Here is a 243,978-nt window from a genome sequence, read left to right as displayed (position 1 = left end):
TTGCAGCCAAAGTTTGTGTTAAACCACCCTAACAAAAGTATAGCTCCGATCCTGGTGTCCTCCGTTGATTGTAGATTTTGTTGTTATTATTGCTATTGAATTGCTTGTGCAAACAACATCAGAAGAAAAATGGTTGATACTAGAAGACGTCACTACAGGGGTTACTTTTGTGAGTGCAAATGCAAAAGAGGAAAAGTCTCCATCGGTGTTCTGTTCCTTGTAAGAGTTCTCGTCTAGACAGTGACTAAGGTAAAAGTACCGGGACTGTAGGTGGGAAAGGGGCTTATGCCAAAAACCCCTCTAAAACCAGTCAACTAACCACCCTGACCACAGCAACTATTTGTGGTGAGTCATAATTCAATGTGATTATAAACCGCAGCAAGCCCAGAAAACAGCGACTGCATACTGGAAATAAGCCCCCCCCCCCCAAAAAAAACTGGACTGCCCATATTTACAAGTGACTTTCTGAAAAAACAACCCAAAAGTCGCTTATAATGAGCCTAACTGGAAACTATGCCCAAAACCCCTCTAAAACCAATCAATTGACCACCCTGACTTTGCAGAATGGCCAGCTAAAACCAGCCAACCAGCTTATGCTGGTTTCAGCTGCCTTCACGTGGATAGTTAGCAGGCAAAGCTAGAAGTACAGTAAACACTGAAATCATGCTTCAAACTAAAATAAATGAGTTTATGAATCTTTTTAATTTTCCTTGTAACAAACAATACAGAATAATGCAATTTTAAAGTAAAAACCAAAATACAATTATACAATTAAAAAAATACAATAATATTTTCAAAATAAAGCTAGCTTATTTAAAAATACACATTTGCTGAAAAAATTGTGAACAGCATGGACAATTTTACTAACTCTTATGAATTGTTTGAGACTGAATGGCAAACCTATTGTATTATGTAGAGCATAATTTATCTGTAATGAATATTTAAAAATGTTTCATTATTATATATTTAAAAACGTATCTTCGTGTAAGTGTTTGTCAGGCCAAATACATTGGGCATCACAACAGATTCTTGAGGTAAAAAAGTGAATAGTCCAGTAGTTCATCATGCCCTCTTTAGGCAATCTCGCTCATTTGGGTCGGAGAAGGATTGTCAGCTTCAGTTACAGGCTCTGCAGATTTAAGAGCCTCAGTGTCCCTGGGACTGCTGAGCATCTCCATGCTGTTACAGTTGAGGGGGGAGCTGATGTCTGATGATCTGTCCCCACCTTTCTCGGGTGCAGGCTGCAGGCCAGATACAGGCAGCGGCAAGTTCATCATGTTGTAGAACATGTTACCCAACCGTCGGGACAACTGAAAGGAGAGGGATAGTGAGAATCGCCTAATGATTTTTAATGAGTTATTTTCAGAGAAGGTTTTCATCCCAGTGATTATTATAATCGAATGTGACTGTGAAAGAAGTGTACCTAACCTAAAATATTGAAGAATGAATAACTGTAGTAGCAGACATGTGTTTTAAAGGTAAAGTGCCAAGTCTTAGCCTTCAAGTCTCAAATCAAGGCTTAGTTAATGGTGGAAGTTACAAGGTTATGATGAGCTAAGTCAAATTTTAAATTTTGTCTTGAAATTCTGCAAGTCATTCTTGAATACAAATGATTGTTAAAGCTGGAGTATGTAACTTTTTCAATGTTAAAATACTTTATTCTATCCCACATTAATATGCAGAGACCACTATAAGCAAGTCATTAGTTGGTTAATTTTCTCAAAAACTGTAAACACTGTCTCTGTGGCGCTATGAAAATTTGTTTGTTTTGAGCGACCCGCTTAGATCGCACCCAACAACATTACTCAACCAATGGCATGAGTTGGGGGCGTGACTATCTGACTGTTTGATTAACAGCAAGTTCATTTGGTGGCGCTAGTGTCGCAGAAATGACAAACTTCAGCTTTAACAGAATCATGCAGATTTTTTTGTAACTTTACTAACATCAACTAAAAACATATCAGCTCTACTGAGGTGAGTAGCACAGCAAAGAAAAATGTATTTCACATAAACATTGTATAATTAGATGATCTTAGGTATATTTTTTCCCCTAACACTGACAAATTTAACCTGTCCGGAAGAGCAACTAGCCCAAATTTTAAGTCTAAGAGGAAATTAATTATTTTGATTCTTTGGGTCAAAAAAGGGTGACTCAAACAATTTGCGCCAGTTTGAGTCTCAAGTATTGAAGTTCTCTAATTTAAATTTGCAAATCTCAAGCACACATCTCTTTGTAGCAGGGTGCAATATCCTGATACTTAAAGGTTATTGCAGTATAAAGCCATCAAGTACCTGTGATCGTATCTTGAGTGCAGGGCCTAGCTTTAGCCCAAGTGTGTCCAGGAGGTGGTCCTCCGTCAGAAGAGGCAATGTCTCTCCATCAATTATGTGGTCTTTGAATGTCTGTTTTAAATGAGACATAAAAAAACAGAATGAATAGACAGACAGACAGACAGAGAGAGAGAGATAGATAGATAGATAGATAGATTGATAGATTGATAGGTTTATTGTAACATAAATTATAAAGGATCTGTCTGTTTGCAAATCAAGGTATGCATATTTAATTACCTGTGCATATTCAGAGCAGCTTGGTATTTCACTGATAAAGTTGTAGACGTCGTCAACTGTCCACTTGCGAACATCTTCCTGTGAAGACATCTCTTCTCCATTGAGAAACATATTAGGAGGCCCTGATCAAAGAAAACAGAACGTGTAATCAAACACGTAAATATATTATAACCACTGATATATATATATTTATAGAACTGGATTGCTCATGACGTCATATCAGTGAAGCCACTGCACCACCATATTGCTATGCCTAAACATTCCAATGTCCCTATTGACTTAGTAGGAAATCATCTCATTTCAGTGAGTAAACATTAATCATTCAATCACCAGTTTTATATCTGAAATCTGCATGTGCATCCCTACAACGCAAATGTCCTACACATGTAATTATTTATTTATTTAAAGTCGGGAATTTGTCCTGTTTCTTGAAAGCCAGAGTGAGCTAGGTATATCTGAATCAAACAGTATCAACCACTAACAAACTTCATCAGCAAACAGATCAGCTGAATGTAAACAAGTTCACTGAAACCGAGATAAGATACAAACAGACATTTTCAGACTTATTTATTGTGAACATCGAAGTGTTTGTTCAGAGTTACTTGTTTTATGTTTTCATCAAAAAAGTGCCTTTTTCTCACAGTCTCTTGAATAAGAGAGCGCGCTCTCTCTATCACATGCGCAGTGCCTGAGGGAGACACGCAAATCACTGACGTGCACAGAACGGGGGCTACAGGGGCGCAAGCCTCTGCCCTTTTCGTTCACAAATCTAAAGGTGCCCTTCACAAATGTAAAGGTGCCGTTTTAAGCGGAGGTGCCTTTAAGAGCACGGAGATTTAAGTGGAGGTGTCTTTACTACAGCACAAAATCTCAACAACTATTGCCTTACCCCAAAATTTTTGTTGTCACCCCAAAACAAGCAAATATTACAGCTTTTCATACTTAAATTACAACTTGTGAATAGTTTTGCCACTTCCTTTGGTGATCGTTGTGCTGTACTGATAGACTGAACACCCGGGCAGGTGAATGCTCTGACATCGCGATCCATGTATATATCCTCCCTTGTAATGAATATTATCCATAACAGCTAATTAAACATTAAACATGATTGTTACTAGAGGGCGAAATGCAACTGTCATATTCCGCAGGTCGGAGACGGTCATTCATTGATGCTCTATGAGAGTTTGGGCATACTAAGATTGCCGCTCGAACACTTCTGGTGGCTTCACCTCCTTCTGGCAGTTTAACGTTGCATCAATGATCCAGTTCTATATATATATATATATATATATCAGTGATTATAACAGGTCACATTGGCTAAAATATGGCAATATTTTCTATATTTATAGGCAAACTCTTAAAGGAATTTTCCAAAAATTGCAGTTACAGTAAGGCATTTACAATGGACTTGAATGGGGCCAGTCCATAAACATTAAAATACACATTGTTTCAAGGTATAGCCACAAGATGTAAACATTATACGTGTTAACATGATTGTATTGTGATCAAATCGCTTACTAACCTTATCTGTGTAAAGTTATATCCAGTAATACAACTTTGTTGTCATGACGATATACCTCTGGTAACCCTGTAATCTGGTAAATGCCATAACGGCAGTAAGTCTCTCATTTTATCACACTAAAATCATGTTAATGCATGTAATGTTTACATCTTACTGGTCACTTTCACTTCCTTTGTAAGTGCCTTATTATAACTGTGATTTTTGCTTCTTTTTTTTATTTTATTTTTTTTTTTTTTTTTATTTTTATAAATGAGCTATTGTAGTTGTTGTGGTAACCACCATTATTCCACAAATTCTGTTGATTGAGCTTAATTTGAATTGAACCTAGAACATTCCTTTACAAATGTATGTTAGCTGACAAAACCTGTATAACAAACAGTTAAACACAAGCTCTGCATTAAAGAAATACATAAGGAGAACTAGCAAACCCACCAAGTGGTAGAAGTCCATTTCCTGGCACTGGGAGCATGAAGGGCATGCCTGTAAATGTGCCAGTGGCAGAAGGGTACAGAAACTTTTCTTGGAAAGCTGAGCAAGGATTGGGTATATCTTTGTCCCTGGTGCTGGCATTGCAATTGGTGACTTCTGAACAGTCCTCCTGTCCATTAATACAGGCCTTGCGAATCCCGGGCTCTCCTTCTTTAAAACTTTTTCTGCTGCTGCCTGAAGAGAGCTCAGTTTCTATTTTGGTTTGGATTGGTTTGCTGATGGTGGCCTCATTGCTCAGGTCACTTTTCCCTTCTGCCTCCTTCTCCTCCCCTGAAGCACCTCCAGGACTTTGCTCTACATTCTTCTCTTCTGATTGGCCTTTGTGGAGTGAGAGGTGACTGTCTGAGCTTTTATGATTGGTGGCTCTTCTGCCTGTCCTGCGCCCTCGCTCCCTTTGCAATGTACTGATTGGTGGGTAGGGGCTTGACATGAGGAGACTGTTAGCATGCATGTCTTCAAGGGCGGTGCGATGGACGAACACATCATGTCCATCTGGAAGTCGCTGACGACCCCTGAAGGCCATGGGACTGGGTTGGATGCCTTGGTACATCATAGGATTCTCCATGCCAATCAGACCCTTTTGGTGGGCATTCTCCAGCTCTTTTTGGTGCAGGATAGCATTCATCTCCATCCTCATTTCAGAAATAAAATTACATTTATTAAAGTATTAATAGCAACTATGAGGTTTGTGACACTTTTGTGTGATTGTAATGGCAAACATAGGAAGCAAATCACTGAAAGTTACCTGGCCATATTCTGTTTGTGAATTAACTCTTGTCGTCTTGCAACTGTCTCCATGGTTTCAGTAGGAAGGAAGGCATAACCTGCAAATTCCGAGAGGAAAATTGTATTGGTCAGAGGTTGCTCTTACATATCTTAAATATTTCCATTTGCTCTTCGTTTTCTCTCATTGAATTATTCGATTAGACACTGCTAAGTCAAACTATGGCCATGTCCACACGAATAAATTTTGGTCATATTTTTTTGTGTCACTGGAACATAATTTTACCCTTTTTTCTTAAATAAAAGGGTAAAAAGAAATCTCTTTTTCTTTCAAACTGGTTAAAATATCTGCGTACTGCCATAATATTTTGCCTCCAAAAGCATTAAAGGGTTAGTTCATGCAAAAATAAAAAATTCTCTCACCATTTATTCACCCTCATGACATCCCAGATGTGTATGTCTATCTTTCTTCTGCTGAACACAAACGAAGATTTTTAGAAGAATATTTCAGCTCTGTAGGTTCATACAATGCAAGTGAATGGTGACCAGAATTTTAAATCTCCACACATCACATAAAGTCAGCATTAAATTAATTCATATGACTCCAGGAGTGGGTGAGAAACAGAAAAAAGTCATTTTTTACTATAAATTCTCCTCCCTGTATGTGTCGATATGCACAAAGAATGCAAATCACCAAAAAAAAAGAAAAAAAAAAAGAAAAAGAATGTGGAAGTGAAAGTGGAGTAAAAAAAAGGGCTTAAATATTGATCCACTGGTGTCTTATGGATTATATTTATGCTGCCTTTATGTGATTTTTGGACTTTCAAAATTCATGACCACCATTCACTTGCATTGTATGGACCTACAGTGCTGATATATTTGTTCAAAAATCCTTGTTTTTGTTCTGCAGAAGAAAGAAAGTCGTACACATCTAGGATGGCATGAGGGTGAGTAAACGATGAGAGAATTTACATTTTTGGGTGAAATATCCCTTTAATTTGCTTGTCTTCTGTATCATTGCATTCTGTTATTACATTCTAACCTGTTCCAGGGTATCCTCTTCCTGGAATAACATTGGAATTTTGAGGCAGAGGTGGACCAAGATGGGTACCCATGTGGATTTGTCTAGCGTCAGCTGATACCATTTCATTGGGCTGCACCAGTTCCCTGCAGAAAAAGAGGATTTTTGTCATCGAATTCCATCAAATTTCGACTTCCAATCACAACTTTATATTCATTATATATCATTTTGTTTTATGCATTTTGGAGTTGATGTTTAGAGAGTATTCTAACAGACCTCTCCATGAAGCGGGGATCAAACTGTGCAGGCACACCCTGCAATCTCTGCTGCCCCTGAGTCAGGATCTGTGGAGCCATGGCCATCTGGTTCCTCATCATGAGCTCATGCCTCTGCCGCAACTCTGCTTGGCACAACACACAGAGCAACACATCCAAACAAAGGCAAGTGTTAACAAATCAACATTCAATTCAGTTATTGTAAATATATCTGTTGTTTCAACTGTTGGATCTAAAGGCTTTTTTTTTTTTTTCAATCCTATCCATTCAAGATTCTGATCAGCTCTGGTTAAAGTTTTTTTTTTTTTTTTGGACACTGACAATGTCCTAAATATAAGATGTACATCACCGTTGTAAAACCACTAAATGACAGAGCATGACAAACATTTTGTTATAAATGCCTTCTATTGGTTATTTGTACTAAGCTTTCACCTCCAGCAGACATTCCACTGACCAGTCGATACCAGTGTTTCTCATCTAGAACACCTTGCTCTCCCAGTGCTGTTATCTTCCTTAGCTGTTCACGTGGGGTCATGACACTGCCTCCTCCCTGTGTCCACATAAACATACAAATGACCTCTACATTTAGTAAATTACCCATCCATCCATCCATTCATCTATTAAATTTACTAGCAATTTCTGCGTGGAAATTGTTTCCTAGGATTCTTTTAAGTAAACCCCTCTCCAAATGTTTTTCAGTGTGATACTACCATAGTACATGTCCAAAAACCATAATATTACCATTGTACATGGTCATAAAACATGGTATTACTATATTACTATGGTATCAAGTCCAAAAATGTGATAATATCATGGTACTTTTTTGGTACTTTTTTGGTACTTTTCTGTCAGTATGATTGCTGTCCGTTCATTTAAAATGAACTCACTGTTAGACTAGTAATAAGACTAATAGTCACACAAGACAAACAAGATATCTGGTCTATCCTAACATAGACGTTTAAGAGCTCATTAAGCAACAGATACAATATATTTTAACAGGTCATTGTATGTTGCCTTTAAGATGCAACTTTGAAGGAAACTAATCTGGAATATTCTCATCTACATCAGAATTGACAACAAACATTCTTAGATTTTAAACTACAATATTACAAATGATCAAGAATAGATGGCATTTAATGAGGTAGATCTACCTGTTCACTACTTCTCCTGCTTGATTTTCCCTTCACTTAGGTGCAAAATATATCCGTCACGTTGCTCCAGTCAGCCTGAGATTAAGAAACCAGACAGAGAGAAAGAGAAAAGGATATAGGCTGTAACCAGTATGTCAACTTCTTTATTCTTTAGTAGACTGAAGTAGATTTCCAGTGAAAATTATTAGCCTGAATTGTTTCTCTTTAAAAAAGAACGAATAGTTCCCAAACAAAAAACAGTCTTTTTAGGAGTACAGTAAAATGTAATATTTTCTTAGATTATTCATCTATAATAAAAACAACAACAACAACAAAACATCCACAGTGAATATGTGCCTGTCCATTTCTCCACCTGATAGAACGTCCTTGTTGCAATGATTACACAGCTGCGGTAGTTAGATCTACAGATCTCTTCCTGGATAAATTCTCCACGATTCCGTACGGAACAGCCTCAGAGATTTCCCTCTGTGTGTATTACCCTTTATGTTCCAAGAGGAGCCATCCTAATCTGAGTCCTGTAATCCTCCTGTTAGTCCAGCAGTCTGCTAGCTACATCTGCTGACCTGTATGAGTGCGGTCCTGCTGTCAGCCAACCCCCAAACTACCTTCAGGGCCCCTATTCCCCCCTCGGATCCTATTAGCTTAGTCCTGACTATACAGCACTTTAAAGGGATGTGTTGGAGGTAATCCCAGAGTTTAGAGTTTTACCCTCAGCAAACCTTGCCTGTAAGCATACCGGACAATACACCCTAAGTGCTAAGCCTATTAGCCTCCATTAGCCTCAGAGATGTCCTAAAAACACCTTGGGGATAAATCTGGGATACAATCGGTTTATATGTTAAATGTGGTGCATGCAGACACACTGTCAACCATGTCAAAACTCTGCCTAATACACAAAATAATCTGTTTATTATGGACTGATGGTGTAATAATTATACATAATACACACACACACACACACACACACACACACGTTGTTTTAAAAGTTATGAAAAATTTCCATTAAATTAAATTGTCTTTAAATGCTGTAGGATACACATTATGAATTCAGAATAAATGTGAAATATTTCATTCAAATTAATAAAGGAGTATTGAAATGTTAAAATTAGTAAACAAAAAAATTATTAGTTTAGTTTGGTAAAATGGCATTAATTAAACTAATTATACTTAGCAAAGTGAAGCATGTTTAAATCAATCTATTTTAAACCATTTTTTTAAAATCGTATTTTTGCCAGGAATAATTTAACGCAATTTTTCAAAATCCATACACTTATATAAAAATGTAACATGCCAGCAGTGTCAGAAATTAACTTTTTTATTAAAGGCAAATATTTGACCCCTGGAATTTTTTTTCAGGGACAAGTTTACCTTTAATGAGAGCAATTTTTTTCTAACTATATAAAAACACTGTACATTCTCCTTTAATGTAAAATAATTGTAATCAATTCATGAAAATACATTTTCAATCTTAGTAATTAGGTTGTTACCTGTAAAATTAAATCAACAACAACTAATATGTTGTATGATAATATATCTAACAAGGAATTTATTCCTGGGGCAGTTTTTGCTCCCATATTTTGAAATTTGGAGGCATTTTTGTAAATTTTGTGGCAGTTTTACCCCTTGCCCCTCTAAATTTCTGACTCTGCATGCCAGGCATGAAAATTGTTGGTAAGTCTGTAAATGAACACAGTGCTCCTTCTAACACATAATATAATACGCACACTACTATATTTATGTATTTTAAGCAGTATTCATACAAACTGTAAGGCATTTAAGATAAAAATGACCATTGTCAAAACAATACCATATGAAATGTAGGCTTAAACATATACACAAGGAACATGAAACCAAAGTATTGGGCATATTTCCAAAATTTGTGCAGTTTTTGGCATGCATGTGATAAGTGATGCCATATCCAAGTCACAGACTTGAACAGGATGGATTTGCCTCTGGCTAATCTCATTAAAGGAATAAATTAAGGGAAAACTGCTGACGACTTATATCAAGCCTTACATTTGGATAGGTCACAGTAGAGAAGATAATAATCATCTGGTCTAATATACTCCTTTGTATAGTAAGGGCACAAGACAATTCCAATGGTAGACATACGAGTCTGGGACAGGTATAAACTGCATTGGCAAGAATATAAGCAGTGTAGCGGGGTAAAGTGCCTTGGTCACTTCTTTGACATAAAGAAAACATTTATTTATTGCTTTTTAACATGTAAAGAAAGTAAAAATAAAGATTGTGCTCTATAATGTGCAAATATAGGCCTAAACCAGAAAATACATTCATGGATAGTTACATTAATTTCATCATATAAGAGAAGCGTTTAACCAACGCGACTTACAAATGAGGATCATCACAAGCCGTTTATTATATAAGAGTCAACCATATTTGAAATATTGCAATTCCAAGTTTCAAGAGTAACAGTTTCAATGTGTTACATAAATTTTTCCAGTGCAATTAATTCAGTGCAATGTGCATAGATATAAAATATGGTTTCAATCCAATACAGTTTAAAATCCTTAAAACATTATATTGTATAGACTCCAAAAATAAAGAGCAGTAACTAGCACCCAAAGATGAGAAAGTAAAGTGAAGGGAGATATTAAGGCTACACTAGAAGTGTTCAGACTGTGGACTCACCTTTTGAATCTCTGCCAGAGAAATGGGAATATGTCCAAGCTCTCTGTCAAGTTGACAGTTGTGCATACCAAACAATCAGTATGAGACTTGAAGGTGCCCTGCTGGTTTGAGCAACAAGAAATTCCACAGCTCTGAAGTCTTAGCACCTTTGAGGGAAGCTATCAGTCCAGCTGCCAACCTACAGATGCCCTGGCCAACAAGTTCCAGCTCCTTGTCTTAACTAAAAAAGACCTTTAATTACAGATTGATATTATCTCTATTAGCTTGGCTTTATCTGCCTGCTTAAGCCTCCCCCTTACCTGACATCACTGTGATCTCTCGTCCAACTGCACGTTGGACACTCTGTTGAAATGTAATTAAGAGCACTGCCTAAGCATAGTGGCTAAACCTCTTTCAACATTTACCTCAGTAATCCTCTGTTAGCACTTTAAGACTGAGGGCAAGACACCTAAATGCTCAGCCTCTTTTTTGATGGAAAGGACACTATCAACTCAAAGCAAGATGGCAGTGCATGTTTCTTTCAAGTATTTTGTGTGTGTGTGTGGGTGTGTTTGTCTGTGTGTTTAACTGAAATAATTTTAAGAGTGTTACTCACTTGTCTTATCAGATCTCATTGGGCACCTGCCCTTCTGACTATGTTGTGGAGGATCATGTGCTCAGACTTGTTAATCTGACAGTTTGTGCTCACCACTGCAGTTCCTAGACTTATATTTTTTAACACTGAGAGGATCAGGGGAATTAGTACAGGGATAGGTGTGCACACAATTGGGCGGCATATGAGTGTTTTGCAGAAAAACGGTTTCTTGGTAAGACACAAACATGCAGAGACTGGGAGCAAGCATTCACCTCCCGCACGGATAAACTGACAGAGGGTTAATAAAGTTGTTTTACTGATTATTAATGTCCCCACACACCACTTCCTCTGCTATACAAAGCTAGTAAGAAATGAGTAAACAAATGCTTTTGAAGCCACAGGAATCTGAACTATATTGATGGCATTACCATATAACATATAATGAAATCGCATGTTTGATACTATTATGACTTTAAAGATGTCAATATAAGGAAAGCATGTGGTAATGCATATATATTGCCTTAATTGTATATTTCTGCTTTTGCTTTATTTATGTTTTTTTATTTGTTTAATTTAAATTTTTAAAGAGCAGTTATTTATTGTTTACTGGTTCAAAAATTATTTGAAGTGAAAATTCTTACTTGTTCGACAATATTTTTTTAGACAAACTAGTAAGACAAACTTTTTTAGACAGTTCTATGCATTTTGTCTATTACATGATTGTTTCTTTTGAAAAACAGATTTCAACATAATAATCAGAATATTTAAGAATCAAGTATTTTGTAAATGCATAAGTTTGATATATATAAATATACTGAATTCTGAATATATATTCTCACTGAGCACTTTATTAGGAACACCTGTAAACCTACTTATTCATGTGATTATCTAATCAGCCAATCGTTTGGCAGCAGTGCAATGCATAAAATATTCAGATATGGGTCAGGAGCTTCATTTAATTTCCACATCAGAATGGGGAAAGAAATGTGGTCTCAGTGATTTCATCCGTGGCATAATTGTTGGTGCCAGACAGGCTGGTTTGAGTATTTCTGTAACTGCTGATCTTTTGGGATTTTCACGCACAGCAGTCTCTGGAGTTTACTCAGAATAGAGCCAAAAACAAAACAAAAAATCCAGTTGAACGGCAGTTCTGTGGACGGAAATGCCTTGTTGATGAGAGAGGTCAACAGAGAATGGCCAGACTGGTTTGTGCTGACAGAAAGGCTACAGTAACTCAGATAACCACTCTGTACAATTATAGTGACACGTCAAACCTTAACACGGAAGGACGACAACAGCAGAAGACCATGTCGGGCACTTTATTAGGGCCATAGTGTTCGTAATAAAGTGCTCAGTGAGTGTATATATACTGTATATATATATATATACATATACACACACACACACAAACACACACACACACACACACACACACACACACACACACACTGCTACTGCTTCTAGATGGAAATAATCAACATGGTCTTAAAATCATTGAACTACTTAAAGTTTGTATGGTAATATATATAATAAGAATAGTGAGATGTGAATAATTTATTTAGTAACTCATGAAAAAAGGTATGTAAGGTATGAAGTACAAAACTGGAACCTTTTAAGAAATTGAACAGTTCCTAAGAAATAAAATCCCTTTATTTTTAAACATAAACTTAACCAAGCACTCAGGATTGTGTCGAGGCACAGATCTGGGGAAGGCTACAAATTTCATCTGCACTGAAGGTTCCCAAGAGCACAGTGGCCTCCATAGTTCTTATATGGAAGAAGTTTGGGACAACCAGGACTCTAACTAGAGCTGGCTGCCCGGCCAAGCTAAGCAATCTAGGGAGAAGGGCCTTGGTAAGAGAGGTGACCAAGAACCTGATGGTCACTCTGTTTGAGCTCCAGAGATCATGTGTGGAGATGGGAGAAACTTGCAAAAGGACAACCATCACTGTAACACTCCACCAATCTGGTCTTCATGGCAGAGTGGCCAGACGGAATCCTTTCCTCAGTGCAAGACACATAAAAAAGCACCTAAAGGACTCTCAGACTGTGAGAAACAAGATTCTCTGGTCTGATGAAACGAAGATTGAGCTGTTTGGCCTCAATTTCAAGCGTTATGTCTGGAGGAAACCAGGCACTGCTCATCACCTGCACAATACCATCCCAACGTTGAGGCATGGTGGTGGTAGCATCATTCTGTGGGGGTGTTTTTCAGCAGCTGGGACTGGGGGACTGGTCAGGGTTGAAGAAAAGCTGGACGCAGCAAAATACAGAGATATCCTTTATGAAACCTGGTCCAGAGCGCTCAGGACCTCAGACTGGGCCGAAGGTTCACCTTCCAGCAGGGCAATGGCCCTAAGCACACAGCCAAGACAACGCAAGAGTGGCTTAGGGACAACTGTGTGAATGTCCTTGAGTGGCCCAACCAGAACTTGGACTTGAACCCAATCGAACATCTCTGGAGAGACCTGAAAATGTCTGTCCACCAATGGCCCCCATCCAACCTGACAGAGCTTGAGATGATTTGCAGAGAAGAATGGCAGAAAATCCACAAATCCAGGTGTGCAAAGCTTGTCGCATCATACCCAAAAAGACTTCAGGCTGTAATCGCTACCAAAGGTGCTTCAACTAAGTACTGAGTTAAGGGTCTGAAAACTTATGTCAATGGGATATATATATATATATATATATATATATATATATATATATATATATATATATATATATATAAAGAGAGACAGAGAGAGAGAGAGAGAGAGAGAGAGAGAGAGAGAGAAATCAATAGATTTTTTTAACGTGTGTCACTTTTTCCATTTTAAAAAATCAACAAGCTTAAATCTACTCAAAATGCTGACAGATGTCTTATAGTGTGGATTGCTATGAATCATAACTAACTAAATAATAATCACTTAAATAAATATACTCCTTCCCACAACATGCTTGGTTTTTACAAGGTGGATTGTGTTGGTTGGGATGCATGATTAGACAAACAAATTGCATGGATGTGGTCTCATATCAACCAAAAAGAGCGGAAATCACTAATAAAGTGCTTAGACATTGAGAGACTAAAGTATTAAGACATAAAAACCGCTAATTTAAGAATCTCTGCGGAGTAAGCTTTTTAAGAGGGATTTCTGCCCGGCTTGTTTGTGCACTGTATTATAGAGTCACAGTGAGGCAAAGGGATAATGTGGGGTTTAACCCCAAAACCACTCTGTATACAGATTCCTTTAGCTAATTCTGACGTATGGCAGGTAAAGGATAAGGGACTAGTTGGCTTAAACAAACTGGAAATTGTACAGATAAATAAACCTAAGTCAGTGGTAAGTGACCTCAGACATACACAACCTATGACCTGTTCCCCCAAAAGGGCATGCAATTAGCCTTTTTCACACTTCTGTGGTTGTCACTTCCGTGGGTGACCTCGCAGGGTAAACTTGCTTCCGGTAATAACAGCGGCTATTGAAACGTGAGTCAGATCTGCCGAAATCAAAGTCTTCATATAAATTAAATAGCGTGTAAATGTTTGATCTGACTTTATGCTTTGTTGGTGACTGTACATAGCTTTAATTAAGATCTTAATTATGGGAAAAGAACATTCTGACAACTTTAAGGAAGGCATAATGCGACTGAATCCAGCATATTCATATTACTAGTCCCAGACTACACCGGTAATAAATAAATAGTGAATTTTCTGTCATCATTCTCCTGTGTCTGTTTGGGTCAGCTCTGCATTGTCTGCAAGTTGTCTTCAGAGAAAATCTTAAGCTGCAGCTCTTCTCCCCCACACACCTGTACAGCTCCAGAATACAGAATACATATTCTAGCAAGATGGTGCCGCTGATGGCTGCTTCGTGTATGGAGCTCTCTAGCGTTTTTGTTACTTTTGTTTGTTTGTCATGTTTTTTGTCACTATTTCCCGATCATTTTCACCAGGGATGAGCTGCTGAATATTCGGCAGAGCATACCTGATAATGTTTTGCTGGTGTTTGATTATTCAGACATTTTATTCTTATTTGGAGGTGCAGCAGTGCTCTACAAGCTATCCAAAAGATGCACGTGAGTGAAGTGAGCCGGTGCACTTGTGACGCTTTGTCAATGTGGCTTTAGGACTCCTCTGCCGAGTATTCATCTGGCGAATGTCCGCTCGCTCGCCAACAAAACGGATGAACTGCTTCTGCTTACTCAAACAAATAAGGACTTTTCTTACTCCACTGCTCTGTGTTTCATGGAAACCTGGCTGATTGAAGCCTTTCCGGACAGCGTGTTACATCTGCCGGGCTTTCAGCTGTTCAGAGCGGATCGCATCAGGGAAAACGAGAGGCGATGGAACATGCTTTTACACCAACGAAAGTTAGTGTACAGATGTAACAGCATTGAAGATGTGCTGTCCTAATTTAGAGGCGCTCTTCATCAACTGTAAGCCTTTCTACTCCCCGTGGGAGTTTTCCTTGTTAATTCTGGTGAGTGTGTACATCCTGCCACAAGCGTGCGTGAAAGCAGCGTTGCAAAAGCTGGCTGATCACATCGCAGACATGGAGCAACAACACCCGGACTCTCTTATCATTATTCTGGGAGATTTTAATAAAGCTAACCTCACTCGTGAACTGCCAAAATACAAACAACACATCACATGCCCCACCAGAGAAAGAAATATATTGGACCACTGCTACACCACTCTAATGGATGCATATCGCTCTGTCCCACATGCAGCTTTAGGACCCTCTGATCACTGTCTGGTTCATCTTCTCCTGACCTACAAGCAGAAACTAAAATCAGTTAAGCCTGTAGTAAGGACTGTAAAGAGATGGACCAATGAAGCAGAGCTGGATCTACAATCCTGCTTTGACTGGAGTGTTTTTGAGGCTGCAGCCACAGACCTGGACGAGCTCACAGATAATGTGACATCATATATTAGTTTCTGTGAGGATATGTGCATCCCTACTAGGACATTTTATCATTCAATAACGATAAACCATGGTTTACAGGACAGCTTCGTCATGCCAAAGAGGATGCTTACAGAAATGGGGATAAAATATTGTACAACCAGGCCAGGAATACACTTACTAAGGAAATCAGAGTGGCTAAAAGAAGCTACTCTGAAATGCTGAAAAAACATTTTCAGCCAACGATCCTGCATCTGTGTGGAAAGGCCTGAAAAGCATCACCAAGTACAAGACACCTCCCCCTCGCTCTGTAGAGAGTCTACTAATGGTTGATGAACTGAATGTGTTTTACTGCAGGTTTAAAAAGCCCAGTCTCACACCCCTCCCCCGCTCTGATCTTCACATCACACACACACCAACACTTCCTGGAACCCCCCTCCTTCCCCCTTCCTGCTACTAAATATGCACTTATGATCTGTGAGGAGGATGTGTGCCGGGTCTTTCGGAAACAAAAGACTAGGAAAGCTTCAGGCCCAGATGGTGTTTCACCTACCTGTCTGAAAGTCTGCGCTGACCATCTGGCCCCCATCTTCACACAGATTTTCAATAGGTCACTGGAGCAGTGTGAAGTTCCCTGCTGCTTCAAATGCTCCACCATCATTCTGGTCCCCAAAAAACCCAAAATCACAGGACTTAATGACTACAGACCTGTCGCTCTCACGTCTGTGGTCATGAAGTCGTTTGAGAGACTGGTTTTGGCCTAAATGAAGGACATCGATGGACCCCTGCTGGACCCCTTTCAGTTTGCTTACCGAGCAAACAGGTCTGTGTATGATGCTGTCAATATGGGACTGCATTATATCCTGCAACACCTCAACAGACCTGGGACTTATGCAAGGATTCTATTTGTGGACTTCAATTCAGCCTTCAATACCAACATGCCTGATCTTCTCTCAACCAAACTGACCCAGTTCTCTGTGCCCACCCCAATCTGTCGATGGATCGCCGGCTTTCTGATAAATAGGCAGCAGCTAGTGAGACTGGTGAACCTCACGTTCGGGACCCTCACTATTAGCACTGGTGCTCCTCAGGGATGCATTCTCTCTCCACTGCTCTTCTCCCAGTATATGAATGACTGCACTGCAAAAGACCCCACTGTCAAGCTCCTGATGTTTGCAGATGACACCACGGTCATCGGCCTCATCCTCGACGGTTGATCAGCTGGCTGTCTGGTGCAGTCACAACAACCTTGAGCTGAATATGTTCAAAACAGTGGAGATGATAATGAACTTCAGGAGAAATCCTCCGGGCCAATGTTACAATATATTCAGCTCCTGAGATATTTGGTTCCAGTGGGTGGAGCATATAAGAATATTCATGAATTATCCTGACATGCATATTGAAGTGGAATTGAAAATGTTAGCGCACCACCGTCATGATTCAAGTTAAACTTGTCTGAAGGGTTATTTCGAAAAGATAATTAAACATTGACAAAGTTTGACTAAACTACAACAGTTTACATTTCTGTAACATTTGATAATTTGTCAAAAGTGCTTTTGATTAGTCTGTGCGGTTTGCATTCTTGCACAAATAATTACAGCCACTTTAGGATACAGGAGAGCAAGCTTAAGCCACTAAACTGCCCTGTAGCTTTTTAAATATATAATTGTGTTCTTCTGTTGAATATCATTGTAAGGGGGTTCAGTGGAAAGGAGGAGGCGAGAACCGGCGTGACAACTTAAATAATAATTTAATAAACAATTTAAACAAAAAACACATAACCAAAAACACACAGTACTGCTGCCTGCAATTCTCTCTCTCTCGAACTGTCATCCCCGGCCGCCTTTATCCCTCGTGCGCCCCATCAGGCTGATTGGGGACCGGGTGTGTCTCATTCCAGCCCGGCCCCGCCCTCCTCGGCTCTACAATCATTAAGTAACTTTTTTGCAACAATTCATAGGTTGTGTAATATTTTTCCACAAAGAGGTGTTTTATTTACAATTAAAGTTTCAATGCTACTGTAACTGGCTGTCAGAAAACCAGAAATAAAAATAAAACAAGTTATACTTTCAGTGAGTCTTAACACTTTATGGCAAATTTGCTTTACAAAGGATGTTTAAATATTTCTACTGGAAACAAGAAACAAGTTTCTGCCTTTATCACAGTTAACGTTAACAACCTGATAGCAATTTATGTGAGTCACCTATCAATATATGCCATAATATAATGTTGCAACATAAAATGTTGATTTATGCTTTGTTCTTGTGGCATGATTATTATTATTATAATTGTTATAGGATGCAGAGGCACTAGATCTCATGGGAATTGATGCAAAAATAAATAAATAAATAAACAGGCCAGCAGCTACCACAAGAATATATATTTTTTAATGGGATGATAGAAAATAGTACATATGTTATCATTACCAATATTATGAATGTTATGTTTTAGTTTTGCGTTTGTGATGCACATGTTTCTACAAAGACAACAGATTTGTAAGTATTTTGGTACAAATATAATTTCACAGAAGACACTGTGAGTGGACATTTTAGTGTGTTAATATGAAAACTAATTTGGAATTTCAGTTTGCTTTACAAAATTCAAATGTGTATTAACCTGACATGATCTTGTAAGAATAAATTAAAACTCATGTGATGCCAGTGTCATTGTCTCTTTCAGACTGAATGTGGCAATATGTTATCCAGGCAAATATGTAGGCGGAAAATTGGGGCTCCTGGCATCTATGGTGACAGGACCTCTTTTTTCCTTTAAATGCATTTATTTGCCTTGGAACATCTAATTTAACTAACACTCAACAGAGCAATAAGCAGGGTCATCTAGGTCAGTGGTTCTCAACCTTTTTGAATCCAAAGCCCCCCCCATATTGTCCAAGACAATATTCAAAGGCCCCCATCTGCCCAGAAACTGGGAGTGTCAATAGAATAAAATACTTAATAAGATGAGTTTCAGCTGTTTTTAGCATTCCAACTACATTTAATTTTATAATATAACCTATTATGTAATCTTGTGGCCCCCTTTTTGCTGAGAGTTTGCTAAGGACCCTCAGTGGACCCCAGGCTCCTGGCTGAGAACCACTGTTCCAGGTTACTCAAGAACCAAGTAGTGCAAATTGGTCAGTTTCATAATAAACTCTTGCAATCAGTTATGCAACAGTCTGGTTCCGGAAGTAAAAATCTCATTCATTTTTTTCATAGATTAAGTGATTTTCAACAATAATAATAATTATTAACCTCTGAAGACACACCTACCTTGAGCTCCGAGGTTGTTCATCGATGGTACATGCTTCCGTTAAAGCTGTCCGTCTGCGTTATTTTAATTTCATTGTTTAAAAATCGCGTTTGATAGCGGAATTCATGGTTAACAACTACATTAACCATGGTACAGCAGAGCAAAGACCGTGAAACGAGCCCAGGAGTGACCACCTAGCGACTGAGTCTGTGTTTCTTCACCCTTAAACTACTTATTTGTTCATATCGGAATATTCTGAAATAAATGTAAAATATATTGTTTCTATACTTATAATCAACAACCTAAAATCAATATTTTTATATATTCCCATGGTTTTTTATTTAACGACATCATTCACAATGCTTCATGGGATTGTAGTCCATGCCCTCATGAAAGATGTTAAGTACAGACTTGTAACTTTGTCTTTTTGTCCGATTTTCAAATGCTTTTTTGCCTCAAAACAAAGTTTGTGATGTTGTGATTTACCTCGGAGCTGGTTGGTTTTATTCATGGCTTACAGCTCTTTTATGAAGGATGTTATGAAAAGTAAAATCATCATTTGTATTTAAACATCATTCAGCAGTCTGAAGAATAAGTTAGGTAATGTCAGAAATACATACATTTGATTGAACTAATTCACACAAAGGCAGCAACTTAGAATTCAGAGTAAAAAACAAGTTCTGTTTTTTTTTTTTTTTTTGCCAAATGTACTGTATTTATTAACATTTTCATATCACTTGACAAAGACAAGAACTGAACAGAAACAAGAACAAAAACAAAACAAAGTCACAGAGGCACAACCAGAAGCTCAATACATTTATATTGTATTTTATTATTAATTTAACCACATCTCCAATTGTTCATTATACAAGATAGCAACATTATGGCATGCTGCTGCACAGCTCTGGTCTCTGATCAGTCTCAGTGAGCTTGTCAGCATTGACGTCATTGGATCTGAGAATGTCTAGCAGCTCAGAGACAGTTTCCTTGGGAAGTGTACGAGTCCTGCTCATGATCCAGGCAAATTCAGCATGGACGAGACCAAGGATATCAGAGCAAGAATAAACCAGGGTATAGTTGTCATAATCGGTAGCCAGCACCCAGTAGGGGGCATCAGGAGCATCTGAAAGTGGACAGCAGTAATCATGAAAAAGTAAAATCAAAGACTGTTTCACATTATTATAAATGTAGGGAAAACTTCAGGCCATGTCAAAGTCATTGCTTTGTTAAGACTTACTTTCAAAAAAGCTGACCTCCAGTTTGGCAGGCTCTGATTCATCTACAATCTTGGCAGTTCCCTCAATGAAGTTGATAGTGCCATTAGCACTGTTTGGATAGTAAACCACAATTAATTTGTTAAAGTCATCTAACCAGAGAGAATTTATTTTTACTGAATAATATTTTGTTTACCATAATTTCTTTGTTTACTTATAATTTAGCATTTGTCTCTTCAATATTCTAGTTATTAGTACTTACAGAAGCTCATCATTTCGAACCAGCACAATACCGTCGCTCAGAGTGTAAGTAGCCTGACAGCACTCTCCTAACTGGAATGGGGCTGGAACTTTCATGATCTCGTACCATCTGCCCACATACTATAAAATAACAAAACAGTGTGAAATTATGCAATAGGATTCTTTTCCAAGGGAAATGTGACTTAAACAAACAATACAATCTGCAAATGGAGTTTCCAATAAAGTTCAAAAATAATTTTGAGGCCATATTAAGGCCAATATGCTTAAAATTGACAAGAATCTGGAGGATTTGTTCCTTTTGTTGTTGTTGTTAGAATTGTCATTTATTTGATCTTCTTAAATTCATCATGCCGAAGTGGTTAATGTTAATCATATGTCCCTAATAATAAAAAAACAAATAAGATAAAATATACACATGTTTTTACCCTAGTAGGATCAAAGTTTTGTTGAACAGGAGGTTGTGGGCATGCTCCTGAGCTGATGGACTGAGTGCTGACTGCCAGCACAGACAGCAGAGACAGAGACAGAACTTGTAGAGTCTGCATTCTCTCAGTTTCACCTGTAGAAGAGATATACAGAGCAAAAAGAGCACATTTGCTGCAAATTAGCTGAAACTATTTGTTGCATTATTAAATGTTATTATACATTATATGGTTGTCGAATTATGCCCTAATGCAATTGATCATCATCTTACCTGTGTTTGAGGTAAAGAACAGTGCTAAAGGTGGATATAGCTATATAGTCCATGAGTTCATTTTATACTGTGAATTATGACAATAAATCCCACCCCTCTTACAAAACATAATTTGGGAAAAGTTGGGGCACTTGGCATCTGTTCAAACAGGGGGCTTGTGTCAAAGGTCATTCAACCTACCATGCGATGACGCACAGTTTCAGTTCTCAAGATGGCCAACAAATGTTACAGGAATAACAATGATGATGGCCCTCATCAAATATATGACCATTATTCAATCTAAATAAAGTAATAGTCACAGCTTATTTTTTAGTTTACCCATATTATGCAAGCTTCTACTACCTGAGTGGTAGCTCAGCGGTTGAGGGGCAGTGATAGAGGGGCAGTGGTAGCTCAGCAGTTAAGGCTCTGGGTTACTGATCAGAAGGTTGGGGGTTCAAGCCCCAGCACCACCAAGATGCCACTGTTGGGCCCTTGAGCAAGGCCCTTGATCCTATCTGCTCCAGGGGTGCTGTATCATGGCTGACCCTGCACTCTGACCCCAGCCTTGCTGGGATATGTGAAAAAGAAGAATTTCACTGTATATGTATAATGTGTGATAAATAAAGAAAATTATTAATTATAATTATTATAGTTACTGTTACATGCATAGGCCTATGTGATGAGGAGGAGGGCGTGGCCGGGCTGTGAGGGTGCACGTCCGGCACTGAATCAGATGATCAGTGGGAGAGCGAGATAAAGGGGGGCCAGAGACGCCAGTTTGGGAGAGATGCACGTGGCCACGCTGCATGTGTGTGTTTGTTTATGTTTGTTTTATGTTGAGTTTTGCATTAAAACTTTGTTGACTGTTCAGCCGGTTCCTGCCTCCTCCTTACCCATCCTTTAACTGTTACAGTGGTGCCAAAACCCGGTAAGGAGGAGGGATGTGCTGTTGCTGAGTCCTCGCCGCTGCCATCTGCCTGGGGACGGAGGGGTCGCTGTCAGCCACCGAGAGCCGGAGGAACCGCTGCTGTCTGCCTAGAAGGGGAGGAGAAATTCTGTCCACCAGGGGTCGGAGGACTCGCTGCCATCTGCTGGGGAGGAGCGAGCTGTCGTCCATCAGAGGTAGGAGGAGCGGTTGAGGACCAGGCGACAGCGTGTCCGGCACCGGCCAGCAAGTTTTCCCTCTCTCTCTCTCTCTCACTGTGTGTCTTCTGCTCACCCTTTCCCTATCCCCACACCTTCCCTTGTCTCTCCCCCAGGTTCCCAGGAGTTTGAGTGGACCACCGGCTGATGGAACAGCCAGAAGGGGGGATGGGAGTAGGTCAGTCCGGTGGCGTCCTGGCCTGCCTGGATGCACTGAATCAGATGATCAGCGGGAGAGCGAGATAAGGGGGGGAGACCGGAGACATCAGAGAGAGAGAGAGAGAGAGAGAGAGAGAGAGAGAGAGAGAGATGCACGTGGCCACCCTGCATGTGTGTATATTTATGTTTGTTTTGTGTTGAGTTTTACCATTAAACTTTACATTGACTGTTCAGCTGGTTCCCGCCTCCTCCTTGCCCAACCTTCAACTGTTACAGTCTACTTGTTTTTAATCTCGATTGATTTTAAGGTACACATTTACACAACAGGACAATGTCACAGTTTTACACATTACTGTGCACACCATTTATTAACATTCAGTTGCATTGCAAAAACACCATTGTGCTCACATGTGTTCAACTTATACATGATATTGAACATAATGGATCGTTGTCATTGGTCGCCGATCCATTTACCATTGGTTACTACTATTTTTCTTGATTATGAAGCAGAATCATGAATAACTTAGTTTACAACATTCTCATGAATGGCTTCATATTGTGTGTAAAACACCATGTTTTTGTCTATACAGTTTCTTTTAGGTCAAAGAGGTTTGCAGCTTTTTCAGTGTTCTAAAAGTCTCTTGGTTACTTGCATTTGCCCTTCTTGTCCAGGTTTTTTAATTTAGTTGGACAGCTTAATTTCAATAGTGTGGGTTGTACCATATTTTTTTTTAAAATACACTCACTTAGCACTTTATTATAACACTATGGTAGATGTTATTCTGCTACAATTGTACAGAGCGATCTGAGTTACTGTATCCTTTCTGTTAGAACCAGTCTGGCCATTCTCTGATCTCTCATCAACAAGGCTTTTCTATCCACAGAACTGCCACTCACTGGATTATTTTTTTATTTTTTTTTATTTTTTTGGCACCATTCTGAGTGGAGCAGGATAGGCTGTCACCTCTCTGTTTTTTAGATTAACAATGTGATTGATTGCCAATCAGTGTTATAGCCAGTCTATTTTAGGGCTCTTGTCCCCCACCTGTGGATGCATATCCTTCAACCCTGCCCTCTTTCTGGAATCACATGGGGCATAAGAGTGTTACTTCCTGTTACAGCTTGTGTTGGTCAGTGCAAGTTTAATTTCAGTGACTCAAAGGATGTTTCTGATGTGGAAAACTGTAGCCCTTGCTGTTCATCCCCAGGTTTTAAAAATGTTTGTTAAATATTGTTTGCTGCTTGTGGGGTTACAGTATTGTAAACTGTTTGCCCTCTCTCACCTTAGCGAGACCACTGTTGGCTGCTTTGTTGTGGTCTAATGAACCATCTTTTCCTGGTATGTATATTCAAGGGCCTCTTAGTTATTGTAGTTTTAGTATTCATAATTGTGTTTTTAGGTGGGCTGTTTGACATGCTGAAGTGTTCCCTCTGTGGCTAGAGTTGTGGGGTTCACCTACTGTGCCCCCCTTGGAGGATATTGCTGTTTTGTTTCTATTATTTGGTTTCTATTGTTCTGTTAAGCTTGTTTTGTTTGTATTTTGTTCTGTTTGGTTTGTTCTTGTTTGTGCTTGTTTATGGACAGTTGGCCGAGTCCTGACGTGTGCTACACTAGTGTGTTTTCTCTCCCGATGGGACTGGCATAAACCTTTTGAGAAGATAAAATCACTGTTAGTCGCACTGGATGTCTGCTGTTCATACAATATGGTATACTCTGGTTTTCTTTTAAGGGCGTCAAATTAATTTGGTCTGGACTGATTACCTTTCTCCGAGTGATTCCGAAACCCGATCGCAAGGATAAATGGATGCCTTTTGTGTAGGTACTAAACTGTGCTGGGCTCTGATTTGTGTCTGGCCCTGTTTTGAGTGACAATTATGGGCTGAGAAACACTCATACCAACTGTTTGTATTTGGATGCTAATTTTTGTTTTTCCATTCTTTGCAGGAGCTGAGTGCTTGGGGCAGGGAGACTTATGTCCTGTACCTGGTGTGGTTTTCCTTCACTACGTGCTGTGTTCATCACCATATCATTATTAGACACTCGTGTGCGACGCAATATGTTAACTGGGACAGAGAGCCTCTGCAATTAGTTCCTCCCTACTGTTAAGCCTCAGCTCTGTTTAGCGTTGTATGGGTGTCAAAGTGCGTGTGTGTATTTGAGCGTGTCATTCATGATCGTTATTGTATGTGAATTTCAGCAGTTCCAAAACTCCAGTGCCGCAGAGATTTTCAATGTTTTTACCATTTGTATTGTGTGACAAAGAGAATATATTTCTGTACTGGTATCCACGTCTCTTGCCTCTCATTGGAGGAAATGGACATGTGTGATCTTTTGTGCATGGATTTAATTCAAAATCTGTATATTCCCAGGGTGCGTGATCAGACTTATTCCTATTCTTCTCTTTTAAAAAAAAAAAAAAAAAAAAAAAAACTCAATGTGGTATGTCACTTCACAGCGTGCCGCTACATGAGTAAACTCTAAAAACTTTGTGTGTGTGTCCCAGGAGATCAGCATTTACAAAAATACTCAAACCAGTCTGTCTGGCACTAACAATCATGCCACTGTGAAAACAAATTTTTTTCCCTATTTTGATGGTTGATGTGAACATTAACTGAAGCTCCTGAGTAGTATCTGTGTGATTTTTATGCATTGCACTGCAGCCACATGATTAGCTGATTTGATAATCGCATAAGTAGGTGTACAGGCTTTCCAAATAAAGCAGTCAGTTGTCACATCTTCCCAATCTGTTCACACAAGATCTCCTTCCCCTGAGTAGTAACCCATATAACCGGACTACATTTCCCAGAACCCCCTTCCCGCCGTTCATTCTCACACCTGTTTGCTATTCATTCATCAGCTCTCTGTGTATATATTCCCTGCTCTAACCTCTGCTTGTTTAACTACGATTTCTATTAACCCTTGCACATGGATCTTAACTCTGTGTCTGATTCTGGCTTGTTACATCAGTGAGTGTATATGACTTTGTGTTCTTAAAACATGATCAAGTGTACATAGTTTATTTCTTGCTTATGATGGGCAATGAAATTGTATGTCTTTGGTTCATCAACCAGGGGTGGTTCTAGACCCTTTTGATTGGGGGGCCAGAGTGGGGCCGGGTGTGCTTGTAGGGGGGTGACTGTATTATACCTTAAATGTCCCCTGTACACAACATCTGTTTTGATATTTGCGGACATGCAATTTTTAAAGACAACTAAAGATTCACCAAATTTGAGTAAGCTGTTTAACATAATTCTAATATATATATATATAAACAGGCTCATGACAAATGTTTTCATTAGTCAATACACTCTAACATTCTAGTTTTACCCAAAAACTATGCTATGTTGCCATGCTGTTCTTTAGAATGACTAATGCAGAAAATGAATTGGGCTACATCAAGTTTTTAGGTTAGAATTTAATCAGTAGGCTATAATCCGCATATACAGGTCTTGTAAATGGTCACATTTTCCTTTTATTCTTAATCTTAATTTTTAAATGGTTCATTTTAAATGGTCGTGTAACAAGTGAATTTTTTTTTTTTTTTTTAAATGCATGTATCTCTCAACTACTGAGTTTAAAGTTGTAAAACAGAGGTGTCCAAGTATTCATTAATTCAATTAAAAGTGTAAGTTATGCATACAATTTACAGTCTTTAGAGTGTGTAAATTGTTTTTTTTAATAAGTGTTTAAGACGGATCATGCAAGGCAGCTGCATCGTCACTGGTGCTCAAGTGTTCATTTTAGCACACTGTGGACTTCATAAGCATATATTGAAATTACCCCACTAAATATTATGCAGTCATAATGCTTTTTGTTTAAATATTTGTTTGGTCTATAATGATGTGGGGTCACTGAACTCTCAGTGGGATGGAAAATGAGAATATCATTCTCACCAATTACCCCCATCGAGTCACATGTGAATCATGTGCTTGCTGGTTTGATAAGAATACATATACTATACTCTTAATCTTATCACACCTGCAAGCACATATACACCCCCCTGATCAGTGTGTTGTGTGGCTTATCAAAAACACCTGCGACATGCAAAACATACAGCTATACATGAGGATTCGGCTGTTATGTAAAGATAAAAAGGTCTGTTGCACAAGGTTTGAAAACCCATCTGAAATATACTTTATTTTTGACCATTTGTCAAAATAAAATGTGTTAGACAAAGATACTTTATATCAACAGTATATAGACTTTCTCTGGACAATGTCATCTTAAATTCAACATAACAAAACATGCACAACCCATTTTACTTCTATAATGTGATGTATTTCTGAGAATACTCACAAGCACATATAGGGCGGGACTTGCTTTTATCAATCAGGAATTGATTGGATCATGAAAAGTGGGCGTTTGTGTTTGAAGTGGATTGTGGAGGACTACCACCCTCTTGAAACATTGCCAGCACCTTAGAGAAGACTGTTTTACTAGGACATGGAGGCTGAAGGTCAAGATCACCTTGAGAGTATCTCGGCGTATCCCAATGGTTATGCTTCTTTTTAAAAGTTATTCTAATTTGCTATTATTGCTGTGACCTTTATAACATTAACCACATTAAATTACTGTGCAAGAACCAAAAACAACGCCTAATGAGCAATTTGGTTATTGGTTATCATTATTTACAGCCTAGTGAAATTATCTTAAAGGAAAATCGTTTAGTTATTGCATTTTGATGATGCTCAAAGACAAACATTATTATTATTTATTTTTATAATGAATCTACTAATGGCAAACAATATGATAAGGAACTAATTTTAAAGGGATAGCTCACCCATAAAATTCTCTAATCATTTACTCACCCTCATGCCATCCCATATGTATGACTTCTGCTGAACACAAAGATTTTTAGAAGAATATTTCAGCTCTGTAGGTCCTCACAATGCAAGTTTTGGAGCTTAAATTTAAGCTCCAAAAGCACAAAGGCAGCATAAAATAAATCCATACGATTCCAGTGGTTAAATCCATGTGTTTGGAAGAGATATGATAGGTTCTTTTGTTTTTTGGCAATTTGCATTTTGTGCATATCGCCACCTATTGGGCATGGAGAAGAATTTATAGTAAAAAAGGTCTCCTATTGATCACACTCACAATTAACATAACTTCTGAATACATATACTTAAACATTGGAGTCTTATTAATTTTATGGTACCTTAATATCCTTTTTGGTGCTTCAAAATTTAGCTACCCATTCACTTGCATTGCATGGACCTACAGAGCTGAAATATTCTTCTAAAAATCTTTGTTTTCAGCAGAAGAAAGTCATTTACATATGAGATGGCATGAGGCTGAGTAAAAATTAGAGAATTGTCATTTTAAGGTGAACTATACTTTAAGTAAATATGGTTAGCTTTGACTGAATTTTTAGTGCATACAAATTCATCATAAAACACAATTAATAATTAGAAAAAAAAGTCATACATGAATGATCTTAACCAAGAATATATCTTTAGATCATATCAGATGTATGATTGTAACAATGAAGAATCTATCCATATAAATGTCTGTGTACTAATTGCTGTACATAGAAGAACAAATGAAAAAAGGAAGCATTTTGGTGTTTAGCTTGCCTTTATTAGATCAGATAATCAGGTAAAGGGATTTTGATTTGATTCACAAGCTTTATTTGGTGAGTAAAATTCTGTCTTTATTCAAAGTCTGAAACATTCTGAATAAGGACATTTTTGTTTTTTCACTACAGATATTATATACAGTAGACAACATTCAACTAGGTCAGCCACCTAGAATTTAAAATAAAGACAAACAAGCTTTTTTTTTCTCTCTCTCTCTCCAAGTGTATTTTTATTAATATTTTCAGAACTGAACAGAAGCAAAACAAAGGCCAGAAGCTTACTGGCGCATTGGAACAACAGCACCATTTGCTGCTTTCATAACAGTAAAGGGAAAAAGTTCTGTTCATTTGTACTCAACAAATGTTGGAGAGTGCAGATTGCAAATCTGAATTCTTATGCCTCAAAGCACTGGCTGGAAATCTGTTTGAGAAGTTTGAGCTTACATTTATACTGTTTTTAAATAGATCACAATACATCTACAATGGCTTATCATACAAGACAGTAACATTAAGGCATGCCGCTGCACAGCTCTAGGCTCTGGTCAGTCTCAGAGAGCATGTCGATATTGATGCCATTGGATTTGAGAAATGTCTATCAGCTTAGAGACGGTCTCTTTGGGAAGTGTACGAGTCCTGCTCATGATCCAGGTATACTCAACGTGGAGACTGAAGGCCTCCTGAACAGGCATAAACCAGGGTATAGTTGTCATAGTCGGTAGCTAACACCCAGTAGGGGGCAGGAGGAGCATCTGAAAGTGGACACATCAAATAAAACTTGGATAAAAAGTAGGAGAAACTTTTGCCCCCATGCTTTGTTGATACACACCCTCAAAGAAGCTGACTTCCAGTTTGGCAGGCTCTGAATCATCTACAATCTTGGCGGATCCCTCAATGAAGCTGATAGTGCCATTAAGCACTGTGAGGTTTTTCAGAGACAAGATATAAGGTAATCTCTGCGGAGAATGCAAGAAAAGCTAAATATTCTGAAACATCTTAAATTTCTTGCCCCTTTTGACATGCAAAGCAGTACTTACAGAAGCTCATTTCGAACCAGCACAATACCGTCTCTCAGAGCGTAAGTAGCCTGACAGCACTCTCCTAACTGGAACTGGGATGGAATCTTCATAATCTCGTACCATCTGCCCACATACTATGAAATGACAAATTAGCGAGTAATTATGCAACAGAATATTTTTCCTATGAAAATGCAGATATATAATTTGTTTGCTGAAAATGGAGATTCATATGAAGGGAAGTAAAAGAAGACCAATATGCTTTAAATCCATGTGTAAAAAGTCAAGTGTATGGTCATTTTTTAAAAGAATGTCTTTATTTTTTATTTTTTTATTCTTACTCTGTTAGAATAGCCTGCTAAAAATGTGACTTTTACTACCTTCAATGGCCTACTTTTACTGTCCTTTTAGTTGTATGTATTTTATTCATTGTCATGAATTTCATCTGTTTTAAATTATAATGCTAAAGTGGTTCAATATGATCATAATATCTTAAAATACAATAAATAAAAAAAGAAACACTTACCCTAGTAGGATCAAAGTTTTGTTAAACAGGAGGTTGTGGGCATGCTCCTGAACTGACCGCTGACAGCCAGTACAGACAGCAGAGACAGAACTTGTAGAGTCTGCATTTTCTTAGTTTCACCTGAAAAAGGAGAAACATTTATTGAGCAAAAGCAGAAATCTTTTTATTTATTTTTTTTATTTTTTGTTTTTTTTATAAGAGTTTAATAAAAAAAACATTAACTACACTGCTGATAATTTATGGTTATTAATCAAATAATAGACATTCAAGGATCAAGCATTAAGATAAACTAAAAGACAAATTAGACTTCTTACCTGTCTGGCTTCAGGGGTAAAACCTGTGTTTTGATGTAAAGAACATCAGCATAATTTTTATATTTATAAGCCATTGCATCTATTTGTTATATCACTAAACTCCACCTCCTCAACTCAAATTATCTTATTAGAACAGGATTGGGGGAAATGTGGGGATTTGCGCATCTGCTCAATCTGCAAATAAACCTAGAGTTGAACATTCCAGACCAGGATGGAGAATGTGCCATCAGAATGCTATTGGCCAGTTACTTTCCTAACTTTACAAGATTTTACAGTACATTTTACGACAGGAAAAATATGTAATTTGTTAATCAAATTTTGATTGGTGTGACAGGACACATTAAAAAGCCTTTCCCCTCTCATTACAGTAAAAAGTTATGAACAGCACTTTTGAAAAAGATTGTGTGTACTCACAAATCAGTAGCGAATCACTAATAAAAGCTGTTGTATGTGACTTTTAGGGGTGGGTAAATTGGATATGGTTGATCACACAATAGTAACAAAAAAATTGTGCACCAGTGTTGGTCCATAACTGGCTGTACAGAAAAAAATACATAAATAAATTATGAGAAATGTGTGTAGTCTTTGTAATCAGAATTTCTGTCCGAAAAAAGTAATTTTTATTAAGTTATATAAGAAAAGTGTTTTTTTTTTTATTTTCTATTATTATTAATGTATTCATTCTACACATTGTGGTGCACACACACACACACACACACACACACACACACAAATGTATGAATTTGTGTCCTCAAAAGGAGGTCGAGTCTTTAACTACATTTATTACGCCAGCAAGCACATGGATACACCCTGATCAATACGTTGGACGGCTTATCAAAAACACCTACAACATGTAAAGCATACAGCTACACGTGGGGACATGGCCATCTTGTGAAGATAAGCAGAACCCTTGCGTAAGTTTTGAAAAAAACAAAACAAAACAAAAACATTCAAAATACAGCTGGCAGTAATGTGGGCAGCTGGTATAAAATAACAATAAAAATGACTTAAGTGGGTTCAGAATCGTAGCCCGACACCTTTTAGCCCTCTGAAGTTTTCACACAGAGGAAGGTAAAGTCTTTGAAGGGAATAGGCCAAAGGGATCATCACTTCTGAATTGAACACAATATTAGATTGACTTAGAATGGATCCATGAAGAGTGAACCCCATATAGTGTTTGTGGACCTAGGCAGGCAACCCAAGTATTGCCCCATGACCTAGAGATTACCTATCATTACTATTATGCAGGGGCGCAGCTACACGTTTGTTGAGGGGTATGCAACATCAATGTTTAAAATATATATATATATATATATATATATATATATATATATATATATATATATATATATATATATATATATATTTTAATCAAGAATTCAATAAAAAAAAGTTACAATCTAATGTTTAGTTCAATTATTTAATTCAAACTTTTATATTTAGAATTTAATTTCTAATTTATATATGAATAGTCATGTAAATAGCACTGAAACCGTTTAATTAAAAAAATAAAATTATTAATTTAATTTGATCTGCATCATTGTTTCCCATCCAAACAGTAAAATAAATAAAATAGAGGCTTAGTTGTTTAACATGATTGATTCTGAAGCAAGTCTCTCCATCACACATTTCTTTGCCCAATTTTTTTTGGATTAAATCAATAATTGATCCAGGTGTTGTTTAACAATTCCTGAGGTAACTGATACCACATCCAATGGATTCTCGCGTCATGTTTGACAGCGAGACGACAACAACAGGTGAAGGTAGGAAAGTGCAGCAACATTAGGTATGGTTAGTAAGAGGAGCCCAATTATAGGCTGGACATGGCGAAGGATCAGTTAACAAGCTTTTCTCTCTAAATGTATAGCGACTGAACGGCCATTCCCAAACATCCGGCGACTTTTTGCATAACTGTGACAGAAAAGATACTCAGAATAATGAACTAATATTTATATTAGCTGGCAATCTGTAGGCTACCTCTCGGCAATGCTAAATATCGGTTGACTTCAAGTCTTTCAAGATTTTCAGTGATAAAGTAATAAGTTTAGCCTGTCAATCTCTTTTTATTCACTTGGGCATTGTTTTCTTCATTTTAATGCACTGTTTTTCATTTCCATCATCCTTTTTCTGTTCTGCACCCCCAGAACACATTCCCCCTCTGACCATTTTTTTTTCATATGACCTCTTGATAAAATAAAAATGCATATTTAAACCCATTTAAAATGCTAAGAAAATTAAAGTAATTCTTTCATTATTGTTAATTTTTTTTTTGTTTTGTTATTTGTAAGGTTATTATAGGAGATTTAAAAAGTATTTGATTTTGGCATAGTGAATCAAGCTTAGGGCACAAATGGGAAATTCCCTCTCAATTTAATCAATGCTCAAGGTTAAGGGAACATTACAACAGAAATATGAGAGTGAGGACTGATCCAGAGACAAAATGTAAAAAGCAAGATATAAATAAAGCAATCATAGCCACAGCTTCTTTGTAAGCGTCTGAGAAGCACAACAGACCTTATTCATGTACTGCAATTTAAAGTGTTTTTGGATCGTTCTGTGGAGAAAACATTGATAAAATATCTGTCCAAGAACATTCAGTATACAAAGAACTCCAGACAACATAAGTTGTGTAAAATCAGATGTGATCTAGGAGCTTTATACAGCTTTATACCATTTGTATCATTGAAGAGACATTAAGTCCATCCCTCACAGCCTCATTATCATTCCCGTTAAAAATCAAAGATGGCGCTCGCGTGAATAAGGTCTACTCCATGTAGCGCCAGCATCAGCATCATCATTAAACTCAGCACTGGTCTGATGGTGATTTGGAAGCACAAGTACATTTTCACAGATCAGAACTAAAGGTGTTACCCTTCCCCTTTAATGCCATGCTAACACAAAGAGGTCCACAGAGTACAATACCTATCTCAAATCTCTGCATATCTTAGGGCAGTAGTTCTCAAACTTTTTGACCCCAAGGCCCCTCATTGTCCAAGACAATATTTGAAGGTCCCCTCACCCGAAACTAGACATGTCTGATTAAAATTATCATGGATAATTTTTTATTCTAGAAGTTTCAGAAAGAGTCTGTTTATAATTTGTAGTCATACATATTAAAGTATTTTTTTAAAAAAATTTTTTTTTTTTTAAGCATTTGAATTAAGTTGAATTAATTTAATATTTCTTATTTTTAATTAATTGTAAGTCAACATGAGGCCCTCTTGGAGTAGGTCCCGGCCCCCTGGCTGAGAACCACTGTCTTAGGGGAAAAGGGTTAAACTAAGCAATACTAAAGGCATTACAGTAAAGACTAATAAGGAGTTTTAAGGAATCAAACAATAGCTACTTTAAAAGAAAAAAGACAAACCATTTGGTCTTGTAAAGAGAGGGAGAGATGCATACAATTGTTTAGTTTACTTCATTCATAATGAAACATCCCCTCATGACTTCAGTTTGCTTAATGACTTGCTTCATGTTGCAAATAAACTACTATATGACACTTCTTTTCAGCAATCACATGAGACAGAGTGATTCAAATAAATATTCTGTGCCTCACAGTCCATTGCATATTCCACAAGACACTACGAGGTAAGAATTCTTATCATTTGCCTTATATGTATAGTCTAATGTCAAACTGTACCGTTGATAATGGTTGAATTATAATTATATTTCAGTACGGTAGTAATTTGTTTATTAGAGGCCACAGATGTGGATTATATGATTTACTGCTTTATCAAATTTATATGACTTTATATTTATATGAAGTTTAAGAAATATTTTATATCAACTGTTTTTGTTTGCAAATCTTAAATTAAATGTACTTTTATTCTTATTGTTTCATTCACTGCTGACCTTAACTGTAGCAAAGATCATTGCAAGGAAAATGAAGGCATTTCTTGTGGTTCTCTTGGCTCTCTTCCTGCCCATCATAAATGCCCAGGTACCCCACTGGGGCCCATGCCCAGAGCCTGCTACCCAAACTGCTTTTAACCTAAATAAGGTAACATGTTCGTACCTCATCTATTGCTGTCAGCTCTCTTCAGCATATGCCAAGTTTTCCATTCTGCTATTATATTTCTCACTGGTTTGCTTCTCTGTATCTGCTGCAGTTTATGGGGAGGTGGTTTGAGATTGCTAAACTTCCAGCACAGTTTGAGAAAGGGAGATGCATTGAAACTAACTTTACTCTCAAGCTGGATGGAAATGCCCATGTGGTGAGCTCTGAAATTCTGTGAGTACCAAAACCTCAGATTATTCTTTATCTGGCAAGGATATTTGGAGGATCACTTTGTTACAATTTATTATCCTTTATTAAACTTCACCTACAGTACAAAGGCCTAACCCTAACTTGACTTAACCTAACCTAACCCTAACCTTAGCCTACACCATTCAGAAGAGTAGTCGACCAATATGTGCTTTTCATTGGCTTATTCATTAATTATTATTTTGTCTCCCCAATTCTGTGTTTACATTCTTGATCCTAACTAATATTTAAGCAGTATCACACAAGTAAGAGTGCTGTTGTTCTGATTTAGCAGCCTTGCGCACAATTATGCTAATTATCACAGGCAGACCAAGACGATTAAGACTGTAACACTGAATTTATACAACAGTTCAACAAACAAGTAAAGGATGTTAAATAACTTTAGTTTCAGAAAAAAAAAATAAAAGCCATTTAGTTTGTAGATTTTCTTCTCTGCTAGCGAAAATACTTTCAGAAGAAGCCAAAGCATCAAACATAATCACTGCTCTTTGTACTGTACTGTTCTCAATCTCTAGTTTCACCTCGCGCTCCATTCCAGTTAACCCTTAAATGCATGGTAATTTTCCCAAACACTCTTACATATTCGGGTCTTTAGAGACCCGGCACTTATATCTATGAAATATTGATATACAAAATGCCCAGATAGTGTCAGATTTTCAGAATATTTTCAAGACAATGGACTACTTGTACTGAGTCTCATGACGTACTTCCACTTTGAAATAGTGCAGCCTGCTAGTTTCCGGTTGAATGTATTTACATGCTCTGTTGTCTAGTTCCTGAAACACCACTTAAAATTAGTGTTTGAAAGAGGATTTTTTCAGATAAAGTACGGATCTTTTCAGAGATAGGAGAAGAGATATTCGGAACATTATTGTGTACAGCTTCTTCAAAATTCAGTGGAAGAACAGTTTTCAGAGATTTAATTCTGCCCGAGCTGATCTGAGAAAGCAATGGCTGGTATATACTCCAATCCAAGCGCATTTTACCGTGTCTCCTCACACGGAGGTCTGTAGAAGACATTTAACCACAGATCAGCTCGAAACGCAAATGTCAAAGGGTGTCAGCACCAACGGTGCTCTTTGAATTAAACAACTACGTGCTTCGGGGGCGTGGGTAGCTCAGCAAGTAAAGACACTGACTACCACACCTGGAGTCGCAAATTCGAATCCAGGACATGCTGAGTGACTCCAGTCAGGCTTCCTAAGCAACCAACTAGCCCAGTTGCTAGGGTGGGTAGAGTCACGTTGGGTTAACCTCCTCGTGGTCGCTATAATGTGGTTCTTGCTCTCGGTGGGCACGTGATGAGTTGTGCGTGGATGCCTCCACACGCACTAGGTCTCCACGGTAACGCGCTCAACAAGCCACGTGATAAGATGTGTGGATTGACGGTCTCAGAAGCAGAGGCAACTGAGATTCGTCCGGATTGAGGCAAGTCACTACGTCACCATGAGGACTTAGAGCGCATTGGGAATTGGGCATTCCAAATTGGGGAGGAAAGGGGAAATATATATATATATATATATAAAACAACAACAACTATGTGCTTCAGTCACTGCCATATTCCATGTGTGAGGGAGACACAATGAATGCATGCATCACCCTGTTTTTATTAAATGTATGTTTTAATCTTTATTTTGTGTCACTGTTTCACTGATAAGTACTATTTATCGATAAATATTGAAATGCAATGCATAAGTAAAAACCACTAAAGATAATGAATTATAACGTTTGAAATAGATTAAATACTGTATATGTAGTGTGGTTAAATATATTTTAGCACAGTTATTTATTTATTTAATTTGATAATACAACTGCTTCATTCTGTTCTGAGTGACTTTAAAGCATGGTCAGAGTAAGATAACAGCTAAATTAGAGCTGTCAGAATTAAAGCGTTAACGCATGAGATCAATTTAAAACGTTTAACACGTTAATTTTTCGTAATCGCGATTAATGCATTTATCGTTAATACATCATAAACACTGGTGTGAAGCGCAGAAACTTTGTAATGTGTCTGCCTGGAGTCATTGCATTAATGCCACAGCGCCAGAGCCCTTCTACCAAGGTCAACCTACAAGCTAAACATAAAACAGCATACACGGCAGTCCCATAGACATTCTATGGGTGGTACTGTCTTAACACGCTAAAGTTGACCTTTACACTCTCTCCAATGATAGAGCCGTGGAGGTTGTTATTTATTTTAATAAAATAATCTCTGACCGTGCTTCCCTGTCAGTGATAAAATGATGAAGAAAGGAGCACTTAGCACTATAATGTACAAAACAAGCCCAGATGGGACTTGTGACAGAAATGAAGTATTTTTCAGCCTATGCAAGGCGCATGGTGAGATCAAATTGGCGCTCGACGCTGGTGTTGCCACCCTGATGTGAATCATGAATGCAGCTTCACGATTGCTGCAACAATGCGGATAGCCACAGTCTACTGACAGATTAATATTGTGGATGATGAGAGTTTCAGAGATTTAATGCCCATTGCAATGAATATGCAACCTATAGTTCTTTCAGTTAGTCAAACTCCCACTTAGACTTCGGGATACGTTAGATGTGACTTGAATTGATTTTTTTTTGTTGCATTTCTATATTTATACTGTAGAAGGCTTTGTTTGGAAAATGTTAATAAAGCATTATGTTGTTACATATTGTTTTGTTTTCTTCCTAAAATGGAAATAAATACATTTTGACAAGAAAAAAGTATATATAGTGTCAAATTTCAGCACTTTCAAAATTTGCGATTAATCACGATTAACTACCAAAAATTATGCGATTTAATCACGATAAAAAATTTGAATCGACTGACAGCACTAAAATAAATACATCTGGGACATTTATCCAAAGAAGAGTCATTTGCAGTCGTTGTATGGTGGCATTTATCGTTGAATCTCAACTGGTATGAAATATCATTAATGAATGAAATGCGTGTTAATGAGACGGCCACATTGCTGCAGGTTATACATGTTTATTTATTATTCGGGAGCTGAGTTTAGCTACATTTGGAAAGGAAAAAATATACTTAGTGGCAAATTATAAAATTGAGACATCACATTAGCACCAAAAATATAATTTGATTTTAATTAACTGAAAATCTGAATGATGTAACCAGAAACGTCTGAGCCGCACTACTTAGAACGCGGAAGCAGTTGTGCAAGTAGTCCATTAGAAAACAATAAAATAAAATGTATTTTGATATTTTATTTTTCATAAATTAAAGAGATAATGCAACAATTCAGGACAAATAAATAAAAGGATTCATTATTTTCACACTGAAATTTCATGAGATGCAACTGGCTGTTCAAACACATATTGAGCCAGGCGACATGCATGGGTGACATGGGCAGTTGCCCAGGGCGGCATCTTGAGGGGGGCAGCACGAGGCACCTACACAGTCTTCAATGTCATTTAAACAATTCAAAAGTGAATCTAGAGCACTCTTATCATCTTTTCTCAGGGGCATATACAGTAGATTTGTTTGTCATCTGCAAAGCAGTGAAAAGAAATACCATGCTTATTAAAAATAGACCCTAAGGGCAGTATTTATAGCGAAAACAAGATAGGGCCAAGGATGGACCCTTGTGGAACCCCGCTAGTAAAAGTGGGTGAAGAAGAAAAAACCTGACCAATATTGACCAAAAAACTTCTATTTGACAAAAATTACTTGAACCATTTAAGAGCAGTACCCTGAATATAGTATTTATTTGTATGAATACAGTACTTATTTCTATTACTATACCACTCTTGTAATATACCAAGAAATGGATATCCTGTGATAGTAAACTTAAAATTTGATAAAAAATGTAATTTATAGAAGTGCAGAGACATACTGTACCTTTGGTCTCTAGAGACCCTATACACTTTTGGTTCTTAAACTATTATAAATTATTATTATTTTTTGTGTGCTATTTTGGCTGTGTGTGTGTGTGTGCGCCAATATTTATAAGAGATAGATTGAGGAATACTAAAGAGGGTGGGCACAACTTCAAAAAATGGATGAGGTACTGGGGGTGGAATGAAGTCCTAGGTCTCTAAAGACCCAAGGTAAACAAATGTGTCCCTGCTCATGTTATACTTTACTGTGCAAAAGTCTTAGGAATATAAGATGTTTCACAAAAACATTTGTTTTAAGATTATTTATATCTTCAGATTTAGTGTGTCAATAGGGAATATCAATTTTAGACTCACAAACATTACTTTTGCGAATAGAATAGAAGAACATGGAGTACTGCACCAGATGTCATGGCCCCCACAAAGCCCCCCACTGAACATCGAGTCAGTCTGGAATTACATGAATAAACAAGCAATTGAGACAGCCTAAATAGATAGAACTGTGGCGAATTCTCCAAAAAGCTTGGAACATCCTATCTGCCAACAACCAAGACAAAGTGTCCAGGTGTAGCTAGGAGAATTGGTGTTGTTTTGAAGGCAAAGGTGCTCACACCAAATATTGAATTAGCTTTTTTGTGTTTACTGAAATTTTTATGACGTTAATTGATAAATGAAAACTATTTATGACATTATTTCTAAAGAAATCCTTAAAATGCCTTAAACTTTTGCACAGAACATGCAATGACATTCAGATGCAATCTTCTACTTTTATTAATGAAAAAATATATATATATGAGAGCTGATTAAATCCCAGGACTTTACCATAAGGCCAGTTCAGTCCATGTATTTATCCACTGACTAATAAAATCAGATCCAGTAATCAAATTAATTATGTTAAGTATTGGATGACTTGAATTGATCAAGGATGACAATCAAAACAGTAAAAGATTATTTGATATTAAAATTCATGTTTTGCCACTTCAAGACGCTGCTTCAATCAAATGCAAGGACTGGAACTAAATGTTATTAGACTACCTACTATTACTATAAATGAATTTCTTGAATGTTTTAGAAAAGGAGAGCTAAGAAAAATTGAAGGGACAGCTGTGGTGGAAGATAAAAAAAATCCAGCAAAGCTTGGAATCAGTTTCTCTTACGGTAGGAATCTTTATTTTTAATATATTCTCTTAATTGGAAACAGCTTTCATCTTTTACTAGATCAAATGTGCCTTTCTTGTGTTTATAAATAACAAATTACTTTTTTTTTTGTTAAGCAGCACTGACAACTGACTTCATAAGAAATTACATGTAAATCATCTTTCACAATGTGTCTGCTTGCATTGACAGTTTTGCCCTACACTCCATACTGGATTTTGTCTACTGACTATGAAAATTTAGCAGTGGTGTATTCATGCACTGATGTCTTGAGACTGTTCCATGTAGACTTTGCGTGGATTTTGGGCCGCACCCGATCCTTGCCTGCTGCCACCATTGACCATGGAAGAGAGGTTTTTACCAACAACAACATCGATGTAAGTCGGATGACTTTAAGCAGGCAGCAGGGCTGTGACAAAGGCCTTTGAATGACAGCATGACAGAAAAATCTTACTTGCAGTGTTAAGATGCTTTTGATTGAAGGCCTTGTGCACTACTAATATAATCAAATAATGGTAAACACAGTATGGAAAGTTCAGAGTTTGTTTCTTTTCAAAACTGTACATGGACTCATTGATTACATTTGTAACTTTTTTCTTTAAAAGGTTTGTTAACCTGGAATGTAATTCCATCATTTTTGAGGGGGTTGTTCAGAATTGAAAGCACAAGATTCCAATTGATCAAAATAAATTAAAGAGCACTAACTAAAACCATGTGAATTTTTTTTTACTGAGCAGTGTCCCTTTGACTTGATAAGAGTTGTTTTTTGTACATTTAGAACCTCCTTGTGGTCACAAATTAAATATAAATAAATAAACCACTACAGCGTCTGGCTTCCATTTATTTCTCCAGGTTTAGAAATTGATGAAGGCCTATATAAGTGAAATCTTGCTTGGTTATGGGAAAGAAAATAATATTTGGTACAACATATTAATTTACCATCATTTTATTTCAATATTTCAAGAGTTTGACAGGAAAGGAAAGCTTGTTGCAATATGCTTATAAGGCATGAATGCAGTTATAACAGTGTCAGAGATGTAAGATTAAAGAAGGGGAATAAACCCTCTGTAAGTTGAGCATAAAGATATTATTGAGACCTCATATATAATAATGCAAAGGACAGTCACAGACAGAATAGTTATGTAAGAAGGTATTTTCTCATTTTCTTTAGCTCTGATCACATGAAAATTACTTCATGTTATGAAGGAAAATAGAAGTGTGTAGGAGAGAAGCATATCCACTTTTCATTCATGTTGTTTAATGTTTCATTCAATTCGCTCATCGGAACTGCAGTGGACTGACACGCAATCCAATCACATCTTTACCGATCTCAGTTACCTAGGAAACAAAAGAGAGACAATGAAATTGATTCTTCAGTTTATAGCATTTCATGATCAAGACAAAAGCTATTACTTCTGAATTACTTTATCACATACTGACCATTTAAGAGTTTTCTTCAATAAACTGTGGAGTAGTTTGCATTCTTAGCACAAGCGGGCATTATGAGGGCTGAGCACTAACCTGTGTGACCCTGCAGACCTCTCCTTTGTATTTGGGACAGTAGCAGGCTCCAGACAGGGGACACTTCTCTACTGGTCGCCCACGGTACAGGGGAGTGTAGGAGGCTGCGCAGATGTCAAAGGGATTGTGAGGGTCGTAGTTCAGTTGATGAGCATCTGTCAAGTTCTTTTCACATGCTGCAAGAATCTTTCGTGTCTACGAAAGCAAACACGGGGAAACAATAGGTTATGGGAAAAACGGCAAGACTGCATCACAGACAAACCTCGTTACATACTTGGGAAAACCATTTTAAACAAGGCGTGTTCCTGATGCAACAACATCCTTGTTGGTACTGGAACAACATTCTTATCACTCAATCAGATTTCATGGTCAGGAGCATTTAGAACAATTTGATCAACCTGCCATTTTCCTCTCATTTTAGGGGTAGCTTCTGGTTAGGGTTAAAGGGACAGTTGACCCAATAATGATAATTCTCTCATCATTTACTCATCCTTATGTGGTCTCAAACTTGTATGACTTTCTTCTGTGGAACACAAACAAAGATATTTTGAAGGATATTTGATGTGTTGTTTTCCATACAATGCAAGTCAATGGGCTCCATAACTTTTAACATACGCTGTACACAGACATGTGTCAAGTGCAAGGAATTGTGAACAAGCTTCCCATGAATACGCCAAGCAGACTGCAGATGTCAAAATGTTTCTTAAAGCTTCTTTTTTTTTTAGCTTGAAAGTTATGGACCCTATTGACTTGCATTGGATTAAAATTTTGGTCAGTTTCTTGGAGCTTTTTTGTTTTGTTTAAAAGTTATGGTTCCCTACCTGTCACTCACATGTAGTGACACTAGGGGTCACTCTTGGGAGCACCAAACACCACTGATCTTTGAGAAAAGGCCAATGGGAATTGGCGAGTGGAATTTGCATGCCACTCCCCCGGACATACTGGTATAAAAGGAGCTGGCTCGAAACCACTTATTCAGATTTTCTATTCAGAGCCGAGCGGTTGTATTTCAGCGAGCTGAATTCCTCCGCCGATCCATTCACCTCTACAAAAGCTGTTGGATTTACGGCGGATTACAGCGACTTCTCCACCTCGCGCATTCTTGCAATAAAAGAGTATATTTTCCCTACTAAAACAGTGGCACTGACGGAGAGCGTCTTTTTAAAGATGCCTCTCTGTCTGTGTTTATTTCCTGGTTGCGGTCGTTACCTCTCCGCTCCCGATGGCTACGATCGCTGTCTTACGTGCTTAGGGGCTGCCCACGTGGAGACATAGTTCGTGGACGGGTCATGATCTCACTGCGAGAGCATGACCATGGCAACATTGCGGTCACGGCTTTCTTTCGCTAGAGGGAAAGCCACCCCAGCGGCTCCCCGCCTCGGTCCTTCTACCTATGGGTTTGAGGCCGCGTCGGTTTGCACTGGGGGCGATTTGGGGACCCCAGTGGGAACCGCTCTGCCGGGTAACCCCCCACGGACCTCCAATTCCCCAGTATGCTCGTTTGCCCCGCTGGGATGAGACCGCCGGCTTGTCTCAGGGCAAGTTTGCGATCTCATTCGGCGCTCGCGAAGTGGATGAGCTCTCGATCACAGCATCGGAGAGCAGGCTGTTCCAGTCTGACGCCGAGGACTCGACTGGGCTCCCATCTTCAGGTGCGGTCACCCAGTCGCAGGCCCTCCACTCCCCCTGAACCCTCGTGGCTTGACGATTGGTTCCTGGGCTCGGAGCGCTGCTCGCAGCCACAACCCCCCCTCCCCCCCCGGTCCCATTCTTCCCGGAGGTGCATGCCTGAAGTTGTTCAGGCGGAGCACAGTGGTCCCACTGAAGCATTTTCAGAGGCTCCTGGGACATATAGTGTCCTCAACGGCAGTTACGCCGCTCGGGTTGATGCATATGAGACCGCTTCAGCACTGGCGTCAGACTCGAGTCACGAGATGGGCATGGCACCACGGCAAAGAGTGGTCATCACGCCGATCTGCCGCTACCTGTTCAGCCCCAGGAGTCCCCTTAGTGCAATTACCCCAGGCGCCTCGTGGTTAGGACAGACGCAGCTGCGGGCTCCTGGACAGGGACACGACTGTGTTGGCATATCAACTGCCTCGAGTTGCTGGCAGTATTGCTCACCCTGCGGAGGCTTCGGCCGTTGATCCAGGAGAACCACGTGTTGGTCTGGATGGACAACACGGCGGTGGTAGCGTACATCAACCGCCAAGGCGCCGTACGCTCTCGTCGCATGTCGCAACTCGCCTGCTGTCTACTCCTCTGGAGTCAGCAGCGGCTCAAGTTGTTGCGAGCCACTCACATCCCAGGCGACCTTAACAGTGCGGCGGACGTGCTGTCGTGGTAGGTCACACTCAGGGGAGAGTGGAGACTCCACCCCCAGGTGCTCCAGCTGACTTGGAATCGATTCGGTCTAACGCAGGTAGACCTGTTTGCTTCCTGGGAATCCTCTCACTGCCCGCTCTGGTATGCCCTGACCGAGCCTCCCCTCGGCACAGATGCGCTGGCACACAGCTGGCCCCTGGGGCTACGCAAGTATGCATTCCCCCCATTGAGCCTACTTGCACAGATGCTGTGCAAAGTCAAGGAGGACAAGGAGCAGGTCATCCTAATAGCACCTTACTGGCCCACCCAGACTTGGTTCTCGGACCTCACGCTTCTCGCGACAGCCCCCCCCCAACGAATTCCCCTGAGGAAGGACGTTCTTTCTCAGGGATGGGGCACCATCTGGCACTCACTACCAGACCTCTGGAATCTCCACGTCTGGCCCTTGGATGGGACGCGGAAGACCTAAGTGGCCTACCACCCACGGTGGTAGACACGATCACTCAGGCTAGAGCTCCCTCTACAAGGCGCCTGTATGCCTTGAAGTGGCGTCTGTTCGCTAAGTGGTGTTCTTCATGACACGAAGACCCCCAGAGATGTGCAGTCGGGTCAGTGCTTTCCTTCCTGCAGGAGAGGCTGGAGGGGCAGCTGTTCCCCTCCACCTTGAAGGTGTATGTGGCCGCTAAAGCGGCGCACCACGATGCAGTTGACGGTAAGTATTTAGGGTAACACGACCTGGTCATCAGGTTCCTTGGAGGCGTGAGGAGGCTGAATCGTCCCAGACCACGTCTCGTCCCCTCGTGGGACCTCTCCGTGGTCCTTCGGGGCACTCCATTTGAGCTAAAGGCACTCCCCTTAAAGATTGCCCTCCTTACTGCACTCACTTCCATCAAGAGGGTAGGGGACCTGCAGGCGTTCTCTGTCAGCGACACGTGCCTGGAGTTCAGTCTGGAATACTCTCACGTGGTCCTGAGACCCCGACCGAGTTATATGCCCAAGGTTCCCACGATCCTATTTCGGGATCAGGTGGTGAACCTGCAAGCAAAGCTGCCCCAGGAGGAGGCAGACCCAGCCTTTTCGTTGCTGTGTCCAGTGCGTGCTTTGCGCATCTACTTGGATCACACGCAGAGCTATAGAGGCTCTGAGCAGCTCTTTTTCTGCTTTGGAGGACAGCGGAATGGGAGCGCTGTTTCCAAACAGAGGCCCACTGGGTCGTTGACGCCATCGCTTTGGCATACTACGCCCTGACCAATAGCGCCTCTTTGACAGACATCGGTAGAGCAGCGGGTTGGGCACACCCAATACCTTCGCGAGGTTCCTCAATCACCGGGTTGAGCCGGTTCGTCCCGTGTGTTGTCAGGTACAAACAGGTAAGTTGGCTAACTTGGCCCTGTACTGGGGTAGGTGCTCCACATGCGCTGGTTACCCATATGTAACCCCGTGTGATGTATCTTCCGCGAGACGGTTCCCCCGTTGGTGAACCCGTGTCTTCCTTGGGCAGAGGCCCCTCTGCCCCCAGTTGCCGTGTTTGTAGAGCTCCTCCCCCCCGGGTAAGACCTACCACGGGGACTTCTCCACATGAGACACTGCCAAAAAGACTCGGTAAGACCATGTGACGTATTTCCACACAATTTCCTCCCCCTCGGGCAGGGTGTGGTCTCCGCCGTGTCTTCCCCATGGGAGTGACACCCCCCGACGCAGACACTATATGGCCCCCAGCTGAATGATTTTTCCTTTTGGGGAGAAGAAAGACAAGAGGCCACGGCTGGGGCAGCCTGTCCCCATTTTTGGGCAGTCAACTTGTCCCCGAGGTGCAGGGGACCGTAAGACGCTTGTTGGAGCGCTGGGGGAGGTTACGTGCTGGCCAGGTGCGCTGGCTACGAGGCACGCAATGGCCTGCTCATCTCGCACCACCACTCCACGTAACACAGTTCAGCTAGTTGTGGCATTTCTTATAGGGACTCCTAGTGTCACTACATCGAAAAAACGTAGAGTAAGTGACAGATAGGGAACGTCTTGGTTACTTTCGTAACCTCCGTTCCCTGATGGAGGGAACGAGACGTTGTGTCCCTCCTGCCACAACACTGAACTACCCACTGAAATGACCTTGTCTCGGCTCCTCAGCACAAAACCTGAATGAGTGGTTGTGAGCCAGCTCCTTTTGTATCCGTATGTCCGGGGGAGTGGTATGCAAATTCCACTGGCCTTTTCCCATTGGCCTTTTCTCAAAGATCAGAGGTGTTTGGGGCTTCCAAGAGTGACCCCTAGTGCCACTACATCGACACAACGTCTCATTCCCTCCATCAGGGAACGGAGGTTACGAAAGTAACCAAGACAATCCTATTGACTTGCATTAGACTTACATTTTGGTCTGTTTCTAGGAGCTTTTTTTTTTTGGAGTTTGAAAGTTATGGAACCCACTGACTTGCACTGGATTTAAATCTTGGTCTGTTTCTTGTGGCTTTTTTTTTTTTTTTTTGGAGCTTGAAAGTTATGGAACCCACTGACTTGCATTTTACTAAAATTTTGGTCTGTTTCTTGAAGCTTTTTTTGTTTTGTTTAAAAGTTATGGACCCATTGACTTGCATTGAACTTACATTTTGGTCTGTTTTTTGAAGTTTTTTGTTTTTTTTTAAGAGCTTGAAAGTTATTTGAACCCACTGACTTGTACTGGATTTAAATTTTGGTCTGTTTCTTGGGGCTTTTTTTTTTTGGAGCTTGAAAGTTATGGACCCCATTGACTTGCATTTTACTTACATTTTGGTCTGTTTCATGGAGCTTTTTTTGGAGTTTGGAAGGCAAGGAACCCATTGACTTGCATTGGACTTAATTTTGGTCTGTTTCATGAAGCTTTTTAAGAGCTTGAAAGTTATGGACCCCACTGATTTGCACTGTTTGAATCGACTTGAAATTTTTCAGATTGAACTAACTTACAGGGTCAATTTTGTTCCCAAAGTACACTGGTGGCCAAAAGTGTAGAATATTGTACAGATTTTGCTGTTTCTGAAGGAAATTGGATTACTTTAATTCACCAAAGTGGCATTCAACTGATTACAAAGTATATTCAGGACATTACTGATGTAAAAAACAGCACCATCACTATTTGAAAAAAGTTATTTTTGATCAAATCTAGACAGGCCCCATTTCCAGCAGCCATCACTCCAACATCTTATCCTTGAGTAATCATGCTAAATTGCTAATTTGGTACTAGAAAATCATTTGCCTTTATATCAAACACAGTTGAAAGCTATTTGGTTCGTTAAATGAAGCTTAACATTGTCTTTGTGTTTCTTTTTGAGTTGCCACAGTATGCAATAGACTGGCATGTCTTAAGGTCAATATTAGGACAAAAATGGCAAAAAAGAAACAGCTTTCTCTAGAAACTCATCAGTCAATCATTGTTTTGAGGAATGAAGGCTATACAATGCTTGAAATTGCCAAAAAAACCTGAAGATTTCATACAAAGGTGTACACTACAGTCTTCAAAGACAAAGGACAACTGGTTCTAACAAGGACAAAAAGAGATGTGGAAGAGTCTCTAGTTTGAGAAACAGACGCCTCACATGTCCTCAGCTGACAGCTTCGTTGAATTGTACCCGCTCAACACCAGTTTCATGTACAACAGTAAAGAGAAGACTCAGAGGTGCAGGCCTTATGGGAAGAATTGCAAAGAAAAAGCCACTTTTGAAACAGAAAAACAAAAAGAAAAGGTTAGAGTGGGCAAAGAAATACAGACATTGGGCAACAGATATTTGGAAAAGAGTGTTATGGATCTTAACCCCATTGAGCATTTGTGGGATCAGCTAGACAGTAAGGTGCGTGAGAAGTGCCCAACAAGACAGCCACATCTATGGCAAGTGCTACAGGAAGTGTGGGGTGAAATGTCACCTGAGTATCTGGACAAACTGACAGCTAGAATGCCAAGGATCTGCAAAGCTGTCATTGCTGCACGTGGAGGATTTTTTGATGAAAACTCTTTGAAGTAGTTTAAGAAGTTCTGCAAATTTTTTTCAAATTGTAATAGTAATTTTTCACATTATTAATGTGACTAGACATTGTGATCAGTTGAATGCCACTTTGGTGAATAAAAGTACCAATTTCTTTCCATAAGAGCAAAATCTGTACATTACAAACTTTTGGCCACCAGTTTATAACCCATACACATTATTTATTACCTGTTGTGCCACTTCTGGTTTGGGGCCCAGCTCGAGTAGACGGCGAGCAAATCCTGCAGCTGTTTTGAAGTTACGGAGTTTAAAAAAAAGATTGAGTGCTGTTCTCAATACTAATACCATGTGGACAGGCTGCAGACTGCAGTGTGTGAAATATGCTGCCATCTAATACACACACATAGAGGAGAAACATTATTATATGTAAAGACAACAAGTCCATTCACACTCATTAAATCCTCTATTTGAGAATAATCTAAGTACACATACCTCACACAGCCTCTTCTGTTGATCTAGTGAGTCTTTAGGAAGTTTCTTCCTCTCTGTCTCCATGGTGAGGCCAACAATATACTCTTTACAGATAGTGATCAGCTGCTGTGCCTGAGCGAAAGTAAAGTGGACATTTAATACTCAAAACTGGTACAAAACATTCAACTACTCCTGAATCAAAACCCCATAAAAAACACACACCTCTGCGATCTCTTGTTTGTTATCGACAACAAGCAGCGGTACAGATAGCAGAATGACTCTGAAACGTTCAACAGCTTCCTCAAAACGTCCTGCTGTGGTCAGCTGATAGCACTGCTGCAGACGTGAAATGAGGTCAGAGAGACGCAAGCCCACAGCAGGCAGGCCCCCTTTAGCCCCACTGTCCTTCCAATTCCTCTGAGGGTAACTGTGCAGGCACGGCAGAGACGGGAGGCCCAGGTAACAGGTGCGGCCTCGAGACAGAGTCTGCATGAAGAGATGCTTATAGGGCCCAAACTGAACCACACCGACCTGGTCGTGTAGTAACTGTGGAACACAGAGAATGAAAGTATGAGCGACAGCAAAGAAACATCAACTACATACAGGGTTCCCACTCCTGTTTACAAATTAATTTCCATGTATTTACAATGCCATTTCCAGTTGCTTTTGATTAATGGATTTCAAGAGAGAGGATTTTCAAAATTTATTTAATGGTGGTTGCTGAGCCAGTTTTCAATTTGTATGTCAGGTACCATTCCTTGGAATTATTAGATTTAACATTATAGAAATTTCAGTAACACTTTACAATAAGTTTCCATTCGTTAACATTAGTTCATGCATAAGGTATCATAAACTAACAACAAGCAATATACATTATATATATTTTTTTGTTAATGTTAGTTAATAGAAATACAGTTGTTCATTGTTAGTTCATAGCGCATTAACTTTTTATTTTAAAAATGTATTACTATTTGTTGAAATTAACATTAACGAGATTAATAAATGCTGTAATAGTATTGTTTATTGTTAGTTCATGTTAACTAATGTTAACAAATGGAACTTTAATGCAAAGTGTTACTAAAATTTTCATGAACTTTCAATGACTTTTAAGATTATATTAAATTTCCATTGCTTTTACAGGACAGGAAATCACTATTTTAAAATTCCCTGATATTTCCAGATTTTTCATGCCTGTGGGAACCCTGTACATTTCACTTTTGTAGTTCGTTCATTACTGTGTTTCTTCCAGCCTCAAATACCTTTGAGATATTTGAGGTAAGAAGTCAGTTTAGTGTTTGTCAAAGCCAACTGTGGGAAAGTTTGATTATTTAGGGTTGTTAAATCATCTTTACCCTCATAGCTGTTTCAAAGGATCCAGCTAGCATGTGATCCACAGCCAGCTGAGAGTTGTTGCACCACATTTGGGTGGGACTTGTGCCCTTAGTAGGTGGCACAAAGAAACCTTCTCCCTCTGCGCCACCTCCACCAACAGCAGGTACATCCTATTGAATGAGGGAAACACACAAATATATATATAGTTACTCTGATTATTATTCAAGACCAATTCCAGACATAGATGACGTTCAGCTCTTCATAATAGCCTGGGGACTCACCAGTTCTGGAGGGAGGTCCAGATCTTCCTCAACTTCCCAGCCTCCACCTTCCTCTTTCCCGATAGCTCCCTCATCTCCCAATCCCTCTTGAGCATCCATGAATCCATCTAAAAAGAGAAATCATGAGGGATGAGTGCAGAAATCTATGAAAGGACATTCAAGTGGAAGTTTTTCCACCCTTTTATCCATCAGGCAAAAATCTCAAATTAGATAGAATAAATAAGTAGCGGTGGGAAACGTAAGGAATGTAACGATGCTGATTCCTTAGGTTCCAGTAACGATTCCAGTTACTCTTTAACTACTTTTGAGGAAGAATTATTTGAAAATGAGAAATGCAATTCTTAATGGATTTACTGTCCTCTGCAGTATTTGCCAAATGGAGAAATCCTTTAAAGAAATAGTTCACCCAAAAATGAAAATTCTCTCATTATTCACTTACCCTGATGTCATCCCAGATGTGTATGACTGTCTTTCTTCAGCAGAACACAAATGAAGATTTTTAGAAGAAGCTAGATCTCTGTCAGGTCCTTATAATAGAATTACACGGTTGCCAGTACATCAGGGATGGCATCAAAGTAAGTGAATAATGAGAGCTTTTTCATTTTTGGGTGAACTATTCCTTTAAGATTTCTACAAAGCAGATATAACAAATAAGTAATACATTTCAAGGTGTGTTTGCCGACTTTTTAGAGACATAAATCCAATCCAATAATTGATCCTATCTAGGCTATAAGTAAAATAAAATTTAACAAACAAGAAATATGATTTGCAGATTGTGTTCTGTTGTCTAATGTTGAACTTAAAGCTTTTAAGACTTCTACAGTTCTTATTTAATTTCGAGTTGGACATTTAAACTTACACATCAGTGTACTATACCGGAATAGACCGTAAGCACCATATGTTTCGCGCTGTAGATTCAACAGAACCGGCTCATAAGAGTCATTAATTTGTGTGTTTTACGTTGTAAAGTCAGTAAGGGGCAGCGCCGCTGCTGCTGAAATGCGCTGCTAGAAACACCATCAGAGTATTTTAGTACAGTGTTTCATCCGCATCGGTAGAAAATTCATACAGGGGAACCGTTAACAGAACCGCAAGTCATGCAGATCATACGATTACGCTATTTTGTAAAGAATGGAACCGGTTCTTGTTTCCCAACCCTATAGATAAGTGATAGTAAAAGTTAAATACTTTGTTCAAACCGTTTAGCTCAAATATGTGCAATAGTAAATGTGATGCTTGTAGAGCAAGAAAAAGAAATACCTTCATCCAGATGAAGTTCTGCATCCTCTCCCCAGCCTTCTCCTCCTGGAGCATCCATATCCAGGTCAGCAACCATCTGTCCTGCTCGTCCTACTCAAAACACAAACACAGAGAAGTTATTCTTCCAATATTAGTTTTATCAAACTTCAGAGGTGCTTGTAAACCATAGGGATGGGACGATATATCAAATTTTGAATTTTGATGGAAGAACCATATCGAGGCAAAACTCAACCTTTAAAAATTTGCAACATTGTTTTCTGTCCATGTGATCATAAATTAAATGACACATCAAACATCATAATCACTTTATCGCTCGATTTTACCCATACTGTGCTTTATTCTACACTGTTTACAGGGTTCGCACAAGGTACTTAAAGTGCTTGAATTTAGCTTTTAGAAATTTAAGTACTGGAAAATCTGGAAAAATCACTTTGTTTTGTTGAAATATGCTTGATTTAAAAAAAATTCTTCTGTGTAAATGTGTCTCCATCGAAAATGAGATCCTGCACCCCACTTAGTGGCACTTATTGAATAATGCGTCTTTTAATATCCTTTCTGTTCTATATGTTCAAATAAAAAAAGGAATGTTAATTTTAATCACAAATAGTACAGATGCACACAAAAAAAATTCTCTCCTGTAACTAAATAAAAAAAATAAATAAAAAAATAACAAAACCTGAACCTCATTTCATATATCGAACCGAATTGTGAGATAACCACATTATCCCATCCCTAGTAAACCACTATGAGCTAGTAAGAGTACCCCAAGCCAGTCTGTCACCTTTGGCAGCAATGGCTCCCTCAAAGAAGCCCTTAGAGACAGTGAGCAGAGGCCAGTTAGTGTCCAGGGGGTTGATGGGAGGTGGTGGTTGCAACAGCTGAGCGTTGGGATCCACCTCTGGCACCTGCACATGAAAGGAATTCACCACTCAATCACTCTGGGCATCTACAAATGTTCATGGATGTTTGTCTCTGATGGCATAAAGAACAGATCATACCATTTCTTTCTCCAGGTCAAATGTCTCTTTAAGGGCCTCAGCCTCCTCATCCATCCCATGAGTGGCAGCAGTCAGGTAAGCCAAAGACTCTGAGAACATGCATGTTACAAACTGAGATTATGCTCGTATTCATTCCATATGTGGGATATGAGTTTGTACAGGAAGAAGCAGTGACAGCACTCACTCTGTCCACAATTCTTCAGGATTCGCACACGCTCACTGACATCACCCAGATAGAGCGCGCCCTGATAGTGCCCACTCATGTCCTTCCTTATCTCAGCTGTAACACAACCAGAAACCGCATTAAAACAATACTTAGGAATCCATTTCACACACATATTCACTTCTTCTCTCTCACCAATCTTCATCATCTTCCTCAGCTTGGCCAGGTTGCCAGTAATGAGGTACAAGAAGGTGAGCTTGTCGAAGTTCTTGGTTCTCTGGTAGCACATCTCCACAACCTGGTGATGACCCTGTAGAAGAGCAGCCTCGCCGAGACGCTCCCAACAGCTACGTTCATCCAGGGCTTTAGCAGCCTCCAGTGCCACCTGCAGGAACGGAAACACATCAAGCATGAACACCTCTATGCTGAAGTTTAATGGTGAACGTATTAATTTCAGCCTCTATGAAAGTCACTCCTGCATACCTCAATGTTTCCACACTCCAAGGCCAAACTAAAGCGAGTCTTCTCATCCTTTACGAAGTGTAGTGCAACCTCTGGATAACCCTTCTTCTGCAGGTAGGCAATGATGGACTGGCCTACCAGTTTAGCATTACGCACCATATGAAGAACCTGAGGAATTTATGAGTAGAAAAACATAAATCATTAAGATTAAGAGGTGGATAACAAATTCTATCTAGAAGCAGAAAAAAAAAGATGCGATTTACGTTGTGCAGAATACACACTAACCTCTTCGTATTTGCGATTGACCAGAGCCAGTTTGAATTTGTACTCTGTGGGGTCAATGTTGAGCACTCGTGGTCTGCAATCACGATCCAGACAGTAGACACTGTTGCCCCTAACTCTTGTCACGTAGATTGGTAGATCCAATGTACGGATTATACCATGATCACTGAGAAAAAAATATTTATTTGAAACAATCCATTTTCTTGCAAAAATAGCTAAAATGGCACAACAGTAAGTTTTATCAGTAGATTTAGTTGCGTGTATGGCTGTTGGTGCAGTACCCGGAGGTGAGAGCATATTTGATGTGGTTGGAGGTGGTGTAGATGAAGACTTCATTCTCGGCCCAGGCACCGCTCTTCACTCTAATGTTCTCATGGATGTTGCATAGGCTTTCCAACTTCTTGTTGCAGATCATGATGGCTGAAAAGGCCAGAGCAGAGGGTCAGATATGTTTATGCAACCAAATAGAGATCTGATCGTCTAGATGTAGAACATTGGCTAAATATAGAAAATTAATCAAAAGTTTATCATTGATATTGAAAATGTATTTTTTCAGATAAATATCGATATCATTTTATTGTCCAGCCCTATAATTTAGAGCAGATTCATGATTGCTATGCATTCAATCAACTAGAGGGTTTGCAGTACCGTGTTTGGCCAGCAGAGCCACATGGTTGGCATCAGTGCTCCACACCACATATTTGACTTTAGCAATTTTAACTGTGGCGAGGGAGCGCTTCTGCTGCACGTCAAATAGAGTGACTCCTTCAGCATCCCGCAGCAACAAGGATCCTGTTCCAGCGTAGAAGATCTCCTCACAACTCGGTACCTGTACCTTCTTCACAATCTCGTTCTTCAGGTTCTTTATCAGCAGCTGGGGTGGAAAAGAGTAAGGATCAAGAAAAAATAAATAAAACTTGATTATACATGTATGCATGTCTGATTACACTAATTATGACTCACTTATAGATTCAAACCTATTCAATTTTAACAGCATGTTATAGCCAATCACTTACTGAGTGCATGCGATCAAGCACGGCGAACCGGTTCCTGGCAACCCAAACTGCAGTCAGGCCAGAGGAGCGCTTCCCCTCAGGAGCTAAAAACAATCAGACAAATACTGAACAACTATGCAAGACCTAAAACTGCTCAGCAAGTTGTTAAGTACATGAAATTAAAGACTTCGGTGATTGGTTTTGGAAATCAGAGTACAAATGGCAAAATGTTACCATCAGGATTCTGTGTGTCACTCTCTCTGGGAATGGAGTACAGGTCGTATGTGCTGTTTTCCAGGTTAGTTGCTCTCTGGAGGATAAGAGGAATGAAATTAACAAATACACATACAGTGCTGTGAAAACATATTTGCCCCATCCTGATTTCTTCTGTTTTTGTGTATATCTCATACTAAAATGTTACATAAAATAAAGACAATCTGAGTAAATACAAAATACAGTTTTTAAATGATAATGTTATTTATTGAAGCAAAAAAGTTATCAAATACTAACTGGGCCTGTATGAAAATGTATTTGCCCCCTTAGTTACTAAATCCCCAAATCTATGAAACTGCATTCATAATGGGGTTCAGCAGGACTAGACACACACAGACCTGATTACTGCCAGCACTGTTCAATCAAATCAACACGTAAATAGAAATTTTTCAGCAGCATGAAGCTGGCTAAAAGGTCTCATCCAGTACCACACTATGTCAAGGTCGAAAGAAATTCCAGAAATGAGCAGGAAAAAGGTGACTAAAATACATCTCTCTGGAAAAGGTTACAAAGCTATTATTTCAAAGGCTCTGGGACTCCAAAAAACCACAGTGAGAGCCATTATCCCCAAATGAAGAAAACTTCCAGAAGTGACCGAACTTCCAAAATTCCTCCAAGAGCACAGCGACGACTCATCCAGGAAGTCACAAAAAAGCCAAGAACAACATCCAAGGAACTGCAGGCCTCTCTCACATCAATAAAGTTCACTGTTCATGACTCCACTATCTGAAAGACACGGCCAAAAATGCCAGAGTGGCGATCCGAAAACCATTGCAAAACCCAGAAGATTATTAAGGCTCGTCGAAAGTTGAACTGTTTGGAAGACAGGGGTCCTGTTACATCTGGCTTAAATCAAACCTAGAATTCCACAAAAACAACATCATACCTATGGTCACGCATGGTGGTGGTAGTGCGATGGTGTGGGGATGCTTTGCTGCTTCAGGGCCAGGGCGACTTGCAATTATTGAGGGAAACATGAATTCTGCTTTCTACCAGAAAATCCTAAAGGAGAATGTCCGAAACTCGATTATGCAGCAAGACAATGATCCAAAGCATAGGAGTAAGTCCACCTCTGAATGGCTCAAGAGAAGCTAAATTAAAGTTTTGGAGTGACCTAGACAAAGTCCTGACTTGAACCCGATTGAGATGCTGTGGCAGGACCTTAAAATGGCAGTTCATGCTTGAAAACCCTCCAATGTGGCTGAACTAAAGCATTTCTGCAAAGAAGAGTGGGCCAAAATTCCACCACAGTGTTGTGAAAGACTGATCTCCAGTTATCAGAAGCGTTTAGTTGCAGTTATTGCTGCTAAAGGTGGCACAACCAGCTATTAAGTTTAAGGGGGCAGTTAGTTTTTCACATGGGTGATATACAGATGTGCTCAAAAGTTTGCATACCCTGGCAGAAATTTTGAAATTTTGGCATTGATTTTGAAAATATGTCTGATCATGCAAAAAAACTGTCTTTTATTTAAGGATAGTGATCATATGAAGCCATTTATTATCACATAGTTGTTTGGCTCCTTTTTAAATCATAATGGTAACAGAAATCACCCAAATGGCCCTGATCAAAAGTTTACATACCCTTGAATGTTTGGCCTTGTTACAGACACACAAGGTGACACACACAGGTTTAAATGGCAATTCAAGGTTAATTTCCCACACCTGTGGTTTTTTAAATTGCAATTAGTGTCTGTGTATAAATAGTTTGTTAGCTCTCACATGGATGCACTGAGCAGGCTAGATACTGAGCCATGGGGAGCAGAAAAGAACTATCAAAAGACCTGCGTAACAAGGTAATGGAACTTTATAAAGATGGAAAAGGATATAAAAATATATCCAAAGCCTTGAAAATGCCAGTCAGTACTGTTCAATCACTTATTAAGAAGTGGAAAACTCGAGGATTTCTTGATACCAAGCCAAGGTCAGGTAGACCAAGAAAGATTTCAGCCACAACTGTCAGAAGAAATGTTCAGGATACAAAGAAAAACCCACAGGTAACCTCAGGAGAAATACAGGCTGCTCTGGAAAAAGACGGTGTGGTTGTTTCAAGGAGCACAATACGACGATACTTGAACAAAAATTAGCTGCATGGTCGAGTTGCCAGAAAGAAGCCTTTACTGCGGCAATGCCACAAAAAAGCCCAGTTACAATATGCCCGACAACACCTTGACACACCTCACAGCTTCTGGCACACTGTAATTTGGAGTGACGAGACCAAAATAGAGCTTTATGGTCACAACCATAAGCGCTATGTTTGGAGAGAGGTCAATTGGGAAATTAACCTTTAACTGCCATTTAAACCTGTGTGTCACCTTGTGTGTCTGTAACAAGGCCAAACATTCAAGGGTATGTAAACTTTTGATCAGGGCCATTTGGGTGATTTCTGTTATCATTATGATTTAAAAAGGAGCCAAAGAACTATGTGATAATAAATGGCTTCATATGATCACTATCCTTAAATAAAATACATTTTCTTTGCATGATCAGTCATATCAAACTTTTTGAGCACAACTGTAGGTGTTGGATAACTTTTTTGCTTCAATAAAAATAAATTATATTTGAAAACTGTATTTTGTGTTTACTCAGGTTGCCTTTGTTTTATGTTATATCTCATGTGAAGATCTAAAACAATTTAGTGAAAAATAGAAAAACAAAAATCAGGAAGGGGCAAATACTTTTTCACAGCTATGTATTTACCTAGATAAAGAACATTAACAGGACAGACTTCAGTCTCATCTATGCAATTCTACATTACTCACAGTGCACAACAGCACAGCATTTTCTGCAGGATTGTAGGACATGCTGAACACTGGGAATTTTGATCCACTAAGAATGTAAAAGAGACATTTGACACGAGTTGAATTATACTATACCTTTTGGAGAAACATCAACATTCACTTCAAAAGACAGAAATCCACACACCTGCGGAGCTGCATGACGGCCGTATCCTTACTGCTATTGAAATCAAGCTGACGCAGGAAACGATCTTTTACATAGTACAGCATGTTACCGTACACGGCATAGGCTGGACGCTCCCGTTCTAGCTTAAACACTAGCATCCCACTGTCATGACCTGAGACGGAGACAAAATTACAATTCAATGCACTGTATTTCTAAACCAAAACCACTTATCTAAATAATTGCAACTTGTAACCTACCAGCAGCAAACAGGTTGAGATTGGGATGAGCTCCCAGCACCCAGAAACGGTCGTGGTCTCTGCGGAATGTTTGGACACCTGTCCTCTTGGACATGTCCCACACGCGGATGCTCTTGTCCTCAGAGTTGGACAGGATAAGTTCCTGACGAGGGTGGAACACAGCACATGACACATTGTTGTAGTGCCCCCTGCAGGTGTCCAACTCCCAAGCTTTTGACTCTGCAAAATAAAACAGGAAGGATTTATTGACAAAAAACACTTCTTTAAAATGCTAAATTTTTCAGTAAACATTTTTTTTCTATACATGTAATACCCACAAACGCTTTTGGATACAAACACAAAGTAACATTTTTTTATTACAGCAACTTTTCAAAACAGAACAATGAGATTGTGAACACTTGCCGCTCAAATTAAAATATTCGTGAAATTTAAGATATAAAAAATACACATTTGAATGCTTAAATGTGTGCCTGATATTTGGATGTGTGCCAAGCACTTACGATGACTTATGGGCTGTTCAGACCGATCTCATTCTTGAGCTAAATCAGATGTAGTGAAATGCATAAAACAGAATGCAGGAGTCTCGAGATGCATTTTAAATAGTGCCCGACCGATATATTGGTATCGGCGTATATGTTTACCGAGACAGTTAAGTTAAATGGTGCGGTGTTATGCAGTGTCTTTTCGGTAAGTTGCTAACTAGTTTGTGAAATTCATACTGGAAAGTGAATAACCAATGACCCCATCATTGTCCCTTTTCAATATAACAAATATAATGTTAATCCTGTCCCTGACAACCATATCACATCTGTTTGTTATGTTAGCCAGCTATAGTTTGTCAGTGCAGTAAGTAATGTAGCAGATTGAAAGGTAAACTTCAGCGCATCTTTTTGCTGCTCAGCAGACAACGGTGTGGTGGTGGATTGTGTCTGTCGAGTGTTGATTTCACGCTACGTTGTTACCTAGTTGGTGAGACGCAATGCTGGAAAGTAAATAAAGTCCATCTTTTGCTCTCCGTGACAACGAGCTCATAGCTAACAAGCTAACCACGTAGCTACTTTCATCCCTTGTCAGTTGAGTGGAAACTAATGTATTAACATGTATTCACCAAACTGTTTTGTTCAGGATTCACAGTTTGGTACAACCTTCAACCGAACAATTCCAGTCGTTGCAGTTATAAAATGTAATATTTAAAAGTCTGGTTTTCCACCGTTGAAAGTTTCCCCTGAAATTGTATATCAGAATACGGTGTAACACTGCTGCTTTATTAATATAGTCAGCATTTGACTAATACTAAACATACAGTACTGATGCTTATTTAGCTATTTATTTTATTTGAATTTGTTCTTTATTTTAATGGTCAGCATTGGACTGATACTAAACAGTACTGATGTTTATTTAGCCATTTATTTTATTTGAATGTATTATTTATTTAAAACAAATCAAATCAAATCACTTTTATCGTCACACAACAATATACACAAGTGCAATAGTGTGTAAAATTCTTGGGTGCAGTTCCGAGCAACATAGTAGTCGTGACAGTGATGGGACATACACCAATTTACGATAAACATCAGATTTACAACACAATTTAAAATCTAATATACACATAATTACACATAACACAATATACAAATAATAACATACAATGTACAGTATACAATACACCTTTTTCTTTTTTTTTTCCAAATGGTCAGCAATTGATTTATACTAAACAGTACTGATGTTTATTTAGCTATTTATTTTTATTTTTATTTATTCTTTATTTTAATGGTCAGCATTGACTGATACTAAACATACAGTACTGATGTTTATTTAGCTATTTATTTTATTTGAATATATTCTTTATTTTAATGGTCAACAATTGACTTATACTAAACAGTACTGATGTTTATTTAGCTATTTATTGTATTTTTATTTATTCTTTATTTCAATGGTCAGCAACTGACTGATACTAAATAGTACTGAAGTTTATAAGCAATTTATTGTATTTTTATTTATTCTTTATTTTAATGGTCAGCATTGGACTGATACTAAACAGTACTGATGTTTATTTAGCTATTTATTTTATTTGAATATATTCTTTATTTTAATGGTCAGCAACTGACTTATACTAAACAGTACTGATGTTTATTTAGCTATTTATTGTATTTTTATTTATTCTTTATTTCAATGGTCAGCAACTGACTGATACTGAACATACAGTACTGATGTTTTTAAGCAATTTATTGTATTTTTATTTATTCTTTATTTTCTCAGTGTTCATTTCTAGAATTTGTTGACAATGTATAATAGTAATAATGTCAAATATTCTTTGATAAAAAATATTTAAGAAAGCAGCCTTCTGAGTACCTTTGCATAGTCATATCGGTGCAAAATCGGTGAACAATCCACATAGAAAAGGTCTGTTTTCATTCCAGCTCAAAAATGAACTATATCGGCCATCTGTGTATTTTCCCCCTCTAAAATCGGTATCGGTCTCAAAAATCCCATATCGGCAGGGCTCTAGTTTTAAATGCTGAATTTCCTTTTAAATTGATACAGGATTTTTTTTAAAAATGCATCACCCCTCCAACGAGATGCAGAAGAAAAAAAAAACAGCTAGACACTGCACAATAGTCAAATACAGCATCTAGCGCATGTTTTCATTGAAAAAGACGGACATGTTTGGAGTGAATGGTCCCATAGGTGAAGGTCTTTGGCAGTTGAGTCTCGACTCTGCCTTGACTTGCTCTTATGAGTGTCAATCTTTTGACTATCAATTTCCACACTTTTGTTAAAGGGATAGTTCACCCAAAAAAAAATAAAAAATTCTCTCATCATTTACTCACCCTCATGCCATCTAAGATCTGTAAGACTTACTTTCTTCTGCAGAACACAAACAAAGAATTTTAGAAGAATATCTCAGCTCGGTAGTTCCATACAATGCAAGTGAATGGTGATCAAGATTTTTGAAGCATCAAAAAAGTCAGCATAAACATATTCCATCAGACTCCAGTGGTTTAATCCATGTCTTCTGATGTGTTTGTTCAGGGTGAGAACAGACCAAAATGTAACTCCTTTTTAACTGTACATCTTGACAGCAGTCTCCTAGGCAATCATGATTTCAAGCTTGATTACACTTCCTATAGCGCCATCTAGCGCTCTGCGTATTCGTCAAATCTGCGTATTAATCGAGCATGAAATCATGATCGTGCCCAGACTGCAATGGCAAGATGTACAGTGAAAAAAGTAGTGCTGCCCCCTAATAGTCAACCAAACGTTAGTCGATGAGAAGAGTCTTGGTCGACCAAGTTTTGATTGGTCGCCAAAAAAAAAAAAAAAAAAAAAAACGATGAACACCGCTGGTTGGACGCTAGGTGGTACTATGGGGCAATTTTCGTTAAGCAGGGTTAGGGTTAAGCCTACACAATAAAGTAACCTTGATTTCAAACTTTGAACTTTATTTTTATTTATTTTAACAAAAAATTAAAATCAAACTGGAAAAAAATTAAGTGCAATTAAAATGTGTTGCTCTGTGAAGGACAACATCTCTCTGGCAAAGAACCTACTTCATCCATGCATTCTCTACCGGTCGGGTATTTTGTTGTCTGGGAAAATATTTTCACAATATGTGTGTGAATAAATTAGTTTTGTTCCCTCCTTCACAATATATATATATATATATATATATATATATATATATATATATATATATCGCAATATCCAATTACATCGGCAACCCCCTGGGTGAGGGATCGGTGAATATTCTTGCTTTAGTGATTTTGCACTGAAAATTACATTTATTTAAAAAACGAAAAACTTAAATATATTTCTAAATTCAATTTGCACTCCAAACCAAATGAAAAAGCAATTAAAATAATGAAGTGATCAAAAAAATAATATATATAAGTAACCTTCCATTTACCATCAGGCAAGTCACAAATGAAGACATAAAAACAATTATAAACAATTATAAATGTAAAAATAATAATTATAATGATGATAATATTCACTGAAATATAAATCATGGTTCGAGGTGAATGTGTTTTTGTATTATTTTATGTTTTAATTACAGATATATAGGCTGCAGAGTTGCATTCACAGTGAACTGCTCTGTGGAAATAAAGCGAACTGAACTCAAAGCACCTCCTGAACTGAGATGTCTCAGGTCATTTGCAGCACTCATAGACGAAACTGTTCTTGCAAAAAATAAAAATATATTTCAGAAGACAGAAACAAAGAGTGAGAACCTTTTACATGCGTGTGTTCCACGAGTCTGCACGCCTCCGTATCAGCATCATACATGCGTATAGACTCTTTTCTGTCATCTGTTCTTAATAATATAATAAAATGTGTTTCTTCTTCATGTGTTTCGTCTATGGCAAATTATTTGCAATATTAATTTGATAATAATAGCCTAATAATAATAATAATAATAATAATAATTGTATATATTAATGGGAAAACGAGCCGAATATCATCTTGACATCGTCAAAGGCATCAGCTATTGGCGATCACTCTGATCATAGTCGATCTCCGAGATCATCATCTGTTGGTAAAACCCTAATGTGCATTTCTCTCTATAAATTAACAAAATGTTCAGAAAGTCTCCTTGCTGGTTTCAGAATCATTACCGCTTTTGCCAGTGTTGCTGCAACTCGCTTCGTGAGTGCACCTGTAAAATTTATATTTATAGTTTAGTATTTCTCTGTATTGTAGAACAGTGTTAGCAATGTTACTTATAACATTCTTTCTCAGCCCTGGAACTCAAACCATATTCTGATGCCCCTCAACATATATATATTTAAGTAATTAAATTAATATCATAAACGTGCGACAACTAGTCGACTAATAGCTTAAACTAACGCCTACTAGTCGACTAGGAAAACCTAGAAATAGTTAGTTATATTTTGGTATTTTCTCACCCAAAACCACCTGAATTGCTTCAGAAAACATGGATTAAACCACTGGCGACTGATGAATTACTTTTATGCTGATTTAATCTCCTTTTTGGAGCTTGAAAGGCCTGGTCACCATTTACTTGCATTTTATGGACCTACAGAGCTGAGATATTCTTCTAAAATTCTTCATTTTGTTCAGCAGAAGAAAGAAAGACATACTCATCTGGGATGGCATGAGGGTGATGAGAGAATTTTCACTTTTGGGTGACCTATCCCTTTAACAACCTGATTCGTTACTGACTGGTTTATATTGATTTGTTGCGCCCTCTTGTGGACATAGGAGACCACATCATGTATTGTTGATTTTTCCCTTTCCCTGAAATAACATCTTTAAAGTTTGAATATAATTAGGATTTTGGTAATATTTCAGTAAAAATTTAGGTTTTTCAGCCCTGTTGACAGCCCTACCGTTCATCCTCCAGATCTTGACTTGACGGTCATCTGCTCCTGATACAATGAGAGGCATGCTGGGATGGAAGGCTGCCCAGTTTACTCCTCTATCATGACCCTGAGAACAGAGCAAATACAAACATTTATTCATTCGCATAGTCACTCATCCATTTGATCATTCATTTGTTTGTTTATTCATTCATTTCATTCAACTTTCAAAAACCAACAGACCTCATTTCAAAACACAAAAAATGGGGTCTGACTTATTTTCAGATCAATGACATGATATTCTTACCTCCAGAACATGTTTCACTACTGCATCAGAGGCCCCAAACAGGTCGACCCCAGAGATGCCGCGCACCTCTGTGTCCACAGCACCTGGAGACAGGTTCTTCTTTCTCAGACCTGGAAGCAACATATACAGTCCCGACACACACAAGGGAGATGTTTACAAGTTACACAGGAATACCCACATACCAGGGAGGGAAGAGAGAGGAACAACATTAAAACAGCTACTCTTTGCAAAAACAGTCATAGTAAAAATGTTGTTGGACTGCTAAACATTTACAGGTACTAGAAAACAAACACAACATACTTCCTCCATTTGTTCTAAACCTAAGTTAAGGAACTATAGTACATTTTACCATAAGCAACACCACCTAATTGATAAAGACAACAATTAAAACCTTTAAAGATAGTCAGAAATGAAAATTCTGCCATCATTTGTTCACCCTCATGTTCACCTGTATGACTTTCTTTTTTCTGTGAAACCCAAAAAGAGATGTTAGAATATTAGTAACTTACAGCCTCAGTCACCATTCACTTTTATTATAGGAGGAAAATAATTGTGACTGCAGCTGTCAGTTCTTAAAATTCCGCCTAACATCTCCCTTTGTGTTCCATGGAAGATAAGAAAGTAATATGTATTTGGAACAACATGAGGGTGAGTAAATGGCAGAATTTTCATTTTTGGGTGAACTATCCCTTTAATTCAAATTGGCATTACAGAAAGTTCTATAAAAAAAAGAAAAAAGAAAAAAAAAAAAAAAGAAAATCTGATTGGGGTGAATTAATGTAATCAATGAAAGAGAGATAATCAGCTTCACTCAGGTCAGGACACAGAGGAATGTTTAAAGGAAATGAAAGCAGAATGTGTGTCTGTGATCCAAGCACTACAAACAGGTCCTGAATGCATAAAAGTCCAAAAAGAGGTGAGCTAGCAACCAATGTACAGATGTGTATGTTTCCGGAGGGGCATGGGAGCTTTACAGGAAGTGAGCAGGGATGGAACTGACTGGTTGATTGAATGGTGGTGGAGCGTGTCAAAATGTACTCTGGAGGGGCAATTGGCGTGAGGAGTGAGATATACTCATGCATTTGTTAGTGCATTGTAATGAACTGATAGATGGCTTCAATCATGCTATCAAGCAATGTTAAGTGTAATTTAATGATTAAATGACAAATCTTTTTTCATGTTACTAATCTAAGACTTACATGATGTAAAGAGATGCAGTATATACTTCACAATACTGCAATTTAGAACCATATATTTAACCATTAAATATTTGAAAAGATCAAATCAAAGCTAGGGATACATATAATACTGTTGTTTATGTTAGAAATAGGGGATAATTATGCACAGTAATGTGCGTGTAATAAGTGACAAGGTCATAGAATTTTGTTAAGATTTCTTCCAAAAGGTGTTAAAGCGGTCAATGCACCTGTCAGTCAAACATGCACAATACCAAAAGAGAACTCCACTAAAACTTAGGTGTCAATATTTCACACAATTACATTGCATGTCTTTATATGGTCCATGCAGCCGTTTTACATTAGAAAATTGTATGAGAAAAATGAACTTCCCCAGCTTTCATTTGTATGTGAGGGAAAGCGATGGCTGAGAGCAAGAACATTGTGCATTTTCTGTACTGTGTACTAAGGGTTTAGGAAAGAGAAGTGTTTTTGGACAGTGCAGACAGAAGCAGGTTAAATGGTCAATGAGCAAGAAAGGTGTTGAGCAATGAAATCAAAGGAGAACAATTTCATTAATACATGCAAAATTACAAAAACACCTCTAAAAATCTCCTTCCTTAAGACAAAATTTTGAACAGGTGCTCATATGCAAATAAAGGAATATTCAGAGTTTAAAACAAGTTGAGCTCAAACGACAGCATTTGTGGCATAATATTGATTACCACAAAAATTAATTTTGAAAAAAAAAAAAAAATGCAAAAATCTGAGTGACAGTGAGGCACTTACAATGAAAATGAATGGGGCCAATCCATAAACCTTAAAATACTCACTATTTCAAAAATATAGCCACAAAACGTAAACAATATGTGTGTTAACATGATTTTAGTATTATAAAATCGCTTACCTACCTTTTCTATGTAAAATTAAAGCCAATTTTACAACTTCGTTGCCATGACAATGTCAAAAAAATCCTACATCCTTAAAACGACTGTATAAATGTCAATTTAAACAACTTTACAACTCAAATAATATATGAGTTTCAACCAAAGAATTAATGTAAGTGCTGTTATAAAATTGTAAACTTCACATTTCTGCCTTTAAACCCTCCAAAAAGTGGCCCCATTCACTTCCATTGTAAGTGCCTCACTGTAACCTTGATATTTGTCTTTTTTTAAAGAAAAGGAGGGATGAGTCAAAATGCAAAAAATGCTGTCAATTGAGTTTAACTTGTATTAAACTGGGAACATTCCTTAGATTTAGAGGGTTCAGTATCAATCATTAGAAACTGTTACATTGTTACAATGTTACAGAGCATGAGAGGTGTTTTTGCTTAAGAGCCCACAGAGTTTGTTCTGTACACACTGTAGAAAGAGGAGATGAGAAAGAGTACGCCATTTGGCAGCTTTTCTCTTTCTCAATCTTCTCCCTCCATTCCCACCTCCCCAGTCTTCCCAAACCACTCCATCCTGTCCCACACCTCCTCACCGGAAATATCCCACACGCGCACAGTCTGATCCAGGCTGGCCGACACCACCAGGTCCTCAGAGGGGTGGAACTGAGCGCACATCACATAGTGATTGTGTCCGGTCAGCACACTGTAGAAAGGCGAGAACATGTGAGACTCAGTTTCAACATTATAATAAAGTAATATTATTAAAATATTGCTCAGATCAGAGAAAACACTTTGAATAGACTACCAATATGCACTTAAAAAGATTCAACTATTTACCATACACATGTCCTGGACTGCCAGTTCCAAATGCGGATGGTCTGATCGTCTGAGGCACTCAGGATCCAGGGATACTCCTGAAGAAGAGAAATGGAAGCTTAAGTTTTTGTGCCATCATTGATTTATTAAAAAGTGTCAACAAGTTAACAGTGCCGTGCTCACATGGTGGAAGAAGGTTGTGCGTATGTAGTCAAGATGTCCAAGAAGAGTGAAAAGACATCGACGTAGCTTGTAGTTCCACACCTAGTAATCAGAGTCAAACAATTCAATTCAGTCAAACACAGGGGAACATTTTTACTTGGCATTAAATGAAGGAAGCAAACCTTGATCTTGTAATCATCTCCTCCAGACACAAACAGAGGCTGCTGCTTATGGAAGTCAATCCCTCTGACTGGACCTAAATGGCAATTTATAACATCATTAAAAATCCAAACAAATGACAAGAGGCAATACAATCATTAATTCGCAGAGGATTAGCTGTCTGTTCTATACCATCATGCTCGTCAAACTTGTCGATGAGAGTGCACATGCGATAGTCCCAAAGCTGGATGACACCATTATGAAGACTGGCGAGAATCCAGGGCCGCTTTGGGTGGAAACTCAACCCTAAAGGAGGGAAAAGGCAAAACACTCAGTATATATGTGTAAAAGTATATATATATATATATATATATATATATATATATATATATATATATATATATATATATATATATATCACCCTCTCTTTCATTATAATTAAGACAATTCATAAGAGATTATGGACGCTCTATATTTGAGTCAGCATAGGTCAACTTTATCATCAACCATAAACTAATATTATAAAGGTAAAGGTAATGTCTTAAGTGTGCCCACAAAAAGGAAGTATGGAAACTACAGAGACGTTAAATGTGCACAAGTCTTATATAAATATTTCTTGCAATATCTCCGGCTAACAATTAAGAGCTTTATGCTAACGGCAACTGACATACTGTAAGCAGCAAGAATTGAATGGTGAACCCTGATGGAAAAGAATATAGCCTATATCGAAACAATTCTACAATGATATCTGAACTGTATCGTTATAAGGCGATTTATATCAGACATAGATGTACATGAAAGTGCTGCATTAATTCCCGTATACAGAACAGTCAAGTGAAGTTAGCTCGAGAAGACATCTTACCTTTCACTCGGGCCGACTTTGTCTCAAATTTGGTCAACATTTCCAATGACAATAAGAGCCGACTAGGAATGCGTTATGTTTGAAGATATATATCAGTTTACGTTAACTTTAATCCTTAAATCATTCCCCGGTAGGATGGTATTTTGCGTGTGTTCTTCTGCAGCTTCACTTCCGTAGCTGACACGTCACGAATCCACTCAATCCCTGCCGTGTCCCTGCGCGCGAACAAGTAAAGTTTGTTTATTCAAATGCCAACATCGCAAGAACCACGTCATAGACCCTTCGTCAACCGCATTTTATCTTGGCTACTTTTATATAAACATCATTTTTCTCCCCATCGTTGTTTAATTTGGAACAATAGAGACATCAAATACAAGAATAAATCTTTGTTTTAAAAAGTGGTTTAATCCTGGTTATACAACTATTCAGAATCCCTGTAAACATATGGCATTCCAATGACGGCTAATGACAACGCAATGGTTTTTGATGCAATTCCAAGAGGTTAATACAAGAGATTAAAGGTGCACTCGGTAATTTTTCTCCTAAAGACATGAATTGTAATTTGCAATATATGTAGGAAATCATGACCACTTACATTAAAATGAAGACTCCAGTCATATCAATAACCTTATAAAAGCTGTTTTATTCTACATGGAGAGGGTCCGCACATGGGGGCTGCCATGTTAAAATCATCAGTGTTGAGGAGTAGCTAACTACAAGTAGCGACGCTACTAACTTAACTACGTTTTTCAGTAGCTTGACAGTAGCTCAGTTGCTTTTAAAACAGTGTAGCTTTTCCAGTAGCTAAATACTTATTCCAGCAAATAGCAGTGTAGCGCGACCAAAAGCTACATCCCGTTTTGCATTTTGACGAACCTGCTAACTAGATCACAAACTAAAATTGTGCATTACCGCCATCTATTTTTATGACATGTGGCTGTACGGTTCACTGAGAAGAGATCGTCTGATGATTACGTAAAGGACATACAGGAGTGGGTTGATATTTCAAGTTCGACACACCCATCCATTATCCATGATGGAGCAAGACATGGCGGCAGATTCAGAAGATGGAGAAACTAATTACCCATGGCCTTATTTGTCCAAGTTCATGTCTCTTAAAGAATCAAATAGTAAAGGTTACACTTTCGTATGTTATCTATGTAAAATAAAAACAACCTACCTTAAACAAAAAAAAACAAAAAAAAAAACACTGTCTGTTTCGAAGACTTCAAGCACAAATTTAAGGACGCACATACAGGTGAGTAATAGCCATTTTAAATTGATTAATTATCCTGCTTTATTGCACTTTATATCAAATGTCTACTTCTGTTTTAATTACAATGATGAATCAGTGTTTCCCATTAACTACATAGCTGGCCCGCCATAGTCTAATCTGTCCTGCCACAGTTTTGTAATGAACCTAAAAGATCACTAACGTTGTGTTTTGTGCCATTGCTTTGGCAAAGCATTCTGTCAATCGTACAGAAAATGAAAGCTCAAGGGTTTAGCCCTTTCAAGTGAAGAAATTAAGACATAATTATTGTAATTTTACTACTTTAGTGTAAAGTGAAATAATTAATATGCTCTGAAACTCTTACTGAATTGCTATAATTATATAATAATAATAATAATAATAATAATAATAATAATATTATTATTATAAAAAGCTGTGATAAATGTATTCTTTTTTTTAGTCATTTAAAATATTTTTGCTCTCTAATTTTTGCTTTTTTTCCCCTTTATCCTATGCCCATTCAGAGGCTGCATCCATCTAAACTGAAAGAGTTACAGAGAATGCAGCAGCAATTCAGTAAGAAGATATCAACACCCTTCATTCGAGAACAGACTTCCTCAAGCTCATCAAGTCCAATTCAGTATTTCATGAGGGATGTGGCAACAGTGTCCCAGGCAAAATTCAACAATCTGCTTCTGAATTTTGTTATTCAGGGGCTTTATCCCCTCAGTATTGTTGAACAGGCAGAATTTAAAGAATTATTTAAGCAGGTACTGCCTTCAAGGTATGTGATGTCTAGAAAGACATTAGTCAGAATGCTAGATGATCAATACAATTCCATGAAGGCAGATATATGTAAAATTCTGTCTGAGCAAGAATTTGTAGCAACAACCACAGATGCATGGTCTGCAAATGACAAGAGCTGTCTGGGAGTCACTGTTCACTGGATAGATTCAGACACGCTTACCATCTCTTCAGGGGCTTTAGCTTGCCGAAGGATCAAGGGAAGGCACACTTATGACAATCTGGCAGAGATGCTTGAAGGTGTCCACATGGAATTCAGCATTCAAAACAAAGTTGTGTTAACCACTACAGACAACGGTTAAAATTTTGTAAAAGCATTTAGTGTGTTTGCAGCTGAAGAAGAGGTGACTGAAGATGATGAAGAAAATGGCGAAGAGGCAGATGTTGAGTTCAATGATGTTGCAGCATTTCTAAATGAGACCGAAAAGGAGGATGACTACCACTTGCCAGTTCATCAACGCTGTGCCTGCCATTCTCTCCACTTGATTGAAACCAGATGCTGAGGCAGCAGTGGAAGATGCTTCATTTAAAAAGATTTCAAGGGCAGCTTTTGCTAAATGTCAAAGCCTTTGGAATAAGCAGAGTAGAAGCACCCAAGCTTCTGATGCCATTAAAGACAGACTTGGATGCATGCTGGTTGTACCAAATGTAACCCAGTGGAATTCTACATATAATGCAATGGATCGTCTGAAAACTTGCATTGAAGAGAAACCTCAAGAGCTCTATGATGTTTGTGAGAAAATGGACATTCCACGGCTGAAGTCATCAGAGATGACATTCATCAAAGAATATGTCATGGTAAGTTTGAACTTGCAAGGATGTATTGAATCAATCGTTTTACTAGTGTAAATATTTTTAGTGTTTCATAGAACCCCATATTTTTATAATAAATAATCCCATAATTATTTAAAAATATTGTCATGTTTTGTTCTATTGCGTAATTCCACAGGTCATGGCACCAGTGTCCAAGGCCCTAGATGTTCTCCAGTCAGACAAAATGGCATACCTGGGAGTCTTGGTCCCCACAATTAACATTCTTGTTGAGAAGTTGCAATCAATCAAGCAAGAAAACCTCCAATTTTGTGGGTCATTAGTTTATGCCATCATCAGTGGTGTGAACAGAAGATTCAGTTACCTTTCCGGTAAAAGATATATCTTGGCGGCGGCTTCACATCCTATGTTTCGTCTTACATACCAAATGAGCAAAAAGATGACATCATCTTAAGTCTAAAACAGGAGCTTTCAGTACACAGTCCACATGTTGCAGAGCTGGCTGTTTCAAGGGAGCCAGCAAATGAAAGTGATGAAATCACAGCCTACTTCTCCAGAAGCCAGGAGAATGTTTTGGATGAAGTGGACAGTTTTCTACAGTCTACTGCAACCACACCTGATAGTGCTTTCCGGCATCTATCAAAAATGAAGAGAGTCTTCATGAAGTGCAATACTGGTGTCTCTGCCAGTGCCGCATGTGAGCAGTTGTTTAGTGTTGGAAAAGACATTTTCCTGCCAAAACGCAACCGTCTTTCCGACAGTCATTTTGAGAAACTTCTCTTATGTCGAATTAACAGGCGCTTCTGCTCCAGTTTTATGAACTAATTTAAGTTGCATGCATTTTGTTCTTGCCTGCTCTTATTAGTCTGAAGGACACTGCATCTCAATCCTGGACTGATGGTGTGTAACCTTTCCTGTTATTCTTGAGAGGTATAACAGACTATAATTATGCCAGGTGAAATAAAATACTTAACATTTTCCAAGCAAACTAACTCACTAAGTATAACATTTTGAGGTTGCAACCCTTTGGAGGTCAACGTTTTGGATGAAGTGGACAGTTTTCTGCAGTCTACTGCAACCACACCTGATAGTGCTTTGCTTTCCCTGCTAGTGCCACATGATGTTCAGTGTTCTTTCTTGCCAAAATGCAACCATCTCTCAGACAGTATTTTTGTGAAACTTTAAGTTGCATACATTTTGTTCTTGCAGTGTTACACTTGTTGCCATTTTGGAGGAAAAAAAACTAAAACAATATATATATATTTGAGTATTGTGTGTATCTTTGTATAGTTTACAAAATAAAACAATACTCTTTGAAATCATAATTTTATTGCATTACATTGCTTTAAACCCCAATTATTTTACTTAAAACATTCCTCATTAACAATTATTCAGTTATTTGTAATATATAATGTCATTGTAAAAAAGAAAAATCAAAGTAGTTTCAATGTAGCTAGCTACTTTTTGATAGTAACTTGTAGTGTAGCTAACTACTTTTTCAGAAGGGTAGCTTAACTGTATCTTAACTACTTTAACTTATGAGTAGCTTGTCAAACTACAGTCTCAGAGTAGCAAAATTATTTTATTGTTCTGTCTGTACTATTTATGTGTCAAGTAAATTAATGTTCTCTGAGTTTTACAGACAGGAAAAGCAACTTAAGTAGTTGTAGAAAATGTCCAATAGACTTTGGACTGTAAAAGCTCAACGGTTCTCTATGAGCTGTAGATAGACCTGCCCTTGTTCAAGAAGAAGGGAGGCAGAGTTACATATGGTTTCCTCAGTGTGTTGCTCAGGAGGATTTTCCGACGCTGACACCACAAAATTGGCATTCTTTAGCAGCCTCAGACCAGTCGAATGGGCAAAAGGATTGAAGAGCACTAAGTTGAAACTATACACTCCTCTAACTGGTGCAGTAAAGATTCCTGTTGAAAACCAGTAATGGATGGTAGAACAATAGTCAAGAAATGTTCCCAAAGTTACATTATAAGAACATTAAAAAACAAACTAACGAGAAAACCTCATTAAATATTGACATTAAATATTGACATTTTAGTGCTTTTTTATTTATTACAAATTGTTACAATTATCACATACCTCTATTACAATTATGCAGTCTGGGTGTTATGAATGGGTGTTATGTCATTTACGTGGATATCCAGCTTAATTGTATCCGACTCGATTATGTTATAATTATGACAGTTAATGACAAATCAAAAATGTTTGAGGTAAAATATCAAAGCTTTAGGCAAAACATTTTCTGAATACATGAGCAATATTGTTTTATCCCATGCTCTTCCCCACTTCATCGCAGTTTGACTGGTGAAATGAAGCCATATCACTTGTAATTTTCGGTTCGGTTTAGTAAACAGCAGTATCACTTTATCAAGCTTTATATATAGAAACAGTTGTTCAGCTACTGTCAACTCATTAACAAAAACTCAAAAAAAGGTTGTATATCTCTTTTCATACAATTATAAACTGTAAAAGAATAAAATAGAACAGTAAGTTTAAATCAATTTAATTGGAAATGAAATGTCTACATAAAGCCTGCTTTGAAATTTCTTGTAATTAAATATTGAAATGAAATGAATAACAGTGTAAATGTTTCAATGTACTGTAGGCCTATGTGACGTGGGCAGCTATAAGCATGGCAGTGTTAAGTGCTCTATGAGAAAGTTTCTACTTGCAACTATTAAACCATTGGTCTACAAAATTAATTCTTGTTCTGTGTTTGCTCCTCATACCGAGTTGATTGAACTTGGTATTTTCAATTTCTGCCTTTTTAATGTTCAAAATCATAAAATATTTTTGAATTTTTTTAATATTTTTTCTGAACATATTTATCACAGATGATCTTCAGGCCAAGCCTTATAAATGTCATCAAATGGATTCTTTATTTTGACAACTGTTGTTGAATTACACCCAAACAAATTTGACGGAGTCAATAAAACAGAAAACAGAAACTTGTTATACAGTATTTCTTTGGCAACTGCCAACTGTAGGTTGTGAGGTACATTGTGTAAGGCTCAGGTTGTTTACTACAATGTAGACAGTGCTTGGCCCTGTAATTGCTATATTTTTTCATTTTTGTTATCCATATGTTTTTGGTACTTAATTCATTGACATGTACGAAATGTGTAGATGTAGTGCTTGCTCTGATGAGGCCGAGCGATGTCCTTGTTATCTCAATGATTGGTTGCTGAAAGCTCAATCAAGGTAAAAGCGTGCAAGCACAGAGTTGCTAGTGCACGGGGGCCTCAAGAGTAACTGGACAAAAGAGTGTGTGACTGCTCAGTCAGCAAGTTTCCATCCTAAATTAAACTTGACTCTGTAATCATGTTGGCACCTGACCGACGAATGTGTTAAGTCCTTGCTCCTATACTTAACAAGGTGCAAGCTATGGAGAACCCTTCCGTTGAGTCAGTACCAGCAAGCGCTGAGTTTTAAGGCCATTGCAGCCGCCGTCACCCTGCCAGGCTTGCCACAGATGAGGCTTATGTGCAGTTATGCCCGAGGGTCCCTCATCATACTTGACAACATGGTCACCTTCGCCTCCAAGTGAAGCGAGGCTGCTTAGCCATCTAACGTGGCTATTTGGAGGAACGCCGACTTTTACTGACAAGGTGTGACACTCGCCAAGACAGGCAGATGCATAGTTGTCACTACAAATACATCTAACGCAGGCTGGGGACGTCCAGTGTTTGGCACCTGGAAAGGTGCACAAATTGTGTAGCACATAAAACACCTGGAACTGCTGGCAGTCCTCTTAGCTTCGAGAGCCTTTTTGGTCAGACGGCAAAGTTTCACGTGCTGACAGTCAGACAACACTGCAGTGGTGCGTACATAAACCGCCAAGGAGGAGTACTGTCAAAGCGACATATTACTGAGAGGGGGTCAAATCTTTCCCTGCCACCACCGCAGGCAGCTTTCACTTGGCTGCCACTCGACCTGCCACCGCCGCAGGCAGCTCTCACTCGACCTGCCTCGGCTCTCACTTGTTACCTGTGCCTCCCTCTCGAATTCTTATACAAAATTCACAACAAGAGAGTATTTTTTAAGGAGATTTATCAAAGCAAGTGATGGTGACATACAGCAAAACTTCTAAGCATAGTATTTTCTACATATACTGCCTTTTGTTTTATCATTAGGGGAGATCAGCACAGCATCTTATAGACAAATAAAACAGGTTAAATAAATAGGGGTGGAGTGGCACACAAACAAACAAAAAAACATGCCAGTGCTTTTGCAAACCACAAACACTTTGCAAACAAATATGTTTAATGTTTAATACTCTGTGATACACAATAACTGGGTTTTTTTTATTTTTTATTAAAGGAGTGAAAAACATTAGGTTACTGTCATAACAAAAGCTATATATTTTTCACTATACAACACTGTAGATTTTAGATAAAGCCTGTCATATTGCACTGAGCCTCTGTAACTGAATATGGAAACACCATAATGATTTTAATTCAGAACTTTTCTCAAATCTAGCCAATTGAATGTTAGATTTTGATGTTAAAATATTGTATTATGTTATATTAACATTCTGTACCTGTGTATCTTGTTACTAGATAGACTAGCATATGTCATGGGATACATACAGCCATACACCATATCAACAAGCCAAAAGCAAAAATACTTTTTCTAAACAAAACATTATTGGGAGTACAGACGGAAAAGGGGAATATCACACCCCAGCCTATAAAATACAACAATTTATAGGGGTTACCATGGTTCGTCGGCAACAGGGGTTGGTTGCCCCACAGTAATTTTCTGGTAATTTGATAACTATATGTTATGTTGATGATTTGTAAACCTGCTTGAGCAATAGTAGCTGGCCAACATTTTTTATGGCGAGAGTGTGATTGGGGTTGGTTGCCTTACTGATTTTGTGGTTGTTTGGCACATCAGTATTTCAGCTGAATTGGCTAGCACATCAGATATAAAAATAATACATAATTCATTACCATCATGCAGTATTTATGTATAAACTTAATATATCTAAACAGACACACACATACTGTATACACACACATGCCTTGTACATATAATGTATGTATGTATATATTTAAACCATTATTAATGTGTTATTTGGCATATTGCACACATGATAAAAACTGAAAACACATCTTTTATTTATAGTTTTAATTTTATACATTTCAGTTTATAAATAAAGGTTAACACAGTATTTATTCAAGTAGATGAATTTGCATTATTTTAGTGATATGGGGCTCTATTTTAAGAGTGCTAGTGCTAAGCTCAGCGCAATGCCATAAGCCATCCACGCAGTCAGTGGGCATGGCCAGGAAGTTTTGGCATTTTTGTGCAAGATGCGCAAAGTCTAGGCGCAAGTGGGTTTGGCAAAATTTTGGCAAATATCCTGGATGAAGTTAGCACACTGTATGTATGCTGCATGTAGCTGGAAACATCACGTTTGCTTATGTGGTGAGCTCATTACATTTATTTACATTGTAAAATATTTACATGCACTTCAACTTAAAAAAATAAGTTTAACTGCTGCCTTAAAGTTGTTAAATCAACATAGCTTTACAAGTAACATTATTTTACATTTAGTCTTAAAAACAGTCTAAATGTAAAATAATGAACTGGGAAAACTTATGAGTTGAAATAACTTTTAAATCCGTATTGATTTAAATTAAAACTTTAAAGCATCAGTTAAACTTAAGTTTTAAGTTTTAACATGTAGGTTACAGTACAAATCAATACTTCAATACTAAAAAATCTCTGGCACGACCTGGAAATTGATGTTAACTAATGCTCTCCAGTTAATTTGGCAAAGTTGAAGAGAATCTTTAGAAAAATAGGCAAACCTTAGTCTTACCCAAGAAAACTCGGGACATTAATTGCTGTTAAAGGCCTAAGAAGAAGAATGTGTGTGTTTGTGCGCATTGTTTTTGTAACGGATTCATATTTTTTTGATTAATTTAAATAAATTAATTTGGAAACATACCAGAACTACTGGAATAAAATGGGAGAGACAGACAACAATATAAACCGTAAAGTTTAAAAGATTTATTTTATTTTTCAGAATTGCTATTTTCTTTATATAGCAGAATATGACAAGACCAATGGACCATACATTCAAGGGAACATTCAACACAATAAAGAATATAGATTAGAGCTGAAACTCTTAAATTTGTCTGTCCTGTCCTTACAAATCCCATTGTCTATCCTCTGAGATCTCTATATTGGCCACAGAGCACAAGTTGATGACCAATAATTTCTAGGTATGATTGTGTGAAGGGATCCCATTTCCACATATTCAAACCTGTTTGCACAAAAGAACCATGTAAACATCCTCTCAAAAGCAAATGGACTTTGAATTATCTGTTTGATTTTCAATTCTGCAAATATTGGTCCGCTTCTGAGGTATCCTGGCATATAACATGACGTTCTTTCAATGTTAGTACAGAGCAATAATTTGAATTTGAGCTCCACCTCCAATAAACCAAAATTCTTTTTATCAAGGCAAAATGGGGACTAAATGCAAATCACAACTGAAGAGGCACCACCATAGGTATGAGTCAAATCCACATGGGTAATTCACTACTCTGAAAGTTCAAACTGCTCAACATGCAGTAGGTTACAGTTACCATTAGAAGACACAAGGAGCGAGAACTATTCTTTTCCAACCACAAATGCAATGCAAAGGTGACCATGATATTTAGGATATATTATAGGAATTTTAAATGTCTGTAGGTAGTAATCTGAGAATAATTAATCTAAGTTTTGGTCACCGATTAGTTGTCAAATCACAGAAATGAATCTGGGTGCTACAGTTTGAGAATTACTTATGAGAAGGGACACATAAGTTGCTATATTATATATTAAAATAATATAATACAAATTGAATCTGATGAAAGCTATGTTTGTAGACCCTAATCATTCTTCTGAGACTTAAATTTACACCAAACTTTTCCACTCACTTTGAGCTCCACTCATTTGCCTCCAATTATTAGCAACACAATCCACAAAATGAGCCATCAAATGTGCTTTGATGTAAAAGTAGAAGACTTTTATATAATTCAAAAGACTTTGACTCTTACCAAGCTGTCAGCACACTGTGATATCAAAACATTAAGAGCTGCTCCACAATGAATACAGTAAAGACATTAGGGATGAAAATGACTAAAAGAACCTCTTTTGACAAAAACTGCTAAGTAAAATTTATTTTGTGAACATTCACATTTCAGGGCAGACACATAACCAAACTTCTTTAAAAGTCCAGCTCAGGTTCTGATAATTAGCTCCAAATTGCATCGTTTTCAAATGTACATTAAGTTGACCTCACTGAGATCACATGACTGAGCACTGCTCTGCTCCTGGGACCCCTTGTGCTCCAGGAAGATGCAGAGATTCTGGGTCGAAGTTTAAGCCAGGAGGCTGTAAATAAGGTAGAAAAGATATTCTGATGATCCAAATCATGGCATAACTTATGATCCAAATCATGGCATAACGTGTATATATATATATATATATATAAAGGATAACACTCACTGTCTCTCCAGCAAGTTCTTTTGGAGGTTGACCCAAGTCTTGTAGCTAAAGGGTAAGTCCAAATGTCCATGAACAAAGAAAAATGTTATGATAGAATTTAGAGCCATTACAGAAAGGTCACAAGCTCTACAAGTAAACATGGGTACATGTACAATTTTGACATAGCTTTCAATTCTTGAACAATCTTACACAAGCTTGTGGCAATATCAGTGAGCAGAACTGAAAAGATGGCCCCAAATTATTTATTATATTACTTGTTTACCTTCTGCATGAGTTCCAGAATGTTGTCAAATGTGCTCTCTTGGTCTCCATCTTTCTCAAACTGGCTGCATATCTCTCCCATTATCTTGTACTGTTGTTCATACTGTGTGAATTGGTCTGGGGGAAGGGACTGCCTGTTGCTCTCCAGCCATTCAGGATACTAAATCCAAATTGAGTTATATTGGTGCTGAAACAGTCAAATTCCATCATACAGTACTGTGCAAACATTTTAGGCACTTGTAAAAACATGTGCATAGTGAAAATGCCTTAAAAAAATAATGCCATAAATAGTTTTAATTTAGTCCAGTAAACATAAAAAAGCTCATTCAGTATTTGGTGTGAACACCTTTGCCTTTAAAACAGCACCAATTCTCCTAGGTACACCTGGACAGTTTTTCATGGTTGCTGGCAGATAGGATGTTCCAAGCTTCTTGGAGAATTCACCACAGTTCTTCTATCTATTTAGGCTGTCTCAATTACTTCTGTTTATTAATGTAATCTCAGATCGACTCGATATTCAGTGGGGGCCATGCCATCTGTTGCAGGGCTCTCTGTTCTTCTATTATAATCGCAAAAGGAATGTTTGTGAGTCTAACATTGATATTTCCTATTGACACACTCAAGCTGAAGATATAAATAACCATCTTAAGACAAATGTTTTTGTGAAACATCTTATGTGCCTAAGACTTTTGCACAGTACTGTATATTAAATTATAAATGAAATGTATAATATATAAGATTTGATGAAAGGAAATCCAATTTTATTGATGGCAGGCATATTCCAACAACAATTGCTCCAGCAATGAGTGCTTTCAGAAAGATAGTCAAGCAAATACTAACTGTCATTGCGGTCACACTCACCTTTTCCGTTATTTCTTTAAGAGAAGGGTACAGAACCTCTTTGGACAAAAGGTTCTGCATGATGGACTGCATAATAGGAAGGATATTTCCATCTTCACCGCTTCCCTCTCCATTTTCATTCAATCCCAAGTTCTCCAAGGTTTTTACTATATCCTCTCCAGCCAGTCCTGCGCTCTGCATTTAGAGATTACAAGCTGGTCAAATCTGTAGTCCTTTTATAAATAAAATACTGTATAAAAATAATTCTGTTTCTTTGAATTACATTCCTGTATCAGAAATTCCAAAAGTGGGTTTACCTGCATGTTGTCTGCATTTTTTGCCAAACCACTAAGGGTGTCTTTAAGACAGGAGGTGAATTCTTGCTGTGATGCAGCATCTGTGCCTACATTGAAAATATATTGCCAAACCAAATGGAATACTAGAATAATAATATATGTATGATGTGCTGAACTTACAAACTGATGAGCCAAAAATGTATAACCACCTGCCTAATATGCTGTTGGTCCTTTGTGTGCTGCCAAAACAGCGCCGACCCGCCGAGGCATGGACTCTACAAGACCCCTGAAGGTGTCCTTTGGTATCTGGCACCAAGACATTAGCAGCAGATCCTTAAAGTCCTGTAAGTTGTGAGGTGGAACCGCTGTGGATCGGACTTGTTGGTCCAGCATATCCCACAGATGCTCAATCGGATTGAGATCTGGGGAATTTGGAGGCCAGGGCAACACCTTGAACTCTTCATCATGTTCCTCAAACCATTCCATAACAATGTGTGCAGTGTGACAGGGCGCATTATCCTGCTGAAAGAGGCCACTGCCATCAGGAAATATCATTGCCAAGAAGGGGTGTACCTGGTCTGCAACGATGATTTGGTAGGTGGCACGTGTCAAATTGATGTCCACATGAATTGCCAGACCCAGGGTTTCCCAGCAGAACATTGCCCAGAGCATCACACACCCTCCACCGGCTTGTCGTTTTCCCACAGTGCATCCTGGTGCCATCACTTCCGCAGGTAAACAGTGCACATGTACACAGCCGTCCATGTGATTTAAAAGAAAACAGGACTCGTCAGACCAGGTGACCTTCTTCCACTGCTCTAAGGTCCAGTTCCGACGCTTGCGTGCCCATTGTAGGTGCTTTCGACGGTGGGCAGGGGTCATCATGGGCACTCTGGCAGCTACGCAGCCCCATATGCAGCAGGGTGTTATTAAACATTCCTCCCGTAACCATCATTACAATTTTCTGTGACTTGTGCCACATTAGACCTTCTGTCGGTTCGGACCAGAAGGAAAGCCTTTTTTGCCCTCGTACATCGATGAGCCTTGGTCGCTCAACACCGTCGCTGGTTTGTCCCTGCTCTACTGCTGACAGGGAGCACCCCAGAAGCCTTGCCGTTTCAGAGATGCTCTGACCCAGTCGTCTGGCCATAACAATTTGGCCCCTGTCGAAGTCGCTCAGGTCTTTACTCCTGCCCATTTCTCCTGCATTCAACATATTTACAAGAACTGATTGTTTGCTTACCATCTAATCTACCCAGACCTTGACATGTGGCCTTGATAGGAGATGATCAATCTTATTCACTTCACCTGTGAGTGGTCATAATGTTTTGGCTCATCAGTGTATATCTGTACTCAGCATGTACAAAGTGCTCCATTTCAGATTACTCACCTACTTTGCCTGCTACTTCTGACAGCTTCTGAAAGTGCTGTAGAAGCTCAGGTTCTTCCTGGGCTAACTCAATCATGGCTTTTTCCCACTCTGCCCTAGCTTGATTGGCCATCTCCCCATCAAAGAGGGACTCAAAGAACTTACTGTCCTCCAGCAGGGGTGGCTGAGGAAGAAAAACAGAGATAACAAATACATTGACCAGCAGTCAAAAGCAACACTGGAAAAAACTCATTGGAGAACCAAATGACTTTATGAATGTTTCAAATAAAGTGTTTATTGTTACCTTCTCTTCACTTTTTGCTCCTGCATCAGTAGAATTGGGGGCTTCTGGGGCCGCAGGTGGCGCACTTGTCTTGTCAAAATCATCAAGAGCACCTACAGGTGAGGAAACATTGAGCTACAGCACAGATGTACCATATGCAAGCCCTATATAGAAAATGTTTTGATAGTATATTATCATGAGACTGATTTTATCCAATCGCATGAGATAGGAATAGGAATGTCTAGATGTGCAAGGTAACAACATTAGGGTTGCTGTCAGATCTACCAACAGATGCTAAGTAACGAAAACAGACTGGACATAATCTACAAACTTGTCGGTGGCTAGAGAGGAAACAGAATGAGGATATATAACTGTAGTTCGGTGCACAACTAGTGTTAGTTACAACTACAATAATCGTGACAAACGTTAAGCTTTCAGGCTAGTTAGCTGAGCTGCAAATACACTGACACAACTCCTTACTAAAGGCTTATTCACTGAAGAGTAACTCTGTACAACTCATACATTTATACAGTTTTATCTGTCGTAACTGTAATATTTCAGTTATACTTTCAAACCTTACTGTCCAATAATTCATCCAGTTCTCTGTCTGCTGCACCCTGATGTTCTGATGCGGACGCCATTTTGCTGCTCAATGACAAACATAATTGTCGCAAAATAATGACATCAAATCAAACTGGTGTAATTTTTTCTTTCTTTTTCTGATATTTTGCCCATTACAAAATGGTGGCGATTGAGCTCTCTTACAAACATTTTATTAACAGTATTATTATCATCTACATTATTTTTAGTGGTTTTATTTTTCATGCGTTCTGCAAATCTTTCGCAGAGACAGTTCAGCAGAGACGGACCACTGGTATTAATATGAATGGAATAAATTAGAACGCCCAAAGACGAACGGATGTAGCAAAGGTAAAAGAGCCAATCAACTTTTAGATACAGACATCGCCTGTCGCTTAACTCGAAAACGCGCATGCGCATGAGCTAAACTAGCCTGAAAAATAGCGTTTTTTGGCGTGATCTGAGCTAAAGAAGCATAATATATTATACAATTGTTGTCAGATTTAACTGATAATTTTAAATATGTTCTTTTATCATAGTCTTTACCAACCTTTTTGAAGATTTCGGTTATTACCCATTCAAGTAGATAGGAGCTGTACTCTTATACCGCTTGTTTACATAGAAAATAACTGCCCAGCCTGCCTGGGAGCGTTCCAAAGATGGCCGCCGAGTGAACTGATTGCCTTAAAAACACTTTGTCTTTCGTCAGGAGTTGTATGAACTATTTATAGCGCATTCATATATAAAAATGCAAGGTTACTGCTTCAAAACCTAACTTTAGGCTTTTATGTATTGATTCAAACAAGAAAGCTATCAAAACATTTCTTTTATTGAAAATAATTACTAACTCATTGGAAAGATAACTAGGAGATTTATTTATTTATTTGTGTTTATATTTGTAATTGTATTTATTTTATTAGTTTTAAATTTGTAACTTTATTTATATGCTTTACATTTATTAATTTATTCACTTGTTTAGTTTTATGTTTTATTAGGCTGGTACTTATTCTTTCATTTAGAATAAACGCATACAAATTATCCTTGTTTTCAGCCTCGAGTAGCCTCATAATAAATGTCTTGTATACAGTGCCCCCTACTGCTCAATTAATTTACGTTAATTTGGTCACTTCCGCGAGTTTACCTTTTGTTCCTACTTTTCCATTACAAAGCGCGCTTTCAATTCTGTGTTTGCGCCTGTTGCGAGAAGCTGAACTCTGAAACATTAATTGCGGCGATATTAATTAAATATGTGTGTCTAGATTATATCAAGGATTACAGCAGAACGATGGTTCTAACAAGAAGAGCTTTCAAATTTTCTCTTAAGATTGCTTCTCTATTTTTATGGGTAAGCTTAGTCCTCATCATGCACTTTGCTTTCGTTTGTCATTATGCTGAAGACGTAAGAAATCACTTATCTATCTCTATGCAACAAGAGGATTATGTGTGTTTTAAGTGTAACTAAAGTTAAATATTGGTAGTGTGAAAAACCTAGTGATAGTGTTTTGTGTTTGCGTTCAGCTAAATTGCTTGATGACATGGGACATAAAACACATGACATGGTTGGAATTTGATGAAGTGTATGCATTGTTTCCTGTTTTCCCCTCTGGTTTTAACTCTTTAATTTTCCACTTTTTCCAGCTGGTTGGAATGTGTATAGGTGTGAGTGGTGCATTCTTGCTGCTTAAATACAAAACCAATGGTGTGTTCTTCAGCAGCTTCTTTATAAGTCTGCCTGCACTGCTGGCTGTTGTCAGTGGAGTCATTCTTCTAGGCAGTGCAGCTATTGGCTGTGCGGTGTCTTACAAAGAACCTTCTTGTTTACAATCTTTGGTGAGGAAATTAATGGAAAGAACTTTTGTCTTTCTAAAAAGCCGAAACGGAACTGAGTAATTATGATCACTATGAATGTACTGTAAATGTGATACTTTATATCTCTTGGGTTCACATTTAAAACTGGTGTTTAAATTTGTATTTCTTTTGTCTTTCAGTTTGTGTATTTTCTCATTATTGTGTGTTGCATAGTTGGCACTGCTGCTGCATTGGCATACACACATACAGGCAAGGTAATGCATATACAAAAGGCATATTTTTATGTAGAAATCATCTATACATTTAATTTAATTTTAATATGTTACTCTTAAAGTGCTGAAAGGGTTTTGAAATTGCATTTAATTATTTTTTTTAGCTTGATGTAGACTTGGCTCCCCTCAAAGATGTGTTTCAGAGCTATAATGGCAACAGCAAAGATCCTGATACCAAAGCAGTAAACTCCTTACAAGATGAGGTATTTACACTGACATATCTTGGCTTTGTATGTGTTCGGGAGCAATCAGATTGTTATAGTGTGTTTTTATTTTATTTTATTTGGTACAGTTGCAGTGTTGTGGTGTTAAGAACTACACCGACTGGATCGATACACCCTGGTTTAATCACAGTGGTAAATACAATGTTCCACAGAGCTGTTGCAACAAAAACTTTCACTCCTGCAATGGAACATTAGACTTACCTTCACTACTCTATACTGAGGTACAGACACTAAACAAAATTTGAGGTTCACTGTTTATGATATTTAATGTTTTAATAACTTTTAAATGTTATCCTGTTTGATTTACAGTTAAGGTTATACTGTTATGTTAAAGGAATGCTCTAGGTTAAATCCAAGTTTAGAAATAATTCCCAGAGATGCCACTGATTACCACAGAAAATTATTTTTACAGTTTGCATCGACAGTTATGCACTTACAATGGAAGTATATGGGGCACATGTACAGCAGTCTAAGATGCTGTCAATAGAGCTTAAAGGGATAGTTCACCCAAAAATGAAAAATCTCATCATTTACCCTCATGCCATCCCAGGTGTGTACTACATTCTTTCTTCTGCTGAACACAAACGAAGATTTTTTTAAGAAGAATATCTCAGCTCTGTATCTCCATACAGTGCAATTGAATGGGGTCCAAAACTTTGAGGCTCCAAAAATCACATGTAGGCAGCATAAAAGTAATCCACACAACTCCAGTGGTTAAATCCGTATCTTCAGAAGCGATATCATAGGTGTGGGTTAGAAACAGATCAATATTTAAGTCCTTTTTTACTATAAATCTCCACTTTTACTTTCAGTTCCACATTCTTTTGATTTTACTGATTTTCATTCTCCGTGCATACTGCCACCTACTGGGCAGGGAGGAGAATTTATAGTAAAAAAGGACTTGAATATTGACCTGTTTCTCAACCACACTTATCACTTCTGAAGATATAGATGTAACAATTGGAGTCTTCTGGAGTACTTTTATGCTGCCTTTATGTGCTATTTGGATGTTCAAAGTTTTGGCCACCATTCACTTGCATTGTTTGGACCTACAGAGCTGAGATATTCTTCTAAAAATCTGCATTTGTATTCAGCAGGAGAAAGAAAGTCATACACATCTGGGATGGCATGAGAGTGAGTAAATGATGAGAGAATTTTTGGAAATATGTTCATTTGAAATATTTTCAAAAAAACTACATTGAAATTTTTCTCTTTTTCATAATGAATACACTTTTTCCAAAAGCTGTGTTTAGTAATAATAGACTGTAGTAGTAGTATATATAAAAAAAAAAAACATTTAAAGTGGATATTATGAAATGTTTTAAATTCATTTTGTCATGGATTATTACAAAATAAATGGGGAAGTTTTAATTATTGGTTTAATTATTTCATTTTGAGTACTTTGTTCCTCAATAGTATTTCACCTGGAATGTTACATTTATAAGATTTTGGCATTGGTGAATTAGGCTTTATTTCAGTTAGACAGGCTTGTATATCAGCATCCAGAGTCCATTTTGCTTTTTCTGTTCTAGGGGTGTCAAATTAAATTTGAGGAGGAATTACTGCTTGTGCTGCACATTATCATCATAACATCTTTTGTGATTATCTTTGTACTGGTGAGTTCTGTGTTCTCTTACAGATTATTCTTTTATTTTGTTTATGCTCTGATCATTTACAAGATTTATAATGTCATCACTGATCCTTCTCTCTTCAGGTAATGTCTTGGATCAGTGTGGCACCGCTAATGAGATATCCACCTCCACAGGAGTATCGAATGCTGGACCAAGATTAAAGGCCACTGATGGACCTCCAATCTTACATCTTTTCTCCTGAATGCTGCACGATTGTTTAAAATATATATTTTTTTTATATTTCACTGTTTATGTTACTGGTTTATCATAAGGTCCACTTTTTTTTTTTTTCTTCTAAAATTCTACTTTAAACAAAAGTTCAGGGTGCATCTTCTCACCAAGTCTGTTTTTCTGCCAATATTGTGTATGCACGCACAGCAAGGGCCTTTACTTTGCACAATAAAATTGACACAAACTAATAAAATGTCTGATTTTATTAAACAATCAATAACTGTTACAATGGCTGTCGACGTAAATGAAAAAAAAAAAAAAATCCTGTGAAAGTGGGCGGGGCTATGACTTCCGCTTCCTTCCCAGGCGTGTTTGGTTTTTTTTTTTTTTTTTTTTTAAGCAAGAGCGCAGCCCCGAGAAGCCACGTTTTGCAGAAGATCCGCGCACGTCCATTCTACGGCAGAATCGAAGGGACGTTAAAATTGGTAAGGCGCCAGGTTTACTTTTAAACGTCTGTGTTCAGTTATGGAACATTTGAACTTATGTAATAGGACTCTGTGAATGCCGCTTGTTGCTGGAGGCCTGGCTTTATGTAGGTTAGGCCCCTTACCGCAGCCTGCTCGAGTTTGAATTCAAGAGTTGCATTGGATTTAGAGAGCGAGTCATCGCGAAAATAGGAGACGGTGTTGGGGGGCTGAGGCCTCGTGTTGTGTCGGACTTCAGTGTTAGACGTGGTTTTGAGTAATTGATCCTTTACGTTAATGCTGTGTCATGCTACAAGGTTGTTGGTCAGTAGCTAAAATACGAAACCGCAACGAAGGCGAGTTAATCTAGAAAAGCCATTACTGGAGAAGTGATGTTCTGTTCTGCGGTGTAGTTGCAAATTTCACGCCCACACGTTAGTGTTGCGATTGTCTTGCCCAGATTTAGTAAAAAAATAAATACAAATAAATTCACTAGTCAATGTTTATGGCATTTTGGCCTTTTAATAAACGCAAACCCCTATGTGTTTTGTAAATTCAAATATTTTGCTCTGCCCGAGACCGTTGCTCATTGAGCTTTATGTAATTAATTGGTGCAGCAAATATTTAAAAAGTCAAGCTGAAATATGTTGTGGAAACCTTTCATTTATGGTTAAACAAGCTTTTTGGATTAACCCTTGTGCGGCAATAAAAAAGTTACTCAGAGGTCCTTAGAGGACAGGAAAAAACCGCACCAAAAATGTTTGGTTTTTTTTAATGTATTTTTTATTATCACAGTCTGGGATATGTCAATGATTAGCAACAACTTTGATGTATTATTATTTTTTGTGCAGTGTCAGATATATAACATATATATATATATATATATATATATATATATATATATATATATATATATAAAACAGTACCTTAGATGACATAAATGCCAACGTCAAAAAACTGGCATAAAAATATTATATATTAATATTATTTTCCACTTTCACTGACTTATATTCATTTATTTTCAGGATTTTAACCCTTTAAATGCCAGTTTGTTTACATATTACCACTGTTGTTTTTTTCTTTTTTTTTTTTTACACACACACATTTCTCAATACACACATACAAAACACACTCTGACATCCATACCAACACACCCACACAGTTTTAGCGGCATCATTTATTCAAATGGTCTGCAGTGCTCCATAATACAGCAAACAAAAATAGGAAAAAAGCATGTATTTGCTCCATAGGCTAAACATGAGAAAAATGGTGCCATCTGATGAAACATTAAAAATTAAAAGTTTCAAGCCAGGGCTCCGGAATGAAAGCATAATATCATAGAATTCATGATTTTATGCTTTAATGGCACTGGGATCAAATATTGCAGTTTTAATGGGTTTCAGTGGGGACATTTATTTCCTTAAGGTCCTGAGTGTAACTAGTTTGCGTACACAGTGTATTATAGATGTATTTTAGGAACTGAGGTTGAAATATCAAAATTCCCCCAAAAATACACACATTTGGCAAAATTTATGCCGTTGGCATTAACACAGCCAAAATGATCAAAAGACAAAAATGTCCCCAGGGTCACACAAGGGTTAAATGTCACAAGTGATTCCTCATGGTGTAATATTTTTTACAGACTTCAATATGTGCCATGTTGATCTGTGCTAAAAATGCCTAATCTGTAAGTGTGGTGCAGGAAAATGTATCTTACACTGATGTTTTCAACCTTCTAACTGCACGTCTGCAGTATTTTTACACTTGATATTTTCAACCATTTTACCAGTAAATGATAATTTGATGTTTATATAATCAAAAATAAGTAAATATTATAATGTATTGTAAAAAGGGTAACAATGTATTACTTAAGGAATATTCCTGATTAAATACAAGTTAAGCTCAGTCAGCAGCATTTGTGGCATAATGTTGATTACCACAAAAATTAGTTTTTGAGACTTGTCTCTCTTTTAAAAAAAAATCTAGGTTACTGTGAGGCACTATAATGGAAGTCAATGGGGCCAATTTTTGGATGATAAAAGGCAGAAATGTGAAGCTGTAAAGTTGTTTAAATCGTAATTTTTACAGTTGTTTACGGTGTTATGTTTTCATGGCAACAAAGTTGTAAAATTGGAGATAACAACACAGACAAGGTTAGCAAACGATTTTATCACACAAATCATGTTAACACATATTTTGTTTACGTCTTTATTGTGGCTATTCTTTTGAAACCGTGAGTATTTTAACGTTTACAGATTTGCCCCATTCACTTCCATTGTAAGTGCCTCACTGTAACCCAGATTTGTACTTTTTTTTTTAAACAACAGGAGGGGCAAGTCAAAATTAATTTTTGTAATAATCAATATTACGCAACAAATGCTGTCGATTGAGCTTAATTTGAATTGAACGCAGAATATTCCTTTAACAGAGTTTTTTGTGTAGGCAGAACAGACTCAAAGTGAGGTGCTAAAAATACACGCTGAAACTATACCAGTCTTAATGGCCAATGGTTGTTATGCTTTTTCCACAGGTTATATCAGAAGGTGGCTCATCTTTTTGCCCTTTTATTTTGATTAATTTATTTTTCTCTGAACACCCAAAACCTGCCTTTCCTACAACCCTTTTTTTGTCAGCGTGTGTTTTTATTACCTTATTTTGTTTTTGGTATCTTCAGTGTCTGGATCTGTGACGGCTCTTCATGGCAGTCAGAAGGGGACACATTAGATACTTAAAAGTGAGTAGAAATTGTGTCCATCAGGGACTGAATGTGACTTTCAAACCATCTGTACTATTATACTGTATACATAGGCTGGAGTTAGTAGTGTTTAGTGCTTGTAGTCTGTTTTTCATCCATGTAGTGCTATATCCTCTAATGAGATAAGAGAGTTATAATGGGCACAACTGTGGAAGACTCATCACTAGATGCAGTAGACCAGGGGTTTTCAACGGGGGCAGTACCTCTTTGCATTAAAATGTTTATCTAGACTTGGAGTATATCAGGTGGTTCTCAATTATAGGTGTTGGTACTTTGAAGTCTAGTGACGCATCTGAAGTATCTGGTTTAGCAGCGTCAAATACACAGGCAGCGGCACAACCTTGGCTAATGCACCTGTATGGCTCTGTAGATGGATACTCAATGTACAGAGCAGTGCGAGCACAAAGCTCTTCAAGCTCGAGCTCTTAAGCAGCTTTGCCAGAATCAGTGAGAAGCAAGGCACGAGAAGCGGAAACCATTTGAATTTGGCACAGAATTCTACACAACCACCCTTGAATTTACTATAGTAACACTAACTGTACTTTAGGCAGAAATAGATTGAAATAAATATTATCATATCACTACTTCAACTCTATTAAATTTGTCAAAGGCTATTAGGGGAGTGAGGGAATATACATTTTTGTTACAACTTATGAATATATTTATATTTTGTATTTATTGTTTTTATAGGTGTTTAGAGCAGGTCTGCTGTTTATAATAATAATAATAATAATAATAAAAAAGGGGAATGAGGTAGGAGGGCAAAAAAAAGATGAGAACCACTGCAGTAGACATTATATCATTAGATATCATGCCATCTAAAGCTATTTGAGACAGCAAATGGTGTATATAAGGCCAAACTCGCAATCAAAGCCTGAATTGTATGTAAGTGATTTCAAATCAGAACCTCCAATGTTGTGTTGTAGGAGGGACAGTCATAATGCCTGTTTGTTTCAGCCATGAGGGTTGACTGGCAACTCTTGTGGCATACACAATAAGACAGCTCTTCTAACATAAATGGGGAACACTGTCTATCAGAATAATAATGGTGACCACAGAGATTAGTTCCTTTTGCACCTTCACCTAAAATGCCTTGGCCATTCAGTGCAATTATTCGTCCAAGCCTTATTTATTTTTTTATCATCTGTAACATAGTTTTTGATTTTGTGTTGAATCAAGTGCATTTCTAGCCAGGCTCCATTAAAAGCCATTTTGAACAGAATCTGTACAAGAACAGCAGTCCCACTGACATGTGTTATTGCCATTTATAGAGTTGTTCAGGTGACACGTCAATTTGTAGGCGAACCCGGAAGGCTAATTCGCCATGGGTTCCCACGGGGTTTTCCTATGGGTTTTTATAATGGGCTTTTACAATTTATGACCAAAATAAGATCTGTGGTAAACATGACTTGAAGATACTGGGCCGTTTTGTTCTAAAACATAAATTACACACAGTCATACCTCAGACGTACATTTTGAAGCTGCTGTGTTTTAAACAAATGTATGTTGCTAACTGAATTTAGGAGAAAATACATCTGTTTCAGTTTGTGCCTTAGTTATGATAACTTTGTTCATTTGTAACACATTCAGTATGTTTCGGTTTCTTTAAAGACATTTTGTGACATTTCATGTTAGGAAATTTAGTTTGACCCTTTACCCATACCTTAACATTTATGGAGCTGAATGGGATTTATTGTTCATACATTTTTTTTTCATCCTACTATTAAAGTGATAGTTCACCCAAAAATGAAAACTCTCTCATTTACGCACCCTCATGCCATCCCATATTCTTTCTTCTGCTGAACACAAAGGAAGATTTTTAGAAAAATATAATTATTAATATTGTGGCCAGAAATTTGAAGGACCACAAAGCACATAAAGGCAACATAAAAGTAATCCATAAGACTAAGTCATGTCTTCTAAAGTGATGTGATATTTGTGAGTGAGAAACAGATCAATATTTAAGTCCTTTATTACAATAAATCTCCACTTTTACATTCTTCTTTTGTTTTAGCTGATTCACATTCATTGTGCATATCACCAATCTAGGGCAAGGGGGAGAATTTATAATAAAAAAAGACTTAAATAATGATCTATATTAATATCTTTGCTTCTGAAGACATGTATTTAACCACTGGAGTCATATGGATTAATTTTATGCTGTCTTAATGTGCTTTTGGGACCTTCAAAGTTCACTTGCACTGGATGGGCCTACAGAGCTGAGATATTCTTCTAAAAATCTTCATTTGTGTTCAGCAGAAGAAAAAGTCATACACATCTGTGATGGCATGAGGGAGATTAAATAAGATAATTTTTATTACTGGGTGAACTACCACTTCAACGGTTTACCAGTTACAGAAATTATAATATCTAATGGGAATCAGTATCCGCAATATCTAGCCTAATTCAAAGTGTCCTATAAGACTCTTCACATACAGCCACATAATGAGTAAGACTATTATTTACCACATTTTGTGCAGGTATTAAAAAAAAAAAAAAACTATATTATTTAGGGCTGAAATAATTAGTCGACAATAAATAATTGCCAACAAAAATGTTCGTTGTCGAATAGTCGTATGATCTCATTTAACACAACATGATATTATTTAAACAGACACGCGAGAGCAACACTGTGCCTGAATGAAGAGAGGAATAAAATGCAGCTAACAGTCCAAACACACTCCAAACCTTCCAAACAGCCTTAAAGGTGATGTAGATCGCAAAGTATGAGGGGAATTATAGTACAAAAATACAAAATAAATAAATACAGAAGCAGTGTCGCCCTGACATTAAATAAAGCGGAACCTTACCTGGCATTCCACTTGAGCAAAACTTACCTGCCAGAGCGTATAAAAAGGTAACACCCTGGCGTAATATCTTAAATGCATCCTTTATTAAAGTTCAAATATGGAAGTTCAGGAAGCGGTTTTGTAAATAAACACAAACTCCGAAACTGCCATTTCTCTGTGTGGTCAGAGCCGCTTATATGAGTCGTGTGAAAAACAGCGTGAGAGTGTTTAAAAACATCTGATACAGTGTTTCAAACTTCTGTCTCGCGCTGAGACGCTTGTCGCTCGCGCCTGCTTGCTGCAGCTAGATATAACTCGATGGCTCGTGACGTAGTGAATCATAATATATTGTATGTGTTTTTTTGTGAGTTAAAAATGGATCGAAGTTAACGATGGTGAGAGAGCGTAGTCTTAGCCCATTATGCAATGCAAAAAAAAGTTTTGATTTGTCTTTTTTGGTTATTTTTCCAATAGAAATATCTAAAACGCCTTACGTACATTTACTTTAGGAGCTATACTGCAGAAGAAAAAATTGCTATTGGAAAATGTTGAATATAATGTTTAACATTTTAAAGCAACATTGTAAGATATTAAGACTTAATATTTTAAAGTATATTTTGTCTTTATTGCACTGGCAGAAGTATGAACAAGTGAAAAAAATACACTTATATACAAGATGCATACTCTGAAAGCAAGTCTAAATATCTTATGTTTCTTCTCAAGTAAATGTATCTTGTTTTAAGGATCATTTTAAATGGAAAACAAGACAAAAATGCTTGATAGCAATAGGATATTTTTGCAATTAATTTTTTCGTGAATTAAACCTAATAAAAATTCAAGGATTTTTATTTTATTTTTGTAATTCAGTGAATGTTATTTAGAGGTATTTTTAAGAGATGATTTTGTCCTCTGTTGTTAGTAAGCACATTTAATACAACCTGTTAAGTCGAGGCACAAGCTGAATAATCAGTTAAGAGCTGATGGTTAATAGTTGCAATAGTCGAATAAACTTTCTAATTATCGTTAGATTAGTCGGTTATCAGAATAATTGTTAGTTGCAGCCCTAATATTATGCATGTAGCCTACATTAAATAGTCCAGATTGCAAATGTATAGAACCCTTACAAAATTGTGTATTTTTATTTTTAGGACGTATATGACATGTCGAACGGTTACGAAGATCACATGGCCGATGAGCCTAAAGATGCCAAAACAAACCTTATCGTCAATTACTTGCCTCAGAATATGAGTCAAGATGAGCTGCGGAGTCTCTTCAGCAGCATTGGGGAGGTGGAATCTGCTAAACTTATTCGTGACAAAGTAGCAGGCAAGTATTTATGAGCACTCTGCATGCTGGTTTCAAATCAAACACAACAACGAAGCAAAGATTAAATTCCCCTTTATTTTTTTTTTTCATGGTTAAGAGGTATTACGGATGTTAAATTTTTATTCAACAGGGTTTTAAAGTTTTTTTATTTATTTTGTATTTGCTGGAAACTGCACATAGAGCAGTGATGTAAATTTTGTCTTTAAAAGGTTCATATCTCTATGCAAAACTCAGCTTTATGGGGAGTCGCCCTGTTTAGCGTATTCATATTTTTGTAATTATTAGTTTTGGTTTACTATAGCCTTAATTGCAGTGTTGCCTGATAAACAACTTGTATTTAGTTTAATCTTTCTCAGACCTGTCCCACGTGTGAAATCAATCTGGATTTATTTGTTTTGGGGCAAGAAGTTTTTTTTCCAAAGTTTAACTTTTGATAATGGGATGTTTTTTTCCTTTGTATTTGGAACATTTCAACTTTTTTTTGTTTTGTTTTGTTTTATTGTTTTCCTTTTTTTTTTTTTGTCTCTAGGCCACAGTTTAGGGTATGGATTTGTTAACTATCTTAACCCTAGTGATGCAGAAAGAGCTATCAGTACTCTCAATGGACTGAGACTACAGTCTAAAACTATCAAGGTAATGTGACAAAAGGTGCTCCTGTGTAAAGTAAAATTGTGTCATTACTTCCGTTTCATTCAAGGTAGTGAGATCAAGGCAGCAAGAACAATGTAAAGCCTGTTTGAAGGAATTCTGAGTAAAGTTGCTCGGAAATCTGATGGCAGTTTGGTCGTGACCTTTTCTGGCTTGTCAAAAATCACAGATTTATGCGTTTAAAGATTTATTTTATTCTCTGTTTTAAATGTGTAGCTTTAATGCTGTAGCCTATAAATTTTGTAGAATATTTATTTTTATTTTATTTTTTTAATTACATTTTTTAAAGTTTAGTTTACAGAGTACCACTTTTCTAATTGAAACTACAAACCATGGTAAACAAGTTCAAGTTTGGGCTAATATTTTTCTTTTTTAAGATGTTCAGTTTCTAAAATACTTTATTTAAAAACTCAAACTAATAACATTGCGTTTTTGATTTTTTATTTTTTTTTCCTCCCCAGGGGAGATAGTTTTTCATAAATTGATCTTTTAACTTTGTTTTTTTGTAACAGGTGTCATATGCCAGGCCAAGCTCTGACACCATAAAGGATGCCAACCTCTACATCAGCGGGCTGCCTAAAACAATGACACAGAAGGATGTAGAAGACATGTTTGCACGTTACGGCAAAATAATCAACTCCCGTGTGCTTGTCGATCAAGCATCAGGTTGGTAGACGAGTCAAGTTTTTCCCTCAGTTGTGGAATTGTCTTAAGCTAATTATTTGTGATTTGTGTCGCATTGCAGGACTTTCTCGTGGTGTGGCCTTCATTCGCTTTGACAAGAGAGCAGAGGCAGAGGATGCAATTAAGGACTTAAATGGGCAGAAGCCACCAGGCGCTACCGAGCCCATCACTGTAAAATTTGCTGCCAACCCCAACCAAGCTAAAAACACACAAGTTATTTCCCAGATTTATCACACACCATCTCGCCGCTTTGGGGGGCCAGTTCACCACCAGGCCCAGAGATTCAGGTATCAGTCTCTATGTTAAAATAGAGCATTTATCCATTTAACCAATTACATAACACATAGCTCTTAATGTGTCACTCAGGTGTACACAAATGTATGTTCTGGGGAATCACATGGTTAATGTATTGAATTGTTAAAAGAAATTGTGGAGCAGTAGTCATGGTTCAGCATTTAATATTTGTTCTGTGTACAGAATTATTTTGCTTTGTTTTTTGAATGAATCAATGGCTATGTCTTTGAAGGTGAAGTATGTAATTTCTGCACTACTAGTGGCACAAGATGGAATTCCAAAAATAGTGTTTTCAAACAACCTTTGCCAACACCCCTTAGACTCATCACACCCTTTCGTCCTCTCTGATTCCCTATGAACAAATAGTCCATACTAAATAAAAGGTAATAAACATTTAGCGTTGTATTAAGAAGACCACTATAACATAAACACACTGGACAAAGCGTGGCAGAGGAATCGGTTCGTCTGATAACATCACCGGATTGAACGGCAGCTGGGTGTGTGAAGGATCCAGCACGAGGTAGGATGGTGCTTCGGGTAAATATTAAGCGTAACGACACATATTCAGAGTATCTTACTAACTTATCTGAAGCTCGACAGAAATGAGCTAACTTGTGTGGCAATACCTTTAGTGTAGGTTACCTGTCGAGAAGCAACTTGGCAAGTTTGGCGTCTTAATCGGATCCCAAAAATTCCCTCAAAGTCCACCAACTTGTAAATACAACACCAATGTTCACTCTGATTTTATTCTATTCTCGGTCTCTATGTCTTTTAGCAAGCCTTCAAATTTTGGAGAAGATACATTTCTTTTCCTCTGTACACAACTACCATAGATGTTCATATTCTCCTGGCTGAACAGCCTACTACAGTAGCCACACCCCAAACTCATGCTATAGGTTGAGCTAGAAAGGGATGGGTTCAGTGTTTAAACATTTGGGGAAGGTAAACCCACGAATGGTTTACTTATAGTTGTCAATGAACAATAAACTGGGATAGTAGAATGTATTTTGACATCATAAAAGTTACATACTTCACCTTTAACATGATGTGTTAATTTCTGAATACCTAGTCACAGATGATGCGCTAATTTCTGAATACCTAGTCACAGATGATGCGCTTTCTTGTCTTCAGGTTCTCTCCTATGAGTGTGGACCATATGAGCGGCATGTCTGGTGTTAACGTGCCTGGTAACTCCTCATCAGGCTGGTGTATTTTTATCTACAACCTGGGCCAGGATGCAGATGAAGGCATTCTGTGGCAGATGTTTGGGCCCTTTGGAGCCGTCACAAATGTCAAAGTAATCCGCGACTTCAACACCAATAAGTGCAAAGGATTCGGGTTTGTTACCATGCCAAACTATGAAGAAGCAGCCATGGCTATTGCCAGCCTCAATGGCTATCAGGTCGGGGACAAGATTTTACAAGTGTCGTTCAAAACAAGCAAGTCGCACAAGTAGAAAGCAGGGTTACCAGGCAAATGATAGAAGTCCCATGTTTCCTTCAGAGCCAGAGTGGCTGGCAAAGTTTAAAAAGAAACGTATTTTTAGTGTAAAGTCTTTGCAAATTTTCACGTTTTTCTGTCTCGTTTAGACATCTGTTTGACAGTTTCCTTTTTTTAAGATTCAAGTTGTTGGATGCGTCAAATGCAAGTGTTTTTAGGCATTCTGGTTGTCCCAATATTTGACCAATTCCATATTTGATAACTATTTTGTGTCTCGGTCATTAGCCTGATAATGTTGCTAAGTGCCATATGTGTGGTCAGACCCTTTATTCACCAGGTGCTGGCTTTAAGGCTCTTGATTTTTTTACCAGTCAACATCTTCCATTGCTCTTCCGTATTTATGATGCCTTAATTTTACGTCTTTTTTCCTCTTTGCCCTCAAATGTAGCACTTTTTTAGTTTTGCAGGAATATCATTGCTCATCTTGCAACATTTCATTCTGATATTGAAATCTGAGTTTTAAATCCAGCATTCTGGGAGCTCAATACGTTGAGGCAATGGCAAAGGAAGAAGAGTATCTGTGAAATGTAATAAGGCTTTGTTCATTGAGGGAAAATACTTTTAAATTGTTAATCTTTTGTAAGGAACCCTCTGAAAAGACCGGTAACTAAGAAGGACCAAAGACGTATGGATGAAAGGTTTAGTTTCCCCAACAGAAATGCAGGTTGCACATCCCTTGGCATATTCCAAATATATTTGGACATCAAAATACTAGGTACTGAGTATATATGTCAAAATGTAATCACATTTGAGCATCAGCATCTTCTGTTTAAGGTTTGTTTTTTAGTTTGTTTTTCTTTTTTTTTCTTTTTTTTTTTCTCTCTCTTGTAAAAAAACATACTTTAAGTTTAGGTTGGTTATTTGAAAATAGTTATCCATTACTAATCCATATGCTTTTTAAGACTGCCTTGTGATTATTATTTTGTGTTTTGTTCTTTTTATTTTTGCTTTGTGTTTCCTTTTGGAATCTTTCATTTTGATTGTTTCACATGGCATTTAAAATCATTAAATTTTTTTGTTTTGAACTTTGTTTTGTTTCCTTTTTTCTTAATTTTATATTTTATTTATACATTCATAGGCTCAGTAAAATACACTTCCATATTTACAGATGCATTCAGGGCAGTCAGTAGTTTTTAATCTGCTAGTCACTCTAGTCCACTCTAGGGACCCTCACTAGAGAAATACTACATAACCACATTTCATGATTTTAATTTTGATGAAGTATTTTAACTTGTGTGTGTTTTCGAAGCATTGGACCAAATTGTAAAGATACCACTTCAGCTATCCGACAGTGGTTGACTTTATTTCACTTGGCCGATGGAGTGTCATAATTGTGTTCGCTTGGTAAAGTGCCCTATTTTCAGTGGTTCATTCTCTGCTTTTTCCAGGGGTTTATACCATAGTTTCTAATTGAGTAGTGGTAAAGGTAGAAAGAGGACCCCAGACTGCCGAAAATGTGTAAAAATTCAAGTCATAATCTTTATACGGTTGTCCAAAAATTGTACAGCCGTATCCATCTCATCCCTTCAGCTTTTACTCCTTAGGTCTTCCAAATAGCAACACATAAATTCCCACATAGCTTTACCTGCAACTGAGTTAACTTGTGAATTTGTGATGTTTCCAAGAAGTGTCTCATATGAAACATTGTTGATGATTCTCAGCCCAGACAGTTATATGCTCCTCTTTGTACAAGACTTAAGGTTGGTATTGTGTGCATATATTTATATTATTGGTGACTGTCATCTTAATTGGCCTGTACATTTATACACTATATTCTATCTTCAGTGGATTGTTTTAAGCAGCAGTTTACAGTACTTGGATGAACTAGCATCACCTGTTACTTAATGGAATAGTTCACCCAAAAATGAAAATTCTCTCATCATTTACTCACCCTCATGCCATCCCAGATGTGTACAACTTTTTCTTCTGCTGAAAACAAAGATTTTTAGAAGAATATCTCAGCTCTGTTGGGCCTTACAATACAAGTGAATGGTGGCCAGAATTTTGAAGCTCCACAATGCACATAAAGACAGGATAAAAGTAATTCACACAACTACAGTGGTTAAATTGATATATTCAGAAGTGATATGATAGGTGTGGGTGAGAAACAGATAAATATGTAAATCCTTTTTTTTCTTTTTTTTTTAAACCATAATCCTTAACTTTTACTATAAATCTCCATGTTCATGTTAAAGTGAAAGTGGAGAATTATGGTTAAAAAAAAAAAGGGGACTTGATTATTGATCTGTTTTCTCACCCACACCATCATATCACTTCTGAAGATATGGATTAAGCCACTGGTGATGTATGGATTACTTTTATGTGGCCTTTGTGATTTTTGTAGCTTCAGAGCTCAGGCCACCATTCACTTGCATTGTAAGGACCAACAGAGCTGAGATATTCTTCTGAAAATCTTTGTGTTCAGCAGGAAGAAGAGTCATACACATCTGGGATGTCATGAGGGTGAGTAAATGATGAGAATTTTCATTTTTGGGTGAACTGTCCCTTTAAGAAATGGTTCTTGTGAACTTACAAGCAGCTTAATAGAGTAAAGCTTTGGTTTTCTTCTCTCGTCACTTTCGGTTGCATATCATTGATATGAAAAACTTTTGACCATGGCATTCTCATTTAGTGGATGTTTTTGCATATTATGTGCAATATTGCACAGAAGTTGTTAATAATAAGAGTTATTAAAATGCAGTAGCCTTTTTACATGTCCATCTTTCTTAAAATCTGATGTATTTAAGATTAAATTGACCAATGTTTAACAGATCCCAGTTGTAAGAAAATAAAGTAGAATGTACCAGGTGGTTCATTTAAGCATTTATGTAGGAAATACTAGAAGATTACTAAATGGGAGAATTATTTATTTAGCTTATTGTGTATGGTTTTGTGTTTATTTATGAGTGATTTGATTTTTTAATTACACATTTTCATTCTTTAGCAAAAAACATCTGTTATGAGCTACTGTCTAACATGTAGTTGTGAAATAAAATATCAGGCATCGTTGCAAAATTTGAAAATTGTGTCTTGGTATTAGTTAGGCCTAATCAGAAGTACATATAAATGTTTACAGATTTAAAGGTATAGTTAAAAAAAAATAAAATAATTCTGTCATCATGTACATCATCCTCATGTTGCTTCAAGCCTGTATGTCTTACTGTCTTCAGTGGAACACAAGGTGAGGTTAGGCAGAATGTTAGTTTGTCACCATTCACTCATTGCATGGAAAAACATTTCGATGAAAGTGAATGGTGACAGAGGCTAACATTGAGTAAACTGAGAAACTTTTTTTTACTATCCCTTTAACACATAAAGCTCAATATTTTCTTATATCTCTGATTATAATTTTAAAATGGTTAATATTTTCTTGCAACACATGCCCAAAAGCTAGTAACCATCTCTTAGGTCCAGTTCTTTATTTATTTATAGTATGAATAAGTAAGTCTGATGACTTGAGGTTAAATAATTTTCAGGTTTTTATTAAGAAAACAATTCATAATTACAGTGCACAATGGTATAATTTTATCCAAACATAATTTAATTGCCATCCTAACTGAAGTGAACAGAGAGATTATGCATTCTGAAATATATAAGTAATGCAAATGCATTTTTATATAGTCATTAAAAAATGTTTGTCATCAACATTCACAGTATACTGTAACAAGGCAACTGATGATTTAACATCCATAGCCCTGGCCTTGTAGTTCTGGAGCTAATGACAGTCTATTTTCTAGTTGCATAATGTTTTCTGTTTGGATATCATCTTATAATGTACTATCAGTTTTACTGCGATAAGCTATTGCATTTTAAGGCAATTCTAGAAGATTAATATTTAAAACATGAACGTTTTTTTTTTTTTTTACAGAGCCACTAACCATATCAAAACCCCAAAATCAAAGTGTCAAAAGCACCCAAATTTCTTCATTTTACAAGTTCACCGAAGGCGACTTTAGGTGAGAGTATTATCTCATGTAAAAACAGAATGGCACAAGTGTGTAACAAAGGAAAGAAAAGGGGGGAAGGTTTTTTGTGAGGTAAAGGCAACTTCTGTTCCTGCTTGGTAACGCCAGTCAAAGTTAGACTTGGCAGAGGTTGTAACAGGCAGTCGGCTTCTCAATCACCTGATCCCCAATAACCTCTAAGATGTAGTCCCTGTTGGCCAGTAGTGGAACCTCAGAAGTGGGAAAACTCTGCACACTTTGGTTTCCAAAGGATATCATAGTATCTCTCTGCAAAACACAAAATACAGCTATTACACAGCAATCAAAAATGAAAAATGATGCATTAGTATTATAGAGCTGTTCAGTTTGTAGTCCTAAAAACCTGGAAGAGAATTTTGCATTTTTGACCCCTGGGTTCCCTTTTCTAATGGGATTTTAGAATAGCTGTTTTTCGATTTATGGGTAAAATAAGGTCTGTGGTTGCCACTACTTGAGACTTTTCTAGTTTGTTCTACCACATAAATTATACAGTCATACCTAAAATGTACATTTTAAAACCATTGCAGTTGCTCCATAAGGACTACAATGGTTTCGAGTTGACTGAACAGCTCTATTGTTACTGGTAAGCAATAAACCATTACAGCAATGATACTACACGAGCACCACTTGCTTATCTGCTTGTAGGAAATGTAAACCACAGCACTTGGTGGATATATCTTACTCTCTCTGAGTTGGCTGTTGATGGGATGTCTTTCTGAAAGTCCTTTTTGCACACGTGAGCCATGATTCCTGCCGCTAAAGCATCTCCAAGTACGTTGATCATTGTTCGAAATCGATCCCTGATGAAAACAGCAGATAAATTAGATTGACTTTTCTCAACCAATAAGTTATTTCAGTCGTGATTTATAAGCAATAGTACATACGTTACATGGCCAAAGGTACGTGGGACACCCCTTTCTAATTAACGGGTTTGACAAGGCTTCTTAATTACTAGAGCAGATAAATCTTAATGTTACTACACTACACTAAAAGACAGAAAATCAGTGCCTTGACCACTGATGCTCTAGTGTCTGATAGGAAACTAATCCCTACAGCCATGTCTTAAATGTCATTGGAAAGCCTTCCCAGAAGAGTGGAAGTTTTTAGGGAAGACCAACTCCATATTAATGCCAATGATCAACAAGCACATATGGATGTGGTGTTATGTGTCCACATACCTTTAGCCATATAGTGTATATTCTTATGAATTAGCTATGTTGTACTTACAAGATCCAGTCAATGGCAACAATGAGTGAGATGTCATCTGGAGGCAAACCTACTGAGGTAAGAACAATAACCATGGTAACAAGACCAGCCTGAGGAATTCCAGCTGCTCCAATACTTGCTGCTGTAGCTGTGATACTGAGAAAAGATCACATGCAACATTCAAAAAAAATTATCTCTTGACAAATGTAAATTTCTTCCTGTCATTTTATATCATTTTTGTGGACGTTGCAGAAATACTTTACCTGATTGTAACAAGTTGTCCAAAGTCTAGCTCATACTCGTTGACCTGTGCGATGAAGATGGCTGCCACTGCCTCATAAAGCGCTGTGCCATCCATATTAATGGTGGCACCAACAGGAAGCACAAATCGAGCTATTTTCCGATCCACACGGCAGTTTTCCAGCAAACACTTCATTGTAATGGGCAGAGTAGCTGAACTGGAGAGAGAAGGATTATTAATTATTGTGCCTCACATGTTTACAAGAACACAGTACATACACCACAGTTTACAAGAAACAAAAAAAGTCACATATGTCTCACATTACAAATAGGTTATAAGCAGAAATGTTAGGATCCTGGATGAAATTCTTACAAAACAGTGTTGCCAAATTCCTTGGTATACACCCCAGATGGCCAGTTCAAAAGCACCAAAAACACCTTAAATATGCCATTTGTTGTTATTTAACTCCCTGAAATAGATCATAGACTTGTATATATTTATTTTGCAGTCAACTGAAATGCTGTAAATGGCAATGGATTCCTTACCTGGATGAAGTTGCCAAAGCGATAACCAGAGCCTGAAGGAGGCCACGGATGTAGCTGAAGGGGTTTTTCCTGGTGAACAGGAAGAAGAACATTGGTAGCAAAATCACACCATGGACGAACAGCCCTGCCAGGACAGTTATGAAGTACATCCCCAGCTTTTCTGCAAGGACCGCAGGATCATGCATGTCCAGGATCTTTCCAGCAACCAGAAATACGATTCCAAATGGGAAGTACCTGCACAAAGAGACTGGAGTGTTAAACCTAAATTTTTTAAATTTTAAATGCTTTGTTGATAATCATTTTATACAGCTGAATACCCAGAGTGTCCAAAAAATTTAATCAAATAATGGCTAGAATGCATTAAAAAGCTAGAATATAAGACAGTTTTGACTTTTGTTGACTACATAATTCCTTCTATTTGTGTTATTTCATGATTTTGATAACTACTCTTCCCTTGAAATGGAAAATCGTAATAATAAAGAATGTGAAGATGCATCCAAACCTTTGACTTGTGTGTTTCAAGTAAGCTGCTTGATGGCTTATTGATGGTTCATACACTCTGACTGACTTTTAAATTTATTACTGATGGACTAATCAGCTTTTCAGTTTACCTGACTCTCTTAGACCAGAGCACCGTTCCACTGCCGACATCAAGTACATGAATGAAGGGCTTAAGAGCTGCCTTTAAACTATTACAATGTACATATTTTAGTGTGTATTGAATAGACTGCAGATTGATTCTAGTCTGGAGCTCTGCTACATAATTACAGCATGCCTGCTCTTGACATGCTGTGATATCTTTAAAAGTGAGCATTTCTATCATACATTTGATACTAGACATCTATAGTGCAAAACCTCTTCAACTCTGGTGTATTTTTGGGCTGCCACCTTCGATTTTTCACACATTTAAAAGCTCACAATTTACACATACTGTGGACTAATTGCCAAAAAATAAAATGCATAATTTTTTTTCAGAAATCCCCCCCTCCTCCCCCCAAATAATAATAAAAAAAGACACCAGTTATTCATAAATAATATTGTATGTTTACAATGTTATGACGAATAGATGTTTTCTTCATTATATTTTTTGGTTGTTGTCATAAATTTGTAAGCATGTAATTCTTGTTCTGTTCACTCCATCTCCCTCCAAAAAGCCTTATTTTATTACACTAGATGGCAGCAAGTACTGGAAAAAATAATTTTTCTTCCATCAACTTCCATCACAAAATGCAGATCTGAAATGTAGGTGGCGCTGTAACATGTTTTAGCCCTGAAGTGATGGTTGTCTATGAAAAGTTCAGATTCTAAGCTTTCAAATGATACCACATATGCCTGACATGTATTCGGAGACTTGAACATTTTAAGTGTAAACTTTTTTTGTGATATAGCGCCCCCTTTTGGACCCGCCGGGGGGTCTGCAGAGTTGAAGAGGTTAATGCAAATTGTGGGCAAAACTGATCACTGTTTACTTTTGCTCACCACATAGCAGCATTAATGATCTTCATGACACACTCATTGATACATAGACACACGTTCACTAAAGGAGTGCCTCTGGATCCCATTCTACCAAGCAGAAGACCTGAGGAGCAAAAAACAACTTAAGTCTTCCTATATATATATTTATAGTCACCATAAGATTATAGATGGAAAGGGTTTGTACTTGTAAACACATTGTATGATGATGCTTGCAATCAAATATGGTTCACTATCATATTCGCCTCCTAAAAAACATTCCATTTGGCTGACGTCACTAAGCACTCTTATTTTTTGAGCCCTCCTCTCCAACCACCTGTCATATAGAGACCACTTTTCATGATCCAATTAATTCCCAGATCAAGTCCCACCCTACTTTTTTGTGTGTGCAATATACGTATGCTGTTTCACTCAACACAAATATTTCACATTTGGAAGTAAAATGGGTTGTAAATACAGTTTCATGTTGACTTTTTTATTCTGTGTTCCCTCTAGGCTTTTTAACCAGCATAAACCAGCCAACCAGCTACACCAGCACCAAACCAGCATAAACCAGCTTAGACCAGCATAGAGATTTAGGTTGGTTTTTACTACAGGGGTAGGAGAGCGATATATAATACAATATATGGCCAAAAGTATGTGGACACCCCTGTTATCGGGTTTGGCTAAATCCAGTAATCCAGTGAAGACAAATCCTAATATTACAACATACAATAGCCACGTTTCCACTATTGGGCCAGTGTGAGCCAGGGATAGCTTCGGACCTTGAGCCGGGAAACCAAAATCGATCTGCATCCCCACCATTGGGCCAATAGCCCCACAGCGTTGCCCTAAAACCCGCCCTTAATACGCCACCCTGGTGCCAACGTCACACACCCCGCCCATTTAACAAGCAAGAGGGAAGTTCAAGCTGAGGTAACAGACTCTGGAGACTAGCACTCAAAATGAACATGGTGGAGACCGAAGCTGCTGTTTGTTTGCTTACTTTGGTCCTTGCTTGGTGGAAAGTGAGACCTGACAGTGCAAAACTCAGTTTTTGACATGGACCCTGCCTCAGTCTCTAGTTGGCCTTCTTTGGTCCAAGGGTAATCAGCGGGCCAAAGGCGCTTGGCCGTTGGCACTGCGGAAGCCCAGGAAGTGACATTGGGAACGCAACTGGCACTGGCATGCACAAGCACGTCCTCATTTGGCACGATAGTGGAAATGCGGGTATTGACATTCTGTGTGCTTCCAACTTTGTGGCAATAGTTTTGGGAGGGCCCTTTTTGTTCCGGCATGACAATGCCCCCTGTGCACAAAGCGAGGTTCATAAAGAAATTATTTACTGAGGCAGGTGTTGAAGAACTTGACTGGCCTGTTTAAAAAGCTTAGAACTGAACCCCGCTGAACACCTTTGGGAGGAATTGGATGCCAAGTTCAAGCGAGACCCCGTCGCCCAAACATCAGTGCCTGATCTCACTGATGCTCAAGCTGTTAGGGAGGACCATCTCCCTATTAATGCCAATGGTTCTGAAATTATATGCTCAACAACCACATAGTGTATGGATACAGTGCTTGGGTGTCCATATACTTTTGGCCATGTAGTGTAGTTCACATCCATACGTACCCATAGTGGCTGAGAAAATGACGATTCCTAGCACATTCATCCCATTACTTTTCCCTGGAACGATCTTGTAGTGAATCTCAGGAGGAGGCGTGAGTTCCAGAAACACTGGGTGACCCATTCTGGGGTTGTCGTAGTCTGGCATGATGTAAACAAAGTTGGCTTGTGATGATTTCGCACTGTTTTTAAAATTAGGCACAAGCTCTGTCTTATACTGAAACACAAGAGCAGAAATGGACAAGGTTAACAAAAGATATGTAACAATGTTATTCATTAATTCCTTTACTCTTCATGTGTTCTCTCACCTGCTGAAATGTGGCCTCAATCAGATTGGATGGGATCATGTTCCTGTTGGACAAATAGAAATAATCTGTCATATATAAAGTAACAGATTTAAAATTATTCTGAAATGCTTCACAATCCAGGACTTGTTGGTCAGTTGGGCAAAAGTGCTTGTGGTTCACTATTAGCCTGAGAGTGTATGCTATTAGCCTGTGAAAGTATCTCAGTTTTCTGAGGCCAACACAAGACAAAAATTAGGTATTGTTTGTTTTCAGAATGAATTCACTTGCATGTCATGCAAGGCTGTGTCACAGCCTGCTACATAAAAAAAATCTATCTGATTTAGCTTAGCCTAAGGACTTGGAGAGAGGAGGCTGATGGCTAACACTTTATTTATAACATTTTATTTTACAGGTGGCCACATAAGAAGAATCCAATTAAATCTGCTAGAGCTCAAGAGCATCTTTCACACTCAAGAAAAGCCGTGCCATTCACATCCTCTTGGGTATATCTAAATATACCTAAATCCAATCCTTCTGTCCAGTGATTGCACACAAGGCAAGCCTAAGCCTCCCAGCCTCCTTTCGAAAGTGGTTACATAAGTTTCACATTTTTCATAGGCTGATCATTTGAACAGAAATAAATTGATTACAGTATGGTAAATAACTAAGAATTGTGTGCTTCTCAATAATGCATATTTTATATAAAATAATGACATTAAGATTTGTACACAATATTTTCTTCTCTTAAAGAAAATTTCCACACTGGGACTACTAGTTGGTCCATTTATAAATGATACAGAGTTTTCAAAACATGACTATTGAAACATATGTTCCGCAATTATGATTCAATGTAGCATAAACGTATAGAGATGATGACAGACATCTACAGTTTTTTGTCATTGAGCTACATAACCAAAGTCATTCCGCTCAGTGGCCATCTTACTTACGTCCCATGCAGCTATTTTCAAGTGGAGGTCTTATCTACTTGAATAGGTCAAGACTGAAATCTCCAAAACTTTTGGCTAAGCTTATGTTTCAACAACATATTTCAAATCAACATTAAAATCTGACAAAATAGTATGTAGCATATGTATCTCAGGCTAAAAAACTGTTTTTGTTTTTTTCAGGTTATTCCAGCTAATACACATGTGCATTCAAGCAGAGGCACAAAAACCATATATGCAATGCGTAGGTTTGCCACACAAAGGGGTGCCACACCAACATCAATATTGCATATACCACTGTCAATGAGTGGTGGTGCCCCTGTGTTCAAGACCAATAAGACGAAGCCCTTCCTTTAGCAAAAAGGCGATAGGCTCTTTTAACTGAAAGGCGGGACTTTCCTATAGCCACCATATTGATAATTAAGATTTTCCCAATTAATTTTTCTACAATTAGTCTGTTTCCACCTGTTTATGTCTCTACAATTCAGAGTTAATTTCTGATATTATTGTAAAATTGTCAGGTCATCTATTAAATAATCTATTAATCAACCTGACTTCTTTGGGTCACACCAATGAAAGAAATTTTTATGGGTTAGACCAAGTAGAAATAGACCCTTAAGGTAACATTTGCAGGTACCACTTTTTACTGTATAATGTTACCTGATCAAATCAAGTAGGGCATCAGCAGATGTCATCACTGGCCCTCCTGCAGCTTTATGCCCTTCTTTCTCAGTACCAGTTCCAGGATGAATGATAAGCACTAGAATAATTCCAACAATTACAGCAATGAAGGTAGTCCATAGATAGTATGTGATGGTGAGAAGGCCCAGGCGTCCACTGGCCTTGGTGTCCATTGCAGACAAGCCAGACATTAAACTGTAAGCAAGGTGAATTGTTATTGTTATTTTTACAGGCTCACCTAAATGCAGACTCATCCCATTTTTCATTTAATTAATTTTAATGGTGGCTGACTGCAGTGTATCGCCAAAATGTTGCAACATCTGATTCAACTAACAGTACTTGTTCCAAGTACTTAAAGTTCCAAGTACTTTTTAAGGTTTGACTATTGCACCCTGTGCTTTTTGGGTTTTTACAGTATGATGTATGGTCTCGGTAGTCACAGGCAGAGATACTAGCGTTTCACTAATACAGAAATATTGGCCAGTATTGCCAATAATTACCTTATGTTATAGCTGATAACAAATATGATGGCCAAAATGATAAATGTATAATGTTTTGCTTTTTTTTAAACAAAAATATTGTATCCAAATATAGGCCATATGCTTTACCTTAGGACTTTTCACATCTCAAATGAAAATGGTACAAGACAAAACATTTATGAGCATACATGCAGTTACCTGGATGTGATGAGAGGAAGAATTAACATTTTCAGCATTCTCATGAGAAGTTCTCCAGGAAAAGAAAAGTAGATTTTTGCCTGGGGAAAAGGTTGAAAACTGGCTTTTAGTGACCTTGCTAATCAATTATTTAATTTGGATGAAGATTCTAACACATAAACCCTTTAGCGTGATATCATTTTACTATTTACTATTTTAGTAATATCCTTGGAGAATTAAGTCAGCTGACTTTGTGTTTCTCCTGAGCTGACTGGAGTTTACTTATGGAAGACAGATGCTCACATCCTCAAGTAGGCATACTAAGCACAGGCTTTTCCAACTAATTTTAAGGTCTATATGCTTAGTTCTGCATAAGTCTGGTTATGCATTACTGACGTAATTCCTGTGCGTGGACTCTTTCTTATGTAAACAGTCCCTTTCTGGTGTCCTAACAGGTGTCATAAGCAAGGGTTTCCCGGCTTAACATGTTTATGAAAGGAGTTGTATACATTTTATATAACTTTGCAAAGATAAAGTAAGTAAGCAATTTTTTCACTCTAACCTCATGTTAACATGTATAATATTTAAGTCTTGTGGCTATACTTTTGAAACATTTATCCTGGTGGCCTTGCCCCATAGACTTCCATTGTAAGTACTATACATTACTGTAAACGTGATTTTTGTTTGTTTTTACAAACTGAGAGACAAGTTAAAATGATTACCGTTATATTAATTTACAGCATGTCATGGATGCTGTCGATTGAGCTCAACTTGTATTGAACCTTCAACTATGCAGTTACAATTTTCAAAAGTCTTAATAAGAAGCAGATCATTTCAGCTTTAAACGACAACCTTTTTAACCCCCGTGTTTTTCTTTTTTGTCCTAATTATAAGTTCAGCATATATCAGTCCACTACTGACTCAAAACGCAAATTTTTACATCATGAACGGAAAAACAATGATTTCCAAGCTTCAGGTGCCCCATACCTGTGTTGACAAGTTCAAGCTTCTTAATGTGAACCCCACCACACAACCTGATATCACGGCCAACACAGACAAGGTGAGCAATCCATTCCTTTTGCAGTAGTCCTTTACCCAATGGCGAAACTTCTGAGATATCGAGTTCTTAACAAGATTCTTGAAATATTCCACCATGTTTCTCCAGGGGCTCACAGGAGGGGAATGGCATTGGGAGGATGCCGGTCTCGAGCTACTGCGGGTCTCATCCATGCTAAGACCTGTGTGGGCAGGAAGTGTTGTGAGAGCCTTTCTTTGTAAACCCTTTCTAACAACAGATTAAGCAATCAAGTATAGTTTCAAACCACTGCCATCACGACAGTGCAATCCGAGGGGATTAACAGGTATAAGGGTATTACAAGTACCTGCTCTCTAGAGTTTGGAGATCATTGACTATGGAAAGATACAGCGAGGTACCATTAATCCTTGAATCAGTGGTCAAGGTCAGGTTTGGGTCAATTTTTCCTTACATTTAAAGTTTTAAAAACATGTTTAATCAGTATGGCCAATTAAAACTTTTTTAAATACTTCTTTTTACAATTATTTTGGGCTTTTGCCACTTTAAATTTAGTAGAGACAGTGAAAATAAATGAAGCATTCAGGGAGAGAGAGAATGGGAATGGAATGAGAACATGGCACAGGCCAGACTTAAACCTGCGTCTCCCATGTGAGCATGGACTCAACATGAAGACCATGCACTAACCAATAGTTCACAAGTCCAACTATCATTTCAGTTATTAAATAGACACAATATGCACAAAATATTTGAAAATATTTAAAATAAATTTTACGAAGCATAACACTGTTATCTAATACCCAGATCAACCATGGAGATTCATAAAAAAGTTAAAATGTCTTGTGTGTTGATACTGTTCACAAAATAACACTAAGCTGATGTATACAAGCTGCAGATCCATGGCTGATTTTCCTCTTTTTGCACCATTATTGACTCAATGACAAAAGTTTGATGGATGAACTTTGGTAGAGGCCAAAGTACTCAGCGAAAGCATTTGCTCCAAATTTATTATAATTTTAAAGAATATTTACGAATCCAAGAAATAAAGATGTTGGAAATTACAATAAACCACCCGTTGATAATATAAGTGTATAATATATAAGTATTATAGACTACTCCTCAGGACAAACAAAACAAATAAACAAAATATAAATAGCACAAGATGTTGGGAAGAGGACAATCAAACTGCATAAATTCACATAAGTTGTCCTTTTCCCACAGCACTCCTAGCTCACATGGAAAAAGGATGTTCTTTTGTTTTGACATGTTTTTATGGCTGCACTTCTTTAACTCCAAACACATGGGGTGGATGCTATTCAGAGAGGAAGGACATGCCCCTTATTAGTTTGAACGTCACACCTTAATGGGATTTCTGCCGGTGTACTCAGGCATTTCCGACTTTAGCATGTACAGCAGGTATCGATTTAATTACCAGACAGCTTCGCAAGGACTCCAGTCCAGGAAATGAAGGTGTAAGCTTTGGTTCTGAAAGGTAAAAGAAACCAACCAACCAACCAACCAACATCAAATGATGCGCTCTGAGACAAAATAATTATATATATATATATATATATATATATATATATATATATATATATATATATAGATATAGATATATATACTGTATGTACCGATCAGCCACATCATTAAAACCACCTGCATAATATTGTGTAGGTCCCCCTTGTGCTGCCAAAACAGTGCCAACTCGCATCTCAGAATAGCATTCTAAGATGATATTTTTCTCACCACAATTGTACAGAGTGGTTATCTGAGTTACCATAGACTTTGTCAGTTTGAATCAGTCTGGCCATGCTCTGTTGACCTCTCTCATCAACAAGGCATTTCCGTCCACAGAACTGCCGCTCACTGGATGTTTTTTGTTTTTGGCACCATTCAGAGTAAATTCTAGAGACTGTTGTGCGTGAAAATCCCTGGAGATCAGCAGTTACAGAAATACTCAAACCAGCCCGTCTGGCACCAATTTAATTTAAAAAATGCAAATTGGCATTGTCAAATTGGGGGCTTTTTTAAAATCACTGGGGTGAATTTACATATTACATTAAAAATGTTTTACTTGAGACTGTTTAGCCCAAGACAGACCATTTGTATTAAAATGAATGGGAGAATCTGGAACACCAAGAATAAAACAGGATTTATAGACAATTGGAAGTGTTTTTTGGGGTAGACCTGACCTGCTAAAGAGAGACGGACTCCATCCCTCCAGGGAGGAAGCAGACAGACTGGTTAATCCGAAAGTCTGCTAGATGCCTTGAGATGTCACACAGGTCACATAAACTACAACACATAGAGACTGTATCACTTAGATGTCACATAGAGACTATGTCTGTTCCCCAAACTACCAAACACAAAACTCTCACTAAATAATTTAGAAAAAGTTTGATTAAGGTAAAACCTGAAAATAACAAAACAATTGAAGATAAACATCATATAAAGGTAGGGCTACTAAACATTAGATCTCTTTTAACCAAAGCACTAATTGTAAATGAAATTATTTCAGATCATAGTTTGGATGCACTCTGTTTGACTGAAACCTGGTTTAAAACGGATGAATATATACGTTTAAATAAATCTACTCCCCCAGGTTATTGATGTAAACATGAGCCTCGTCTGAAGGGTCGAGGAGGAGATGTTGCTACAATTTACAGTGAAGTATTTGGTGTTACTCAGAGGAAAGGATATAACTTTAAGTCTTTTGAACTAATAATGTTTAATGTGACACCATCAGATACAAATAAAAAACCTCTCTCGTCTTTTGCGCTTGCTACAGTATATAAATCACCTGGGCCATATTCTGATTTCCTTGGTAAATTTGCACATTATCTATCAGATCTAGTAATTACTGTGGATAGAGCTTTAATTGTTGGTGGCTTCAACATTCACATAGATAATGAAAATGACACATAGGGATTAGCATTTATTGATATTCTCAACTCTCTTGGAGTCAGACAAAATGTGACAGGACCAACTCATCACCATAATCATACGCTAGATTTAATTCTGTCATATGGAGTTGATGTTGATACTATAGAAATTATGCCGCAGAGCGATGACATCTCAGATCATTACTTCGTCTCTTGATTGCTGCGATCAGCTAATGTCACTCAATCTACACCATGCTATCTTTCAGGTAGAGCTATTCTTTCGACCACTAAAAATAGCTTCAATAATAATCTTCCAGATTTATTTCATATACTGAGTAAGCCAAAAAGTGTAGAAGAACTTGAAGTAATAACAGAAAATGTAAATACAGTCTTCTCTAGCACTCTTGATAGTGTCGCCCCCCTTCAATTAAAGAAAATTAAAGAAAAAAGCCTGCACCATGGTACAATGATCACACTCATGCTCTCAAGAATGCAGCTCGGAAAATGGTTCACAAGTGGAATTATACAAAATTAAAGGTATTTCACGGTGCATGGAAGGATAGTGTCTGTAGCTACAGACTAAAAGCTGCAAGGTCAACAAATTTTAGCAAACTCATAGAAAATAACCACAATGATCCAAGGTGTTTATTCAGTTCTGTGGCTAAATTGGTTAGGAATAAAGCCTCGACTGAATAGTAATGACTTCATGAATTTCTTTACTGATAAAATTGAAATTATCAGAAATAAAATTGGAATTATGCAATTGTCTGTCACAGTACCTCAGAAAACAGTGTCTCATAATTTTCCTCACGAGCAACTTCAATCTTTCGCTGTCATAGGTCATGAAGAGCTAACAAAACTTATCGAAACACCAAAAGCCACAACATGTATGTTAGATCCAATACCAACTAAGCTCTTAAAAGAGGTATTCCCTGTAATCTCTGAACCTCTTCTTAATATTATTAACTCCTTGTCTGTCCTTACACTCTAAAAAATGCTGGGTTATTTTTTCTACCCAAACGCTGGGTTGAGCCTTTTGGGTCATTTCTTTGGGTTATTTTCTCAGTGTTGGGTAGTTTTTGGGTAGTTTTGTGTAACCCAACTGCTGGGTTAATGGCTGGGTCATTTTCACTGACAGTTGAATCAATACACCCCTCCCCCCACCCCAACGCATCAGCCCAGTTCCTTGGGTCAAATCAACTCAGCGAGTCAGCGCTGAGTTACTTGACGTGGCACGCGGGCTATTTGAATTCGCCTCAGGTGGAGGCAGCGGTTTTCAGCACAGACAGATTGTTGATTTTTATTTATTTAAAGAAACAAGGTTCGTATCAATACATTTATTTATAAAACCATTACTGTACACTAAAAATGCAAAAATGTGCGAAAACAGGCCAGCTTACATGACATTAAATGTTAAATGTACCGCTAGCTTAATTAGCTTTGGTTTACTTTAAGCTGAAGGTACATGTCACGTGATTAATGTCATGTAAATGTGCATTTCTTGATTTTTCAGATTATTAAAATACGATTTTTGTCCATAACATACACCACTTAAGTAGCTCTCGCAATAAATTTCTGAACTTTCTTGTGTCCATGTAAACAGTCAAAGTTGCCCATCCTCCACCTCAAGTCTTACTGCAGTGCTGAGTCAAAATAACCCAGTTGCTGAGTTATCTGTCGTGGGCATTTTGGAGCGTCTTCAGGAGGGACTCGAGTCAGCACTTCTTAAGCGGATATACTGGAGCATTTTTTTCTGGTGAAATAAAGGTTTGTATCTGTCTTTTTATTTATCAATCGTTACCATTTTGCAAAATGTGCCATTATGAATCTAAAACATCACTTACACACGATTGATTTAGGTCAAACTTAAGACAGTAGGATTTAATGTAGCTGACAGACAGATCATATCGACATGCTTTTATCATATTTTGAAGTTGAATTAATGTGCTGGCTAAAATTAATTATCCCAGACATTAAGTCAACACATAAGGAGATATGGTCTAATAATACATCATAAATAGAAATAACTGTTTGATGTAATGGAGCTCTGTGTTTTTATGTTTCTGGTGGTCTGATAATACATGAATGGATTGCTTTGTACAGGAGAAGTTAACTGAATGGCAACTTCCTGAACTTGTAAATATGTTTTCAGCTGTATACACTTAAAACAAACCATAATAATAAAATTGTATTTGTTTTGAATGTTTTAGCACTGTTTATAAATGACATTTGTGATTTAGTTTTATTCTATAAGCTCTTGAATTTTTGAGGTAAAATTGTATTATTATTGCACATGTACTGAAAAATGTTATTAATAAAAGAATAAAGGAGATACCATGTTGACATATTTGTTTATAATGTGGTATATTTTACATTTTGAAAGGATACAAATAACCCTGAAAACATTAACCCATTTTTTATATAAAATTAACCCAGTGTTTTTGTAAAAATGAAACCATCCTTTGAGTTTACTGGGTTAAAATGAACAACCCAACTACCTGGGTTGGATTAGCCCAAAATGTGTTCTGTCCCATAGTTAAACAGGTTTTTAACCCATCATTTTTTAGAGTGTAGGACATGTCCCAAGACATTTTAAAATGGCAGTTATCAAACCGCTTATTAAGAAGCCACAGCTTGATCCTGGAGAATTGGCTAATTATAGACCGATTTCAAAACTCCTGTTTATTTCAAAAATACTAGAAAAGCTAGTGTCCTCCAAACTTTGTTCATTTCTACAGAGAAATAGTATATATGAACAATTTCAGTCAGAATTTAGGCCCCATCACAGTACAGAAACTGCACTTATCAGAGTTACAAATGACTTGCTCTTATCATCTAATCATGGCTGTGCTTCTCTTCTAGTGCTTTAAGATCGTAGTGCTGCCTTCAACACGATAGATCATCACATTCTCTTGAATAAGCTGGAGAATTATGTTGGCATTTGTGGATTTGCATTAGCATGGTTTAGGTCCTATTTAGCAGACCGCTACCACTTTGTCTATGTAAACGAGGAATTGTCAAATCAAACAAAAGTTAAGTATGGAGTGCCACAGGGATCAGTTTAGGGCCTCTGCTTTTCTCTTTTTATATGCTTCCCCTGGGAGATATTATCAGGAATCGTGGAATAAGTTTCCACTGTTATGCCGATGATATCCAACTTTATATTTCTTCGAAATCTGACGAAATTTCACAATTCTCCAAATTAGCAGAGTGTATCAATCAAATCAAAGATATGATGACCAGAAATTTCCTTCTACTCAATTCCGACAAAACAGAGGTACTAATTAATGGACCAAAAACCTCTAAAATATAATTTGACTCTTGATGGATGTACTGTTACGTCATCTTCTACAGCAAAGAACTTGGGTGTCATATTTGATACCAATCTGTCCTTTGAAAATCAAATTTCTAATGTTTGTAGAACAGCATTCTTCCACCTCAGAAATATTGCTAAGTTACGATTGCTAAGTTATTGCTCTCTGTTGCTGATACCGAAAAACAAATTCATGTGTTCATGACCTCAAGACTAGATTATTGTAATGCATTACTGGGAGGATGTCCAGCAAGATCAATAAATAAACGTCAATTGGTTCAAAATGCAGAAGCCAGAGAGCTGACTAGAACCAAGAAATATGATCATATTAGCCCCATTTTATTGTCGTTACATTGGTTACTTGTTAATTTTCATATTTATTTAAATATTTTGTTAACTACGTACAAAGCTTTGAATGGTCTAGCTCTGCAGTACTTAAGTGACCTTCTACCATACTATACTCCATCACATTCAATACGATCACAAAATTCTGGCCTTTTAATAGTTCCTAGAATATCAAAATCCACAAATGGAGGTAGATCCTTTTCCTATTTTGCTCCTACGCTGTTCGAGATGCAGACACACTCACTCAGTTTAAGTCTAGACTAAAGACTCATCTATTTAGCCAGGCATACACCAAGTTTATCCATCAACCCACAATTAGGCTGCTTTAGTTAGGTCTGCCGGAACCAGAAACATTTATCATGATCTATAATTCTGCAAAAAAAAAAAAAACATTTATGGCATCTACCCTAATATTATTCTATTTGTTTCCATGTCTCAACCTCAGGATCCATATCCCAAGGTTACCAGAGCTGGCAAGATCCAGCTCCGTTCCTGCTTGGTGTCGGACTCCACTGCTACGTGTCTCTGAGTGATGACGACTAAATGCAGCCGGTACCAGCCAGACATCTCTTCAGTCTATTACGATGGACTTCAGAGAATTAACTGATGCCAACTCCAACCATAAAACATGGGATACTTCATATGCCACTGCCTGAACCTTGGACTTAGGATAGACCTCACAGAAATGACCTGACGGTTGAACTGCGATGCACCTCACTGATTTCTGCCTGCATTGCCTTTGTCTATTGATGGACTGCACCCTTAAAGTGGAATACATAGACTATCAATTAATTGCCAACAAAAGCCTTCATCAGCCAACTAACAAAGAACAATGCATCTATGTGAATTTCTGCAGTTAATCCAGGATGGACTAAGAAATTAGTCATTAATCTTAAAGTTCATTAAAAAAAATTTTTTTTTAAACACTGGACCTTAACACTTACTTAGTTTACTAATCTTAAACCATGACCTGCACTGCACATAAATAAATAATATTGGCATTATATTCATGTTGTTTAGCCAGAGGGGAACTGGCCCCCACAGTGAGCATGATTTCTCCCAAGGTTATTTTTCTCCATTAACCAACATCTTATGGAGTTTTGTGTTCCTTGCCATAGTCGCCTTCGGCTTGCTCACTGGAGTTCTAAATACATAGTATTATATAATTATTTATTTTTATACACAGTTGACAATCATATTTAATCAAACTACACAATGATGACTCTAAGACTTTATAGATATTACAGTTTCATGTTTTGTTAATGCATGATTTTCTGTAAAGCTGCTTTGAAATGATGTGTGTTGTGAAAAGCGCTATACAAATAAAAATGACTTGACTTGACACCAATTTGGCAGGTGCTGAAATGGATGTCCCACCTTAGAAGTAAAATAGCCAATCTCCTTTTAGTTACAGACAACGCCAGTCAGTTGACTCGACTATGCACTTAAAAATGAGCTGGAACAGCCTGAAAAACAGTGTTTTTTTTTTTTTGTTTTGTTTTTTTTTTTTGCATGATCAGAGCTAAAGAACACAATTTATAATGCCATTATTACCAAATTTTTCTGCTGATTTGAAATATGTTATTTGATCGTAATCTTGACCAACCATTTAGGAGATTTCAGTCTTTCTCCATTCAAGCAGATATAAGCTGTACTTTAATGGCGCTTATATCTTTAGAAAATAGCTGCCCGGGAGTGTTCCCAAGATGGCCACCAAGTGGACTGACTTTGGTTTTACCTTAAAATTTACAAAGGGATAGTTCACCCAAAAATTAAAATTCTCTCATCGTTTACTCACCATCATGCCATCCCAGAAGTGTATGACTTTTCTTTTTTTTTTTGGATTTGTTTTTTTCGTGCTTATCTCTACCTACTGGGCAGGAAGAAGAATTTATTGTAAAAAAATGACTTAAATATTGATCTGTTACTCACACAACTATCATTTCATTTCAGAAGACATAGATTTAACCACTGGAGTTGTATGGATTACTTTTATGCTGCCTTTATGTTATTTTTGGAGATTAAAAGTTTTGTTGAAATATTCTTCTAAAAATCTTTGTTTGTGTTCAGCAGAAGACAGAAAGTCCTACACATCTGGGATGGCATAAGGGTGAGTAAATTATGAGAGAATTTCCATTTTTGGGTGAACTTTGAAGTCCTGTGAAGTGACTTACAAAATGTATTTCTAAATGGGCAATCTCTTGGGGATCTTTGAAACTGCTGCAAATCAAGACCCCAGTAGGAAGTAAAGAGGACATTTGGCATTGTTTAAAATAGCATACTATCATGCTACTCTTACTATTTCTGCAGTATATAGTATGTATACTGTGCATAGTATGCAAATTTTCTTTATGCATGGAATACCCGCCGAATCGACATCAAAGGTGGTGTTCGGATAGCGAAACGTTCAAGGGGGTTGAACTGCTGATACGTGTATGCAGTGTTGCTACTGCATACATGTAAATGGACAGCTGTGCCCCTGTATGCAGTACAATTTGGCCTACTACATTTGCCAATTGGTATAACAGAGCACACTGCGTGGGAATCTGTATCCCACAGTGCAATGCGCTTAACTTGACCTTACATTCCCAATTTTTTTGCTTCACTCATCATTTGATCAGACTGCCAAGTTAAGTTAAGTTATACAGAATTGGATTACAATTACAAAATTACAGTTGTTATTCCCAAAATGATAAGTGAACATCACTCACAAAAATAAACTTACACATAATGAGGTCATGTAACAAACATAAAAAGGTCATGTGACAACAATGTAGTATACCACTGTCATATACTAAACTAAATATACTAGTATACTAAATGTTTATCATGCATATATTTTTTCACATCATATTAAAAAAGAACAGTAGGCAGTATTCACTGAATACTGTGCAGCACGCATTATCCAGTAAGCTAGTATTCCATTCCATAGCCGTTTTCATGCTTTTTAAAACTTTGGCGTAAAGGACATATAACTGGGCACATTGACAATTTCTCCATGACATTTTTTTTCACAGCACAGTATGACCAAATTTCCAGTGGCAGTACTAAATGATCAGGGTTAAAGTCATCCGTAGTTCTGTGAAAAGAGGATTAAACTCTCTGCACAATTAGAGCATCCTCTGCAGGCAGAACATGACGTTGGTAGACATTGTAGTTTGGTTCAATGAATTTAAAATAGTTGTATACATGGACTGTTTCATTAATTAACATTCATTGTTGGCTGATATTAAAGCATTAACAGTTAGGAGGTACATGTGTCTGCAGACACGAATCTCATTTAACTAAGACACAATCAATCAATCCCAGAGGTGTACCAGAGGCGTTTAATATGATTAATGCTGGCCTGACCAAAACAGAAATTGTGGCAGTTAAAACGGAGAAAATAAAATGCTTGTTAAATGCTTAATTAAATGCTAAAATGCTTGTTATGACTGATTTATTTTTAATGCAATCCCCAAAATCAGCCAGGCTGTTACATTCTGAGCTCAAGTTATGCATGTCCATCTGTTTTATAAAAAAAAGATGTTAGCCAGTTTAGTGTGTAAGTGGCTAATGAGATTACTATCTGGATTCATATTACTAGATTCTAATTCAACATGGAAGCTTTCAGTGGAACTAAAACCCGCAATGATAATCAACCAAAGGTATTAGTATAATTTTTTTTAGAAAATCTAATCTTATTGCCAGTTAAAATTCTTTTCGCTGTACACTTTTTACCATCTATTTACTTTGACTTCTCAAAGCAATTTATGAAAGGATTGTAGTAAACTGAATGCTAATCCAATCTGAGATATCTCAGAACCCCATGTTTTGAGTACAAATTCTTTCAAATGTGTTTCCTCTTTTATGAAAGGTATAATAGAGCAAAGTAACATATACATTGTGTACTAGGAGTGAAATCATAACAGTTATGCAACACTAAACATTTTAACTTTTTATTTTTTATTTTTTTTACTTTTATTTGACCTCATCAATAAACAACAAATCCAATGTCTCGTGGGTGGAAGTGCCGCCCCCTTTTGGAGTAAACCCGCCCTTTCTGGAGTTTTGCCGCCCTCTTTTGGAGTTCCCGGGGCTGCTGCAATCTGCTTGGATGTATGAGAAGGGTATAGCTGCAGGCATTACTCCAAAAAGGGGCGTGATCTCCAAATCACTAATGAAGATATACCTAACCTAACCCTTTCCCTTACCTTAGCCGTGAGTGGAAGTGACGCCCTCTTTTTGAGTCGGCTCGACTCCCTTTTGAAATAACCACGCCCCATTTTTGAATAACATCGCCCTCTTTTGGAGATTTCGCCCCCATTTGGAGGTCTCCTGCCTGCAGCTATACCTACTTGGAATGTATGGGAAGAACACCAAGAGGAAACTATAAAAGAGGACAGTGCCATCCCCTGGCACATTTAAAAACGGCATATGCACTCAAAATAAATAAATAATTTTAAGATTCATGCATTTCAGTTGCATAACGAAATTCGAAATTAATATATATATATATATATATATATATATATATATATATATATATATATATATATATATATAATTATTATTAATTGAATTTTATTAAACATTACACAATATAATTTGATTGAAATTGAATCTTAATTGAATTGAATCTTAAAAATAAGCTAAAATATATTTGTGAATGTGTGTTTGAAATGAACAGCTAACAATAAACAGTCACAGTTGTGTTTGAATTCAAACCAAACCAGTTACATCGATGGCCATGTGTATTTTTTTATTTTTTTTTTCCCCAAGACTAAAGATATATGTTCTGTAATCAATATTATTCAGGATTGTTTCATTTAAAATTACATTTAGAAATGCAACTTTAATGCGTTTTATTTCCATCTGCGCTCTTTTCCTATTTTTGTCTATGTAGCGTGCTGGACGGACGTCTTTGACCTTTGCGGCGTCTCGCGCAAGAACACCGCGTTTGTTTGTTTTTAACGCTTGTCGAGACACCTGCGTTCTGTTACATGCGTTGCTCTGCGCCTAGATGTATAGCCCATAGCCCAAGTACGCGTTCGGTCTGAACGGCTAATCAAAAAACACAAGCTCTTCGCACGAACTCCTCCTTCAATATTCTGATACGGCTTGCAGTTAACAGGATCACAATCACCTGCGAGGGAGGGAACCATACACTTATTTACTCGATTCTATTGGCCGTCATAGATTGTCTGCTCAGCTCAGTCCCCGCCTGCACGAGCCAGTCATGTGCTGCTGACAGGGGAGAAAGCTCGGAGCGGGGTACTAAACTTTTCCTAAGTAGATCCTAACTCTGCTAGGCTTACACAACTGTTTACAGAAACTAATTCTTGGTTATTTAGAAGTACGTTCTGGTCTACGGCATTACAAACGAGAAAGGACAAAATGTTAAATTCTCTTACAGAACGTTATGAAGCGTTTTTTAAGCAGAAGAACGTGGTAACGGATTTTCTAAAGGTGTTAGAGGAAAAAACTGGAGTTCAGAAACAGTATATTGCAACAGGTACGTCATTGGTTGTAATGTTTGGCTATGAGCTTTTATTATTTAGTAGCAGCCGATTATGTAATTCAAGCGTTGTGCCATATCAGCTGTCAGACAGCCTACTGCCCCACACTGTAGCCATAGTCGAATATTGATTTTCTTTCTGAAAAGAATGACTTCATTCTTTAACACGTCCGTCACAAGTCAATGTGACTCACCTGTATTATAAAGGCGCTAGTGAATGTTGCAAATGAGTGCAAAGGGTTCTCCAAACCACTGATAAGATGAACATTTTAACTTCTGTGTCTGCTTTGTGTGTGGGTGACAAGAACAGATTCTGCTCAAGCCATTTTTCCTGAGGGCTCTCTTTAACCTCGCTCTTTTGTAGTATTAACATCTGTGGGTGTGCCATCAAGTGCCACTATTTTATGGTCCATGTGCTTGCCCTGCTGCATGACTTGTTACCTGAAATGTCTGTAATGTGGCTAGATTTTAAGATCTCTCTGGGTCTAATTTCTCCTACCAACAGCTGGTCCCAAGGGTTATATTTAAACGTATAGTATGTCCTCAAGTGTCTGTGCAGAATTGCAGTGGCTAGTCTATGTAGCTTGATTCAGTCAGCTCTCAAAAATCTTGTTTGCACAAATGTCAAAATAAAAGGTTTGGTGTTGCCAGTTTCTCACATATCACATGTGGAGGTACTGCATTGCCAAGACTTGTGTCTATAGGTGTAGCCTGTCCTCAGCATAAGGAGGTCGTGAAGGTTTCATTTTAGGCAATACCAAACTTAACTGAAGTGCACAGACTAAACATATTTGTCAGTTAAACTCAAGAAAACTTTTACATCTGTTGTGTGTTATGATGATTTCTTACAGGAATTCTTCACCCATCATTTACCCTCATGCCATCTCAGACTTGTATGACATTCTGTCTTTTGCAGAATACAAACAAAGATTTTTTTTTGAACAATTTCTCAGCTGATATTTTGGGTTAATAAGGACTGAATTTTACTCAAAACCAAGGAAAAAATTCCCACTCAGATATTGCAAGTACATTTTAACAGACCATATTTTCAAGTAAAAGCTACACACAATTCTCAAGTTAAGTTTACTTGACTGTGTTTCAAGTACATTTTACTCACTCTTTTATAAATTTTACTAAAGAAATGAAGCACTGAATAAAGCCATGCTTTTTAAAAAGTGTACTAGCATTACAATGTGTTTTAAACAGGAAAGTTTAATGCATGCTATGTAGTCAATTAGACAACATTACTTCGCTTTAATGTGAATAGAAAAAAGATCCAGAACGGCACACGCAGACCTGAACACAAAACACGATGACGGAAACAATCGACAGATAATTTCTGATCATGAACAAATAATTTTGAGTAGAAAATAAACTTCAGACTTCACAAAACAAGAAGTGTAGCGAAAAAATCGCCAATAAAAACTGTGTAAATCAATTTGCAAACAGTGCCCCCGTGGAAGTTCATTAATTATTCAAGCCCGGTGCATGCTGGAAACACCAGCTTTGAAAAGTTAAGTAAAATTTACTTATTTGAAATTAACTCAAATTTGCAAATAAATATGACAAGGTTTAAGATTTAAAACCTTTTTTTTTTTTTTTTTCAGTTTCCTAACGTCATCGTTTTCAAAGTATGCGGTTTCAAAAGTGTTTTCAAAAGTCTCAGATTTCAGTGGAGGAAAACGCCATTCTAGTGTGGGTGAGAGGTGTAAACATAGTAAAAAAAAAAAAATGGATGCATTTTCAGATGAAAACGTATTAGTGTGGACGTGGCGAAACCAGGGACACTGTTAATTGATTTATTTTTATTTTATTGTTTTATATTATAAAAAAAATTAATAAACTTCTCTTTGGGTTTGGAAAGGTTTTATCTTTGGGTTATAAATGTTATAAATGTTTTATGAAGCTATAAGCATCTTAAAATTACACCTTAACTGTTCACAGTATTTTGATATGTTCCTTGTGTTTTGAACAGGCTTTTTTTTTTCTATCCCGTTTAGTGTCAACATTACATCGTACTGTACACAATGCCATCAGTGCTCCTAAATGCCCTTCTCCATTTGAATATTTTCATTGGTCACGTGTCACTGTTTGTTCTGCAGGTGCAGTGTCTTTGGTTGCGTTGTATCTCATATTTGGATATGGTGCCTCTCTCCTCTGCAACCTGATTGGTTTTGCATACCCAGCATACGCCTCGTAAGTGCATGAAATGTCAGTTTTCAAAAGTGTCTAGTATGCATATTGGCAAACATGACCCAGGAGATTCCCACATTTATATATTTTGCAAAGCATGCTGGAAGCACAAAAAAAAAAAAAAGAAAAGAGAAACAGCACTTTCTCTACAGATTATTGACTTCTGGCTTGTTTGTCACATGCCATTTTCTTCCTGATGCAGCATCAAAGCCATAGAGAGTTACAGTAAAGAAGATGACACCAAATGGCTAACCTACTGGGTGGTTTATGGACTATTCAGTGTGGCTGAATTTTTCTCTGATATCTTCCTCTTTTGGTTTCCTTTTTACTATGCAGGGAAGGTAAGTTGTTCCTCATTTTTTCATTTATGTGCTAAACATCTAGCATTTGTCAACCATCTGTTTCAGAAACTTTTCCACTTTGTTGTGTGTGTGTGTATATATTGGCTTGCTGTATGAAGATTGTATGTATTGGTATGTAGGTCATTACAGAGTGGTTTTGCATAGTGTATGTATATTTATAATGCCTGACTAACTGCAACCTCACCAGCCTCATTTCAATTTTAATCCTTGTTCTAAATTTATTTTTGTTGTAAATGTCTTTACAGCCAATTTGAAATAAACGCATAAGTGGTTGACTAAGTTACGTAAGTTGAGGTCTGGCAAATGAGATTTGTTAATGCCTTTTTACAGTTTTACTCATTAAATGTAAAACGTGCAATTTCCAGCCAGATTTCATTAAAATTACATGACTGTGGCAACATTTTAGCAAAATGTTATTACATGGTTTGTTACACATATTGCGGCCTTAGTGGGGCAGTAGGCCTTAGAGCATTAACCTTTTTTTAAGGTTAATGCTCTAAGTTTTAAATCAACAAAAACCTACCTAAACCTAACCGATAGTGTCATAAAAAGCAAATGTGACCTGAAACATACAATTGCTAAAGCAACCATGTAATTTGTTGTGGTGCTTCTATGACGCTCTCGACTTATGCGTCGACTTGCGTACTCTCTTCAGGACTCGTACTCTGATCCTTTGCATCGCAAGTGCAGCACTCTATCAGTTGAGCTACCGTGCAATTTCTATGCACTCAAACAAGCTTTAGTTGGGTATGTAAATGCAAACACTGAAATGTATTAATTTACAAGTCATCACTTTAGTAAAAGTGTTTGATACCATTTTTTTTGAGAACGAGTACTTTTGTTTTTTTTAAATCCATATCAGCAGTTTATTTTGTTTAAATAAATTCATAGTATATAAATTAACAATTAATTTTCAACATGATATTGTTATTTTGTTACTATTATTATTATTATTATTATTATTAGTAGTAGTAGTATAACAGTGAATATTACATAACTATACAGTAGTGATCTATTTCTGTTATACTTTTTTCATCTAAATCGAGCTTTTATTTTGAAGTGTTTCTGTGTTGTTAGACCATGGAGCTCTGACATAATAGTATAGTGACGGGGACACTTTACTGTAAAAAGGCACAGTCCTTCGGATGAGTCGTTAAACCGAGGTTCTGACTCTCTGTGGTCATTAAAAAATCCCAGGGCACATCCTCTAAAGAGTAGGGGTGTAACTCTGGTGTCCTGGCCAAATTCCCCCTTGTCAATCATGGCCTCCTAATAATCCCCATCCATTAATTGGGTCTATCACTCCACTCTCTCCTCTCCACCAATAGCTGGTGTGTGGTGAACGTACTGGTGCACTATGGCTGCCGTCGCATCATCCAGGTGGATGCTGCACACTGGTGGTGGTTGAGGAGAGTCCCCTGTTCACTGTGTGAAGCGCTTTGAGTACAGTGTCCGAAAAAGCGCTATATAAATGCAAAATTAATTTATTCATTCATAATGACGGCAGATTCCAAATCCGGAAAAGCCAGTCGCTACGTGAATCGCAGTGATTATTAAACCGCAAAAGGCTACTATTTAAATAAATATGTAGTCTGTATATGACTCGTGCTAAAAAGTGAATTAGTGCTCTGCCTGCTTTATTTGCTACAAATAGAGCGTGCGATGCTCATTAGTGTTTTCCGTGTATGAGTCAAGGATCTCTTAAAGGTATAAGCAGTAATGCTGCATTCCATTCAACTCAGAAAGTTGGGTTTTCCAACTTCTTACTGGGAAAAGTGCAATGGAACGCCACTTGAAGTCGTAATTCCAACCTGGAAAGTCGTGCGGAAATTTTAAACTCAGATTTCGCAGAGATGCAGGTGTGTGACATCACACAATCATGTTGGCACCTAGGAAGATACATTCAATTGTATTAAATAATATCGATAAATGAGTCAAAATTCCTACATTACATGATATTAAAGCGTGTTTAACAAACATTAGCAGAGTAGCAGGTGTTCAAACCATGGTAAATTATACTCTCTTTTGATAATCGCACACCTGTAGCACATATGCTAGCGTTGCAGATTGTTTTTGACTTGGGTTGCTAGGAGACATCTCTGGTGACAAACAAACACCTGCTAAGCTACCGGGAGCGTTGCAGTTTTGTTTCCTTAAATGTCATCTTCTGAGCATCTGGCAATGGAATGCATTTATGGTTGGAGATCGGAGATATCAAGTAGGAAGATCCCACATCCAATTTGAATGGAACGCAGCATAATGCCTGCACAACACTGGCTCCACACATTCACAAGCACTCACATTTAAAACACTGCATGTGCAAACTATCCATTTTTCGAATCAATTCGCTGCTTTTGCTGTTAATTTTCTCACTAGGACATGATGTGATTTTAATTTGTGCACTGAGTTTTTATGTAATGACATTTGTACGTCAGATTGTATCGGTTTTGCATACCGATACATTATTATGAGTAAGCGTGCCAGTACATGAGCGCGGTATTGGACCCGATTCCGATACCATTATCGGTATTGGGACATCCCTAGTTTAGATGTCATAAGGTTGCATTGTGTGAGGAACAGGGTGAAAAGTAAGTGTTTATGGATTTATTATCTGTCGTTTTAGTCATGATTTGTGTGAATGCTGTAGCGGCTCAAATGTTTATTCGCGACACATACAGCGAGTCACATTAAAATCCTTTTGCAAAAATGTAGGTATAGTAATGTGATTCTGTGACACCAGGTTGGCAATATTTTTTTAATCATGTTTCCGGAACACTCCCCCTGTCTTTAATTGGATGTTCAAACCGGTAGTCCCGCCCAAAACTCACTCTATTGGTTGGGCCAGTGTTGCTATATCAGAGTGGTTGGGATGCTCAAACAAACAGAGCAACGTTTTGATGGCACTGCAGAGCTACATTGTGTACACTTTTCGGGGGAATCAACATCTTATAGTTGTCCTTGCATTTCAGGTTCAGATAGGAAAAAATATTACACTTCCCCTTTTAATTAAATAATTTTAATGAGATCGTTCACCATGGCATGACAGTTCCATGAATTTTAGTGTGAGAGAATTTTAGAGATTGAGTGGGTAAAATTGAATACAGAGTGGGTTGGATCTTTTCTAAAGGCATGTTTTGATTAGTTTGTCAAGAGGTAAGTGAGTTTGTGTCAAGGCCAAGGGAGTGTTTGAACACTAAACTGTCAATAACAGACTATGTTAAGGTAGGCCACCTGGAATGTTCAAGGTACCATTTAAAAACTTAATTTGAATACCATGTTCTAATAAGTTGGGAGTGCAGTGGACTTCTGTTTAGTTTGGATCTATGAAGCTTCCATGCAGATTCTTCCTTTTGTGCTAACTGTAACTGCCACAAACAGAAATGTTTTTGATTGGAATAGCAGCTAATCAGCAGGCCAAGGTTGAATTTTGAGAATTTTTTTTTCTTTTTGCCATTTCCTGTAATGATTTTGTTGGAAAATCTGCATAAATCTGCTGAATGGATTTACATTTCAAATTTAAATCTGAAGTGTATAACTTGTTTGGTGTTATAATACTTCTCCGATCCCAGCTAAAAGTAAGCCATTCGTAGGTTATTTTCTTGAAAAATTTAAACACTGTGTGTCTGTGGCACTATTGAAATTCCTCTGTTTGAGTGGCCCATCAAGCCCAACACAACTACATTGCCTTAACCAATGGTGTGAGTTTGGTGCGGGATTGTCTGTTTGTTCGATCAACAGCAAGCGAGGGGAGTTTTCGGAAAGCTGTTTAAAAACAATATTTATTTTCGCAATTCCATTTGGTGGCACAGAAATTACACACTTTTAACCCAATTTTTAAACTGAAATGTGTGGAAATATGTGAATGATGGGTATCCCACATCTGTGGAAATCTTTCGTTCTGTATGGACTTGCTAATCATAAGTTGCAATCTAATATGTCCTACATGTTTTTATTTCTCTTCATTCCAGTGTTTGTTCCTTCTGTGGTGCATGGCCCCATTCTCATGGAATGGCTCTCAGATCATATACAGGCGTCTGGTGCGACCTTTCTTCCTCAAACATGAAGCAGTGTTCGACAATGTTGTCAGTGACTTGAGTGGCAAGGCCAAAAGTGCAGCAGAATCTGTGGCAAAGGAAGGTAAACCATGCCCTTTCTTGTGACAACTAACAATTCTATGTATCTTCATCAGTTTACCTTCATTTTTTAAATTTTTCATTCCATTTTGCATTTATGAAAGCTAATCAATATTTGGGCATTGTTAGCGATTTACAGTCAAACGCTTCCTGTGTTTTGCTTTGGCAAATTTTTCTCAACAGGCCTTACATTGCTGAACAGTGAGAAGGATAAATAAATTGACGAAGGGGAAGAATCATTTTACCAGGAGCCCTCTGTTTACACTGTATTTTTTTTTTCTTTTGCCTAGCACTAAACCCACTGAAATTATGAATCTTTACTGCATCTGAGCCAGTTTTTGAATTTCTCAATGGTCCTCAAATGTTCTTGAATTGCTATATAATTTACTTTCACATGTTTTGTGTTCAGACAATAAATTATTTTATCACTTTGACCAATTCACTGTATTTTAATAATAAAGAACTGGAAATAATTATACCTAAATATAAAGATGTTTCTCAAATTTTATTAAAGTTAATATTAACTTTTAATAACTTATTCTGCATGGCCAAATATTATTTCAAACATTGTATGTTTTTGTCTGTTGTGTCTCAGGAATGACAACTGGAAATTGTCAGATTTGTTATTTGTATATTAGTTTCTAGCATGACCAATGTCAATCCAATATACATAATGGGTTATGGACATGGTAAAAGTACATGGTAAAAGCATGCGGACCCCTTCTTCTAAATAACAGATTTAGTAATTCCTGTGAGGACATATCTTTGTTTCACAATACAAAGACATTATATAGAATTGTGCTTTCAACTGTGCTTTTAACTGAACTTTCTAGAATCTCACTGTATTATGTGTAACACTGGAATTACTGGTATATCCAAACCTAGTTAGAAGTAGGTATCCCCATACTTTTGGTCATAATGAGTGAATTTGCTATTACTCCGTGATTTCACTGTGGAGGTCTGGATTAGAAGTAAATGTGTTCATGCGTTTATTCAACTCACTTTAGTTAAGATGTAGCAAGCAAATCATTCAAATCAAATCAAGTCATTGTATTTATGTGTTTCTAGGACTTAACCGTACATCCTGTTGAACAGATCATTGATTATATGGGTAAATAAGTATTTTAAATTGTGGCCTTATAGGGTCTGTTCTGTGTAAGAATCTGAGTGACTTGGTGCCTCCAATGATCAAAGGACCTTATCTGCCATGGGTTGTCCTCCACCTGCTAAACCAACTGGGTGTGAGGGCTCATTGGGTTCCTTCATGCACCCATAGAGAATGAGGGTGATCACTGCAAGTAAATTATATGAAAGATTAAGAGTGGGAAAAGCAGTGGTTGACCTTGTGGATTGCTGCTTGAGTCATTCATATTATTTGTGTGATTGTGGGTCTGAAATGAGACCCGAAAATAATGGAAATGTATGATACCTGCTGTATACAACTATAAAACTTCTATTCTATTCATGGAGAGTTACGGTAAGAAATTGACTAAAATGGCATCTAGAAAATGTGCTTGCCTGTAGAGTTTGAACTTTTACTTTTTGACTACACACTTCATGCAGAGTTCTCTTGTCATGCAGAGCTACAGTTTATCTTAACATGGTACTTGGTTTTGCATAAAGTTTTTATATCAGTAGTTGTAGCCTTGCTATCAATAACTTTACATTAATGGAATCATATTAAACAGAGTTAGGGTATAAAAGCACTGCAAGGGTATTAGGCAAAGGTATAATATTTTCTTTTGGCTGATAAAGTGTTATGCAACAGAGCTGCTATGTTAATCAGAGTTTTTCCAGAGGTGGGCAGAGAAATATGAAGCCATTTAGCACCCTTTTAGTATGATGAACTTGAGCGAACTAATTATACGATTTGAAGCTACACTGAAGTTTCGGTGAAAGAAAACAGCCTATTGCGTAGTCATACTTTATATTGGAGGCAATATTTAAAAAGATAATTGCTGTGTACTTTTGATCTCTTTTAAGTGCACCTATTCCACCTGACAAAAGCATTGTCAAAAACTGTCAATACTTCATGTCAAAAAGAGGTTACTGTGTGAAGGTTGTGAACCCTTAATTGTTTGTATAATTCTGAAATCGAGTCATACACGTAGAATCTGATTAAATGAAACTAAAATAAACTACATTTATAAGTCAAATATTCAACAAGATGTTGTGTGCAAATACAGTAATAATAAAGAGTATATGCATCGTGTAATTGCGCAATATTTATTCAAGAAAGGCAATAATTGTAGTGCATGTGGGAATTCAAGTATTCCAGGGGGGTTCCTGGGAGGGAGTAAACAAGGGTGTGAAGCCTTGTGTGATAGTTTGCTGGAGATAATTAAATGCTGAGCTTTAGACAATGACAACATTCTCATATTACAGTTTAACTGGAAGAGGACTATGTGAATGGTGGTGCAGAAGGTGTCCTAGTCAACCTGTTGGGGCAGTAGCAAGCTGTAAGGGGACTAATGTTTAAGCACTGTTTAAAGGGATAGTTCATGCAAAAATGAAAATTCTCTCATCATTCACTCACTCTCATGCCATCCCAGATGTGTATGTCTTTCTTCTGCTGAACAAAAACAAATATTTTAAGATCTCAGCTCTGTAGGTCCTTACAGTGCAAGTGAATGGTGACCAGACATTTGTAGCTCCAAAAATCACATAAAGGAAACATACAGGTGCATCTCAATAAATTAGAATGTCGTGGAAAAGTTCATTTATTTCAGTAATTCAACTCAAATTGTGAAACTCGTGTATTAAATAAATTCAATGCACACAGACTGAAGTAGTTTAAGTCTTTGGTTCTTTTAATTGTGATGATTTTGGCTCACATTTAACAAAAACCCACCAATTCACTATCTCAAAAAATTAGAATATGGTGACATGCCAATCAGCTAATCAACTCAAAACACCTGCAAAGGTTTCCTGAGCCTTCAAAATGGTCTCTCAGTTTGGTTTACTAGGCTACACAATCATGGGGAAGACTGCTGATCTGACAGTTGTCCAGAAGACAATCATTGACACCCTTCACAAGGAGGGTAAGCCACAAACATTCATTGCCAAAGAAGCTGGCTGTTCACAGAGTGCTGTATCCAAGCATGTTAACAGAAAGTTGAGTGGAAGGAAAAAGTGTGGAAGAAAAAGATGCACAACCAACCGAGAGAACCGCAGCCTTATGAGGATTGTCAAGCAAAATCGATTCAAGAATTTGGGTGAACTTCACAAGGAATGGACTGAGGCTGGGGTCAAGGCATCAAGAGCCACCACACACAGACATGTCAAGGAATTTGGCTACAGTTGTCGTATTCCTCTTGTTAAGCCACTCCTGAACCACAGACAACGTCAGAGGTGTCTTACCTGGGCTAAGGAGAAGAAGAACTGGACTGTTGCCCAGTGTTCCAAAGTCCTCTTTTCAGATGAGAGCAAGTTTTGTATTTCATTTGGAAACCAAGGTCCTAGAGTCTGGAGGAAGGGTGGAGAAGCTCATAGCCCAAGTTGCTTGAAGTCCATGATTTGGGGTGCAATGTCATCTGCTGGTGTTGGTCCATTGTGTTTTTTGAAAACCAAAGTCACTGCACCCGTTTACCAAGAACTTTTGGAGCACTTCATGCTTCCTTCTGCTGACCAGCTTTTTAAAGATGCTGATTTCATTTTCCAGCAGGATTTGGCACCTGCCCACACTGCCAAAAGCACCAAAAGTTGGTTAAATGACCATGGTATTGGTGTGATTGACTGGCCAGCAAACTCACCAGACCTGAACCAATTTCAATTTCCTGAACCGTATTGTCAAGAGGAAAATGAGAAACAAGAGACCAAAAAATGCAGATGAGCTGAAGGCCACTGTCAAAGAAACCTGGGCTTCCATACCACCTCAGCAGTGCCACAAACTGATCACCTCCATGCCACGCCGAATTGAGGCAGTAATTAAAGCAAAAGGAGCCCCTACCAAGTATTGAGTACATATACAGTAAATGAACATACTTTCCAGAAGGCCAACAATTCACTAAAAATGTTTTTTTTTATTGGTCTTATGATGTATTCTAATTTTTTGAGATAGTGAATTGGTGGGTTTTTGTTAAATGTGAGCCAAAATCATCACAATTAAAAGAACCAAAGACTTAAACTACTTCAGTCTGTGTGCACTGAATTTATTTAATACACGGGTTTCACAGTTTGAGTTGAATTACTGAAATAAATGAACTTTTCCACGACATTCTAATTTATTGAGATGCACCTGTAGTACTCCATACGACTCCAGTGGTTAAATCCATATCTTAAGAAGCGATATGATAGGTGTGGGAGAGAAACAGATCAATATTGAAGTCCTTTTTTACTGTAAATATCCACTTTCACTTTCAGATGTGAAAGTGAAATTAAACAGGTGCCACATGTGACTTTCAGATGCAAAAGGGTGAGTGAAAGTAGAGATTTAGAGTAAAGGATTTAAATTTTGATCTGTTTCTCACCCAGACCTATCACATACCTTTGAAGATATAGATGTATTCACTGACGTCATATGGATTACTTTTATATTTCCTTTATCTGATTTTTGGAGCTACAAAGGTCTGGTCACCATTCACATGCATTGTGAGGACCTACAGAGCTGAAATTTTCAAAAATCTTTGTGTTCTGCTGAAGAAAGAAAGTCATACACATCTAGGAGTAAATTATTTTTCAAAATTTTTTATTTCTGGGGGAAGTATCCCTTTTAAAAGAATACAGGCCAGAATCACTCTCAATCTAGTCATTATTAGGTGCTTTGAGAGAATGATCATGGCTCACATGTGGAACCACATCTCATTAAACAGGTGGGGACACTTGCCCAGGAAAGGAATAAGCTAAAAGAGGACATTGACTAGATCTGTGGCACATACTTGGGACATCATCAAGTTCTGGGACAATGCATATATTCTTATGGCATGCCCTGAAGCCTTGCATAAGTGCACTCTACTGCTTGCAGTGTGTGGATGGTTAATATTACAACACACTTTCTTCCAACTCTGTACACTTGTGGTGTTACATAAAAATACAAATGAAACTATTAATTTTTATGAAGGATAATGGTCACCTCTTGTTGTCTGCTCTGTTTCAGTTCTTGTATTACTGAGTTCTACCGGCAGAGGGAGACAAACAGAACTTATTTACTATGGTGAACTGTCAAGACATACCAGCAATTAATCTGGATCTTTAGTTGTTTAATCACATTATACTGTATTTGTTGAGTAATACAGATGCAATAAGAAGAATGCGAACCTGAATGTTTACCGGATTTTCTGCTTAAAGTTGTCCTAAAATTTGATCTGATCTTCAGCCACAACAATAGATAAACACAGTCTGCTTAACACACAAATTGAAAACAGTGCAAATATTCACAGTGCAGGGTGGAAAAAGTAGCCAATGTGAAGCAAGCTGTCACATAATGTTTCCTGCATCTGTATGTATATCTGAATATCGAATAAAATAATAAAACAAAAATGAGTTTCCTTTTATTACCTGCAAAATTATTATCCACTCTAAAATCAAATATAATTCTCTTTGTTGACACAGGTGCAACTCATGGGTTACATGCATTCACAAAATGTATTCTTTTTTAATTTGCACAAAACCAAACCTCCTTGTGCTCCCTAAATGCAAAGAACTACTATTATTTCTAATCCAAAATTAGAGTCAGTGAATGTAAAACCCGGTGTATTTTTGTCAGTTTTTGTAAAGTGCAAATTGTCCCTCCATTTACACGTGTCTTCAGCATATTTTGAAAATGTATTAATAATAATAAACTTTATCTTATATAGCACCTTTAAAAGTAACTTCTCAAGGCATTTTACACAGTAAAAACAAACATATAAGAATACAAAACATAAAGATTAATGAAATTTATAAACATGCACATCAAAATACAATTAATAATAAATCAAAAACACAATAAAACATGCATATAAGAATACAAAACATAAAAATATAAAAATTTAAATTAATGAAATGTATAAACATGCATAATTCTTAACCATTCCGAAATAATTTAATTTCATTTTATGACTGAATATTAAGCCTAATATTTGGATACATTACTGTCTCATTCATTTGTTTAGTTAAGTCACTATAATGTAACACAGGGCTAAAAAGAAATGAATGTGCTTCAGTTCTTACACACCCAGAGCCTTGTTTCTGGCTACACCGCTGGGAACTATAGGGGGTTATTGTGAGGTGACTAATATCCAGCCACTGTTTGGGTCTCACTGTACAGCCAACAGGCCTGACCTCCTGCTTCCTGTAAGCTATTATCAAACTATACACCCCAGCATGACTATTGTGCTTATATTTGGTTGTCTACTGCATAAAAAGAGCCTGCCAGTCCAGGTCTAATGAACTCCAAATCAAAATCTATACAACAGACTTCATGCTTGCCTCATCTAAGCACTTGTTTTAGCACTTGACTTATATCCAGACTTTACTGTAGGTATTGGGGGGACCGGGGCAAGTTATTACACACTATTACATTTTGAAAGTCAACAACACAAATGTTTTCTCTTGCAGTGTTTTTTTTTTTTTTCTCCCCAATTTGGAATACCCAGTTCCCAATGCACTCTAAGTCCTTGTGGTGGCGTAGTGACTCGCCTCAATCTGGGTGGCGGAGGACGAATCTCAGTTGCCTCCATGTCTGAGACCGTCAATCTGCACATTTTATCACGTGGCTTGTTGAGCAGGTTACCGTGGCGACCTAGCGTGTGTGGAGACTTCACGCCGACGAGCCCACCACATGCCGCACCGAGAGCAAGAACCACATTATGGCGACCACGAGGAGGTTAACCCAACGTGACTCTACCAACCCTAGCAACTGGGCCAATTGGTTGCTTAGGAAGCCTGACTGGAGTCACTCAGCACACCCTGGATACAAACTTGCGAACGCAGGTGTGGTAGTCAGCGTCTTTTTTTTTTTTTTACTTGCTGAGCTACCCAGGCCCCCTCTTGCAGTGGTTTTATATGTTATAAAAAGATTTGTGAATTCTCTCCTTCAAACTAAAATTACAATATCATCATATTTTTGCTGTAGCTGTTGGGTAAACAAGTGAGCACAATAAAATCCCACATAGCATATTTTGACTGAAAGGTTGAACTGTGTTCTCAGGACAACAGTATTTTTCATAGATGTCTGCTAAATGACTAAATTTAGGATGGGGCAAGTTGTCACATTTGTTTTACAGTAATGTTATACATTTATACAATTCCTTAAAGTTTTTTTGGCCCAAACACTGGTTTGACATTTTTCATGAAATTTTTCATTTTTCTTTGACAGTTTCTCTGTTTCATTAATTGTTTTATGTTTTATAATGATTTAAATCTGTAAATTGAGATGAAAACCCTAAGACCATTTCAAGGAACTTAAACAACAACAAAAGGAATTAGAATGCCACTGCGCACGTCTGGCCCTGAAGCATTTCCGGTAGTGGCAACCCAGAACTGTCAAATAAAATGACTAGCATGTCCTTTTAGAGTCTTGCTAAAACAGAACAAACGAGATATTTGCAAAAACTGAAAATAAAAACTGAGGTGTCATTACCGGACCCTTTAAATAAGAGTCAACAAATTTCTTAAAGAACCTCAAACGTTTACCTGAAGTGACTTATCCAGAGGTGTTGTTGATACTGAGCATCTACGCGAGAGAGGCGATGAAGCTGTTGTAGTTTAGGTGCTCACAATTATTGGGTAGATTGAGAATATTGAATCAATGAAGCCCTTCAATAAAGCTGTCTACGTGACCTGCGAACAAGTTAAGGATTTCTTTTTTTATGATAAAAAAGTTTTGGGGCCTGAAAACGCAAACTTTTGAAAACTGGTTTCAAAGTGCACGTTTTTGAAAACGATGCCGTTATCGTCTCCGTGTAAACATACAAAAACGCTAATTTGTTAAAACGATGATGTCATGCACACGAGTATTACGTGTTCAGTCTATAGGCATGCGTGTGTGTACTTCAAAACAACACGCGAGACATTCAAAACTACAATGGCGGACTACAGGACTGTGTTTGTGCTGCTCAAGACTTGTAGTAATAAAGCAACATCATCGTCTGTCCAGACAAAATTGTTCGATGCTTTCGCCATCTTCATTGTTTGTATTCACCTCTCTGTGGAAGAATGCTTATGTGCGCAGGCGTGTCATGTTTCTTTACAAAGTGACATTGCCAACTACTGGCCTGGCATGCGTAATACAGTGTTTTTAGTCGTTTTCACAGATCCGTGTGAACGGGGATCGTTTTGACAACATTGTCGTCTGTATGCGAAATTTTTCAAAAACGCAAAGGAAAAACGTTTCCGTTTTTAGTACATCGTTGTCGTGTAAACGTACCCTTAGTTGGCATAAATTTTGTTCACCTACAAAATGTGTGCTACAGTTGTTAGTACTGCACGTATCCATCCAGCCGTGTTGCTTCACTGAAGCGGTTTATGCGTCCGTTTGTCTTTATTTTTTTGGAGAACTAAACGCTTTAATTTCCATTAGTTCCAGGCATCCAGGGAGCATCCAGACACCGAATAACATGGTCCAAATTTTAATAATGACATTTTACAATTGTGTTAACGCTAGTAACGTTATTCGTGTTAAAGTCACTATGAATGAAGCTGTTGTTTTGAATGAGGGTGCATTCCATTCAGAAGTGTAACAAGGCAGGCGAGGATGGAGGATATAAATGCAGCTTTTAATGTAAACAAAAGATGAACAAGGTAACTCAGAATAAAATGAAAACCAAAACACAGGGAACCAGGTACAGAACATGACAACACATGTGAAGACTGACATGAACCCAGGGGAAACAAGGGCTTAAATACACAAGGGAAAACAACGGAACGAGGAACACCTGGGGTAAACAATCAGGGGAAAGCCAATCATGAAAGAAAACTACAAAGGTCTACAAAACTAACAGGAAACAGGAACGGGGAACAAAACAAGAATTTCAAAATAAAAGTCTAAGCACAAAAAACAGGGAATACGTGACAAGAAGGGATGATCCCTATGCCATTTTCCCTTCGAAGACTTTACCATCCACTGTGAGAGCTTTGAAAGGCTAAAAGCTAAAAAATAAGGGTCATTCAGACATTCTGAATTCTGAATCTCAAACTGAATTTCCGATAAAAATGACTTTAAAAGTGAGTTCTGAATCAGAACTCACTTTTAAGTCATTTTTATCGGAAATTCAGTTTGAAGCGATCTTATAGCATGACATCCTTTCAAAGTGCCATTCGGAGGAAGATTTATCCTGTTGGAACGCAGTCTGAGTTTGTTTCTAGCAGGAAATTTTCAAGGAACAACCATCCTAAGACAACAGCTGAAGGTAGATGAGGAGAGATTCACCAGCCAGACTAAGAAACCAGAGTTGACACAGGAACTCTGCATCATTACCCACTATGACATGACAAAATGATTCAGACATTGTGACTTGGAATACCACTCTTGTATCTGCCTTGTTAGCCACAGCTAAAGCTTATCCATGATCAGTGAAAGGGTACACAACAGGTTATCTACCATGAAGTAAATCTATCATGAAGAATGGGTCAAAATCACACTTGAACATAGTACAACACTGATATCATGTCTGCAAAAGGAAGCTACAAAATATTAAAATTTTGATTTTTTATTTTATTTTATTTTTTCATTTTTGTTAATATATTTATCAAATAATTAATTTTGAGTATTAGTGCCACCTTAATATTAAAGGAATATTCCTGGTTCAATACAAGTTAAGCTCAATCGACAGCACTTGTGGCGTATTGTTGATTACCACAAAAATTATTTCGACTCGTCCCTCCTTTTCTTAAAAAAAAAAAGCAAAAATCGAGGTTACAGTGAGGGGGACATTCTAAAACACTTAACGTGAAAAACGCTTAACGTGGCTTAATGTACTAAAACAGTGATATTTGAAGACCAAACTGAGTATGCACCTTATTGATTATGTATTCTATATACAGGCAAGCAGATGAGCCCAGAATCTGAAGTTAGGCACTTACAATGGAAGTGAATGGGGCCACATTTTTGGAAGGTTTAAAGGCAGAAATGTGAAGTAAATCATTAAAACAACAACAACAACAACAAAAAAGAAGCATTAACATTAATTCTTCTGTTAAAACTTGTGTATTATTTAAGCTGTAAAGTTGTTTTAAGAGTCATTTTTACTGTTGTTTTATGATTTGTTGACTACATCGTCATGGCAACGAAACTGTACAATTGGCTATAGGATAACTTTACACAGAAAATGTTAGTAAGCGATTTTATCACACTAAAATCATGTTAACACATATATTGTTTAAGTCTTGTAGCTATACTTTTGAAACAGTGAGTATTTTAACGTTTATGGATTGGCCCCATTTATTTCCATTTGTAAGTACCCAGATTTTTACTTTTTAAATAAAAGGAGAGGCAACTCAAAATTATTTTTTGTGATAATATTATGCCACAAATGCTATCGATTGAGCCTAACTGATATTGAACCCGGAATATTTGTTTAATAAGTTGTAGCTTATAACTCATATGAAAGGCGTTTCTGTTATTTTGCCCACCCCCTCTAGACAAATGTTACAAATTTCCCACTATCTAGATTCTGAAGCAAATGCACAAGAAGAGGGTGTGTGCGCATGAGAGCAGAGATTATTTAGCAGAGATGGGTTACTTCTATTAAAATGAATGGGAGAAATCGGAACGCTCAACCTTAGGAGCTCTGAGCGCCCAACGGTCAACAGATGTAGAAAGGAAGTCCAGCCTTACAGTTAAAAGAGCCAATCACCTTTTAGATACAGACATCACCTGTCAATCAACTGTAGAACGCGCATGCGCATTAGCTATACAAGCCGGAAAATTTGCATTTTTTTAGCGTAATATGAGGTAAAGAATCAAAATTTATGATTCCAGTATTGTCAGATTTTACTGCTGATTTGAAATATGTTCTTTTATCGTACTCGTCACCAATCATTTAGGAGATTTTGGTCTTTTCCCATTCAAGTAGATAGGAGCTGCACTGGCATGACTAGAAATAGCCTCCCGAGAGCGTTCCAAAGATGGCCGACAGTGGACTGACTTGCTAGAAGGATTTTGATGAGAGAGAGAGAGAGAGAGAGAGAGAGAGAGAGAGAGAGAGAGAGAGAGAGAGAGAGAGAGAGAGAGAGAGAGAGATGCAGTTGAGATTGGACTCTATCACGCCTTCATTATTAGTCTAAAATGCTTTAGTACCTTATTAGCGTACACTGTCATTCTTCTGTGCCGTCAGTCAAAGATCAGTCACTTGGGATACGTTAAGTTCAGGTAGGTAAGTCGAATCGCGCGCAGACGTATGAATTCAATTCATTCATTTAGCACCTTGCCGAATACTTATGTATGGACTTCTTGTGTTAACTGCGCTAGCCATAGCTGTAACGATGACATTCGCTTTAAAAATATTAAAGAAAATGGAAAACATTAAATGTACAAAAAAATAAATAAAATAAAAATAAAACATGTTTCTGCCTCAAGCTGAGATTTAAACATGGTTTTCGCCTTCACAGAGTCGTTAGAAAAGGACGCGCGAGTCTTTGCTTCTTTATGAATGAAACGCGCTGCGTATGATATCGTGATGCTGAACTCATAGTTTACTCCTGTGTCCAGTATCACAACCGGTCCCGTGCTTTAAAATGTATAGGATACATACGTACAAACTGTCTGCAGTCTAGAGACCGTGGAGATAACCATTTACACGCAACACGCGAGACTGCATCGAGTTTGTGCATATTCAGCCTATACATTTTCAATATTTGATAAATGTATGTGTGCGATAAACAGTATCACAGTAGTGGCAGAGGGTTGGTCATCCGTTTAATGGACAATGTATGTGCATTTATGTCACTTTTGCATCGCGAATTGTACGGAAATGTCATGGGTTTAAAATGCATCCATATATAATGATATGGGGATTTTGTATGACTAAAAATATAGGCTGAAAATATGGTCAAAGTGGACTAATGAGCTATTGTCTGCTTAGTGTACAACGTGCACATTGCGAAAGAGCGCTCTGCTGACGTCGTCCTGGGTGCATTAGTATAATAATATAAATCATAATATAGAGCCAATGCATGACGCCTAGTGTAGTCTTGTTGCGGAAGATGATGCAGGCTGCGCTCATAATGGAATCTAATGCAGCAGTTTATACAGAGCATAATTCGCAGGCGTGCATCAGTGATAGTATTGCGCCAGAGGCACTAACAGGATATTGGCAGGTGCTGAATAGAGATTGTTCATGCAAAACTTAGTTTGTTTTATTAGTAAGTTTTTATAAGCAGCAATAGGCTACAATACAATATAAATCCGTTTGCACTGATTCCCACTTCTTTGTAGAGTAAAACATGATATTGGAGGTATTAGGACTCTTTGGAATATAGTATGTGTTTTTCTTATAAAGGGATATTCCGGGTTCAGCTCAAGTTGATTACCAAAAAAATACATTTTGACTCATCCCTCCTTAGGTTACAGTGACACACTTACTGGAAGTCAATAGGGCCAATTTTAGGATGGTTGAAAGGTAGAAATGTGAAGCTTTTAAAAGCACTTACATTAATTCTTCTGATAAAATGTATGTATTATTTGAGCTTTTAAATAGTTTAAATTGTTATGTTTACAGGATTACAGGGTTTACAGTGTTAAGCGATTTTATCACACTAAAACCATGTTAACATGCTTATTGTTTAAGTCTTGTGGTTATACTTTTGAAACTTTTGTACTTTAACGTTTACAGATTGGCCCCATTTACTTCCATTGTAAGTGCCTCACTGGAACCCAGATTTTTGATTTTCTAGAAGAAAAGGAGGTACAAGTCAAATCAAATTTGGTGGTAATCAACATTATTCCACAAATGCTGTCGATAAATATTTTATGAACCTGGAATATTCCTTTGGGTTTTTTTATTTTTTTCACGAGGATAACAGATGTGGCTCAGATATATTGGAGATCAACACAAGTGACTGTATGACAGTAATAACTGGTCATGAAATGGTCATAATGAATTTAATATGCATATAATTTGAGGTTAACCGATTATGTATGTAAACTCATTGACAATTATACACTGTACAAACAAATCCTGTTGTTTTCACAAAAAACTAAAAACAAAACAAAAAACAAACAAACAAAAAAAAAAAAACTGGCAGCTGTGGTTGTCAGAATAATTCCGTAAAAAACACAGTAACAATGTAAACAACTTACAGTTTTACAGTAAAAAAAAAAAAACAAAAAACAAAAAAACAACAACGTCATAAACTTGATATTAACCTTCTGAAACTGTAAAAAATCTGCTTTTTACTCTATAAGGTAGTATTAATCACTGTAAAAATGACAGAAGGGCACATGATGACATGAAGTTCATCAGTAGTTGCTCTTCCAGGAGCAATGACCAATAAACATGTAGAGACAGAGCTCAGTGTCTGTGATGAGGAGGAGGGCGGGGCCGGGCTGTAAGTCCGCACAGCCGGGCTCCAATCGGGCTAATCAGCCGAGTAGAGGGATAAGGCCGAGCTGGATTTCGAGAAGGAAAGCCACTCGCAGCTGCTGTGTGTGTCTCTTTTGTCTTTGTTTCATTAAATATAAAAAATATTGCTCACTTGTTCCTCGACCTCCCCTCACGGACGGCGGTTTTATCTCTCTCCTGTTGATTAGCCGGCCATGCATTCTTGCCTTTCTCCTCGTCACAGTGTCACTCATACAAACACTAAACACCGTCAGGGTAACACATGTGAAATGTAAACAATGCGGTAAACATTAACTAAACTACATCAAATATAATACAGAACACCCCAATGTACGTAACTGATATTAAAAATAAGATTAAACGTAACTATTCCCATAAAATTTAGCCTAATGAAATATGATGGGTCATGCAGGGAATTGTGGGAATGCCCAATTTTTATTTTTTAGTTTTTTTACTGTAATTTCAACAATTTACTGTAAAAAGTACATGTACTCTCTTGTTAAACAATTTACATTTTAACATTAATTATACAGGAAAATCATACTTTTTGTATCTAATAAATGTATTTTTTTTACAACATTTTTATTGTAAAAACTACTGTATTTGTCTTTATATATATATATATATATATATATATATATATATATATATATATATATAAATGTACTGTATATTTTACAGTTAATACTCATTAATCAGTTAACATTTTTTTCTGTAGCATTTTACAATCTTTTACCATTAAAAATACAGACATTTTTTACAGTGTACCACCCAATACTCCAACAGTTAAACTGAGCAAATTCCGGGCTAAAAGTTTGCAATGCTATTAACAATTAATCAAAAGTATAGCAGCAAATGAAGAGTAGGTACTAAGCACCTGGAAAAGCAAAAAACCAGTGTATTTGGATGTTTTTTGTGGATGTTCTCAGGCAGCAAATCCCTAGTCATTTGCAAACAATAGCAATTGCTCAAGTTTTTTTTTTTTTTTTTAATTATTATCATTATTTGTTTGTGGAGGACAAGCAATGGAATTGATTTTGATTTAAAGCCTTATTTGGAATATCTAGACCTTTTTTTGGCTAACGTTTAGGTATTTAAGTCTCAGATATACTATAAATCAGCATTAAAGGAATATTTAATGTTCAGAACAAGTTAGCTCAATTGACAGGATTTGTGGCACAATGTTGATTACCAAAAAAATTAATTTAGACTTGTTCCTCATTTAAAAAATAAAAAAGCAAAAAATCGAAGTCACAGTGGGGCAATTACAATGAAAGTGAATGGGGGCAAATCTGTAAACACTGAAATACTCGATGTTTCAAAAGTATTGCTACAAAATGTAAACAATATGTGTGTTAACATGATTTGAATGTGATAAAATCATGTGCTAACCTTTTCTGTGTAAAGTTATATCCAATTTTACAACTTTGCAGCCATGACGACAAAACACTGTAAACACTAAAACCCTAAAACAACCATAAAAATGATGATTTAAGCATCTTTACAGCTCAAATAACACATGGGTATTAACAGAAGAATGAATGTAGTGCTTTTATAAAATTATAAGCTTGACATTTCTGTTTAAACTCTCCAAAAATTGTCCCCATTCACTTCCATTGTACGTGCCTCACTATAACCTCGATTTTTGTTTTTTTTTTAAAGAAAAGGAGAAACAAATTGAAATTAATTTATGTGGTAATCAACATTATGCCACAAATGCTGTCGATTGAGCTTTACTTGTATTGAACCCAAAATATTCCTTTAAGGTTTTAAGATGCACGTTGTCTACCAGTGTGTAGACCAGTATCTGGGATGAAAAACAAAGTCTCTCAAATTAAATATAAAACATCCTATCCAATCCTCTGAGGTTAATCCATGTAAAACTGCAGTATTCAATGATCTGTATCTATTTCAAAGATCTCACAAGATACTGAATATATATTAGCCTATATTAGACCTTCATGTACTCTATCAATCTGCTACGGCCTCATATCACATGAGCTTTGTTTTATGGTGTGGAAACATGCTGTGGAGTATTAAATCCTTTGAACTGGGTCACCGGAAGCACGTCCAGCAGAACAGACAAGGTAAAGCGCAATGATTAGCTACTAAGCCCAGCCCACAAAGGAGCAATCTGTTTGACAGACTGATCGAGGAAAGCCAAAGAGATAGTTCTCACAATGCTGGCAAGGAGACAGTAAAACTGCAAAACTACCTCATCATGATAAGGTAAAATGCAACAATGATTAGCCAGATTTGTTTTTGTTGAGTTCCTGTGGTTTGACTGACATATTATGGTGTCAGATATCTCACTTGTTAGCATGCATCTGAATTACTTAATTTGTGGTTGCTGTTTGTTATTTGAAAGTCTCTAACTGTCTTGTGCAGCGCTGAATTTCATTTTTATTGTGATTAATGTAGTTAGCTGTTGGAATCTAGGATGCCTGGTGAGATTTTTTGTTAACAAATGTGCATGTCTTGAAATTTGAGCTTAATTTAGCTGTCACAGTATTCATAAATTCCTTTTTAAAGACATATTTGGAAATTTATATTTTGTTAAAGTACATTCTCATGTTTTAGATTGATTAATGGAATCTGATTGAATTTGTGTTGAGATGAGTGTTAAATTTAGTCTGGCCAGTATTTGTTTATAACACTTTTTTTTTAATCAAGAGAGAGTTTTCTCATTTCCCTATACAGCTGATTGAGTGAGTTTGGTATAATCCAGGCAACATTTGGTGCAGAGAGATGACAGATGGTATTGGGGTATTTTTAGGCCATGTAGCTCTCCCACTAGGAGTCAGAATGTTTAGCTTCTATACAGTAAGCATTGTAATACACAAACACACATTTGCACACAAACACATCTGTGGCATAGGGATACACCAGTGATCACTGTGACAATAATAATTTCATGGTGTGTTGGAGGTTGGGCATTTTGCATTCAAATGCATAATCGTATTTGGTAAATGGGTAGTATTAAAATATCAGACTACTTACAGGCTTTTTACTTGTTTTTACTAAAATGATTTTTGCAACCTGGTCTCATACAGTAGAATCGCGTTACTCCACTTACATTTTTGCTAATTCTTTTTACGTAGCTAGTTGTACGTATCACAGCACTTTCCTGGTGAAATGAACACTAGAGGTGCTACAACAACGACTTATTCCCTTTCACACAAATCACGAGGTAAACGGCAGATCGTTAGTTTTTTTAACATTTACTTTTTGCCCTGTTCCTCACACAATGATATCTTATGACATAAAAAAAAAAAAAAAAAAAAAAAATGTAATAGTGCATGACTTGTAAGTTGATACATTTTAATTTTTGCATGGGATTAATCAAATTGCACAGGAGCTCAACTGTTAGAACGTTCCACTTGCCATGCAAAGGATCAGGGTACAAGTCCTGAAGAGCACGCAACTTGACATTGACCAAAAGTGTCAGAGAAAATGTTTTGATTGCTTCAGCTATTGCATTTTCATCTCACATTTGCTTTTTATGCCACTATTGGCTTAGGTTTATGATTTAGGGTAGGGTAGGTTTTGCTGATGTAGAACACGATGGAGCACAAACTACTTTGAATGATGAGAAATAGATAACACACTGTAAAATCTAACTAGTTGGCCTTAGATTTTTCTAGGCAATCAGGTTGCATGCTTTTTCAAGTAAACATTCCATTTTAGCTTAGGTATACTGAACTTCATTTTTTAAGTAATGTTAACTAGTTAAAAGTAAACTTACCTTATCTGTGATTTAAAATATCATTGTTTTTATTTAGTTATTTAAATTGAGTATAGCACATCTTATACAGTATAAGGGAAATTATGACTAAAATCTCAGTTAGCCATATGGCATATTGGGTTCTCCTCAGTACTTCTTAGTGCACATAAATCTGCACTTTTGTAAAGTACAGTTGAGTAAAGAAGAATTCCTTAAATCTAACAGGCTCCAAGTTCACCAGAGGTGACACTAATCACCCTTATGGTGACTTCACACAAATCACAACTATTAATCTGCTTCATCAAAATAACCATAGTCATAAGAATTAAAACTATATAAAGTTTTAAATAACAATTATTATTTTTCTAAATAAATTCCAGTTTTGAACAAACATCCATAATTTTTCAAGCGCAAGGGCTTATGTACTTTGTACTTGATAATTTTGAGTTAGTAGTTCGCAAAGCCAAAGTTTAAAGAATGTATATATTTGAGTTATTATTCACAAAAAATTTGACACTTCAAGTACTGTTCAATAAGGACCATTTAAATGTTTTTATTAAGGACAACTCTAGGAATTAGAGAGTAACGATAACTTAATTAAAACTAGTAAGAACATTAAAAACTTAAGCTTAAAGGTGCACTCAGTAATTCTAATTCAATACACTTTTTGTCAAATTCTACAAATATCTCCTCACAGTCTGCTAGCTGTCCGTTCTGTGGGTGGACTGAAAAAAAATCTAGTATTTGTACACAGCCCTGGCTCTGTAAATGGGACAAAAACAAAGTGGATCAGACCGATCCACACAACACTACTCCAGCCAATCAGCAACAGGGGATGATTCTTGTGCGTGCACAGGATGGGGGGTGGGGGCAGAGTGAGAGGGAAATTCATCAGAAGAGCGACGGCAAATCTGGCTAAAGGAACCTTTCTAAACCCCAAGGAGGACAAATGGCTGAGAAACAGACCAAAAGAAAAAGGACAGACGAATATAAACTAAAAAAAGAAGGATTATGATAAGTCGAGGGCTAGGAGCCGCGTCAACCTTGGCGAGGCTTTTCAGTGGTGGAGAGACCTCCGAGAGGTAAAAGGCTTGAAGATGGATGTAGAAGTTGCTCTCTTTCTTCTTGATAGGTGGGTAACATAAATTTTGCTATGTTTCACAGAACCCATATATGCTGTTGTTGTGATGTTAGATTTAGTAGCAGGAGAGTTGTGAGTGTCTGGAGCTGGTGTGCTTAAACCGTCTCGTCTTCTCTGCAAGTTATCTTAGCAGCAGCAACTTACAGTGGCAACAGTTTGCTAACCCACTACATAGCTAATGTTATTTACATTACTTGCTGTGTTGTTGTTCGCTCTAATCGTCTAACATTTGCAAAGGGTTTTATAGCCACAAAGATTTAAAAACATGTTTGGTAGCAGCCTCTTCGGTCACTGTGGTTTTGTAAGTGTTACTGTAAAATCAAACTAAACAATTAACTCTCACTAGTTCTAGTTGCTGTGTTTTGTTTGCTGTTTTTGTGCTTTTGTCCTTTATTAACGTATTAGATTTTTACTTTGCTTTGCTTCAGCTATGAGAAAGAGACCTCCACTTCCACGCTTTATAAGCCCGGAAGTCTAAACCATCTCCACTGCCCCTGTCAAGCATTGACTCTCAGTCTTTGTCTGAAAGATGAGGTCGTTCCCTTGGCAATGCGCGTGCATGAATTTGGGGGGCGGAGCTTTCGAAGGAGCACTGAAGGGAGGGGTGTGTTTGTTTTGGCAGTTGAGTTCGAATATCAACATTTTTCTCAGGAATTGCTGAGTGCACCTTTAAGTTGAGTAAACAATGTTTTTTTTTTTTTTTTTACAATTTGAGATAACATATTTACAGTATTTATCAATACAGAGCAAAAATCATGCACTATTTTTTCATACCCGTTCCTGTCCCTCTCCCTTTCTCTCTCAGTCTATGCATGCAGTATCCAACAATTTCATCCAAGTTTGATTTCCCAGAGTACTGACAGATGAATTGGTCCAGAAAGGCTCAGACACATGTGTGCGCACAGTCCGAGTACTCATCTCGGCCCACTGCACATGTGAACACTAATATACACATGCAAATACCTCTCAATCTCCTGTCAGCATCTTTAGAATTCAGTAGAACAAGACATATCTGATTCCTGAGTCGATTGTGAGCAGAAAATCCTTTTTTCTACAACAGAATATTGGTATCCATGGGGATATGACAAAAGAACCACCATTTATTGTAGAGTGAAAGTCTGGTTTGACTGATAAAGAGAATGCAGCTCTTTAGACAGTATATTATGCTGCAAAGCTTCTCATTCAGATTAGCAGACTCAGGCTAATGGACTCAGCTTGATGGGCATCCTGTGGAATTAAATGCAGTGATTCACCCTAAGCATCTTGTGCCAACACATTTATTGCAGTTTGTGAATAAGAGAAGCATGAGCTACTTTAAGCACATATACATTATGTTTTCCTATGCATGCCCACAGTTGTCTGTGTACAATTACTATTATTATTATTATTATTATTATATATATATATATCTATACTATATTGCCAGAAGTATTCGCTCATCTGCCTTTAGACGCATATGAACTTAAGTGACATCCCATTCTTAATCCATAGGGTTTAATATGACGTCGGCCCACCCTTTGCAGCTATAACAGCTTCAACTCTTCTGGGAACGCTTTCCACAAGGTTTAGGAGTGTGTTTATGGGAATTTTTGACCATTCTTCCAGAAGCACATTTGTGAGGTCAGACACTGATGTTGGACGAGAAGGCCTGGCTCACAGTCTTCGCTCTAATTCATCCCAAAGGTGCTCTGTCGGGTTGAGGTCAGGACTCTGTGCAGGCCAGTCAAGTTCTTCCACACCAAACTTGCTCATCCATGTCTTTATGGACCTTGCTTTGTGCACTGGTGCGCAGTCATGTTGGAACAGGAAGGGGCCATCCCCAAACTGTTCCCACAAAGTTGGGAGCATGGAATTGTCCAAAATCTCTTGGTATGCTGAAGCATTCAGAGTTCATTTCACTGGAACTAAGGGGCCAAGCCCAGCTCCTGAAAAACAACCCCACACCATAATCCCCCCTCCACCAAACTTCACAGTTGGCACAATGCAGTCAGACAAGTACTGTTCTCCTGGCAACCGCCAAACCCAGACTCGTCCATCAGATTGCCAGATGGAGAAGCGTGATTCATCACTCCAGAGAATGCGTCTCCACTGCTCTAGAGTCCAGTGGTGGCGTGCTTTACACCACTGCATCCGACGCTTTGCATTGCACTTGGTGATGTATGGCTTGGATGCAGCCGCTCGGCCATGGAAACCCATTCCATGAAGCTCTCTACGCACTGTTCTTGAGCTAATCTGAAGGCCACATGAACTTTGGAGGTCTGTAGCAATTGACTCTGCAGAAAGTTGGTGACCTCTGCGCACAATGCGCCTCAGCATCCGCTGACCCCGCTCTGTTATTTTACGTGGCCTACCACTTCGTGGCTGAGTTGCTGTCATTCCCAATCGCTTCCACTTTGTTATAATACCACTGACAGTTGACTGTGGAATATTTAGTAGCGAGGAAATTTCACGACTGGACTTGTTGCACAGGTGGCATCCTATCACAGTACCACGCTGGAATTCACTGAGCTCCTGAGAGCGGCCCATTCTTTCACAAATGTTTGTAGAAGCAGTCTGCATGCCTAGGTGCTTCATTTTATACACCTGTGGCCATGGAAGTGATTGGAACACCTGAATTCAATTATTTGGATGGGTGAACGAATACTTTTGGCAATATAGTGTATGTTGCCATTTATCTCTATGGACCTTTGTCATATTTCAGTCTTTGAAACACATTGGTAAACTATAGAAGTGTAAATGGTTCTTTGGTGTAGAAAGGTAAATGGGAGATCAGTCTCCCAATCACTTCAATGGTGGCATTTACCGTGCTATAGTTTATCTCTGTGTTCCAAAGCCAGAAATATGACCAGGGTCTATACAACATAGTCTCATGAAAACTTGTAAAAATTCATACAAGACTGCAAAATTGTAAGATATTGTACAACTTGGCTTGTATGAAAATCCTCTCATCACTTACTCACCCTCATGCCATCCCAGATGTGTATTACTTTATTTCCTCTGCTGAACAGAAGATCTTCAGAATAATTTCTCAACTCTGTTGGTCCATACAATGTAAGTGAATGGCTACCAAATGTTTGGAGCTCCAAAAGCACATAAAGAAAGCATAAAAGTAATCCATAAGACTCCAGTGATTAAATACATGTCTTCTGAAGCATTATGATAAGTGTGGGAGAGATACAGATCAATATTTAAGTCCTTTTTTACCATCAATTTCCACTTTCACTTTCACATTCTTTTCTTTTTGGTGATTTGCATTGTTCATGCATATCTCCACCTGCTGGCAAGGAGGAGAATTTATAGTAAAAAAGGACTTAAATATTGATCTGTTTCATGTCCAAATGAACATGTGGTTTGCAAACAGAAACGCCAGTGTACCGAGTCCCCATTTCCAATTACTGTGATTGTTTAAGAGTCAGTGGCAAAGTGCCTGTGTTCTATTCAGCAAACATTACATTTCGAATCCTAATGTCCAAGTGATATATTTCCCATTCACTTTGTTAAAAGCAAGGTCATTCCCAAATCCAGCAGCATCAGCACATTGCTGTGAGAGTGCCTTGGAGAACCTTGAATGAGGGACATGCATTACAATTTCCACTTGTGCCAAAGTTAATCTATAATAGAGTTTGGCTGGAATAGCGAGATGCTGTAACAGCATTAATAAGCTCTGCAGCTCTCCAGCTTTTCCACGAGGGACTTAAATAGATAAGACGGCATTCTGAGGGAGATTGACATAAATCACGGCACAGAAGCATGTGTGACACCTTGAGAAGGGCACCAGCCTGTCAGAGGCCTGAAATCCACAGACACTAGCATTGATCAAAGGCTCGGTGTCCTCTGCTCACTGATTTGAAAGCACACCGGGTGTGAGAGTGAGGTGAAGAGGCACCAGGGCTTCTCTCAGATGAGAGGTTGACTGCTGTCAGGATTGCTGCACCCTGCCAAGCATGTTGCTGCATTTTAAGCCCAGAGTGCAAGTACCCAGTGTCAAGCTTGCTGGATGCAGCGGTTCAATCTAAGCATGGATGTGAAAATTAGAACTTTTGTTTTTTTTCAGGAAAGAAAAATCACAAAAGAGATCTCTTTAATATAAACTTGTTTCTAGTTTGAGTGGCTTTTTAGATTGAGACTTTTGCTTATGTGATTTTACTCCTGAGAAATACATCTTAAAAGGGGATCTATTATGCAAAATTCACTTTTACATGGTGTTTGAACATAAATGTGTGTCGGCAGTGTGTGTACACAACCACCCTACAATGTTAAAAGTCCACCCACTCCTCTTTCTTATATTTCTATTAATCAAAAACAGTGTCTCAAAATGACTAGTTTTCATATCCGCTCTAAAGTGATGTCACTTTAGAGCAGGCCACGCCCACGACTGGTGAACAGCTATTATCATAGATCCTACCCTGAGTGATCGACACACTGTCCGCCATTTTTTTCTGCGCTGGAGCAGCTACAGTGAGAAGAATAATGTCTCAGCTTTGTAAGCGTCATAAGTGTTCTGTTGTAGGCTGTAAAAGTGAACATAAGTGTCTTCATGTACTCCTGGCATCAGAGCCACTGAAGACGCAGTGGACGAGTTTTGTTTTTGAAGAAAATGTGCCCCAAAACATACCAAAATTCGTGTATGTTTGTGCAAATCATTTTACACTGGACTTCTTTGTGAATGAGGGTCAATATAAAGCAGGATTTTCAAAAAATTTGACTCTCAAGCATGGATCAGTACCAACTGTTTGTGTTCCAGCTTTATATCCTGAAGATGTAAGTATCGCACTTTATATTTTGTGAATGTTTGCAAATCGCCTTTCCGAATGTGCTTGTTAGCTGATTCCACGGCTAATGCAGCTAAAGTTACCATTATCTCTGATTGTATTCACAGAGACCAGAGCTATGTCGTTATAGCTTGTTTGCACATGATGTCACGTCACTGCGTTGCTGTGGCATGATATGCAGATGGAGGGCAGGAAGTGATTTACTACATAAGAAGCACTATCACAAACTCAAAATGGCTATGTTTTGTGTCGTTTACGGTTGCGCATACATATATGGTTGAACTCCGGTATTTCAAATCAAATCAAAATCAAATCACTTTTATTGTCACACAGCCATATACACAAGTGCAATGGTGTGTGAAATTCTTGGGTGGTATTTACGGTTTCAGTCATATTGGTTCTGATTTGGAAAGGCACATCCCTCTTCCAGAAAGCGGGTGGGGATCAGCAGCTCATTTGCATTTAAAGAGACACACACGAAAACAGCGTGTTTTTGATTCCACCCAAAAAGAGGTATTTACAACATGGTATAATAAATGATCCGTGGGGTATTTTGAGCTGAAACTTCACAGACACATTCTGGGGACACCTGAGACTTATATTACATCTTGTAAAAAGGGGCATAATAGGTCTCCTTTAATAATCTCACACGTGTCTTCTCTGGAGTCGTAGAAGAGATCTCTGTCGTCACACAATTTGCTTAGGATGACCAAGATTTTCCAACATTTGCAATCAAATGTCAGAGATTTCATTATGAACTCAAACATTTCAAAATTTTCCAAGACCAAATTATTTGAGCAATGCTATCCACATCAATTTTATAGTTCTTGGTGTATGTCAAAAAGAACTGATTCTAACTCATTTTTGTCTATTTTTATTTATTATTATGGATTTTAGGAGAACAATTTGAGATGAAGTTGATACTTATTGTACATCAAGCATAACTGAGAACACCATTAAGTATCCTAAGCAGTGGCAGTTCTAGCTTTTATGACGCCCTGGGCGACTGCCCATGTCGCCCATGCCTAAATCCGCCAATGATCCTGAGCTATGAAAGAACAACCTCTGAATAATACAATTTTCCTCTGGGATCTTTACAGAAGATCATTGTCAAATACACATCATCTTAACTGGACAAGAATTCCTACAAAGGTGTTATGTAATCAGCTCAATATTTCTGACCCATATAATGGATGTCATGTCACATACCATCACATTTTAAAACAAATAATATTTGATGCACGTTCTAGATTAATTCGTATTTTTGGAGGTTCTGCAGAAATCTTAACTTGATTGGGGTATTGATTTCTGAACTTGGTATAAAGGCTGAAAATTGTGTCCTTGCTTGTTTCTGCATAATTTATACACAATTTAATGTGTGTTCTGAGTTTGTGGTTCTCTGACACTGATGGATATATGGTGTGTCTTTGGAAAATGAATTAATTGTTGGGTTTAAGCATGCTTTTAAAAGTAAAAAGGATGCACCTACAAATCTGTATCCATGAAAATATATGCTTATGCTGAGAAGCATTAAATTGCACGTACATAAATTGCATAAATTAGATTCTTAAAAGTGTAACTTAAAAAATGAAAACTTACAAACAGTTACTAAGTGCTTTAAAATGTATATGCTAGTGTGCTCGGGAGCTCAAAACACTATAAAATTGTTGTTTAGGCTCAGAGGCAATAAATAATGCACTGCTATAAACTACAGCAAGAGAGTGACTAAGGGCAAAGCACAGATACATCATGATAAGTTGCATTGTGATTTAATAATGGCATGATGGATGACAAGGCTCATGTCTCTTTCTTCAGAAAAGCCACTGGAGTCATGTCAGAAGCATTTCTAATAACACTTGCCATTTGTGCCTGTAATTTTAAATAATATAAGATAAACATCTAATGAATAAATGGTAAGTATGTTGAATGTTTAAAGTATGTTGGATTTAAATAGGGGTTACTCTGATTGTGTTTATACTTTTTTGAGATCAAAATGGTAATATCTCTATTCTTTAGAATCCAGGCAAGGTTCTTCAGTAAGGTTAATTAGCCAGTTACAATTTACTTTGTAAGACTGAGGGAACCTAAACATTAGAGGAAGCTCATATGGAGTGTTTGAAGGATAGGAATGCATAAGATACATTTTGAGGGTTTGGAAACGGCTTGATGATTTTGAAATCAAGAAAGGTATAAAGCAAAATTAATTTCTGAAATCACACGTCTGGACCGGCCTCTCTAAAATTCTCATTTGTTAACGAATGACAAACATCAGAGTGAGCTGAAATAAAAGTTTTGGTTGCAATTGTAGCAGGAAAGGCAGTCATCTTCCTGTAGTCCTTATTTGTGACATGCCTCTTTTGTTGTATTATTGATTGGCTGACCAATCAGTGCCCACATTTAGTCTCTATTAAGGCTAGTGCATGCCACTGGGGTGTGCTTAACTAAGTGGCCTTTTCTGGTCAGCATTTCCAGGGCTGGACCTTACCACCTGAAAGTTGAGTTTGGGGACACTTTCTAGTTTTATAATTGTTTAGCAGGCTGCTGATCTTCAGTTACATTGTGCCCTCTGTACATCTGCCAATGGTGGGTTTTAATATGGTTCGATATGATCGTATCCCTGGTAGGCCGATTTTTGTATGCCTGGTCATTTCTCGCTTGGGCTGCATGATTAAATCTCCTGATACACTGCTGTTTTTCTTCAACTGAAGCATGTCATTGTTTTGCTTTTACTAAAACATATTGCTTCAAACTTGCCAATCTTTTGAAACTGTTTTTTTATTTATTCACTTGGATTTGATTTGTTATTTGTACATCCCATTACATTTTGACTTGTTCATTTATTCAATATATCCCCTAAAAGTACCGTGGCCTCCATTTGGGGTGTTTGCTGGATCTATTTCTGTCCTGTTTGTGCTTGTGTCCTGAGCCCTAGCTGCTTTGCGCTGTGTTAGGCATATGTGCTGAGTGCCAAAGGCAGGAAGGCTTGCTCTTTTTTATATTGGTGGTGGTGTCCTCCTTACTGTGTGCCGTGCTCATCACCTGAATTCATCTTTGTGTGTGAATGTGTGTGTGTGTGTGCACATGTGAATGGTGTTTCTTTGGGACCCATTGAGTGCCTTGCTAGCCTGCCCGTTTTGCTGGTAAGCCTCAGCCCTATATGCTTGGTAATTGTATCTTATTGTGCTGCCTAACTGTGTTTCTTTGCCTTGTCTCCATTGCCTTGGGAGGATAGTAAAGAGCTGCTACAACACATGTTTGACCCTCTGTCTGCAATAACCAGTCTTATTACAGTTTTATTTAAATGTAATTCTATCCATTTTATCCTCTGTGCATTGTATTTAATAAAAGCTGTAACTTTGTGTGACTTTACCCACGTCTCTTGCTTTTCATTGGTGGAACGAACCTGTGTAATCCTTTCTGGGGTTAATAGTTATCTAATTGTCTGATAAATTCCCTGGGTGAAATTCTCAGGGTGGCATAGTCAGGTACGTTTTTAAATCTATAACTTTGGCATTTTATGCCACTCCCCTCGCCACGCAATGATGAAACATCAATACATCTGCAGCGTTCTTTGACACACAGTGTAACATTTCCAACTGATCTCACAGTGAATTCAGTGACAGTACGTCGAAAGTTCTTCAGCTGAAATCAGTTTATTCCTAGTGGCCGAAGCTGGAATTGTTTTTGAACAAATGGGCATGTGTGAACTCCAGTTTCCAGGTGAAATGTCCACAGTGTTGCGCCAAAAACAAGTTGTAAAGTTGTTTGTTGTTGTAACTGATGTAACAGAGTCAACAGGAATACATATTTTATATTCCCTGACCCAAACCCTAAACCTAAACGTCAGCAGAGTAAAAATGTAATCTTAGAGGGAAAATGCAACCTCTGAATCACACTGATCATTGATTATCATGTTCCTGATGCAGCTTCCACAACGTGCTATCAGTCGTGTCACAAGCAAAGATAAACAGGTTTGAATTGATGCAGATATTTCTGATGGGAGATGACGCTTGTCAGTAACTCTGCAGAACGGGGTCAATGTCATGGTAGCAGAACATTTGGTAGCAACATGTTTAGAGTGATCATGTTGAAACTTTAGTATGTTGGCACCCTTAACTGTACATACAAAACACCTGAAGTGCAATCCTCTAAATGTTTGTTTCATATATTCTCTATTAGGAGTAGAAAGTGAGCAGCTCAACTGAAGGCCCAAGATGCCAGAGCAGAGCAACGACTACCGTGTGGTGGTGTTCGGAGCTGGGGGTGTGGGGAAGAGTTCGCTGGTGCTTCGTTTTGTGAAAGGCACTTTCCGGGACACTTACATTCCAACAGTGGAGGACACCTACCGGCAGGTGATTAGCTGTGACAAGAGCGTCTGCACCCTGCAGATCACAGACACAACTGGTAGCCACCAGTTTCCCGCCATGCAGCGTTTGTCCATCTCCAAGGGCCACGCCTTCATCCTGGTCTACTCCATCACTAGTAAGCAGTCCTTGGAAGAATTAAAACCCATATACCAGCAGATCCTCGCTATCAAGGGCAACATGGAGAACATCCCCATCATGCTGGTGGGGAACAAGAGTGATGAGACTCAACGGGAAGTGAAGAACGATGACGGAGAAGCCCAAGCCAAAACCTGGAAATGTGCTTTCATGGAGACCTCAGCTAAGACTAACCATAATGTCACTGAGCTCTTTCAGGAGCTTCTCAATCTGGAGAAAAAGAGAAATATGAGCTTGAACATCGATGGCAAGCATTCTGGGAAGCAAAGTAGGGCTGATAAGCTAAAGGGTAAATGCAGCGTCATGTAGACTACATGTCATGGAGAAAGGGAAAACAGTGATATAAATTGGATATGGATTGATAACATAACAAAGGAACTGAGACAAGAATGGTGAGCAAATGAATGGAGATGTGTTATTTGACATTTCATGCACATTCCTGGAACAAGCATTTCTCTGACACCTCAGATTTCATCCTTCACCATCAGTATTGGCCTTAACAAGCACTGGCCCATTCATGTTGCCTTTTCTGTTTCTAGTACAGTGCATCGCCACCATCTCTTGCAATGTTTATATTCTACATCAAGAGATTGCTGAAAAACACTCAGTTTTAGACAGCAATCAGTTGCTCAGTGCAACAGCCTAGAAGCCCTTTCGAGTTCATAATACTAACATTCTGCTTTTAAAAAATGGTTACAGTACTATTTTAAATGAGAGTCAGGAGAGTCAGGCTTTAAATTGCCAATGTGCAGGCCAACACTGAATCTCCATGTGCAGAACTCTGTAGAAAGCTCTGCAAAGTTATTGCATTTTTATATTTTGAAGTATAATTTGATTATGCTTTCAGCTACTATACCTCAAAGTACAGTACTCTCAGATCCAGTTAATACATTTTCAAATGTTTAAATCTATTCTGCATTACACATATTCTGCAAAAATCAAGGAAAAAAAAAAAAAAAAAAAAGGCAGCAGATTCCGTCTGGGCCTGCTGATGAGGTCCCAAACATATGACTCATGATTTGCATATGTAGCAACAAAAAATAGTCTATAGCTGTGAATGAATGGCATTTGAATACACATTTATTTGTTTTTCATAACCTTTGTTTTGTACATTTGTTGAAAGGCTTTTGTGTGAGCCGAACCACCATTTTTGTAACTCATGGCATATTTGCTGATAAACACCACATTTTCCATCATGTTGAGAAAATAGTACAATATGGTAAAGTTATAAAGGTAGACAAATCACCCTTTAATAATGTGTTTCAGGTTTTGTATAAACCAACGTTTGATTGTTACCCTGATGATTACATGTTGTCTTTACTAATATCTTAAATAATGCCAGCCAATATTTAAGACAATCATTTGTTACACATAAACAAATTGATAGGGAAATAAGTTACTTTATTATGCTTTACAAAATGATTACCTTGATTTATTGTACTGACATCAAGGCAGTCCTCAAAAAATACAGACACTTCATATTCCATGCAGTCATCTGTAAACTAACAAGCACTCAGTCGTCATCATTGTCACTTCTGGCATTCAGCCCCTCCAAATTGAGACACTTATGGCCTCCTTTATACCATAATTTGGAGTGGGCCTGATTCTCTGTCTTCATTTTCTCATTTTTCTCAAGATGAACTGCTTATTTTGAAAGTATGATTGAGACAATAGCAAATGTGGCTCTCACAAAGTCAAACAGGAAATTAATGCAAATGCGTTTGAAATGAATGCATTTGCGGGAGTTGTCTCTTGGCAGGGTAAAACTAAATTAAGAGAAAAGTGTGACTTTCCACAAGCAACACAAACAAGTCTTCTCAAACTGTTTATTGGAGACCAGTGTATACACAGAAGATTCGATATGGTAACCTGAAGACAGACATTTCATATTCAAACATTTCAACTGTTTTCCAGATTTAGCCATTTTCATTTACGTCTTGAAAATCACCTTAAAGAATCAGACTTAACAGTTGCTGGAAACATTTGAATTTTGACCTAAAACTGATGGATTCAGTTTAACCTGTATATTTTGTGTCTTAAATGCCCCAATACCTGAGGAAACCAGTCCTACCAACAAATTTCAAATTCAGTAAGTGAATGCAATCAAATTGCAGATCAGCCTTTGGGATAAGAATGGTACCTCTGGTATCAAAAAGGGTCTTGATTGTATTTCTTTTTTTTTTTTTTAACCAGCTAAATGCCTTGAACACATGATGTGAATGTTCTCCACAAGAGCCCCTTTAATATGTTTTCAGGTTGTGCAACTTACCACTAAGTAAAGGCAGACAGCATTGTGTTATCCATGTTGGGCTGGTTTGCTTATAAAATACATGTAGTATATATAAAGTTAGTTTTTAAAATGAACAGGGTACAGAAGATGCGAGTAGAAGAAAGGAGACTTTACACAACAGCACCTACATCTCAGAAAGGGATAGTTCACCCAAAAATTTAAATTCTTTCATCATTTACTCACCCTAATGCCATCCCAGATGTGTATGACTTTTTCTTCAGCAGAACACAAAGATTTTTAGAAGAATATTTCAGCTCTGTAGGTCCATACAATGCAAATGAATGGTGACCACAATTTTGAAGCTCCAAAAGGACATAAGGCAGCATAAAAGTAATCCATACGACTCCAGTGGTTAAATCCATATCTTCAGAAGCGATACAAGTATGGATGAGAAACACACCAAACTTTAAGTACATCTTTACTGTCTATCTCCACATTCACTTTCACATTCTTCTTCTTTTGTCTTTGGCAATTTGCATTCACCATGCCGCCACCAACTGGGCAGGGAGGAGAATTTATGGTAAAAAAAGGATCTGTTTCTCATTGACACTTATCCTATCGCTTCTGAAGACATAGATTTAACCAGTGGAGTCGTATGGATTACTTTGTGCTTTTGGATCTTTTAAATTTTGGTACCCTTTCACTTGCATTGTGAGGATCTACAGAGCTGAGATATTCTTCTAAAAATCTTCATTTGAAAGAAAGTCATACACATCTAGGATGACGTGAGGGTAAGTAAATGATGAGAGAATTTTCATTTTTGGGTGAACTGTACCTTTAATACAAAATAGCAAATTACATTTATATGAACAAATTTTATTCATATTGTCTAAATGAAGTGATATATATATATATATATATATATATATATATATATATATATATATATATATATACAATTGTAGGTTTTTTTTATCTTTCTGATACAAAAATAATGTATTAAAATTCTAATTTAGATTTGGTTTGACCTGTAAATTAAACATTTTGCGAGATAATGTTGCAAAAGTCATTTCATGAAAATGTTACTTATTTATTCAGCCATTTCCTTCAGAAGCCTATATGCACCTAACTAATTCAAATGTGAAAATTGATTGATGAAATCATACTGCTATATATTTAATTCAGTACAGTTTGTACAAGTATAAATATAGGGTTATAACTATGTAGAAAGGTATTATTTACATTTACATTTATGCATTTGGCAGACATTTTATCCAAAGTGACTTACAGTACATTTAAGGTATACAATATTATACAAGTCCACTGTATACAGTTTTGATAAATAACTCGCATATGCACCAATGATATACTGTGACATGCATTACAATAGACCAGAAAACAAGAACATCAGTCATATACAGTTTCAACTTTACTGTCAGATAATGTTACAACTCAGCCCATTGCCTTGATTTATGTATATGATGCAATTAATATTTGGATATTAGTTCCCTGGATACTCCAACACTTTCATCCCATAAAAATGGTGCTATAATTTACCACCTCCTTACTGGTGACAGTAATTCTGCTGTGCACAGTTTTTGCAATCATATCATGGTAAAAACATTTCCCTCTTATTTTACTCTGCATAGTTTTGCTGAGAGAGAAAGAGAGAAACTGGTATTTACAGCCTTTAATAGCAATGTCCACCTATCCTTATATAGTTTAGGCTTAAGTACTGTAGAGGGTATTCTGATCCATTAAACCTGAATCCAATCTCTATAAAGCCCACTCAGCTGCTGTATGAGTCACACTGCTGATACCATCGGAGCCACTGCAAGCTGCATAAGATAAAAACTGCAGCACATCTTGCATTTTAAATAAATGGTAAATCTGGACTCTGTGAAGAGAAGAGTGTCAACTACCTGTGATCTTTGAGGTTTGCTTGACAACATGAATTGCAATGCCCTGCTCACCAATGCACACCAATTCTCTCTATAAAGCATTTTGTGAACCCACATGTATTTTATCATGCTCATAAAAGTCATTGTTGTAAATACTTGCAAATTGTATGTAAAGAAATGATAAATGACTCTCACCTGGGTAATATGGGAAACCAAGAGATGATTCAAACAGACCTATTGACAAAATACCTTTTAAACCTTTTTAAACACCTGTCCATGTGTTTGGTTATAATCCCAGGGGACTGTACATGTATCGGAAGTCTTTCTGGTCTGTTCTTGGTTTATCTTCATGCATTTTTCAGTTGGTATCCTAAATCTGATTTACACAGTGAGCACTTTAATTACCCAAGGGTAAAGGAATGTACTATGAAACATATTGTCAAAGTTAATGGACTTGTATGTAAATGATGACCTCCATTTCATTATCAGACTGTGCATGGTCCCAATCGATCTTTAGCCAGCATGAGGGCAAGGAACAAAACTGTGAAGTGACTTTTCAATCTAAATACTTTGCTTTATTTTATTTTCTTCTTTTTTGTACAATATTTTACAAAAGTGTTTTATTTATTTATTTATTTATTATTATTATTATTATTATTATTATTATTATTACAGCTATTGGCTCTTATTACTACTATGTATGATATGTCCTTTAGCAATAGCCTTTCAGACATGGTATGCTGTTCATGCATCCCAAATGAAGGAAAATAACACATACACTACCGGTCAAAAGTTTTGAAACACACTCATTCTTTATTATAATTTTTTCCACATTTTAGAATAATAGTAAAGTCACAAAAACTATAGAATAACATAAATGGAACTATGGGAATTATGTTGTGACTAAACAAAATCCAAAATAAATGAAAACTGTGTTATATTTTAGCATCTTCAAAGTAGTCACCCTTTATCTAGAATTTGCAGACATGTACTCTTGACATTTTCTCAACAAACTTCTGGAGGTATCACCTTAGGATGCTTTTTAAACAGTATTGAAGGAGTTCCCATCTATGTTGGGCACTTATTGGCTGCTTTTCTTTATAATTTGGTCCAAGTCATCAATTTCAAAAAATATATATATATATATTTTTTAATTACATTTTAGTTTTATAATGAAATAAATTAATATGGTGGCACAATTATATTTTTGTCTACAAAACTAATTTCAAACATTTAAGTATAAACCTTAAGATCAAAAGATATTTAAGATCATGAGAAACATTTCAGTCAAGTGTTTCAAAACTTTTGACTGGTAGTGTACATATACTAACATATATAAATATAGATATATACCTGCAAAAATTAAATATAATACATCTGCAAATTAATTTTCCTAATAAAAAAACAAAAACTGAATGCAAGCAATCTGTTTTTATTTTTTTTTTACCCAAACAACTCAATGTAGCCCCATGTGCCAAACCTGGTTTCCATAGCAACATCATGACAAACATCACACTTTCAGCTGACCCAGGTGTGAATACTTGAATACCAAAATTAAGGAATTCACAGAGCAGTAATGCATAAATGTACTCCCAGTTGTGCTTTAACTATGTTGCTGCATGTCATTTCAGTGCCAAGCATTTTATTGGACAAAACTGACAGAATTCAAAGTACATTTAAGAACTTCATGATTTTCTGAGGAACAGCTGTACAGAGTAAAATTGGCTTCTGGGGAACATGCATGAATTAACTATCCTGTGATCCATTGCTTGATTCTCTTTTCTCTCTCTCTCTTTACCCCCCTCCCAACCCACTTACCACACCACCCCATTCTTTTCTCAGCAGTATTGCAGTTTCCATGCAGCCTAGATGGAGTGCTGCAATCGTAGAGAGAGAGGAGAGACTTCAAAGTGCAGGAAAATTATATATATATATATATATATATATATATATATATATATTTACTATAAACACATCACACACTGTAAAATACAGCATACAGAATTCTGGAGCTCCTCAGGGAGACTGTCATGTCAGGCAGAAAGAAGAGGCAGATCCTCCCCATAGTCTTTGAATAACATTTAGAGTGGCTCCATGCCAACACATAAGGGCAAACATCTTTAAGATTTGCAAGAACAAATTTCACAGAGTCAGGTGGATTAATGGGACCATTTTTACAGACACAAGTATTTCTTTAAAAAGGCCTGTCCTGATGTTCTTCCTCTGCACTATCGTATTTTCGGAAATTCGGTTCAAAACATCAGACAGCTTTGTTAAGGAGTAACCACTGTAGGTGCTACTGGTTGTTTAAATCAGTTTTACTATCAGAAATAATAAATAATTAATTGTTATTAATTATGGAATAATCAAATAACAATTAAATAACTAAATAGTAATTAAATAGAATTTAACTCATTAAACTATTCTCCAGAAATAATCAATAATTAATTGTTATTAATTATGGAATAATCAAATAACAATTAAATAACTAAATAGTAATTAAATAGAATTTAATTCATTAAACTCTATTCTCGGGGCACCACTCTTTGAAAAGAGAAAAATGATAGCGAGTTACTGATTGAGTCTCATAAAACAAAATCTACCCTGTAGGTTGAGTATCTTAATTGTTAATCAAAATAATCAAAAAGGGGAAAAACTAGTTAAATTATTGGTATATAAATCTAATGGTAATCTAGTTACAGTTAGTTTCTAACACCAATAACATAATAGTACTCTGAGGTAACTTGGGAGTTCTTCACGTGGCAGAGGTTGGCTTCAACACAATATTCAAACAAAAACAAACAGGAGTACTTATTATAATATAACAAGATTTACTATAATCAAGCAGTAGTGAACACAGCCAATACTATCCGAATATAATCCAAAAATAAAATCAAGGATATCCTAAGCTAACAGTGGAGCTATATGCTAGTGTATGTGTGTGTGTCCAGGTGTGGTAACAAAGGAATCAAAATGGAGGATCAGGTTCAAAATGGAGGGTTAAGTCCAAAATGGAGCTGATACCACGTGCGGATGGAAATGAGCGGACACACAAAGGAACTGACGAAACAGGCGGGAGAATTTGGTTCGCCAGCCAGTGAACACAGCCAATACTATCTGAATATAATCCAAAAATGAAATCAAGGAAATCCAAACAAACAGTGGAGCTATATGCTAGTGTGTGTGTGTGTGTGTGTGTGTGTGTGTGTGTGTGTGTGTGTGTGTGTGTGTGTGTGTGTGTGTGTGTGTCCAGGTGTGGTAACAAAGGAATCAGAATGGAGGATCAGGTTCAAAATGGAGGGTTAAGTCCAAAATGGAGCTGATACCACGTGCGGATGGAAATGAGCGGACACACAAAGGAACTGACGAAACAGGCGGGAGAATTTGGTTCACCAGCCTGAGTCGAACACAAACCGAGGTGCTGCTCACTCAATGAATATCAGTGAGAGAGAGAGAATGAGAGCGAGAGAGAGAGAGGAAAAATGCATGCAGTTTAGTTAAGGGTTACCGCTCGTAAGAGCGGGACTGAATTACTAGTTCAAATCACTCAACAAAACAAACGTAACCCCAAAAGAAACTAAAACAAATCTCCCAACTCGAAGCAGCGAGCAGAGTTTAACATACAAATATACTCAAAACATCAGCATTTAAAATCAAAAATACGATTTAGATTCACAAGAAAAATCACAGTTTCTAAACTAAATCTGCCCAGATATCAAGCCTTACTTGGGAAATCCTGTGTGATTTCAGTAGGTTTGTCCGTTGGAATTCCTGTTGCATTGAGTGGTCAGGAGAAACGGTCTGGATGGTTCCTTGTCTTACGCTCCTCAGCGAAAAGACGCGTCTCTGCTTTATTCTTTGGATCCAGCGATGGAGAAGAATGCAGAAAGTAGTCAACGTTGAATGAAAAAGAGGGAGAAGGGAAACTGGTCGCCTTTCTGTTTTTCAAAATAAATTCACTGTTGCTTTACAGTGAAACTGAACCGGTTGATAAAAGTATACTATAAGACTTGAACAAAGCTAAGTTAATCTTACTCTACCGTGGCCAAATGGCGAGGTTAGAAAAACATGGTCTCTTTGTTCTCAGTCCAAACTGAGGGAAAACTCCTTCAGTACGTGCACAGTACAGATGTCCCTTAACAGCCAGGCAGAGCTTAGCACAGAGAGGCCAAAATGCATCTGTCCGTGGGTTTTGTTGAAGAGATGATGTCATCGGTCGTAGGCCACTCGACCAATTGCGTTTGAGACTGGGTCCATGGGCGGGACTTCGCATCCAGTTGTGAATTTGTGAAGGATCCTGGGAAACTGAGTTCAGTGTCTTCCCTTTTGATCATAGAACAAAGGGCCATGCGGTCTCTGCTGCCATTTTAAGTGGGCCAATGCCCTACACCTCCCCCCTTTTGTCTTAAGGTTGGGGTTCCTGCCACAGTCCTTGAGAGCAACCCAAAAGTTGAACAGTTCAGTCCTTGAGAGCAACCCGAAAGTTGTCCAGTCCATGTTTCCTGGGTTTGCATGAGCTTAGTTCCTGGAAACATTAGCAGTTCATAAAGGCTTTTGATACCTGGGCAGTCATAGTAGGTAACATCTGGGCAGATGAGTTCTAACTAGGCTAGCTAACATAATTTCTATCAAAACAGCACTTCACATTGGTGAAACACATCAAACATTGCAACAACCCTTTGTTATCCCTGAGTTTTCAATGATTATGAAAAGGAAAATGGGAAAGATTGTTACAGTTAGTATAACTGTTCCTGGGCAGAGTTAGGAGCAGTTAGTGGTAGAGGGGTAGACAGGAGCTTGAAACGCTGTGGAATGAGTGTCATTGCATCCAGTCTAATGTGTAGTGTTTGGATGTGTTTGTGCATAGCATATGCGATACCTGCCATGATGATCCAACCACTAAGGAGGAGCCCAAGGGCAGTCAAACTGATGGGATGTTCTGATAAGCCGATAATTTTCCTATACGATTGAAAAATGTAGTTGTGAGCCCAGTTGATTTGAGACTGAACTTTACTAATTTGGTCCCTTCAGCTAGAAGCTGTTGTTGAAGGGAGTCGTCAATAGTGAGGTTGTGGCCTCTGAATGCGTCCATCATCTCAATCTCTGAATCGTGTCTCTCTGGACTGAGATGGTGGAGGACAATGTCGACTATATGTACCGTGGCCCCTTGTGGGACCTTCAAGAACACCGTTTGGTTTGGGATTGTTAATTTAGTGTTTGTGTCATGACGGTCGTATGACATTAGGATCTCGGTGGCAGGGGTACTGACAAGCCATCGACTACCAGCTCTTTCTACCCTAGATTCTGTCCCTTCGTCTTTAACAGACATACTAGCCTGGCATTTTTGCTCTGGGGTGTCAGCCCTCAGACCGCACAGGTGGTTGGTTATATTTCTGATAAAGGGGTTGCTGGGGCAAACCCAATGTATGTCCTTGGTGTTCGTACACATACTCAGATTGGGAATAAGGTAGAGAGAGGGGTCATCATCGTGGTAGGCAAGCACCGGTGGTGTTTTGATATGTACATGTACATTATTCTTCCAAAACCCAACGTTCAATATGGATTTCAGTCGGTAAATGTTCTGTTTCTCTATAATGGGTAAGTTAAGGATAAATCCTATCTCTAGGTTCTGAGGATGTACATGGATGGGTATTGCACTGCCAAGGCTGTATGCCAGATGTATCTGAGAAGTTTGCACAACGGTGGTAGTGGCCGATCTAAGGATTTGTTCAACCATGTTTAGGGGAACTAGGTAGGATGGGATCTTTCCCCCACTCAGGCTAATTTCCCTTACAAGGTCATGCATTAGATCTCTAACCATTCGCACATATGTTATGTCTGATCTCACAACTTCTGACAAGGCATCCAGAGCATGCAAAGTGTTATTTAGAACAACTGAGTGCATGTTTACAGTGAGTATGGTACCCTGTAGGGTTTTACCCAGATCTTGTAACTGTTCTTTTTGTAACAGGAGTTTCTCTTGGATTTCTGGCATTTCATCGTTAAGTTCACCCATTTGTCTTTGGAGTGTACCGAGACTGACGGAGTTGGCAGCCGAAAGGCCGATAGAGAACAGGGAACCAATGGCCAATGCTGCTACTAGCAGGCCACCGAGGAACCGCTTTGGTCGTTTATTCCCACTGAGTTCTTCCTCTGTGACTAGGAATTTCTGCAGTTGTTCTAGGATATGGTCAGTTGTCAATTTGGCATGTTCAACTGTGTCCTGGGTTTGGGTTCCGTTTACCCTGCCCTCCGTCATCTGTGGAGGTAACTGGATGTGTTTGCGATACACATCCCAAAGATCTAAACGAACGTATATTCTTTGGGTGTAGAGGTGGCAATGGGTGATTAAGAGCCCAGGGGTCTTCTGTAGGACAATAACGGTTGGCGGGCCGGTTTCTACCACCTCATTGGCTTGTGTGAGCTGTAGGTTGAGGAAGATGCCAAGGATCCAAAGAAATTTCATTCTGAAACATACAAGAGTCTCGTTACCTTGTGTTTGCGGGAGTAGTCTTAAGGGTTAGTGCATGCTAATGTATGAGTAAAGCATGCTACACCCAACTACAAGAGACACTATTGTTGTGGGTCCGCTCCCCTTTGGAGTGGAGACTGTTCAAAGGGTTTGATCTGATTTGAATAGACCCATTTGTACGTTGGTGTTTGGTTTGGCTTCGAGATACAGATTCGGTAAGCTACCGGAGAGAGCTTCCCTATAATCTCAAAGGGGCCTGACCAGCTTGGTAGGAACTTTTTGGCGATTCCCACCGGTTTAGCGAACTTGAAGTAGAAGACTTTATCACCTACTTTATGTTCGTGGTCAGATGTTTTCCTATCGTAATAGGCCTTTTGTCCTTTGACACTGGTTTCCAGGTTTGTTTGGGCCCAAGCAAACGTAGTTTGGAGGTGTTTGCGTAACTCGGTCACATACTGATATGCACTATATGCGGTTGCTACACTGACGTCTTCTGGACAGTACAGCAGATGCAGTGGGAGAGTCATTTCCCTCCCAGTCATCATTTCAAAGGGTGTGACCCCCGTGGTGCGGTGTGGAGTAGACCTGATGGCCATCAGTACCAAAGGGAGTTTCACGTCCCAATCTTTGTCATTGCTGTTGACATACTTCTTGAGCATGCTGACAATGGTATGGTTGGTTCGCTCAACCTGACCTGATGACTGGGGGTAGTATGCAATATGGAATTTGGCTTCCACACCCAACATTTCACACATTGTTTTCATCACAGCCACCGTGAAATGAGTGCCTCTGTCCGAGTCGTTTGAGAGAGGCAGCCCCCAACGGCTGAACACATGGTTCATCAGCATGAGTGCTGTGGTTTCAGCCGTGTCATTGGGTGCTGGCAAACACTCCACCCATTTTGTAAATGCACAGATGACAGTGAGGAGGTATTTGTTTCCTCATGCCGACTTGGGTACTGGTCCAATCCAATCCATCTGCAGATTGGACCAAGGAAACGTGATTCCCTTGACCTGCAGTGGAGCTCGATTCAGTGGCTGGGAAGGACGGAACTGACAACAGATCAAACATCCCTTTACATAGGCATTAGTGTCTTTGAGCATAAATGGCCAGTACGCAACCTGTTGGAGGGTGTAGTAGGTAGCTTTGTAGCTCCTGTGACCTCCAATGGGAGCATCGTGGGCATGTATTAGCATCACCCCCCTATGGTCGGTCGGAACGACCCACCGGGGTGGACCTGGACCATCGGGAACATAGACCAACAGGCCTTTCTCAAGTTTCAGGTGTTGTTGTACCTGACAAAGAGCTTTTAGTTCTTTTGAGTCCTGTAAAGAGGATGGTAGGACTTGTTGTGTTTGAGGTTCCCTCAACCGCTGCCGGATTGCCTGGATCACCGGGTCCCGTTCCTGCATGGCACTCAAGTCTGTGTCGCCCGGTTGTCGACCCAGGTTCACAGTCTGCAAGCAGTTTTGGGGATTTTCCCAGTTCTATCTTGCCTGTCTACAGGTGAGAGCATTCACCGAGCAAGACAGTGGTTTAGGGAGCCACTCCTCCTTGAATTCCCATAGTGGGCCCTCTACTGCACCTCGCTTAGCTAAACGATCAGCTTCGTCGTTGCTCTCTTTGTCGGGGCCAAGAGTTTGTGAATTACCTTTGACCTTCTTCCAATACACAGTCATCCCTCGGTCAGTCACGAGTTGGTCACACGCCAAGAAGAGTTCAGAGTGTCTTTACCTCTGGCATTCTTCATGCCATTTTCTTTCCACGTGGGGAAGTGTGAGACGAAACTGTGATGGGCGTAGTTAGAGTCGGCGCAGACTACCAACTGCACAATAGCCGACCTAGCGGCTTGTTGCAACACAATGAGTGCTGCGGCAATTTCCGCATACTGGCTAGTCTTTGCACCAAGTTGGTAACTGTCTGGCGCATGAACGACGTAATTGACCCAGACTATGCCCACTCCAGCTCAGGTCTGGCTCTCAAGTTGTCATAAAACAACTTCCGCAGTTCTTGTCTTTGACCCTCTGTCGTTAAAGCGTCTGCCTTAGTGAGTTGTTGTGCTATTTCATCCTCGAATCCCAGATAAGGTTCCTCCGGTGGGGAACCGGCTTTGTCACCAGTTAAAATCATGTCACCCGAGTAAGCAGTGAGGGCATACACAATCATGTCCGTTTCCGTGCCCAGGGCAGTACTGCAGACTTCTTTATTGTGTAGCCCTTCACGACAAGCAACTGTGATCATTTTGTTCGGGAAGGTAAGAAGGAGGGGTTCAAGGATCTACCCCCTCGTCAAGGATGGTGGCAGCTCTCCAATCACGGGCACTGTCAGCTCAAAGTCATGAAACGAGCTGTCGATCAGCAACCCTAATGGTCTACGTGCCGTTACAACAATTGGTATGTCCGTTAGATTCTGGACAAGCAAGTAAGCTGAGCGGTTGTTGAGCTCAAGCAGAGGTGTACCACAGATGGTCAGGCTGAGTTCCCAGAAGTATGGCAAGGGTTGGAAGAATGCCTGTGAACCAGGTATTATCTGTCCCTTGAGGATCATGAGGCGGACAGGGGCACCTGCAGTTCTAGCTGGGATAGTCAGGTCAAACTCGCTCGCTGCCTGACATGCCTGAGGGTTGGTCTGATCAGACAACATGTGTTCTGGATCAACCACTGCCGGATGGTTTTCAATGCTTGCCTGAGACCACAGGACCTGGTTGACAGTGTCCAGTAGAGCACCTAACCTAACAAGGATATCGGCCCCCATGAGGAGTGAGGAATCAAGTTGGGGAATCACACTCATGAAGTGTGTAAACCTCTTCTTTCCAATTTGAATGGAAAGAGCACATATCCCAATAGCCTTGATGGGCCTCTGCGGTGACTCTGCAGAAAGAAGGCGGTGACTTTTGTGCACGAAAGACAGAGAGGAGCTGTTCTGACACAACTTGTACAAAGCTTGACTAACAGCAGACTTCTCAGACCAGAGTGCGACAAACACATCAGGTACCAAGATACCGTTAGTATGCATGCCTCCAGCCATGCAGGCGCTGTACAAAGTGGGGTTTGAGTTTTCTAGTGAGCAAAGGAATGATTCGTGGGTGCTCACGGGTCCGCCAAGCTGCGGTTTTGGTGGAGTCACAGATAACTCAAGAGGCTCAGAGCCAAGATGAGTCTGGATGTCTGGGTAATGACAAAGCGCTGACTCAAGAACAGTGTCACAAGTGGTCTTTCCTGACTCTTGGATATAAGTGACCCGGTCGTCTGAAGCGTGACGGCTGTGGGTTAGATGGACCGGATTCGGGGTTGCGACCTGGGCCCACATGTGCTCGCGAAGGCAGTCCCTCAGCGGGGCCAGTCGGTCCAACAGGTCATGGCCGATAAGAAGTTGTTCTGTGTCGAAAGCACAGATGTAAATGGGATGATTTAGGGTCGTCTCCTGGAAGGTGATATCAAGCCAAGCGCGTTTTGTGATGGGGGCTCTGTTTTATGTGTAGCTGACAAGGCTCACATCACAGGACTCTGTCTGCAGTGGTTTACCATGAGAGAGCATTGCCCTGGAGACTTCTGCAAAAGTCTCCTCGCACATTAGGCTGATTTCAGACCCAGTGTCCAGTAACGCATGGATGTCTATACACCTTCCTACCGACACTGAGGTGTATATGCGTCTGGCATTACCTTTGTGGACAAGGTCTCCCAAAAATTTAAAAAGCGGAGCATGGGTATTGGGCATGACTGCCACTGGGTGCGTCTGGGTCTTCCCTGTGTTCTTCTCCAGCCTACAAAGTAGACTTTGGGGAAAGAACAGGGAAGTGTATGGGCTAGTCACGCTAATGGACTGTCACCATCGGGTTTTTTGTGGCCATCGTCTGACCCTTCGATGTGCTTTGTCACGTCCGCTAGGCTTTTCTGGATGAGGCTGAGCTGACGCTTCAGATCACTCTTTCCAGGAGGCTCCGAATGATTCCCTTTGTTTCCATTCCACTGTCTGGGGCTCTTTACAAACCCGACATTCTTTTTCTTTGGAGAGGGATTCTGTTTTTTCTGTTTTTTCTGACCCTGGGAGGGACCCTTGTGGTCATTCCCTTGGTTTCTCCAACCCTCCTGTGGGTAGTTGGGCAAATGTTTTGGGGCTGCCACTTCACAGCTTACTCTAGGCTGAGGTATTTCATAGCCCTCAAGCCCTAGGTCTGTCCTCTCTGAAGACTGGATGTCTAGGACTCTGACATCGTCTTCTGGTTTATCAGTCTGACACACGACTGTTTCCCAAGTCATTTGGGCCATCCTCCTAATTCCCTGCATGGTCGGTCTACCCTGTTTACACATCAGTGTAACGTGGGTTCGCACGCAGGGGTGGAGTTTATGGAGGAAGAGAGACCTGAATTCTCGCTCTTCTTCCAAACCTGGCTCATTACTTCCTTGGAAGTATGCATTTCTTAAACGCCTATAGTACTCCCTAGGAGGCTCCAACCGCTTCTGTTGGATGCGGATGGCACTGAGGGTGGCTGATGTTTCATCAGTATAGGGTGAGTACTCCTCGCACAGAACCCTGCAAAGCCTCAGATAGCTGTCACGAATGCGCGGCGGTTGAGTCTCGACGAAAGCGTGGACACTTCTGGAAGTTGTTTTCCAGATGAGTTTCAACTTCTCACGTGCCGAGGCATGAGGCAAGTCGGCAAGACAATGTTCGATTTCCCTAAGGTAATCGTTGACATTTGAATCTCGGCTTGCTGGGTCGAAACGTTCTATGTCCTTCGCAAAGGAGTCAAGCTGGCGCATGCGTAGACCTGTGTCTTGGTCCCACTTGTATCCATCTGACTCGTAAGAGGATGAGTACCAGTGCCTGCCCCATTGCCATGGCGTTGGGTGAAACCACTTCCTCCTTGTGGGGAGGAAGGCGTCCTGCTGGGGTGGGGCCTAAATGACGCCTGAGGGGAAGATTGCCGAAATGTGGCCTTGCCCCCGAAACGTGGTGAACTCACGTCCCGAACAGGGATGCGCTTTTGGAGCAACGGTTTTGAAATACTACCTGAACCAGGGGTAGGGTATTTCGCCGTAGCGCCATCCTCTGATTCCTCTGCCCCACTCTGGTCAAAGATGGGGTAGCGGAGCGCTTCTTGAGCTTTAGCCCGTATGTCTCGGCTTTCTTCCCGGACTCGGTCCTCAGCGACCTCTCGGCTTTCCTTTTCAGCCGACTGGAGTCTTTCTACACACTCCTCCAGCATAGTATTTGTAGTCTGGAGGTCTCGATGTAAAGCGCGATTGCTTGCATCAAGCCGACTACACTGGGCTGTAAGTGTCTTTACCTCGCCCTTGAGTGTTGCTATTTGCAACTGGGCCTTGTGGTGGTAAAGTAGAAACAGCCTACCAACTACCTCCTGGATAGTGGTTACCTTACCTTGAGGATCGTGTGCATTATCTACCAAGGTGGCCATTTCAGCATCACACTGAGATGGTGTGTAGCTGTTAAGCTCCTCCCTTTCTTCTCTAGAGACGAGGAGGAGGTCAGCGACCCAGTTGGACAGTGAGGTTTCCTCACCTGACCTGGGAGCTTCAGCTCCGGACGCTGATGGGGACTGGCTACTCATATCTCCCTGGTTTGACAGGTGAGAGGGTGATGTCCAGTGAACCCCTACAGGAACTCTTTATGAGTTCACGATTCTGAAACTTAGCTGAGTTTTGAGGGTGGCAACTTACGACACCTGTTGCTCTGTGGAAAACACTGACACACCAGTCGTTATCCTGAGGAAAGAATGCACAGTAGGAACCACTTACCTGTCACTCACGAGCAACTGCTTTGTATTATTAACTGTTCCTTGAGCTGCTAATTTAAGTGAAATAATCACAGTATGATTATCAGCACGTCAGACTACTTTGTTAGTATCTAGTGACTGAATCTCTCAAACACAAACAGAAGGAGTAATGAATTAGTACCAAACTAGCAACCACTAACACAACACTTGCAATGATTCACAACCACAACCGGCCTTGTGTCTTAGCAGTTTGAACTTCCTGTAGAAAAAGGAAGCCAAGAGGGGAAACCTTTGGCTACTCTAAAATATTTAGTTATTTGCAAGAATATTGGAGGAAGCCAACAATTATCACGTCCTCACACGGGGCACCAATTATTATGTAGGTGCTACTGGTTGTTTAAATCAGTTTTACTATCAGAAATAATCAATAATTAATTGTTATTAATTATGGAATAATCAAATAACAATTAAATAACTAAATAGTAATTAAATGGAATTTAACTCATTAAACTATTCTCCAGAAATAATCAATAATTAATTGTTATTAATTATGGAATAATCAAATAACAATTAAATAACTAAATAGTAATTAAATAGAATTTAATTCATTAAACTCTATTCTCGGGGCACCACTCTTTGAAAAGAGAAAAATGATAGCAAGTTACTGATTGAGTCTCATAAAACAAAATCTACCCTGTAGGTTGAGTATCTTAATTGTTAATCAAAATAATCAAAAAGGGGAAAAACTAGTTAAATTATTGGTATACAAATCTAATAGTAATCTAGTTACAGTTAGTTTCTAACACCAATAACATAATAGTACTCTGAGGTAACTTGAGAGTTCTTCACGTGGCAGAGGTTGGCTTCAACACAATATTCAAACAAACAAACAGGAGTACTTATTATAATATAACAAGATTTACTATAATCAAGCAGTAGTGAACACAGCCAATACTATCCGAATATAATCCAAAAATAAAATCAAGGATATCCTAAGCTAACAGTGGAGCTATATGCTAGTGTATGTGTGTGTGTCCAGGTGTGGTAACAAAGGAATCAAAACGGAGGATCAGGTTCAAAATGGAGGGTTAAGTCCAAAATGGAGCTGATACCACGTGCGGATGGAAATGAGCGGACACACAAAGGAACTGACGAAACAGGCGGGAGAATTTGGTTCACCAGCCTGAGTCGAACACAAACCGAGGCGCCGCTCACTCAATGAATACCAGTGAGAGAGAGAGAATGAGAGCGAGAGAGAGAGAGGAAAAATGCATGCAGTTTAGTTAAGGGTAACCGCTCGTAACAGCAGGACTGAATTACTAGTTCAAATCACTCAACAAAACAAACGTAACCCCAAAAGAAACTAAAACAAATCTCCCAACTCGAAGCAGCGAGCAGAGTTTAACATACAAATATACTCAAAACATCAGCATTTAGAATCAAAAATACGATTTAGATTCACAAGAAAAATCACAGTTTCTAAACTAAATCTGCCCAGATATCAAGCCTTACTTGGGAAATCCTGTGTGATTTCAGTAGGTTTGTCCGTTGGAATTCCTGTTGCATTGAGTGGTCAGGAGAAACGGTCTGGATGGTTCCTTGTCTTACGCTCCTCAGCGAAAAGACGCGTCTCTGCTTTATTCTTTGGATCCAGCGATGGAGAAGAATGCAGAAAGTAGTCAACGTTGAATGAAAAAGAGGGAGAAGGGAAACTGGTCGCCTTTCCGTTTTTCAAAATAAATTCATTGTTGCTTTACAGTGAAACTGAACCGGTTGATAAAAGTATACTATAAGACTTGAACAAAGCTAAGTTAATCTTACTCTACCGTGGCCAAATGGCAAGGTTAGAAAAACGTGGTCTCTTTGTTCTCAGTCCAAACGGAGGGAAAACTCCTTCAGTACGTGCACAGTACAGATGTCCCTTAACAGCCAGGCAGAGCTTAGCACAGAGAGGCCGAAATTCATCTGTCCGCGGGTTTTGTTGACAAGATGACGTCATCGGTCATAGGCCACTCGACCAATGGCATTTGAGACTGGGTCCATGGGCGGGACTTCGCATCCAGTTGTGAATTTGTGAAGGATCCTAGGAAACTGAGTTCAGTGTCTCTCCTTTTGATCATAAACAAAGGGCCATGCGGTCTCTGCTGCCATTTTAAGTGGGCCAAGGTCCTACACCACAAACTCAAACAAACTTTCTTCTTCCATAATTCCTTCTTGTCTGTTTAGACAGGGAAATAAATGAAAGGGATAGTTCACCCTTAAATGACAATTCTGTATGGGAGACCAGGGTTGATTGGCACAATTTTCATACTTTGTTGAATATCTCTGTTGGAACAAACGTTCCCCAACTGTACCCCAAGTACAGTATGTGCAAATTATAGCTAAACCCCATACTGGGGTTGGTTGGCACAGTGTTAAACACTATAGTTTTAAGAGAGAAGCAACACACAGAAAAACAAACATGATTATGATTAACATATCCAAATTTACTGTTTGGAATTAATATGATTTTTTTTTCTTATATGAACTTGTGTGGTAACACTTTACAGTAAGGTTCCATTTGTTAACATTTGTTAACGACATTAACATGAACTAAAAATAAACAATTCCTTTACAGCATTTATTTATCTTGGTTAATTTAAACATACATTTTTTAAATCAAAAGTTGTATTTATTAACATTAGTTAATGCACTATGAACTAAAATGAACTAAGTATTTTTTATTTACTAACATATTTAAAGATGAATAAATGCTTTAAAATATATTGTTTATTGTTAGCTCATGATACCTAATGAATTAACTAATGTTAACGAATGGTACCTTATTGTAAAAAGTTACCACTTGTATAAATATATACATCTTTACTTAAACTAGTTTTTCATAAATATGAAAAAAAATTATTAACATAAATGAAGGGAACTTATTGTATCATTGGCTTGGCTTAAAACCAAATCTTATATCAATATAAACCTAATACCCATCATTTTTAACTAAAATTATTATGTTTAAAAAAATCATTCTTGGTATTATTTCTATAACATTTTAAAGCAGATGAGTTTGTTTTTGTTTTGCATTGATAAAATGAAACGTTGTAGCCTATTCACAATAACAGATTTTAACATCTAGACGCCCTGACAGAATCTGTCAGTGTAGGTCAAGAAAGTAAACATTGAGATGTTTCACGTTTGTGAAAATAATTTTGAAATGACCAGAAATTAACTCTGTGCCAACCAACCCTCTTCTCCCCTAATTATTTATTTACTCACCCTTATGTTGTTTCAAACCCCTATGACTTTCTTTCTTCGGTGGAACACAAAAGAAGATGATAGGCAGAATGACAGCCTCAAGGCCCTGATATACTTCTGGAGAAGTTCTTCTTTGTTCTTCGTTCAGGGGTAAAAAGAAGTTCGAAACAGCTGAGCAATGGTATACTGTTTGTGAACATTCAGACACCAGCCACACTGTTGTGGCAGGCGTTTAGAAGTACATTTAAATATGAGGACACTCAGTTAAACCTTAACTAATGTGACATTAAAATGTGTTATCAATTACTTTATGCCTCAATCTATGAGTTAAATTCACACTAGATCAGTAAAAGATGCTTTTTTAACCACTCAATGATGATTTAAAGTAATAAACTGTATATATGCAGTAGATAATGTAATCACCCCAATAATCAAGTACAACCCCTTTATTTTTTATACCATGATCAATGGAAAAATGGGTAAATGCTTCACGCAGTATTTGGCAGACCCCAGTCATATTTAGTCATATTCACCTTCATTGAATCTTTCTTTTTTTTCATACAATGAAAGTGAATGGTGAATGAGGCCTACTGTATAATATCTCCCTCTGTGTTCCACCGATGAGAGAAAGTCATAGGGGTTTGGAACAACATGAGGGTGAGTGAAATTATGACAAATCTTTCATTTTTCATTAAGTGGCATTTTAAAAGTTCATTTTATTTGTATTGTGCTTGTCACAACACATCATTTCAAAGCAGTTTTACAGAAAATGATGCTTTACCGGAAAAAGAAGCAGTAATATCTGTAATGTCTTATAGTCATAACTGTGTGGTTTGATAAAAAAACGTGATTGTAAATTTTGTCTTAATTATATAAATAAGCCAATAATATTTGTATTTAGACCCCCAGTGAGCAAGATAAAGGCAACTGTGGCAAGGTACACAAAACACCATAAGATGTTGATTAATGGAGAATAATAAAAATAAAAGAGATTTTAATTTGAGTTTGAGTCCCTTTTTTATTTTTTTTAAAGAAAAAAAAGAAAAAAGAAAGAAGATTAATGCAGAATAACCTTGGGGGAAACTAGGCTCACTGTGGGGGCCAGTTCCCCTCTGGCTAAACAGCATAAATATAATGCCAAAATTAGTTATTTATGTACAGTGCAGGTCATGGTTTAAAATTATTCAGCTAAGTAAGTGTTAGGGGCCAGTGTTTTACAAAAACTTGTAATTCAATTACATTACATTTTATAATGTGCATAACCAGATTACAGTTACTTTTTATTGATTACATTATTGATTTCATTACCAATCAGCCAACGGCAATAACTAGTGTGTAGTTTACTGATTATGCTCCTAAATTGTAAGAGTGGTCTGAGTCAGAAATAAATGTTTCAAGCAATGACTAAAATTGAAATGTTTTTAATTTTGGATCATTCTGAGCACAAATGGTATTTTTTTTTTTTTTCGGTTTCAGCGTTTCGCTGCCTCCTTTCCAGTTGGTAACCAGTTAGAACAAATTAAAGAACAGTTAATAACATTACTTTTTTAAAATGATATTTTATGAAAATTATATATAGTTCTCTAAACGGTCTTCAGCATGTCACAGATGTAGCAGTTTCCTTCAGAATCAAAGCACTTGCTTATCATGTTCAACCAAAAAGAGAGAAGCCTAATTCTCTGTAAATACATTTTGTAAAAGCACATGTTGCAAGCAAACATTTCAGAGATGCCAGTCACATGCAACTTTGTGTTTTGCACCAAGCAATGCACTTCGGCCCGCACTTCAAGATGGCAGAAAAAGCACCTGTCATAGGCCACACCGTCTCATGGAAAATAATGAGGAGATACAAATCATACAAATTTTTACATCTAGAGATATTCTCTCATTTTATATTTCAAAGATGGATAATAAAAAATCCAATCCCTATTCCTAATTTCCCTAATGACAACAGTTCTGTTAAAAGTAAAAATACATGCATGTTCTTATTGTCTTGTTTTTTAAGAACCTTTGTTTGATTTTGTTTACTAATGTTTAATGAAAGGAGAGTTAGGGTACATTGGGGCTAAAGGCAAACCTTAAAGAAAATTAGCTTTTTTTTCTGGTCACAAAGTGTGTCAAGATTGAAAAAATACATTTCTTTTTATTCATTAATGATAGAGCAACATAATTTATTTGTAAATAAATAATAATAATAACAGAAGGTTATTTTGATTAAAGTGGGTCTTTTACCTGGGGTAAAAAAACTGCCACACCTGAGATAAAAGGCCCTCAGGGGGGTTATCGTAATATCTTGAAAAAATTGGGATATCATTATAGGACAAAATTTGCCAATTTAGGCAAATACGTTTGAGACAGCAGGTCGCTTTTTTGAGTAACAAATTAAGATAATGCTTATTCATAATAACCACTTCAGAAAAGGGTACAGCATTTTCTGATTATTTCAATCACATTTGGCATTTCATAACATCAAGTATTCTATAAACAAATTAATCTCCATTATAACTGGATCAGTCAATGTGAGCCCACTTTGAATTTTTTATAACAAATGCATTTCCCCCACTTAAGAAAAACAATGTGTTTTATGGGGGCCTTTAGCCCCTGCAACAGGGGGGGCTTTTTTACCCCTTTCACTTATTGGACAGTTAGTAATTTTTATTTGATTTTATTTAAACACCTTGAACAAAACTGAAAATAACATAAGAATTTTGTCTAAAAATAAATGTGATAATTTATGGGATTTTCATTTGCTATATAAATTTGCAACATTTTAAAAATGATTAAATATTATATCAAATTGCCTCAAAATCCACCTTTACACATTACATGCAATGATTTCAAGGATAAGGGAAAATTTTGCAGTGCATAGTAACAAACAGGCTCAGTAATTTTTACACTGACAATTAGCGGCTTGGATGCAGCGTCATTTAAAATCAATAGTTTTCAGTTTCAGATGCCATTGTAGAAATTTAGTATTCACAGTCAGACATGATTACTTTAATCAATGAGTGAAAGTGTCAAATAACAGGACGGTTACTGAGATTAAGCGAGTAGTATTCGGCTGGTCATGTGATTCTAACATGGCAGCCCCCATGTGTGGATCCTCTCCATGTCGAATAAAACAGCTTTTATAAGGTTACTGATATGACTGGAGTCTTCATTTTAATGTGAGTTGTCATGATTTCCTACATATATGCAAAATTACAATTCATGTCTGTAGTAGTGAATCTTTTTTAATGAGGAAAAAAATGACTGAGTGCACCTTTAAAGAAGGTGGGGCGGCTTTAGCCCTGTTGTACCCTACTTAATACATTTTAAATGAATGATAAGATTTTCATTAAAATATGCAATACATTATCCAAACATAATCAGATTAGATTACCTAAAAGTGTAATCTAAAAGATTACGTTACTGATTAACATGTTAGTCTTGTAAACACTGAACACTCCCTTCCATACTTGTGTCTGCAGATGTGTGAACAGACATTGGTGTACCAGCGCCCTCTTGGGTCAGCAGGCGTTACTGCACACTGCAGTTCAAGACGAGCTCAGGTTCGGTGTGCCCAAATGTGTTGACTACTGAAGTCTGTGTCGATTAACCACTAAGTAATGTGCGAATATTAGATCGCTCAAATCACACTGAGAGACGAAACAGTCCACCGAAGGACGCAACCAAACCCTTCGGCGCCCGACGAGGGTGGAGAGAGCAGAGCTTGCACAACTGATTGGTTTTCGATTTTACCGAAGAGCCGCCTTATTTGACTCGGAACCGACTCAGCTCTTTTTCCCAGTAGAGAAAATCAAGTTTGTGTGCGAGAACGCTGTCACCAGCGGTGGGGGGGTGGAGTGGTGGAGGGGGGAAGGACTGACTGGGTGGACACTGGTGCACGGAGGGGTGGTGTTTAGGGGGGTGGGGGGTGTAACAATCTGCGCGAACCTGGCCCTTTAAATTACATCCACAATCACTGTGGACGAGGTGAGTAAAGAACACGTTCTTATTTTCTTCCTTCCTTTAGATTTGTAATCGAGCATCCGTTTTCTTTGCGAAAGAGCTTCTGCTTGCTGTTTTTCAACGCGTTTTCGCTAGGCAGGGCGCGCGGCTCTCAACTCCACCGGTGTCACGAATCCGAAAGCGCTTGAATTTTCCGAGCTTTGTCCGGAGGGGTGGGGAGTGGGCTTCAGAACAAGACTGTTTCTTACATTATACACACTTTATATGGTTACAGTGGAAAACCCACGAGGCCGCATTTGGGTGTTTGCGTAAAGGAGGCTTTGGTCTCACGCGCAAGCTAAAGAGCGATATATCTTAACAGGCGAAAAGAAGCTTCCTGCGCCTCCTGCCAACACCTTTACGCGTTATATATTATCGTATTATGTGAGTGTTAATGGGCGCGCCGGGTGTTTAGAAGCAGATACATTCTATCCATCGTTTGATTGAGTCTTCCGAGTTCAAGGCAGGGAGGCGTACATAGTGTACCGTTTGTCAAAATGCCCGCATTGTCTTTCCATCAGTGTGAGCAAGGCCTACCAACAGCAACAGAGCTCTGGAGCGATATATGCTGTGCGTTATGCATTTGACTGCACTACCGCATCCTTTTTGGGGATGTATTGAGGCGATATCATGATCAAAATATTCACAGAATGCAGTTAGATGGTCGTGGTTGAGTTTTTGGTCTTTGAAAAAGCTTAGAGCACCACATATATCACTTCCACAGGCCTGCTTTTCCTCACATTGATGATTTGGTTTACTTAAAAGATTCTGCGTAATTATTACCATGCTTTTAATTTGAGTTAGAAGAGATTTAGAATGAGACGCGTGTATTATACTTGTCTGATTTGTACCTAATGAAAAATCTCTTTCTTAACGTCTCCAGCAGTCTGGTATATTGTATTTGCTATGTGTTCTGTAATGCATGCCAAGGAGGTGTCATTTTTATTTTCACATTTACTCCCTTTTAGGGGAAACCTCTGAATGCTAGGAAACCTGAACAGAAAGGACAGTAAATCCAATAAATAAATTATGTGATTTGCTTTGGTCCGTGGAACATTTTTCATTGGAGAGATGATAGACTGCCTGTTTACCTGTTATGGAAAAGTGTCCTCACACCATTTGGAGGCATTATCTTGATTTTGGAAACATTACCATGTACTGAGCAACAGAACTTGCAGATATATAAGTACATAGATTCAGAGTCAACCTAAGTTCACTACAGCATGCTATGGCAAACCATGTTTTCTCAATGCACCTAATAGGCTACTATATACTTGCATTACAACAAACTCTCCTAACACATACTGTGTTTGTATGTATTTTAGGTCTGTTACATGTTAGCACATTGCCTAGTACAGGTGCATGTACCACTCCCCCTTCCCAGTGATGGATGTACAGCTTTAAGGGGGCAAAACAAATGCCCATATTGGGTTGTTTTCACTTTAAACTCAGTGTAAACTGCTATGTAAATGTTTGGTTACTCTTAAAGTCAGCATGAAATGAACATTCACCCTATCTATTTTCTAAATTCATGTTATTGATCTTATTGTGAACGATTCATCCATGCATATGTTTTATTTGTATTTTTTTTTAATTTCACCTCGTAAGCTTTAATCAAAATGTAATAACTCGATCTTCCGGTGAAAGGACAGACTTCTCTCTGGTGACGTATGCAGGACTTGTCCAATCATTTAGTCCGCTTAAACCCTGCCCCTTTCTTATGAATACAACAACCTTGCATAGAGTTAAACGAAGCATCGATCGCATGTTGGTGAAGATGGCAAGGTGTATTTTCATCTGTTTTCCTTCAAAACTATCGTTCCTTAACCCAAACTTCCTTGGTTACGGGTCAGCTGGCTTGAATTTACATTTCGAATGAGGAGGAATAACAGCGAATTCTCCGTTCCTTTATGCAACGCCCATATTTTCACAATCTAATCAACAACCAATGGATAAACTCAAATCCCCGCTCCCAATTTTTTTCGTTTCACTCGGAAATACGTCACAGTACAGAAGTAAAGTCGGTCGCAACTTCCGTTTCATGCCGACTTTAACAGTTATTTTAATGTTGGGATCTGCCTAAAACGATGGGCATTTTGAGCAATTTTGTAGTCGAGTACTCTAACACTTAAGAAAACGAGTAATCGATTACTTGAAATTTAGAATTTAAGTTCAACCTTAAACCTTTGAACCTGTTGTTTTAAAAATGAGCACTATGCATAAACGACAACCTCTATATTAAAAAAATGACAACAACAAAAAACACATTTGCTCTCACATATAGATGCATACATTCCAAGTCTTCTGAAGCAATACAGTCACTTTAAATAATGACAACATTTTCTTTTTCTTTTTGGGTGAACTGTTCCTTTAACAACGTCAGGGTCCGTAGTGCCAACCAATGCATTGAGTTGTAACAAGAAGCATTTTTATTGCTGCCCACGGCAGGAAAAGGCACATAGAAAAATCTAATTGCAAAATTCGAGTAGTGTTTTTACAAGTCGAATATTTAAAACTGGAAGAGTACTCAATTAATCGATTACTCATACACAACCTTAGATTCGCCTTGATCTCCTGATGTAAGATTTCAGATATGTACCAAAAACATTTTCTTTTTGTGCAGAAAGTGTGTTCAATCAATTATATATTTTTATATATGTATGAATGCGTGCATATATGGTTGTGTGGATATTTTTTTAATTCTTGTTTCAAGAGTGTATCAATTGACAAACAGAAGAAAAGCTTTAAGAATCAATTACCCTAGCTTAGACTGATCAGATGGCTGGATGCAAACCATATTTCTCTTGTGTGAAGCCTTCCAGGGACTAGAACATAATTACAGCTGGACCTGCACTGTGCACTAATTACAGACTCAGTTCACTAACTTACTTCATAGGAACCTAATTAACATACATTTCCTTTGGTTAATCTAAAAAAAAAAAAAAAAAAATTTTCCTATACTGTAACACAGATGGTAAGCGAATTGCAGTAGGTGTGTCAGTTGGATCAGCCACTTTGTTTTGGTTGGCCAGGATCATGCTCCGAGCTCTATTGAATGAGAAGAGATTAATTATTTATGGCTTTTGATTTTGGCGCCTCACATCTCTCTCTCATTCTACTCTGGCCTGGCCGTTTGGAAATATTTGTTTTGACAACATGAATAATGGTTTTAGCTGTAACGCACATAATTTTAGCATCTCTCGTATACAACTTTGAAATGCAGAGTATGAAGAAAGTGCAGCCAATTATGATTGAACTATAAATATTTTGGATTTATTTTGAATACACTATTAGATATTTATAGAATTGAATTATTGTGAACTAAACATTACTACAAAAGTCCCTAAGACAGAGTGTGTTTTTACTGTGGCCTTGGAGGAAATTACGCACTGACATTTATGAAGAATTAAATACAAGAGCCCTGGTTTTTTTTCTTTCATCCTTTCTATTTTTGGTCATAATGGTAGATTTGAAAGTCCATGAGTCTTCAAAAATTAGTAGGTGTATTATAAAGTCAAGGTTTTCATGATCAAGTCATACACTTCATAATGAATCAATGGATTGCCAGTCAGTAACCCTTATGAATACAGGGTAGAATTTACAGTATGTGTACACATGCTTGAATTAAGCCTGTCTGAACATATTACTATGTCATGATTAGAGAGGGATAAAAACACGACCTCACAGATGGTGGTGGGGGAGATTTATTTCTGCATGACCACTCATTAAGACTGCAATAATGCTAATTCTGACCTAATCTGTTTTATGTGAATTATGAGTGACCTTGCATTGATAGAGTGCCCCCTAGTGAGCCCATTTGATTTTCTCTTGCTTGTAAGTGTTGCAAACATTATTTATTACATGTATTCTTTTACCTTTTTGTTTAGGTAAGTTTGTTCCATTTTTGCATAAAAATATATTAAAATAATAACAAATTTAAATAAAATAGATATGTTGTAGATTTCGATTTATTTTAGTTCATCACAAATAAAACCTGATTATTAATATGGCCTGGTTATTTATAAACCTGATTATTTATATTATAAGAAGATGAAGGGACCACTAAAATAGATGTAAAACACATATTAAAAATGGTTGTTTACTTGTTCTAATAACTACTGTGTGCCTTGTGTTTTTGTTCCATAGACAAGCAAAGTTACCTGCAGGTCCTTGAGCCAACTTGAGTCTACAACCTTTTCATCATCCAGGTATGTCAAAGTCCAAATGCAAGTAATACCGATCTATATGATCTCTAAATGCAGACACGTTATGTTGGTACTCAGCTGGCAGAGAATCCTGCAGCACCACCACTTACATATTTTGACCACATGGGGTGTCAGTGTAACAATTTCCCTCTGATTCATACAGATTATCTGTGCAGTTGTATCCATAGCAACCACCCAGGTCTAAGTCCACTGTTCAGTTTTGTTAATAGAGACAGATGAGCCCTCCTTGTGGTTTAGTGCTGATATCTAGACAGCTGATGATGTCTACATGGCTCTAAATTGTACATTGCTTGTAAGTGACTTCGTTTTGTTTGCACATGTGATAGTAAAAGATAGGGATTGACTTAAATGTGTATGTTTGGGTTTAAAAACAAACAAGGCAAAATACAGAAAGGACAGAGTGATTCTTGAAATTGTACAATATGTCTACAATAATTTTACAATAAATTGCTCAAACAAATGGCAATGTTTTGATAGTACCAATTTTTACACTTTTTGGGCGGAAACTACAAATGACTAAATAGTTGTCTCTGTATATAAGCTGGAATTGAAGAAAGTATTTTAACATAGAAAAACATTGCACACTTCAGCTTTAAAGCATATTTCTCTGATTGTGCAAAAACTTTTTTGTTATTAAATTTTAGTTTTATAATGAAATAAAGTAATATGGTGGCACAATTATATTTTTGTCTACAAAACTAATTTCAGACATTTAAGCATGCGCCTTCAGATCAAAAGATTTTTAAGATCATGAGAAACATTTCAGTCAAGTGTTTCAAAACTTTTGACAGGTAGTGTATATTCTGTATATTTATTGTGCATGCAGTTGTAATGACCTCATATTAATTTAGGGAGTATCTGGAATGTTTGTACTTTTAAAAATTCTATATTTTTTTAGCCCTTTGGGCCCGTGAGGAAAAAAATATTGTCAGCAGTTTCTAATGCTGAGAGTCTCAGAATTTAATTGAAAAGTTTTCTTTACAATGATACCAAACACTTGACCCTCCTTGTTTTTATTTATTTTTATTTTTAAAGTTATAAGCCTTTAATTTTGGGTATGCAAGAGCATAATTCAGAGCTTAATAGAGTAAATAAATAAATGATATATATATATATACACACATACAGTTGTGCTCAAAAGTTTGCATACCCTGGCAGAAATTGTGAAATGTAACTGATCATGCAAAAAAAACTGTCTTTTATTTAAGGATAGTGATCATATGAAGCCATTTATTATCACATAGTTTGGCTCCTTTTTAAATCATAATGGTAACAGAAATCACCCAAATGGCCCTGATCAAAAGTTTACATACCCTTGAATGTTTGGCCGTGTTACAGACACACAAGGTGACACACACAGGTTTAAATGGCAATTAAAGGTTAATTTCCCACACCTGTGGCTTTTTAAATTGCAATTAGTGTCTGTGTATAAATAGTCAGTGAGTTTGTTAGCTCTCACGTGGATGCACTGAGCAGGCTAGATACTGAGCCATGGGGAGCAGAAAAGGACTGTCAAAAGACCTGCGTAACAAGGTAATGGAACTCAACAAGGCCTATAGTGAAAAGAATACCATCTCCACTGTGAAGCATGGTGGTGGCTCACTGATGTTTTGGGGGTGTGTGAGATAACAGGGGTCATTTCATTTTTTTCTTTGTTGCCATGTTTTGTTTTATGATTGTGGCATTCTGTTATAACCTACAGTTGATTATGAATCCCATAAGAAATAAAAGAAATGTATTTTGCCTGCTAACTCATGTTTTCTTTTAAAATTGTACATATATTACCAATTCTCCAAGGGTATGCAAACTTTTGAGCACAACTGTATGTGTGTATATATATATATATATATATATATATATATATATATATATATATGTATGTATATATATACTGTATATATATATATACTGTATATATATAATGTATATATATATATACACACACACACACCGATCAGCCACAACATTAAAACCACCTGCCTAATGTTGTGTATGTCCCCCTTGTGTAGGTCCCCCTTGTGCAGAATAGCATTCTGAGATGCTAGTTTCTCACCACAATTGTACAGGGCGGTTATCTGAGTTACCAAAGACTTTGTCAGTTCGAACCAGTCTGACCATTCTCTGTTGACCTCTCTCATCAACAAGGCATTTCTGTCCACAGAACTGCCGCTCACTGGATGTTTTTTGTTTTTGGCACCATTCTGAGTAAATTCCAGAGACTGTTGTGTGTGAAAATCCCAAGAGATCAGCAGTTACAGAAATACTCAAACCATCCTGTCTGGCACCAACAATCATCCATGCGATTATCTAATCAGCCAATCGTGTGGCAGCAGTGCAATGCCTAAAATCATCCAGATACGGGTCAGGTGCTTCAGTTAATGTTCACATCAACCATCAGAATGGGGAAAAATTTGATCTCAGTGATTTCGATTGTGGCATGTTGGTGCCAGATGGGCTGGTTTGAGTATATCTGTAACTGCTGATCTCCTGGAATTTTCACGCACAACAGTCTCTAGAATTGACTCAGAATGTGCCAAAAACATCCAGTAAGCAGCAGTTCTGTGGATGGAAACACATTGTTGATGAGAGAGGTCAACAGAGAATTGCCAGACTGGTTTGAACTGACAAAGTCTACGGTAACTCAGATAACCACTCTGTACAATTGTGGTGAGGAGAATAACATCTCAGAATGCTGTTCTGAGATGCGGGTTGGCACTGTTTTGGTGGCACGAGGGGGACCTACACAATATTAGGCAGGTGGTTTTAATTCGATATGTTGGCTGATCGATATGTATATACACTGGTGGCCAAAAGTTTGGAATAATGTACAGATTTTGCTCTTATGGAAAGAAATTGGTACTTTTATTCACCAAAGTGGCATTCAACTGATCACAATGTACAGTCAGGACATTAATAATGTGAAAAATTACTATTACGATTTGAAAAATAATTTTCAGAACTTCTTAAACTACTTCAAAGAGTTCTCATCAAAAAATCCTCCACGTACAGCAATGACAGCTTTGCAGATCCTTGGCATTCTAGCTGTCAGTTTCTCCAGATACTCAGGTGACATTTTACCCCACGCTTCCTGTAGCTTTCTTGTCCGGCACTTCTCACACACCTTACAGTCTAGCTGATCCCACAAAAGCTCAATGGGTTTAAGATCCATAACACTCTTTTCCAATTATCTGTTATCCAATGTCTGTGTTTCTTTGCACTCTAACCTTTTCTTTTTGTTTTTCTGTTTCAAAAGTGGCTTTTTCTTTGCAATTCTTCCCATAAGACCTGCACCCCTGTGTCTTCTTTTTACTATTGTACATGAAACTGGTGTTGAGCGGGTAGAATTCAATGAAGCTGTCAGCTGAGGACATGTGAGGTGTCTATTTCTCAAACTAGAGACTCTGATGTACTTATCTTCTTGTTACGTTGTACATCTGGCCTTCCACATCTCTTTCTGTCCTTGCAATTTCAAGCATTGTATAGCCTTCATTCCTCAAAAAAATGATTGACTGATGAGTTTCTAGAGAAAGCCATTTCTTTTGTTGCCATTTTTGACCTAATATTGACCTTAAGACATGCCAGTCTATTGCATAATGTGGCAACTCAAAAACAAACACAAAGACAATGTTAAGCTTCATTTAATGAACCAAATAACTTTCATCTGTGTTTGATATAATGTCAAGTGATTTTCTAGAACCAAATTAGCAATTTAGCATGATTACTCAAAGATAAGGTGTTGGAGTGATGGCTGCTGGAAATGGGGCCTGTCTAGATTTGATCAAAAATGACTTTTTTCAAATAGTGATGATGCTGTTTTTACATCAGTAATGTCCTGACTATACTTTGTGATCAGTTGAATGCCACTTTGGTGAATTAAAGTACCAATTTCCTTCTGAAACAGCAAAATCTGTACATTATTCCACACTTTTGGCCGACAGTGTGTGTGTGTGTGTGTGTGTGTGTGTGTGTGTGTGTGTGTGTGTGTGTGTGTGTGTGTATATATATATATATATACACAAACACACACTACTGGTCAAAAGTTTTGAAACACTTATTTATTTTATTTTTTTCACATTTTAGAATAATAGTAAAGTCATCAAAACTATGGAATAACATAAATGGAACTATGGGAATTATGTTGTGAATCCAAACAAAATCCAAAATAAATGAAAACTGTTATATTTTAGCATCTTCAAAGTAGTCACCCTTTGCCTAGAATTTGCAGACATGTACTCTTGACATTTTCTCAACCAACGTCTTGAGGTATCACCCTGGGATGATTTTTAAACAACATTGAAGGAGTTCCCATCTATGTTGGGCACATTTTGGCTGCTTTTCTTTATTATTTGGTCCAAGTCATCAATTTCAAAAACTTTTTTTTTTAAATTAAATTTTAGTTTTTTAATGAAATAAATTAATATGGTGGCACAATTATATTTTTGTCTACAAAGCTAATTTCAAACATTTAAGCATACACCTTCAGATCAAAAGATTTTTAAGATCATGAGAAACATTTCAGTCAAGTGTTTCAAAACTTTTGACCGGTAGTGTGTGTATATGTATATGTGTGTATATATGTATATATATATATATATATATATATATATATATATATATATATATATATATATATATATAAAATCTTGAAAAAACATTCATGTTATGTCAACTACAGTAATTTGCAAACAAGTTTAACATGTTATCCCACTTTTATACCATTGTTTTTAATGGCATAGGCCAGGGCTAAACAAAAAAGTACAGTAAAGCATATACATATATTTCACCACAAAGTGGCAGTATAGGACTTCACTGGAGAGGCTCTTTTGTTGTTTTTCACTGTGTTTCCATCTCTAGTTACTTTCAGTTTAGTCTAGAGGGGCGAAACCCCTGGCCAGGTTCCTGCTGTCTTGCGTCAACTGACTGATTCACAGACTGAGGGGGGGAAGTGTGGGGGGACCTGTTTGGAAAAACATGCTTCAGGGGAAAACACTTTCCGAGACTTCAGTCTGGATTTTACACAAACATGGTGTCTGGTTTTATCTAAAACTGATTTTTGTTTTGTTTTTTTGTGGCAGACAGGAAGTTGAAGAATTGTTGGCATAACTGTTTTTGCCATACACTGTCACTGACTGATGGCCAGGCTAAAATTATGCATGTCTAACCACCACTTTCAGAATAAACAAAATGCATAACTGACTTAAACTTCTTTTTTGTTTTATTTTGTTTGATATAATTTAGACAAAATGTTACCCGTTTTATTGGCAATATAGACTTGTAAAATGCTTTTCAGCTAATGTAGAATGTAAAATCTTATCAAAATCTCTGAAATCTTAAGAATTTGTACAATTTGTCTATCAAGTGCAAAAGTGTAAACATCACTTAAAGCAGATTATTTTGTAATTATTTTGATGATCATATTTCAATATGCAGAGACAAGTAAGGAATAATTGATGACGGACTGTTGAATTGTTTAAAAATAATGCACATCCGAGGTGGTAATGGTAACATTTCTAGTGTCCCCATAATTCAAATCGCTTAACAAAAATGTTTTTTTGAAAATGTAAAAATGCAGAAAGTTTTTTGTGAGGGTTAGGTACAGTATAAAAATCATTATGTCTATGGAGTGTCCTCATAAGGATAGCCGTTCCAACATGTGTGTGTGTACATGTTTCTGCTACACTGTGGGGACCAAATGTCCCCACAAGGATAGTAAAACCTGAGATCACCTACTTTGTGGGGCCCAGCCAGTGGTCCCCACAAGGGAAATGGCTTATTAATCATACTAAACTATGTTTTTTTGAAAATGTAAAAATGAAAAAAAGGTTTCTGTGAGGATTAGGTGTAGGGTTAGGGGATAGAAATTATTATTAGATCTGTATAAAATCCATAAAATGCATGGAAGTCCATGGAGAGTCCCCAAAATGATATAAAAACAAGTTTGTGTGTGTGTGTGTGTGTGTGTGTATAAGTGCGGGGGAGACGAGGGAGCGCAAGGGCTCTTTTTAACCGAAATTGAAAATTTGTAGGATATTTTAGACATTGTTTGACGTTCTTAACCAATTTACTTTAACCAGTGACTACTTTTGTTGTGGTAGCCTGTACGGCTCTTTGAAATATCTGAAATAACTTGGCGAAGTGATATGGAACCGTTATGCGGTCAAGACCTGGAACTACTTTATAGCCGTGCGTTTCCTTGAAAAATAATTGCACACATTAGATGTCCGTGAACCAATCAGAATCAAGCATTCAACAGACTTGTGGTATAACTATAAGTAAACCATTAATTGGTGGATTTTCCCAAAAAGTGTAAACACAATGGCTCTATGGCGCTGTCAAAAATTACTCTCTGTTTGAGCATCCTGCAGACACAGCGACATTGACTCAACCAATGGCATGAGTTTGGGGTGGGTTGCTCAACCAATAGCATTCAAACTGAGTATTTGGGAAAGCTGTCTAAAAAAACAATATTTATTTTTGCAGTTCCGTTCCATCTATGTTTATGCACAATAAGCATTTAATAAAGTTTAATAATTCCATACAGTATTTAACATATTACATAACAGCTTTCTTCTAACATGTGGTATACAGTAACTTGATTAAATAATGCATGCAATAAATTCCAATTCTCTGTCATATACTGAAATGCTAAACATATAAGAGTTATTCAAAGGGCAGTGCCTAAAATAGCCACAGATATTTTTGTCATGTGATAGATTTTGATGTTTCGCAAGCTACAGGAGGTTGTTATTAAACAGTTGGATGCATGGTCTGTAGAATACCCCACACTTAAGTCTTATGCTGTGTTGTGAAAGAACTGAACTCTGTTATGAAAGGCTTGGCGAGAGAGACGCTACAAAAGTGTGGGGTCAGGATGACTGTGCTATTTGTGTAGGGAGCTTTCAAAATATGAGTCAGCAATTTAGATCCTGACTTTTTTTTTTTCCCTTTGCAGCAGAGTGTATAAAAAATTGGAGTGCACATCAGTATATTTTAGCTCCGGTACATGACATGTGTCAATAGTTGCTGTACATCATTGCATAAACAATTTGCCCTTCCTCACAGCGACAATGAATCCCTTGGGATTGTATTTGTCTCTTATAATTGCTAATATCACTTCCCTGAACCTCCACATGGCACGGATGAGAAAGGGATTACATAAGTTTTATAGTGTGGTATATAACATGTTTATGTGCAGTAAATGCAGTAAATTCATATTTATACAGTTGTGCTCAAAAGTTTGCATACCCTGGCAGAAATTGTGAAATTTTGGCATTGATTTTGAAAATATGACTGATCATGCAAAAAACCCTGTCTTTTATGTAAGGATAGTGAACATATGAAGCCATTTATCATCACATAGTTGTTTGGCACCTTTTTAAATAATAATGATAACAGAAATCACCCAAATGGCCCTGATCAAAAGTTTACATACCCTTGAATGTTTGGCCTTGTTACAGACACACAAGGTGACACACACAGGTTTAAATGCCAATTAGAGGTTAATTTCCCACACCTGTGGTTTTTAAATTGCAATTAGTGTCTGTGTATAAATAGTCAATGAGGTTGTTAGCTCTCACGTGGATGGACTGAGCAGGCTAGATACTGAGCCATGGGGAGCAGAAAAGAACTGTCAAAAGACCTGCGTAACAAGGTAATGGAACTTTATAAAGATGAAAAAAGGATGTAAAAAGATATCCAAAGCCTTGAAAATGCCAGTCAGTACTGTTCAATAACTTATTAAGAAGTGGAAAATTCGGGGATCTCTTGATACCAGGCCAAGGTCAGGCAGACCAAGAAAGATTTCAGCCGCAACTGCCAGAAGAATTGTTCGGGATACAAAGAAAAACCCACAGGTAACCTCAGGAGAAATACAGGCTGCTCTGGAAAAAGATGGTGTGGTAGTTTCAAGGAGCACAATACTTGTTGACCCCTCTCCAAACATAGCGCTTATGGTTGTGACCATAAAGCTCTATTTTGGTCTCGTCACTCCAAATTACAGTGTGCCAGAGCTGTGAGGCGTGTCAAGGTGTTGTCGGGCATATTGTATCCAGGCTTTTTTGTGGCATTGGCTTCTTTCTGGCAACTCGACCGTGCAGCTCATTTTTGTTCAAGTATTGTCGTATTGTGCTCCTTGAAACAACCACACCGTCTTTTTCCAGAGCAGCCTGTATTTCTCCTGCATGATCAGTCATATTTTCAAAATCAATGCCAAAATTTCACAATTTCTGCCAGGGTATGCAATCTTTTGAGCACAACTGTATATGCTACCTGTACAAGCCTGTTTGTGCAAAATGGACATTTATATTTATTTATAATACTGGACAGCCCCATACCTCTGTGCACAAACTAATTTTCCTTTGCACACATAGTGGGTTTAAAAGTTAACTTGTGATAATGCCTATGCTTTGCTTTTTTGTAATTTAATTCAGTTTGCTTTATTACAAATTATATTACCAGCATAACAATTTAAGTGACAAGTTGAACTGAAAAATGTACGTGAATTATAGAATTTCTTCTTAGTATTTGGTATGTCCACCTTTTGCTTTAATGACGGAATGCACTCAAGTTGGCAAGTTTTTTTAAAACCTGAATCCATGTAATCCCAGCATGATTTGAGAATGTTCCAAAAATCATCTTGTGTGCTTAGATTTAAGGTAACATGGTCATTGTGACAACCCTGCTTATTATGTTAGTGATACCTAGTAGTAGTAGTAGTAGTACAGAATCCTAAATAACCCTAAAGACTGTTTATTTCCTGCTTTGAATTAGGCTACATTTTGAATCCCAGATTTTCAACATGGACTCAGACTTTTGAACCCGCTATACCTGTACAGTGCCTATAGAAAATCATCACAAAATCATCACACGCCTTTGTAGTCGTCACTTTTTTTTTTCTTCTTACAGTCCGAAATCAAAACCCAATAAAAAAACTATTCCCAGCTTTATTTACAAATTTTGCCTTACAACATTCAAGTAATGAAAAAAAGGCAACAGTTCCAAATATTTATAAAAAATTAAAAACTAGAATAACAGGGTTTGAAAAGTGATTATACCCCTGGATTTAATACTTCATGGAGCTACCTTTTGCTTAAATGACAGCCATCAGACTGGATATGTCTTAAATAGCTTCGCATACCTAGATTGGGGAAAATTTGTCCCATTCTTCCTCGCAGAATTGTTCGGGTTCATACAAATCAGTCTCATCTGACCATGGAGGATTCTGATTCCATGTGGCAAAAGGTTTTTTTTACTATTTGACTGCTCTCAATGCTTGCTTCGCACTGCTTGCAATCTCACAATACCCCTTGCGAGCGCATCACTCTGCTTCCATCAGGATGAATTGAATACACCCGCTCACTCCACACCAGCGGACACGTAACGGCTCATTAAATCTGTGTAATTGCTGACTGTTTGTTCATATGACAATATGTAGTTAGAGACACAATATGAGTTTTGTTGTAATTAGTGGTATTTAAAAAAAAAAAAGAAAATTAATAAAATATCATAATTGAAAGTGTATGTGTGTGTGTGTGTGTGTGTATGTATGTGTGTGTGTGTGTGTGTATATATATATATTTCTCTAGTGTTTCTTTCAAATATTTATTTCTCTAAAGTACTAAAAGTATCATTAATGGAACCGTTAAGGAATCAAAATCGTTGAGAGGAATCGGAAACCAAATAATCAAATTCCTTACAATTCCCATCCCTAGTTACCCGCTCAAATTTCCTCTGCCAATAAAACTCTTTCTGGATGAGGAGGTCTACTTTACAGTAAAATACAAAATGTTACTTGATAAGTATGTGCATTTGAAGTTCGAAGGTGCAAGCATGCACAACAGCATATAAAAAATAATGACTAATATGTGTTTGACTTGGATTTCGTTACATACATTTGAAGTCAGAAGTTTACATACACCTTAGCCAAATACATTTAAACTCAGTTTTTCACAATTTCTGAATTTAATCATAGAAAACATTCCCTGTCTTAGGTCAGTTAGGATCACTATTTTAAGAATGTGAAATGTCAGAACAATAGTAGAGAGAACAATTTATTTCAGCTTTTATTTCTTTCATCACATTCCCAGTGGGTCAGAAGTTTAGATACAATTTGTTAGTATTTGGTAGCATTGCCTTTAAATTGTTTAACTTGGGTCAAACATTTTGGGTAGTCTTCCGCAAGCTTCTCACAATTAGTTGCTGGAATTTTGGCCCATTTCTCCAGACTGAACTGGTGTAACTGAGTCAGGTTTATTGGCTCACACACACTTTTTCAGTTCTGCCCTCAAATTTTCTATCGGATTGAGGTCAGGGCTTTGTGATGGCCACTCCAATACCTTGACTTTGTTGTCCTTAAGCCATTTTGCCACAACTTTGGAGATATGCTTGGGGTCATTGTCCATTTGGAAGACCCATTTGTGACCAAGCTTTAACTTCCTAGCTGATGTCTTGAGATGTTGCTTCAATATATCCACATAATTTTCCTTCCTCATCATGCCATCTGTTTTGTGAAGTGCACCAGATGCTGCCACCGCCATGCTCCACGGTTGGGATGGTGTTCTTCGGCTTGCAAGCCTCACCCTTTTTCCTTCAAACATAATGAAGGTCATTATGGCCAAAAGGTTTTTTTTTCATCAGACCAGAGGAATTTCTCCAAAAAGTAAGATCTTTGTGCCCTTGTGCACTTGCAAACTGTAGTCTGGTTTTTTTAATGGCAGTTTTGTAGCATTGGCTTCTTCCTTGCTGAGCATCCTTTCAGGTTATGTCGATATAGGACTCATTTTACTGTGGATATAGATACTTGTCTACCTGTTTCCTTTGTTGTTGTTCTGGGATTGATTTGCACTTTTCGCACCAAAATATATTAATCTCTAGGAGACAGAATGTTTCTCCTTCCTGAGCGGTATGATGGCTGCATGGTCCCATGGTGTTTATACTTGCGTACTATTGTTTGTACAGATCAACGTGGTTCCTTGAGGCATTTGCAAATTGCTCCCAAGGATGAACCAGACTTGTGAAGGTCCACAATTTATTTCTGAGGTCTTGGCTGATTTCTTTTGATTTTCCCATGATGTCAAGCATAGAGGCACTGAGTTTGAAGGTAGGCCTTAAAATACATCCACAGGTACACCTTCAATTTACTCCAATTAGCCTATCAGAAGGCTAATGATTTCTAAAGGCTTGACATCATTTTCTGGAATTTTCCAAGCTGCTTAAAGGCACAGTTAACATAGTGAATGTAAACGTCTGACCCACTGGAATTGTGATATAGTCAATTAAAAGTGAAACTGTCTGTAAACAATTGTTGGAAAAATTACTCGTGTCATGCACAAAGATGTCCTAAATGACTTTTTTTTTAATGTGAGTTTGTTAATATGAAATCTGTGGAGTGGTTAAAAAAAATGTGTTTTAATGACTATAACAAAGGTTCAGGTTGGGGAGATAAAGGAGGAAGCGGGAACCAGTTTCCACAGTTCATGTGAGTCCATTTTATTAAACAATAAACAGCTATCGCTGTACAGCTTTACTCAAACACAAGACGGCTTTTCAGCATCACTCAAATAAACAGTCCGCTTTTCAGCTTCACGCAACACAAGACTCTCTCTCTCGGGGAACAGACATGAAGACTCTGGTCTGTCTGTCTCTCTCCTCTCTCTGTGGACTGGCCATCTTTTATCTTCCCCGACTCTCACTGTGAACATAGAGATGGTAATTGGTCACAGTTCACCTCAGGTGGATGTCCTTACTGCTTTCTCTCTCCTCAGACGGGCGCTCAACCACGCCCTCACCTCCACAATGACTTCAACCTAAGTATGTGTAAACAACTGACTTCAACTGCAAAGGGTCCTTCTGCCATGCTCTGTGCTGATGATCTACAGTGATTGCTGTTATTTTCACTGCCACCCCCTCACACGCTCCTCAGCATTCAGAAATCCCTATTCAGTTCAACTGCTGACCGCATTCCTGCCGCTCTTTACTCACTGTCGTTTTTGTCGTTAAAAAAAGGAATGCCACGTGGGAGAATGTGAGTAACGGTTGCTAATGTACTCCTCCATCCCTCTCTCCCTCCTTCTGCCTCCCCCTCCCTTCTTCAGTGGAGGGTTTGCTGCGTTCACTTGGTCTCCAGCATATAGATCAGTAGATCAGTCACCTACTCTCGCCTACATGTGTGGAAGGAGTGTGTGCACGTGGCCCACTCCAGTGCGTGTTTCTCGGCAGGGTGTGCATTGCACATTCTCTACTTGTGGACTGTATAGCAGAACCTCCTATCACCTCTTCCTCTGCCTATATAGTATTGTATTGAATGCCATTTTATTAGGTTAAATACACACTCTCCACACACTTTTCCAGGATTTTCTAGTAAATGTTTTTGTATGTGTCCTCCTTGAGGAGTATAATCAAAGAGACCTGTCTCTTGCTCCGCGCTCTGCTTGCATAGTCCTGTGCATTTGCATTTCAGTTTTCGTCTGTGTCTACACTACACGACACTCATGGTTAAAGGATAAATGGATGTTTTGAATGGTTTGAATGACTTAAAAGCTCCAGTGAGCAACTGAAGCACTGGAGGAATGCTGTTCTCATTTGCAACATTCCTCTTGCTGGAATTTTAATGATTTCTCTAAAAGCTAAAGCTCAGTCAGCTGTGCCCTGTTTCTCTAAGAGCTGCTTGTATATGTTTGATTTGCAGTCTTAAAGAAATTGTTACAAGGAGTTAATAGGAATTATGTCTTCATCGTGACTGATAACATATTGTGTTTATTAGTTATTCTTTCCATGTGCTTGCTGATTTGATGGCATAATCGGTGTACAATACACTCACCTAGTGTAATTGCAGTAAGATGCTGTCTGTCCTGCTTCTTCTGCCACTTCATCATACCTTCTCATGAACTTGAATATAATTCATAATGTTATTATCTCTTGCCTTTCCAAGGCACCCTTCCCATGACTAGACTGGGGAATCCTCCCCAATCTACCCCCGCCCCACCCACCCCAGAGAGTTATCACGGAAATGGGGTGCTGCAGCTGACATCTGGGTGTTTTGTCACCGACACACCAAAACACTTCTCAGTCCTTGCCCAGCCAAACACTTGAAATAACAAACAGTGTTTTCAGGTTCTATTAAATGCAATTACTAATTATACTTTAAATACCCTTACAGGTATGGCAAGTATTCAGATATTAGCATTGGCATTGTCTAGACTCTGTCATTGTTGGTGATAGACAGAGTTTTCCTCATACTTAAACAAGTAGGTTAAGCTCCCAGAGCATTTGCCTAATTTAAGGGCCTTTCCACACACTGAAAATGTCCTCACCATGGGGAACATTGGAGGGAAGAGATGTGGCTTCCCAGCAGTAAGACTTGCACTGCAAACCAGGGCCAAAGGTTCAGCACTCATGCATTATAATTGTAGGAGAAAACCAGTTATCATGTGTTTGATCAATGCCAAACATAGCCATGCTTGGAAAAGGGCATATTATGTACATTCAAGAGCAAATCTGACTGCATAATTCATTAGCAGAAGAGACTCAAACATAGTTGTCTCTTATTTCCTTATGACTTCCTTCATATCAAGGAAACATTTTGCATGCACAGTATCAAGTGTTTTGATTTTTACAGTTTGCAGGAACTGCCTCCATTTCTGATTGCCTTTATTTAGCTGCAACAACAATGACAATAGCACAAACAGAAAAAAATATTTCACACCTAATCACATAGGAGTTAGCTTGTAGGCCATTGCATGTGAACAGAGTTCCCTGTGCAATCTTCAGTCAAGGGGCACATGTGCTAGAGAAGTCATTATACTCCTTGCACTGAGGGTGGCTTGTTTGGGAAAGAGGGAGTGAGGTTTGACACCTATGCAGCTGATATCTGCAGCAGCCCCTCTCAGCTGAGGGCCAATGGGGACCAGGCCAGGGACCCTCTCATTACCCCCTTCGCTATGCATGTGAACCTCCTGCTTTATGGAGTTTCACGACAGAGGTGTGAAATTCCCTGCTGTATATCTCTCTAATTCCCTGCTGTTTCAGTTCGGCAAACACAGAGAGTGGTCATAGACCAGTTTTTAATAGTTCTTCCCATTCTCTCTCTCCCTTTGTCGGCTTTAGTGAATTGGGTCTTCAGTACAGCTACCTCCATTCCCGCCATAGTAATTCCAAAAATTTGTCTCCAGTATGAGTCATGTGCAATTGATTCCTTAATTGCACATGTCTCATATTGGAGACAAAATTTTAGAATTACTGAGGTGGGAATGGAGGTGGCTGTATTAAAGTGCTCCAGCTAGGTTTAAAATGCACAATCACGTCTAGTGATAGGAGGTTCTGCTATACAATCCACAAGCAGAGAATGCGCAATGCGCACCCTGCCGAGAAACACACACTGGAGTGGGCCACATGCATACACCCCCTCCACATATGTAGGCGAGAGTACGTGACTGATCTACAGATCTATATGTCTAAGTAGAGCTGAGAGGTTTAAACATGCTTGGACTGGCCATGGATTGGCTTGAGCTCTGTGTTAATTAACCAGTCATCACTAAGTTATCTTGGATGATTAAACTTTATGAATTGCCACTGCACATTTAAAATTCCAAAGGGGGTATTTGATGTAGTTTTCTTAAAGGAATAGTTTGCTCAAAAGAAAATTCTCTCATCATTTACTCACCCTTATGCCATCTCAAACTTGTATGACTTCCTTCTGTGGACCACAAAGGATGATTTTTTTTATGTTGCTAATAAAGTGCTCAGTGAGTGTGTATATATTAGCCTCAATCACTGTTCACTTTCATTGTATGGAAAAAAGATGCAATGAAAGTGAATGGTGACGGAGGCTAACATTTTGTGTTTTCTCCTTTTGTGTTTCACATAAGAAAGTTTGGAACAACATAATGATAGAATTTTAATTTTTGGGTGAACTATCACTTTAAAAGTTTATTTGTATTCTCTCTGATTGCCATGCCTTAGTCATTGAAGAGGTCTGTATTTGCATTTGATCAAGAGAGGGAGAACGTTAGCTGAACCATGTGTAGAACCGTGTTTTCGTCTCCTTTGTTTGTGTATATATAAAGCTTTGAGCATTTTGTGTGTCATGGAGGGCACATTCAAGTAAAGCAGCACAGCGGTCAGTGGGGGAGGGAGTTAGCAGAATTTTGCCACTTGAAAGATGTCACAGAGTTCATTCTAGTGGACTGTCTGGAGAGATAGAGGAGTTCTCTACCGCTGCAGAGCACACTGCCACATCCTGGTGCTATAATATCAGATTAAAGAGAAAGAGGAAGGGTTTTCCCAGTAAAGCTTGCGGGGGTGGGGGTCATGCAAAGAACCTGAACTTTGTTGAAACCTTGGGCAGTTTGCATAGGCATTCCACATTGTAATTAGCCTTTTTACAGGTGTTCTGCAACACTTTATTTCATAGTTAACTGTTAAGTTGCATAAACTAATGAAAAATATTTTGTTTTGTTGCATTTGATTGGTCAGTTTACCCAAAACTGAAAATTCTGTCATCATTTACTCGCCCTCAAATACACAAAAATGATGTAAAGCAGAATGTTTGGAACTGACAGCCTTGGTCACCATTCACTTCCATTGCATTCACTTTCATTTCTATACAATGAAAGTGAATGGTGACTGAAGCTAACATTCTGCCCAACATCTTTTTTTGTGTTCCATAACAAAAAGAAAGTCATACGGGTTTGAAAAAACTTTGGGTGAGTAAATGACAACTGAATTTACATTTTTGGGTAAACTATCCCTAATAAGTAAGAAGTTGATCAGTGTTCCCAACATTGCTATAGTTTTAATCAAAAGGTTTAAGGGAAAAAGAGGGAGGGCATTTGCAGTGCGTCATGGGTTGCCTTTGACTGACTGTGCCTCGCGTCATCTTGAATATCTCCCAACCTCAACACATGTACATTCCTGCAAGGACAGATCCAGCACAGTGCTCTCAGCTGTCAAACCATTTTGTTCCATCTCAGTCCCATTTAGCCCTGTTTGTCCAGATACTTTCAGAGTCTCCACACAACACAGAGCTGGCAAATCTTTGGAAGATGGTTAACATTATGGAGAACATGGCTAATGCTTCCACCAAATGCCTAATCTTAAAATTATGCTTGGGCAAATGGTGCAAGCCATTTCCAATTAAAACGGCTGCTCAGTAATTGGAGCAGGCAAACAGACCCAATGCTATATTTGGTATGGATGTGATGGCTCAGAATCCCCCTAAAAAGTGCCACTCATTCTTACTGGAAGCTGCGTTGCACCCCTCAGGAATTCCTCTCTTCCGTTTATTCAACTTCCTCTGACCTTAAAAGGACACAGCCGTTGGAGGAAGTCGGCTGTTGAGAAAGAGGCTGGTTGGTCACTTTCTTTATTCTACCCAGTATTCATGTTTACTGCCTGCCTCTGCTGGCTGATCACAATAGTTAATTACTATGAACCTGGGTCTGACTCTTGCCTCAAAGACCTTGTTTGTATCCAGTGTGCATGGCATGCACATCAAGCTGAAAACATGTTGGCATGAGTGACCCAGGGAGTGAAACATTACTGATCTAAATCTTCTGCTTGGAGCCTAGAGACACTCCTGATCTCAAATGGTCTCCTGGTAGCTCATTATAAATCATAAAAGGGCTGTTATGGTTTCTGCATTCACAAAATACTAAATTCTCAGAATAGGAAGCGGGCAAGAGACAGCAGATTTTTTTATTCCATTGCAGATGCTTATCAGCTTGTACACTTTCCTGAGCTTGGCCACATAGAGTTTCTCAATCTAAATCCGGTTCTCATGCAAGCTAATCGTTTCGTCATTGCAAGAAATTCAGTGTTTCATGTTTAAACCTAGTTTCTTTTTTCCAATGCATAACTTTCACACATTTGTGATTGAAAGAAATGTCACCTATGAAGTAGATCCGGAGAGAGCATGTCTCTCCCACACACGCTCTTTGTGTTTTGACTAGATGCACTTTCTGACCTCATAGACTTTGCAGGGGTGAGGTTATGGTAAATTTTTCCTCCTCCGCACCAGTCCATGTCCACATTTTAACCTCACTCTGGCCTCTTTGCAGAGACTGCACAATGTGTGCCATCTCCAAAGGCCCTGGAGAAACCCATTTCTGTGCTTTTCTGACATTAACTGCCAACTTTGCCGTCCATTGCCTTTAGGGAAATTCATTCCTGGCTCTATTTCAGGATCGCTTGTTGTTAGAGGGAACATTAGAAGTGTTATAATCACTGTTGATTTTCATGTCTTTGCATGCAGTTCTGTTTCTAAGGCTGTGTTCAAAATTGCCGATGCGTGTATAGATGCAGCTGCGTTCGTATCGATATTATGCAGCACTTTTGAAAGTTTGAGTGTAGCCTTTCACGTTTATCACGTGACGCAAGCTGACTGTTTTAACCACCTGAGCAGTAGTAGTCCACCACATTAAAATTGGATGAGACTCTTGCTACTGCCGGTAAAACTACAATATAAATATACAGTTGAAGTCAGATGTTTACATACACCTTAGCCAAATACATGTAAACTCAGTTTTCACAATTCCTGACATTTAATCATAGAAAACATTCCCTGTCTTAGGTCAGTTAGGATCACTATTTTAAGAATGTGAAATGTCAGAATAATAGTAGAGAGAATGATTTATTTCACATACCCAGTGGGTCAGAAGTTTACATACACTTTGTTAGTATTTGGTAGCATTGCCTTTAAATTGGTAAACGTTTTGGTTAGCCTTCCACAATCTTCTCACAATAAGTTGCTGGAATTTTGGCCCATTCCTCCAGACAGAACTGGTGTAACTGAGTCAGGTTTGTAGGCCTCCTTGCTCACACATGCTTTTTCAGTTCTGCCCACAAATGTTCTATCGGATTGGGGTCAGGGTTTTGTGATGGCCCCTATAGTACCTTGATTTTGTTGTCCTCAAGCCATTTTGCCGCAACTTTGGAGGTATGCTTGTGGTCATTGTCCATTTGGAAGACCCATTTGCGACCAAGCTTTAACTTCTTGGCTGATGTCTTGAGATGCTGCTTCAATATATCCACATAATTTTCCTTCCTCATGATGCCATCTATTTTGTGAATGTGGAGGGGTTTGAGCAGGAAGGACACATGAGTCGGTTTCACAGTCCACATGAGTCAACTTTTAATGCAGTTATCTTCAGCTTCACAACAAAATATTGGCCTTTCAGCTTCACAACAAGGTATTGGCTTTTCAGCTTCACAACAAGGTATTGGCTTTTCAGCTTCACAACAAGTTATTGGCTTTTCAGCTTCACAACAAAGTCTTTAGTACACACGTAGCGACTCTGGCTTCTCTCCGTCTCTCTGGCATTCTCGGCAGCCTTTTCAAGCACGTCTTCATCGTCACTTTAATGAGACATGTGTTTAGTGTTAACAGTCACCAGGTGATGGCCCTTACCACTTCCTCTTTCCCTGATGAATGACACATGACCACGTCCTGCGTCACAGTGAAGTTCGCCAGTCCCTCCTGCAGCAAAGCACCCCCACAACATGATGCAGCCACCCCCATGCTTCACGGTTGGGATGGTGTTCTTCGGCTCGCAAGCCTCACCCTTTTTCCTCCAAACATAACGATGGTCATTATGGCCAAACAGTTCAATTTCTGTTTCATCAGACCAGAGGACACATCTCCAAAAAGTAAGATCTTTGTCCCCATGTGCACTTGCAAACGGTAGTCTGGCTTTTTTATGGCGGTTTTGGAGCAGTGGCTTCTTCCTTGCTGAGCAGCCTTTCAGGTTATGTCAATATAGGACTCGTTTTTACTGTGGATATAGATACTTGTCTTCCTGTTTCCTCCAGCATCTTCTTATGGTCGTTTGCTGTTGTTCTGGAATTGATTTGCACTTTTCGCACTAAACTACATTCACCTCTAGGAGACAGAATGCGTCTCCTTCCTGAGCGATATGATGGCTGTGTGGTCCCATGGTGTTTATACTTGCATATTATTGTTTGTAAAGATGAACGTGGTTCCTTCAGGTGTTTGCAAATTGCTCCCAAGGATGAACCAGACTTGTGGAGGTCCACAATTTGTTTTCTGAGGTCTGGCTGATTTCTTTTGATTTTCCAATGATGTCAAGCAAAGAGGCACCGAGTTTGTAGGTAGGCCTTTAAAATACATTCACAGGTACTCCAGTTGGGCAAATAGCCTATCAGAAGCTAATTGCCTAAAGGCTTGACATCATTTTCTGGAATTTTCCAAGCTGCTTACTTAGGCATTGTTAACATAGTGAATGTAAAATTCTGACCCACTGGAACTGTTATAGTTAATTAAAAGTGAAACAATCTGTCTATAAACAATTGTTGTAAAAATTACTTGTGTCATGCACAAAGTAGATGTCCTAAACGACTTGCCAAAACTATAGTTTGCTAATATGAAATCTGTGGAGTGGTTAAAAAATTACTTCAACCTAAGTGTATGTAAACTTCTGACTTAAACTGTATGTGCATTTTGGCTTTTTGCCTAAACCCGGCAGTTGGGAGTAAGACATGACTCACACTATATCCAAACTAGGAATGTGCACGGTTACCATTTTTAACATTTGGTTAACTAGGAGTTTCACAAAGGCTTAGATTTTTCATCGGGATGTGGGAATAAAGAACTTTTAGTGCAGTAAAATTTCCTCAAATACTACTCAAAATAGCTATGTGCCTAAATAGCACAATACATAGCTCTTCAAATGATAAAATCTCACATTAAAATCAAATTAATATAATCAAACGGTCAACGCCTGTATATGTGCTATGCCCGGGCAGGTTCACATTTCCGTGAGATGGCAAACGCAAATATTGTCATGTGCGTGGAGTTACAGTGCTGTGGTTAAATAGCCTCTTTGTGGTGTTTTGATTTTTGAATGGTTTAACAACATATGGCATTGAATTTTAACAATAACTTTTTGTGTAATTGTTGTACATAAATATGCACACCAGAGCAAAAGGGAAAAAAGACTTAACGTTTATCAAGTGCTGAAACTTTGTTCAGTGAAAAACAACCTGGAATCATGTTTAATGGTGTAACAGTCACATGAAGTCCCTTTTTGCAACCTGAACTACTTCAGAACGCAGCACAACGATTAAAACACAATGCAGGTGTTTCGAGATGCGTTTATAAAAATGAAAGTTATTTTTAACTTTTATTTGGTTTCTAGAAATGCGGCGATCCAGGGCGAGATGCTACAAGAAAAAACAGTGAGATTCAGTGCAACGGCCGACGCAGCAGAGCGCAGAATCACACAAAAATATGTTTGTACAGCCCCTAACTCGCCCTATACTTGAAAAACTGACTCCAATCCGGCCAGAAAACCCGACATTTTGTCGGTACTTGTGGAATTCTGGTCAGTTTTCTATTGCTCATGTAGAATAATAGAATAGTGATTTTGGTTTTCGTATAGTGGCGCGTCGAACAGTTAACCGAATGTCGACTATCTGTCCACATCCCTAATCCAAACACTGCAAAACTGAAGTACTGCATAACATGACAAAGGTAAAGCCGGCGATCTGCACTTTTATTAATCTCAATCGGGGTATGAAATTAACCAAAAGGCAGGTATTTTTTTTAACAGTGTCAGGTAATTTAGCTCATCTTCCCGCCAACCTTTATGTTTCGGACTCCGTTCGTACCTGTTTTTAGTGCTGTCCTTTTGTGATCGGATCTCCCAAGACGGATGTTAATACCAGGTCTAAACAGGGCAAGAGTGAAATTTGACAAGGGATTTTGTTGCGTATACACAAAGATGCGCTCTTTAAGGAAAACATTTGATTATATTTTGAAGAACAGATGAAAGAAAAGTGGCCAGCTCACATGTGTGATTGTGTGATCCACTGTTGAGAGGTTCAGTGGCGCTCTGTTGTTAGTAAGCGCAGCGCAAGCGCTTCTCACAGAATGCCCATATGAAGTTTTCTTTCTTCTGTATGTCAGTGGCCTGTAAACAGTTTTGTTCTTTATGTGAGTGCTGCAAATGATCTCAGGCCATCTAAGGAGGCACTCTTGAGTTCAAATATCTTTAAATCCAGCAGTTTGCATATAGCTGTACATGCATTGTGAAAGTTGCTGGTAAAATTGGGACAAAAAAGTTAGTTTCTTACCCTGCTCTCAACCGATGTGCGGAAAATGCCAAAGATCTGCAGTGGAGGCATCATGGATAAAACGCGATATAACAGAGAATTGAAAAGAGCGACCCACTTAGACTGCCCAAACAATGTTTCTCAACCAATGTCTTGAGTGGACTATCTCTTTGTTTGACAAGTGGCAGTTTTTTTGTGGGGGGGGCACTAGTGGCGCAGAAATTACATAATTCAGCTTGTATGTATTGTGATACATATCGTGTCATGGACTCTGATACATATCGTGGCCTCTGTATCATGATGTGTATTGTATTGTGAAGTTATTTATGGTAACATGCCCTATCTGTTTCAAAATTTAAGATTAAAATATGTGATGCATATTTTGTTTGGCTGATTTTTGCATGCATTGTTTGTTTCAAAGACAATTGGTATAAATGGTTTTATACATTTTCTGCAGGTACCTACTGGTTTCTGCAAAGTTCTTTTTATAACACAGTATGTTCACCTTGGGATGCTGTTTCCATTGGTATCCTATTAGGAGTATTTCTGGTGTTCACTTGTTGTGAAAACAGGATTTATCTTAACAAGAGTTTCTTGCCCAAATTGCATTGGACAACATTCCATCAATTCCTCTGAATATTTAAACAAATGCTTAATGAATTCCTTACCGAGCATTTTTTACTCTGATAATTTAATGGTATTATCATAAAGTTGCTTGGCATGTGAGCGATTCAGACAGTAACAAAGACGTTATCAAATGCCTCTTTTGTCTTCCAAACAAGTTTTTACAATGTGTTGTTTGTACCATGGAGTGATGCACCACAGGTAGTGCCAGCTCCACCTGTCTGTTCAAACGTTTAGGTAAGGTGTTGCACATGTCACTAACTCCAAGAATTCAACATCATAACAGCAATAATAAAATGATAAGCTTACATAGTTACATTATGACTTCTCTCTTATAAAGAAAGGCTATAGAAAACACTCCCCAAAGACCGCAACAGTAGGGTTCTGGATATATATATCCAATTTATTTTCTCCATAGATAATGTTTTTGTTTTTTTGGATTTTATCCCCTTTTCTCTCCAATTTGGTATGCCCAATTCCCAATGTGCTCTAGGTCCTCGTGGTGGCATAATGACTCGCCTCAATCCAGGTGGCGGAGGACGAATCTTGGTTGCCTCCGCGTCTAAGACCGTTAATCCACGCATCATATCACGTGGCTTGTTCAGTGCATTACCGTGGAGACCTAGCGCGTGTGGAGGCTCACGCTAGTCTCCACAGCATCCACGCACAACTCGCCACGCGCCCCTTCGAGAGCGAGAACCACATTATAGCGACCACGAGGAGGTTAACCCAACGTTACCTTACCCACCCTAGCAACTGGGCCAATTGGTTGCTTAGGAAGCCTGACTGGATTCACTCAGCATGCCCTGGATTCGAACTTGCGACTCCAGATGTGGTAGTCAGCGTTAATACTCGCTGAGCTACCAGGCCCCAGAGAAATCGATTTTTAACTATGCTGTAGCATCCTGCCATGAGCTCCAAGGTTGTTAATCGTTGGTACAGTTGAAGTCAGAAGTTTACATACACATTAGCCTAATACATTTAAACTCAGTTTTTCACAATTCCTGACATTTAATCAAAGAAAACTTTCCCTGACTTGGGTCAGTTAGGATAACTATTTTAAGAATGTGAAATGTCAGAATAATAGTAGAGAGGATGATTTATTTCAGCTTTTATTTCTTTCATCACATTCTTAAAGGGTCAGAAGTTTTCATAATTTTTTTTAGTATTTGATAGCATTGCCTTTAAATTGTTTAACTTGGGCCAAACGTTTTGGGTAGCCTTACACAAGCTTCTCACAAAAAGTTGCTGGAATTTTGGCCCATTTCTCCAGACAGAACTGGTGTAACTGAGTCAGGTTTGTAGGACTCCTTGCTCGCACATGCTGTTTCAGTTCTGCCCATCAGATTGAGGTCAGGGCTTCGTGATGGCCACTCCAATGCGTTGACTTTGTTGTCCTTAAGCCATTTTGCCACAACTTTGGAGGTATGCTTGGGGTCATTGTCCATTTGGAAGACCCATTTGCGACCGAGCTTTAACTTCATGGCTGATGTCTTGAGATGTTGCTTCAATATAGCCACATAATTTTCCTTCCTCATGATGCCATCTGTTTTGTGAAGTGCACCAGTCCCTCCTGCAGCAAAGCACCCCCAAATATTATGCTGCCACACCCATGCTTCACGGTTTGGATGGTGTTCTTCGGCTTGCAAGCTTCATCCTTTTTCCTCTGAACATAACGATGGTCATTATGGCCAAAAAGTAAAAATTTTGTTTCATCAGACCAGAGGAAATTTCTCCAAAAAGTAAGATTTTTGTCCCCATGTGCACTTGCAAACTGAAGTCTGGCTTTTTTATGGCAGTTTTGGAGCATTGGCTTCTTCCTTGCTGAGCAGCCTTTCAGGTTGTCAATATAGGACTCGTTTTACTGTGGATATAGATACTTGTCTACCTGTTTCCTCCAGCATTTTCACAAGGTCCTTTGTTGTTGTTCTGGGATTGATTTGCACTTTTCGCACCAAACTATGTTCATCTCTAGTAGACCGAATGCGTCTCCTTCCTGAGCAGTATGATGGCTGCGTGGTCCCATGGTGTTTATACTTGCATACCATTGTTTGTACAGATGAACGTGGTACCTTTTGGAATTTGGAAATTGCTCCCAAGGATGAATCAGACTTGTGGAGGTCCACAATTTTTTTTTGTGGTCTTTTGATTTTCCCATGATGTCTAGCAAAGAGGCACTGGGTTTGAAGGTTGGCCATAAAATACATCCACAGGTACCCCTCCAATCGACGCCAATTAGCTTATCAGGAGCTAATTGGCTAATTGCCTAAAGGCTTGATGACATTTTCTAGAATTTTCCAAGCCAGTTCTTTCTGTGAGATGTTACCCCACTCTTCCACCAAGACACTTGCAAGTTCCCGGACATTTCTGGGGGAATGGCCCTAGTCCTCACCCTCCGATCCAACAGGTCCCAGACGTGCTCAATGGGTTTGAGATCCGGGCTCTTCGCTGGACATTGCAGAACACTGACATTCCTGTCTTGCAGGAAATCATGCACAGAATGAGCAGTATGGCTGGTGGCATTGTCATGCTGGAGGTTCATGTCAGGATGAGCCTGCAGGAAGGGTACCACGTGAGGGAGGAGGATGTCTTCCCTGTAACGCACAGCATTGAGATTGCCTGCAATGACAACAAGCTCAGTCTGATGATGCTGTGACACACCACCCCAGACCATGACGGACCCTCCACCTCCAAATCGATTCCGCTACAGGCCTTGTGTAACGCTCATTCCTTCGACAATAAACGCGAGTCCGACCATCACCCCTGCTGAGACAAAACCGCGACTTGTCAGTGAAGAGCACTTTTTTCCAGTCCTCTCTGGTCCAGCAAAGGTGGGTTTGCAACATTGTTGCCGGTGATGTCTGGTAAGGACCTGCCTTACAACAGGCCTACAAGCCCTCAGTCCAGCCTCTCTCAGCCTATTGTGGACGGTCTGAGCACTGATGGAGGGATTGTGCGTCCCTGGTGTAACTCGGCAGTTGTTGTTGCCATCCTGTACCTGTCCTGCAGGTGTGATATTTGGATGTACCGATCCTGTGCAGGTGTTGTTACACATGGTCTGTCACTGCGAGGACGATCAGCTGTCCTTCCTGTCTCCCTGTAGCACTGTCTTAGGTGTCTCATAGTACGGACATTGCAATTTATTGCCCTGGCCACATCTGCAGTCCTCATGCCTCCATGCAGCATGCCTAAGGCAGGTTCACGCAGATGAGCAGGGACCCTGGGCATTTCTTTTGGTGTTTGTCAGAGTCAGTAGAAAGGTCTCTTTAGTGTCCTAAGTTTTTATAACTGTGACCTTAATTGCCTACTGTCTCTAAGCTGTTAGCTTCTTAACAACTGTTCCACAGGTGCATTAAGTGTTTATAAAAAAAATTATATACTTGTTGCACTATAATCTGTCTTGGATACTACTATTCTGATGCAAGTGAAATTTGTAATTCAGCATGTTTCGTACTGCTGTCTCAAGATGAATCGCTTATGATATATTACTCCCCTTTTGTGTGTCGCTTTGGATAAAAGCATCTGCCAAATGAATAAATGTTATGTAAATGTAATGTAGTTAATTCTCTCGTAAAAGATGTTAAGCACTCATTCTAGTACCTTTGTCTTTTTTCACGATTTTCACAGACTTTTTAACTTTAAATCAAAGTTCGAATTGTTGTTATTCATCTCAGTGCTGATTGATTTGGTTCATGGCTTAAAACCCTTTTTGAAGAATGTTTTTGAAATCCCTATGGACAAAATGAATCGGGAAAAATACTTCCGGAACAAAGGCAGCTAAAAAAGAGCGAGGTCACTGTTGCACTCTGTTCGCATTTCTGCAATATCAGACAATTTGCTACACGGCACACGTGTCTGCCAGAACTGTAACTGTAACGAGCCTGCAGGGAAAACATTGTATAAGCCCATCTAAGCAATTTCCTCTCACTTCAGTCATTTGTCCCTCACCAAGACCCAGGCTGTCTTTTTTTTTTTTTTTTGTCTGCTTGGTCATCAGTCTGTCTGCCTCTTTGTGTCTCTCTATACATCTGTCTGTTTCAGCCACTTGTCAAACCCTGACGTATACAGTCAAAAGCACACAAGCATGCTGATACCCCACTGTGCGCATGCGGTAGTCACATGATGTCAGTGGGGAGATGAAAAATCCCATCCATTTCCCTTCTTTTTCTTTCCTTTTCCCCTCCTTTCCCTCCCTCTGTTTCTAGCTTGTGCTGTTATCCTGGAAAGTCCTGTAAACTGAGGAAAACATTTCTGGCATTTTGTTTGGCAGCTGATCAAACAGTATGTGTTTTCGGTTTCTGATTCTTGTAAGAGGCCTTGTAGAAGCTGAGCGAGCCTCTAAGGAACAGGGAAGGGTGGGGAACAAAACAGTCATCTTAATCATTTGGAGTCGCAACTACACAGTATAACTACTCGGTCATTGGTGACATGAAGGGAACTCCCTTTTTTTTATACCTCTTATCTACAGTTCATTAAATGTTTAAGGTATAGTTCACCCAAAAAGGAAAATTTTCTCTTAATTTACTCAACCTCATGCCATCCCATATGTGTATGTCTTCTACAGAACACAAGTAAATATTTTTAGAAGAATATTTAAACTCTGTAAATCTGTACAATGCAAGTGAATTGTGGCCAGACATTTCATGCTCCAAAAATCACATAAAGGCAGCATAAAAGTAATACATATAACTCCAGAGGTTAAATCCATGTTTTCAGAAGCTGTATTTTAGGTGTGGGTGAGAAACAGAACAATATTTAACTCCTTTTTTTTACTATAAAAATCTTCACTTTCACTTCAACATTCTGAAAGTGAAAGTGGAGATTTATAATAAAAAAGGATTCAAATATTGATCTGTTTCTCACCCAAAGCAGTTGCATTGCTTCAGATACTGTATATTAAACCACTGGAGTCGTATGGATTACTTTTATGCTGCCTTTGTGATTTTTGGAGCTTCAAAGCTCTGGTCACCATTCACTTGCATTGTATGGGCCTACAAAGCTGAGATATTCTTCTAAAAATCTTCGTTTGTGTTCACCAGAAGAAAGTCATACACATCTGGGATGACATGAGGGTAAGTGATGAGATAATTAACAATTCTTTTAAATGAGAAATTTGCTGTTGCGTTTAATGATGCCTATAGAAGAGAAATTTGATAGCATTTCTGTACCAAGCTATTTGAATATTAGAATATTATTATGACAATTTGACACAGCAAAGACAATATTATAATGATGTTTATATTATTATTATTAAATTATATTATTTTATTTGTAATAATTATATATGTACAGTAATAGTGTATTCATATAGTAATTTATATATAAATTTTATGTATTGATATCAGCAGTTGTGTAGCAGTGCTGTTGAGATTGACTGTAAAAAAATTTCCTAGAGACCCCAAAGTTGTACATTTAAAAAATAATAGCCAAGTAGTAAATGTAAACAACTTTTTATTTTCCCTTTAATTTGTTTTGATATGTTGCTCTTTATCCAAACCCAGTCAGTAAATATTATTGAATATTTAACCTGTCTGTTTACAAGTGACTTATCTAATATAGTAAAGAAAAAGAATAAAAATACATTTTGGGTTCAGTTTAATCCAAGTGAAAAAAATAATTGTAGAAAAATATAATAAAACAAATCAAAATAAATAACTGACTGGAATGCACATAAAGGAATAGCATATAAAAATTCATTGCATTATGTAATGTTTCATATCTGGGGTCTTTGAGACCCCAAGCATAAGTAACAACAATTATGTGGATTTTTGAAATGTGTTTTAAAGTAGAAATTTTGTTTACAATCAGTTTTCATAAGATTAGGACAACACATGAACTTTCAACCTGATACTTCAAAGTTAAATATGTTTTTTGAGCTATTGAAAAGGCCTTGGGGTCTTTTAGATCCCAAACAGAACATGGGAGTTAAATAGTAACCAGACAAATATGGCCAAAAGAATCACCCAGGCTCTAATCTTATTGGCTGTTGCCACTTAGACATCTTCCTCTGCCAGATTCGAAGGGCCGTTGGTCAGGGCCTGTTGATCACTCTCTTTTCCTCTCTCCCCCCCTTTCTTCATCACACTACTTTTTCAACAGTCATATAGGGTCTTCCCGCCAAGCGTTGTGCTTGAGCTCAAAGAGCGGGAATGTAGAAAGCATCTGGGGCCTGGTGAGATTACTGAGTGAGCCGGCATGTTGCCACCAGGTGTCCGTTAGACGCGAGGGCTTTTTGACTTAATACCACATTCTACCACTTGATTGGAAAGCTGGCGGGAGCTGCAGCCCGCCTCACTTTGAACTGGGAAAAGAGTCTGTCTGCAATTTTGTGCATATCCAAGCAGACTGACACCAAACTGAATTACTTAGGGTGATGCATACTTTACATTCTTACTTGACCACTGCTGTTTACATGCAGCATCCTGGAATTATTAATATTTTTAGATGTTTAAGGGGTATACCAATGTGGTCAGTATGAAAAATATTGGAGGCATGCAGATTATGTTTTATGGTCTGTTACTTACATTTTACTATATACTGTATTTCATGTACATTTATGTTGTTGAATATGCAACAGCTTACATATCGAGGTGGCTTAAAATAGAACATTAGGACTGAAGGGTGGAGTGCAGTTTTCCGATGAAGGGAAAATAACCGCTCAGACCCCGTTCCTCCTCCTCTTCCTCACTGGATCAGAATTCCACTGAGGGGAGAAAGAGACGTCTGTTTTGGAGACTTCCTTGGCGCTGCAGACTGCAGTTATGCAAAAGAGGAGGGTGTGAATGCACGTGAGCCTGATTCCAGCTAAGACAGAGAAAATGAGGAGTGGTGTGTGTGTGTTTAAGCAATGGACAAGGGTAAATAACCCTGAAGATCCATAGGGAGTTCAGGGCACTCAGTGGTGTGTTGTGACACAGTCTAACCCTCTACAATTTAAACCACTTTTCAAAAATTAAGTGTGCTTGGTAACCCCCCTTGCATCCCAGTTTTGCCTTCAAACAGCAGAGAAATACCACAGAATTGTTAAATTCTTATTTATTAAACGGATAGTTACGACTCTAAATTCTGATTAAATGAGCCACATTAAAACCTGTTGTAAAATCCTGATAAACTTGCACTTATGACCTCGCAATTTCTATTAATGTGGCAAGTTATGTTGCTTGTTAACCATAAACAGGCTACAGTTAGGATAATCAACTATGTTACTTAGCGGACTAATTGTTTATCTGATTATTAATGTTAATAAATGAAACAATTATATATTGGTGTCATTTATCATATTGCTGTTGCTGCTGTTTAAATAAAAGCAATAAGCCACTTGAGTTTGTGTAATTATAGTGATTTTATTATTTTTAAGGAGGTTTTAGGCCCTTTTAGGTACTTTTTAGTTACAATACCTGTGGTAAAATCACTGTAATGCATGGCCTTTGGTGGCATATTGCTTTAAACGACACTGCTGGAGTTTTAACCTTGTGCGACACCGCGTACATATGCGTGGATGTTGTATTTTGTCTTCATTATACTCAAAGCATAATTTAAACCGACTGATCTCAGTTCAGAAGACTCTGGGCTGTCAGTAAAGGGTTAAACTTTAGACGTACTGAGTCATGTGACAAAACAACATGGCGTCTCTATTCTAAAAAAAATCTATTCTAGAGTAAATCTTATGGACTGACGAAAAAAATTTATAGTCCCTACAAGATGGGTTCAAAAGTCTCCAAATATCTGTAAGACTAAGAATTTTACACATCCTGTGAAGCGTCACTGTTGCTCTAGCGGGCTTGCACACTTTTGCTTCACTATGATCAAGGACCATTTTTCAAAATATTAAAGTCCATCAAAAGATTAAAGTCTCCTCCCAATATTATATCATGAGGGGTGCCAGCGGCTTGCAACATCCATTCAAGATCTGTAAAAAAGCCCTGATCATCCACATTAGGTGCATAAATATTAGCCAAAAGAAGACTTTGCCCCTGAATTTCAGCTGAAACAATACTGACTCTTCCTAATTTATCTTTACTCTAAGACATTTGAATTGTAAATGTTTACTTAAAAGTGTAATGACTCCCCTGCTCTTACTCGAGCCAGCACTATAAAAAATAATCCACTCATATTAACATTTGACATTTTGACATTAATAAAAAATAGATTGTGTGTCAAAGACAAAATTATAAAGACCACATTCCAACATTGGTGCGACCATTAAAACCCGAACATCTCCCGGAATAAAACAAGCAGAAAAAAGAAAAACGTGTGCATTAACCCCGCGCACGACATCGGCAACTGCCGTCCATCCCTCCAAACTCAAACAGTCCATGTACGCCTACGAGGACCCCCGTGACAACTTTGCCATCGGATTGCTCAAGTCCAGTGTTTCTATACAAATTTTATGAGACAGAATCACATAGCAAAAGATAATCTATAAAACAAACTCCAGACAATAGGCGGAAAAACTCAGAGCGTGTAGATTCATCCACAAATCTGTCCCGAAGGTGTGCCGCTCTGCAAAATAAACTCCAGCCACTAGGTGGAACCAGCACAAAAAACATTCAGTGTCCTCAAACAGTCAAGTGAAATGATCAGTGAGCCAGTCCACTCGGCTGCAACGTGAGTACCTCAAAATTACTTACTCCATTGACTTTATGAAGGACATCGCTTGCTGTGTGCATGTGAATGTTTTACGGCCCTCCTTAGCATCTGTTTTCAATTTGGCCGGGAATATCAGTGCAAAAGCAACCTTCCATTGATGTAAAAGTTTCTTGCAGTCCTTGAATCAATCACGTTTCTCTCTTGTCAAATTCGCAAAGTCTGGGAACAAGAAAATGCTGTGGGCTTTCCAAGAAAGCCTTCCTTTACTCCTCGCCTCGTATAACACAAGATCTTTATTGGATAATCTCAGAAATTTGGCCAGAATTGATCGGGGCCTGTCTCCTTCCGCGGAACTCTGTGAGCTCACTCGATTTCCAGTTTATGGCCTTTTATGTCGAGCAGATTCGGAAGGAGCCCATTCAGGAATTTCACCATATCCCGACCCTCTTCAGCCTCAGGAATTCTGACAATACGGATGTTATTCTGCCGGCTACGGTTCTCCATGTCCTCCAACTTCTCCCAGACACGCTCCAAATCCACCTTGGTTGCTAGCGGATTAGCAGATAATTCCCTCTCCGATGACACCATATAATCAATCTGTTTCTCTACATCCCCCACTCTTGTGACCATCTCAGAGAACTTCGCCTCCATGGCAGTGATCAATTGACGTATCACAGCAAGATCCTCCAAGTCAGCATGACCTTCGTCAGCATTTCCGACACGCCCAGCATCTCTCACCGCATTTCCCGCATTTCTCCGACCAGATCGACTCCCTGGCTCGCGGCCCTCTTGGGGGTATCAGCTTGAGCACGTAAGTGTCTTTTAATGTCTCCAGAGCCTGAAGATTTTGACATTGTCCTCCTAGAACAGTTATGAAACAGAGTGTATCGAATCTCACCGGTTTATATCATTAAAAGTGTTAAAACTAGCAAAGTGCGTAGAGCTCGCCATTCAAACGTCCGATCCTTGCATGGTGTCACGTGACCTCCCTGGAGTAGTTTTAATAAATTCAAACAACATCTGTCACTTTTTTCCATGTAGCATTCAAAATGTACTACATGGACAAAATGAATGAGGTTCAATTACAGCAGCCTGCTTGGAGCCTAGTTGGTGCACACTATGGCTCTATGTATCAAAACGTTTTGCATTTCAGCAAATTTTTCCTATGAGGGGTTTCTTTTTTTTTTTTTTTTTTTTTTTAATGAAGACGTGGTTGGAAAATACTCTGCTGAGAGACATCGTCCTTTGAGACCTGCATGTTTGAATGAATATGCCAATGTATTCTAGAGTGCTGCAGTTATATATGCAGGACTGCTGTGCCCTTTTCCTGGAATGCAGCACACCGTGCCGTGAAAGAGACTGTGTTTACTGTGAGAAGACAAAGCCCAGGCACTGAGCAATGTGTTCAGCACTATGGCCTTTCTAGGAATGACCTGGAAAGCGAGGGGTGCAGCACAAGTTTGGGAGTGTGTACAGAAAGGGAGGGGGCCGTATAAGGAGTGTGTTTGTCTCAAGAAAGAACGAAACCTTTCACTGCCTCTAATGTTTCCTCTGTATATGTTGTTACTTTGATACTCATCTCTCTGCGGGTGTCCTGTTATTTAAATGTACATCTTGGTGTAAGTGGTTTTTAACATGACCTTTAGGTGGTTGTGTATGAAAGGTTTGTGTTGTGCAAACCACTGTTTATACTTCAGAAAACCCCTAGATAACTTCACAATGCTACCTTAGGTATGGTTTTTCAAAGCGATATTGTGTTTATTGTGTGATAAGTTGTCAGTATAAGGTGAACCAACTTCATTCTGTTCATGGCTATTTTTGAACTGACTAGACACTAAATTGTCTATATATTGGAAATATTCTCAGACTTATTATTTCATGATGACTTGATTAAGGGTGGATGTCCATGTGAGCAAGGGATTTGCACAACTACATATTTTCAAAATTGGCTAGTTGGTGGGTTGCTTGAGCTACTAGTTGACTAATTGGTTTTAAAGGGATAGTTTATCCAAAAATGAAAATTCCCTGGTCACCAAATCCATCTTCCAAAACATGTCTTTACCCAAATACACTTTGATAAAACTATATTAATGATTTATATTTTAGAGCTGTCTGGACAGATTTCATGGGAAATTGCATACATGCGTCATTCGTCCGTTCGTGTTCACGTCATATTCGTACACAGAGAAAATAATCTCCGGCTACTGTAGCACGTGTATGGTGTGGGAGTAGTATCAAGCTGAAAGTTTGTCATCACAACGAATGAGAAAAGTTTACCATGGATCATTCAAAACGGCAAACCTCCGGGAAATCACCATTTGTAAAAACAAAGAAACCCCAAACAGAGCTGAATCAACAAGCAAAAAGGGAAAGCAACGTAATAAAACCCGAATCAACATCGGCTTAGCTTTTCAGAGGTGGCGACAACTCCGAGATCTGAAAGGATTTAAAAGCGACCCAGAGATGGCTTTTTTCTTACTCAATTGGTAAGATATTTTATTGATATGGTTTATGTATAGTTGTGTAATCACACACACACACGTCTGTGTTTGTGTAGTGAAATACAATAATTATACTTAATTGGTGCAGAACTTTTCACTTGCTAGCACACATGTGTATTTTTATTTATAACAGCAGTAATTTATATAAATAAATCCTTTAGTCTGAGGCTTTACAAGGACATGTGAGTCTTGAAATGATGTTGACCACTGGTTGGTAACAATGACAGTCTATAAATGAGTTACTATTAATCTATTTAACCACTAGAGGGCCAAAAGTTATATTGTGTAGCTTTAACTTGTATTAAACCCAGAACATCCCTTTACAGATGCAACTTTTCCGAGAAGGTTTTATCGTGCGAACTGTTTAACAGCTAAAGTACGGCACACTAATTAAAACTGTTGCTAAAAATACCAAAACAAATATATAATAAAAAATTTAGATAAAGTAGTCAACCTCACTTATCGGCTGTTGGACGATTAGATGACCATCATGATCCATCCCTAGTCTGAACTGTTTTAGTTGAACAAATTTTGTTTTTTTGTTGTTTAGATGGTCATAAAACAAGGAGGGAGAAGAATAGTCTGTGCACTAAGCCTCAAAGGATAGCAGCACCTGTTTTCAGTTGTACTGTTTGTCTGATTGATGCTTCTCCTGAGCTGGGTGGTCTGGAGCTGAAGTCTCTGGGTGGTTGTGTGGTCAGCACTGTTAGACAGCCATCCTGATGTACTTATTTACCAAGCTAAATAATTTTAGAGGCTGGAATTTATTGGAAGTTATTGAGAGACATGGCCTTTAGCTCAATATTATGCATTTATTTTTTACTCTCAGCTGTCTTTGCACATGTAAATTTGAAAGATGCTACCACAAGTCATATTTTATCCCATAGATTTATCACATGCATTATCCATACGCAATAAATGCTTTAGATTCTGTTTTAACCTTGTTTTTACTTTCCTTTGTTGTAGAATTTTCTCCTTTTACGTGCCACGATAACCGATGGCAGAGAATGTCGACGACTAATAACATAGCCCAGGCCAGGAAGTTGGTGGAGCAGCTGAGGATTGAAGCAGGCTTTGAACGCATTAAGGTATACAGCACAAACTCTTCACTCAAACAGGCATAATTTAAGTGAAGTATTCCTTGCAACATGTTTACTATGAAGTGGTAGCAATATATATATTTTTTCCCATTAAACAAGTAATGGATAATCTACAGTCATAATCACAAAATAAACTCTTTTAGGATGGTCATGTCTTGTTTCACCCATGAAGGGGTTTATTTGCAACAATGATCAGCTCACTGTACAATGCCCAGGGTTTTTACTCGGCCAATAAAAAATTGGTCATGAAATATTTATTTGAGTTGAATTAAGTAATTATGTAACTGCAGAGTGATACGAGAAACAAGAAACACCTTTGTGGATAGAGCGATGGGGCAGGGACTCCCTGTTACATTTTTTTTATAAAATTTGAGTGTTGCATTTTAAGCCCGACCTATAATAACATGCATATAATACCATATTAATGCATTTACTTTGTTAGAATGCTACATTTCAAAGCCATTATAATAATCATTGCCATACGGAGTCATACATTTTAACATTACGTTTTAATTTTACTACATACAGTGGCAAGAAAAATATGTGAATCTTTGGAATTAGCTGGTTTTCTGCAGTAATTGGTCATAAAATGTGATCTAATCTTCAAGTCACAAGTGTAGACAAACAAAATGTGCTTAAGCTAACAACACACAAACAATTATAATCTTTCATGTTTTTATTGAACACATCCCATTAAACATTCACAGTACTGTGGAAAAAGTAAGTGAACCTTTGGATTTAAAAACTGGTCGATCCTCCTTTGGCAGCAATAACCTCAACCAAGCTTTTCCAGTAGCTGCGGATTAGACCTGCACAATGTTCAGAAGGAATTTTGGACCATTATTCCTTAAATAACTGCTTCAGCTCAGCCATATTCTTAGGATGTCTGGTGTGAACGGATCTCTTGAGGCCATTCCTCCAAATCTATTGGGTTAAGATCTGGGCTCTGACTGGGCCACTTGAAAAGGTGGATTTTCTTTTTTTTTAAGCCATTCTGTTGTGGATTTACTTCGATGTTTAGGTTCATTGTCCTGCTGCATCACCCAAATTCTACTGAGCTTCAGTTGGCATACAGCCAACCTGACATTGTCCTGTAGGATATCTTGATAAACTTGGGAATTCATTTTTCCCTCAATGATGGCAAGCGCTCCAGGCCCCGAAGCCGCAAAGCAGCCCCAAATCATGATGCTCCCTCCACCATACTTCTCCGTTAGGATGATGTTTTCATGGTGGCATGCACTGCCCTTTTTACGCCATCCGTAGTGCTGCGTGTTCTTCCCAAACAATTCAACCTTAGTTTCATCAGTCCACAAAACATTTTCCCAGTAGCACTGTGGAGTGTCAAGGTGGTCTTTGGCAAACTTCACGCAGCAGTGTTTTTGTTGGTAAGCAGCAGCTTCTTTCGTGGTGTCCTGCCATGAACACCATGACTGTTTAATGTTTTCTGATAGTAGAGTCATGAACAGAGATGTTAACTAGTTCCAGTGATTCCTTTAAGTCACTCTAGGGTTCTTTTTTTTACCTCATTGAGCATTCTGCGGTATGCCCTTTGAGTAAACTTGGCTGGACGGCCACTTCTAAGGAGAGTAGCCACAGTACTAAATCGTATCCATTTATATACAATTTGTCTAACTATGGACAGATGAATATCTAAGCTCTTCGAGAGATTTTGTAACCCTTTCCAGCTTGATGCAAAGCAACAATTCTTGATCGTTGGTCTTCTGAAATCTTTTTTTTTTTTGTTGTGCTTTTTATACAGTAAGTCAAAGTAGCTCTAACCTACATCTCCAATCTCATTTCATTAATTGGATGCCAGGTTTGCCAACTCCTGACTCTAATTAGCTTTTGTTAATGTCATTAGCCTTTTTCCAACCTACACTCTGAATGTTTAAATGATGTATTCAGGATGTACAAGAACAATACAATAATTTTTGGTGTTCTTGGATAAAACAGATTGTGATTGTAACTTAGATGAAAATTAAACCAGATTTTAAGACCAGTGAATTAATTAATGCAGGTAATTCCAAAGGGTTCACATACGTTTTCTTCCCACTGTACATTTTAATGTGGAAGGGACAATGAAAGTTTTAACTGAACTTTGCAGAGTTACTGTATTTTTGTTTTACACACTTTATTTTCACTAAAGTTAGTTTGAGATTAAAAATAATTTGCAGACCCCCTGTAGTATCACTTCTGACCCCCTAGGGATCATGGATCCCATTTTGAAGACCCCTGATGTAGGGAATCAGTTGCCTGGGACAATGATCAATATGGCTTAGCTGTCATTATACAAATATATTTGACCATAGAGTGTCGCAGTTAACCAGTAAGAATATTTCAGATAGCTACTGTATATAATAATGATTCAGACTGTATGTCAGTGTCGTGGCCTGGTGTGCATGCTCCAAAACATTAAGTTGTGGTGCTCTTATGGGCAATGCTCAAATTCAGCTTGCAACATTTCAGGTCCTGTTTCCTCTCTCTCACCATTATCTCATGTTATTTTTCAACTCTCCTTTAAATAAAAAATATGAAAAAAGATGTATATTGATAACTGTAATTGTTCACTTAACTGGATCATAGTCGCTTAATTTGTTTTTCTTCTTCCACTGTTTTTCAGGTGTCTAAGGCTGCTGCGGACCTCATGAGTTACTGTGAGCAGCATGCCCGCAGTGACCCTCTGCTGGTGGGGGTTCCCACCTCTGAGAACCCTTTCAAAGACAAGAAACCTTGCATCATTCTATAGCTACTCTCTCTAGCCCAGCTCTCCCAGTCCCACTTTAACCAGTGCCCATCCCCAGTCAATGGGCAATTCAGTCCAACACTTCTTTTGATCTGGAATCCACAGTATTCTCCAGAAAATAAATGCCACACTCTCTTAGTACAAAACTATTTGGGGCGATGTCTGTATACCTAGCGTCATGTAGCCCTGCGTTGAGCGTGTCTATATGAATGAATCTATGCATTTGTGCACTGTCTACATTCATGCATATAGACTTACTTAACAGGTGGCAGATTTTGGAATTTGTAAACAGTTTCACATTAATTATACAGTGCTTAAATGACTGAGAGATACTCCAGCATGTTTTTGAGTGCAGTGTGTGACCTTATTACCATAGTCAGGTGGGGAGAGTAGAGGAAGACAGTCATGTTTATGCTGACTGACTAGCTGGCTAGCCCAGTCACACTGTGGTAAACGGTTGTTCAGTATTAACCCTCCATTGTTGTGTTAGATCTGCAAGCTAAAGGTTCATTTTAGATTTGTATGGCCAAAATTGAAACCAGGTATGCTTATCTTTATCAAAACAGCACATTTCATGTTTTACAAAGGGATTCAAGACATTAACCAGTGTTGCCAATATTTTTACGTTTTTGTTTTCTCAGTCCTTTTGTGAGCTATAGTGTTTCTTTTCATCGATAAAAACATAAGGCTTAATGCTTTCTTTTTTCTAGTCTTTATACTATATTTCAGAATCCTCAGACACTATAAAAGGAATAATTTTATATAATGCAGAAAATATTAACCTGATACGTCTTTCCCAGCCCCTTTTAATGTGCCGATATTAAAGCCGAACTTGTATTTGGAACAGTAACTTAAATGTTTGGATGCAACATTTGTAGTCAAATATCTTGAAATCAGCCCCCTAAAATTGCTATTACCTTTCAGAATCAATTAGTATGGCATTTTAAATTAAAAGTCTAAACCCCTGCATATCACAGGCCAATCTTATTCTCTGAAACTAAACTTGATTGTAAAATCCATACAGAAGGAAAAAAAAATGTATAAACTTTCTTTTGGACATGTTCAGAGGTGTTAACTTTGAGAATAGTTGTTTTGGATTTGTTTGTTCCAATTTCTTTCTATGGAAACATGGAATCTGGTCATTGAGTATGATACTGTACAGTGTTTGATAACTAAAAGCGGATTAATTTTTTTGTGGGTGTTTTATCTTTTTGTAATCTTTGTGTAATATTTCTGTTTCCTCCATCATTCATATTTAGTCATCCAGTTTGTCCTCTTTAAGGCAAGGCAAAGAAGCAAACTAGACAAGGAATTGACGGACAGCTCTGGTGCTTGTACATGTGATAGCAAATTGCTTACCTGCTCCCTTTTTGGAAATATGGAATGAATTATGGACACTGTAAACAAAGCCCACATGATGATGATGATGATGTAAGGTGCTCAAGGCATTGTTTTCAGGCTGTTGTACCAGTTTGATACATTTAAAGCACGTTTTGTGAGGTGGTTCGTGTTGATAAGTCTTGTTAGTTGCTCTGTATGAAGAGCAGGATGTTTAGCGTTATGCAACAGGCCACTGGGTTTGGCTCTGCCCGAGCAGTCACATGCAGAATCGCAAGATGAGGGGCAAGGTCAAGCCACCACTCTGCATGTTCTATATGCATCCAGCACATGATCTATGATCACTGGCCAGTAAGTGTCTTGTGCACCACCATGGGTGACTGAAGTTGACAGTCCCCAAACACTCGCTCGCAGTATAGAGCAGTGCACTAAAGGGATAAGTGCTGAAAATATAATTGCCCCATTGTTCCTCTTTAAATGGTGAAATTAACATTAGTGTGCAGAAAAATGGGTCTCGGAAATACTGTCGTTATATAAGGGGGACAGAGGTGGCCTGTGCTCCCTGCAGCCCAAAGGAAGCTGTCATCAGCTCCCGTATTAAGCATGACTAAGATAAGTAGAGAGGTCACAAGATGGTTATGAGTCATCCAGTAGTCCAGAGAACAACAGAGAATCACACTTCTCCCTGCTTGTACTGCTCCCCACAAGTGAGCCTGCAGAGGACAGAGCTGCCTCAGTGACATCACTTCCTGTCGAGCTTGAGCTTATCAGTGAAGCACATCCAAGCATGCTGGCAGAGCAGGACTAAGAAGCAAAGAGTTAAATGGATAGTTCTTACACAAATGACAATTATGTAATCATTGTTTCAAACCAGAATGACTCACTCTCTGTTAGAAAGAATGTTAGTCTCAGTCACTATTTACTTCCACACAATGAAAGTGAATGGTGACTGAGGCTAAAATTCTGCCTAACATTTTCTTTTGTGTTGCATATAAAAGTCTTATAGGTTTGGAACAACATAAGGAGATATTAGGCAGAATATTAGCCTCAGTCACCATTTACTTTCTTTGCTTATTTTTTATATAAAATGAAAGTGAACGGTGACTGAGGCTAAGATTATGCCTAACATCTCCTTTTTTGTTCCATGAATGAAAGAGAGTCATATTGGTTTGGAACAACATGAAGGTGACTAAATGATGACAGAATTGTCATGTTTGGTTAAACTAGCCATTTAATTTGTAGTTGGTTTGATCAGCATGGGTATGGCCTTTGTGGTAAAGTACAGAGACAGTGCTTGGAAAATCTGTATCCTGTACAGTGTTGCTTTCAAAGTAACTTGAGAGACAGATTGAGTACTATGGGGCGAAATGTACAGTATTATGTAATGAAGGGTTGTAATTTAATCTCTTGAAGTATTACATTAGAATTTCACTGAGGACTTCTTAGCTAATGATGTAATTGAAAGAAAAATACACTTATATCAGGAATCCACATTAGGAAAAAGCCTTTCTGGAGAAGTGCTTTATTTCACTGCAAATGTGCAGTAAGTATGATGAAGTTTGTCAGTGGAGAGATAAAAGTAGCACTAATCAAACTTTTAAACATAGGTGTGAAGTGACCAGACACCAACCAAACTGTTAAACTCATTGTACCACGTTTGATGGTATTACACTGGAGCAAACACTGTGAAAGTCAGCTTATTAGAATTAAGTTCTCCACCCTCTTGACTCACAGTGGGTTAGGATGCACTGTGCTCCAAAGTAAAGTTTTTACCTTAAGTGTGCTTTCACCACCTTAGGCTGACAATTCCCTATGCTTAGATTTAAAAAGACCCTGCAATCATTTCAATGAGAAAATGGCTTGCTGTGTTGGGAAACCTGTTGTATGAAACTGTTAGGACTAGGGAGTGCGTCCATTTCTAATTTGTGTTGCACACAGCAAGAACACTTAAGGTGCTGAGGAGGCCATAATACCTTAACCTCAATTCCTTGTTCGAATTCACACACCATTGAGCTCTTTCATGACCGTAAGAGTTGAGATTTAGGCTTTGTGTGGGTAATCTCTGTAGCCGAGTCCTTAGCCAGTAGAATCCAATCTTAGCCTGTCCCATTATTTTGTGTTTTCTCCTGTGTATGCAAATGTATCTTTCTGCCTTGATTATGAAGAAATATATCTATTTTTTGTAATTGTTCTTCTCGGATGTGCCATAAATCATGTTTTCTTGCACACTGTTAATATTTTGTGGATATTCCTGTTTAAAAATGATGATATCAAAAAAGTAGATGAAATAAAGACAAAATGTTACTCTGTATCGTTGGGACTCTTGGCTAAACTTGCCTATTTGATATATCTTCCACACACAGTAGGGAAGGCATGGCATGTTTATTTATGTAGCACATTTCATACACAATGGTAATTCAAAGTGAATTAAATAGATGGGATAAAGAAAGAAAAATAAAAACACAAAGTCCATTTTAAAATTATTTAAGACTATAAAAATGTCTTACAAATTAAGAAAAAAGAAACAGAAATGAAAGTTAAAATTAAGAATGCATAGGAAGATGTAAACTGAAATAAAATGAGAACAGTGCAGCTCAGGTAAACAGATGTGTTTTCAGCCTGGACTATTACACAAAATATATTTACCTGACCATTAAGTGGTAACAGTACATTTTGTGAAAACAGAAGGGCATGAAAATACACTGGCCATTACTCAAAAAATGACTAAATATGTTGTGCAACTCTTGGGAAAGTGCGTCCCATGTCTCGTAAGTAGTGAGGGACACCCACTAATATTACGTGTCCTGCTCAAAAGTCACTCATTCCTTAATGATGCTCAATTGGATTGAGATCTGGGGAATTTGTAGGCTAGGGCAACACCTTGAACTCTTCATCATGTTCCTGAAACCATTCCCAAACAATGTGTCCAGTATGGCGTGGCGCATATCCTACTGAAAGAAGCCACTGCCATCAGGGTATACCATTGCCATGAAGGGGTGTACCTGATCTGCAACGATGTTTAGGTAGGTGGCACGTGTCAAATTGACATCCACATGAATGGCCGGACCCAGGGTTTCCCAGCAGAACATTGCCCAGAGCATCACACTCCCTCCACCGGCTTGTTGACTTCCCAAAGTGCATCCTGGTGCCAACACTTCCACAGGTAAACAGTGCTCACATCCACATTTTGTAAAAGAAAATGGGGCTCATCAGATCAGATGACCTTCTTCCACTGCTCCAAGGTTCAGTTCCGACGCTTGCGTGGAAAGGGGTCATCATGGGCACTCTGACAGGTCTGCGGCTATGCAGCCCCATATGCTGCATGGTGGGATGCACTGCGTGTTGTGACGCATTCCTCCCTTAACCATCATTAACTTTTTCTGTGACTTGTGCCACAGTAGACCTTCTGTCGTTCAGACCAGATGGGATATTCTTCGTTGCCCTCGCGCATCGATGAGCCTTGGGTGCCCAACACCCTGTCACCGGTTTGTTGTTTGTCCCTCTTCAGACTACTGTTGGTAGGTACTCACCACTGCTGACCGGGAGCACCCCACAAGTCTTGCCATTTCAGAGATGCTCTGACCCAGTCGTCTGGCCATAACAATTTGGCCCTTGTCAAGGTCACTCAGGTCTTTACTCCAGCCCATTTCTCCTGGATTCAACATGTTGACTATGAGAACTGAGTGATCTCTTAACATCTAATCTACCCAGACCTTGACATGTGGCCTTGTTAGTAGATGTTCAACGTTATTCGCTTCACCTCTTGAGTGGTCATAATGTTTTGGCTCGTATATATTTCAGTGTATACTGATGAATTTTTCACATCAAAACACAGATGCGTTTACATTAGTTAATGCATTATAAACTAACAATGAACAGTACTTTTACAAGATTGATTCTTCGTGGTACCTGTTTTGATTACGTGCATTTTCAACATTAAAACACATATATGCTGTAAAATTGAATTGTTCATTTGTTCATGATACCTAATGACCATTTATAATAAATGTTTATGAACAGAACCTTATTGTAAAGTGTTATCATTGAGTTTTACACTTTGCACAAATATTCATAGTGTGACAGCCATTTATGCAAATCTGTACCTCTGTGCATTTGTGCACTAGATCCTGTAGGTCTTGTTTACACTGTTTGACTGCACCTTTGCTGTACTCGACCTTTTGAAAAGAGAAGATGAAAGAGGATAAGTGCAAAAGTGAGATTGAAACAGTCTGTCTGAATGTCGGGTGCCTTTTTTAAAAAAGAAGATGGAAAGAATCAGCTAACCAGCAGCTGGCAGATGGTAAACAACCTGAAGCAGCACGTGAGAGAGTGTGGTGGAATTCTCATTGTATTCTGCCCTGACATGTGAGTATGGAAGGAGTGGAGTCAGAGCATGTGTTAAATACACATTAGAGGAAAGTGCTGGGTAGGGCGTAAACACAGCTCAACTGTTTTTTTTTTTTTCTTTTCAGGGGAAGACAACAAAGCTCAGGGTGGTACATTGATGTTACATAAGTGGTGTGTGTGCAGGCATTACACAGAATTGAAAGAGAAAATGTGTATCTTTGCTTTTGACTTTGGTTTTGGTATGCACTTATGTTTCAACTTTGCACCTGCAAAGAATGTAGCAAAGGCAGGACAAAGCTCACTACACTCTTGATCTTTATATACAAGCTTGAACAGCAAGCATGCAGCAGGGTGGGGCGGAAAATACAAGGAGGATTATGGGGGACAGACAGAATGTTTTCGTGGTGGAAAAATGACAGTGGCCACTGTCAGTTGTTGTTGTTTTGCACACTGCAAAGGTGTTGGTTTTGCTAGGACTGAGTCAGTATCATTAACACAAAGTTGCACAGCAATACTTAATGTCTTAAGGGATTAGGACTGATCCATGAGTATGTGCAAGTGCATGCATGCTTGCATTTGTTTACTACAACTAATGCACTGCAGATGCTGGAAAAATAGCCTGTCGGACTGAGCGACCAAAACAACGTTTCGGACAAGCAGGGGAGTGCATAACTTCACTGACAGTTTATAATTTATAGAACAGGATTGGAAAGTATTTTGCAACAATATACAGTACACTACAACAGCACATAAAATAAATAAAAAACCTTAGAAATGCTATAGCATTGTTGAGATATGAATATTACATGATGTACACTTATACAACACTACTACCAAACCCAAATGCAGTAACTATGCACGCAGTAACTATGCACACAGAAACTGAGAAAAATGGCTTCAAGGTGTTTGATTGTCCAGCCAAATGTGGTTTATAAAATAGTTTGACTTCCTTTTCACTGAATTTGAGCATAGTTGTGCCAAATCTGTCTGTCAAAGGACAGATAGACCAAGGCAAGGATTTTCAAACTTTCTGATGCCCCAAGGACCTCCAAATATCATGTATATTGTATATACAGTATGTACATACATTTTTTATGTATAAAAACCCATTTACTGTATATTGTATGAGACAAATAGTGATATTATAAATACAGCATATTGTTTGCAAAATTATCTGGAAAATATTTATGTGTATAGAAACATTTTCTATTCAATTAAAATGTAATGTGATTTGCAATCAGTCTTTAGAAAGCATAATGACACTGTAATAATCTCAAATTTGGCAAAGATTTACTTTTTTACAAAGGTATCATTTCTTTTTCCCCCACTTTTTTTCTCCTACATTTTCAGCAGACTACTTTGCACCCCTTGGCGACCCCCAGTTTGAAATCCCCTGATGTAAGAGACCTGATATCGGTCATGGATCAATTTTGACAAAAAATGTAGTTTCTGCATTTTGCATTTGCACAGCAGCACAGGCTGTTTGCATTTCACAGGCATATTGAAGAACAATGCTGATGTAAAGCAAATATTACACAAATACATATGTGATACAAGAAAAGGCTATGCCTAATAACAGTAACATGTAGTATTTTGCACAGACTGCAGGACCTGTTTCTCTCACTGCCAGTGTTCCGTAGTGTTGCCTGGCAACATTGCTCAAAAGGTTGCCATGCGTATCACCAGTATAAAGAGTGTTGATGATTCATACTTTCATTACAACAAACAGAACATACAGTATGTGTGAGTGCTCACTCGAAATACGAGGATAAGAGTACAATTGTACAGCATTCATTAATCATGTTGTCAAACACATCTTGGCCTTCTGCATGATTTTATCTCTGGCAGGAGTTTGAATGGCTTTGTGTCAGCTAATCAGGCTTCCACAGTACACGGTGTTATTACCCTATCAATGGATCAAAGCAGACATTCCCAGAGCCTGTTGTCTTCTCCACACAAACCTGAGAGACAGAGAGAGGAGAGAGAATCTGTTGCATGCTTTCTGTCATGCCACATTCCACTTCCACCTACAGTTTCCTCTGGAAGACATGTTAAGAATATTTTACATTGTATGTTTTGACACTCCTGATTATATTCATTTAGTCTCATTACAAAAATGCACTTTTGCAACCGTCGCTGTCCTGCCCTAGCTCATCAGGAAGGTCTGCTATCCTCTCTACTTTGTTATAGCTTTAACCAGTTGTGCATTGCTAAATCATCCGTAAAGGAAGGGCATGGTTAGATGTTGGAACATAAAGCTCTGGAATTTATATTTATTTTCTGTTTCCAGTTTCAACACAAGTTGAACTGGCCATCAGCTGTGTTTCACAATAGGTCTTTCTCTGGTTGGCATGCAGGCACATCCTCCCTTGCAAACAGATTTTTTCCTTTATATCGCTAATCCTATGCTCACATCTTTGGCTAATCAGCTTGTCTTACTTACCTTGCCGTCCTTTACCTTGACTGTGCTAACTGTGGATAAAATGTATTAACAGGGCCTTTCTTCGAATATAAATGTGCTCTTGTGGGCAAAAGTTTACTTATATGCACACAGCGAGTGTATCTGTGCTAAATGGTGTGATCCCCGGTAGGAAAGAATACAAATCACAAATGAGATTAAAAGGATAGCAAAGGGTGACTTTTGCTTCAATCTCATGCCACCCAGATTTTTCACCTGCGAAAAGGATCTTAATAATCTCATGTGTCTCCTCTGGAGTTTCAGAAGAGAATGTGTTTACATGCACACCAATATGCTGATAACTACCAAAAATCAGCTTATTAAAAAATCCTACAATGCAAGAAAGCTGCATTTAAATGAAAACTTGAAGTCATTGGCTTATTCTGTGCTTTTGATATCAAAACGTAAACAGTCATGGGCAAATTGGATAAGATGGTAGGAACGCTGGTAAAGGTGTTTACATGCCACATAAAATATGAGTAATGGGCATAAATCTACCTGTAGATTGGTTTTGCATTAACCATTTATGACCTTACCATGATAAAACAAAACCGTTTACATGACCACACATTTCGTCGGCTTATTAAGCATAATCAGTGTAAGAATGTGCCTGTATACATGCTCAAAAATAAGTGTTAACATGCACACCAATACGCTGATTACTACCACAAATTAGACAACGCAGGAAAGCCGCATTTACATGAGACTTGAAATCATCAGTTGATTCTGTGCTTTTGATGTCAAAACATATAGAGGTACGCGCATAACACTTCCACACATTGGATAAGGCTATCCAATGTTTCGTGCCGATTTTTGACTCCTTATTTAAGTTATATTTAGATGTAGGTGTAGGGGTGGCCTTTAGGGATAGGGGCCAATGACTCCCTACTCCGGTTAGAGTTGGGGGTAAGGGTGGGCTTTAGGGATAGGGACCTATCAGGTAGCGTGGAGTGCAAATCTGGTGGGAAGTCAGATTTTGGCACAACACTGGTAAAGGTGTTTACATGTAACATGAAATTGGGATAATGGGCAAAAATCTACCTGTGACGATTCATTTTTGCTTAAACAGTTTATGACCTTACCCTGACAAAAGAAAACTATTTAAGGCATTTCAATGACCACACATGTAACTTGTCAACATTTTAAAGGAATAGTTCACACAAAAATGAAACTTCTCTCATGATTTACTTACCTTTAAGCCATCCCATATGTGTATGACTTTTTTTCTTCAGCAGACCCAAAGCGAAGATTTTTATAAGCAAATTTCAGCTCTGTTTGTCCATAAAATGCAAGTAAATGGGTGCCATCAGCCTGCTGGCTATTTGACGGTCCAAAAGGCATATTTAGTCAGCATACAAGTAATCCACACAACTCCAGTCGATCAATTAATGTCTTCTAAAGCAAACAATTAGGTTGGTGTAAGAAACAAATCGATAATTAAATTTTTTTTTAACTTTAAATCGTTGCTTCCATCCAGCGCTGGATTGCTGTTTGAAATTGCCTAACACTTCTGTGATGTTCGTTCCTCTATTGTATACAAAGCATGCGCTTCCGACTTCTCGTGTGATCGCGCCATTGTGCTTATGTCACGTGACTTTTTAAAGTGCCTGGATATGCCTTTTGGACCATCAAACAGCCAGCAGCCTGATGGCACCCATTCACTTACATTGTATGGATAAACAGAGCTGAAATGTGCAAATAAAAATCTTCACTTCAGTTCTGCTGAAGAAGGAAAGTCATACACATCTGGGATGGCCTAAAGGTAAGTAAATAATGAGAGGATTTTCATTTTTGGGTGAACTTACCCTTTAAGCATAACTGGTGTAAGAATGTGCATGTATAGTAAATTGCACTCAATAATGTCACAAATTGTGCTCAGATTTGACAAGATACCATTTTAAACTTCTCATCAGATTTTTCCACGACCAAATTATATGGACTATTAAGATTAATTTTATAGCTCAAGTCAATTATTGTCTCAATTGCTTCTCCATTAAGTCTACGCCATGAAAGAGCAACCTTTCAACAATCAAATTTTCCTCTGGGCTATGCTAACCTTCTCTGAAGGTTGTGGGACTTGGAGGTGCCATTATGCTAATAAAAGCAAACATTAAATTGTTGGACTGTGTATTTCCAATATTATTACCAGACCATGCTAGCACATCAGTTGCCACCCATGGATGTTTAAATAAGTAAACATGTCCCTTTAATTTGCTCATTGCAGATAAGGTGGGCTTTAAATAATGAGGACTTGTTCCCCTACTGAGTCTGAAATAATTAAATATGGTTTAAATAAGGAAACATGTTCGCTCCAATATGCACCGTCTAAAATGATCTGTCTTCCGTGATAGTTCATCTGAAGCCCTTGACAGCTTTACAATACATCCTGAAACAGGTACAGCTCACAGATAAAGAATGCCTATCATCTGAGGATTGTAAATTATTTACATAGACAATGAGGAAGTTTCTGTGAGAAATAAACCCATATTTGGGGAACAGTAAGTAATTAGTCTTCAGTTAAACATGTAACGGCATGTTTTGAGAAACATTAGTTTTTTCAACTGCATCAGTGGCACGTATAAAGAATTGTAAGAATGCACAAGCCTCATCACCTAAAATGTCTTGCATTTGAATACCTTACTTCCACTTTGTTGTACTTTTCTTTCAGGTGCATTTTTTTTTTTTTTTAAACACTGATTCTGTTAAAGGGATAGTTCACTTAAAAAATTTAAATTCTATCAGTTACTCACCCTCTTTAAGTTCCAAATTCCTTAGACTTCCTTTTCTTTGGTGGAATGCAAAAGGAGAAATGAAAGAAGATGTTAGGTAGAATGTTAGCCTGTTAGCCTAGAACTGCAGCCTTTATACAGAACTTTGGAAGCCTTTTTGAGGCTGTGTATGTGTTTGTTTATACTGTTTCGATGTATATTTTGTTTTTAATGTTAGCTTGTGTATGCAAATGCTCACCACTTTGCTATTAAGCCACTTTTAGCTGATTAATGCAAAAATAAGTTGTTCTTAAGTACAATAATTTACTGCAGCTCTTGGAAAGCCTGTTTCATACATCTTTTTTCTGCAGCAAGTAATGGACGCATATTCATTTCAGCACCTACGTTAACAGATTACAGCATTTACACCATATGCGTAAGTAGAGTTTGGCCTGAAACATACTCTATGCAAGTAAGCAAAAACAAATTGAATATTTGGTCTATATCCCACACTTTGGGATTTGGTTTTAATCAATTAGATGGATGCAAATGTGGTCTCCTCCGGATGTAAATTAGATTTCATGACGTAGTTTGTAATAGTTCTCAATAGCCCTCTCCTAATAACCATTGTTGGTGGCCATTATTTAAGTCAATACTTATAGGAATATTCAATACAGGTTAACCTTAATCTACAGCATTTATGGCATAATGTTGATTACCAAAAAAAAAAAAAAAAAAAAAATGAGACTTGTCCCTCTGAAAAAGCAAAAATCGAGGTTACGATGAAACCCTTACAATGGAAGTGAATGGGAAGAAATGTGAAAGCAGAAATGTTAAGCTTCTAATTTTATAAAAGTACTTTAATTATTTTGTTAAAACTCATGTATTATTTGAGAGGTGAAGTTGTTTAAATTGTCATATTTGCTGGATTTAAGGGTACACGTGTTACATCATCATGAAAACTTTACATTGTAAAGTTTAAAACGGATTGGCCCCTTTGACTTCCATTGTAAGTGCCTCACTGTAACCCAGATTTTTGCTTTTTTTAATGAAAAGGAAGGACAAGTCTAAATAAATTTTTGTGGTAATCAATATTATGCCACAAATGCTGTCAATAAAGCTTAAACTGTATTGAACCCAGAATATTCCTTTTTTTATATATTACCTTATTTTGTGAATAGTCACAGTTCTGATATGCATCAGAAATGCCAGATGTGTGAAACAGGCTTAAGATTGCTTGAGAGGCAGATCTGCTATCTTACACACCTTGGAAAAAGAGCCAAGTGACAAGACAATTAAAGGGGCTTATGTGCCTTTAGGAGTGAATTAAATATATACATCTAAACCCATGCAATTAGGCATTTAGCCTTGTCATTTAATAAATTACAAAAATGAATAGAGTGCAAGTATTTCTGGAAGCAATATAGCTTGTATAGTTACATATCACACAGTTAACTCCTGAGTCTGTTCAGGGTGTAGTCAGTACCGTACACAGCCTCCCAGAGTGACCTTTGGAATGTGGAATGTTTGGAATGCAAGCTGCGCTGTGTGTCATTGACAACGTTGTGTGGAATTCAGATGTGAGGTTTCCCTCTTTGCAACTGGTTTCTTAAAAATGAACACTTCTGAGTATTTCTAACATAGCAGTGCATTTTTTTCAGTACCTTTGAAGTGAAGGGTCTTCAGATAAATTAGATCTAGTTTCTGGGTGTAGTTTGGTGAAGTTTACTGTAATTGTTGCTTGGAACCAAAATGTATTTAACTTGGATTTGTGCACCCAGGAGCCCTGTAACGAAGCATAGCTGTTTGTAGTCTCTGGTGGAGCCATTTACCCCCATGCTGAGCCAGTTTCTGTTTCCCCCAGCCATCTGTATTCAGTGCAGGATTAACCTCTTGTACAAAAAAAGAACAAATAAAATAAATGAGAAGATTCACTTCCCTCTTTCCATGCACTGTCGCAGTTTATCTGGATTTTTAGTCAGCTCAGCATGCAAAGCCCACTTCCTGTTGGCTTGCAAACTAATCAATGACGTAATATTTGCGACTGTCACTGGAAAAAGTGTCAATGCCTTACACTGCAGAGGTTTCGTAAATTTGTAGAATACCTGGTCTTGCATTTGAATAGCAATATAAGTAACTTTTCAATAATGATACACAATACATCGATAAATAGGGTATATATACCGATATGATTGTGCAATGAAGTGTGACATGTTGGCTTTTCAAAAAATAATTGGTAGCACTTTACAATAAGGTTCCATTCGTTAACATTAATTAATGCATTAGGTACAATTTACTAACAATAACACTGAATCACTTCTTTAAAGCATTTATTATCTTGTTTAATCTATCAAAATGCTATTGTTCATAGTTTGTTCATGTGTTTACGTAATCAATCGCAATTAATGGTAACTTTTAATGTAAAAATATATGAGTCTACATAGAAGTTAACATTAAACAAGATAAATGAATGCTGTAAAAGTATTGTTCATTGTTTATTTATGTTATTTAATGCATTAACTGTTACTATGAAATATTTTGTTATTCAAAATGTTACTCGTGGGCAAAACTTTGGGCTAAAATTCGCATTTGGTGTGCAAAGGACTTTGGTGTGCAAAAAACCTTATTGAGAAATTTTACCAAGATTAAATATGCAAAGATATTAAATATTTAATATAATTTTAAATATATAAACAAATATAAATTCAATATAAATAATAAAAATATGATTACAAATGATTTATTATATAAATATGCATATGCAAGCTATGCCTTTTACAAAAACAAATCTTTAGAAAAATAGCTGTGCAGTGTGAATGTTAAAAACTGTAATCACAGATAAAGTCCTAATGCGAGGAGTGGCTAATTACTCAGACTGTTCATTCTGTTGTAAGCTTGACAATACAAAGTACCTATGCAGCTCAGATAAAGAAAAAAACAGTTACGTAACATTCTTGTCTCTTTGGCATTAATCCTGTTTTTTGCTTGTGTTTGGAGTACAGAAATACCCATGGTCCATAAAGCTGGGAGTGAGATCTATGAGAAACTTTAGCTTTTACCAAACTAAAGAACAACCAGTCCATAGTGACAGTACTAAAGCTGTACAAAATATTTTCCATAGTTTGTCATATTAAAGGGAACATTTTGTGTTGTGGATGTTAGTAAAATTGTAAAGTAGAACACAATGTAATTCTTTTGCATGTGTGTTTGTATTTATACATACACAAGACAGATACATACTCACACAGAAAGAACAGACAGTACACACTCCCATTATTATTACCCTATTTGCCCAATTTGTCTCTTGAGTGCAAAAAAACTACCTGCATAGCCAGACAGTTAGCTGGAGTCTGCTAGACTTAGACAGTTAGCTGGGGCCTCTAAGGGTTTGTTAAGCCACAGTGATGACTGCATGATCAGGGCTGTAACCGTTGCAGATCATGCAGTCTTCTAGACACGATACACACAGACGCCTGGCTCTGAGCCAGTTAGGCAGGGAGGTTCAGACTGCCTGCTGTGAAAGTTGCAAATAAGCTTTACAACACATTTTCAGCTTGGAGAGTAAAGTTTTAGCCATAACTAAACTAGAGACAGTGGAATAAATTAGACTGTTAGACTGAAGGCCACTATGATTGTATTGAACAATCAGGCTGTTGCAGTAAATACGCTTCACTTGGTTTGTACTTGCATCTAAAAAATCTTGTAAACACGATTCTACACTAGAACATTTATGGAAAATAGTGCGAGAGAGTCATCAGAATTTACAGTTTGATTGAGGGGATTTTTTTTGCATATAAATTTACAGCCTTGCATGTTATAAGTTGCGTACAGTATATTTGTTCTGGTACTGTGCTTTTGTGTGTCGGTCTATGTATTTGTTCATTATGTATGTCTGACTGACTGTGTTTTTTTATCTCTTTTAAAATACTGATCTTTGCACTTCTGATCAGTTTAAAGAAGATTTAGAGCAACTCAACACCAGGAAGTGAAAGTTAAGCCACCCTATTTTTTTGTCTGCCCTGGGAAAGCAGTGTTGAAATGACCTGCTCACTCAGACTTTTGGAGAGAGGCAATGAATGAGATGACCTTTGATGACCTAAAGTGATCAGGTGGCCTTTGACCTGAGTGCTTAAAAAAGACAAGGAAGAAGAAAATATGTTTGCTTACAGCTAAATAATGAAATTACTGGAACCTCATTTATTCAACACAAAAAGAGACAAAATATGTCTATGGTAGCCTACAGTACAGTAGGCCATACATCTCTTAATAAATAAAATAATCCTGCTTAGATTGCTTTAGCGCTAAGCACACATCTGCTCATACGTGCAAGCCTTTTGAAAGGTATGCTGAGTGAGCATGACTTAAAGCAATATTCCTTGTAATCTTACAACTTTCTGTTAGAAATAACCTGGAATATTCCATTAGCTTCCATAAGTGTATTACTGTAAATGCCTTGTTCATTCTTTTTTACATACTAGGGAAGAAACATAATTATTTAATGTAGTAATTGACAGCATGCCATAAATGCTGTCCATAGACTTTAAGATGTAAATAACCCATAATATTCCATTAATATCCTCAGTAGTTTCACTACAAATTAACAAGCAACAAGCAAATAAAAATATTGATTTAAACCTGAGCATGTAGCGCAAGCAAATCTAGTGTTTACAGTTATACAGTACTCTTGAATATTTGAATAAAATGGTTTTTGGACCCCTGATTAATGACCTTAAAGTAATCATAAACTACAATCCTAATCTAATCTCACACACTAAATGTGTTACATTTCCAATTACAATGTGAAAGTCTGAGACTTGTACCAGAAGTATGAAGGTAAAAATCTTTTAATGACATTTTTGTTCTTCCATTTATACATCTCCTATACACGGTGGACCATGCACTAAAAAAAAAAGAAGAAAAAAAAAATAATTTTGCTGTTTGTTCAATTTACTTAATTAAAATGAACAAAAGCAACACACTTCTAAAACATTTCACAACTTGATTTAATTGTGTTCTCCATTTAAATTTATAAAATGGAAGTTTACTAAATCCATTTGTGTTGGGACTACATGAATACTTTTTGTGGTGTTCATTGGTGAAACTGGGCAGGGGATTTCCATCCAGCATGCTTTGCATGGGACTCGATAGGGAAATTAAGTGTTATTTTATGTGTTTTTGTGAAAGATGAATATAAAGGGGATACTTGCTAGTGTTTACTGTTTTGTTATGTTGTGAGTTTCATTTATGTTGGAGTTTTGGGGCTTACCATTATGGTGAAGAGTGGAGCTTGAACTAACTATGGGGACAGGTATATGTCGCACATGAAATTATTTGTTCACTTTGTTGAGCAAATACCAACCATAGCAAAGTTACTAAACTACACTCTGTAGTGCTTCCAACAGCATGTACAGTATTAAGCATGCTAACATTCACTTTCACTAGATAGTACATAAAGAAATAAAATAAATGTATTTGTGTTTCACTGACATGTCTCATTTTGTTGGGTTTACCTAATTCAGCTAGGTTCTTTCTACACAAAGTGTTTATGTTAAGATTACATAGTAATTTTAAGTTAAGAAAACACATTTCAAACATGTGGAACCCCTGTCCATCACTGAATCAAGTTCAGACAAAGAGCAGTTTTTTTGAGAGTGTGTAATGAAAACTCTTGAAGTTTACATTTTCTTTAACTAAACTTGTAGAAGTAAGTCTGACTGCCTTTCTCTCTGCCACTGTGGTTCTGATTCTGAGCCCTGTAGATATATTAGGTTTGGCATTAGAGGTTGTCTCTCTCTGTCAGTGCTGATTGCCCCAGACTGATTGATTTCTGGAGAGGAAATCGGAGCCTAATAATTACTTTCTCATATGAGCAAATGCGTGGCTTTAGAGAAGTTTGGTTGATTGATCTGTTTCAGTGAACATTAAAGTTAGATCAGCTTATTAGTAGAAGTGACAAGGCAACTTAAAAAGAAAAACTAGTATGTCTGATCATCCCGAACTGCTGTCAAAGTTATGGAAAAAGTACTACAATGGAGTTTGAGGAGTGCAGATCTTCACAAACTGTTGATGAACATCTTCACAAATTGAGGATTAGCAAGACTGCATTGACTTCATCCTCATTGTGAATAATAGTATGAACTGGACATTCTCTTTGTTTAAAGGACAGGTAACACATTTACAATAAGCAATAAACATTATTTAATGCATAAGTTACAGGGCTGGGGAGTAACTGAATACATGTTATGGGATTACGTATTTAAAATACAAAATATTCATAACTGTATTCAACTACAGTTACAATTTAAATCATTGGTAATTAGAATACAGTCACATTCAAAAAGTACCAAAGAGATTACATTGCATTTTATTGTTATTTGTTTAATTTAATATTTAGTCTATTCAGTTGGAAAACATTTATCCGTATAAATGACGTGATGCATGGAAAGTTGGAACAGTGGTGAAACACTTCTTATCATTCATACAAGCAGACAGAGGGCACTTTTACACTGTAATGAGTGAAAAGGTGGATATGACATCATTGTGGAACTTTCCCTTAGAGAACCTAATAGACAATCCACATACGATCAGAAGAAAAATTGTTGTGTATGCTCTGTGGGGTTTTAAAGTAAGTTTGGAGCAGCAGAAATAGTTAACCTTGTGTTAACTGTCATGTGAACTTTTAGCTAAAATCTTTTTCTAGCCCCTTTACATGCACTTTACCAGCCACGATTCATTTTTTTATCAAGAAAACCCACGTTTATATATAAAATTAATTTTCTCTAGTAAGACCTTTGATATTATATATAAGATAATTTTTTAATTGTTTCCCTGTAAAAAATATTTAAAAAAGTTAAAACAATATAAATTTACTAATAATACTGTATATTTAGGCTTTTTTCAGAAAATTTATTTTTAATATAAGTGTATTTTTCCTAACTATACTGGCAGATGTTTTTTTCACTTGTTATTAACTTTTTATAGTCAAAACAAGTGAACAAAATCTGTGCTGAAGAAGTAATCCAAAGTATTTGAATTACATTACTGACCTTGAGTAATTTAATGGAATATGTTTCAAATTACATTTTACAGCACGCATTCTGTAATCTGTAGTGGAATACATTTTAAATGTAACCCTCCCAACCCTGAGAAGGTAACATGAATTAACAATGAACAATACAGTATATTTTTACAGCATTGACTAATCTTAGTTAATGTTTGTTAGTAAAAATACAGTTGTTCATTGTTAGTTCAAAAATAATTTGTGCTGCTTGTTCAATTTGCTTAAATTAAATTATTATATAGTTTTAATTTTTAATATATCTATTTTTAAAATTAAAATTAAAATTTCATTAAGTATTTTTTGTTGTTAGCTGATGTTAATTATAGTTAACTAATGTTAACAAATGGAACCTTATTGTAAAGTATTTACCAAAGGAAAGTTCACCCAAAAATTAAAATTGTGTCATCATTTACTAACCCTAATAGTGTTCTTACTTCCATAAGATGTTAGCTGGAATGTTAGGCAATGACAGCTTCAGTCCCCATTCACTTTCATTGTATGGAAAAAGAGCATCGTTAACATTATTCAAAATTTCCCTTTTGGTGTTCTACGGTAAAGGGTATTTACACAGGTTTGGAACGACATAAGGGTGAGTAAATAATGACAGAATTTTCATTTCTGGGTGAACAGTACCTTTAGGTTGTCCTTTCCCCACCTTTGTAGCATACTTCATCTGATGTATTATTTCAGGGGCTTGTGTGTTTCTTTATCTTTGTGCAGTGTGTGCTGTCAGATTACAGGCTCAAAGCTGATGGGCGCATGCCTGACTTCCCACTGGCTCCATCATGCACTTAACTTCTGCTAATCGATCAGTCATAGGAGAGAGTCCATGTGTTCCCCTTTCCCAACTTCAGTATAAAAGATAGATAGACCAATGAATGAATCTCCAATTCCAACGGGAACCTTCAGTCAGACAGATATGGTGTTTCCTGCATCTGAGACTGAAATGCATAGTAGAGGAAACAGAGGACCCACTGAGTACTCTTATCAGGGTATGGTCTGCACTCTGCATCACAGTCATAAAATATAGCATCATTGCATGATAATCATTCTGTCTAAAAACACAGTACAGACAATAATTAACCTAACTGATGATATACAGAATGGAGAAAGCTTTGAATGAAGCTCTTATTGACTGAGAATGCACTTTTTGTTGCTTGTAAATAACATTCCTACTTTTTAGTTTAAAGAGAGGAATATGTTTTTTGATGACCTCTATCTTAACAATCCATATTTGTGGCTTGTTGCTATTCATTTTCGGTTCTTCTGTATGCCTATTTGCCAACCATTAACCTCGAGAGTTGTAAAAGGAAACATTCTGCGGTGACAACAGGAAATGTGGGCTGTAAAGCCATGTATGACATGCTCATGAGTTTCTTTGCCATAGGACTGCTAAAAAACAGGGTCCCATTGCGTCAAGGAGAAGGGTGAGTGGATGCCCCATTAGGATTTCTTAAGGGTCATGATATGTGATATGTATGAAATCAACAAGTCTTTATCAATGGATGTCTCTGAGAGTTCTGTCTTCTCCTAACTGTTGTCTTGCCTAAGTGTGTTGTTCAAAATATACTCATATTCATTTCCATAATCCTAGCATCACCATGCATTCTCAAAACTGTAAGGCAAGAACTTTTCTTGGGATTGTATACTGATAGTATATTTCAGTATATACAGTATGTATAATAGTCCATATATGCAGACCATATTTTGGAATGTCTTTTATCTATGTTGGCTGTGCTTTAGGACACTGATTTAGGTTTAAAAACATGTGTAAATTTATAGCTCTGCTTTAGGCTATTGTTGAGACCTGAATGATAAACAGATCTTGACATTCAGACAAAAACTAGAAACTATTCATAGACATTTAATTTCTCTGAATCATGTGACTGATTTTTACTGTTGCACAAAAGTGGACTTTATAATGAACACAGTGAATACTCCTTGACCTCTGACTTTGGCTCAGCAGAACACATGAGCTCATTAGTGTATCAGAAAGAGAGGGGTGACCCAGCTGCACGTGACTCTCTGTTCCAGCTTCATGCAAGTTCAACAACATGGCCAACCATGAACCCAGTTAGGGATACATGGCACGATTAAACCTATTATGTTTTTATACTAACTTTATACTGACTGGAAATTCATTACACATTTTTTGTAGTAACAATGGATTAGTGTTGATGAAATATTAGCAGTTAGTTATCCCAGCTAAAAATACATATACATTATTAGATTCACTGCTCTTCCTGCTCTGTCCATGCATGGCCACATTGATGAATGAGGTATTTGCCCAGAACAGAACCATTCCGGCAACACCAACAGATTGCTTCCAATTGCCTATAAGTCAATAAGAGTATTCTTTTGACTGAAGTGGGCCTGACTGAAATGCTGGTTAGTGCTGGTGTGCTGGTGTTGGTCTGGCTGTTGGACCAGCATAGCCTTGTTGATCACCAGCAGAAAAGCTGGTCAACCAACATCTTTCTAATGAAGTTTGTTGACCAAGAAAGACTTGCTGCTTAAAGGGATAGTTTACCCAAAAATGGAAATTCTCTCATAGTTTACTCAACCTCATGCCATCACAGATGTGTATGACTTTCTTTCTTCTGTTGAACACAAACAAAGATTTTTAGAAGTATATCACAGCACTGTAAGTCCTTTCAATGCAAGTGAATGGTTAAAATCACATAAAGGCAGCATAAAAGTAATCTATATGTCTCCAGTGGTTTAATATATGTCTTCTAAAGCAATGCACTCACTTTGGGTGAGAAACAGGTCAAAATGTAATCCTTTTTTTACCATAATTTTTTAGTAAATGATGGCTTAAATATTGATCTCACCCACACCAATTATATTGCTACACAGCTGAAATATTCTTCTAAAAATCTTTGTTTGTGTTCTGCAGAAGAAAGAAAGTCATACACACCTGGGATGGCATGAGGGTGAGTAAATAATGAGAACATTTTCCTTTTTGGGTGAATTATCCCTTTAAGCTAGTAAAGAAGCCTTGTGGTGACACCAGCAAAACAGTATCTCATCCTGTAGACTAGCATGGGAAACACAACATTGCTGGTGGCAATATGGTCTTTTCAAAAGGGATGTGTTGTTGCTGTGTTGTATTGAAATCATAAAGATTTCTGAATCTCACAGACTATTTTCTGCTCTAATAGATATTAAAAAGTCTTCTTTATACCTATTTTAGTTGGTGATTCTTTACATTTAATTATCATAAAACAGAATGCCCCAGAATTGCATGCTGAAAATATTTTAACAATCCTAATGTATTATATGTAATTATTATAAAACTCAGACCATGAATGTTTATGTTGGATGTAGAAAATGCCACCATGCTCAACTTCTTGCTTTTAAGTGAATATTTGAGTCAATGACATATCAAATATAGCTCCTACTATTCTAAGAATAGAATGCAGCCAGACTATTCATAGAGGCTGTTACCTCAAATATAGCTATCATCACTGTAAAAGGGCCGTCGTTGCTGCCATGGAAATAAGAGCCTTCTGTTCCTGTTTTTCTTCTATTTTCTCTGGCTTGACGTCAGCGCAGCCCTGAAGTGCGCAGCTCAGCTTAGCAGCCGCCCAGGGTGCGTACTATACTTTAGTCATGTCTTTGTGCAGAAGAGCCCATCAATGCCGTCTTTGTGCATGGAAGAGGGCCTCAGGACAGAAAACTCTGTTTTTTCTCCAGCTGTTATGATGAAGATACAAATATATCTGTCAGCTGATATCTGTCAGTTGATGACTTCATAAAGTGGGTGATTATTGCTCACTGACTTTCTTCTCATCACCGTTCTTGAATTGTAGCATTGTTTACCTCTCGCTCAGTGAGTGCTTCTCCAGAGCTGAACGTTTTTTAGCACAAGGGTATGGTAAGCACTGCCACATGTAAGAACAGTGCTCTGTTAGCATCTGTACAGCATGATATGTTCTTAAGGAAAGACTGATTCTCAGCAGTCAGCTCTGTACATGCAGACTTTTCTGAGTCATTCATATTACATTATTCACTTCATAGTAATAAAGAGAGGATTCATCCCCAGGCATCTTAGTCAAAATTTAGGGGAAAATGGTGTGAGTCAAATGCAGTCTTGTGAGAGGGCGGAGCACACCCAGGTCATGGTGTTTAAGTTGTGGGGCCCCTCACATGCAGTACATGCAGCCTATTTTATCCAGTTCATTCTGCTGACTGAAAAGTTAATGGGGCAATTACAGGGTGTATGATCTCAGCTGACCCCTCATGCATGTTTACTGTGGCCTGCAGTCAGCATGACCTTTCACTGTGACAAAAGAAAGGTCACTGAAGTCATAGCGATCTGCAGACTGGCCAAGTTTTGATCCTTTTCTTTCTGTTATTAGTTGTCTTCTGAAGTCATTAGTCTGTGACTAACAAAATGTTTGTGAATGTTTTCATGTGAGATCTATAAAGGAATTTTTGTTCCTTTTCAAAGAAGAAAGGTTACTATATATATATATATATATATATATATATATATATATATATATATATATATATATATATATATAGCTCTAGTGTTGAGTAAACATTTTCAAGCTGACTAAAGGAAGCCTGAAGAAAGCTTTGCTGACAGTGTTTGTATGTTGGTGATAAATGAAATATACTAGTGGTTTACTAGTGGGTATTGTCTCCCTTTTCTAATGATGGCTGTGACAGATCTTAAAGTACAGTATATCTCTCTGCAGTGACTGCACAAGAGCTTTGTACTCAAAAATACATTTTGACCAAGCTCCCCTGCACCCTTCTTCACTGTTACAAGCTCTCCATTTTAGAAACACATAAGTAACCTCAAACTTTTACACATTATGCTAGGTCTAGTTTGCATGACTCATGCTTCACAAAAGTCAAAAACAGGTGTCGATGTGTGATCAAAGCAATCCTTGTTTTTAAAGAATAGTTTCTTTTACATTAATCTTAACTGTCTTTTGTCCTATATAAGAAGAATGCTTCCGAGAATGCACATTGAGCCCCACTGAACATTTTTTTTTTTTTAACTGGTATGTGATATTATCAGTCTAACTCCAACTCTGAACAGACTATTTTACTATACTTTCTGACTACTGTATGGATACTTGAGTAAATGCACATTGATCTCTTTGGCCTACAGTCAAAACCAAACTGCTCTAATGTACAGTAAGCCTCACCTCTTATTTTTAAATCTGACATAAAAAAGAAAAAAGACAAACGGCTAATTTTGAAACTTTAAACATATCATTTATTTAATAAGAAAAGGTGAACATTTGTAAATTCATAAATAACCAAATAAATTATCTGATGATAATGATAGAGTTATGCATAAATAAAATTGTGCAGGTAACACAAGTTCAGTCATTAAACAGCAGTCTCAGGTTCTTCCTCCTCCACAGACCTGTGACAACACTGTCAGGTCTGAGTCATGTTTTGTTCATTCACTCCCCCACGTGGGAGGCAAAGTGCGCCCATACGCAGTTTTAGTCTGGAAATATCCCCAAGGCTAGCATCCTTGCTAGTACGTCCCTTTTGATGTGTGACACAGTCCACCAACCACCCTGGTGTTCCTTCGGTTCCTCCAAAGCCCAATAACGCCGATCATGCAGCACAAGGAACGCGGACGAATGTCACCAGTATCCTCCGACGCTTATAATTCCATAAACACGGAGATGGAAGCTTCGGAAAGGACTCAGTCCTCTTGAATTGATGTGTATGCCCTCATGGCTGTTGAACATCAATTTTCCTCAAACTTTGTAGCACACATTTTAGCGCACAAAATCCTCAGCGTTCTTGCAGGGCAATGGAGGGCACCCACTGGTTTCTGCAACGGCTTTCCTTGCAGTAACTGCCCACCTCGTTCAGCTTGCGATGCTCTGCTTGTGGGTTCTGTGGAGGATAACAATATGATGAGTGTTGGATAACATTGAAAATAGCTTGTTTCGTTTTAATGTATATTTGTAATACGCTAATAAACCAATACTTACAGTTACAAGTATGCAGTGGAGGTCTCTTGGTTCGTTGGCGTTGTTGTCGGTGGTGAGCGGCTCACCGAGAACCTGCGCCAGACGCCTCATGCCGGAGACGCGCACAATGTTGATGTCGATGTCACAGCAGAAGGCTTGAATGAGCGTGAAGTGGATCTGCAGCGCAACATCGTTCTCGTCCTCTTCATCGGTCGCGAGGACGCACAAGACTACGCTGTCTGGGTCCCTGTAAAAGTTAACCAATGCATTTCATTTTTAATGCAACTAGGGGATCCAATTCGTTGCTAATTCACATGAATAAATAAATATGTGTTAACATCGATATTGAGAAAAATACTTACACATTCATCAGCTGTGCAGACTCGTAGACTCCCACTGTTAGACAGTTTTGCCGTTGTGCAGCCACAAGCAGCTCCTCAAGAGCTTCACTCACAGTTTCCATTCTTCAAAGAAAAAACAAACCAAAACTATTGTTAGTATAGACTTGTGAAACCCCTGAAAGCACAAACTCTTCCTGACCCTCTTTGATTGAAACTACGAAATGTTAAGTCACTTACTCTCTGTCAGTGCTGTTGCATCCAACAAGTTCCTCCAGGGTCATGTTGTCCTTGTTAATTGCAATAGTGTCCAGAAACCGAAATTCTCCCAAATAATACAATTCCAGAAGTTAGGATCTTAGATGATAGTAGTAATCCACCGTGAAATCGAGTGGTTTCTCTCAAGGACTGCGGACAGATACTACTCGTTACGAGACTCTCTCGACTCGTGTGTGCCTTGAAGCAGTGGGACTCTTTTTATAGCAGGAATATCGTAGTAGGCGTGGTTGAAACTGCAGCCGAAACCTCATGCTAATTAGCCTGTAGGTTTCTATGGAATCTCCTATTGTGTCAACTGCAGTTGCTTTTGTTTAGGGAACGACCAAGGGGCTATGCACTATAATGAAATCATGCAAACTCATTTGTTAAAACATGAGGATTTAGGAATAATGATAGATGGTTGCTGATAAATGTATAGTTTGATGTTACAACACTGCAAAATGCATTCTTATTAGTGAGACTGCTATACATTACTTTATAAATTATATATTATATATATATGTATTAATAGTTGGACCTAAACCATATTTTACATTATTTACATTTTCAAATTAGGCTACAGTATTTATTTTTTAAATGTTATTTAGTTCAATAAATATTATGTACATATGCCTATATATATATATATATATATATATATATATATATAGTAACCTATAATTTATTTAAATAATTTATCTATTTATTAATATAACAAAAAGGTATTATTTATTGTAATAAAATAAAAATAAATTCTATAGATTTTGTTTTATTTATTTATCGAAATAAAGCAAATACATACAAATAAATATGTAAATAATATAAAAATAATACCACTTATTGTCATAAAGTTCTTATAACTATTTTGAACAGGCTTTGTTTATACAACAGTCACGGGCTCCTGAAACTATTTTCTTTGTGCGGCACTCCATCTTGTGGTGAGAACTGTCCGTTCTCGTAGAGACGTGAGCACGAGGAAAGGCTCAGAAAGGGACATGTATGGGCATATATCTGAGTCCTGAGAGGAAGGCGAACATTCTCTAATTACATCAAAACTAATAACCTGATTAAAAAATTATACGAATGTCCGTCATTTAGTTGGTTTCGATGGTTATGGTCAGACACAATGTAAAAATGTCTATTTAATCCAACAT

General features: G+C 37.9%; 12 protein-coding genes, 4 long non-coding RNA genes and 1 pseudogene across 22 annotated transcripts; 8 read left to right on the top strand and 9 right to left on the bottom strand.

The window, feature by feature from the left end:
- Nucleotides 1-440: 440 nt before the first annotated feature.
- LOC127442831 (sterile alpha motif domain-containing protein 7-like) lies at nt 441-10,820 on the bottom strand. 4 transcript variants are annotated; one of them, XM_051701046.1, is made up of 11 exons: nt 10,701-10,820; nt 10,402-10,621; nt 7,750-7,824; nt 7,031-7,148; nt 6,600-6,723; nt 6,345-6,469; nt 5,325-5,403; nt 4,523-5,211; nt 2,569-2,690; nt 2,293-2,403; nt 441-1,310 (listed from the first exon to the last, which is right to left on the bottom strand). In XM_051701046.1, exons 4-11 carry the CDS (start codon nt 7,131-7,133, stop codon nt 1,074-1,076), a joined length of 1,590 nt encoding a protein of 529 aa, XP_051557006.1. In that variant the 5' UTR covers nt 7,134-7,148; nt 7,750-7,824; nt 10,402-10,621; nt 10,701-10,820; the 3' UTR covers nt 441-1,073. The 4 variants fall into 4 exon arrangements, with proteins under 4 accessions (XP_051557006.1, XP_051557009.1, XP_051557008.1 ...); XM_051701049.1 differs by having other exon boundaries at nt 7,053-7,148; XM_051701048.1 differs by having other exon boundaries at nt 10,402-10,713.
- A 9,171-nt stretch (nt 10,821-19,991) lies between these two features.
- Nucleotides 19,992-21,130, bottom strand: LOC127442832 (apolipoprotein D-like). Its single transcript, XM_051701050.1, has 4 exons — nt 21,011-21,130; nt 20,587-20,705; nt 20,348-20,436; nt 19,992-20,233 (listed from the first exon to the last, which is right to left on the bottom strand). Exons 1-4 carry the CDS (start codon nt 21,128-21,130, stop codon nt 19,992-19,994), a joined length of 570 nt encoding a protein of 189 aa, XP_051557010.1.
- A 7,520-nt stretch (nt 21,131-28,650) lies between these two features.
- LOC127442562 (apolipoprotein D-like) lies at nt 28,651-29,787 on the bottom strand (annotated as a pseudogene).
- Nucleotides 29,788-33,469: 3,682 nt separating this feature from the next.
- Nucleotides 33,470-40,385, top strand: LOC127442183 (apolipoprotein D-like). 2 transcript variants are annotated; one of them, XM_051700027.1, is made up of 5 exons: nt 33,470-33,583; nt 33,859-33,995; nt 34,105-34,226; nt 39,168-39,253; nt 39,443-40,385. In XM_051700027.1, the coding sequence occupies exons 2-5, from the start codon at nt 33,879-33,881 to the stop codon at nt 39,676-39,678; spliced, it is 561 nt and encodes a 186-aa protein (XP_051555987.1). In that variant the 5' UTR covers nt 33,470-33,583; nt 33,859-33,878; the 3' UTR covers nt 39,679-40,385. The 2 variants fall into 2 exon arrangements, with proteins under 2 accessions (XP_051555987.1, XP_051555988.1); XM_051700028.1 differs by having other exon boundaries at nt 33,482-33,583; nt 33,864-33,995.
- Nucleotides 40,181-66,625, bottom strand: LOC127442182 (coatomer subunit alpha). Its single transcript, XM_051700025.1, has 29 exons — nt 66,416-66,625; nt 65,746-65,859; nt 65,577-65,650; nt 65,416-65,496; nt 65,254-65,330; nt 65,010-65,119; nt 62,347-62,456; nt 62,070-62,169; nt 56,719-56,937; nt 56,483-56,633; nt 56,320-56,386; nt 53,522-53,597; nt 53,309-53,391; nt 52,941-53,166; nt 52,574-52,712; nt 52,296-52,458; nt 52,032-52,178; nt 51,744-51,933; nt 51,570-51,665; nt 51,386-51,474; nt 51,169-51,292; nt 50,388-50,477; nt 49,128-49,234; nt 48,867-49,016; nt 47,737-48,060; nt 47,536-47,646; nt 47,272-47,433; nt 40,772-40,966; nt 40,181-40,588 (listed from the first exon to the last, which is right to left on the bottom strand). The coding sequence occupies exons 1-29, from the start codon at nt 66,453-66,455 to the stop codon at nt 40,529-40,531; spliced, it is 3,675 nt and encodes a 1,224-aa protein (XP_051555985.1). The 5' UTR covers nt 66,456-66,625; the 3' UTR covers nt 40,181-40,528.
- A 933-nt stretch (nt 66,626-67,558) lies between these two features.
- LOC127442550 (uncharacterized) lies at nt 67,559-70,445 on the top strand. The gene is made up of 3 exons (XR_007897494.1): nt 67,559-67,673; nt 68,174-69,251; nt 69,403-70,445. It is a non-coding gene; the product is annotated as an uncharacterized LOC127442550 (long non-coding RNA).
- Nucleotides 70,446-75,246: 4,801 nt separating this feature from the next.
- On the bottom strand, nt 75,247-80,484 carry LOC127442614 (peroxisomal biogenesis factor 19-like). Its single transcript, XM_051700777.1, has 8 exons — nt 80,376-80,484; nt 79,817-79,908; nt 79,534-79,696; nt 78,165-78,250; nt 77,869-78,042; nt 77,009-77,167; nt 76,747-76,791; nt 75,247-76,632 (listed from the first exon to the last, which is right to left on the bottom strand). The coding sequence occupies exons 1-8, from the start codon at nt 80,434-80,436 to the stop codon at nt 76,546-76,548; spliced, it is 867 nt and encodes a 288-aa protein (XP_051556737.1). The 5' UTR covers nt 80,437-80,484; the 3' UTR covers nt 75,247-76,545.
- Nucleotides 80,485-81,502: 1,018 nt separating this feature from the next.
- Nucleotides 81,503-84,734, top strand: LOC127442164 (tetraspanin-3-like). Its single transcript, XM_051700008.1, has 7 exons — nt 81,503-81,719; nt 82,013-82,204; nt 82,363-82,437; nt 82,560-82,658; nt 82,748-82,900; nt 84,212-84,295; nt 84,394-84,734. Exons 1-7 carry the CDS (start codon nt 81,660-81,662, stop codon nt 84,469-84,471), a joined length of 741 nt encoding a protein of 246 aa, XP_051555968.1. The 5' UTR covers nt 81,503-81,659; the 3' UTR covers nt 84,472-84,734.
- A 138-nt stretch (nt 84,735-84,872) lies between these two features.
- LOC127442163 (ELAV-like protein 1) lies at nt 84,873-96,867 on the top strand. Of its 2 annotated transcripts, XM_051700007.1 has the most exons (7): nt 84,880-84,966; nt 87,620-87,679; nt 91,638-91,815; nt 92,345-92,448; nt 92,976-93,129; nt 93,209-93,434; nt 94,573-96,867. In XM_051700007.1, the coding sequence occupies exons 2-7, from the start codon at nt 87,644-87,646 to the stop codon at nt 94,895-94,897; spliced, it is 1,023 nt and encodes a 340-aa protein (XP_051555967.1). In that variant the 5' UTR covers nt 84,880-84,966; nt 87,620-87,643; the 3' UTR covers nt 94,898-96,867. The 2 variants fall into 2 exon arrangements, with proteins under 2 accessions (XP_051555966.1, XP_051555967.1); XM_051700006.1 differs by lacking the exon at nt 87,620-87,679 and having other exon boundaries at nt 84,873-84,966.
- Nucleotides 93,825-94,653, bottom strand: LOC127442165 (uncharacterized). Its single transcript, XR_007897450.1, has 2 exons — nt 94,540-94,653; nt 93,825-94,506 (listed from the first exon to the last, which is right to left on the bottom strand). It is a non-coding gene; the product is annotated as an uncharacterized LOC127442165 (long non-coding RNA).
- Nucleotides 96,868-98,889: 2,022 nt separating the features above from the next.
- LOC127442162 (excitatory amino acid transporter 5-like) lies at nt 98,890-107,871 on the bottom strand. The gene is made up of 11 exons (XM_051700004.1): nt 107,545-107,871; nt 106,579-106,658; nt 105,881-106,096; nt 104,298-104,340; nt 103,996-104,206; nt 102,396-102,495; nt 100,917-101,150; nt 100,394-100,588; nt 100,152-100,286; nt 99,607-99,724; nt 98,890-99,173 (listed from the first exon to the last, which is right to left on the bottom strand). Exons 1-11 carry the CDS (start codon nt 107,785-107,787, stop codon nt 99,021-99,023), a joined length of 1,728 nt encoding a protein of 575 aa, XP_051555964.1. The 5' UTR covers nt 107,788-107,871; the 3' UTR covers nt 98,890-99,020.
- Nucleotides 107,460-112,201, top strand: LOC127442166 (uncharacterized). Its single transcript, XR_007897451.1, has 3 exons — nt 107,460-107,617; nt 107,723-107,815; nt 112,076-112,201. It is a non-coding gene; the product is annotated as an uncharacterized LOC127442166 (long non-coding RNA).
- A 7,138-nt stretch (nt 112,202-119,339) lies between these two features.
- LOC127442235 (receptor expression-enhancing protein 6-like) lies at nt 119,340-126,753 on the top strand. The gene is made up of 5 exons (XM_051700114.1): nt 119,340-119,624; nt 121,730-121,823; nt 122,023-122,161; nt 126,151-126,319; nt 126,499-126,753. The coding sequence occupies exons 1-5, from the start codon at nt 119,507-119,509 to the stop codon at nt 126,531-126,533; spliced, it is 555 nt and encodes a 184-aa protein (XP_051556074.1). The 5' UTR covers nt 119,340-119,506; the 3' UTR covers nt 126,534-126,753.
- A 10,728-nt stretch (nt 126,754-137,481) lies between these two features.
- Nucleotides 137,482-156,917, top strand: LOC127442234 (GTP-binding protein Di-Ras1-like). Of its 2 annotated transcripts, none has more exons than XM_051700111.1 (2): nt 137,482-137,605; nt 153,613-156,917. In XM_051700111.1, exon 2 carries the CDS (start codon nt 153,648-153,650, stop codon nt 154,242-154,244), a length of 597 nt encoding a protein of 198 aa, XP_051556071.1. In that variant the 5' UTR covers nt 137,482-137,605; nt 153,613-153,647; the 3' UTR covers nt 154,245-156,917. The 2 variants fall into 2 exon arrangements, with proteins under 2 accessions (XP_051556071.1, XP_051556073.1); XM_051700113.1 differs by lacking the exon at nt 137,482-137,605 and adding an exon at nt 141,951-142,025.
- A 20,474-nt stretch (nt 156,918-177,391) lies between these two features.
- Nucleotides 177,392-222,009, top strand: LOC127442240 (guanine nucleotide-binding protein G(I)/G(S)/G(O) subunit gamma-7). Its single transcript, XM_051700119.1, has 4 exons — nt 177,392-177,496; nt 181,658-181,719; nt 215,484-215,605; nt 218,238-222,009. The coding sequence occupies exons 3-4, from the start codon at nt 215,525-215,527 to the stop codon at nt 218,361-218,363; spliced, it is 207 nt and encodes a 68-aa protein (XP_051556079.1). The 5' UTR covers nt 177,392-177,496; nt 181,658-181,719; nt 215,484-215,524; the 3' UTR covers nt 218,364-222,009.
- On the bottom strand, nt 193,312-224,050 carry LOC127442243 (uncharacterized). Its single transcript, XR_007897455.1, has 3 exons — nt 223,983-224,050; nt 223,802-223,873; nt 193,312-193,426 (listed from the first exon to the last, which is right to left on the bottom strand). It is a non-coding gene; the product is annotated as an uncharacterized LOC127442243 (long non-coding RNA).
- Nucleotides 224,051-241,494: 17,444 nt separating this feature from the next.
- Nucleotides 241,495-243,005, bottom strand: LOC127442237 (growth arrest and DNA damage-inducible protein GADD45 beta-like). Its single transcript, XM_051700117.1, has 4 exons — nt 242,807-243,005; nt 242,591-242,692; nt 242,250-242,475; nt 241,495-242,151 (listed from the first exon to the last, which is right to left on the bottom strand). Exons 1-4 carry the CDS (start codon nt 242,848-242,850, stop codon nt 242,047-242,049), a joined length of 477 nt encoding a protein of 158 aa, XP_051556077.1. The 5' UTR covers nt 242,851-243,005; the 3' UTR covers nt 241,495-242,046.
- Between the last annotated feature and the right edge of the window lie 973 nt (nt 243,006-243,978).

Source organism: Myxocyprinus asiaticus, chromosome 6 (genome assembly GCF_019703515.2).
Source record: "Myxocyprinus asiaticus isolate MX2 ecotype Aquarium Trade chromosome 6, UBuf_Myxa_2, whole genome shotgun sequence".
NCBI lineage: Eukaryota > Metazoa > Chordata > Actinopteri > Cypriniformes > Catostomidae > Myxocyprinus > Myxocyprinus asiaticus.
Note: the sequence above shows the minus strand (reverse complement) of the source record. Positions and strands in the feature narration are given on the sequence as shown.

Coding starts and splice junctions, on each gene's coding strand:
- LOC127442831 (XM_051701046.1), bottom strand. CDS start 7,133: ATGACCCCACGTGAACAGCTAAGGAAGATAACAGCACTGGGAGAGCAA. Junction 6,724..7,030: donor CAGTGGAATGTCTGCTGGAG/GTGAAAGCTTAG, acceptor TGTGCCAAGCAG/AGTTGCGGCAGAGGCATGAG. Junction 2,404..2,568: donor GCTGCTCTGAATATGCACAG/GTAATTAAATAT, acceptor CATTTAAAACAG/ACATTCAAAGACCACATAAT.
- LOC127442832 (XM_051701050.1), bottom strand. CDS start 21,130: ATGCAGACTCTACAAGTTCTGTCTCTGTCTCTGCTGTCTGTGCTGGCA. Junction 20,437..20,586: donor GTTCGAAATGATGAGCTTCT/GTAAGTACTAAT, acceptor CTATCCAAACAG/TGCTAATGGCACTATCAACT. Junction 20,234..20,347: donor GGAGGTCAGCTTTTTTGAAA/GTAAGTCTTAAC, acceptor GTCCACTTTCAG/ATGCTCCTGATGCCCCCTAC.
- LOC127442183 (XM_051700027.1), top strand. CDS start 33,879: ATGAAGGCATTTCTTGTGGTTCTCTTGGCTCTCTTCCTGCCCATCATA. Junction 33,996..34,104: donor CTGCTTTTAACCTAAATAAG/GTAACATGTTCG, acceptor TATCTGCTGCAG/TTTATGGGGAGGTGGTTTGA. Junction 39,254..39,442: donor TGGAATCAGTTTCTCTTACG/GTAGGAATCTTT, acceptor TTGCATTGACAG/TTTTGCCCTACACTCCATAC.
- LOC127442182 (XM_051700025.1), bottom strand. CDS start 66,455: ATGTTGACCAAATTTGAGACAAAGTCGGCCCGAGTGAAAG. Junction 56,387..56,482: donor GCCGTCATGCAGCTCCGCAG/GTGTGTGGATTT, acceptor TTACATTCTTAG/TGGATCAAAATTCCCAGTGT. Junction 51,934..52,031: donor TGGAGTGTGGAAACATTGAG/GTATGCAGGAGT, acceptor CCGTTCCTGCAG/GTGGCACTGGAGGCTGCTAA.
- LOC127442614 (XM_051700777.1), bottom strand. CDS start 80,436: ATGGCGTCCGCATCAGAACATCAGGGTGCAGCAGACAGAGAACTGGAT. Junction 79,697..79,816: donor GAGCAAAAAGTGAAGAGAAG/GTAACAATAAAC, acceptor TTTCTTCCTCAG/CCACCCCTGCTGGAGGACAG. Junction 76,633..76,746: donor AAGAACTTGCTGGAGAGACA/GTGAGTGTTATC, acceptor CCTTATTTACAG/CCTCCTGGCTTAAACTTCGA.
- LOC127442164 (XM_051700008.1), top strand. CDS start 81,660: ATGGTTCTAACAAGAAGAGCTTTCAAATTTTCTCTTAAGATTGCTTCT. Junction 82,205..82,362: donor CTTCTTGTTTACAATCTTTG/GTGAGGAAATTA, acceptor TTTGTCTTTCAG/TTTGTGTATTTTCTCATTAT. Junction 82,438..82,559: donor CATACACACATACAGGCAAG/GTAATGCATATA, acceptor TATTTTTTTTAG/CTTGATGTAGACTTGGCTCC.
- LOC127442163 (XM_051700007.1), top strand. CDS start 87,644: ATGGCAGTCAGAAGGGGACACATTAGATACTTAAAA. Junction 87,680..91,637: donor GACACATTAGATACTTAAAA/GTGAGTAGAAAT, acceptor TTTTATTTTTAG/GACGTATATGACATGTCGAA. Junction 92,449..92,975: donor TACAGTCTAAAACTATCAAG/GTAATGTGACAA, acceptor TTTTTGTAACAG/GTGTCATATGCCAGGCCAAG.
- LOC127442162 (XM_051700004.1), bottom strand. CDS start 107,787: ATGGATGAGACCCGCAGTAGCTCGAGACCGGCATCCTCCCAATGCCAT. Junction 104,341..105,880: donor GCCCTACTTGATTTGATCAG/GTAACATTATAC, acceptor TTTGTCCAACAG/GAACATGATCCCATCCAATC. Junction 100,287..100,393: donor GGACAACTTGTTACAATCAG/GTAAAGTATTTC, acceptor ATCTTTTCTCAG/TATCACAGCTACAGCAGCAA.
- LOC127442235 (XM_051700114.1), top strand. CDS start 119,507: ATGTTAAATTCTCTTACAGAACGTTATGAAGCGTTTTTTAAGCAGAAG. Junction 121,824..122,022: donor GCATACCCAGCATACGCCTC/GTAAGTGCATGA, acceptor TTCCTGATGCAG/CATCAAAGCCATAGAGAGTT. Junction 126,320..126,498: donor AGAATCTGTGGCAAAGGAAG/GTAAACCATGCC, acceptor TTTTCTCAACAG/GCCTTACATTGCTGAACAGT.
- LOC127442234 (XM_051700111.1), top strand. CDS start 153,648: ATGCCAGAGCAGAGCAACGACTACCGTGTGGTGGTGTTCGGAGCTGGG.
- LOC127442240 (XM_051700119.1), top strand. CDS start 215,525: ATGTCGACGACTAATAACATAGCCCAGGCCAGGAAGTTGGTGGAGCAG. Junction 215,606..218,237: donor CAGGCTTTGAACGCATTAAG/GTATACAGCACA, acceptor ACTGTTTTTCAG/GTGTCTAAGGCTGCTGCGGA.
- LOC127442237 (XM_051700117.1), bottom strand. CDS start 242,850: ATGACCCTGGAGGAACTTGTTGGATGCAACAGCACTGACAGAGA. Junction 242,476..242,590: donor TCTGCACAGCTGATGAATGT/GTAAGTATTTTT, acceptor TAACTTTTACAG/GGACCCAGACAGCGTAGTCT. Junction 242,152..242,249: donor TCCACTGCATACTTGTAACT/GTAAGTATTGGT, acceptor TATCCTCCACAG/AACCCACAAGCAGAGCATCG.